The 288358-nt window shown below is 34.9% G+C and overlaps 1 long non-coding RNA gene across 1 annotated transcript; it reads right to left on the bottom strand.

Annotated features, from left to right (window-relative positions):
- Nucleotides 1–55919: 55919 nt before the first annotated feature.
- On the bottom strand, nucleotides 55920–248240 carry LOC123001560 (uncharacterized). Its single transcript, XR_008958381.1, has 15 exons — nucleotides 247532–248240; nucleotides 247304–247400; nucleotides 230267–230319; nucleotides 229591–229763; nucleotides 225030–225147; nucleotides 187746–190125; nucleotides 183629–186580; nucleotides 171566–182206; nucleotides 149662–149792; nucleotides 142787–142992; nucleotides 141274–141357; nucleotides 137175–140613; nucleotides 104238–104497; nucleotides 66000–66194; nucleotides 55920–59218 (listed from the first exon to the last, which is right to left on the bottom strand). It is a non-coding gene; the product is annotated as an uncharacterized LOC123001560 (long non-coding RNA).
- Between the last annotated feature and the right edge of the window lie 40118 nt (nucleotides 248241–288358).

Here is a 288358-nt window from a genome sequence, read left to right as displayed (position 1 = left end):
CACAGGAGAATTCCCCAATGGCTAAAACCGGAAAAGTTTGTGCAACAAAATATATGAATTGGTATTGGATTGTAAGCTAAAATATAAAATATCTATCTATGAGTCTATACTGATATAAATGAGAGACTGAAAAATAAAGGTGCAAGAATAAAAAAATCCCTCTATGCAGGATTCTGCATTATTTATGCAAATACTCTAGCTTCAGTGAGGGGTGGCATAGCTCCCTCTCCTTAAGTGTGAGCTGTGCATAATGACTTCCTTCCAGAGTACAGTATCAAAAGGGTGAAAAAATAATAGCTTTATAGAAGAGAAAGATGACAAACACTACATCAGTCAAGGGATCAAGGTCAACATCAAATGAGATGAATCATGTTGATAGTATTTACTCTTTATATGATGAGATTAAAATGGCAATTTACCTTTGTGGTCTTTCTCTTCATAAATTATGACAAAAACACTGGAAAAATTCTGATTTTGTAGGAGCATCTTACAAATTAAAAAACCCAAAAAACCTATAAACAAAACTGGCCAGTACTCCTCAAAAATGTCAAGGTCATTAAAAAAAAAAAAAGTTTAAGAAACTGTCACAGACAAGTGGAGCCTAAGAAGAAATGACAAATGCCTTTAAGAAGACACAGTGGTATGGTGGGGGAGAAAAAAATAAATGAGATAAAATCAAGGAAATCTCAATAAATTATGGACTTTATAGATAATAAATAATCTATCAATATTGGTTCATTGGTTCATTGACCATAGCAAATACATCATGCTAAAAGAAGATGTTAACAATAGGAGAAACTTGGGGGTGGTAGATAAGGGGAGCCTCTATACCATTAAAGCTGGGGGCATCACAACTCTGGGCTTCATGTTATAAAGCTGTAGTACTCAAAACAGTATGGTATTGACATAAAAATAGACACAGAGATCAATGGAACAGAATAGAAAACTCAGAAGTGGGCCCACAACTATATGATCAATTAATCTCCAACAAAGGAAGCAAGAATATACAATGGGAAAAAGACTCTTCAACAAATGGTGTTGGGAAAACTGGACAGCAGCATGCAAAAGAATGAAAGCAGATCACTTCCTTACACCATCCACAAAAATAAATTCAAAATGGATGAAAGACCTAAATGTGAGACCTGAAACCATAAAAATCCTAGAGGAGAACATAGCCAGTAACCTCTTTGACGTTGGCTGTAGCGATTTCCTTCTAGATACGTCTCCTGAGGCGAGGGAAACAAAACCAAAAATAAACTATTGGGATGACCCAGTTTTTTTTTTTTTTTAAGATTTTATTTATTTATTCGACAGAGATAGAGACAGCCAGCGAGAGAGGGAACACAAGCAGGGGGAGTGGGAGAGGAAGAAGCAGGCTCATAGCAGAGGATCCTGATGTGGGGCTCGATCCCACAACGCCGGGATCATGCCCTGAGCCAAAGGCAGACGCTCAACTGCTGTGCCACCCAGGCGCCCCGGGATGACCCAGTTTTTTAAAAATAAATTTAAAACTCTTCTAAAGAATAAAGTCAATTATAATATAAAATGAAAAACAAAACAAAATTTACAGACAAGTATGATATCAAAGCTGAATTTCCCAAGCCAATTCCAAGGTTTTGCCTCTCCCCACCTTGGGATCCCTGCAGCCTGTTCTGTTAGAGGAAAGGTGGGTTTCTCTACTTTGACCCTTCTCACCTTTCAGTTATTCAGAGCAATTCACTTTGCTGCCTTTGCATCTGTAAGTAGGAATGGAAGAGAAATGATAAAGACATAATAATGATAAAATTCTGACATCTAGAAACCACAAAAGAAGGAAGAACCTGGACTGGAGTTTGGAAAGATTATTTTTAGAGGAAAATTTGAGATGGTATATGTCACCATAAGTGATGGGTATTGCATAACATTAGCCTGGAATAAGGTAGTGAATTAATATGCCTACTGAGATTTCCTGTTTGGGGCTGATGTCCCCACCTACCAGCCTATGTGGGTGTCATTGTCTGCAAACAGCTCACAGCTGTACTAGTCCACAGAAGTTACCCTGGATCACCTGGAGCTGCTTTACCCAAGTTGCTTGGAGCTATGCCACTCCTGAAAGGGGATACCTCTTGCCAGTGAGTAATGTGAGCATGTAAAAATTTCTGTGCCCTGAGTCAGAACATTTAGTTGATGCCCTTTATGCTCCTAGGCTCTTCTTGGGATCAGAATAAAGCTAGATTTAGCTGATGCCTTGGGTTGCTCATTCGCATCCCTCATCCTATCTCTGCTGTGTTCTGTACAGTTTCATCTGAGCACATTCCCTTAGTAATTACTTGCACAAGAATCTCTATTTTAGTATATACTTTTAGAGAACCCAGCTAAGAGAAAGCAAAAAAAAAAAAAAAAAAAGCCTCAAACTTTGTACCTCCCTCTTGTTTCTTTTGTTTTAGTGTGGCTTCATCCAATGTCAGTCCAGTTTTTAAGATGAAGCCACCTTGCCTCCTCAAACTAAAATTTTTCACGGCCTTCAGTAAAAAGAAATCTTCAAAGTACTCTGTTGTTTTCAGCCTGAATGAAATTCAAAAAGGATCATTAACAGTGTTATCTAATTGGGACAAGGTTTAAATATATCTATTCAAATATATAAATCTATACTTACATACTTATATATACTACATACAGTCTTAATAAGATTAAATATATGCAGAATATAATGTATGCGTATGTATGTAAATATATACATATAATATATACAATAAAGATACAATGCACATATATTAATATAGTCAAACTTCAGGTACAATTCATATTTAATATAACAGGATAAATTTTATTTATTATTGTAGACACCACTAATAAATTCACATAGTTTAAAATTAGCATTATGACAAGAGTAAATAAAGGATTTTTGCAATATTTAGAGAAGATAATTCCCAAAACTGAAGTATTTACTTCAGGTTTCTTTAGAATATTATTTTTTTTAATAAAGAAAACATGGAGGCTTTTTGTTTCAATAATGAAAGGCAACAACATGCCAGAAATGCAATGTTGCCTTCAGTATGGTAATATATTCCTTTTGAAGACTGTTTTGCTGTGGACAGAACATAGTTTAAATCCTGAGTACACAGGAGACAGCAGTTGGCATGTGCTCTTCAGTTTGACAACTCAACTTGGGTTTTATACAGCTCAGCACATCTTTATTAGTACATCAAGCACTGTTATTGCTCAGAACAGAAGGAGCCATGCTTAGGTATTCATGAGAGGAGGAGTAGTTAAGTAGAAAGTTTCTATAAAATGTAGGCTGTTAAAAAGGCATACAGTTTTGTGAATTCCTCTCTTCCCCACCACCCCAGCCAAAAGGTAATTCCAAAATTAATTTGTTAAAATGATTATTTTGATTCAATTAGTAAAAAGACATTTTTAAAATACTAAATAAATGCAAGATACGGTGTTAGGTCCTAGGTTTGCAGAATTAAATGAGACTAATCATTTTTTCATTAACTATGTATTTTTTCTTTAAAACTCCTCCTGGTTTATGGGGCACGTGGGTGGCTCAGTCATTAAGCATCTGCCTTCGGCTCAGGTCATGATCCCAGGGTCCTGGGATGGAGCCCCACATCAGGCTCCTTGCTCAGTGGGGAGTCTGCTTCTTCCTCTGCCTGCCACTCCCCCTGCTTGTGCTCACTCTCTCTCTCTCTCTGACAAATAAATAAATAAAAATCTTAAAAATAAATAAATAAATAAAAATAAAAATACTTCTGGTTTATATCTTTATGGAGTGAATAATTGTGTTTTTTTTTTCTATTTATGTACAGGCTTTGTTTGACTCCTCTATTTTTCTAAGAGATATTCTACTGAATCTCCTGCTGTTAAAAATCATATTACTCTCTTTTCAACAGAAGGTATATTGAAGTTATAATCCAAATCATTTTCAGATACCTTAATCTTGGATCCATTGTCATCTTTTTAATCTAATCCTGCAGTACAACCAGGCAGAGATTCATTCTCACGAAATGAAAATTATTATACATTCAGTTTTGCCACAGAGATATTTGAATTCATCAGCACATTGCCATAATCTGTAAAAGCAGGACTTGGACTTGATAGCCATCAATACAAGTTAAGTTTCCTACACTGATAATATGATAATTGCCTCCTTACAGGAAGATGCTCCGCAAAATTTAAGTACCTTAGTCACCCATATGATGAATAGAGACCTACTGAAACCTTGGGTAAACTTGATGTCCAACCCAATTTATGAAGAAAACTGGGGATTGAGCAAACAGAGATAGTTTCCAAATTGTAAGCAATTTATGACCTTGCACAGATATTATCAATAAGCTAAGAGCTCAGAGGCTATTATGTTTCTTTGGTTTTTGGTAAAATCATATTCCTCAAATGGAAATCCTGTTGAGTCCCATATACAAAGTTGCCAGAAACAAATCTAAATCTGAATGTGTCAGGGGCAAACATTAAGTTATTTACAGAGGAGGTGGTAGAGGTCATCCCACCAGGACCTTGTGATCTGGCAGTTCAGATAGTTTTAGAAGTATCTGTATTTAGAACATAGGCAGACTGGACTTTGGAATAATAGTGCTACTTTTGGGTTTAGAATTTGAAAGACAATTTCTACCTTGTTATTGGTTATTGGTCAAAACTCTCCATGCTTCTGAAGGGCATCAGATAATTCTCAGCACGGAAGTATTCATATTCAATTGATGTTTAAATAATAAGGAAGCAGCACACCGAAGCTCTCACATAATGTGGAAATGGTATATTGCATAGCATTCTAAAGAATGAATTGTAGGGGTAGTGCACTGCATAAATGAGAAAGTAGCATCACTACCTGTGAAGCAAACCATAGAGCTCTCAAAGTCATCCCCACTGCCATTGCTCTGTGGCCTGAATTCTATGATTCATTCTCATCCAAGTCAAAATATGCTACCTGATTCACAGATAAAAGCATCTAGATGGAAGACCAGGTTGTTACTTGAAATCAGCAGTGTTATGACTGTAGGCTATAAAACTAGATGGAAGAGGTAAGGGCAAGTCTGTGCAGTGAGCAGAGATACAAACTCTTTATTTAATAATTGAAAAAAAGTTAGGCATCATTTTAAGGAAATCTCTTGGATTTGTATGCACGCGTGGGCTCTAGTCAGTGGATTTGCTATATTGCCATGCATGCAAGCCTCAATGATTGGGCAAAAGTGAACCCCCTATAGGGTGTTCATTTGTGAAATCTTTTCTGGGTATTATTATTCTTGGGAAGAATTATTAATATTAATCTCTCTGTATCTCTACTCCCTCATCTTTAATATTAACATTAATAGGTAATCTTATTTATTCTTGGGAAGAAATAGAGTAAATTATGGGGATGCTTAACAATAACATAAAAAGGAGACAAAAAATAAATATAACCCACTTCCCAGCTCAGACAGAGATTGGAATGCTACTACTGATGTCTGAGTCCAATTACTTAGCAATTACCTGGCTTTATAAAATAATTGGACAGGCTATGCTTAGGCTGTGCACCCATCATCGTAGAAATGACTAATTTCTCTTGGCTAAGCAAAATGACTAACATAAAGAATATACTCAATGTCAACAAGAAAATAATAATTTGAAAATAGGGTTCAAATTATCAAAGGATACAGATCAGTGCATAGCCAGAATACGAATTACATCAGAACACAAATTGTAGTTCCAAGGAGCCACAAGTGTTTGTTAACAGATTTACATCTAATATACTCTAGATGTTACTTATCCTGTAACAGAAGTAACCTTAGAGAATAGAATTAAAGCTTTGTAACAGCAAATTATTAATTAACCCCCAACCCAAGATATATTTCTTCTGATCAAAGTACACGTTTAATATTAACAAGGTGCAGAAATGGACAAGGAGACACTATTAATAATTTTCTTTATCCTTTACCCTCTACAGAGCTAATAAAATGCTTGTTACTCAAAATAGATGATACAAAGTCATGGTTAAAGTGAGTAACTTAAATTGAACATGAAAAAAATATAAATGGAGAGAGTACTACTCTGAAAAATTTCTAGAATCAGGAAGTGTGAATAAAGGAATAGGAGAGAATGCAAATATACAACTAACTCTCTTTCCGACAAAGCAGCTTTTTTTTCCTTATTCAGTAGTATTGGGCAGCATTTAAATTTATGTGTACCCACAGAGGCTTACATTAATGCAAAAGATGCAGTATCATTGGACTTTACAGTGTACAATCCTAAAGCACTTGGGGATGGATAATTATTTACCCCATTTAGCCAACTTAGGGCAAACTGTGAATGCAGCTCCATTATGAAGTGTCAGGGACAACATCGATGACATCTGCTTGAGTATATGACTAAGTAAACTAATTAACATGTTTGCCATTATTACCTGCTCTCTGGATGAATAGTACACCTGATAAAGCAGAAAGCCTAACCATAGCAGGTAATGGCAAGGGTCAAATGGATAAAATAGGGAAATAGGCAGATATCATAGCAGATGGCAGAGATGGTCATTAATAGATTTCAATCTCCAGGGAAAGATGCCATCATGATAACCCTATGTGACCAGGTCAGTGCAAGAGAATAGTACTCATAGCTATTTTTTTTGTATCTCTCATTTCGTAATGACTGCTATTAGAACTTTCTTTTTTTTTAACTTTTATTCTATTATGGTATGTTAGTCACCATACAGTATATCATTAGTTTTTGATGTAGTGTTCCATGATTCATTGTTTGCGTATAACATCAGTGCTCCATGCAATACGTGCCCTCTTTAATACTCATCCCTGGGGTAACCCAACCTCCCTCCCCACCCTGAAACCCTCAGTTTGTTTCCAGTAAACCATAGTCTCTCATGGTTTGTCTCCCCTTCTGATTCCCCCCCTTCATTTTTCCCTTCCTTCTCCTAATGTCCTCCATGCTATTCCTTATGTGCCACATATAAGTGAAACCATATGATAATTGTCTTTCTCTGCTTGACCTATTTCACTTAGCATAATCCCCTCCAGTTCCATCCATGTCGATGCAAATGGTGGGTATTCATCCTTTCTGATGGCTGAGTAATATTCCATTGTATATATGAACAACAATTTCTTTATCCATTCATCTGTTGAAGGTCATTTCAGCTCCTTCCACGGTTGGGCTATTGTGGACATTGCTGCTATGAACACTGGGGTGCATGTGGCCCTTCTTTTCACTACATCTGTATTTTTGGGGTAAATACCCAGTAGTGCAATTGCTGGGTCCTAGGGTAGCTCTATTTTTAACTTTTTGAGGAACCTCCATACTGCTTTCCAAAGTGGCTGTACTAACTTGCATTCCCACCAACAGTGTAAGAGGGTTTCCCTTTCTCCACATCCTCTCCTACATTTGCTTCTTGCCTTGTCAATTTTGCCATTCTAACTGGTGTAAGGTGGTATCTCAATGTGATTTTGATTTGAATTTCCCTGATGGCTAATGATGTTGAACATTTTTTCATGTGTCTGTTAGCCATTTGTATGTCTTCACTGGAAAAGTGTCTGTTCATGTAGAAGAACTTTCCATATTGATTTCCTTGTAGAAAGAAGATTGGATTCTTGTTGGCTTATGAACATTCTCTAACTCTACCATGTATTTAACCTGAACAAAAGAAGTGAGCCGGCGTCAGCTATGACTCCATGTATGGGAAGCTGACTACAACTCCCTGTTCATGGTTTTTAGCTTGTATTTACCATTCTGGTAAGTTTTCATTTGACCTGAGGACAATATTTACCAATGAATCAGATAGTATGGAGGATGCTGAAAAGTGGAGCTTTTAATCTCTGAACAGTAACTAATTAAGCAGCTATCCATTGATTCATATACAGGAGAAGCTCAGGTGGCGGGAGGTGGGGGGCGGTGGTGGGGGGAATGGTAGGGAAAAAAAAAAAGAAGACAGGTGGCCTGGTATAATCTTGTACATATGCTGAAAACTGACCTCTTGGAAAATAGACCAATGATATTTGATATAGTCTTAACCTAAGGAATAATTTTATTAGGACATCTCTGGTTTAGTATTTTTTTTGTGTGTGGTAAACAAATAATAATCTACAGATTTATAGAGGAGCATGACTACCTGGAAAATGTCACATACACTATCCAACTATTTAAACATAAAATGGAAATATATAGTAACCTGAGTTAGGTCAATCACATTTTTACTCTTGGGGAATTATAGTCAAGAAGCACACAAAGAAGTCGACAACAAAAATACAATTTTCCTAATCACTTGATTTAAAATTGTAACTTACTTCTAATTTCATTTTTGACCATCCTAGTCTTCTGGGTTATTTTTCTTTTTTCCATATTATTACATCCTGATATAGTATATAACTTACTTTTCATTGTTTATTATTTACTGGCTGTCTTTCTTCATTATAATATAAGATGCACAAAAGCGGGAACCTATTCTTGCTTTATTGATTAATACTAAATCCATATTAGTGAAAAGTATGCAATAAGTGCACAGAAATATTGAATGAATGAATGAATGTGTTCAAAGCAACTATACATTGCTGTCTGGAGCTACTATGGGCCATATGTGAAATAAAAGTATGGGTTTTCTGGATGGGGTTAAGAGTTTGTATTTATATGAATTATAGAAGTAAGGAATCAGAGAGAGAGAAGGAGGAAGAAGAGAAAGATAAGAGAACTGAGGAAGAAAGGATAGAGGAACTGATGGGAATGAGGAGGAGAAAAGTAGAAAGAGGGAAAAAATGTGAAGTAAAGGATTAACTCATCTTTAGAGCTCTTTTAGTTTCTGTCCCTATGATCCTTCATTGTTTATTTTTCTGAATTCCTAAGGAGTTATCTAAGAGATTCCCACATATAAATACAATAAATCACATATTTCCCAAGCATTTAAAAAGTGGATTTCCAGGTTTTTTTAAAAGATATTTATTTATTTATTTATTTATTTATTTATTTATTTATTTATTTATTTTGAGAGAGAGAGAGAGAGAGACAGCCAGCAAGAGAGGGAACACAAGCAGGGGGACAGGGAAAGGAAGAAGCAGGCTCCCAGCAGAGCAGGGAGCCCGATGAGGGGCTCAATCCCAGAACCCTGGGATCACACCCTGGGCTGAAGGCAGACGCTTAATGACTGAGGCACCCAGGTGCCCCAGATTTCCAGTTCTTGACACAAAAGTGCCTGTGAGAAAGAATAAGTCCCCTGAAATTTACTACACAGTATTTTTTCTCTAGTTCCATAATAATATGAAAAATAATAGCAGTAAAATCATTTTGATAGTAAGCAAAGATGTCACTTTTTACTTAAAATGAATGCAATCCATGTACATTTCAACTTCTTTAATTTGTTGCTTTTGGAGATATGCGTATTTTTCTCATTTCCAATAAAAGCTATAAAAATAAAATTGAGGATTTTAGGAGTTATTTAGTAACATGAAACTTCTAGTCTACAATAGTTATAATTAGAGTTGACTGTCTTTTCCTTTTGACCTTGCAGAAACAATAAATGGTAATGAGGCACTCTTACTTTTGTGTGTGGAGTTGTTCATATGCGCAAACAAAACAAAACAAAACAAAACAAAAAAACATTAAAAATTCACCTGCTAACATCTGTGGTGTCCACAGACCTTGCACAAAGAATGCTTTACTCTCAATGATGCACAAAAGTATCCTCGTGTTGACAAAATATAAACTTGTAGCTCCAACACTTCAATTATTGAAAAAAAAAGATAATGAAAAAAATCTAAATTAGATATAAAACAAACTTGACTGCTTAAATAAGGATTCTGTGAGAGCAACAACAAAAAATCAGATAATTTGGTGAAAGCCACTGAATACTGGAGCTGGAGTTTATTCTCTTATTCAGGACTCAATAATTAAGCCTTGTAGTGTTTTCTTCTTAATTTGGTTTTAATATTAAGGAAATTGATATTATAATGGTTTAGCTAGGACAAGTATTGGATCTGTTAAAATAGAAGCAAAACAAGTCAGGCAGAATACTTAGAGTTACGAAGAGTGGCACTGAAGTTCATTGTCCCTTGGGGATAAAATAGAAAAAGTATACTTTATTAAGGAAACTAAAATTAGAGAAATAATCTAAAACATTCATAACTTGAATGGCTTTCCCTTTATCCATGTGTGATGGGCAGAATAATGGACTCATGAAGATGTCTACATCCTAATTCCCTGAAGCTGTGATTGCTATTTTATAGGGAAGACGGGTTGCAGATGAAATCAAGATTGCAAATCAGCTGACTTCGTGATAAGATTATCTGGATTTTTTTTAGGTGGACTCAATGTAATTATAAGGATCCTTTAAATTGAAAGAGAAAAGTAGAGGAGGAGGTCAGAATGAGTCAATATAGTAAAACCTCAAAATATCATTGTTGACTTTGAAGATGGACAAAGAGAAACATAAGCCAAGGAATGTGGGCATCTAAAAAAGCTGGAAAACAAAAAAATAGATTCTTCCCGGGGAGCCTCCAGAAGGAACACAGTTGTGCTGACACTTTGATTTTAGCCTAGCGCAACCCATTTTGGACTTTTGACCTCCAGAAACCATGAAATAAATTTATGTTGTTTTAATTCACTTTATGGTAATTTTTACACCATTCATAGAAAATTAGTGCACCGAGTCTCTTCCCTGGGACTCTATCACCTGAAACTAGAATGCCTTTCTAGCTGGCCTTCTTCTTACTCAGGTTTGATAACTTTATCTTTCATTCTTTCCCTTTATTCACACTTTTTATTACTAATGCTTTGAAATTCCTTAATTAATTGACATGATTTCTCATTACATGAGGCAAATAATCTTTTTTCTAAGGATTTATTTATTTATTTATTTATTTATTTATTTGAGAGAGAGGGCATGGGCTGGGGGCTGGGAAGAGCAGAGGGAAAGGGAGAGAGAGACTCTCAAGCAGACTCCCCACTGTGTACAGAGCCCAACAGGGGGCTTGACATCACAACCCTGAGATCATGACCTAAGCCAAAATCAAGAGTCAGATGCTTAACTGACTGAGCCATCCAGATGCCCCACGATAAATAATCTTAATTTTGGTTAACATTACTTTATTTGTTTCAAGGATTTTCTAATTAATAATCTATTAATTTAATAAATCAATCTGAACTGAATGTCTCAGGTATTTCACATTTCCAGATCTGTCTTCAGGACACTGCTAGCACCTTCTCTCTTTGTTTTTATTCTATTCCTATCTACTTCTGAAAGGTAAATTAGCTTTTATTACTTATGCATTGTACTTTAAATACTCAGCCCAGTACTTACAGTCTCTGTGATAGGCAGCTCTTGGGAGGCCCTGAGATTCCTACTTCCTGATGCACATACTCTGTGTAATCCCCTCCTATTTGTTGTGACTTTGCTTGTGAATATGATGGGACATCACTAACATAATTACATCAATTTATATGACAAAGAGATTTTGCAGAAGTGAATTATGTCCCTAATCAGTTGACTTTGAATTACTCAATATGGACATTTTTCTGGCTGGGTCCTTAAAAAAAATGTCAGAGAGAACTGAAGGGAAAGAGAGTCTTCTACTGGTCTGTAGAAGCAATCTGCCATGATATGTGGAGAGGGACAGGAATTGTTGAAGGTTTCAAGGAGCTCAGAACATCCCCAGTTGATGGCCAGCAAGAAAGCACGACCCTCAGTCCCACAGCCAAAAGGAATTAAATTTTACCAATAACCAGTGAAGATCAAAAAGGACTCTGAGTCTCAGGTGAGATCACAGCCCTGGCTTACACCTTGATTTCAGCATGATGGGACCTTGAACAGAGAGTAATAAAAATATTCTGGACTTCTCATGCATGCAAACTGTGAGATGATAAATATATGTTGTTTTAAGTTGCTAAACAGGTCGTAATTTGATATATAGCAATAGAAATGATTGCACACTCATAGTAGTATTTGTTCAGCATACTTCTCTTACTTCATTTCCTTCTCTCCCGACACAACTAACCATTGTGCAGGAAATAGGTACACTGAATGGAGGAGATACTGCTCCTGGATCCTTCAAATCCTTGATCGTGTTGTTAATCTGCAATCCTTTTAGTAATACGGTATTTCTTCTGATTTACTATTTTCCTAAGTAAAGGCAGTTCTAGTGGCTTTCATTTGGGCTTTCCAAAACTGCCCTCATTTCACAGGTCAGGGAATCAGTCCTGCGATTCTGCCAATGTCTATTTCAATTATGCATTTTGGAACTGGAGAAATAACGAAAAGGTGTGTTTGAGTAGCCGCTGGGTCTACTGTGAGATGAACCTGAGCTAAAAACTCTATTGAGTACTATAAGCCTTTTCTCTGACTGGTGGGCCACAGTGATATCTTGAGGCTCCTGGATTAAATGACAGTTCAGAGCAAGTATCCAGCAATCCCCAGAAAGACTGATTATTCCTTTTCCACAAAGCATAATCACTTTGGAAGTAGGTCCCTTTGGGGAAATTTGAGAGAAAAATTAACAGTATGTATTTTAGCAGTGTACTGGGGTCCTTCCTCTCAGATACCTGGTCTCCCTTTGTTCAAGGGGTTCTGGGCTCATAAACAGGCTCAAGTGTGGGAATTGATTGAGGGGCTATGATTCTTTGTTTTGGTAATTCAAATTAAACTTCAGTTTACTTGACCTGGAACTCTTCCACTTACATAGATCAAGTAAGAATTTATTAGACTGCCCATCTGCTTCTCTTCTAGGGACACCATGGTTTTTACAAGTCAGACTTTTCTGTTTACTGCTTGACTCTGCTGTTAATTACAGTAACCATGTCCACTTTGTCGTTTGCAATTAAATGCTGACACTTGACCCCTTGGCTTCTAATTATTCCTGTTGAATTTAAGAATCTCAGTTCAGTGGCAGCGGTCTCTGATCTGTAGAAAAGAACAACTGCAGAACTCTTCAAGGACTCTGGGTCTCCCCTCACAAATATCTCTCTTACCGGTATGGTAAAAGGTATGTATCCCTGAGTGGATGAACAGGTCTTAAATGATAAATTCACTCTAGCATTCAAATCTCCCTAAATTTTTCATATTTTCTTCTACAGGATACCAAGGTAGTTATGGCATTTCAACATAATTCATTATAGACCACTTTTTGGTCAATGTTCAGCATGCCAATGAGACAAACTGTTAGAGTCTTTTCAAACCCTTCAAGCTACAACACCGGATCCAAAATCTCTTCATAGTGGGTCCATATCAACAATTTGGTTAGATTCTAATTAGGGTTCCTTCTGCCATTATCCTAGACTCTTAATATCCACTTCTAACCCTATCTTTAGAATTTACGCTTATATGAATTGGAATATTCACTTAATTCTTTTGGAGTGTAGTACACCTCCTCATGGGTCATGTTTTGTAACTCATCTTACAACCCCACTGATACTTGAGTCTAGCTAGTTAAAGGTCTGGAAGCAGAAAGGAGTAGCAAGTGTAGATCCTGATAAGAATCTGTCAGTGTCTTGCCTGCCAACTACCTAAAAGGAAGACATTGCAACTTTCTTAATCAACCTCCTCAGGCAAGAACTTGGCAGAATGTATAGGTTTATTGTCTCCAGCTACACCAGTACCTACTCATATGTCCCATCCAATTTTTAGGATCCCATCCCTTTCCAATCAAGGTGTTCACTTTAACAACACATTCCCTGTGAGGTTGGGAATTCACTTTGAGGCTATAATTCAACCACTCACAGGATGAGGCTCCAGGTTTAGTTTTAGAAATCTCATCTTTGTGGATACAGAAAATAAGGGTTTCATTTAGGGAAGACACAGACACTTCCAGGTCATTCATGCAGGGAATTTAAGGCCCTGAGCTCATTCTGTTTCTGTACTTTGCGCAGCATTATTCGGAGCAACCAGCCAATCTCATTATACTCATTAATTTGATAAAAAATGTTTTATGATAGCAAATACATGGTCATTCAGACCTTCCCTCTTGTAAGTATTTGGTTAAGAGTATCTAACAGTGATAATTTGCATATCTCTACTGCCACCTCTTGTCATGGATGATCAGTGCCCTCTTTACCACTGGAAATAGAATAATTAGTATCTTTAATTAGAACCAGATTAGTGAGTCAATTTCAAAAACCCCAGAACTAATTCAGAGAACTCATCCTTAAGATTCTGTCCCTCTGAAACCAATCTTAGAAGCAAAATCTGTAACAGTCAGTGTTCTCCAAACAAAACCAATAGGATACACACACGTGCACACACACACACACACACACACACACGCACACACACACACTTTTTGTATATATAAAAAAAATAAATATAAATGAATAAATATATTTTATTTATATATTATAAATAAATATAAATAAATATACAAATTTCTATTTGTATATTTATATGTATTTATTTTAAGGATTTGGTTCATATATTTATGGGACTGACAAGTCCAAAATCTATATAGGCTATTAGGCTGGAAACTCAGATAAGAGTTGACATTTGCATTCTTGAATTCAAAATCCATAACACAAGCCAGGAGGCTAGAAACTCAGGGAGGATTTTGTTAAAGTCTTGATGCAATATTCCTTCTTCTCTGGGAAACCTGTTTCATTCAATTGATTGAATGACGTCCACTGCATTGTTGAGGGTAATCTACTTTATTCAATGTCAACTGATTGTAGAAGTTAATCACATCTACAAAATACCTTGACATTAACATCTGGACTAGTGTTTGACCAAGGTCTATGCCTTTGGCACTATAAGCTAGACAAGCTGACACACCAAATTTAACCATTATATTCAACAAAGACATTCTTGACTGCACTGGCTTTATTTTTCCTCTCAGTTCATAGAAGTGTGAAATACAATGACCACTAATACAGTTTGATGCCACTGACTTGATTCATGCTGAGGTGTTAGCAATTTAACCAACATTATTTTTGTACCAGAAGTACAAGTGTCAGCATAATGAAAAAGACAAATAAAAGACAAATAATGCCTCAGTATTTTCATGAAAATCATTCTGACCTCATGGACCTTTTCAATTGGTTGGATAAAGCCACAGGGGTACACAGAACAACTCCGAGATTCCCTTTTCTAGCAAATTATTATTAGCTTACTTCTAGAAGTTTAATTATCAGCTTTTTTAGAGAGTAAGATTGAGATGATTTGCATTCTCTCTTTTCTTGAAGAACTATATCAAGTTACTTACCTCTTTTTCCCCAGGGTTAATAACTGGAAAAACATCAAAAAGGCATCAAATCTAGTGTTTGGTGTATGTATTACCATGCAATTTTTTAAATATTTTTTTCTGCTTTGCTTTTATTTTATTAAATGAAGGATGATACTTTTTGAGTTTGGTGGTTTAATTTAGAATCTTGGTTGTACAGGGGCGCATAGGTAGCTCAGTCTGTTAAGGCTCTAACCCTTGATTTGGGCTCAGGTCCCTGATCTCAGGGTTCTGGGATCCAGCCCTGCATGGAGCCCTGCCTTGGGATCTGTGCTCAGTGGGGAGTCCGCTTGTGCATTTTCTCCTTCTCCCTCCCCCCACTTGCTCCTTCCCTCTGTCTCTCTCTAGAACTAAATAAATCTTTAAAAAAAAAATCTTTGCTGTACATTCCATCAGGAAAAAATGATGAATTGTCCAAAATGAAAGTGTACTTCAAATAGAAACATTTGCATGTACTATTGTGCCAATATATTATTGAAATATTTTTAATGAAAAATGAAAGTCTTATGCATCAAACTGAGATTCTACATTATATTTTAAAATTCATTAGATTCTGAATAATTATTTTAATATTAATAGAATTCTTAGCAGTAAGTAAATGAGTTCATAGTTTATTCATAAAAAATAATTCTTAAAGAAATCATAGGTAATAATTTAAGTGAAATGCCTCCTTAAATAATCCTTATAATAAATGTAATTTCTGTTAAGATTCATTTTAGATTCAGGATAACAGGTCAAGAACAATCAGCTATTGCTAAAATCACACTTCTAACTTATTTTTCTTTGAAAAAACTTTTTCTTTTTCCTAGCTGATTTAAAAAAATCCCTGATATAATGTAGAAAGAAGAATTTTACTTACATAGATAATAGAATAGGGCAAATAGTTATTGCTTTTCTCATTTCCAGGAACTTGCATCAACTGTTTCCTTTTCTTTTAAGATTATTCATTAAGCTTTAAGGCTTCAAGATACTTTTGGCTTCACAAACTTTTTTTTTCTTTTAGCCAAAGATGAAATTATTAACATATGCCATGTAACATATCTTTTTTTACAATAAAGCAAATGGAATTTTATAATACTTTGAATGAAACAAAATCTTTCTTATAATTTTATCACCATATTGATAGTTTACAATTATTTATTAGTATTTTAATACTTTTGAGAGAATCATTTTGGCTGAACAGGCCTCTTGACCATGTACAATAGTATTATAATGCTTTCAGTACAATAACTCAAAAATCTAAATCTAAAATAATTTTATTTCAATATTTCACTTAATGGCTGTCACAGGTGAAAATCCTAATTTATAAAGATAGGTAGATGTGAATAAAAGTTAAGTATTTGGTATACTTATTAAACCATGGTTCTTTTCAAATCCAGTTGTCATAAATTCCAATTACAAGGTATTTTCTTTTTTTATATTTGGTTACTTATTTTCCATAATTTCCATAATTTCTTAGTGTTTGGGCTGTAACAGAATACCACAGACTGGTTTGTAAACAAGAGAAATTTTTTCCTCATAGCTCTGAAGGCTAGAGAGTTCAAAACCCAGGCACTGGCACATATCGTTCTGGTGAGAAACTGCTTCCTGGTTTATTCACAGCCATCCTCTCCCTGTAACTTCACCGGACAGATGTAAAAAACTTTTCATTGGGACAGTTATCCCAATCATATGTGGTTATTCTGTCCCTCCCGCACAATGACAGAAAACAGGAAGATCTATTCTCTGCAAAGCATAAAGAAAATAAAGATAGATGTCTTGATAAGAATAGAATAGCATTTCAAAAACAGTTAAGAAACATGATACTATTTCTCTTAGGAATTTGATCAGCCCATGAGAAAAGTTGCAATGATATAGACAAAAAACATTTCCTAATGAAACCACCAACCTGATCAAATAAAATAAATAGTCTAATCAGGACTGATGTTTTTTTAAAAAATAAGTCCATATCCTTATACATTATTATATGCCCAGCATATGTTTTAGTAGCTATCATTCTCAATCTTTGCATTAGACCAGCTCAACAAATTTTTGAGTGAATAAATGGATGTGTATTTTCATGCTCCTTTTAGTATGACCGTTTGGCTAATGAGGTACATACTAATTATTTCCTAATGATGGTTAGCTTTAAAATAAACTCTTAATTCCTTGGCGTCAGTTTCATATTTCCAACATATAAAAGAGTTTAGGAAATAATTGGAAGAGAAATATAAAATTTACTATTTGAGCAATGGAATAGAATACACATTACATTAAACAAACTGAAGATCATAGTGGGTAGATTTTAGAAAATCACCCCCTTCCTCCAAAAATTGTAAGAAATACATATAAAAATGATTATAAATAAGATGATTGCTATACAAAACAGTTGATAAAAACTCAATGTAAAAATAGTAGGTTATCCCAAGAAAGACATAAACATTTTAAGCTATATAGATATAAATTTATAAATCAATAGGACATACCTTATTCAAAAAACCAAAATATTAATATTAAGATACATCTTGATGAAATTACTAAGCTTTCAGGATATGGGTAGTCATTTAGAGAAAGTAGTGTTAGCTTTAGGTTTTTTTTTTTTTTTAGTACAATACCCAGTTTCAAGAAAAGTGGAACAATTCCTGCAAATTTCTCAAAGAAAGAAAATGTTACCAGTGATTTATAAATAGTGAACTAATACTTCTTTCAGATAAATAAGAATTCAGGAAAACTGTACTTATGAGCCATGTTTGGGGGGGAAAACATTTGATGGTAACATACTGAGAACTGAAAGATGTATAAAATGAAAACCTTATTGATGGAGAAGTCATAAGAGTGACATCATTGATAATTCAATCCATTTTCATACCACCACTGAAGAATGTCAGGAATAATGGTTTAAGAAATGTTAATATTACATGCTTTGATTTAAAATAAGTAAAGCATCTGGAAGTAAAAAAACAAAAGTAAAATAACCCCAAAACACTAGATTTTAAAATCAAAGATATTTTAGGAATAGTAAATTTATGATTATCTATTTGAAGTTGACAATACTGTCACATTAGCTTTAGTGTATTCTGGATTAAACCTAAAATTAAATGAATTTGTATTATATCAACATGTATGGCATTTTATAATTTTCTAAATTTGTTTAAGCTCTCTATCTCTGTGTTTGGCTAATCTCCTTTTCTCTCTCTCTCTCTCTGTGAATACACAACTGAGAAAGGACATGATGTCCACCAAAAATTATCAATGGTTATTTCTAGGTGGTAGGATTTCTCAAAATTTTAAATTTGTCTTTTCTGTACTTTCTGAAGTTCTTAGAGGTATCATGGTTATTTAAAAAAAAATCATTACTCTAACATAATACATTGTAGTTCCATCCATGTTTTTGCAAATGGCAAGATTTCATTCTTTTTGATGGCTGAGTAATATTCCATTGTATATATACCACATCTTTTTTATCCATTCATTGGTCGATGGACATTTGGGCTCTAAAACAAAATATATGGTTCCTAATTGAATATTGTTTACTTCTAAACAGCACAATGTATGACTTTAATAATATAACTTTCCCTAAGTGATTTCTAAAACTTTCTCAATTAAAAAAAAAAAAGACTTTTCATGAAGAAGGCTTCATATAGGTACAAAAAAACTTGCATATTAGCAAGTGATTCTTAATATATCACCAGAGTTATTGAATTGAGTTTAGGCTAAACTCACAAAAATGATATTTCTTTAGATCTCATTACAAATATTAGTAATTGTTTCTAAGGATTTTGCAAGTGTTATATTTAAAACTGACTTAATTTTACTAGGACTTTGAGCTATCAGGATTTAACTGCTCCTATTTATATTTTTCAGATTTTCAGAACTTTTTCCATTTGTGATTTCTTCTTCTATAACCTCTTTGATGATTAATTTATCATTGAATGCTGAGTGCAGGGCCTGACACAGGGCTCAATCTCATGATCCTGAGATCATGACCTGAGCTGAAACCAAGAGTCAAATCCTTCACCGACTGAGCCACCCAGGCACCCCGCCCAGACATTTTTTATTAACAAAGTTCTCTTCCAAAATTTGTAGGAATTGTATTTTCGTTCTTTTTTCCCTTCTAATCTTCAGCTCTAGTCTTCTGAACTGATATGTATTCAGTTAAAAAGAAGTGCTAACTCTATTTCTCTAAATTCATTCATCTTATTCTGCAATAGGCATAAAATGAAGTTTGCCCTGTAAGATCTAAAAACTATACTTAGAATTAATATAGAGACACCTACCTTTTGCAATGTTCTATGATCATTATTTATTTCAGATTTTTACTTTAAGTTATGTAATGAGAGACTTAAAATAATGTTTAAAGGTAAAATTAAGCAAGCACTATTTGCATATCTTATGATAAGTGCAATTATTTATTTCATGATAATTTTATTTGTTTTCAGTAGGGCCTTCCCCCATCTCTTATTTCCAGAAAACAGATTGTTTTTAATCTAAATAGCAAGCTACCTCTGGTACTAATAAACATATTTATGTAAGCCAAAAAAAAAATGAATGTTACAACAACTTTTAAGACTTCATGTGACCAATTACATTCATATAACACTGGCAATATCTAGAGAAAAAAAGATTATCTGTCCTACTATTTCCAGGGTCATAGTAATTAATGGTCCAACATGATAGTCCAGTTTGATCTTTTAATAAAGTCTAATTCTGTGGCTATATTGTCACAATAATGATAAAAATGTCTACTCAATTTATTAACTTACTTTTTATGCCCTTATATTACCATGATACTTTTTTAAAGATTTTATTTATTTATTTGAGGGAGAGAGACAGAGAGAGAGCACATGAGTTGGGGGGCGGTGCAGAGGGAGAGGGAGTAAAAGACTCCCTGCAGATCAGGGATCCCAAAGCAGAGCTAGACCCCAGGATCCCGAGATCATGGGCTGAGCCAAAGTCAGATGCTTAACTTACTGAGCCACCCAGGTGTCCCATCATGATATTTTTTTAACTGAATTGTTTCAAAATAACCACATGCTATAGTTTTTTTCTTTATATCATTTGATAATAAAAGTATTTCTATTTTCATATTACTTTGGACCAATTAAAATAAGCTTCATACTGCAATTAGTGGATAGTCTTGAAAATATTTATTAATTCTCAATTAGGTTTAAAATGCCTCTTATCTAATTATAAAGAGTTATAATATCTTAATTCAAATTTTTATTGTGTACAGTAGATAGTTTTTAAAATACTAAACCATTTTCCCAATAGCTTACTTAAGAATTATTTTATTCCCAAAATAGTAGCTATTCTTTTCTGGTATTAATGTCTTACTTGCTCTCATTTTTCTACAGATAGAATAGTTGACAATCTTAATTAATTAAGTAAATCTACAAGATCAGTTTTGAGCAATAATAGAATTGAAATAGAGTATAAAATCAGAGAGCTAAGAAGTTGAAGTATAAAATCTTTCAGATAATAAAGATGAATTTGATTTAGCAATGTTTCCATCTGGTAGATCAAAGAAAGATATCTATAGAAGAGTTTCCTGGGCATTCCAGCGTGACTTTGAGAAGAGTCATAGCAATTGTTTCTGAAGGAATAGTAATTTATAAAATTTAAATTATGTATGATTGAGAATGTGTTTTAGCAAAGATCCATGTCTTAGAAATGTGTTTGGAATCCTGGTTTTAATGAAATTTTCTTACCTGTAAAATAGAAATATTATAATTTACCACATAATATTGTAGCAATTTTTTAAAAGATATCAAACACCATACTAGGTACTTAGTCATCCTTATATTTCTTTTTTTTTAAAGATTTTATTTATTTATTTGACAGATATAGAGACAGCCAGCGAGAGAGGGAACACAAGCAGGGGGAGTGGGAGAGGAAGAAACAGGCTCATAGTAGAGGAGCCTGATGTGGGGCTCGATCCCATAACGCCAGGCTCACGCCCTGAGCCAAAGGCAGACGCTTTAACCTCTGTGCCACCCAGGTGCCCCCATCCTTATATTTCTTATAATAGTATCAACATACTTAAAACTAATGCACACACAATGTCTCCATACTGTGTTTCCCTGTCCATGCACCGTCATTATCAATAAATGCATGGTTTTCTAATATTTCAATGTGAAATGCATGGTAATTACAAATCTTTTTATATTAAATGTGGCAGAATGACAAGAGGAAAAGTATAGTCTTTCATTCATTTATTCATGCATTCATTCACCCATCCATTTGTGCAACAAATATTAACTAACATTTGTCAATTATCACCTTATACATTGGAAATTAAAACAAAGAAGTTAATCATCCTTGCCCTCATGGAAATCATAAAATATTTTGATTTTACCCTGTATTAAAAGCTTAAGATATATTCAAAGATTCCTAAAATTTCAGGCATAGAATAAAGGTGGAGGAGAACTACAGAAATGGAAGGTTTTCTCAAAGCCTTTAAAATCTCATTGCATTGGAAATTAAATAGCAGATACTTGTTTATAACTTTACTAACAATGTAATATGGTTCCAAGGCTATAACATGGAAATGACAAAATTGCTGTCCATAAAGAATTCATTATCATAGGATGGGGAAAGAATTTAAACAAAAATTTGAAATCTAGCTGACGAATGCTATTATTTATAAACTTATGTCCCATTTGTGGAAGTACATTAAATAAAAATGATAAGGGTTATTTAGTAAATCCTACTAAAATGAAAGTTACATCTTTTTTAAAGTTACATTCTTAAAGATTCTTTTATTTCAACCAACTTCCTATACTGTTGTTGTCATGTACCTGTTTAGCATAATTACAAACAGGACTGCATTTCTGTTATATTTAGTGCTTCAAAGATGGTGGGCTATTATCTAGGAAGAAAAATTAAAGAAAGGACACATATTTATTTTCCATAAACATTGAAAAAATTCCTTGGATTTAGAGACTATAATAATCTCTCCTGCTTAACTTTTGTTTATATGATGAAATGACTGAATGATCTATTAGCTTTTCTCAAAATTTTCATCTTTTATGTCATTTTTGTAATGCTCTGCAATTACTTACACATGGGAAGACAAAAGAAACAAATGAATACTGATAACCAGGTAATCTCATGTATTGATTTAGGTACCTGAATCCATGACCCATATCTTTGAAGACAAACTTAAATTTATATATTCATATTAGTACAGAAAATACTTAGAATAATGTAGTAAAATATAAATAATTCTTACATAACTAATTTTATATCAACTATAAAATATTGACTTGTCAAATACTAAGACGAGCTTAAATGTTTGCATACTAATAAAGTTAAATGAAAATGGCAAAAGGAAAAAAAATCTATTGTTTGAAAAGATAAAAATCTATTGCTTAAAACCTAGCACAGTAAAATTTATATATTAACACATTTTAACTAATTTTTAAACATGAATTATGGTATTAGTTTTCTGGTTTTGCTTAATGTAATGCATATGTGTTTTTACATATATATTTGCCACCTAAATATACCATACACACATATATATTTTGTGTATACATACATGTCAATATATGGGTGTGTGTTTCATATCCTTATTCACCACTCGCATATGTCTTGTGCCATTCCACTGCATACAACATTATATCCAGACTCTTCATTCATCTAAGACCTTCATAACTTTATCCTGATCTACTATTCTGACCTGATTTTTCAATGGTATCTACAAGTGTTCTACCTTGTAGCCAGACGGGATTGCTGTGGTTTGGGTGAACATGTTCTGTCTTCATGCATTTATCACTACAGATGATAAATTTGGGTAACTGTGTTCATGAAGTCTTTTATGACTTCCTCAAATTAGCTGATATCTCTCATTCATCCGGGCCCATTGTCTAGGTTTTTGTTAAGGCATAACAAGTATCCATATACTTACTGGCATAAAAAACAAAATTTTTGTGGGTAAGGAATTATGACAAGGCACAATGAATATGGTTTATCTCTGTTTCTCAATGTCTGGGGCTTCAGGATGGAAACCTGAATGGCTAAAAATGACTCAAAAGGTGGGGCTAGAACCAATTTGATATGATTTTATTTACTTGTCTTTATAGCCTGAGCTTAAAAGGCTCAAATATCAGGCTCAGCTGAGACTGTTGACCTAAGCAATGACATGAGAGCACTTCATGTGATGGTAGCTTTCTCAAAGATGCTATCCTCTGGATAATCAGACCTTACATTGCAACTCAGGGCTTCCAGAGTGATTGTGACAGCAGAGTGGAACCTGAGTAGTGTGTTCTGCCTCATTTCAGAAGATATGCATTGCAGCTTTGCTAACAGTGTTATCTAATGGCAGTTGAGATTCACAGGGCAGGCAATAACTCCTACTTCTAGATAAAAGGAGGGTCAAAGAACTTAGGCCATATAAAAAATATATAGACCCCTCTATACCAGTCTAAGAAACATAAATATAGTTCCTGAGATTTTTGTTTTTACTTGTTTTTGTTATTTTCCCTGATCTCTGTACCTGGAATAAAACACTTTGAAGTAATATCTATCTTACCGTCTTCCACGTCATTGAGTGGCCATCACAATAGTATGTAATGAAGATTGTCAGTTGATTTCTTGAGTAAAATTCCATTTAATTTTGTTTCTGGGAATCGCCATCATTTTGCATTTGAAAAGACAATGGATAAACTTAGCTGATCATACTTATTTACAAATGAGTCTAAATACACCCCCACATACATACACACACATGAATGTACTTTTTATCATACATTGAAAGTTTAACATAGTCTGATTTATTCATTTATTTAACAAGTGATTATTGGGCACCTATTATAAGGCAGGCACCGGGCTTGGCACCAACTGTGATGTACCAAGCTGTGATGATTAAAACTGATATATTTTCTAGCTCATGAATTCTATAGTGCAGTGATGATGACTAACATTTATGTAAGCCAAGCATGTTTATTGAATTATAGAATAAAGGACCACAAAGAACAAAAATAGGGTCTCATAACTATTTAGTTGGGACTATTCATATTTAATTTATTTTTAAAAGGAAAACATTTTATTTCATAGCAATCATATAAATTAATACTTATTGTACAGCATAACTAAAGGTATTAAAATTTTATATACATATTAAACATTTATTACAAGAAAGGAAGCCAAAAACAATTTTAAATTCTGAAATTATTTTATTTAACTAATTACATTAATTTAGGTCTTACAAAATTGTTTCCATAAGCCCATTTTTACTTAGAATAAGAGATTTAAAAATTATATTGGTATTTAAATTATGCTTTAAAACTCAGCACAGATCCTGAAATCATGGCTAGTTTATCTTTCTTGGGAAAATGAAATCATATATAAATTCAACTCATTTATTTATTTTTGTCTTAAAATCATGGCATTTTTTATTGTTATATTATAATATAATATAATTTAATTATATTCTGTTATATTCTGCCATAGTTATCTAGATTTTCATCCTGATCATATGCATTGAATAAACCATTTGATAATACAGTAGGAACTTCTTTTTTTAGCTAGCATATTCTTGAATTTTTGGCAGATAGCTTTTTGGGTGTCACCATATTTAAGCTAAGTCTGAGCCAACATTACTGACACAAATGAGGGACAATTTCTCATACACAATGCATACACATCACATTAAATGATTTAAAGTAATCTATTACATTTTTGTCAGTATAGAAATAAGCCTTTGTGCTAATATTGTTTGTCTAAATGAAATTTAAAATTCATATTTAGTGTTCCACTAGCCAGCCCAGTATTTCTGAGACCTATGTAAATAGGTAGAGGGGTGCATGGGTAGCTGGGTGGGTTAAGCATCCTACTCTTAATTCAGCTCAGGTCATGATCTCAGGATTGTGATATCAAGCCCCATAACCGGCTCTGTGCTCAGCGGGGAGTTTACTTGAGATTCTCTCTCTCCCCTTCCCTCTGCCCCTCCCCCACACCTGCACATGCACACACGCTCTCTCTCTTTCTCCCTCTCTAATAAATAAATAAATCTTTTAAAAAATAAAATAAATTAATAAATTGGTACATATTTTTACTTGATAGATCAAAATCAATTTATGACTAAAAATAAATCATGAATCAAAATTCTGAGTAGGTATTAAATAAAATTGAATCTAGATCTTGATTTTTTAAATAATTTTTAATAATTGCTAAAATGACTCAATGAATGTGGGTTTTTGATTTAATGCTACAGCACAGAAAGCAGGAAAGGGATGATAAATAGAATTGATAAAGAGAACAGCAGACACCTCATTGTTTATTTGTACTGCTTTACCAAAGAGTATAGCTGCAAACATTCTTTGACACTGCATTTGCAATGATGTGGGTGGGAACCCAATCATGGATTCAACGGGCTGATCTCTGTTAACCTGAGAAAAAGATAATAAAGCCTGTGAGTGTATGACAATGCAAATCCTAAGCTGTGATTCATGGAAAAATCCTACTTTTCTTGAATCTGAACCAGATATAGTTTATCTTAAGTTTACTTCATAGAAAAAGTCTTATTTTATTCATTTTGTTTTAAAATAATTCATGTGGGTCCAAAGTGTAAGTTCACATTAAGAACAACTACGGAATGTTATAAACTAAATAAAAGAAAAACAAATGTTCTGAATTCAGGTATTTGTTCGTACTTTATGCTTCACATAAATGTAAAAGAAAATTGTTACAAGATAATCTTCTCATTTTAGGTCTAGAAAATTTCCATATTATCTGTTGCATTTGGAAAATAAAATAATGTATCTCTTACCCATAATAAGCATATGACACTTTCGAAGCTTTGAGTCTTTCAAAATTTTCAGTGGGAAAAGACTTAAAGAATGTCCTAATGCTGAGAACACCAAAAAGATGAGTGTTAGACTTTCCTGGGGGAGAGTCAGTGGCAAATTCTGCATGTACAACAAAAACAATGAGTGCTTCCTGAGGAAGAAATAATAATTATGCCTTACATTTGTGGTACTGGATTATGTGACAAAGGAGTACTTTTGAGTTCCTTGAATGACAAGATCACAAACGTAAAAGTGACCTCAGTGTCACAGGGCAAATCTGCGGAGCAGTCACAGGGCAAATTAGCTTCTCCAAGGTGGTGCCCTGTAGCATAGGTTTGCTAAAAGTTGGGAGAGATGTTTGAGAGCCACTTTTCTCTTCCGATGCCCAGAAGTAACTCAAAATATTTCCAATGTGAAAGATGTTCAAATCTCTGAGACTGAGGTGCAAACATAAGCACACAAGCTAGCAAAAAAACCCCACACTTTTTATTAAGAAAAGAATTATTGAACAAAAGAATAGCTTACCATATTTCAAAATTAAGAATTAAAACATACATCAGTATGATTATTAAATTATTAACTAACATTAAAAGTATGTGGTTTCAGAAAAAGCGATCTGCAATAATATCAAATGCATTGGATTATTAAAGCTATAGTGTATAGATAACTTGAAATGTAATAATAATAGTTTATTATATCATATGTATTATTATGTAAATAAATCATAAATGTACTGAGTTTGAATTATTTTCACGTAATTTATCTACATGAATATTTCACTACTGTCATCCTAGAAGAGTATTGCTGGGGGGCTTGTTTTGTTTTTTATGGTTTTCAAAATACAGCATGCACTAATATTCAACTCTATGTCGTGATAACTGTTGGGACACTAAGGTCTTTTAGTAGCAATCAGGGGTCAGATTCAGGTTATAAGCTAAAGACATTGTCATGGTGAACAGCTAAGGTTAGGTGAATTTTGAGAAAAGGTGCAGAAGGAATAACTCAGAACATACATTAAAAGTCACCAACATTCTGGGGGCGCCTGTGTGGCACAGCGGTTAAAGGTCTGCCTTCGGCTCAGGGCGTGATCCCGGCGTTGTGGGAATCGGGCCCCACATCAGGCTCCTCCGCTGGGAGCCTGCTTCTTCCTCTCCCACTCCCCCTGCTTGTGTTCCCTCTCTCGCTGGCTGTCTCTATCTCTGTCAAATAAATAAATAAAATCTTTAAAAATAAATAAATAAATAAAAGTCACCAACATTCTGAAATAGCCAAAGAAATAAAATACATGAATCTTGGCACACTTCATTAAGGAAATTCAGATCCATTTGTTTCTTGCTAACCTATGCTAAGTTGGAATAAATTTGTCACCCAAATGCCAGACCATGAACCAAAACATCTGAAATTTTTCAACTAGTTTCTAAAGACACACTTTTAAAGACACAAGCCATATATATATATATATATACACACACACACACACACACACACACACACATACACATATATTTACTTTTAAAATGAGTTTTAAGATGAGTATTGCTTAGGGGGCCTGGTTAAAATGAGTTTAGCTTGTCCTTTATAAACACTCCACAGTACTAAATGCCTTTATTCTGTTGATCGATAAGTTGTGTACTCAAAAATTTTTTCTTTCAGGTTTCAAACATATATAAGATTTAAATTTGTAGATTGCTTGAGTTAGTGAACATCTCAGAGATTCAGAAATGAATTTATTTTCAATGTTTTTAATGTATATACAAGGCCTTTATCAATTATTATTATCTATATTCTCAGACTTTTACCTCAAATCAGTTTTAATGACCAGTTGTTCAACTAGTTGTTTTATTAAAAGTGAAATGAACTGTAAGCTAGGATACATAACTATCCAACTTATGTTAATTGTTATTTCCTCTTCACCTTTACAGTATATGTCTGTATCAACTGAAATGTGTAATGGATAAACAGTCTCCATGGAAATAATTTAAATCAGTCCCACAAGTGGTGTTCAGACACACAGAGACATAGGTCATTGTGAGTGGGGGATGGAAGGATGAGATAATAGGGTAAAATTATGGAGATGAACTAAGAACCCTTGAGTTACATCTTCTCAAAAGAACAAAGTTGTTATGAATAGCCTCAAAAGTGAGAGCTGGGAGTCAGGAGATAGGAAAACTCATAGCAGAGCTTAATTTTAGCAAAAGCAAGGGCAAAGAATGTGGTTGAAACTTGAGTCAACAGGATAATGGCAGTCGCTGCAATGGTAGATTGGTTTGCCCATGCTTTGCAGCGGCAGTGGTTTTGAGGGAAAATTTAAACTAATTTAAGAGTGCGTGTAAGACTATTTTTTAGATACAAATTAACTGCATGAAAAGGCCTAACGTCTTTCACTGGTATAAGGAAGCAAACAAGGCGAACACAATTTTGGAACTAATACGACTGTATTGCCATTTGCAATTTTGCTGATGCTGGGGTATTTGGAACAATTATACATAGTAAGCTTATGTGCATTACTTTGATTAGAAAAAAATGATAATATTTATAAAATCACATAGTAGGGGAGGATTGTTCTTAGAAAACATGGCATCTTCCAGCATCTTATTCTAGATAATTATTTCACTGAAATAGTGAAATCTTTAATTTCTTATTTCTTCAGAATTAAATCTGTCTTTCCAGTCTTCCTACAAAACTGCCTTATGATGAGAAAAATTTGGAGTTTACTAAAAATTAACAATTATCATGACTGTAATATATGTAATGATGCCCAACATTTCAGATTTAAACACAGACTGCCAACCATATGACTCTCAAGAGGCTCCTTTATCTTTGTTTTGAATATGTGGTTTTATCTGTTTATGCTGAAATTAAGCAATGCAGAAACGTCTTTCATCTTGATGCCTCATTTTGTTAAGTTGCAAAAAATAATTAGTATATGTGGTGAGTATAAATCTTACTTCAAAACTCATCTTTAATCCTCGTTCTTGCCATAGCGGAAATAAATTTGAAATTAATTTTTTTCCTCTTAGCTTTAGTTCTGAGTGTGTAGACAATGTCATGGGACCAGTAAGTGGGGGGTAGTAAATCTTGTTTTCTAAGTCAAATATCCATACTCTAATATTTCCACTAAGATATTCGTAATGGTCTCTAGTCACTGGCCACTGATCCGCACAAAACGCTATAAAGATGCTTTCTATTCCCATTTTTGTTGTTGTTGTTCTTACAAGTTTATAAGTACCCTGACTACTATCTTGGTATAACTGGCTATATTTGAATCATTTTGCCTGTTGTGCCAGTCTAACAAAAAGGAGACACTTTTTATAAGGCTCAGCTTGCTTACACACATTATGCCGACAATTCTTTATTAGAACGTTGCTACCCCTTATCTCCTGGTTTTACTCAGGCAGTCACATAAAATTGTTTTATCTCTAAAATTTTTCAATCTTATAAGAAGTGATTGCAGACCCCCTTTCCTTGGAATCCCATTCCTTCTTGCTTTTCCATTGAATTTCTTTGCCTTCTCAAGCCTAGAAGAGTCTTTTCCAGTCTTGAAGGGAAGCAAGGAAGAAAATATTGCTTCCACTACTTTTGTATCCTGATAAATATTTTGTGTCTGCTATGACTCTTTTATATTCCTTTAGGTGGCTAGTGTTTAGGAAATTAAAATCCAGGAATAGACTCCCATTTTTTATGCTCTATTCTATGGCATATTTTCCTTGAGGCAAACTAGCACAGAATGGCCTAGATGATTTAATAGAAAAAAGACAGTGAAGGTAATAGGAAATCATATTTCAAAAACAATCTTGAGTTACAGGTAATGCATATGAATATTAAGACTGAAGAGAAAAAGAAAGAGAAAGAGGTTAATAACTCTTGGAATAATTGTAAAAACGAATGGCAGAGAATCCCTAAATAAAACTCAGAACACTTGCAAAACTGACATGGAATAGGGATTGAAAGAATGGGGTGTAATAAACACTAGAAAGAAGAAAGTCACAGAGACGTATGTTAAATTAATAAAGAACACTATTGACCAAACATTTTGTTGTTGTTGGTTGCATATTGTATGTCAGGCACTTTGCTAGTGCCTGGGAATCAAAGCATCAGCAAGACACAATTTCTTTCCCTAAGGAGTTCAAAGACCAGTGGTAATGACAATGAAATAAAATAAAAAGTATAAAATATAAGCTTGGAAGGAATTTTCAGAGTGTTGATATACTAGGGATGGTGATGGTGATGGTGATGGTGATGGGGTTTGTGTGTGTGTGTGTGTGTTTGATGGTTTCTGCATGGAATGGCACCTGTCTTGAATTTTAGAAAGGACAAGAAGATAGATAAACAATAGAGATAGCAGCAAATTTACAAATCTACAGGCTATCTGTATATACACAAAAAATAAGATCATCTTTGAAAAGAACTAGCTTCCTATAAAATTGTCTTTCTCCCATTCTCTGTGTGTGTGTGTGTGTGTGTGTGTGTATAACTTAATGTTATCTTTAGAATGTAATTAATAATTTCTTTTTAAAAAAACTAACATAACACGTAAGACATTAGTTGTAGGGTTATAATGCTTGGATTTACTTTCTTGTGGTGATGATAGCTGAAAATGTCAAAGAAGAGGAAAACCTAGAATGCTTAAGGAATGAGAGAATTGCAGCAGCCCCTGGCTGAGAACTTATGTTAAGGATATGATAGGAAAGCATGTTTGTGACCTTGGGGGCTTCAGTGTAAATGTCAGAGCCAAGCGCCCGGGAACGCCCGGCCTGCCCAACCGTCGGGAACGCCTGGCTTGTCCAACAGTTGGGAACGCCCAACTGTTTCAGGGCAGAACACTGATGAAACCCCATTGCTCTTGACAATAGCCCACAGGGTCCATAGAAACATGTTTAAGAATAGGCCTCACTTGCTAAACGTTACATCATCTGATCCCCTGACCTTCCCCGTGATGTACCACTCTCCCGTGACCTTCCCCGTGATGCACTACTTATTCACTAGAATGTAATAGGATTACTCCCTTGATTGGGATTGTGATTGTTTTGATTGTTGCCAATAAATACGCGAGGATGCAGCTGTTCGGTCGATCACTCGTGGCGGTCGTCCCCTGCACCCACGCTCTTTTTTGCAAGCTAACCTGTCTGTGCCTCGTCCTTCTCCCCAATCGATGAATCAACGGTGCTGTGGCTGCCATGCTGCGGACGGTGCCGTGGCAGAGTATTCAGTCCCTTCTTCCATTTGTTATGCTTAATATGTACCAGGAGCTAGGATACTTGGAAAGGCAGACAATTTATAGTTCTTGCCCTCGGAGTGCTCATGTTCACGATGTTATGGCAGAATGGAGAGAGCTAAATTGATACTTATGTAATATAAAGTTATAGACCTGTGAATAAAATTCTGAGGATATCAGAGGAGAAACTGGCTATCTCACTGGGATAGTTCTCAAAGTTTTCACCCAGGAATCTATATTTGAGTTAGTACTTTGTATAAAAAGACGAGATCATTAAAAAGAGATGAGAGTAAAAACAATCCTGGCAGAGGAGAAAACACAAGATATGGAATTTCTGAATCTAGCTAGAATGAAGTAGCTAGTACTAAACTAGCCCTACCACTGTGGACAATTATACAAATGGATAAACTATATGAATCAACTGTCTGCGGACATTAGATAGTAGGCAGAACAAAATTGTTTTTCATGAGAGAAGGAATACTAGCAAGGTGAATCCCAATCAAGTACCCCCAAGAGGAAACTTACTGTTGATATAATAATTAAAACTTATTCCAACAAATTTTTCAATTTACATCGACATGGATGGAAGTGGAGGATATTATAAGTGAAAGACAATTATCACATGGTTTCACTTATATGTGGAATATAAGGAATAGAGCAGAGGATCATAGGGGAAAAGAGGAAAAACTGAATGGGAAGAAATCAGAGAGGGAGCCAAACTATGAGAGGCTCTTGACTCTGGGGAAACAAACTGAGGATTGTGGAAAGAGAAGTGGGCATGGGTTTGGGGTAACTGAGTGATGGGCATTTAGGAGGGCATGTGATGTGATGAACACTGGGTGTTATACACAACTAATGAATCATTGAACACTACACCAAAAACTAATGATTGTATTATATGTTGGCTAATTGAATTTAAATTTAAAAAGGGGGGGAGTAGCTTCAATGTCTCCTTTTCATTTCATTTTTACTGGGGAACCAAGAAGGTGAGCAGATGAATGTGTAACTAACTACATTTACTATTTATTTTATACTTACTACATGCATAAGAACAGTGCTCAATATTTTATACACTTCTGGTCAGGGTCTGAATTAATGAGGGTGTAACAAAGTAGCTGGAGTTAGAACATTAACTCAAGTAGAGCTAAGATGATAGGACACATTCGGAGAGATGGAGAAAGTGTGAGGTCAAACATACTCTTAGGAATATTGAAATCATCTTTCAAGATAGCAGGAATTCATGAAATTCCAAGATGCTTCAGAATGAAGCTGTATACTTTTAAGATATGAAAAGTTTAATTCATGTATTCTTTTAAAATCTTGAGTAAATATTTAGGATTATTATTCCTGGTAGATAAAATAACAGCTCAAAACTTGCATGGATATTCAATAGAATACCAAAGTCACACTACCTCTTAGGCAGAGTCAGAAAAGCCTGCGTTAACTGCGATACGAGCAATATTTGTGATATAAATTACAGGTAGACTAGTTTATAAATTATGGTTTTATATTGACCCTGCCCTCCTAGAGCATCTGTTCTTTTCAGACAAAAATGTAAGGAAACATGTTTACAGCACAGCATGTGAGAAAAGATTTAGTATTTTAGTTTTATCTTGCCCATTGGTAGACTTGAGTAATTTTTATATTACAAGGAAAAATGGATCCAGAGAGTCTGATATTAAATCCCTAGCAAGGCTCCAAAATGTCAGTTGGATCTTAAGCTAAGCCGTGTTCCTGTGTAAGCTCCATAAAGGGATTGCTGTACCTGGGTATTGATTAGCCACCTGTGGGAGATTGCATTCTGCAGGAAAGATAAACATCTACTTGGGGTCCTATTCATTGAAAGAAGGCACTTCTTTAAGTGAGAAAATCTAAAACTATTTTTCCTAATCTTGACATTGGCATTTTTTTCCTAAATTATTTTTTTATCCTGTATGATTAACCAAAGGAAAATAGAATCTAGCTCATAGTTTTCCTCAATTTTATAACTTCTGCTATCACTAAATGTGACTACAATGTCCATGACAACATCTTAACTTCACAAATAATTGGCCTCTTCCACTCTGATTACCTTCAGCTCATATCTCTGTGTGCCGGAAGTCTCTGGGGCTACAGTGCTACATGTGACAAATACATGCAGAAATTCCAATCTGTGACTATCTTCTCACACTCTTTCATCTTGCAATCTGATTCTTTTAACTCTCACTACATATTTCTTCAATTTTCTTTTCATTCGTTTATTCAAGCTACAGGGATCAGACCCTTACTATATGATAATAACTCCCTAAACTCCCCAAGTTATACACTGAAAATATGCATACAGTTGGCCAAACTATGTACCTATAAGGAGCATTTGGTAATGTGTGCATTTTTCAAGTAACCAGATCATATGAGTATTAAGAATGATAAACAAAGGCTTTAGGTGCTGTGCACTGTGGGAGCAGGAAAGGGAGGAATAGGAAACTCTGTCTAGAGGGCTAAGGATCATTTTAAGAGAATGTATGTGGTCTTTGAACTGAGTCTGAGGTAGGTGGGAGAAGCAGAAGGATCCATGCTGAAAAGCAGCCCAAAGGCCTAGGATGCCCTGCGAGTTCAGGGATTTTGTTACATTGCATCTGTAAATACAAAAGATAAGTTTGGAAATGTGCCCTGTGTTCAGATCTTAAAGGATCTTGTGTCCCATGCTAAAGATTAGGAATCATGTGCCACTTTGCAACCTTTAGAATTTGGCTTTAGTTATCATTAATCAGAACTGGAGTCAAATTCAGGAAGGAGATATAAATTTATTTCTCACTATCCTTCACCTAACCTATTCCGACCTTCAAGTCCTATTTCAGAAGTGTGAACCACAATACCTGGCTGAATGATGGAATAAAGTTTCAAGTTAGACAACATAATTATTGTGTTGTTAAAACCCATTAATCATAGCGAGTCTACATCCACCCTCTTGATTATTAAGCAATAGAAATATTGAAAGATTGACCTCCTATTCAAATGAAAGAAAAATGACAGCTTCTCCCAAGAAATCATGTACTGGTAATTATTGTCAGTTAGGGCCATGCAGAAAATAGATATTCCAAGGAAATATTAATGTCAAAAATTTTATTTAAAATGATTAGTGCCATTTATCTGAGAACATATGTGGGTGTATGAACACATATCAATTTATCTTTTGATCTCTCTCTTTCACTCACTTTCTTTCCTTACTGTCTTGGTATCCACCTCTCCCACTGATGCAAACCACCTCACCGTTCCTGTATGAATGCTTGTCCTTCATCAACTTACTTTGGCTCCTGTTCACATATATGGCATTTCATGAATTTGCAGAATGTGCTCCTATGTTCTGTTTGATATTTTTGTTTCCTATTTTCCAATAAAACTTCTCTCGAGAGACAACCTAACAGGCTCAACAGTTAAAGAATGAATCATAAGTATATTTTTACTGCTCCAACTTCTTGTCATACATTACCTACTTTCTGTCTCTCACTATTATAGAAAAACTTTACTTCTTTTCAATCTTCACATGCATCTGGTTCTCTGCCACTGTTCCCAACCCCAGAAACTACTCTACTTCACCCACTCAATTCACCCTCAGCCCTGAATTGAGAGAAGGTGTTTCAGGAGTCTTCCCTGAAACCAGTAGGGAGATTTTTAACTACAGAAAATCTTTCTTTATCACAATATGTTTTTAAAGATTTTTTATTAATTTGAGAGGGAGAGAGAGATAGTACACAGAGGGAAAGGGAGAGGGAGAAGCAAATTCCCTGTTGAGCAGGGAGCCCAACTCAGGGTTCGATCGCAGGACCCCGGGATCATGACCTGAGCCAAAGGCAGACGGTTAACCGAATGAGCCACCCAGCCACCTCTTTATCACAACATGTTAAGAGAATATTTAAATCCCCTATTTGCTTTACAGTATCCTCCTTTAAACGAGCATATTTGTGAAGTCAAAGCACTCTCTGCCTTGACGAATATTTTATCCATGTGGTTCAGTTTGTTTCCCGGCATATATAACTACTTGCTAAATAAATTGATGACTAAAAGGAGTGAAGAAAAACTCAAATTTTAGTTCAAATTCCTTATTAGTTTGTCACTTTGCACATCATGCCCAAATTTCCCTGGCCTTCAGACTTATAAGCTACATAAGGAAAGTTTTGAATCAGATGACAATTACAAAAGGTAATATTTGTAATGGTAATATCAACTCCATAAATGGTATTAGTTAGAACGTACTTTCTATTGGCATCATATTTCTATATTGCAAGATGTGCAATAGAGTAATATTTCTGACCTCCTCTCATTCTTGACAAGGAAGAATGATTTACCTGTCAATGTCAGAAGGAAGTGACCATGAGTGCAGCTGATTGCAGAGAGGTCATGTGCTCCCCTGCTTGCACTAAATGGTCAGGGCAAGTTCTCTTCCTGCAGGTGAAGGTCTGCAGTTGACCAATAATGCTCATGACCAGGGAATTAAGTATGTCTAACTTAGGCCCATTTGCCTATATATTCAGTTATATTACCAAGTCACTTTATCAGTAATGGAGGTGGTTTTTGATTTCCATTTTTCTGACCCTTTGTCTGTTTCTGAGCTTTAGAGGGAAAAGTAAAAGTATTATTTATAAGACCTCTACAATCTCAAAAAAAAAAAAAAAAAAAGACCTCTACAATCTTAAGAGGTCTTGGCTAAACAGAAAGTTACTTATTCGCTATTTTCAATCCTTTCAGATAAGCAGCATATATTTTTTTAAGATTTTATTTAAATTCCAGTTAACATACAGTGTAATATTAGTTTTAGGTGTACAATTTAGTGATCCAGCACTTTCGTCCAACACCTGGTGCTCATCACCTACTTAACCCATCCCCCCACCTACCTCCCCTCTGGTAACCATCAGTTCATTCTCTATAGTTAAGAGTCTGTTCCTTTGCCCCCCTCTTTTTTCCCCTAAGATCATTTGTTTTTTCTTAAATTCCACATATGAGTGAAATCATATCGTATTTGTCTTTCTCTGACTGACTTATTTTGCTTAGCATAATACTCTCTAGCTCCATCCACATCATTGCAAATGGCAAGATTTCATTCTTTTTATGGCTGGATAATATTCCATTATATATATATATATAATATAGTACCACATCTTCTTTATCTATTCATCAATGGACATTTGGGTTCTTTTCATAATTTGGCTATTGTTGATAATGCTGCTATAAACATCAGGATGCATGTACCCATTTGAATCAGTATTTTTGTATCTTTTGGGTAAATACCTAGTGGTGGTAGTAGTTGAATCGTAGGGCAATTCTATTTTTAACTTTTTGTTAAAAATACTGTTTTCCAGAGTGCCTGCATCAGTTTGCATTCTCACCAACAGCGTAAGAGGGTTCTCCTTTCTCTGCATCTTCTCCAACACCCTCTGTGTCTTGTGTTGTTAATTTTAGGCATTCTGACTGGTGTGAGATTATACCTCATCATGGTTTTGATTTGCATTTCCCTGATGATGAGTGATGTTGAGCATCTTTTCATGTGTCTGTTGGCCACCTGGGTGTCTTCTTTGGAAAAATGTCTATTCATGTCTTCTGCCTATTTTTTTAACTGGAGTGTTTTGGGGGTGTTGAGTTTTCTAAGTTCTTTATAGACTTTGGATACTAATCTTTTATCAGATACATCATTTGCAAATATCTTCTCCCATTCCATGGGTTGCTTTTTAGTTTTGTTGATTGCTTCCTTTGCTGTGCAGAAAAGCTTTGTCTTTTGATGAAGTCCCAACGGTTTATTTTTGCTTTTGTTTCCCTTGCTTCAGGAGACGTATCTAGTAGGAACTGCTATGGCTGATGTCAAAGAGGTTCCTGCCTATGTTCTCTTCTGGATTTTAATGGTTTCCTGTCTCACATTTAGGTCTTTAATCCATTTTGAACTTATTTTTGTATACGGTATAAGAAAGTGGTCCGGTTTCATTCTTTTGCATGTGTCCAGTTTTCCCAACACCATTTGTTGAAGAGAATGCCTTTTCTCAATTGGATATTCTTCTCAAGCAGGAGTATATTTTGAATATTTAGTGCATGTGTATTTATGGATGTGTATTCTTACATTTACAAAGATATTTAGTCTTTAACTTATATAGAAAATTTAAACTTGTATACTTAACACACTTAATCTGTAACTGGTTATATTATTGTCCAGATTCCTTCAGTATAGGAAAGGGCATATATTATGAGAGCAAGACAATTCCATAGTGGAGATTTGTACATTTTTAAAAGGAAAGAGTCACAGATAAACTGCTAAAATACATTATTTAGAAGGTTCTATTCCTCCCAATGTTGTTTTTTACATGGCTTTGAATGATAAAAATGTTTCATTGTTTTATGAAATAGTAGTGAGATTTTTAAGCAGACGAGAAGTGGCCATCTTTCCCTTTATTGTGCTAAATGTACTTCTTTTTTTGGAGGGAGAGTGGTGAACTGCCCTCTGTGTTCTGGTTGGGTGAGCCATAGAAGTGACTTGCAGGCCCAGGGGGATGTTACCTCCCTGAACACAGGGATTGGTCCAGGAGTGGGTTTATGACCTGCATAGAGTCAAGTTCCCTTTCAAGATATTATGAGGCTGCTAGAGAAAATGAGAACTTATTATGAGGTCATGGACCTTAAAAATTATAAAAACCTGGGACTTTCTAGAAACATGTTCACTGCTAATGGAGAATACACCTCAGAAGAAGAGGGAAACAAGTAGAAGACAGAGGGGAAAGAAACAGAATCCTAATGACATTGCTTCAAATCCTAAATTAAGTGTTGCATAAAGCCACTCCTACTCCATATATTCTATATCATGAGAAAGTGCATCAATTTTTCCCCATTATGCTGGTTAGAAGTGGACTTGTGACACCCCTACCAAGAGTCCTGCCTCACATATAACAATAAACACACAACACATGGCAATAAAGATTCTTGAGACCTAAAAATTATAGAATAAAAAGTTCACTTAGGCAGTGTAGAGACTGATTAATGGATTAATGAAATATTATCTTTACTTCAACATATTTTCTATTTAAAAAATTACATTTTTATTTAGGAAACGACAAGGAAAATTTAGAGAATGTTGGCATGATATAGTGCATATATTAATCTTGTTTTTCTTGACTTTTTTTTTCTTGTAACAACTCTAATACACAGTTGTAGAAAAAGATTCTAGCATTATTTCAAAGCTCACCAGAAAAGACAACTTTGACATTAGTCATGTGTCCCATGCTTGCAGTGAGGGAGTTGAAAGACACATGGCAAATGTGTTACACAGATGGTGTAATGGAATGATTATGTATTTTGGAATCATATTAATCCACTGCTACAAGTTTAAATTTTCTACATAAGTTGTTGTTTACTTGCAGTTATTACAATATGTTTTAGTTGTCACTACAACTTTGCCTGGCAGGGATTTTTAGCCCTATTTTAAAGATGAGTAAACTGAGATTCCTAACAATGAAATAGTTAACATAACATTTCAGAACTAGAAGATTTGAGAGTAACAACATTTGCTGCAACATGGACGGCACTGGAGGAGATAATGCTAAGTGAAATAAGTCAAGCAGAGAAAGACAATTATCATATGATTTCTCTCATCTATGGAACGTAAGAACTAGGAAGATCGGTAGGGGAAGAAAGGGATAAAGAAAGGGGGGGTAATCAGAAGGGGGAATGAAGCATGAGAGACTATGGACTCTGAGAAACAAAGTGAGGGCTTCAGAGGGGAGAGGGATGGGGGAATGGGATAGGCTGGTGATGGGTAGTAAGGAGGGCACATATTGCATGGTGCACTGGGTGTTATACGCAACTAATGAATCATCGAGCTTTACATCAGAAACCAGGGATGTACTGTATGGTGACTAACATAATATAATAAAAAAAATTTAAAAAATAAAGAAGATTTGAGAGTAAATACTCAAATTCAGATGTTAGGCATAGTGTTCATACTGGTTTTCAAATCTTTGATTTTTTTATGGTATTCCTATTAACCAACATCCTGAGAGAGAAAAAAAATGTGTCATTTCAATATTGATAAAGATATAGGAAAAAAGAATCAAATGGGATGTGTCACTAAGAAGTCTTGAGTGAGACAGTACAGCAGTTAACTAAAAATGAGGCATTTTTTGAAATCTAAATCAGTAATAGTGAGAGTTCCTGAAGAAAACTTTGTCTACTCCACAACTTTATGTAAGTTTTATGCCTTTCTGTGAACTGGACAGCACCATAAATAAACATTATCAGGACAATTTCAAAATAAAAGAACACATATTTCATTTTAAAAGCATCTGTTAAAGTTATTTCTTTGTTTTCATCATTTTTATTCAATCTCAACATTTATTCTATTCATAAAAATGCATAGAAATACAAAAAAGAGGTATTTTTGTGAATTAAAAGCATTTGCTAGATTTTTTCTTATTGAATATTACATTAAATTTCCATACAAACTTATGAGAAACTTTTCCTCTTTAATCTATGATACAATGCAGTATGACAGGTCATATTTTACCACCATATGCTTACATTTCTTAGAAGGTTCATCATAACTTCTATACCATAGGGAGCCATGTATAGATTTATGAGTTGTTGAAATTTTACATAGCTTCACAATGAAAATAATATGTTGCCTAAGTGATGCCAAGAATATATTTTAATCCTCAAACCATTCTATAAAATACTGTCTTACCACAAAATCAAGGTCAAAGATGAAATAAAATATGTCAAGATATTTTTAGTTATAAGGATGAGTAATAGTTTAAAACTTCAAATCAGGCATGATAATATTAATGGGGCACTAAAATCCATTAATCAAAATCAAAATGTTCTGTGGGTAAACAAAGAAACCATGGCATTAGTTACTACATTAGTTATCATGTAGAAATAAATATGCCTATAAAAATAAGTAATGAAAATTTGGAGAAAATTTCTGTGTTTTACAGAAACACAGTGTTGAACAGATCAATGCCTTTAAAGATTCTTCTGTTTTAAACGCAAGTGTGGCTGTTATGGTTAATTGTATATAAAGAAACTGCTTTCTTGCTAACTTCTCGTACCAATTATACAGGCATATTTTCTGAAGAGCAGTAACATTTTGCAGTACAAAAGTCCTGGCTGAGAATTTATGGCATTCAGAAATTGGTCTCAGTTGAGCCATCAATAATTATCATATCAGGTGCATCTTGCAAAATAATTTTCCTCTGCCTTTGTTTCCTAAATGGTAAAATAAGTTTCAAGAACATGTAGAGCAAGATAGCTTTATGGATTTTTGTGGCTGTGAAATATGTGTTTACTCTTCTGGAAAAATCAAGGATGAATTGTGGATCTTCATAATAGTGGGATAATCATTTTTATGCCCTTCTTAACTTAATGTTGTTAATTCCCATGTTTCTTATTATAAAATCATCTATTTGAAAATGGACCCCAAGTATACACATGAGTACTACTACCACCAAGTGGTGCACCCTACATGGTGACTGTTGAACAAGGCTGTATTTGGAGTGTGATTTCCCTGAAAACATTACCTTTCCTTCTCCTTTCTCACTCTAGCTTTTGTGAAGAACTTTACAACTGTTTCTTCTACATATGGCCAAAGAATCCCATTAAAGTTGAAATAAAGCACTTATCCCTATTGCGTTCATTGGTTCAGATCAGCACCAGCTGGAATTTTCATGGTCTGTGGTTCTACAAACCAACATATTGAGGTCATTTCTGGGTTTTTTTCTGTTAGTTGCAAATGATGGAAAATGTCAGTTCATGATGAGCAACAACTCCAAAAGTGGGATGGCCAACTAATTTAAGCTGACACATGGGGCTCCTGTTCACTTTGATGGTTTTATATATGCCCAGACATAATTTGCCTTCAGAAAATGCTGAAAGTGCCATCTTTTAACCCTTGTTTGTAAGAATGGTTTACCTCAGGGCTTCAGTGGATTATTATAGTTTTAGCCATTTACAAAATCTCAAAATTCACTCTATATTCTGGTGTTTTTTACACTTGATTTTCACCACAAGGTTATTTTTTGAAAATATGAAATTCTCCTATTCTGTTTTCAATGCCCATTTTTGGCTTCTGAACTCAAGCATAGAAATAAAAGTGAGGAATAAAATTTACAGAATTGTCTTACATAGTTTACTAACACAAAAGAGACATACCAAAATTTGATCACAACTGCCTTTCACCTCTTAATAACTGGTATTTAATCTGATTAAAGCCCAATTCCAAAGTGATGTTGATGATAATAACTAATTTTCATTATAGTAAAATAAATCATGTGATGGGCTGAAAGTAAATTCTGTTTAAATACATATTTAATTCTTCACCAGTCATCTTTCAGCTTTTCTAATTTTTGAAATGGAGTTTGCCATCATTAAATTCTATGTAAGAAATATAAGTAAAAATTAATATATCACAGTAAGAAAAATATAGAAAACATGTATGCAGAACAACAGCAACAAATACATATGAAAACTTAAAATATAGGCTACTTATAACTGAGAATATAAGGAAGTAGTATTTTCTCCTGCAAAATGGTCTTGTTTTATATGTTTATAGAGAAATTTTTCAGAAGTTTATATTACAAATAAAATACTGAGACATGCCTACTACCTCGTTTCTTTGTAATCTATCAGGGTATGATTTGCGAAATATCAATCTTAAAGTAAAATCAAATGAACAGCAGAAATAAAAAACGAATTATGCCTAGCTTACCCAATTTTCACTAATTCAATGGACTGTGATAAATGGTAGCTGGGAGAAGAACCTGTTTTCCTTACCATGCTTATCTTAAAAGTCAACAGCTTATTGAGCAATTTCATCGTGAAGGCAGTACGCCTTACGTGCATGTAGAAAAGTAAGGAGGGAGAGGAGACGAAGATAGAGAACATAGAAATTTATATGTAGAAATAAGATTGACCAAGAGATGGTTCTATGCAAAATCTAATCCATGTTTCCTGTTTTAGTCAGTGTCCCTTTGTTCCTTGGTGTGTGTGTGTGTGTGTGTGTGTGTGTGTGTGTGTGTGTGTTTCTAAATACCACTCTTGCTATTTTCTTTCCAGGTTTATTTTAGCAGATTTCACTCCAGGTGTCCTCCATCAGACTGTCACATTTGAGCATGCCCTCAGTCAGGCTGTGGTTGGAAGTCAGATTCTATGTGCTTCTTCTTGTGGCCTTGTAATTGCCTACAGGAGAGCAATCAAACATACCAGCTAGAACAATCGCCTGTATCAGCTGGAAACCTTCCTTTAAGTGAGCACACCAGTTTAACACATTTATTTGGATAGTTATTTCTGTTGGAAAGAAATCACGTGGCTATCCTAAGGTTTCTTGAATTGAGGAATGGGATGCGTGGTTTTAGAACCAGAATATGTGAGGATAATCAGAAGACATAACTTGTTCTTTTTACATTGCTAAGTGAAATGATGTGAAAATCGATATCTGGTGACTCTTTTGAGGAAAATCTTCAAATCCCAGCCTGTGAAATATTGCTTAGCATTTTTGCAGCCTTTCTTCCTTCATAATAAACTAAGAATGAGAAGCTATTTTATATTTACTAAATAGATTTTCTTTTTTACTTAAAAAAATTTGAATTGCACAGATGACAATAAGTAACTCCAGGTCACTATTTTTACTCAATTCACCTTTTGCAAATTCAAAAATAATAGCAATACAGTCCATGAAACAAAAAGACAAATAGACTACATGATTAGTGTGGAATATAGCTTAAGGGGACATAGAGGATTTTGTTAAAAAAAGAACTGGTAATTTAATAGCATTACTAAGAACTCTTTTGATATTAAAAACATATACCTATAAGGAAAATGCAGAAACCATATCATTTCAATCTTCTCTGTGATTTTTCTATATCCTAAATATGTGGGGGAAAAGAAGGCTTAAAGGATAAAATTACAACACTAAATCCTTTGAAATGAAATATATTCCATTTCAGAATGTCCTCTGCGTTCAAGTCACTAAACAACTGAGTAATATTCTTTGGACACTTGTCAAACTGTGTTTTTTAAACAATCAGCTAGGTTCATCCTTATCAAACTAGTCCCTTGGTTTCAAATGCTTCATTTTCCAAAATTGTCAGCCCATAAGAATAATCCCAATGTCTTATTCATCTATGAACCTTTACATATTTCTAGAGATGTAAGAGCTATTCAGTGCTTCTTGAATGAATCAAATAAAACTATAACCACACATGCACACACACAAACTCATATAAGATATAATTAATCCACCAGTCTTGGGTAATTCCCTAGATACATATGTATAGCAACTCATTAGGATGATAAACAAGGGAATAGGAGAAATTTATATGTACCATTGATAAATTTTTTTAAAGAGGTCTTATAATATTTCCCCTTTGACTGAATTTGCCATTTGGTGCTGAACCAAGTGTATGCTTATTTGATAAATATATTATTCTAAGCAATCAGCAAGTTGTGAAAAGTATTGAGTATTCTTCCAGACTTTTTAAATACCAGTGAGGCAGAAGAGTTGCTGGATACATTTGCAGTGTTCTAGTTGAAGTGAAATTAAGCATTTATGTTGCATTAACATTGCATACTTCTTCCTATTCAAGTAAGATAACGGTATCATAAACTCTATTTATTTTGCTAATACACTTTGGAGAAATAAAGACAAAATAGGGTAAAGAAACTTTCTTTATTCTCACTTATTGCACAAAATGTCTCATGTGAAATCATTTGCAAAAGAATAGTCATTTAGGAAAATTGAACTAAGAGACTTATTTTAGCTACCGTTATACTCACATAGAAATAAATATTTTTATAGCATATAGTGCATAGTGGATGTTAAATGAGTATTTATTAAATCATGCTGAAATCATAATTTCTTCTCCACATTTTCTCTTTATTTCTTCAAAGTTATAATGAGGTTCAGGAACATATGTAACTAGAATATCAATTTAATTTGGTTCAATGCAGCACATATTTAAAAAGAATTCTAACCCACAGCTCATTGTTTAGATAATTCTCATTTCTTTCTTCACAACCTTGTTATATAGCTTGAAAAATGAAATGTTTTAAGATAAGAATAAGTATGTACCATGACTCTGGACAATGAAATCTATGTGGAACTCTACCATGGGCATGCGAGAAAAACTTTAGCTTCCCTAATACATTAAAGAGACAGATTCCTGCTTTCTTCATGCCTTGAACATAAATTAATACCTGGATCTGTGGCAATCACAAGACTGATGGAACCAAGAGAATGCAGGGATGATGAACCAATACCAGCAACTGCCTATTTCCAGATGACTTGCTAATTAAGCATGCTATATATAAATTGCTGTCATATTATCGAACTTTAAGTATAGTTATAAGTTATCATTTAGCTTATTGACCCATTTTCATTTCTGTTTATTAAGTTCTTAGTAAAAATGGGAAAATGAAGAATATGGTTAGATTGTACTTTTTTTATCCCAAGAAATTTATTTGTTAAGTGTCTCTTTAATTTTCCAAGTCTCTCCCTGGCCTAATGGTGGATGAGATCAAAATGTATGCAAAAAATGCTATTATCCTCATAATATATATAAACATTATAGACACCGGCATACATTATCTAACAAGATAAAAATTTTAAATGCCAAAAAGTATAACAATTAGATACAATTTGTTCTAACAAAAAAGTATGAAACCCAGAAATCAATACAAATCAATAACTATAAAAATATAATAACTTGAGAGCATTTTAACAATCATCTAAACATCATTAAAGTTATAAAGAAAATATAAATTTTTTTATAATCTAGGCATTAATGAAAGTTAAAATAGCACATATTAAAATCCATGTTACATGGGCAGAGGTTTATTCAAATAAAACTTATAGCTTTAAATATGTTATTATTAAGCCAAGATTAATAGAATTAATGTTGGAAATATTTAAATTAGAAAATAGTAAATCACAACTTTTTAAGTAGGATACTTGGAAAAAATGAGGATAAGTGCATGAAATATATAAATCAGGGAAGAATCTGAAAATAAAAACTGTAGAATAAATAAATAAAACTATGGGCTGGTTCTTTTTTTTTTTTAATGTTATGTTAGTCACCATACAGGACATCATTAGTTTTTGATGTAGTGTTCCATGATTCATTGTTTGCATATAACACCCAGTGCTCCATGCAATAGGTGCCCTCCTTAATACCCATCACCCGGCCAGCCCATCTCCCCATCCCCTCCCCTCTAAAACCCTCAGACAATTATCATATGGTTTCACTTACTTGTGGAATATAAGGAATAGCAGGGAGAACATTAGGAGAAGGAAGGGAAAAATGAAGGAGGGGAAAACTGAGGGGGAGATGAAACATGAAAGATTATGGACTCTGGGAAACAAACTATAGGCTGGTTCTTTAAAAACAAAATTCTACATAATTAATTAAATTCTGACCACCTGATCAAAACACACACATGCAAATAATTTCACTTCAAATGAGAAAAATGTATTTAACCACAATATTAAAGAGATAATAACATTTTTTTAAAATTCTATGTAAATTTTTTTTCAATTAATCTGAAATTACTGAAATAAATACTGATATTTTTGGAATTCAAAACACTGAAATTAATTCATGTGGAGATTTAAAACAAAAGCATATACAGAATAAAACCATAAAAGAAAGAGCAAATGCAGTTGAAGTTCTATTTCCTAAAGTTCTAAGCCCAGAGTTTTATCGACATTTTCATCAAACACCCAACACTCATGGTACAAATAAATTACAAATAAGGATTCAAGTAAATAAATGTATTATGAGAAATATTATACATACATGGTACAAAGGCTTAGTTATAAACAATTCATTTATGTCAATTTAGCAAATAAGCACTGAATGCCAAACATTGTTCTTCTATTTTGATGTGTATCAATAAGAAAAAATTATACTTAATAAAAATAACTATTACACATGGAGTAGCAATTCTAATAAAAAATAATAGGCAAATACTTTGTAAAGGCCATTCTCACTAGCAATGAACCGAATGCAAATTCGGTCAAGAAATTAGAGATTTTTATCCTCAGTTTGGCATCTGAGTATTTCAATAATTCTCAATATTCCCCTTCCCCCCAACAATCCAAATTTCTTATCCCCAGACCCATATATTCTACTTCTACTCTACAATATACATTTAAAAATTCAGGCAACTCAAACTCCACAGGTCCATACAAAACTCATGCTCTTCTCTTCTAAAGGAGGTCTTCTTCTACATTCCTGACCTCAGTAATATCACAATCCAAGTAGAAGTAAGAATTAGGACTTACCTTAAATGTCTTACACTAGCTCAGACCATCATATTACAAGAACTATTTTTGCTTCCTAAGTATCTCTTAAATTTCTATTCCTTTCCATTACAACCAGCTTTAGAAGCCAATATTATTACCTCTTACTTGCACTACTGTTTTTGCTTCTGAATATCTTCCTGAATGTGACCTGGCTATCCCTCCAAACCGCTTTCTCCACCATATGCAGAAATGTCCTTTTTAAATGAAAAATTTATCATGACACTTTCTTATTTAAAACCCTAAAAGGGTTTTTCATTGTTCTTTGGGAAGAGCAAAATATTTAATGTGGCTTACAAGGCTCTGAGCTTTGGCTCCATTCCAACCCTATTGAAAAAATTCTTCTGCCACTCCCACACATCTCTGTGCTGCAGACAAAATGACCCCAGATCACAGTAGACCATGCTGTGCAAGCCCTTGTTCCCTTCAGTGTTGTGGCATTGCACAATTCCCTACTGGGGTAAAGGCAACCAAAGAAAACTAAGTGTAACAGGCTCCTGCGTGTGCCTATTGGCTTTGAAGGAAGGACGAGAGAATAAAGATCGACATTACTGGAGACATGTTTCATCTTTTTTGTGAATATTTTCAAGGGTGGACTTATCTTTTTCTATTTGTAATTGTGCTCAATGAGAACAGTTCTGTAATTGACAGTAATGTCAGGTATCACCCACCATAAAGGGTAAAACCTGCCTAATTGTATTATATGTTATTTAGCCTAACTTGTTGTGTACATGTCATTTTTACGTAAAACTGTAGCTGATAATGCTAATATTTCTAATTGTGTGAAATATATCACACATTTTAAAATAAGATTGAATTATTAAATTAATAAGAACATGCATGGCAAATTCCCCAATTTAAAAGCAAATTATCCTCTGCTAGTCTTTTTTTTTTTTCCCTAGGATTTTATTTATTTATTTGACAGGGGGCCGGGGGGAGCAAACACAAACAGGGGCAACAGCAGGCAGGGGGAGAAGCAGGTTCCTCACAGAGCAAGGAGCCTGATGTGGGGCTGGATTCCAGGCCCCTGGGATCATGACTAGGCAGATGCCTAACCGACTGAGCCACCCCGGTGCCCCTATCCTCTGCTAGTCTTAAGCATCAAGAAGACAACATATTGCTGAAAGTACATTTGCTAATAATAACAGCTGGGGTGTTTATTAATTTTACATTTCTGTGTTGGCTTTCTATGCTTGAAGGTAAGAGGTATTTTGCTGGAGTTAAAAAAGGAAATTAATTTTATTGCTATTCAATGTATCTATCTAGGAATGGATTTGGTGACAAGAGAAGAGACGCTATCTGGATAAAGCAGAATAGTGTCTGTTTGCCTATTTGTATTTGAAGACTGGGTTGATCATTATTTTAACTTGGTTGTGCAGAAGTCAATTTCTGGTCTAGAAAGACCATTGTTAACCTTCAAGTAAGCAGCAATGTAGTTATCAATAAACTTACAGACTGTGAAAGCTTGATTTCACTAGAGTTATCCAGTCTGTCAATTATTATGTCATTCTAAATGACACAGGAATATGCCAAGTTATATCAAATGAGAAGAGGCAAAGTTGTATCATCACCTTCTTTTTCCTCAAATATTTCCTGGAAATTGGAGTTATTATCTCACCTCCCACCTCTTGTCCCAACAATTTCCATGCCACTTCATGCTCTGGATTACGTTAAATATATATTATAAATATAAAGTTATTCAAAGAAAGGCCAAAGTTATCACAAAAGTATGTATTAGGAATGAAGCCTAGATAAATTGATAATGTACACAACTCCCACTTGCAATTCCATTTCCGAATAGAGAGATCTCCAGTCTTATGCTTCTCAATTCACAATCCTGACCTTTGTCTTTCTTCTCTGGTATCTTCCCCACTCACATAGAGTCCTCTTTTCATCTTTCAGCACCTTACCTCACAGTCTTTTTTAAGGAAACCTCTAACTCTTCCCATTGAAAAAAGTTTTACCTTTTGACTTTTCCTTATTTCCTGTTACTTTGAGCAGTTCCTCCAATTTGGGCCATATGAGTATGTATATTTTCTTCTCGAACTTCTTGGACTCAAAGAGAATAAGCAGTTCCAAGAAAGAGATTGAATAAAACTGACCCAAATCTTATTCTGTCTTCCCACCAGTGAACGTTATTTCTTGTATGAAATAAGCACAACTTCAGTGACATGCATTTTGTCTTTAGTCATTCAATTTACCCATACTGAGTTAATGTCCTTTCTCTTTTTCATATTGTTCTAGTTTTGTCAGTTAGAAACAATAGGCACCCTTCCCATTCTTCTTTTCTTAAGATAAATTTGGATCTTTTCTTTCACATATGAAGCCTGGCTGGATTACAACAGAAAGTACATGGAGTATTAAATGTTGCTCTTAGAACTGGTAACCGACCTAGTGAACCAGCTCAGATTGTCATATTTTGATTTAAATTTTTTCTAGGGGCGCCTGGGTGGCTCAGTTAGTTAAGTGTCCGACTTTCGATTTCAGCTCCAGTCATGATCTCAGGGTCTTGAGATCAAGTTCTGCGTTGGGTTCATGCTGAACATGGAGCCTGCTTAAGATTCTCTCTCTCCCACTCCCTCTGCCCCTCCCCTGCTCTCTCTCTTTTAAAAAAAAAAAAAAGAAAAGAAAACTTAATTTCTTTTCTAATGGAAGAAGTAAGAAAGAGGAGGATGTTGCCCTTTGTGAATGTTCTCAAAAAACCTTATTAGCTCAAAAAGAACTCCCCCCAAAAAACCTCTTTCTCACAGAAACATATGGATATATATTTTTCTTTTTTAAGAATAGAAAATTATATGATCTTGTCATAAAACTATAACAAAATAATCATGTCATAAAACTATATACATATAATGATTACATATTATATGTAATATATATAAACATAAAACTTTAGTCCTTGTATTAGACCTTCCTTAGTGTAGAGATCCAGAACTTCTTAGATAACAAAGAAAAGAAGAAAATGGAGGAAGGGAAGAAAATGAGGAAGGGAGGAAAGAAAGAAGGAAGGAAGAAAAAGAGAAAGGGAGGAAAAAAGGGAATAGAGAAAAGAGAAAGGAGGAGGGAAATATATAAACCAAGAAAAACGCTTAGGAGAAGAGGGACTGATTTGTTGTTTTTTTCATTTTAATAACTGTTTTGACATGAAGTGAAAAGACAATTTCAGGTTTTATATTTCCTCTGAAAAAAAAATAATCGTTTACCTCATTGCTTATTTAGACATAACCAAGTTTAAGCGTAGGCCAGAGAATAGGGCCACTCCTGGTTTGGAATAGGTCTGAAACAAGAACTGCAGAACTATAAGCAAAAGCTGAGAGAGTTTGTTTGGTTTTGGTTTTAGAGTGCATAAGATTCACAGTAAAACTGAGCAGAAGAGATTTCCCAGGGGCACCTGGCTAGCTGAGTCAGTAGGGCATGTAACTTTTACTCTCGGGGTTGTAAATTCAAGCCCCACACTGGGTGTGGATTACTTTTTTAAAAAAAGAGAGAGATTTCCCATATACCTCCTGCCCCCACACATGCATAGCCTCCAGCTTTATCAACATCTCCCACCAGAGTGGGTGTATTTGTAACAGTTGAAGAACTAAATTGACACATCATAATTATCCAAAGTCCATAGTTTATATCATATTTCACTCTTGGTCGTTTACATTCTGTAGGTTTGGACAAATGTGTAATGATATGTATCTATCATTATGGTATCATACAGAATCCTTTCGCTGCTCTGAAAATCCTCTGTGATCCATCTGTTCATGTTCTCTCACCACAGAAAACCCCTGGTAACCACTGATCTTTTACTGTCTCCACAATTTTGTCTTTTAAGAATGTTATGTAGTTGGAAACAGAGTATGTAGACTTCAGGTTGGCTTCTTTCACCTAAGAATATGTGTTAAGAGTTCATCTGTGTTTTTTCATAGCTTGAAGGCTCATCTCTTTTTAGCTTTAAGTAATATCCATCATATGAACAGTTTTTTAAATCCATTCACCTATGAAAGGACATCTTATTTGTTTCTAAGGTTTAGCAATTATGCATACAGCCACTATAAACATTCACGTACAGGTTTTTGTGTGGACAGAAGTTTTCAAATTGAGGGGTAAATACCAAGGAGCACAACTGACACAACATATGGTAAAGTTATGTTCGTTTTTGCTAGAAACAGCCATAAACAACCACTGTTTTCAAAAGTGCTTATAGCATTTTGTATTCCTACTAGCAATGCATGGGGGTTCCTATTGTTCCACATTCTCACCAGCATTTGGTGTTGGCAGTGTTTCAGATTTTGTCCACTCTAATAAGTATATAGTGATATCTTATCATTGTTTTAATTTTCATTTCCCCTGATGGCATATGATGTTGAACATCTTTTTAAAAACCTTGCTTGTCAGGGTGCATGGGTGGCTCAGTCGGTTAAGCATCTGCCTTCAGCTCAGGTCATGATCTCAGGGTCCTGCTTCTCCCTCTCCCTCCTGCTTGTGCTCTCTCTCTCTCTCTCTCAGATAAATAAATAAATAAATAAATAAATAAATAATCTTTAAAAAAATAAAATAAAATAAAAGCTTGCTTGTCTTCTGAATATCTTCTTTGGTGAGGTAACTGTTGATGACTTAGACCATTTTTTTAAAAGATTTTATTTATTTATTTGACAGAGAGAGACAGCCAGCGAGAGAGGGAACACAAGCAGGGGGAGTGGGAAAGAAGAAGCAGGCTCCCAGCGGAGGAGCCTGATGTGGGGCTCGATCCCAGAATGTCAGGATCACGCCCTGAGCCAAAGGCAGACGCTTAATGACTGCGCCACCCAGGAGCCCCCATTTTTTTCTTTTCTTAATCCAGGTTGTTAGTTTTCTAAAGTTGAGTTTTAAGAGTTCTTTGTATATTTTTGGTAACAGTCTGGTTTGCCTTCTCTTTCTCTTGATACTATCTTTCACAGAGTAGGTTTTTAATTTTAGTTAACTTCAGCTTTTCAATTATTTCACATTTCATTATCCCTTTGTATCTTACCTAAAAAGTCACTGTCATATCCAAGATAATCATCTGAGTTTTCTTCTATCTCCTAGGAATTTTATACTTTTATGTTTAACATTTAGATCTGTGGTCAGTTTTGAGTTAATTTTTGTGACAGGTGTAAGGCCTGGGTTATTTATTTATTTATGCATGCAGATGTCCAGTTGTTCCAGCATTATGTGTTGAAAGACTATCTTTGCTCCATTATATTGCCTTTACTCCCTTTTCAAAGATTGCTTGGCTATATTTATGTTGTTATTATGTGGACATTTTTCTAGGCCCTCTATTCTGTTCCATACATCTAGTTGCCTATTCCTTTGCTGAAATCACACTGTCTTGATTACTGTGGTGTTCTAGTAAGTCTTGAAGTTGGGTTGCATCAGTCCCCCAACTTTGTTTCCCTTCAATACTTTGCTGTCTATTCTGAGTGTTTTCTCTTTCGGTAAAAACTTTAGATCACCTTTGGCCACAGCAACTCCTTGCAAGATACATCTCTAAAGGCAAGGGAAACAGAAAAATGAACTATTGGGACTTCATTAAGATAAAAACTTCTGCACAGCAAAGGAAACAGTCAACAAAACTGAAAGGCAACCTATGAAATGGGAGAAGATATTTGCAAATGACATATTAGATAAAGGGCTTGTATCCAAGACCTATAAAGAACTTATCAAACTCAACACCCAAGAAACAAATAATCTAGTCAAGATATGGGCAGAAGACATGAACAGACATTTTTCCAAAGAAAACATACAAATGGCCAATAGACACATGAAAAAATACTCAATATCACTTGTCATCAGGGACATACAAATCAAAACCACAATGAGATACCACCTTATGCCAGTGAGAATGACTTAAATTAACAAGACAAGAAACAACAAATGTTGGTGAGGATGTGGAGAAGGGGAACCCTCTTGCACCACTGGTGGGAATGCAAGCTGGTACAGCCACTGCAGAGAACAATATGGAGGTTCCTCAAGAAGTTAAAGATAGAGCTACCCTATGACCCAGAAATTGCACTACTGGGTATTACCCTAAAGATAGAGATGTCATGAAACAAAGCAGCACCTTCACCCCAATGTTCACAGCAGCAATGTCCACAATAGCCAAACTGTAGAAGGAGCCGAGGATGTCCTTCAACAGATGAATGAATAAAGATGTGGTTTATATATACAATAAGATATTACTCAACCATCAGAAAGGATGAATACCTACCATTTACATCAATGTGGATGGAACTGGTGGGTATTATGTTAACTGAAATAAGTCAATCAGAGAAAGACTATATGATTTCACTCATATGTGGAATATAAGAAATAGTGCCATAGGGGAAGGGAGGGAAAACTGAACGGGAAGAAATCATCTAGGGAGACAAACCATGAAAGACTCTTGATCTTGGGAAACAAGCTGAGGGTTGCAGATTAGGGGGTAGGTGGGGGGATGGGGCAACTGGGTGATAGGCATTAAGGAGGGCACGTGATGCGATGAGCACTGGGTGTTATAAGAAACTGATGAATTATTGAACACAACATCAGAAACTAATGATGTACTATATGTTGGCTAATTGAATTTAAATTAAAAAAAAACACTTTAAGATTAGTTTGTCAATATCCCAAAATAACTTGCTGAGATTTTGATTAGGAGTGCAATTAATCTGTAGATCAAGTTGGAGAGACCTGACACCTTGACCATATTGAATCTTCCAATGTATGAACAGAGAATATCTCTCTATTTAATTAGTTCTTCTTTGATTTTGTTCATCAGAATTTTATAGTTTTTCTCATATAGATCTTGTACATATTTTATTAGATTTATTCTTATTTCATTTCAGGGAGAGCTAATGTAAATGGTATTATGTTTTTAATTTCAATTTCTATTTGTTCATCGCTGGTATATAAAAAAAGTGATTGACTTCTATAGATTAACCTTGTATCCTGCAACTTTGCTATAATTACGTATTAGTTACAAGATTTTTTCTGTTGATTCTTTTGGATTTTCAACATAGAGAATCATGTCATGTGGGAACAAAGATATTTTTATTTCTTTCTTTCAAATCTGTATACCATTTCTTTTCTTTTTTTTGTTGAAACACATTTATCATATAACATTGTGTAAATTTAAGGTGTAAATATGTGTATTTCATACATTTATATATTGTAATATGATTGCCACTGTAGCAAGAGTTAGCACCTCTACTGCGTCACATAACTATCAGGGATGTGTGTGTGTGTGGTGGGAAGAGTTAAAATCTAATCTTTTAGAAAGTTTAATTATTATAATACACTATTGTTGTCTATATTCTATTTTCTTTACTTATTGCATTAGCTAGAACTTCAAGTATGATGTTTAAAAGAAATAGAGAAAGGAAACATTCCTGCCTTGTACCTGATCTTAATGGGGAAATTTCTCACCATGAAGTATGATATTAACTGTAGGTTTTTGTAGATATTCTTTACCAATTGAGGAAATTTCCCTCTATTTTTGTTTTATTGGAATTATTTTTATCATGAAAAGGTGTTGGATTTTGTTATCTCACTATGCATATGTTACACCTTTTATTGTTGTACCACAATTCTTGGAAATTCTGGGGTTTTTTTTCAGTCTTTTCTATCTTTGCTTTTTTGTTTTTGAAATTTCTATTTATATACCCTCAAGCTCAGATATTCTTTCCTCAACTGTTTCTAGTCTACTAATAAACCTATCAAAAACATTTTTTCATTTCTGTTACAGTGTTTTGTTTTATCTCTAGCATTTCTTTTGGTTCTTTCATAGTATTTCCATATCTCTGCTTATATTGCCCATCTGTTCTTGCATACTGTCTACTTTATTAATAGGGCCCTTACTACATTAATCATAATTGTTTTAAATCACCAGTCTGATAATTCCAATATCCCTGCCATGTCTGCCTCTGATGTTTTTTTTCTCTACAAATTGTGTGGGGTTTTTTTTACCTTTGGTTATGACCTGTAATTTTTTTTCTTGATGGTTGGACATGATGTCCTGGGTAAAAGGAATTGCCTTAGTAAGGTGGTGACGAGTTGTGGGAGGAAGGGGTATGTTCTATAGTCCTATGATTAAGTCTGTCATTTAGTGAGCTTATGCTTCTATTCTATCTTTTCTCCTCCTAGGTGGGACAGGATGACTAGAATGGGCTGGAATTGGGTATTTACCTTTGCCCAAATCTTTAAATTCTAAAAATACTCCAGCAAGTTAGACTTTGGTTAACTAGCTTCTCCTGAGGTCAAACCTGGTTAAGAAGAGCACAGTGCTCTGGTATATTTTTAAATGTTCCTTTTTCTGTCCCCTCTGCCAGACCAGAAGGGATTTTCTCCAACATACACTGTGGTAATCTGGACAAGTTCCTGAAGGCAAATCTCACAATACCGTGGGGGCCTCCCCATAACTGGGTCTCCCTGGAGTTTTTACCTCAGACTCATCTGCCCTGAGCTTCCAGCAACTTGTCAATTACAGTTCAGGTTTTCCTGCCCAGGCACTGATTCCCTGCGTTGTTTTTGCTCTGCTCTGGTAAACTTTGACTCCTTGTATTCACCTGTTTGTCTCTTTGATCTTGGGGTTGGCAGTTTGCCTGGTGTTCTTCCTTCTCTTATGGATCCAAGAAGAGTCGTTAATTTTTCAGTCGTTCAGCTTTTTACTTGCTGTTAGAACTGAGTAGCAACTTCCAAAATTTTAAAATGCTGACATTCAAATATACTCATGTTGATCAATAACTTATTACATTTAATGACAAAACATTCTTTTCTTTTGCAGGAATGTTTTGCTATGAACTTATCAACGGAGTGGTTTGTTATTTTCAGGTTTTAATGATGCACTTTCATTTTTTTTTAAAGATCCTTAAATAACAACCTCTACATATTACCCTGTTATAGTTGGCTGTTAATTTTGAGCACATTTTCTGGAAGAATTTTATCTAGACACTACAATATAACAGTGCAGAGAATTTTTGTTGTTCCTTGTTCTCACTTTAGTAGGAAAGCTTTGCCAGTTGATGATTGGTTTACTTCAAAAGACTCAAGCAATTATTGGTATTTCCCATCAAGGAGTTAGATTGAGAGAGTAGTGTTCAGAGGAAATATAAAACCTGAGTTCTGAACACTTTTCGGTATTAAATAACACCATGGGTGGAAATGGAGTTGTTAAATTATTGTCATAAGTAATTTCTAGTTTATATAAAAATGATCTCCCCACCCAAATTCCTCTGTACTTTCAATTGATTTTCTTAGACTTGCTGTCGTCCATTAGTATAAAGTCCTTGTACTTTATATTATACTGTATACTGTTAACTTACAGAGTTTCAATCTCACAGAGAAGGTTTTGCTTTGAGGCATTGTCCAGTGTTATGTTTCCATGATATTAAATTGATTAAGCTCTCAGAAATCTTTGGAATATTAGTATCAATTTTTAGGCAATAGATTCTAAATGGATTCATTATTTTTTTAATTTTAAAATGTTATTTTTAAAGAAAATTTCCTTTTTAAGATTTATTTATTTATTTACTTATTTGAGAGAGAGAGTGAGTGAGAGAGACATCATGAGCAGGGGTGAGGGGCAGAGAAAGAAACATATTCCCCACTGAGCAGAGAGACTGATGTGGGGCTGGATCCCAGGACTCTAGGATCATGACCTGAGTCAAAGCAGACACCCAACCGACTGAGACACCCAGGGGTCCCTAAAGTAAATTTCTTCTAAAATATTGTTTCTGAAAGAAAGTACCCATCACTTATTCTTATATGTTTTGGTGTGGGGAGAGAGGAATTTTTACCTTGCTCTTCGGTTACATTAGAAATCTTTGAGAGACCTGAGTATTTATACAGTGCCTGCTTTAAGAATTCTGGACTTACTCATTATGTCCATTACATCTTGCTGTACATCTATTCACCTAAAATTTGTTGCCATGAAATGACAACAATATTTTAGTTTGCTATTCTGTGGCTTGCAAAATGGGTCTGGGATTGACTGGACATTTTGTTGAGCTGAGCTAGGTTGGTGGATCTTGGCTGGGCTCCCTCAAGAAGCTGCAGTAAACTACGGATCACCTGCAGGTTGAGTCTATGACCCTGCAGCAGGCTAGCTTGTTCTTCACGTGACTATCTCAGAATGCAAAGAATGAGAGAAGAGACACACAAACCTCTGGGGCTTGGATTTAGAATTGATACAAAAGTAATTCCACCCCATAGCTATTGGCCAAAGCTGAACATACGGCCAATTTAGATTCCAGGGGAGAAGAAATAGGTTCCAGGGACAAACTACAAAGAATTGAAATCATTTGTGCAATTTACCACAATCACTTTCCTCTCTTTTTGGTTCAATGTACAAAGGTTTTGGTTAGAGGAACTTTAGGAGAAGATATTTGAGAATTTCAGTATTTTATTATTTTTGAAGAAGTGAAATGTTATGTAAAATTTTCTCAGGATTTGTAAAAACCATGGTGTATTTGTGAGATTTGTTTTTAATGTTTTGAAATGGGTTTTGATTATTCTAGGAGAGTCAATCCTAGGCTTACAAGGACTTTCAGTTTCTAGAATGAAAAAAGCAGAGTCATTATAGTCCAGCATGTTCTGTCAGCAGATCCAGGCAGCTACACCTAAGCTGAATGAAGACATAGGAGTAGACATTGCTCTACAAGACTACAAGACGAATATCAGATACCATATTGAGGAGCTTTCTCTCTCTCTCTCTCTCTCTCTCTCTCTCTCTCTCTCTGTGTGTGGAGGGGAAGGGTGAACTGGATTAATATTAACTGTTTGCTGCACATGCCTAGGAATCATCCAACAGAAGTGGCCTGTGCTCAGACCCAGCAAATTTGCTGAGTCCCTTTTCAGCTATTCTGTGTATGAGTTATACTCATAATGTCATAGGGCCTTGTGCCTGTCTTCGAGATGGGTTCTAGTATTGTAGAAGGCCCATGCGCCTGAATTTGAGTGACACCACAGGACAATACAATATACCCATGTTACATGATTATTTAACATTTGAAATGTATTTCATATTTTCTTATTTGTTTTATAAACTTAATCATGTGGGTTATTTCCTCCTCAATGTTTAATAGAGTCACTTGTTAAATATGGTAATCTCAATAAAGATAAAGAATTTAAGAAAGATGAATCAAGATAGAACCAAACACATGTAGCTAGCCAGAATGTAGCAGGTGCTTCTGGTCATTTTGGGACTATCAGTGCCAAAAGGAAGAAGGTACATTGAACAGAATGGAAGGACACTGGACTTTTATCTTTTGGAGAATATCTACTTTATTAGGTTGTGTAATGCAATCAAACATAACGCAATTCTTTTTTTCTTTTTTTTTTTTTTCTTCATTTAAGAACTTCAACAGATCCTTCAAGCTTATAATATTACATTTTGGCAAACTATAGAAGAAGCTCCATTATAAAGTCTATTTTGAAGTTGATTTGTGATAAAATCTATCAGAAAAGAAATATAAAGAGTGAAATTAACAAAGTAATGAAATACAGCAATCCAATTAAAATTAACATCACTTTCCCTCATCAGTGGGAAAATGAAACAGTCTAACAGTTAGCTTAACAGCATGAAACACCATCGAAAACTAGATATAAGTAAAGAAGCAGTAACATTGCTTACTCTATCCATGAGCTAGGGTACTGGCAAAGTGATAAGAAGAGTATTTTGCATTTAAATGTTGCCTTACTTTGCAAAAAGTTTTTTTAATGATAATTGTCATTCTTAGAATGCTACTGAAATGAAGATAGGTAAGAAGAATATTATCCCTGTCTTCAAACGAAACTCAGAGTAGGTTAATAGACCTAATATGCTTATCAATTTTAATTCTTTGGGGCTTGTAGTTCCTAGATTTGGTGCCAATTACCTGTTAAGTTCTTTGGGAAACTGACAAGTATCTGTAAATTCCTTGAGAATATATATTTTAACCTCCTTTGGAAATAGATGATTGCATGACCTTCAACTTGAACTTATAATTTTGAAATTCCAAACAAATTCTAAACAAATTTACTTACTTCATGTACCATGCATCTAACTACGAGATTACACTGATTTCCTCAAATCTCTCCTGGTTCATTGACTTCTCAAGATATTTATTCGGGAGGCACCCAACCAAGAAATTCTCAGCTCTGTAGATTTTCATTCCCAAAGTCACCTTTGCAATCTTCCCACAAAAGTAATGTAATAAAAATTGTTTTATACGTACCCTTTTACCGATATAATTTAAATATTTAATTAATATTATTTAAATGTTGCCACTGATGACATGAAAAACTTGAAGGCAAAGGTTTCTTGATACAGCAACAATATAAATAAAAAGCAGGTCAAAATTAATAAGCAGTGAGATGGAAACAAATCACTGTACTAAGAGTCAGGACACTTACAGTTTTCACTTCATGTAATGACCTTCAGCAGCACACTTCACTTCTCTGGGGCTGGTTCCCTCTTTTCTATTATGAAAAGGTTCCCCTAGATAATTTTAAGGTCTCCTCTAACTCTAAATTCTATGAAGCTTTACATCGTTTTCTCACAATGCTTCATATTTTGTTGACACATCAGCAAGGAACTTCACACTTCATTGGAAATCCATTAAAACAATTACCATGTCATTAGTGAAGACTTTTAATTATGAGCTTAGTAACCTAAAGAATTCACTGTGATAGGCAAGATTAGCTCTATGAGCATGTGCTACACTGAGATGCATTGAGTGGAGAGATGTCTTTCCTTTGGAGAATTTAGAGCTGTCATTCACAGAGCAGTCAGCATCGTTGATTAAGCCTGTCAGCAGAAAAGTCAGAGAGTGGGGGAAAGATTGATAACCTTTCAGATAGTTTCATGACCAGAAATTCCCCTCCCCAATGAATGAAACTTTGCTTCATTTGACCTGATTCAATGAGAATGGAGGGTGATAACACTAGGAAGGGACATTCCAAAGCTGACAGGGAGGAGGAAGGAAGAGGTGTAGATGTGAATTCATAGTTAAAATAAGGAGAATCAGAGTTATGACTATAACTGTTGAACTGAAACTTGAGGCACAAGCCCTGATGATAACTCACTGCATGCCTGCCCTGTTTTCACACATTCTGTGTTTTCATTAAAATAAAGATGGCCTCCACATAGCCCAAGCTATTGATCATGTAAGGAGTATTTTTTTTTTCCTTCTTTCTGTACTAAAGTGGAATATCCTATAATATTCCAGCTCAAACCCAAATACAGAGGCTGCAAAAATGACTGCATGGATGACCTCACTGATTCAGGGTAGTACTGAATGTGACTGTGTTTTCTTTATCTTATCCTTTGCTTTACCTATTCAGGCACCTTTTAATCTTCTTTTCAGAAAATCTCTCTGTCATTCACAACTAGAAAATTAAGATTATCCAGCATTGCATTTTTACTCCTTTTCTCATTCTTCTCACAAATTTTGTTTTGTTTGAAACGATTTGATTTCAAGAAAATATGCGATATTAATAGGAGAGAAATGATTTTTTGAGACTGAGAAGAAGCATAGGCCAACAATTTTAAGTATGTGTATGAGAGCTAGATTTTCTGAATTCTAGTTCCTGTTTATTTGTTTTCGAAAATTTGTCACAGTGTCTACACTCTCTTAGTTTTTGTTTCCTCCTGAGTGAAATCAGCAGCTCCTACATAATTGGTTCAAAATTGGCTTATAGTTGTTGCTTGATAAATGTAAGCAAGATAACACTATGTCACAGAATCTAAATGTATTTTGGACTCTAAGAACTGGGAGCTAAGGACTGGAATGACATAAAAGGATTTAAAGTAATTCTATTTCTTCATCTCTTTCTATCTCTTCTTAGTCTGTGTGATGTAATCTTTTCTTTTTTATTTTTTTTTCAGTATCTTTCCTCATTTACCTATGCCAGGAATATAGCCAGCTTCACGAGAATCAACAGCCCCTAAAATTTAGTCCTATGTGTCAGGGGATCCATCTGGCACAAACAAGTCCCACTAGTTCTTTCCTAGAACTTCAGAGAAGACTGTGTTTAGGAGTACCTTCTACAAAAGGAGTGTACAGAAGTATAATCCTTTAAAATTATACTGAGTAATTGTGGTTAGCTGTATTCCAAAGTATATATATCTGATCTCAACTTCTTCCTACACACTTCTGTCAATTATGTCTTCCAAACTAATAGCAGAGTAATGTTTGTAAATGTATGTTATAAAACTGAAGAAATAGAATTCATTTAACCTGGTTCTCTAAACAGGATAGGATCTATTTTTTCCTCACATGGTGTCTAAATCATGTCTACTTATTATTTTTTTTATTTTTTGGTCTTCATATGACCCCAGTGCTTCCATCAGAGGATATCTATGGTTCTGGGACTCTGATAAATATATGAACATTCTGAAAATATTGGGTTTATGTCAAAATGTTGTACAAGTACAATGTCATTTTTGCTCCAATTTCTAGCCTTCTAGCTAAAACATGCTTATAACTTTCTAAAGTAGTTTTTAAAAGCACAGAAATACATAGATTAACTAACACTATTAGGGGCATAAGAAAGAATACATATACCAGGATGATTTATTGTGTAGTATTCTTTCCAGCATCCAGCATTTATGTTTCAATGATCTGAGTTACAATGAAGAAATCACTATCATTATACCTGTGTCATTATTGTAGCATTTGTCACTTTGACTTTATAAAATTGTTTTCTATGTATATACATTTAATCTTCTCTATCTCTTCTATGTATTGTTTTCTATGTATATACATTTAATCTTCTCTATCTCTTCTACTGGGTTTGTGCGGTTCTTTTGTGTTTTGTGAAGAGTGGCTTCATATGCAGTGGTTCATGGTATGATCTTTGGCATCAGGTTCACTTGAGCTGGAAATTCAAATATAGAGAATCTGAGTTTCATCACTGAGTGATACTGACAATAATAAAAGTGTTTGGAATTATGTAGGCATTGGCACAATTGCAGAATATTCCGCTTACCAGAAATTTCATCTCAGTATAAGTTACTGAACTTCTCTGGGTCTCAGTTTCCTTACCTTATAATTGGGTTAATTTTTCCTATAGAGCATGAATTGATGAAAATAAAATAAGACAACTAACTTAACTGGCACATTGCCTGTTACACAGTAGGCACTTAATAAATCCTTTTTTCTAGCTCTATTACTTTTGAATCCCAACAAGACTTGTGTTTTTTAAAAATATATTGTTTCAGAATTTGACACAGGAAATGAGGAAAATGTAAGTAAATAGAGTGGTTTAAAAACTTAAAAGGCTACAGAATAATCTCTCTCTTTTTTTTTTTTTCCCTGAATACATGTGGCCACAATAAGGTGCTGCTCATTATTGTACAAGACAGGAATGAGAGTGTCACATTAATGCTACAATTATTTTAACAAATGTTTTGGTCAAATAAGCATCTCAATGGACTATGTTCTCTTTATAATTAATGAGAGATGGCCGTGTAATTAATGAGAGATGGTCTGTCACAAGGTAGAGTATGGGGCTTTGAGTTAGAGATACATGAGTTCAAATCCCAGTTCCACCAATAACTAGTGGCGGGACCTGAGATGAGTCATTTACCTCTTGGTGACACAGTTTAATAATTTGTAAATTGTATTAACAAACAATATCAAAAGACAGTTGAATATATGAAAGAGATATTGGAGACAAAGTCTTGGGAAAGTATTCAATTTAGAGTAGAAAAAACTATAAATATTAGCTTGTGATCATCATCACCAATATTGTTAACCTTTGCCATAACACCTCAGTGTTCCTCAAACTCCTTCTTTTTTTATTTTATATTCTAACATGTCTAACTGTTCAAATAGGGCCCTCAAAAAGTGTTTGTACCTATATGAGAAGACTATAAGTGATACTTACCTCTTTTCTTCAGAAAGTTTATGGAGAAAGGAAATTAACATATAATAATGCCCTCTTAATCATATGGGTGTGAAAGATGCCCTTTCTGTTAGCAATTTTGAGTCCATAAAAATTTCTGGCTGTTTGTCAGTCAAAAACAATGATCCCAAGCCTACCGAGTTGCCAAAATATTCACTTAGTGGCCTAATCAAAATCAAACTAAACATGTTTTTGTCCTGAAATAATTTTTATATTTGAGAACTATGATATAATTCAGCAGAATTCCTCACACAATGTTCCATGATTTAAAGTTAGTTTAAAAATAGTGATCATTTATATAGAAAATGATTGAGGCCTACAATTCATGAGTCTTGAGTCTATATCTCTGCTCTGCCAAAACTGAGCTATAACCTATAGTGTTCTCATGTATGCAAATGTTATTAAATACATACATTGTACCAAACATGCTAGGCATAACTTTTCTTTTGTGCAATGTTCTCAAATTTATGATGGATATTATAATTTATAAAATATACAGAAATAATGACATAGGATTATAGTAAAGGAAAAACTAAATGAGAAGGCATGGAACATTAAGTATCATCTAATACAAATTTTATGATAAATCTTATATTTTATATTTTTATTTGAGATTATATGGTAAAGAAAATGACCATTATTTTATTTTAGGCATTGACTATGCAGTTTTTCCTTTGACCGACAAATGAATTGTTCATTCCCATAGAATTTAATTATTTATTTGAGTTTACATGAGCTCGTTATGAGGCAAATATTGAGTTAACTGGAGTAACATATGTGTTCAGTGTTTTGATTTCATGTAAGGGTTTTTTAAATATTTTTGACTTCAACTCTTACCCTAAATTCCAGGTTGATTATTTTCTACCTTATTGTCAGCACTCTCAGATGTACAGTGAAAGTATATCCTCCTTATTAAACATGATTAAATAATGTGTCAACAATCATGACTCATATAATATACTATTATAGTTTATCACAATTTAAATTATTACTTAGCATTCCAGAAAATATTGTGAGATGAATTTACATCCTTGGATAAAAACAATTTCAAAATTCATATATATACACGTAGGGCTACAATATTCTGAAAGTTAAATAATAAATGAATAAATAAATAAACAAACAAACAAACAAACAGTGGATAACTGTGGGAAAAATACTTCAGGATGATTAATCATAAGATTTTCCTTTGAAAACGGAGAATAGCAGAGATCTTTGTTATTGCACACACAATACTTTTTTCTGTTTATATCATTTGAAAATGTATACAGTCCACTTCTTTCTCTTTAAAATTATAAGCTGATATGACCAAAAAATAATCTATTTTTATGACACATGGGCTTACTAAATAAAATATAAGAAAGTGCTGCCTGAACAAACATTTCTAAAATCCCACGGATGAATTAAATGTGTTCTATGACTTTTAGACTATTTAATAAGACTCATTACTTAGAAAAAATTAACTTAGTAGATTTCCATTTATAAACTGTTAGTATAAATCTATGGATGTATAAATTTTAAGCATTATTATTTTTCACACATTGAGAAACTAAAGCCAAAGAATGTTATACATATACTTTAAGGTGGCACTAATTTCAATGTGAAGTAATCACCTCTGTATTTTTTTTTTATTACCAATGGTGCTTGTTCTGTATTTTTCCACTTCTATGTTCATATTATACATGCACACATGTACACACACACACACAAATACCTTTTTTCTTCAAAGATTTATTTATTAGACAGAGAGAGACAGGCAGTGAGAGAGGGAACACAAGCAGGGGGAGAGGGAGAGGAAGAAGCAGGCTCCTAGTGGAGGAGCCTGATGTGGGGCTCGATCCCATAACGCCGGGATCACGCCCTGAGCCGAAGGCAGACGCTTAACGGCTGCACCACCCAGGTGCCCCCACCAATACTTTTATTTGCCTCTCCCTCTCTTATTCTTTGTGGTTTCCCACATCTAGTCCATTTGTTGATGTTTACAAAAGCAGAAAGATATCAGAACTCCATAGTTGGAAAATCCATTCTTGTTCTTTTAGACATATTAAGAATCATTCTATCTTGGGTTATAAACTCTTGTTCTTTCTACCATCCTATGAGTTTACAAAAGCCTATCATGGTATTTTTGAACTTTAAGGACATTTTAATCATCCATGACCTTTCAAGGTTATGTGGAAATTTTTTTTATTAAAGTATAATTATTATTCAGTATTATCTTTGTTTCAGGTGTACAATATAATGATTCAATAATTCTACACATTACTCAGTGCTCACCACAATAAATGTAGTCACTATCTATCACCAAACAATGTTATTATCATCTTGTTGACTATATTCCTCATGCTGTACTTTTCATCTCTGTGTTGTTGTTGTTGTTGTTGTTTTTAAGTTTGAAATGGAAGTTTGTACCTTTTAATCCCCTTTATTTATTTCACCAATCCTCCCACCTGTTTCCCATCTGGCAGCCATAAGTTTTTTCTGTTTTTTAACAGTTTGTTTTATGGCTGAGTAATATTCCATGGACTATATATACTACTTCTTCCTTATCCATTCGTCTATGAATGGACACTTGGGTTGCTTCCATATCTTGCCTACTGTAAATAATGCTGCAATAAACATAGGGGTGCATTTATCTTTTCAAATTAGTGTTTTCATTTTCTTTGAGTAAATACCCAGTAGTGGAATTACTGAATCATATGATATTTTTATTTTTAATTTTTTGAGGAAACTCCATACTGTTTCCTACACTGGTTGTACCAATTTGCATTTCCCCAATAGTGCACAAAGTCTCCTTTTTTCTCCATATTCTCACTAACATTTGTTATTCCTTGTCTATTTGTTTCCAACCATTCTGACAAGGGAGAGAGATTTTAGACAAAGATAATATAATATGCATGTAAAGAAATAGTCACTTGAAACCTCTGTTCCACTCCACCATCCATTATGTAGTAGAACCTAATTATTGGGAACAGACTTATCACTCACAATCCTGAGCATGTTATATTGTATTTACAATGACCAGGCCCTGTTCAGTACCATATTGGGGTAGTGGGAATCATAATGAATAATCTCAGCTAACTACTGCTCTTGAGAAGTTCACTATACATTAGGGAGGTATTCCTACATTACTGTGAACCCTCGTAACAAGGTGAGATGTATGGGAAGTGTGAGGAGAATACAATGGATTGAGAAATTTATTCTGCCCAACGTGTTACGAGATTTTCAGTTGTGAGAAGAGGGATTTGAGTTATAATTTAAAGGATGACAGGATTTTTCCCAATAGAAATAAGGAAAAAGAGCAAATTGAACAGTTTGAGCAAAAGCAATAGAAATTAAATACAGACATATAACATTAAAGGCAAAATAAAACATGCATTTTCTGGAGGAAACCAATAAATAATAAATTCAGAAGAGATTATATAAGGATTTTGCTGAATTTGAATATTTTCAGGTTTCTTTTGGATGGTGCCCTTTTTATTGTAGGGGTATAATAAATACTGTTGAGTTCAGTTGTTCGAAGTAACTTCATCTAGTTTACAAACTACACTTCATATTTTTTACTTCTAAAGAGTTCATTATGTAAGAAAGTTGGTTATATACTTGAACTTTATTCATTGTGCTTTTAGGATTTTTTTGATACCGAAACTTTGCAAAGCTCACTGCTTAAGGAAAGGCCTTACCTAGGTCACTGCTGCATCTCCAGAACTCACCAGCATGACTTTCATGGCTTACACAACTTCACACTGCTTGATGACATTGCTTCCTTGCATGCCACAATTGTTGAACATTACATATGTTGCTCTGCTCTGTGTTTCTTTGTAGTTCATTGTTCATAGTATTGAATTTTGGGCTCCTTAGTTAGCAGCTGAAATAATCTGGAAAATATATTAATACTTATTGAGCACTTACTATGGCCTAGGTATTAAGCTACAAGTTTTACATTTGTTATCTCAATTAATTATCATAACAAATATTTTAGTTGCAAAAACAATGATCAGAGAGGTAAGCCCTTTACACAAAATCACAGAGCAATCAGTGGTTATGTGAAGACATGAACGAATTCCATCAGAATCAAGGTATTTTTTCCCCTATACTTTACTGATTTTTCACTAAGAGATCTAAAGTAAAATTTCGAAATACATAGGAAGTGTCAACGTAAAGGGTGTAGAAGATTCCCTCCACTAAATTTTCTAGAATTGTTCATTATAGGAGAAGAGCTTAACCGGACTAATCACCAAGATCTAGTAATAATTCAGGGACAAACTAGAACAAATGACAAAAAAAAAAAAAGAAAAAAAAAATCAGTGACTGGAAAATAAAAATGAAGTTATTTAGGAGTTCAATGGTTCTTAAATACATTTGAACTGGCAAGAAAATTTCTGTATCATGGAAGATGTGTCACTAGGGTTAAGCAGAATTTAGTATGGGGAAAAGAAAAAGACAGATATATCTGATATGCTGCAATATTTTAAGATATAAAAGCTTTCATTAAAAAAATCATTTCATGATACCCTAATCCTAAAGTTGATTCTGTAACAAAATATGGTTAAAAAAGACATGAGGGCGCCTGGGTGGCTCAGTCGTTAAGCGTCTGCCTTCAGCTCAGGGCGTGATCCCGGGGTTCTGGGATTGAGTCCCACATCAGGCTTCTCTGCTAGGAGCCTGCTTCTACCTCTCCCACTCCCCCTGCTTGTGTTCCCTCTCTTGCTGGCTGTCTCTCTCTGTCAAATAAATTTAAAAACTCTTTAAGAAAATAAAAAATAAAAAAATAAAAAAGACATAAAAGAATGAATTTTACTATTTCAAAAAAGAGGGGAAAACCTGGAAATTTAATAACAATTTAGCAAATACATATTCAAAAGTAATGGGCAGTTGATTATAGTAATTCAAAAGTAATGAGTTGATTATACTGTTATTCTGCACTAAAATAATGGAAAATAATCTTTTGTAATTGCTTTTGTGTGTTGATAATCTTCCATCCATATATAATTCACTTGATGATAAAAATATTTGAATCCCATTTATTATTGAATACTTTGAAACTGTTTATAAATAAAAATAATAAATTATAATTATCAATTTGCTTTCATTCCTTATGTCAATTCCCAACTTGGTGAGAATTAAGGAAAAATTTCTTATTTTGAACACTTAATGGAAAAATGTGTGTGTCTGTATGTCTGTGTGTGTTGTGTGTGAGAGAAAAAAAGAACAAAGAGATGGAGTTATTTACTTTAAAATCATAAAACATATTTTAATAAAATTACATTTACTCTAATTCTCAGAAATATAATGTTATTGAACTCTGACTTTCATTTGAAACATTCTTTGCCTTCAGAAATCAGTTTTGCTTAGTTCTGACTATCCCCTTTCCCTTTTCTGATTCTCTTTAAGCAGTTATCCTAATGATATGCTTATGACCTATACAAACAGAATTCCTGAACAAGATTTGAAGAAATTATACCTTATTTAAGCTAGAGGATTTTGTATTGCTATAGTGAGATTTCAGGACATCAATTACTGTACTTAGCATCAACTCAAATTTGGAAAACAAAGCTTGTTATTCACTAATGGATTTATTTTTGCTCTCTTCAAAAATAACAAATAATTTATATGGGTGTTTATAAAGCTCTATTTTTCCCCCAGAGTATTTTTTTCTCAACTAACAGCATTACTGCATCTCTTATGGCAACTTTCTGGTCAATAAAATAAAGTTCAAATCTTATGAAGGTTGCCAATTAAATTCTCTATTAAAAATAATGGGAAAAAAAAGATTAGTGCCAAAATCAAGGAAATAAATAGGGTTCATAGGCCAAGATCCTCTTATTCCCTCAGCCATATACAACCTTGTGACACTGTATTTGTCGAAGGATTTGCACCAGCCTGGAAACCAGAAGCCTTTCCTTATTATTTTCTTATTCATCCCACAGCACTGGTATTTTTTTCTTAACTGTTGCAGTTCCGATTAGAGGGGTGACTTTCAGATCTGGACAAGATGAAATGAATGTGGGTATCATTGTAATGTACTCAGGACTCTGGATTCAAAAAGTTCCACAAGTGATTCTCATGCATAGCGTATTTTGGGCACCTGTGATATACATTTGTTTTTTCTGTGCCTCCACTATGCCTAACTAGAACACTCTGTCTTCATGCTCTCTCTATTCTGGCTTTGGTTGCACAATAAAGATAGCACCGAGTGTGTGGAAGATGGGAGGAGTTGTGCTAAGGAGGAGATAACGGGAATAGCCCTGTATTTGCATCTTGTCTCATTCCCACTGTGAAAGTGAGGTGAACTAGCACCTAGGGGCAAGGAAAGAAACCTTTTCAAGTCCTGTGTTTTTGAAAAATATTTTCCCATCTCAGATCCCTTAAGACATAAATTCTCAACCAGCAGCTGCCACCTTAACCCAATGATAAAAGTTTGCCTCACAGGTGATAAAAAGCAGTAACGTTGTGAACACCTTGACATGATGCACTGAGAAGAATCCAATATAATTTCTATGGTATTTTTGCCAAAAAATAAATAATTTCATCTAAATCAGGTGAAATATCAGACAAACATAAATTCAGGGACATTTAACAAAATATCAGACTACTGCTTTTCACAAATAACAAGATCATTAACGACAAGCCAAGACTGATAAACTGTGACAAATAGAAGGAAACCAAAGAGAGGCAATAACTACATGGACTGTGGAATTCTGCATAAGATCATGGAACAAAAAAAAAGAATCACTCGCAGGAACAGTGTTGATATTTCAATAAGGTCTCTACTGTAGTTAATTGTATTGAATCAATGTGAATTTCTTAGTCTTGATCATTTAATTAAAGTTTTGTAAGATGCTATTCTTAAGGGCGTCTGGGTGGCTCAATCCTTAAGCATCTGCCTTCGGCTCAGGTCATGATCCCAGAGTCCTGGGATGGAGTCCCACATCAGGCTTCTTGCTCAGTGGGACTCTGCTTCTCCCTCTCCTACTCTCTCTTCTGGTGTTCCGTCTCTTGCTGTGTCTCTCTGTCCAATAAATAAATAAAATCTTTAAAAAAAAAAAAAGATGGTATTCTTAGCCTAAGGAACAGTGGTACACAATTATTTTTCTAATTGTTTTTGCAGCTTTCTTTAATTTAAGATAAATTCAGAATAAAACAAATAGACCAATAAATAAATAAATTCTCTATTGTTCACGAGTGAATCAATTTGCAAGGGGAAAAGTCTAAATCACACAAACCTCAATAGGTAAGCAGAGTCTACCAGTTATCTTCTGACTATGAAATCTATATAATAGCTTATTTTATTGTTTTCTCAAAAGCAAAGTGGACATTGAAAGGAAACAAGGGCAGTACATGTACCTGGTATACTGATAAACTCAAGGTTTTAATCTACTATTTCTTGCTGGGCATTAAACTAGATTGATAGAAACAAAACATTCAGAATACCAGCTGGCATATGATAAGCATTATATAAGTGGCAGCATTTTTTTTAATTGTTAAAGAAAGAACAAAGTAGAAATGGGCCACTTTAAAAGCTCTACTGCATTACCGAAAACTGTTTTCCTAGAGATTCAAAATGAAAAACCACTGGTGAAAAATAGAACGACCCTATAAGCCAGCAATTGCACTACTGGGTATTTACCCAAAGGATATAAAAATACTGATTTGAAGGGGCATATGCACCCTGATGTTTATTGCAGCATTATCAATAATAGCAAAATTAGGGGGAGAAGTCCAAGATGGCGGAGGAGTAGAAACCTTAGTTTCGCCTGGTACCAGGAATTCAGCTAGATAACTATCAAATCATTCTGATCACTTGTAAATTCAACTGGAGATCTAAGACAAGAATAACTGCAACTCTAAAAATAGAACAGTGACCACTTTCTGCAAGGTAGGAGGTGCAGAGAAGTGAATTCAAGGAAATACATGGGAAGATAGACCGTGGGGTGAGGGACCCTCCGTAAACTGGCTACCAGAACAAGATATACCAGCAGTGCACAAAATTGGAACTTGTAGAAGTCTGCTCTGGTGAAGGACGTTGCTCAGGTGGCTAAGTGGGGGCAGAACCCAAGCTGGGACAGTGTGATCTCAGGATCCTTGGGGTCACAGGAAGACAGGGGATACCTTAGTGCAGCAGAGCTCCCAGGCATTGGAGCAGGGAAGCTGCAGTGGAGTGCATTGAGGAGTGGGGCCCTGAGCCCAGGAATGGAAGCTCAGCTTGGGATTGCCACAAACCGCAGCACAGTAGGACCACTGCTCTCCGGGCAGGGACCCAAAAAGCAGCAGAACCAGCAAGACCCCCTTCATTTGCCAGGAGGAGAAGCAGCATGGAAGAGCACCACAGGAGTCTGCAGGTTTTGGAGACTCGAAACAGGATCATGTGCCTGAGATAGAAACACTCAGGTCGCAGGCCAGGTGAGCACAAAGTGACACAGGGACAAGGGAGACAGGAGTGATTTACTGCTTTTCTCTGAAAGTGCACTGAGGAGTGGGACCCTGAGCTCTTGGCTCCAGGGCCAGAAATTGGGAGACCACCATTTTCATTCTCATCCTCTAAAGTTCAGCAGAAAGCCTTTAGGGAAAAAAAGCCACATACTGCAATCTGGAACAGATTACTTAGTTTGGCCCCCTGGCAGGGGTGGTAAATTCCACCCTCCAGGGAAAATACACTCAAGAATCAAAGCAACAGGCCACTCCCCCAGAAGATCAGCAAGAACATTCAGCCAAGACCAAGTTCACTGACCAATGAGAACTGCAAAACTCCAGCTCTAGGGGAAAACACACATAGAATTCATTTTTTTCTCCCATAACTCTTTAGTCTTTCAATTTTAAATTTTTAAATTTTTTTCTTTTTCCTTTTTCAGCCAATTTCTTATTTTATCAACTCTTTTTAAAAATCTTTTTTAAGTTTCATTTTTACAATTACATTCTATCCCTTCATTGTATTTAATCTTATTTGTGTTTGTCTGTATATATATACATACACACACACACACACACACACATATATATAGAGAGAGAGAGAGATTTTTTTTTTTTTCTTTACGATTTTGGGATGCAGTTTCTTCTAACAGACCAAAATACACCCAAAATCCAGTGTTTGGTTCTGTTTTATTCACCTGTTGATCATATTGCCTTTTGTTTCGTTTTGTTAAAGTCTTTTTTAATTTTCATCTTTATAGTTATATTCTATCCTTTCAATACATTTGATTTTATTTTGATATATATATGTGTGTTTTATATATATATGTTTAATATATAATATAAACATATTATATATTATAATATATAATATAAATATATATGATTTTTATATATAAATATATATGTTTTTCTTTCTTTAAAAATTTTTCAAATTTTAAAATTCTTAAAAATCTTTAAAATTTTGAGATGTAGTTTCTTCTAACAAACTGAGCAAAATAAACACAGGATATAGCGTATTGCTCTGTTCTGTTCACCTATTTATGTCCCTTGTTTGTTGTTGTTGTAGTTGTTGTTTTTTGTTGTTTCTTTCTTGTCTCTTAATTTTTATTTTTTCAGTTACATTCTACCCTCTCTTTGTATTTACTTTTATTTTTGTACATATATAAGTTTTTCTTTCATTACAATTTTGGGATCTAATTTTCTAATGAGCAGACCAAAATAAACACAGGATTCATTGTATTGCTCTAACCTGTTCACCTGTCTGATTGTCTTCTCTCTTTTTTCCCTTTGTTTTGTTTTGTTTTTTATCTATTTTTGGTTTGGGGTCTCTTTTGATTTGTTTAGTGTATATGTCTCTGGGGTCATTTTGCCATTTTAGTACTTTGCTCTCTTATTCATCTATTCTCTGGACAGAATGACAAGATGGAAAAACTCTCCTCAAAAAAGAGAACAAGAGGCAGTACTGACTGCCAGGGACCTAATCAATATAGACATTAGTAAGATGTCAGAACTAGAGTTCAGAATAATGATTATAAAGACACTAGCTGGGCTTGAAAAAAGCATAGAAGATGCTAGCGGATCCCTTTCTGGAGAAATAAAAGACATAAAATCTAACCAAGTTGAAATCAAAAAAGGCTATTAATGAGATATAATAAAAAAAAATGAAGGCTCTAACTGCTAGGGTAAATGAGACAGAAGAGAGAATTCGTGACATAAAAGACAAAATGATGGAGAATAAAGAAACTGATAAAAAGAGAGATAAACAGCTACTGGATGACGAAGGGAGAATTTGAGAGGTAAGTGACAACACTAAGTGAAACAATATTAGAATAATTGAGATTCCTGAAGAAGAGGAAAGAGGGAGGGGGCAGAAGGCATGTTGGAGCAAATTATAGTGGAGAACATCCCTAATCTGGGGAAAGAAACAGTCATCCAAGTCCAGGAGGCACAGAAAACCCTCCTCAAAATCAGTACAAATAGGTCAACACGCTGACATACAATAGTGAAACTTGCAAATCTCAGAGACAAAGAGAAAATCCTGAAAGCAGCTTGGGACAAGAGGTCCATAACCTACAATGGTAGAAACATTAGATTGGCAGTAGACCTAGGCACAGAGACCTGGCAGGCCAGAAAGGACTGGCATGATACATTCAGGATGCTAAAAGCCAAGAATACTTTATCCAGTGAGAATTTCTATTCCAAATAGAAGGAGTGATAAAAAAACTTCCAGGACAAACAGAAGCTAAAATAATTTGTGATCACCAAACCTGCCCTACAAGAAATATTAAAAGGGATCCCTTAAGTAAAGAAAGCCCAAAAGTAACACAGACCAGAAAGGAACAGAGACAATATACAGAAACAGTGACTCTACAGGTAATACAATGACACTAAATTCATATCTTTCAGTAATTACTCTGAATGTAAATGGGCTAAATGCCCCAATCAAAAGACAGAGGGTATCAGATTAGATAAATAAGCGAGACCCAACAATTTGCTGTCTGCAAGATACTCATTTTAGACCCAAAGATACTTCCGGATTTAAAGTGAGGATGTGGAAAACCATTTATCATGCTAATGGACATCAAAAGAAAGCTGGGGTGGCAATCCTTATATCAGACAAAATAGATTTTAAACTAAAGATAGTAATAAGAGATGAGAAAGGACACTATATCATAATTAAAGGGTCTATCCAACAAAAAGATCTAACAATTGTAAATGTTTATGCCCCTAAAATGGGAGCGGCCAATTACATAAGCCAATTAATAACAAAATAAAAGAAACATATCAATAATAATACAATTATAATAGGGGACTTTAACAACCCCTCACTGAAATGGACAGATTATCTAAGCAGAAGACCAAAAAGAAAATAAGGGTTTTAGGGGCGCCTGGGTGGCACAGCGGTTGAGCATCTGCCTTCGGCTCAGGGCGTGATCCCGGCGTTCTGGGATCAAGCCCCACATCAGGCTCCTCTGCTATGAGCCTGCTTCTTCCTCTCCCACTCCCCCTGCTTGTGTTCCCTCTCTCGCTGGCTGTCTCTCTCTCTGTCAAATAAATAAATAAAATCTTTAAAAAAAAAAAAAGAAAAGAAGGGCTTTAAATGCCACACTGGATCAGATGGACTTCACAGATATATTCAGAACATTACAACCTAAAGCAACAGAATACACATTCTTCTTGAGTGTACATGGAACATTCTCCAGAATAGATCACATACTGGGTCATAGATCAGGTCTCAGCTGGTACCCAAAGATTCCCTGCATATTTTTGGACCACAATTCTTTGAAACTGGAACACAATCACAAGAAGAAAGTTGGAAAGAACTCAAATACATGGAGACTAAAGAGCATCCTACTAAAGAATGAATGAGTCAACCAGGAAATTAAAGAACTTAATAAAATTATGGAAACAAATGAAAATGGAAACACAACTATTCAAAACCTTTGGGATGCAGCAAAGGCAGTCCTAAGAGGGAAGTACATAGCAATACAAGCCTTTCTAAAGAAACAAGAAAGGTCTCGAATACACAACCTAACCTTACACCTAAAGGAGCTGGAGAAAGAACAGCAAATAAAGCCTAAATCCAGCCAGAGAAGAGAAATAATAAAGATTAGAGTAGAAATCAATGAAATAGAAACCAAAAGAACAGTAGAGCAGATCAAGGAAACTAGGATCTGCTTCTTTGAAAGAATCCAGAAATGGACCCTTAACTCTATGTCAACTAATTTCTGACAAAGCGGAAAAGAATATCTAATGGGAAAAAGACAATCTCTTCAACAAATAGTGTTGGGAAAATTGGACAGCCACATGCAGAAGAATGCAACTGGAACATTTCCTTACACCATACACAAAAATAGACTCAAAATGTATGAAAGACCTAAATGTGAGAGAGGAGTCCATCAAAATCCTAGAGAAGAACACAGGCAGCAACCTCCATGACCTTGGCTGCAGAACTTCTTGCTAGACACCTCTCCAAAGACAAGGGAAACAAATGCAAAAATGAACTATTGGGACTTCATCAAAATAAAAAGCTTTTGCACAGCAAAAGAAACAGTTGATAAAACCAAAAGACAACTGACAGAATGGGAGAAGATATTTGCAAATGACATATCAGATAAAGGGTTAGTATCCACAATCTATAAAAAACTTACCAACTCAAAACCCAAAGAATAAATAATCCAATCAAAAAATGGGCAGAAGACATGAATAGACATTTCTCCAAAGGAGACATACAAATGGCCAACAGACACATGAAAATATTCAACATCACTTGGCATCAAGGAAATATAAATCAAGACCAGAATGAGATACTACCTCACACCAGTCAGAATGGCTAAAATTAACAAGTCGGGAAATGACAGATGTTGGTGAAGATGTGGAGAAAGGGGAACTCTCTTACACTCTTGGTGGAAATGCAAGGTGGTTCACCCACTCTGGAAAACAGTATGGAGGTTCCTCAAAAAGTTGAAAGTAGAACTACCCTATGACCCAGTATTTTCACTACTGTATATTTACCCCAAAGATACAAACGTAATGATCTGAAGGGGTACCTGCACCCCAATGTTTATAGCAGCAATGTCCACAATAGCCAAACTATGGAAAGAGCCCAGATGTCCTTCAACAGATGAATGGATAAAGAAGATGTGGTATATATATATAAAATGGAATACTACTCAGCCATCAAAAAAAATCTTGCCATTTGCAATGATATGGATAGAACTAGAGGGTATTATGCTAAGCAAAATAAGTCAGAGAAAGACAAATACCACACGACTTCACTCATATGTGGAATTTAAGAAACAAAACAAATGAACATCGGGAGTAAAAAAAAGAGAGGCAAACCATAAAACAGAGTCTTAAGTATAGAGAACAAACTGAAGGTTGCTGGAGGGGAGATGGTTGGGGAGCATGGGTTAAATGGGTGATGGGGATTAAGGAGGACACTTGTGATGAGCACTGGGTGTTGTATGTCAGTGATGAATCACTACCTTCTACACCTAAAACTAATATTACACTGTATGTTAACTAACTGGAATTTAAATAAAAACTTGGGGGAAAAAAAAAGAGTGGGTGCCAGGTATTCAGGTGAGAAATTTTAAATCCAGCCTGTGAAGAATTTAATGAGAAGCATCTGTATCAAATAAAATAGAAGCAATCATGATACTTATAATAAAAGAAAATTTTCTTTTATTTATTTTACCAAAAATAATAGTCCTCTATATGTAGTGTATAAATATTAAATATAAAATTTATAAACAAGACATACCTAAATGCATTCATGGTGGGGGGAAAAGAAAAAAAGGAAAGAAAGAAAGAAAAAAAAGAAAACCAGGGAAATTTTTTTTTTTATAGGTAGTATCCAGGGAACAACAGAGGGTAGAGACAAAGGTATCTTCAAAAGAAACAAAGGGATTCAGAATTCTATATTTAAATTACCTGAAGCAAATGGAGAAACTTTTGAGAGCTTTGAGGGATAACCGAAGAATTCTCTACCAAGATATTAATGAAAATAATGACAACAACAGCTGTGTTACTTTTATGGACAAAGATGATAATAATACATTGGAAAATAATTATTGTAATCTACAGTTGATTACATGTCTTCTTTATAAGGATATATAATTAAATTCTTAAAGCAATCCTATGGGTTGGATGGATATTAGCTTTATCATTTGTAGATGAAAACTGATTTCAGACAGGTCAATTGCCTGTTATTATACTAATAGTAGGATTCAATGTCAGTATTATTGTAATAATAATCAAGTATCTCCTCAAATGGAAAAGCAATAGAACAATATTATAAAATATAACAGGATCTGTAAGATGTATTGCCCCTTTACCCTTCCTGGCATGATTATTTGAAAACATACCATTCGGCAAAGAGATGAATAATGATTGAGAAATTCATGTATGGGAAAGTTTTAGGGGAAAAAAAAGGAAGCAGCTATGGTTTTAAGAACTGGCAATCTTACAGAGCATTTAAGGGTTCAAGGGTAATATTGACTTGGTGTAAACATCTGTCTCTGCTAAATAATGGCTCTAGAAACTTGAACAAGTTCCTTAAACTCTGAGTCTAGTAAATGGGGATTATAATAGCCAGCCCCCCCATGCTATAAAAAGTAAAGAAAAAAATCATGTAATACTCTTAGAACACAGCTAGTTATGTTTTAAACCCAAGTAGCATAAGCTTGTATGCTTAATACCAAGTCTTGAAAATGGTTTGACAAAGAGACAAGTCACGGTAGGTTACATAAACATTACTGCAAAATTTAGACTCTAAGTGCCAACCCAAATTACTGAAAGCAATATAATTCACAAAATAAACCAAATCATCATCCCAGGGTCAACACTGAAAAATTCCTTTAATAAATATATTTGTAAAATATATTGTAATTTTTCAGATAATTTTTTCACATAGTCTTTTAGTAATTTGTGTAATGATAATCAAACCATTTTTATACTGATAGTTTAAATTGTGTAATAAGAATGGAATATTCAAATAAATAAACTTGATTACTTACAAGAGGGATTTTTTGGAGACTATTTTACAACATTCTTACTTGTCCACAAGTTTATTCTAATAAATAAAGAAATAAAAGGTTTGCTTTGGATAATCATACATTCACTAGCTTGAGCATATTTTCCCAAGTGTTATAGGTAGGTATGATGTAAGGTTCAGGAGATAATACAATATTGCTGAAATAGGTCAGCAATGGGGGAAAATAAATAAGGGACAATGTTGAGATAATAAATAAATAAAGGACAACAGTTGATGTAGATTAAAATAAAGTAAGGTCCTTTTTCTATGAAGATATTTATTTGTGGGTGAACCAATACATTGTGTCTACCAAGCATGAAAGACGAAACAAAACAAATTAAAAGCATCTTTGCTGAATGCAGCTAAATGAAATAAATTATATTCTTTGCATGAGTTAATCTAACTTCCAATTTGGTATTGGATTTTTCAATATTGTAACTATTACCCTCTTCTCTGACTTTTTATTATGATAATTTAAAAAACATATAGCAAAGATTGTAACATCTTACAGGGAGCATCTTTACACCAACCATGTAGGTTATAACATTAATATTGTATTACACTTGATTTATTAACATTTACCTGACTGTCCATTCTTCTCTCCATCTATTAAGCCACTGTGTGTGTGTGCATGTACCATATATATATGGTAAATCACAGATCACTACAATCTCCTTAAATACTTTAACATTCAAATTATTAACTAGAATTCAATATTTGTGTGATTTTTTTGAGTTTGGATTTAAAATTTATATAAAATGAAATGTTTCAATCATGGTTTTAATTTTATTTTTTTATTTCACCTTTTATTGTGAAGTAATGTGCTTACCAAAAAATTACAAAAAATTCATATAACCTCTTACCCAGCTCTCCCAATGATTAACATCTTACTTAACCAAAGCACAATTATCCATATCAGCAAAACGGCTTTGACAAAATATCATAAATCGTCGATCAACCTTATCAAAATTGCACCAATTGCCACCTAATGTCTCTTTTTAAACCAGGCTCCGACACAGGATCAAACATTGCATTGAGGTATGTCTCCTTACTCTTCTTTAATTCATCTCTTCTTGTATGACCTTGACACTCTTTGAGTATACCAGTCAGTTATTTTTCAGAATGCTCCTCAACTGATGTTTCCTCACGTTAAATACCTTTTTTCCCCACAAGAACAGCATAAATGTGCCCTTGTCCATGAAGCGTAGGGGTGTCATGATAAGGTTTCCATGGGAAAACTTGACACACACCACCTTTACCAGGTGGTCTTCCCTTTTTGAAGGAGAATTTCAAAGAGGATGAGTGGAGCTAATATCTTAACTGCAGTTTCTAAATGTATAATTGTTTATCCCCAAGCTTACATTTGACTTTTTAACATAGGACTCACAGTTTAATTTGCCATCACGTGCACCCAGCATAAGTCTGACTTTGTAGTTCTGATCCCTAGAGTCTTACTTCAGGAATCATACTAACCATGTTTTGTATTTGATGATGCTTAACTTTCCTGTGTGCTTACATTTTGTAAGCTCCTAAAGACAGAATATATTTTATACCTTTTTGAACCTTGAAAATGATTTGTATACAGTGGGTACTAATTAAATGGTTCCGGCTGCTGAATGGCTACCTAACAAGTTAAAAGTGGAAATACCAGCTTCAGAACCCAATGAAAGTATTTCACATTTCCAAAGAGCTCGCAAAAAATGTCTCTATAGGCTTCCAAGGCAAGGAACAAGGACCGTATGAGCCAGCAATTCTGAAATTTTTTTCTCGCCTAATTTAGAAAACGAACTTGTGTTGCAATTGTACTTTTGTACTGCCACTTACACTTTTTATACCACTGTTATTTCCTAAAAGGCATTATGAAAAAAGTTCTTAAACAGTTATCATGGAAATAGGGAATAGAAATAAAATGAACCTAGTCAACTCAGCAAGATACAGTATTTTTGTTTCTTTATATTATCACACTTAACTTCAGTTCAACATCTGTTCAATGACATCTCAGGCTGTATTTTGGGATGTGTGACAATTTTTTTTCACAAATTCTTTACTCACAACTCAGGATGTTCCCATTAATTGTGATTTGTAAAGGAAGCATTTAACTCAGGGCAGATGCCGAGCAGCATGAGTACGGAACTATGGCAGGTACAAAATGACACATGAAATTCGCAAGTGGGCGCGGATGGCCAGATGGTATTGGCATCTGAGAGATTTGTTACACCAACTTGGCAATAAAACATGTGTGATCACTAATTTAACATACAAAACTGGCCCAGAAAAATGTTTATGTTAAACAAATTCCCTCTAAATATCAGGTGCAACACATTTTATTACACAGTTTCATTTCTCAGTTGAGAGAACCAAATATAGAAAATTGAATTCTTCCTTTTGAACCAAAGTCTCATTCATTTAGGGCAAGTCATGCTTGCATGAGCCAATTGAAGTTAAATAGATGTGTAATTCTCAAGATATTATAGGCCAGTGAAACCAGAGAGTGGACAAATACGGATATGATTTTTCCCTGATCTGTTTATTACCATGGTCCTACACTAGACATTGTTTAGATAAACCCTTCATTTTTACATATCACACTAGCTAAAATGTTTGAAATTCCAGATCAGGATTTGCGAACACGGTTTTAGATCAGCAGATGATTCTTCATGTTGTTTACTAAATCTTTTCTTAGGAAACCAAAGAATATAACTAGTCTCCCAATTGAATTAATAAGCAAGAATCTCCTGAAATACCTTTTCTTGTTTTTGCCTCCTACTTAACCACAGCACTTTTATTAAATATCACTTAAAATACTCTTGCATACATGAAGACTTCCCAATTTCCTCCACCATGGTTGAATGCTCCCTTCTCATGGTTCCCTGGCAACCAAATAATACTCTGTTATAGGTAGGCTCTCTCTCAATCTACTACCATGACACAGTAGAGCTAACTTGATAGACTTTGGGGTCATGTGTAACTGCTTTCTAAGGTATACAACTGTGGACAGGTTATTTTGTTATTTGTTTTTTTATTTGGTAAAATAGTATAATAATATCAACTCCACTAGGGGTTTAATTTTAAAAGTTACATTAGATAATATATATACGTAAAGACCTAGCAAAATTAGTGGAACATAATCCACAGTATTTATTATTGTTATTGTTGTTGATGCACATCAAAACCTCACTATATTTTAAGCAGTTTTGGTGACAGAGACTGTAAATTCATCTTTATATAACTAAACATCCTGTACGCTATTGGAAGTACACATATTTGTAAGTCTGTAAGTGTGTATGTGTGTGTGTGGGGGGGGGGAGAGTGTGCTCAGATTGAGTAAAAATTTTTAAAAATTAAAAAACAGAAACAAAATAATATTAGGTAACATATGAAAGATCCTCTTCTAGTCCATATGCTCAAGCTTCTTTTCAAACCAGCATTTATCAAATTGTAGAACTTAATTTGAACTGTAAAACTTAAATTTTGATGGCTGTATATGGACAGTATTTCAGGAAGAAGGGTTATTTTATTTTATTTTATTTTATTTTATTTTATTTTATTTTATTTTTGATGAGACATGTATCTCTAAAAGTATTCCAAATGCTGGGACATGCTCATGGTCCATGAAAAAGCCTAGGTTACTATTTAAAATGAATAAATCGTAGTATAAAATAGTATACGCAGACCATCACCCTGAAATTTTAAAGTTATACAAAAGCTGCCAGTATTTATTGATTGTTTGCACAATTCTAGACTCTGTTCTGAGCACTTTACATATATATATATATATATATATATATATATAATCAGACTCTGTTCTGAGCACTTTACATATATATATATATATATATATATATATATATATATAATTTTGTCTAATCTCCAAAATAAACCTATGATGTAAGTATTATTATTATCACCATCTTACAGATGAGCAACTCAAGTCACGAGTGGCTAAGTAACTTGCCAAATGTCATGCGGCTGGATCCAAGATTAAAATGCACTGTTGACTACAAAGCCCATTTGTTTTTCCACTGCAGTACAGGTTCATGAAAAAGAAAATTGAGAAAGTATACCGAAATGTTAACAGTTATCTTTCAGGTGATCTTCTTGGTTAAAATCTTTCAGCAAAAGTTCTACATTTGGCATGAATTACCATCATCATAAAAATAAGTGTTATTGTAATAACACCATTCATGCAATTTAAAAACTAAGTAGGCTGTCAAAATGACCAATAGAATCTATCTTTATAAATTGCTTCTAACAGATGAGATGGGAAGCTATTGAGATTTAGAGACACATTAAATTAAAGTAGAATGCTTTATTCTCATAGCAATACTGATTTGTGTTGTGATTCTAAATGATTAAAGGTAACTCATGACTTTGCAAAAGTTATTCTGGGGCGCCTGGGTGGCTCAGTCGTTAAGCGTCTGCCTTGGGCTCAGGGCGTGATCCTGGAGTCCTGGGATCAAGTCCCACATCAGGCTCCTCCCCTGGGAGTCTGCTTCTTCCTCTCCCACTCCCTCTCTTGTGTTCCCTCTCTCGCTGGCTGTCTCTCTCTGTCAAATGAATAAATAAAATCTTAAAAAAAAAAAAAAGTTATTCTGTTCTTTTGATTCTATGTCTAAAACAAAGCTGATAATATCTGATCGAATAAATGAATAAAACAGAGATTGAACAATGCCCAATGAATTCCCTTGTGCTCCTATGAATGTGCATCAGGCTATCAATGCGTACAATTTTATATATGTTCTCTGCCAGCTTAAATCCATTGTGTGTCTCCAGAAGACACCAATCAGTTCACACTAGGCAGTAACTACTATGTTATAACTGCTTAAAACACTGAACAACTATATCAAACAACTTGACCTCCAATGATAAATTCAGGGCAGGTTAAAAACTAACATTTAATGTATTTATTTATTAATGAATTGCTTTGGATGCCAACAGTGCAAAACATAATGGGTCTAGGACTACACAGGAAGAAAGAGAGACTTACTTTTTTTATGTAAAGTTGTTCTCAGCCAAGGAAATGGATATGTAAAATAACTACTATAATCCAATAATGTACTTGCTGGAATCATGGAAATACAGACAAGGCATAAGAGCACTGTGATAAGTAGTGCTGAAATGTGCCCATGGAAGCCAAGACAGTTTTCTCAGAAGAGACAGCCTCTGCCCCTAAATTTGAGGAAGTCTTCATTAGATGAAAACTCAGGGAAAGAACTTCCAATTAGAAACAAGTGCAAGGGATGCCTGGGTGGCTCGGTTGGTAAAGCGTTGGCCTTGGCCTCAGGTCATGATCCCAGAGTTCTGGGATCGAGTCCCAAATCAGGCTCCTTGCTCAGTGGGGACCCTGCTTGTCCCTCTGCTCCCCCTGCTTATGTGCACTCTCCCTCCCTCTCTCTCCCTGACAAATAAATAAATAAAATCTTTAAAAAAGAAAAAAGAAACAGCTACAAATGTGAAGGCTTGAGACATGAGAAAACATAGTTTATTCAAAGAAGCACAATTATTGCTCAAGTGTAAAGAGTGATGGGGCAGGTGAAAGTAAGTCTGGATTAGTATTCACAAGGCAGATGAAGAATCATGTCAAATGCTATGCGTAGAAATTTAAAATGTGTTTGTTCTGAAGACTATGTGGGGCAAAAGAAGAATATTGATGAGGGCAGTGAAAAATAAGATACATATGGAAGAAAGATCAGTCTTGTGGTAGACGAGGGATAAAGGAGCAGGTGGGTCCAAACATAAGGAAATTATTACTGTTGTCCAAAGAAGGTAGAGAATTAATTGGACTTAGCCAATGTCAATGGTGATGGGCAAGAGGAAGCAGGTGTGTGTGTGTGTGTGTGTGTGTGTGCGTGTGTGTGTGATATTCTAAAGCTATAATTGCAGGGATCAGAGATTAAGGAGAATGGGGTGTGAGTTGGGAAAACCTGGTAGATAATCAATGTTTAATAAGTTTGATGAATAAAAAACAACAAAATGATGATGAGTCCAAAGACTTTTAATAAATAGGAAGGATGTTTATGTGAATAATAAATAAAGGTAAGTCAACGTGGGAATAAGATAACAAAGTCAATGTTGGATCTATTAAACTTGCGGGGGTCTTAGAATATTCAAGTAGAGACTGCTGGTGGATATTAAGATGTATAGATCTGAAGGTAAATGTGAGGTATCTATGTGGAACGAGAATTATTTTTACAAAAGTAAGAGTACAAATGTTGGAGCCTAATAAAAAAACAAGCCAAGAAGAATTTGTAAGGTGAGAAGAAACATGGGGTGAAGACAAAAATCCTCAGAAATATCCACTTTTATGAACGAACAAAGAGAAACTAGCCCAAGACTGAGAAAGAGAGCCAGAGAGCCAGACAACTAAAAGGCAAAAGAAGAGATAATATTATCCCAGAAATTAAGAACAGAAGAAGTTTAAAAGGTGTTGGAAATGGAGGAGAGAAATGAAAAACATGGAATAATTCCTTTGGATTTGTGAGGAATGGCAGGAGATTCACGAAGTGGTAAGATTGGAAACTAAATCTCAGTGGGTTGCAAAGTAAAAGAGAAGTACACCACCTCATAGAAATTTGGAATGGAATAATGCCCAGAGTAAGTTTTTAACTAGAAATAAATACAAGGCCAAGCAAACGTCTCTCTGTATTACAGTCACATACTCCACACTGATTTCTGACCGGAGTGACTGGACTTAATAAATTGAATATTGAAACAATGCAGTTATTTCATTTAGAGTCCATATCCTAAGTTTCCAATCAGTTAAATGATGTCCTTTTAAATATTTTTTTTTCTTTATCCAAACCAGGATCAAATCAATGGCATCTCTTTTGAATCTCTTTAAATCTAGAATCATTTACCAGCTCGCTTGCTTGCTTGATTTTATTTCTTTGATAGCATTTGCTATATTTTTAAAGTTCCAGGTCATTTGTTTTTCAAAATATCGCTCAATTTGGCTGACTTGATTTTTTCCTCATAATTTGATTCAGGTTCTTTTTTTTTTTTTACAGTCATATCTTATAGGTGATGTTACATTATTCTCAAGGTATCACATCCTGAGCATGTGATGTCAATTTGTTTCGTTATTTGTGATGTTAAGTTTCATCACTTAATTAAAGTGGTATCTGTCTGATTGTTATATCATAAAGATAGACAATTTCCCTTTGTAATGAATGATTATTCTGTGAGGCAATAATTTGAAGCTATGTAAATAGCCTGTTCAGCAATGTCTGGCTCAGTTGTTTAGCATGAATTCATGATTCTTTCCTGAATAAATTTTTACAATGGTTTTTGTGAAATGGGATTTTTCAAATTCTATTGTTCCTCCTACAATTATTAGCTGGTATTTCATATGAGAGAAATTCAAGCAGGATTCAAGTTGACAAGCAAACTTAGCATTGTCATTATTGTGGGAAATACATACCCATTAACAAACTTTCCCATAACACCCAGTTGTACTTCATATAAATTTCAAAACATAAGCCATCCTTATTTTACAAAAAGCCTTTTTTCTAAGTTTAAAGCTTGTTGAAGGCATACATTTCCTTCTCTAGCACTGCTTTAGTCAATAGTAGATTAAACTATATAAAAAAGAAAAAAAAGCAAATATGGTTAAGCATCTGACTCTTGATTTTGGCTCAGGTTATGATCTCAGGTCCTGGGATCGAGCCAGCATGGGACTCTGCACTCAGCACAGAGTCTGCTTGTCACTCCCCCCTTCTCCGCCCCTCTGTCTAAAATAGATAAATAAATAAAATCTGTTTTCAAAAAAGAATAATTAAATTAAAAAAAGCAAATATGATTTTTGAAACACAGGAAATACCTACTTTCCAGAGATAGCATAAGATCTAATATATTTACTTTAGTGAAGAGTTAAAAATGAGAGATGACACAAGTGCTAAGAACTATTTCAATCACTTTTTCGCTGAAGAACAAAATTGGAAAGAAACAATGTTCTCCTACATACTTTTCTAACCAATCAAAATATTTTTCCTATCTCCATGGTAACAGTTATAAGGACCAAGTGGAATCAAATAATCAAAATGTGATGACATCACTGGACTAACAATATGTTGAAAAACACTCTTGTCGCCTGTAACAACCAATGATTTTGTTATCGCTCATTAGCTACAAAAGACTGCATGAGACTGCCTGGAGAACTCCCAGAAAGAACTTTAAAGTAAATTCATAAAATTAGACTAAATTAAACAACTCGAAAATGTAATTGGAGTCCTATGAAGAAGAATTAAACATAGTAACAGCAGAAAGATTCTTCTGTTGCTGCTATGCAGACTGACATCTGGAGAACATTTTTCTTTTTTCCATATGTTGGGATACAACTCTTCTTGAACAAGTTGACCTAAGCAAATATTTTCAAGAATAATTATAGCTTGTAAAAGTTTAAATGGCAAGATGGTCCCAAAGTTAGCAATATCTCATTTGCAAAGCCATGATGCTAAATCTGCCTCATGCTTTTTCTCACCTGGACTCTATTAGAATCTTACTTTCAATCCCAATTTTTCTTCTTTCTTTGTTTATACCACTTGCAGATTAATATTTTTAGAATTGTAACTCTGCAATTTGCTGCTTTAAAAAAAAACCTTAATTCTTAAATGTTCTATAATCTGACCATATTTTACCTTTCACTTCAATTAGTTTCAATTAATTTCAGTATAACTTATTAAAATCATTTACTACAACTCTGTATTTTGAGAAGACAATGTGTTAGATCTTGATCTCAGAGACCTCCCCGGTAAATATTGTGTATCCTTATACAATAGTGGGTTAAAGAGAAAAGAATTGAGTTGCAGGTTTGATTGACTATGTCTCAGTTCCAGTTGCTATAACAAGGTCTCATAATCTGGGTGGTTTATGAAATGTATTTCTCACCGTTCTGGAGGCTAGAAGTCCCAGATCAGGGTGCCAGCATGATCAAGTTCTGGTGTGGACCCTCTTTGGGATTGCACAATGCTGACTTCTCCTCATTATCCTCACATGGTAGAAAGAGAACAAGAGAGAACTTTGGGTTCCCTTTTATAAGGGCACGAATCCCATTCATGAGTCATCTACCCTCCTGACCTGATTACTTCACCAAGCCCTACCTCCTAATACCATTACAGTGGGGATTAGGATTTTAACGTATGAACTCTGGAGAACATAAACATTCAGTCTACAACAACTACAATAGATAAATCCCCTGATAAGAGCTTGCAAAGTTGATGAAGAAACCACATACGATGTTAGAAAAGTAGGGGCACGTGGGTGGCCCAGTCAGTTAATCGAATTTCAACTCAGGTCCATCTCAGGGTCATGAGAGGAGCCCTGCATTGAGCTCCCTGCTTAGCGTGAAGTCTGGTTTGGGACCCTTTCTCCCTCTCCTTCTGTCCTCCCCTCTGCTCTCTCTCTCTAAAATAATTAAATTTTTTAAAAAGTAGGCAGCCTCCACAATTATGATAGGTTTTCTTCTAGCACACACTTTTCAACAATTCCCAGACCATGTCAAAACTGGACTGCTTCTAAATATTCAAGTTCAGCAGTGTGTGTGTGTGTGTGTGTGTGTGTGTGTATTATAGTATAAGTGCTGTTTGTAGGGGTCAGGTGCTGAGTTGTGGTTAGGACTTGTTAAATCTGAGAAGTGTAAGTTTATCTAAAGGAAGTTATATTTGCTCTTGGGTTGTCTACCTAAATTATTTAATACAAACTCCAAATTACTATTAGACAAAGATAATGCATTTTCAAAACTTGATCCTTGCCTTATTTTTTCTGAATACAATAGACTGCAAGGTATTTAGAGGGTAGGGATATTGTTAGGTTCATCTGAGTTCTAGTATAACTGATACATAGTAGATTTAATTAGTGTTTTCAAAAGAACAGTTGGGGGAAAAAATAAAGCATATATAAGTGTGATTTTTTGGTAATGACCTGTGTTGCTTATGATTTCTGGCATCCCTTATCCACCTTTGGTTGTCAGCACCCCACATTTATTCTCACAGAGATATCTTCCCCTTAGTGGGTAAAACCTGTTGTCACTGTCAGAGTGGGTGCCCTATTCTTGCAGACAAAATAATGCCCTCCCCAAAGATGTCTCTGTCCACAACCCCAGAACCCAGAAGTATGTCACCTTACAAGGAAAAGCACCTTGCAGATATGATTAAGGATCTGGTGATCGGAAAATCATCAGATATTATCTGAATGGGCCAATGAAATTACAGAAGGCCTTATAAGAAGGAGGCAGGATGAGAGAAGGAGATATGATTAAGGAAGACGTTGGGGAGATATGCTTTGACAAAGAAGATAGGGTCCATGAGCAAAGAATGTAGGTGGTCTTTAGAAGCTAGAGAAGTCAACGAAACAAATTCTTCCTTGGATTCTAGGAGTGCAGCTGTGCTGACACCTTGATTTCAACCCTGTGAGATTTATTTAGGACTTCTAACCTCCAGAACTTTAAGATAAAAAATTTATCATGTTTTAAGCTACTAAATTTACGGTAATTTGTTATAGAAGCAATAGGAATGAATACAGTGCTCTGTTATTTAATCAGTGGAACCCTGACCCAACGTAAAGCAAAAGGATACTTGCTCCTTGGACAATTGACATGGTCGCTCAAGTTTGACAATAATTGAATCTGTGACAATAATACCCTGAGGAAAGAATGGTACTTTAGAGAAACTACCAGCATTTTCTTATTTCCTGTTGTCTTAATTTTGGTTTCTCTAAAAGCAGATCTTGGAAGAAGAATTTGACTGCATGTGACATGATGAGGAAACACAGAAATTGAAATGGGGAGGTAGGGAAAGCCAGTAAAAAATGTTTAATCTGGGTCTCTGGATTAGGCATAGGAAGGAGTGGGTGTTCGAGAAGCACGTAGAATGCCGTAGACACTGATGTGTCTGAAGGCTGGGATATATATCCACTGCAATTATTACACAGTGGTTGAGGGCTGCCCTAGAGGCCATTAACTTCCCTGCCCTCCTAGGCTATCTCTGCAGGCTGAGCAGGCTCCCAAGGCTTCAGAGAAAGCCCTAAAGCACAAAAGTGAAGGTACTTGTGGAGTACTAGCTTGAGGCAGGACACTGTCAGCATATACAGTTGTGACAGAAATCACGGAGTAGCCCAGGGAATGTAATGTGGGCCACCAAAAGCATCTGAACTCCTGTCCTTTATAAACCTGGTTCTTGAGCTCCATGTCCTTTCTATGAACTGCCCCAAATCCTCTTGCTTAGCCACGTTCTAGTTTTCTGGAACTGACAAACCATACCTTAATCAATACATGTCTCCCAGATGATTCTTCTGTGGTTTAATTAATTATTTTTCTAAATTATATTAGTGTTAGTTATTTTAGGGTCATTAAGCTAAAAATGGTGATCTTCATTTCTTGCGTATTTAGCATGAATCCTCAATACATTTCCTTCCATTTATTTTACTCACATATATAAATCTTCCTTACACTGAATGTGTCAAAAACAATCTAAAACATGTTTAAAATACAAAATCATAGATTAGTATGACATTGTCCTATAAAATTCCTGCATGTATCATAATCAGTGTTAAAGAGAATCACGCTGTACTTTCAATGCCAGATTGTGGTAATATATTACAGTTTGAAGATGAGTTACAGAAAACACAATTTGTCACATAGACTCTTAACTTTGTTCAATTTTAGACTCTTGTTGACACTGATGCAAACAAGAACATTACATTTTCAACTATATGAACCACTTCCTGAAGTTACAGAAATCTGATTTTTGGAAATCCTGCACAGTCATTTCCGTGGTCCCAGCAGAATCAAGAGCATCTAAGCTGTCCCAGACAAGCTGTGTGGGGTGATGCCATGTATGGGAAGCTGTCAATCTAGTGACACTTTCCCATGTTGTGCCTGACATTTATGTCATGGCATCACATTTATGCCATGTACCAATTTTCTTCTGCTTCTCCCTGCTCACAGTTCAGATAATTCCACCTCGGAATATCCTTTCTCGTAAGTACTTCATACTAATTAACTCTCCTTCTCCTCTTTGCCTCTTCCAATTCTTGCCTAATTACCTGTGGAAAACATCCTTTCCTGGGTTTAACTGTCCATCTTTGCCACGTTTTCTTCTCTCTCTTCTTCCTCATCCTCTTCTTCCTAACTTCTTTACTTTTCCCTTTCTTTCAATTATCTTTCTCTTTACTCTCTACGGAAATTCTTAACTAGTGATAAATTTCTTCCAGAAAAACTAAACCCTTAATATGGACATTATTTAATGAACAACTACTTTCCTAAAGCTCTAAAAATCTTTCAAGTATCCAGCTCTTACCCTCACCTCAGTGGGCCCGCTCCCCAAATAAAAATATTTTCTGAGTTTGCTATGCACTGGCTGGAAATATTTAGGAATGATATTCAATCCCTAATTTTCAAAAGCAATAACATTTAATAATTCAAATTAATTTAAACACTTAATGGGATTATGTGAGTTCATCAAGTTTTTACATATAGTGTTCCTTTTGCAATGTGGCTTTTATCTGCATTGCTATTATCTACAGACTTTGGTCACAGGGCTGCCTCATTCCTTGAAGATTTTACTTCTGATTCAGTGTCCTGCTCTCTAGTATTATTCCTGTCATTATTCTTGGCAATGTCATTATCTGCATACATAATTCCTCAACTTCCCTGGATGTTTGTTACCTTGAAGTTGCTTCCTGTGATTTCACCCTCTCCATCAGCCACCACTTCCCACAGTCATGGCTAAGACTTTCACATAAATAGTGACTGGATTCTTCATAATTTCATATTCAAGCATCAGGATCTTAAGCCAACACCTCAAATATTTCCACTTCAATACTTTCAGAATCCAAAATTCTAAAATTCTTTTGCCCATCAGTATCTATAGTATAGGGATTACATATCATTTTTTCTCTGTTCAGCTTCATGGTGTCCTCAAAGCTTCAGAGATTAAAAAAAATGGTTTATTATTAAAATCAGTAATTTTTTATGTATGTTTAAACTCCTTGTACCTTTTCCCTATCATTTCCCTTACCTGGAAAAATAATCTGGTTAAATTTATGTCTGCGTACTCTATGCCTGCAGAGGCAGGGCTGAAGTTTGCTGGGGAAAAATTAACAAACATGCTAACTGGCACCATTTGGTATTCATGATTTTAAATTACAAGTTCACCCTTAGTGCTGTAAAACAAGTTTACTGTAGGCCCCTACTCTGCTTGCTCACTTACTCCCCCTGATGAGGATTGCACTTTTCTTTTCTCAATCTTACAACACAGTCTCAGATGTAACCTCACACTCAATGGTAATACTGTTTTCTATTTTCCTGTGAAAAGGGGATCATTCCGAAGAAACTTTCCCATGATCCCATCAATTGGATCTACCAACACACTCTCATCTATATCTGTAAATTTTCCCTTTCTCCCATACCACAAAGGAATATAATAATCTTCCCAAGCCAGACTCTCCATTTGAGCATTGTATGGCATAAGTAGTGATTGTTCATGATCTCATTCCATGACAGTAGGATCAAGTCTACTCTCTGATCAAGATCTTCTGTTAAATTCCCTTCTCATTAGAAATAAAGGCAAAGTGCCTCAATATTTCCAAGGTACACTGACCAGATCTTGTCCCTGGCTAGCAGAAGTTCATATTTGTTTACCCGGTATCCACACTGGTTTCTTTGCCAATCTTCAGATTCACCACATGTTCCAAAGTCCAAGCATGTGCTGTCCTCTTGGGTATACTATGGTTTCCTCCCTCGTGCATGTGCTATCTTTTCTCAAATGTCTCCTTATAAAGAAGCCCTTTTCTGATTAACCATAAAACATGAAATCATACCATTCTAACTCACTCTTACTTTGCTTTACTTTCTATAAACTACATCCATTTTACTTTTTAATTTTTTTAATGTTTCTCCTCTTTCCCCTACTGCCAGTACATCCAGCATACTAGAATGTAAGCTGCAGGAGGGCTAGTGTCTACCTCACCCATTAACTGTCATATCCCCAATGCCTAGAACCATACTAGGATTTTAATAAATGTTTGTTGAATGATTGAATAAATGAGTGGATAAATGAATTGTCATAAAACCTAATTGAAGTTCCTCAAAATGTGTTACTAGATTACTTATTTCAAATTATCCAAGGTGCTTAAATTAAATGCATAGTTCTGTGCATAATCTTAATTAAATCTTAATCACTAGAGTTCAGATTCAATGATTTGTATTTGTCTATTTTTTTTTTACAAGTGTGAAAGATATATAGTCCATTAAGTTTTAGGAAGCATTGGTCTACAGGATTTAAATCAGATCTCATAGTCTAATAAAACTGTTCTTCATGATCAAACCTTTGCTTACTTTTTTACCAGCCTCATCTCCAAAGATTTGCCCTTGTATACCATGTTCTCCAAGCATACTGACCTCCTGGATAGAAAATCGAATTGACTTGATTATATGTGATGGCTTCCATCCACCTTTTTTACCTACACAGATCTGTAATGTGTACTTGACTCTTCTTCAATGATATGACAAAGAAGAAGTAATGAGGATGCCTTTATGTATCATATGTGGTGTCCTTTGAGAACCAATCTAAAAGGAGCCAAGCCAGATAGGGATATTTGGGTGGGATTAAGCATTTGCATAAGGCTTGTGTGATTTATGCTACAAGTCAATTGCATTGTACATCAAGACCTGAGCACTGTGTATCAGCACACTGTTACGTGCATGTATCGGATTGCTAAGTATTTATCTCTACTCTGATAATTTTAAAGAAAGAAGGAATATACTGAAAGGATTTTAGGGTAGTTTACAGCATCAATAGGAGTGGTGGAGAAAGAGGCCTAAGAAATTGGGCAGATTGGGCCTAAGAAATTGGGCAGAACATGGCTAGGAATGCAACCCACCCCACACAAATCAGCCTAAGTAGAACCATCTGGTAAGAACCACTATTTCCACTGACAGATATGTACCATAACTTGCAGTGTAGATGGTTGCTAGAACTTAACAGCACCATTTGCAAGGTACTCTTGGTAACTGAATATTGCTACCACCACTTCTGCAGCTACCCACACAGTGAATTTCTACCATCCTTATTCTTGTGTTACTAATTATTAAATAAACATGGTGGGTAGATGTGTCTGATTGGCTGACTCAGGTCATGTGCTTACACCAAACATAAATATTTGGCTGAGAGAGCTACTCTCATGAGAGATGAATTCTGCTACACAACCAGACTCATACAGTGAGGAAAATTCCAAACACAAAAGGGATATCATCTGAATGCAAGGCAGCAATCATATGATGACTGTCTAATACAATTAAGAAAATTAAGTTTCCAATACAACTAAATTGAAAGGTTCTGATTCTCTTCCAAGGACTGAGGTGTGGCAGGTATCTGGCTATGAGAATTTTAAGACTTCATATGCTACAATCTGAGTCTTAGGAAGAAGGTAGTTCCTTAGCTTTGCTGAGCTTCTAACATAAATAACATGAAGTTTCTGCAACACATCTAGCTGTCTGCCATCCATATGCATTAGCCCTTGCCATCGCTCTATCCGCCATTATTCCTAGGATATATCTGATACTCATTCCTTCTTCCAATACCACTTCAGACTTTTCTTCTTTCTGAAGCCATTCTTAATGCTTAGAAGCTACTAACTGCATAGGCTAGGGTGAATCTCTCTAGAGAGTGTTCACAAGTTGAGAACAGTGATGCCCATCTCCTTTGTATTTGTAACCTCAGCACCTCACACTGAGTCTGAAACATAACAAACTGCTCTTTAAAGGCCTCCCATGTAACTGAGTAGAATTTGAAAGGGGAACATATTTCATTGGGTTGCTCTTGGTCTGGATTTAGTACTGACTAAGAAGAAAACACAATTACTAGGAGTGAGAGAGGGGAGAAATATCTTAAACTAAATAATTGATGTTAGTATTTTTATGGGAAATAGGTTGAGTATTTTCCAAACTCCCCATTGCCAGATTAAATTTTATCTCTCTTTTTTTTTTCCTTTGTGTTTGCACTGAACTAAAATATCAGAGGAAAAAATACCAATGGAAATAATTCAATATAATTATTTGCCACTGACTCTTTGCTTGGAATTATTTTTCTATTGATCTATTGTATGTTACACTCAGAAGAGAAAGTTTGCCCTGAGATAGTACATCATGCTGGTTATTGATCTGCTGTGATGTACTGCTTCAGTCACTCAGTGCTCATTTATGAACAGTGCATTTCTACCATCAGGGACACTTTTGTGTTCAATTCCTACAGCTTCATGAATCTCCTAAAAATCCCTTCCTTCAATGAACATATATTATGACTATACAGATGTGGCTCTTGATGGAATTTCCAGAAGCTGCACTTCAGAAATATAGCTAGTACTCAAACAATAAGCACATAAAGATCTGAGAATGAAGTTAAATAATAATAAATTCTGCAGGCTATTTATTCTTTCTAATGTACTCAGAACATTCTTGATCATCTCTTTGAAACTAGTACAAGTATCTCTTAAAATGAAATTACTCTACATTTTTACTAACCAACGCATGTCTAAGGCTTGTCCACAATTTATCTTACATTTGTACACACATTTTCATTGACTATAAATAATGCAGTACCCACACTGTGCCTTACAATTAGTAGGTGATTATAAATATTCTTTTTTTTAATGGTTTAAATTAAATATTAAGTCACCAATCAGGCAGATTTCACAAGAGAACTATTTTCTCCCTCAGTTTAAAATTAACAGCATCAACACATTGGATATTTGAAAAAAAAAATGTTTCTAGAAAAGCATACACACTATGAGTTAAAATATACTTGTCTATTAAAAGTTTTGATATGATACACTACATTTTATTAATTTATTTTAGCACTATTTCTCATACAAACATTTCATAGCCTTCCTTTTTAAGTTCTTAGTAATAAAATGGCACAAACTACCATAGGGCAATGATAGTCTGTTTTGCTTCTCCACATGCTGCTCTATCACCTCTATCAACAAATAATTTTCCAAAGAAATTACTTCTTTTTTTCGGTCTCAAGAGTTTTTTCTCCAAAAGAGTGTTGAAAACCTTATCAACAAACATTCCCCTGACTATAGCATTAATGAATGTCATAACCCACAGATCCAGGACATGTAGGTTGGACAAATCAGCTAGTTCTATTTTTTTCCTTATATACTAAAAGAAAATTAAAATTAAAAAGTCTAAAGCAAGAGTTCATCCTTTAATTATTTTTTCAATAACTATGTAAGCTCTTCTTATTATAAAGAGGATAAAGACGGTTGGCTATAATTTACTTTTCCAATTTAGAGTTCCAAATATTATGTTATAGTGTATACAATAGTGCAGAGGAAGGATTGCAATAAGACATATCAGCTAGATATAAACTTAAGTTATCTATCCAAAAGTCAGCTAGTGACACCAAAAATACTAAAAGTCATTTATCCTATAAGGCATGGTTAATAAAATACACTGAGTTATTAAGGACAATTGAATCTGTTAGCATGAGTCACTTTATATAAACAGTTATATATCTTTATTTGAACATAGGAAATCCTAATGGCTAACTCATATCCAGATTTAATAAATAATGGAAGATTTGGTTTCATATACAAAATTAAATTAGTTTGTAACTCATGAAAAAATTAGAAAAATAAACTCTGATAAATATTTTAGAATTGACTGCAAACTTTTTAATGTCATAAACCTAAGTAAGTTGTAAATTCATAAAAAAGCGTAAAGCTGATTTTGTAAAATAATAATTTAATATTAATTTTGTGAAGGTCTTTCTAAACATTTAAGAAAAGGATTGATTCATAAGATTGAATACATACGTAGTGAACTAATCTATTTTCAAAAGACTGCCCTAAATATGAAACAGAAATGAGAATTTGAAGGAAAGATCTTTTTGCCATAAATGGAAAATAAATCAACATAAACTTCTTAGAACAAAAGTAAAATTAACTATAGATAAGCACACACAGACACACACACATACTCATACACACGTATATGTAAGTCAGGATACTAATATAATAATGTTATCAGGCAAATTTAAATTAAGTTTCATGCCTGAAAGTCTATGAATACCACCAAAATTTGGAATAAATTGTTGCTTAGATAAATGGCTAGCTAATAAAATCTGCTTAGATTAATTATTAACTTGGAATAAATGAGTTTATATATGTACATATAAATGCCTATATGTGTGTAATACATATCTATAGTGTCTCTGTATATATGCAGAGATATACATATGTGTATATATCAGTATTTATTCATGTGTATATAGGAATATATAAAAATGTATGTTTGTGTGTGTGTATTTATGCTTGCACACAAAAATTCCCTAAAAAAATAGCTAATAAAAATGTTTAAAATTAGATTGTGGAGATGGTCACACAACTCCACGCATATACTAAAAATCATTGATTTGGTTTGATAAATTAATTGTATAGGACACGAATTATATCTCAGTACAGTTGTTTTTGAGAAAAAGAAAGAAAAAGAAAACTTCTAGACTGTCACCTCTTGATATTCAAAAAAAGTGCAGTCAAGAGTTATAATTTGTTTTTCTATAAACTCTAAAGACAAAGAAAAATGTGAGAGACTTTTACAATAAATATTGGGATCTGGAAAGCAGGTGAAAAATTGCAAATTATTCAGTGAAGTTAAGGATGTTGAATCTAAGCTAGCAGTGAGGAAAGCCAAAAAGTTAACTGATCTGCCCTAGAAACTTCAGGAAGTGGGAGAATTGGAATACACCCAAAATGTTAGGGAAGATGGTCTTAAATCTAAAGAAATGTTTTAGAGTTTAAGTCACGCTTGGATATCCAGATCGCCTCAATTTATCAGTTGGTAAATCATTCCATCCACGTTCTGGAGATAACTGTAAACTCATTCAAATACAGAGTATCGGGGCTCCAGTCCAAAGGTGTAGCTCACAACAGTCTATACAGACTTCCAAACCACTTTCTCCTGTTCAGCTCTCAGAACAGAGATTTCACAAAGCTGTCATTAAGACTCTGGGAAATCTTAAGTCAATATATTACATCCAAGAAAGAGGGAATCTACCTATCTATCATCTATCTATCTATCTATCTATCTATCTATCTATCTATCATCTATCTATATCATTCAGACAATTTTTAAAAAGACATATAATTAAAATTATAGCACTGCTAAAAAAAATAACACAAAAATTAGAAGGTACAGTGTTCAACAATTCATTAGTTGGATATAACACCCAGGGCTCATCACATCACGTGACCAAATAAAAAAAATTTAAAAAGTAAAAAAACAAAACAAAACAAAAAAAACTTTCTCCCTAAACAGGATTTATTACTGGATGAGGAAAAAAAAATTATAAGTTGTAATTGCGGGAAGGCTTACAAATTACAAATTTGTAATTACAAAAAGAGTACAAATTAATCAAAAATAGAAAAAGATGTGCAAAATTTAAAACAAGATATTATTTAAAACAAAGTTTAATGGATTAGCTCTGGAGTTCCAACATCTAAATACTAGGACTACACCCCCAAAAACATCATGTAAATAAAACAAAACAAAAAAACTTTCTCCCTAAACAGGATTTATTACTGGATGAGGAAAAAAAAATTATAAGTTGGGGCTCCTGGGTAGTGCAGTCGTTAAGCGTCTGCCTTCGGCTCAGGGCGTGATCCTGGTGTTCCGGGATCGAGTCCCACATTGGGCTCCTCCGCTGGGAGCCTGCTTCTTCCTCTCCCACTCCTCTGCTGTGTTCCCTCTCTCACTGGCTGTCTCTCTGTCACATAAATAAATAAAATCTTTAAAAAAAATTATAAGTTGCAATTGCGGGAAGGCTTACAAATTACAAGTTTGTAATTACAGAGTACAAATTAATCAAAAATAGAAAAAGATATGCAAAATTTAAAACAAAATATTATTTAAAACTAAGTTTAATGGATTAGCTCTAGAGTTCCAACATCTAAATACTAGGACTACACCCCCCCCAAAAAAAAGTCATATAATGAAATTTTAGAGCACTATAAACCAAAAGAACCTCTTCAAAACTCCAGAGAAAAATTTTTAAAAATGAAGGAAGAAAAAAAAATATGAATCATTGAACTCTACCTCTGAAAATAATAATACATTATATTTTAAGTAGTTGAATTAAAATAAAAGTAAATCAAATTTAAGAAAAAATGAAGGAAGAAACAGGTCTCAGAATGGTATCTGCATTCTAATTAGAAACAATGGAAATGAGGCAGGCATGCTTTCACTGTTCAACATTTGCAATCTGTCACCCATGTGGCTGGTAAGATCACACTCTTGAGACAATTGGCCCTCTGTACAGGCTGAATATCATCTTCAGGATTCATCCTTTTAGAGCTGGCAGTATTTGCCAATGTTGTTTATTTTAGTCTTAAAATTCTTCTTTTTTTAAAGATTTTATTAATTTATTTTAGAAAGAGAGAAAGTGCAAGCTGGGGGAGGAGCAGACAAGGAGAAGGAGAGATAATCTGAAGCAGACTATGCTGAGCACGGAGGTGGACAACCGTGCTGGATCCCACAAACTCGACATCATGACTTCAGCCGAAACCTAGAGTCAGTTGCTTAAGGAACTGAGCCACCCAGGCACCCCTAATCTGAAAATTCTTATCTCTCAAGTACTTCTTCCTGTGTACCTGTCTCAGTTACGACAGGCTAAGTCACTGTGCAGGAACAAGAACACTAATACCTCAGTGGGTCACAACTCAGGTTTCTTTCTCCTCTTCCTAAATGTCCATCTGATTCAGTTTTAGCTCTGTGTATGGTGAACCTCACTCAGAAATCTGGATTGACAAAGCATCCTTCACTGGGAATAGGGAAAATGGAGGAGCATATATTGGTTCTTAAAGCTACCACCCAAGGATATTACATGCCACCTCTCCACAGATCCAGAAGCTAAAAGAAGTCGTATCTGTGATCCTGGGGAACACAGCCTGGGATGTATAATCCTCTTCCTTGGAGGGGCACTGAATCCTTATGAACAGTGGTGGTATCTACCAGATCCACATTTCTACTCCTTGATAAAAAATTCAACTTCTAAGGAGGGCACATATTGCATGGAGCACTGGGTGTTATACGCAAACAATGAATCATGGAACACTACATCAAAAACTAATGATGTACTGTATGGTGACTAACATAATATAATAAAAAAAATTTAAAAATTCAACTTCTATAAAATTATTTTGTCTCAAACTCAGTATATCAAAAATTGAAATTTTTAAAGATTTTATCTGTTTATTTGAGAGAGAGAGAAAGCCAGCAAGTGAGAGAGCATGAAAGCTCAAGCATGGTAGGGTGAGAGAGGGAGAGGGAGAAGCAGGCTCCCCATGGAGCAGGGAGCCCAATGAGGGGTCCCATCCCAGGACCCTGGGATCACGACCTGAGCCAAAGGCAGACACTTAACTGACTGAGCCACCCAGACACCCCAAAAATTGAACTTTCAAGTCCATTTTTAAAACAAGTCATTTTTGCCTTCATAATTTCTTAATGGCACATTTTTAAATCACCCACACAGCCTTGAAATATTTTTCCTTTTTTTCAATATTAGACCAATGTATTACTCTATATTTTGTACTTCTAAAATCACCAACATCTTTTTTATCATTACAACTATTAAATAACAAGAACAATACATTTTGAAAATGAAGGAAAAATTTATGTTTCATTTTCTATGTGTGAGGCACACAATTTTTAAACATTCTTCAAAACATCTTTTATCATCATCATAAAAACTAAAACAGATACTATTATAATCACCTTATTACATAGGATGAACTAGTTTGTTTCTCCCTTCATTTATGGTCCAACCACAAATTTTAATCCTTCTTCCATGTTTCTCTTCTGGACTCTTGAAAGCTGCATAGCAGCTTTCATATTTTTCAGGCAAACAAATGGATCTTAAAAACTGATATCATATTAATTCTCTAAAATTATATTTTTTCTAATATTATATCCTACTCAAAATCCTCCACTGGCTGTCCATATCTATCTGTATTTAATATATTTTATCCGTACCACATTTAAGATCATCCAAAATATGGCCTGGACTTCCTTCCCATTCATATCTCACTATACCTCAATTTGTACAAACTGGTCCAACTTCACTTCTCTAAATATATTTTCTGCATCCTGAACATTACTTAAATTCTTCTTCACTTGGAACACCTTTTCTTCTTTGTTTCAAGTCTCAGTGATTAGAAATGGTCATTTTTAAAAGTTATGGTGAACAAAAAGAGAACAAGCTACTGTATTCTGTGTCATCCAAAATTTAATTTTTACGTTTTTTATATGTACATGGTATAAACTATTATGCATTATTCTATTCTTTTATTTATAGCTTTTTTTACCCTACAATTTTACTACCATGATAACATGTTCCCTATATTTTAGGAAAAAGTAACACATAATCAAAATGCTATTCATTTTCTAAGTTCTTCTGTAATAACCACCTTTCCAGATCTCTCAGCTCACTGTAATCACCTTAGGAAATAGATCACTCTTCCTTGTTTTCTATTATTTAAGTATTTGTCTAATTTCCTATGAAAGATCTCAAAATCCTTGAGAAGGGAGGATGCCTTTCCTCTCTATATGCCTCCTCTATCTCATAACACCAGGTTTTATGTGAAGAAGTCTGTCACAAAAAGTTTTTGAAATGTAAATTTAATGAATTGAATAAAATATAAGCAATTAATTTGTATGCAGTAATGAGATGATTATTTAAGGACAAAACAAAAGCAGAATGCATGTTTCTTCTTAAAATGGTATTTTGACTAGCATAAAGTAACTAGGCAGTAAAGTTAAAAACAATACAATGTTGGGGCCCTGGGTGGCACAGGCAGTTGAGCATCCAACTCTTGGTTTTGTCTCAGGTCTGATCTCAGGGTCGTGAGATCCAGCCCCGTGTTGGGCTCCATGCTCAGCGCAAAGTCTGCTTGGGTTTTTCTCTCTCCCTCTGCCCCTTTCCCCCTCTAAAATAAATAAATACATCTTTAAAAAATGATACAATGTTATATGTTGAAGTAACAAGAGATTTAAAAGTGATAATTAATCAAAAGGTAAAATTGATTAAGTAAAGACTTAAAATGTATTGAAATGAAAGCTAGGACAATCTTTTAAGACCACTTCAAACAAATGAGACTCTCAGAATGTCAGTATTTTTAATGTGAACTTTTCCCTATAATTGAGAAAGATTTGTTCATTTGAGGGAAATAAAAAAGAACAATAAGCAGAGTTGAAAGATTTTATAGAGCATCATGAAATAAACGTCAGAAACAGTGATTCACATACACTCCCCATATGCTAATTTACATATGAGTAGTATGTGTTGCATATATCAAATTTTGTGACATTTATTTCGGGAAGCATTGTAAAACTTTCAACTCTGGTTATAGCACTCACTTTGAATTTTATCTCAATGATGGCGTCACTGCTGAATGGAATAATAGTACAGAAATCATTGCATATATTTCTGTTCCTATCGCCTTATGAATACATGAAGTTGTGTATTTCTACATAATAATATTATCCCTTGTCAGTTGCATATTGAATATGATGACATTGAAACAAATGAAACATAAATATGTGTAATGTTTCTTGATACTTCATCAAATCTCAAGGTACATCTGCAATAAAAACTGAAATTAAAATATCAATGGGAAAAAGTTCCCTCTGGACTGTAGTATATTATGGGGGGAGGAAATTGCATTTAAACTATATTCTGAATACCTTATTTCAAAAGTATCTAATAATGTAAATATCTAATACATCTCTATTTGTTAAAATATAAATCATTCCTAGTGAACTTTATAAATAAGACCATTTAAATTTCATTTGTTTACATTAAGTTTCATTTAAAAAAATGATTCCATGTTTTGAGTTATAGGAAAGAGCAAACACTGCAAGGTATTACATCTTTAACAATTCATTATTATTAAATGGCCCAAAACTGAATGTTAGGAATCAGACCCCTCACAAAAGGAATAGAAATTAATGATATATTTCTTATTAGTTAAGTTTCTTTATGACAATTCTCAGCTTAGTTGAAAAAAAGTAGTTTTCAGATCATATGCCAAAGGAAAATCAGAGTTTATAACCAAAATCCTATAGCTGGATTAACTTCTGTTGTGGTGACATGACTAGAAATCTATAATTACCCAAATGCTTTATATTTATGCCTTCCAAGCTACTTGCTCATTTTTGCTTTCTTTGAACATAATACAGTATCCTGATTCAAAAGAAAAGATATTTGGTGCTATTCAGGGATTAGTAGAGGTTTAAATGTTAATACTCTGCAACACTATTTCTTCTGAAGAATTCTCATTTAAATTCTTACAGGGGCCCTCAGAGTATATGCTGTGCTTAAAAAGGGCATTTGTGGAAAAAAATACTATCTTGGGAATGCAAAATGCAACACACCACAATAATCTTTGAACATTACAGCACTCTGCCTTTTACAGTGTTCTGAATACAGCAGACTTAGTAAATACAGCTTAATGGATATATTTTATTTAAGCAAATATTTACCAGAAGGTAAAATATTATTTTATTCCTTTTTTGATTATTTATATGTATAAAATATAATTTCAGTATTAGTAAAAGGAAAGATCAACTTTCTTAACATTAATATATAGGATAAGAAATTTCAAATAAGATTTATTTTAAGCAGATTGAAAGCACTCTCTTTGTCTCTCTCCCTCTCTCCTTCCTTCCTACTCTCCTGCCTTCCCTTCCTCACTCTCTTGTTTGGCTCCCTCCTTCCTTTCTTTTCCCCTTTATTTTTCTTCCATTCTATTTTGTTATCATACTTTGTTAATATGAATGGAGACATGGTATCTTAATTCAAGAAGAAATATTCTCTGTAAGAGGAATGTTTATTGTCCATGGATTTTTTTAAAAAAAATCACTCCTTAATTTTCACTTACCTCTTTGTGGTTCTCTGAAAATGTATTATAATTTTCCATTGTTCTGTGTGCCTTGGAAAATGAAAATTCATAGAGAAAATAAGTTCTCTTCTCGGCTTTTCTGTAGTTCATATCAGAATCTAATTTTTGCTCTATTCTGAGATTAATATAATTCTCCAAACAGCATATGAGGCAAGAACAAGTTTGGGAATATCTTTGGGGAGTCTTGGGATTCCTGGGCAAGTTAGACTGGAGCCTTAGGACTACCTTTGCATTTAACAATATGCCAAACAGTGTGTACCACTTCACTTCCAGATAACTCAAAGGTTATAAGAGCGAATGCATTTCTTTAAACCCTCAATTACTTTGTTGGTTGGTTTGTCAATTTCAGCTCAACCTACAACAGATATGTCATGTCATTCGTATTTTAAAATATATATATTTTTTAACAATTTCTCTAGTTTATAAATAGAACACTAGAATCCAGTATGGCTAAGGTATGCATCCACTGTTACATATTTGGTTAATGACAAGAGTTAGGTTAATGTAACATTTCCTGACACCCACTCCATTGCATTTTCTTATCTATAATCTTTATATCTTTTTCCAGTTTTTACATTAGCTGTAGAAATAAAGGATAGTCCACGAAAGGTAATAGCTCTCAGCTTTATACTGAAAACATTCTCTTTTCTGGAAAAGCATAAATTTTAACAACCCAAGTGACGGGGTCTTTGAGTGACAGCACAGCAAGGCTCAGCAGACCCATGGACTGCCAAATAAGGTAACCACTTCTTTGGCCATCTGTAATGGCAGTTCAAAGTTATGAAAATATCTGTAGAAGAAACTAGCATATGCCAATTTATTAATAGAAACATATGTGTATCCCTTACCAATATAAATAATAGCTTTTTTCCCACTTTTTTCTCTACACATTACTCTTCAACCATGAGCACAATATTATCTTTCATCTATAAGAAATCTCCTTGTCCTAACAAAAAAGAAAAAAGAAAAAAAGAAATCTCCTTGTCCTAGTATTTCCGAGGTTCACGTTCCCATTGGGTCTAACAAATATGCCTTTCAAATTAACAGGGGAGGGAGAACTATATCTTTTAACATATTCTACCTATATATGTGGCCAATGAGAAATAACTTAGATATTCTGAATGATAATGTGGCTAATGAACAACATGGGCAGAAACATACGATATAAAAATTGAGTTTATCTGCTAATAAAACACAAATTTAAAAAATGAGTAATTGGAGTTATTCTCGAATCCCCTACTCAAAATGGAATAATGACTATGTTACTAATAGCATCTAAATTACTAGCAAGAGAGAAAGAGAGCAGAGTAAACCAAAGTTAACACATGAAAGAAGTCTTTGCCCTTTCTCACCATTTAAGCTTTTGGACTCCATATGAAAAAGTAGTCAACAAGTTGAGACACTGGTACCAATCCCAAAAGGTAAGACAATCTCACTTCCAGAGTATTGTGTGGTGAACAAACGCTGTTTCAAAGGTCAGTGTAACAATGAAATATGACTGTTGTCGCCAGAGAACATGAAGACAACGAAGTTGACATTGATGAAGAGCAAAGGTTATATGCCACTGAAACCTTGACCCAAGCTTGTCTAAATAAAATACATGACCATCTTGAGCTACTCTTTTCATGTTACAGTGTTTCTCACCCACATTCATAAATCAAACCTAATCAGAACATAAGAAAGTAATGATCTAAAATGCAGTGACAATAATGTGTCTGATTCTTCCAAATCAATGTAAATTTCTTGTGAATTGCTGTGTGATTTTAGGAGCTATAGAGAAAAAAATTCTTGCATTTTAAACACCTAATGGTTATGTTTTATAAAATCCCCACCATAGTGCTTTGCACACAAAAGGTGCTCAATATTGTAAGACTTTAGTACACAAATAACTACTGGTGTTGAAACTACTCTGATCCCATTATAACACCAAATTTATCTTCAGTTCTATATTAACGATCTATTTCAGGATGAGTTATATATATATATTATACTTTCTCAAACATTTTACTTTTCTTACCTTTGTAAGTTGGTTCTTTTCAAAGCACATGATTCTCTTTTACGTTCTTCTTGCTTAAATTATACTTTATTATTTTTTTTTCAAAATTCAACTCATCTAGGGGCGCCTGGGTGGCTCAGTTGTTAAGCTTCTGCCTTCGGCTCAGGGCGTGATCCCAGCGTTCTGGGATCGAGCCCCACATCAGGCTTCTCCACTGGGAGCCTGCTTCTCTCTCTCCCACTCTCCCCGCTTGTGTTCCCTCTCTCGCTGGCTGTCTTGCTCTGTCAAGTAAATAAATAAAATCTTTAAAAAACAAAAACAAAACAAAAAAAAAAACAAAAACAAAATTCAACTCATCTAAATTATCCATTAAACTTTCTGTGTCTTCAAAACTGAGATTCTAGAATTGTGTTGTCTCAACCAAGTTGTAACAGAATAGACTCATCTTATGAAACTTTAACCTTCGTATTTCCTTGCTGTTTGTATTACTTATGTCCATTAATGATTTCTTATGAGTATAACAATATATACAGTATGTACACAGTGAGCTTTATTAGTAAATACTAACCATTCATTGAACATTCATGTTTTGTAATACTTTGTGCAAGGCAAACATGCAAGGGAAAGACAGGATTGTTGAGAGACTGCCTGGGGTGACCAAATGAATAGAAGCTTTAATAATGTTTGAGATAATGTGCTATCTGATATTCTGGTCATTGGGTTTCAATCAGTAGGTCTGCTATAAGAATCTTGGTGTTAAGAGTTCTTAATTCAATTTTTAAAAACACATAAAAATAAGAAAGAAAGAGGAAATTAGTATGGGGCGCCTGGGTGGTGCAGTCCTTAAGCGTCTGCCTTCAGCTCAGGGAGTGATCCCGGTGTTATGGGATCGAGCCCCACATCAGGCTCCTCCGCTATGAGCCTGCTTCTTCCTCTCCCACTCCCCCTGCTTGTGTACCCTCTCTCGCTGGCTGTCTCTATCTCTGTCAAATAAATAAATAAAATCTTAAAAAAAAAAAAAGAGGAAATTAGTAATAGTACTGAAAGTTATAACTATCCGGCAACACTGTTGCAATTTATTTGATATTTGATCACATTCCCTTAGTAGTATCTTCTTTGTTACCTTTTTTATCTTATGATTTTCTGGAATGTCAGCTTGGGAAGAAAACTGTGAAGCAATCATGGTTTATCCACTCTCCCAGTATTTCTAAACTTGTACAATAGAACACCTTTGATTTATAATCCTGTAATCCAAAAATACACTATATGGTCAACTAAGCTTGAGAAATAGTGCACACTCCATCCCTCTGTTGGAGATTCATAACCTTTATGTGGACATCAAGGCTTCTGAGATGTATTTTTATTTTACAAAGACATGCACAGCCAGACATATGTTTGATCTAGATACTATCTCAACTCTTTAGCAATATTAACCCATTTAAACGTAGAACAAACCTACGAGAGCTACTATAATTATCCCCATTGTGTATAAGAAAGGATGAGACATTAAATAATTTTTCAAGATCACAAAACTAGGATAAGATTGAACTGGATTTGTAGGCCCTCTGACTCCAGAGTCCATGTTCTTACTCTTGTTTAAACCAAGCTGCAATTTCAATGTTAGCTCCTTCCACAGATTTATAGCCTGACTGGTCATTATCTTCTGTAACTCAGCTGGAAGCCAATTTTTGCTTCAAGTTAGATTTTTTATAATGATAATTAATAGGTATTTTTAATTGCAAAATGGAAAAAAAATGTGGAATGACTATAATGGGCTACAGATGAGATTTAGCCAGACTGCACGTTTGTGGTTTAAAAAATCAGCACTTGGTAGCATAGATCCTATTCTATTATAGGGCAAAAATCAGCCAGGGAAAAAGATCCAAGTTGGGTGGTTTTTTTTTCCAATACCTTTATATCATATACCTGGTCTGCCACACCCATTATTAAAGACATATATACGTATCTGCATGTACACACACACATGAACACCCATGTATTTAGTATACAAGGTTTTAAATCTTTCAGTGAAAATTTACATATCAGGATACACACGCACAACACACACACACACACACACACACACACACACACACGCATATATATCCCACAATATTCATGCCAAATTTCATCTGTGGGATACTACCAGAATATCTCTCTTCTCATCCATCACCTACCCTCTCCTTAAAGCCTTCCCTGACCAACTTAAAAAAAAAAAAAAAGTGAACTCTATTAGGTTCTGAGTTTGTTTTATGTTTGTTTTTGGAAAATTGATGTATACATTGTTTCTGTATCCAGATTTTGTGTTTAAGAAAGGCAAAAAGCATTACTTACCTTCCTGCTGTCACCCTCTTAGCAGCAAGTGCAATAGTGTGCATAATTAAGTTAATTAAGTAAATGATTTTATTCCTTGAATGCATCTATCATAAACTACTTTGGGAAATGCTTAACTATATTGCAAGAAAGTACTCCCATTTTTCTTTTGGTTAATCAATGTATTCCTTCGGTTAATCACTTTAAAACACTGAGTAGCTCTTTGTAATTGTATATGAAAATGAACCCGTTGTTATAAGCAAAGACACGTCTAGTGCGCATGGCGTTGCGTGTACATCCCAAATAGAAATATCAAAATGTGACACATTTATGTTGTTGATTTAGATATAATTTGTTCTTTATCCAAATTGCCTGCTTGCAATATATTATTTTAACATTGGTTTTAATCATGTTCTCTGATTTAACTTTCTTAAAACATATAGATGTCATCACTAGAGAAAATGTCTTGAAAGTACCTTTCGCCTGAGCTCAATGATGTTTTTTTCTCATAAAATAACTTTCAAAAGACAGAGAGAGAGAGAGAGAAAAGAATGTGACTTAATATAGTGCAGGCCAGCCTACTGCTGCCATGAATGACAGATTCCTGGTGCCACGAGACTCTCTGGGAATTATAGCCATGTCAAGACTCTGGGTCGCAGAATAGCAAATAAAATGGCCCTTCAAGGTGAATCACTCAGCAAGTCAGTGTGTAAGTTTTTGCATTCCAAGACTTTGCTTAGGAAAACCTACTATCATGTAATTGCCTGCCACCATCTGTGACTATTTTGGAGAAATAGAAAATTCTCAAACTTAAGGGGAGCATGTAGAGATAAATAGTACTGGGTTACCCACAAAAACAGAGACAAAACCAATATCTCTTGTTTGTAATCAGCAAACATCCCCTTATTATCAGGCACTCAATAGACTTTTGCTATTTTTAAAGTCTAATACAATCAGAGGCAGAAAAAAAGAATTGCTTCTGAAACAGAATGCATCAGTCTCCTGCATTTTTTAAACCAATTTATCTCCTGAGATTTTAAGTTTCTGTCTAAAACAACATGGAAAAAATTGACACATTTATGTCATCAGCCAGGCTACATTTACTGACTTATTGATTAATCAAGCATGCGTGTGATAGGGAAGAGCAGTTTGGTTTCACCAGCAACTCTGGAAAATAATTCAAAATGAGTTAGACAGCCAACACATTTCTCGCTAAGTCAATTAACATACGGTTAATTGAAAAATGGTAAATAGGGCAAGAGTGCTGCTTTTACTTTCAGCTTGGAGGCAAGGGTCTGCTTGCAGAAACACAGTCCATATTCCTTCGTAGTTGCTACTTGGTGTTACCAGTCACTGAAGTAATTGACCGTTTATTGCATCTGTTCAAAAATTCAGGGATACAGGGTCTAATAAAATGAGCATTTGTGTAATTACATTAGCTCTCAGACTCTTTTACTTCGAGACAACTGCCATCCATCACATTGTCCTTTAATTTCTCAGTGTTTGTTTTGATGATGTGGTATTCCAAAACCGATGTGGGGGTATTTCTTTTAATCTTGGGGTATTTGAAGTGGACATGTGATAAAATAGACATTTGTCACATTATAGAAACAATATAAGTGGGGGGGGGGGGAAATCACTAAAGCTATCCTAGCAATAAATGGAAATAGCTCTAAAGTGTTACTAGTGGCAAAACAAGAAAATAAAATGACTTTTCCCTACAGTTCTTTTTAACAGATGAGAGCCCCTGTAGTCTGGTGAATGAAAGTCAACACACGTAGATATAATTATACTCTAATCTTCTTTACCGTGGTTAATTTCTAACTTAAACCATAAAGCACTGAAATGTGCCTTATTAAGAGACTTGCCCTTGAATCTTTGGAATCAATGACAAGAAAGTAATCACTACAACTTGCTAGCTGTGTTACTTCTGGCTTGTTACTTAAACATTCTGAGTTTCAATTTCTTTCCAGACTTGTACGAATTAAATTATATCTCATGTTATATGGTGCATATGTATGTATGCTATCAATTGCAAGAATATGGGGAAATTATACATTGTATATTTTCTTTATGATATTTTATCTTATGAATTATTTTCCCACCTCTCTGTCAAGAATAGGCAGGAGCACCTGACTGGCTCAGTTGGTTAAGTGACTCTTGGTTTTGGCTCAGGTCATGATCTCAGGGTCTTGGATTAAGCCCCCTTTTGGACTCCTGCTCAGCAGGGAGTCTGCTTGAGATCCCCTCCCTTTCCAGCCCCCGACCCTCTCCCCACTTGTGTGCTCTCTCTCACTCTCTCTGTCTAAAATAAATAAATAAAATCTTAAAAAAAAGAAAAAAGACTAGTCAGTAGTAGAAACAGGGATTGCGTGTTTTCGATGGATGAAGTAATTATTACCCAATTTTTCAAGTAAATAAAGTTGATCTTTCCACATCTTTCTTCATGTTTAAAACTTTACCCTTAGTGAAATAAGTCAGAGAGACAAATACCATATGATTTCACTTAGATGTGGAATCTAAAAACAGCAACAACAACAAGAAAATTGAACTTACAGGTACAGAGAACACATTGGTAGTTGCCAGGGTGGGGGTGGGAGGAGTGAGGGGGAGACAAGAGAAATAGGAGAAGGGGATCAAAGGTGTAGACTTCCAGTTATAAAATGAGGGAGACCTAGGGAGATAATATACAGCATGGTAGCTATACTTAATAATACCATGCTGTATATTTGAAAGTTGCTAAAAGAGTGGATGCTAAAACTTTCCATCACAAGAAAAAAAAATTAACTACATTAACTAGCCTTATTGTGGTGATCATTTCACAAGTGATGCATATACCAAATCATTATGTTGTACACCTGAAACTAATATAATGTTATATGTCTCAATATAATGTTATACATCTCAATTGAAATAACACCACCAAAAATGAACTCTTACCTGTAGCTATTCTCCTGGTCCATCCATCCACCCATCCATCCATCTATCCATTTATTTCACACAAAAGTTTTAAGTAACATGCAGATGTCAGTTGGGTTTTTAGATGTCAAGATGGAATTTGAACTGCAAGAGATTTATTGAGGGAAATGCTCTTGAAAGACAAAAGCAGAGCAGGAGTATGCAGGAAAAGCTATTACAGGTTACAGAGCAGTGTGCAAAGAAAGGAGGAAGAAAGGGAGATTGTCGGGAAGAGCCTTGTTCTGTAAAGCTGCCCTGAGAGATTTTTGATAAGTCCATGGGGAACATCAGCGAAAGGATTTCCTGTAAGGGAGTCGTAGAGGGCAGAAATGATCAGATCGTAGATTCCCCATTGTGCTCAGCCATTGCCAGGAGGCTGCAAGAGAAAGTGTAGATGGCCTCAGCTCAAATACTTTGGTAGGTCTTGAAAGCCAACAGCTGGAGAGTGTCAGCTAACTGTACTCCTTACAGCTGATTGGGAAGTTCTTTCTTGAAAGGAAACTGAGCTACATATGTATCTATGACTACCACAGAGAGGCACTGGAGAGAAAACAGATCTAAATCTACTAGGGCTAAAACATCTTTTCTTTCTTTTTTTTTTTTTTTTTTTTTAAAGATTTTATTTATTTATGTGACAGAGAGACAGCCAGCAAGAGAGGGAACACAGCAGGGGAAGTGGGAGAGGAAGAAGCAGGCTCCCAGCCGAGGAGCCCAATGTGGGACTCGATCCCGCAACGCCAGGATCACGCCCTGAGCTGAAGGCAGACGCTTAACGACTGCACTACCCAGGCGCCCCAAGACATCTTTTCTTTACAGATGAAGTAGAAGCTAGGAAGTAAATAACTAAGTTTGAGTGAGATGAATATTAATACAAGAATAATACTGAAATATATCCAAGTGTCTAATTATGCCCAGGAAAATGGGAAACTCATGCTTTCCAGTCCAAACCACAGAGTAAATTTAATGAGAATGGAGGATGTTGGAAGTGTGTTATGAGTTGACCAAATAGAACAGGTAACACCAGGATCATTTATTGATGCCTGAACAAAAAGACTCTAAAGTCCACATTAAGTGATCAATACTTCCTTCATTGTTCCTCTAACTTTTGTAATTCTCTTTACCATAGCCATGGTATAGAATTCATGGATTTACTTCATTCATTATACCTATAAAATATATTTCCCAACTGTGCTAAGACTTCTGTATATCTGTAGTAAGGCAAATGATAAATATTATATTTCACTCCATATTTACCTTTAATTTTTCCAAATGCTTATAAAATTGCTCAAAAGAAGAAAAATAGAAAAAAAAACCCACTTCTTCTAAAGGAGTTGAATAAATTCTTATGTATTTCTTCTCAGTCTCAAACCATTTTTAAATACCTATAAGTCCCCTTTATATCAAACCATGCACATCTATATGCCATTCCCTACACAGGAATTGGAAGATTCTTTCTCAACCCTTTGAACATGATATTACTTCAAATCTAATTTTGTTCTCCTCATATGAAATAGGCCATAATTTTTTTATCTCATTCAAAATTCCATTTGAATAACTTTCTCCTAAAATAATCTTCCTAATGGTGGTCATTCTCTGAAGCCAAATGTAAATAGAAATCCTTCAGGGCATAGCTCAAATGCTCCTTCTCTATGAAGCATTTGCTTTTTTTCTTTGATAAAAAACTGCTTGCCCTCTATCTCTACATTTTATTTTACTGTCTCTTTTAAAGCATGTTTTACTTCCTAATGTAATTATTTATGTCAAGAACAAGAATGGCTTTTAAGTCCACAGAATGCTTCAGTTTATAAAAGCCTTTTATGTATATCTCATTCTGTATCTACAACAGCCAATGGACGAGGTGGTTATCATACTAACCCGGTTAGTTCTAATTCAGAGGAGGGGTCAATCTGCTTAGATCCCCAAATTAGGAGCAAAACCAAGAATCAAGCTCTGTCTTTCAGTATCAAATTAAGTGATGTTTCTATAATTTTTTGATGCAAACCTTTTGAGGGCAAAATTGATGTTTGTGTTTACTACACAAACTTCCATATAATCACGATTCAATTAAAAAGTTGAATGAGTAAAGGAATAAATAGGACCCAATGTATCCATATCATTTGCATATATCTCTCACAATAGCAGATAGCTGGATTTATTTCCTCTGTTTGACTATACTTTACTTGACATTTGCCTGTTATTTGCTTCTGTTAGTGGTCCTAAGTAATTTATGCATGTATATTTTTGCCTGCAAAGTTCTAATATGTTCATCAAGGGCAAAGAGTAGGTTTTCATTGTTTCTTATTGGGTGTTTTGGCATCTATGCTGTTATTTCACAACAGAAGAGTGAGAGTGTATGTGTATTGTTAGCCTCCCTTTGGGAAATGAAAACATGGTCCTTGAAAGCTGTAAAATTATGTATATGTTTCAGAGGAAATTTATATACAGGATTATAACTTCTGTTATTGTAAATTTTTAATTTTTTCAATTTAAAAAAAAAGGCAAATCCTTATAGCATCACAGAATATTAATAGTGCAGTCCTGAATTAATTTTTAATAAAATGCTTTTTTATCTTAAACTGAGAAATACACAGTGAATTTTCATGACTATTTATTGTTTGCTAATAGTATTTCCTTGAACTTGCAAATCCAATTAACAAATTTATGTTAAGTAAAACATTTTTGAAATTAAGTGCATAGGATGCCAGGAATACTTCTTAAAACATTTATACATATAACAAAAAGAGTCATTGCTTATAAGTCATGCATATAAATTAATACAATTTATCTTTTAATCTTGTTTTGTTGTATTGAGTTTGGATGTTGACAATCAAACCAAATATGTTTATTTTATGAGGGAGTTTTCAAAATATGTGAAACTTGATTTTTCTGCACATGCACTCTTTATATTGTTTGTGTAGGTCAAGAAAAGAAGCATACAAATGAAAATGTGTGGTTTAACATTTTATCCCAATACACATGTGTTCTGACCATCTTTGAACAGTGTATCTTACAGGAAATTTCCAGATCTTTAAGTGACACACACCTAGAGTTTTGTTCACTTCCTAAATAAAAGCCCTTTTTCCAAGTGGTTTAAAAGGTTTTAGATGGGGAGGTACCAGATGTCAGTAGTCTCAATCTTTTTAATGCAACTATAATGGAGAACAGCTTAGTGATTACCGCTGTGGAATTTAACCTTCCAGGTCACCAATTCAATCCCTTGGTGCTGCTGGCCTTTTGATAATAATAGGTCCCCTACTCTTGGACACACACACAGAACACACAGCACACACACCACATACAGGCACAGAGGGGACGAACAGTCAAAGCAAGGTATTAATAGAACATAAAAAATTATTGTCTTGAAATGAGTTACAAAGAAGAGTAAGTGTCATTTAACATCCCTTGCACAAAAAGTTAATGGGTATAATAATACAAGGTTTAATAGCACAAAAATATTTTAAGTGCCATTATTGAAGAATAATATTCCGGATTTTAAATTTCCTAATATTCTTCCACTAGGCGTTCAGGGAGTTTGTTTCTACCGATCATTGCCAGCTCACCTTTGTAATGGTCTTAAGCTACAGAAGAGTAGAAAATGGCAAAATTAACCAAACCCTGGGGTGCTCCAGGAAACAATATGGAGGTTCAGTAGATGGTGTTCTTCCCTTTGACTCAGGACAAACTGTGCTTATTTTAAAGCAGTTTTTGATTGTGAATGGGTTGGACTCTGCCTCAGCAAAAATCCAGGCTACATATCCACAGGAAACTAATTTAGAAAGAATACAGTAGTTATTAGAAGAGCTAACTCAGGTTGCAGAGTGAACTGTAAGGCCCTCAGTAATGATATTTAGCATGGGAGACCTAATGAGAAAGGCCTTTGCTTGTGTTTCAAAAAATCTTGTGAGCTACAATTAACAAAAGAAAGAATTAAAACCAAACAAACAGCAATAACCATCATGACTGCAATTTATTGACAACTTAATCCGTGCTAACAGGGGTCCCGTTAAAGAAGTTAATTTAATTTAAAATATCAAGGATACAAATATTCAAGTCCTCATTTTTTGGTAGAAACTGAGGTTTCCAGTGGTCAGAAAACTCATTAAGTGGCATATAGACAGTAAACAGAAGAGTCCAAAATGACATTCTAGTCCAGGTACATCTGATGCTGATACTCTTAACCACATTACTATATCAAAGATATTAATTTAGAACTTACTGGAAAAAAAAGTGACATCCAGGTCATTCAGCATGTACCTAATGAGAATGCTATATGTTTCAGAAAGTTACTGCATAAAGAAAGGAAAAGAAAGACAACATGTCCAGGTACAGTCCTCTTAACCTTCATGAATTGGTCAACAGGGCATGAGCAACATTTAGCTTTTAGTTTAATCTATAATTCAGTTTTTCATAGCATTGCTTTTGGTTCAGTGACTTCTATTCATCATTATTCTGGGAGTAGACATCACTCCATCTTCCCTGATGATGCATAAATTTGGAATATTCTCTAGCCAATTTACGTATCTCCACCTTGTCTTTCCAGTTTCATTTTACAGATTCTAGGATTTCTTCCTCTATCTCTTTTTTTCTTGAATATCTTAGATATACAAACATATTAACAAAGTATTAAACAAAAAGATATTCTTAAAATGTTACCTTTAAAAGAGGAATAAGAAACATTCTAAAACAATCATTGTATGTCTTTCTTTACTCAAATATCTAATTAACATCATTTGTGGTACCTGCCACTTTACAACAAGTAGAATTTATTTTGTTCCACTTGAATACCCTATTCTCCTCATCCTGGAATTATATTCCCTTAATAACCAACCTAGGTTCTCAACAAACCCTCAAGTTAAATTCCTAACAGTGAGCCATTTGGAATTACTGAGCCATTTGGAATTCTTAAAAGTGATGGGTGTTGGTCCATGAAATTGATCCCTCCAGCTCTGAACAGTGCTAAGCCTCATTTTTCTTTTCAGCATTGACTCCCATGAGGCTGTGTACATGCATGATTGTGTGCACTTTAAAATATATAAATCATATACATGTATATGTATGTGATTTACATGTTGATTCTGATAGCACTGAAGTTAACTGTTGCTATAGCTAGCAATTCAGAATGCAGTATTCTGAGGCAGAATTCACTTCTTACGAAAGAAAGAAAGAAAGAAAAAAAGAAAGAAATACAAATTAAAATGAATTAATCTTGCATCTTTTGCTCAGGAAATTCCAAAAACTGGCCCAATATACTTAGGAAAGTCCAATGAGACTCACTGGGTCTTCATTCAATAATACTACTTTCAGTAAAAAGAATGTACATAGACAAGTAAGAGAGACTATCTGTGTTAAATCTCAGAGTGTTTTTTTACATTTATCGCATGGTTCATTACATGACTCTGCATCTTTTGCCTCATCTGATAGAATATGAAGCTATATTTTAAATGTGAAATAAGAATACTGAACTTCAGACAATTTTTACAAAAACAAATATAAAAACGATATAAAGCCATTACGTCCTAGTGCTTTGGTCATATACCAGTTTGGGTCAGATGTTGTTCTTGAAGTTCTAGGCAGCTAGAACGTTCTTTTTTTTTTTTTTTTAACAATATGCGCTCAGTTCATGTTGAATGCTTTCTGCTCTGATAAGCAAACTACAAATTTTTATTCCACAATAGAAGGAGTGTATCTCAGCATAAAAAAATAAAATGCATGCCATATATTATGTTCACAATTTCAAGTTTTTTACTGTCCACTTTCCTTTTTGTATTTTAAAACCACTAATGTGGTAATTACTATTAAAATTGCTATGCATGCAAAGAATTTTGAAGTTACATTTTTACCACATGCTAATAATATACTGGGCAAATATGAGCCCATTGGTGACCTTTTATGTTCTGAAAAAAATTCGACATGTGACCACTAATGATAATTGGCTGAAAATCCATTAAGGCAGTACAGGGAATACTTGAGATCCTGAACTCCTGCTATATCATAACATACTGTAGATTGAAATTCAATATGACATGAGTCCATCTTTGGAAGATGAGAATTTGCAACTTGTCCCTTAATGTAAATATTCTCTTTTAATATTGTCCATTATCATAGATCAGTGATATCAAAAAAAAATCTCATCACAAGTTTTTAAAAGAAAAATTTGACCATTCCTTGTGCTTGCTCTCCCTCTCTCCATATACATATATATTTCACTATAAAGAGTTTATGATGCTATTATCTAAATTAACAAGCACGTGTTTGGACCTGTTGTGTGCCAGTCTCTGTGGTGGCTTAGGATATACTAAGATAAGTAACATGTGATTTTTAACTCACCAATATCTTTACTCTAGTAAATAGATGGATTTTTTTAAGAGCTATGATAGAAGTGAGATTAAAATTTTAGGTATATAAGCAAGCTTTATAAAAACTTAAATAATGGTTTATTCAGCTAGATAATTACATAGACAACAGCCAAACATACACAGATCATTAAATATCAATGAGGTATGCCACATCAGAAATTAATTATTGGTAATTAATGATTAAAAGCAGAGAGAGTGCTCCACATGCTAAGTAAAGCATTGGATGATGTCATCTCCAAGAACCATACCAAATCTAATATTGGTCAACATTTAAAATGTTTATTGTATAATTGTATGGATGACATTCCTGCAAAAAGTATCTTAGTTAAGGTTCATAATACATCTGCTTAACAGGAATAATTGTTTCATTTTATTAATGATGAAATGGGGACCCACCAATATCAAATAACTAGCATAAGTATGACTGGTATTTTTATCCATGTTTTTCTTTTACTTTAGTTTGTCTCCAAATCTCATCTTTCAGGTCTGTTATTTGCCTGGAGATGTTAAGAAACGAAGAGGGCTTTTTTTTCCCCATTATTTTAAAATGGACATAGAAAGAAATTTGATCACAATTTCTTCACATATTTATAATCGTTTTTCCATAGTAGGTTAAGATTTCTCAAGCTTTCTGGTTATTTCTTCCATACAATTAAAAATAAAAGATCATCCAATCTCATAAACAAGTTATAAGAAAGAATAACTGGAAAATTGTTATATTGAAATAGCATTAATTATATTAGTTATAATGAATTAGCATTGCTTTTTCAAAATACTTGTCTTCTTTTCCCCTGTTAGTGGCAATCAGCATTCAAATAATGCTAATGTAACATCATTGATAAATATGAAAAATTGAGTTTCCTAAGTGGAAATGATTCAGCATTTTAAAGGTATTTCAAAAATTTCCACAGTATTATTGCTTGGGTTTAGAGTTTGAAATAACTTTGTCTTTTTAGAAAATCTATTCATGATGATAAAAGATGCTGGCTGTAAATTTGGAATTTTCAAAAATATGAACTGTTATCACTGAATAACTACATTAGAAAGACACATTAAATTAGAATTAGAGAAAGAAAGTGAGGATAACTTCTAGTATCATTTATTTACTAAATTCTCCCTTAAACTCTCTGTTGCTTAGTCAGTAAAACAAAGAGTTTATGTCAGACATATTCAAGTGTATTCCATTTCTAATGTCCTCACTAGAGTAAGTCAAGTTTTCTTTAGATATTGGATTGCTTGACACTTGAAAGTGTCAAAAATACTTTAAAAAAGTCTGCTTGATATAGTTCAGTAATTTAGTACATGTCAAATTAAGACTAAAAACTTTCCCAGGTGATATGGTGCCACTATGGAAAGAGAATGAATAAAATCACTAATCACTAAAAGATGGAATTGTGAAAATATTCAATTATTTATTAAAAGACTTAAAATTAACAAAGATTACAAAATTTGGGGCAGATTTGAATTCTGTAACTGTTCCAGATCTCTTCCTCAAATATCTTAAAACTAAAAGCTGAAAAAATACATGAATTATGCCTCCTTATTGCTAGTATTTTCTAATTGTATTTTTATAAATCCATAGTAGCTATATTGCAATAGTAACCAATAGCACATGTATGATATAATTATTTTCCTTAGTTGAAGTTTTGTGTATTTCTACTTTAAGCTCAAGTTAATGTGATTAAGTCTATTGTAGAATTTCAACAATCACACATCAAATCTATATAGACTGATGATTCCCTGCAGGTGGGATCTGGACCACTTAGGGTCTGCTAAGATGGTAATGGACATCCACAGGGTATATTTTTGAAAATCTAGTATTTCATCATTATAAAGTGAAAACCCTTCCAATGTGAGGAAAGACCACATGGTTAAGGTAAGATGTCCGTTTTCATTTTGACTAAAGCATCTACCACAGAGTCTAGCTGAGCATAATGAGATGGAAAGGGACATAATTAGAATGTATTCAGAATTTAGGCATAATGATATACCTATTTTAAAAAAATACTATCTTTGGAACTTCAGTTTAGACATAAGTGATTTCTATATAATCGCATTAAATATTTAGCAACATTTTGATGTAAAGCCAATAAAAATATCTCAAACCAAACTTACACTTTTATTATAAAAAAAATTAGACCAAGCAACAGATTTTACTCTGCAGCTGAGTAATTAAGGAAGGAAAAAGAAAGGAAATGGATGGAAATGGGTTTGCAAGTTTTCCAGTAGAATTTTGCATAAAACTATGTTTGAAATATGGGACAAACTCCAGACATACCTGGATGGAACAATAGTAAAAAAGGGAAGGAAAATAGAACAAACCTTGATATATTACATTTCTCTTAACCCATACAGGGGCTGAAAGGCCAGAAGTTAATATTTTCCTTTAATCATCAATTTCTAGTATTTCTTGAACATTGAACAAACTCATATAGACTGTGAAATGGAATGCAAGGGCAATGAATAAATAAGAGTATCAGTAAGAAGAATGAATTAAACTGATTATTGAGCAGAACTGTAATATTTACATCATTAGTTCTTTAGCCATATGTATTTTCAATTACAGCATGACAGATGAGTTTATCATTGGTTTGTTTTTCTTGCCCCCCAAAAGGCCATTTTATTCTGCAGTGAGGATCTAGGCTGCTCTTCAGCCTTGTTTCCAAAAAAAGGTTTCATATGATGGAATGTATCAATCTTCCTTCTAAATGTGCATGACATTTTCTGAGTGAAAATGTTTTGTCATGTGTAGCTACAGAATGAAGACCATAATATGATATTCATTACCTTGACACTATCATTCCGAGGAAACCATGCTTTAGAATTTCAAGTCTTTGGTATAATCTGACTCTGACATTCAGCATTACATTCTCAAATTATTTAAAATCTATCCAGTCTGTCTTACACAAGATGCTCCTTCTCATCTCAACATTCATGTTAGACTAGTATGAATGGGATGGAATTAAGGGGAACAAATAGTATGATCACTATGGAAGAAGTCTTCATTGATAACATTGGTTGGTGAAATCCTGGAACACATATGTGTGTGTGTGTGTGTGTGTGTGTGTGTGTGTGTATAGTAACATATATTGTATAATTATGTATGTCATATTATATATAGTTACAACTACCTTTTAAATCAAAGTATAAACTTGATATAGTGGGAAAACCTACTGAAGTGAATATCCAGATAAAAACATTATTAAAAACAAAGAATTGATCTAGTGTCCTCTAAACTTTTGAAAACATTGACATTTAATATCAATCTTGCAATTCAAAGAGAAGCCTTTGTTTAATACAGTAATGCATATCTTAAATTAAGAGAACTGAACCTACCATTGAGTCTAGAATAAGTGAAGGACGTTACTATTTATGGTGGAACTGAGACAAGGAGAATCAAAAGCTAACCCAAACCTGATGATTGAAAATATTTTTCTTCAAAATGAAAAGGCTAAAACACCAACCAAACATGAGAAAAGCATGTCCCAAATCTATCTTGTGAAATAATAGCTCCAAGTTATAAATATTAGTAGTGTCATTTAGGAAACAAAAAAGGTTTTTGCTGACCCAATAAACTTAAGTGATGTTGTATTAAATGAAGCTTAACAGTTTTCTTAACTGCAAAACTTACCAGAACATGCTATTTCATTGTAGAAACCAAGAACAGAACATATCTCTAATTTTTTTTCAGATTTAGATCACCAACCTTTTCTACACTGAGCTTTGTGCAATCACCAATCCACAAAAATCACTTTGAAACCCATGTTTGTAATCAATACCATGTGCATATATAGATGTAATTATGCCTAATAAAATTATTATAATAATGCAACTATGTTAATAATGCACATAAGAGGGATCCATGATATACAACTACGTTTTCTCTCATAACTGCTCTCTTGATGGCTATAAATAAAGTATTTCTTTTTACAACGTTCAAGAATGCTAATATCACCATTTTTCTTTAATGTTTGACTTATTGAAAAAAAGGTGGTGATGTTGTCAATGCATGTTGCATTTTCTATGACGCATTGATGATCTATCTATAGCGTAAAGCAGTCAAAAATATTGGTTTACAATTCCTCAGCTATCTATCTGTTATTTGATAACTTTACATTGAGTCTTCACCCTATGCTATAAATGCAAGTCCATAATGTATCCAGTAACAATGCTCTGAAAAGCCAAATCAATCAGTGATGATGATGAAGATACTAACGGCACTACGTTGTAAAAGCATGCCATTACAAAAGCAAATTTTGATGCAAGGAAATGAAAACTGTATTGACAAGATGGAAAATGAAAAGATATTTTTAAAATGTTTAAAATTCAAACTTTAGTGATTCCTTACTCATAGTATTATTTGTTTTTATTTTACTTTTTTTAATAATATTTATTTTGTTATATTAGTCAACATACAGTACATCCCCAGTTCTTGATGCAATGTTCCATGATTCATTACTTGCATAACACACTTGACTTTAGCAGTAACTTCTGTAATTCCGAATTCCTCTTAGAAACATGGCACTCTTGAAAGTCCAGGTGCGAAGAGTTCCTGGATGTTTCTTATTTGCACCTAGAAATTACAGAATTTCTCTACTGTCATTAACCTTTTCCTGTATAAGATATTGAATTAATCAAATTTTGTCCCTGAAGGTCATTTCCCTCCCCCTTCGGTATCTCTCTTGTACTTTGCTGTTGCCTCCCTACAAAAAGTAACAGAAGGAAACACACAACACACACACACACACACACACACACACACACACACACACACACCACACAAATTCTGTTGTCCTTACATTTCCTCTTAGCTACTTAAAGTTTTAGTCCAAGGTAATCTCACCACTCCAGCCCCCCATAGAGTGCTTCAAATATTTTTGGATCCATCTCTCCTCATGAAAATCTGTCTCACCATTTCTATTTCCTTGGGGACTTACTTAAAACTAAGGTAGCACTTACATTTCAATAAGGTATACCAAATTTTAATCCAATAAAATTATAAAGTGAAAAATCTGTGCATCTCTGAGAAGGAGATGCAAATTGTTGTCATGGGGTTTATATTACACTGGCAGATGCCTATTGTTGCTAAAAATGAAATTAAAACTGACTCCAAAGTCATATAGATTGTAATTTCAATAGTAGATATATGCTTTTATCTGATATGCAACTCTCCTTAAGAACTACTGTTATTATATATTGTACATCTTTGTGTCAGGATATCTTTGGTTCTAAGTAACATAAAATATAACAAAACTAATTTAAGCAAAGCAGAAGATTGATAGGCTCACTTTAAAATCTGAGCACAGAATGGGTTTTAGGTAATGGTCAATCAGCTTCTGATTTAGTTTAGCTGCAATGTCCTCTCTACCCTCTTCCATCTGTTAGCTTCATTGTTAGACTGACTTCTCTCATATTTACCAAATGGTGATATGCTTCTTCATTCATGTTGATAGGAAAGGGTGTTCCCAGTCATAACTATTAAAAAGTATCTTGAGATCTTCACTCATTGAATCACCTTTCGGGAATATCTACTTTCAGTCAGGTAGTGTCACACACAGATGATATTAAATGTAGATTACCCGAACCAATGATTGTGGACAGGGAAATGTGATTGCCTTCATTGTCCCCTCTAAACCACAGGGCTACAGCCCAATGTGGCATAGCTGAAGCAAAGAAAAGCAAATGCCTTGTATAGGATTAGAAAAGTATAGGCTAATGATTCAGATTATGTGAAATTTGATTTTGATTTTCTTTAAAAGATAGGTTGCATTGACTAAAACTCATGCTGATATTAAAAATTTAAAATCTCCAAATTTTAGTCATTACATATATTGTGCATAGTGTGCCTATGTTCATGTATGCCTTCACACACCATAAAAGAACACTTCTAGTGTGCTATTAGAAAGTTTTCCTTTCCAAATATTAAGGCCTTAAAAATTAACACTCAATTATAATTCTAGAAAATACATAACTAAATATAAAATATGTTCTTTCATTAGATGATAGTAGCCACAGGTATTCAGGTCTTAAAAGATTTAGCATTTTCCAATATAGATTCTTTTTAAATAAGCTCAACTTAATATGAAATTAAATAACAAAAGTAAGGGAAAAATAAATACTTATATGTGTTACATATATACACATATGTGTGTGTTTATAAATTTTAAGATTACTTTAACCCCCATTCATTAAATACAAAGACACTCATCAAACACTCCCTCTAGCCTCTGTTCTGATAAACTCCTATTCATCAATCAGAATTAACTCAGACATCACTTCTTCCTAATTCCTTTCCTGAATGATTCACCCAGAATCAATCATGCACGGCCCTAATGCCTATGTACTTTATTTTCATTTCTGTTAAGTGTGTTTCACTCTATCTTAAATACTTGTTTCCACATCTGTGACCCACTACACCAGACCCTGCAAACTTTCTCTCAATAGAACCAGATAGTAAATATCTTAGGCTTTCAAAGCCATACAGTCTAAGTTGCAACTGCTCAGATCTGCCATTGTAGCACAAAAGCTGCCATAGATGATGGGTAAGAAAGGGTGTGGTTATGCTCCAGAAACACTATTTACACAAGCAGGTGGCAGGCTGGATTTGGCCATAAGCTATAGTCCACAAGATGATGGAATTCCTCAAAGGTAAAGTCTGCAGTTCTCGGTGTTTTGCGTGTCTGTTTTGCACCTGTTAGCACAATGCCAAACACACAAAGGAGAGCCGGTAAATGTGTTTTTAATTTTGGTTTAGTTAAATCAAATTATAGCAAATCAAGTTCTAGTAATTCTAATATTTAGAAGTCTGGTGCTTAAAAGCTGAGATGTTTCCTGTTCAATATGTAACCACTAGTGATGTGTGGCTGTTTAATCTTAAATTAATTAAAATCAAATAAAATTTAAAATTCAGTTACTTGGTTACACTAATCATATTCCAAAGATTCAATGACTATATGGTGCTAATAGATTAAACACCACAGATGTAGAACATAACCTTCATCGTACAAATTCCTACTGGGCAGTCCTAGATTATATGAAGCACAAAGAGATACCTTCAGGAAGAATTAGGTAGTGCGTGAAGTATGGTTTGGTATGGCTCGAATACACCACCCGGATGGAATTTTAAAAAATGTGAAGTTAGAATATGCACAACAAATAAGAGTGTGAGTTTAGTTAATAACTTAGGTAATTAGACACATTTGTTCTATTATTTAAAGCAGAAGGATTAAGTAAAACTTTGTGTGTATGTGTATTTGCATGTGTGTGGATAACTAAAACTCAAGATTTACGGTGGATGTCACGCAAAAAATATAACAGTTACTGTTACCAAGGAGTTTTCAACATTATTGGCAAACAGAGGAACATGGAAAATATCTTTGTGCTATTTCTTGAGTGTGTGTGTATGTGTGTGTGTGTGTGATATATGATTTTGCTCAAAGCATAGGGTGAGTTAAATAACTGGTTCTTAACATTTTAACCTTTAACCTCCTATTCTTCACATTTGTTATTTCCTCTCCAACCTGATTTTTCCATGATTCAATCATCTCTCACTTTGATTGCATCAATAATCTTCTAATCTGTCTTCCTATAAGATTGCCACCAGTAATCTATCTTCTACTTAGTCATTAATGGGATAAATTTAAAAGGAAAGGAAGATTATGTCATGTTGCTTTCCAGCTTTCAGTGACTCCCCCCTGCCTACGAGAGCTGAGGCTCTAATGGCTTTTGTCCAGCATTCCTAAATATCTTTCAGACCTTATACTTCATACTCTAAATTACTGAACTACTTGAGTATCCCAATCATTGTATTCATGACTTTAATAATGTTGTTCTATTTCCCTGTACATACTTCCTCTCGCCCTTTATTTTGCTTATAACTTACTCATCCTTTAAAATTCACTCACTTAGCATGATATTGTTCAATCCACTTATTTCTATTACTATACAACATATTTAAATAATAATAGGAAGTGGTTTTGAGGGATAAGAACAGTAAGAGAAGACTCCCCATTAAAGACGAAATCTAAATTGTAACAGCAAGGATGAATAAGATTCAGTCAAGTCAAAAGGGGCAAGAGAATATTCCAGTCAATCAAAGAAATTGCATGTCCAAAGGAGTGCTTGCAGGCAGGAGAAAAACACAAATGTTAATTGGTCTGTAAGTAATCTTGTAGACCTGGAGCATACATTACGAGTGTTGAGAAATGCTGAATGATGAGATGAGGCATAAACAGGACTTTCCTCTTAAAGGGTCTTTAAATGGCATTTCAAGGAGTTTGCATTTTACCCTGAGACTAAAGAGTATTAGAAAGTCTTAGTAGGAAAAGTGTGAGCAATTAGAAACATGTGCCTGAAATTAACCTAGAGATACAAAGCTAGTTTGTAAGATTTTTGTCTAATCAGCTAAAATATGTTGACACTTCAGATTGGCTAGATCAGAGAATCACTAAAAAGGTGAAAATGAAAGTGATTCATGATTGGCTGGACACACTGGGAAAGTGGTAAAAGGGTAATGAGGGTATAACAGACTTCTAAGATGGAACATTACTTGAAACATGTTTTTATTCTATTCACTAAAAACACTAGCCACTGAACGAGAGATTGTGTGTGTGTGTGTGTGTGTGTGTGTGTGTGTGTGTGTTAAGGGTAGGGAAGATGTGATAATGAGTTAATTTCATATGTTGATATGCCTGCGGTCATAGAAGTGCAAGAAGATAATTTAAAGTAATTAGGTGCGTGAATTTGAAAAACAAGAGAATGCAGGAATGGAGATACAAATTTTAATGGCATTAGGTTATAGATGGGTGACTAGGACTTGAGAGTGTTTAATAAATGAATTAAGGGCAGGATATAAAAAAATCACACCTTAAAGACAAGTTTAAAGGAGAAGAAAAAATATAACAATGAAAGTGTGGTTTCAGAAGAACAAAAAAATGAGAACATCTCAAAGAGGAAATTGTGGCAGGCGGAATTCTACGATGGCCCCCAAGATTCCCTCCCAATGGTTTAAGTGTCCAGTTTGGTCTCCCCTTCTTTGAGTGTGGGCAGGGCCTGTGATTATGATGGGATACCTTCTCCCCAACCTGATTATATCACCCTACATAGCAAAGCGCATACTATATTCTCTCTTCACAATTGTTATTTATGATTTTTCCAAAGCAGACTGGACGGAGATTCTCCTGCTGGCTTTGGAGAAGAAAGCTCCTATGTTATAAGAAAGGCCCCATGTCTAGGACATGACTCTATCCTCTAGGAGTACACAGAGATCTCCAGTCAATAGCAAGCAAGGAAAACAAGGACTGCCGTCCTTCAATCTGAATGACCTTGGAAGAAGCCCTGAGCTCCAAGATGAGACTGCAGCTTGACCAACACTCTGAGACCCAACACAGAGATGTCTGTGATGCCATGCCCAGACTCATGACCCACAGATCTGTGAGAAAATAAATGTGTGTTGTTTTAAGATTAAAAAAAAAAAATCATGTAGCTAAGTTTTTGGTAATTTGTTACATAGCAATATAAAACCAGCACGGGAATATTTCAAAGGACTGAAGAAGCATGAAACAAAAAGTTTAACTTGAATTTGCAAACAAGTATGTTGGTGATAGGGATGAAAGAAGTTTTAGTGGAAAGATGGATGGAACTCAGATTTTACCATATAAGAAAGGGAAGGGGAGGAAGCGGAGGGGCATTAACCTCTTCTATACCAATGGTGATGATCAAAAACCTTGAATAGTATTTAAGAGTGATCATTTTTCTTCTTACGTCTTAATATGGAACTTGATGATGATGATGATGATGATGACGATGACGATTATCATTGCTGTTGTTTTATAAAATGGGGAATATCCAGAGGAGAACATGGAACCTAGAAAGGGGAACGTGGATTATACAAAAGTGAAGCATCTTTGTAGGCAGAAGAGGATAATATTAGTTGCTCACAAACTCAGGAAGCAAAGCAACTTTAATATCAGGAGAAAATGTGAAACAGAGGACACCAATTCCATTTAAAATGGAAATGCAGAAAAGAAGACAATCCTTATTTATTGGATTCTCAATTCTCAGTGAAGAAGGGGGGCAAGCTTCCCCTCACCCCCATTTAAGGAGACATTGAAGATCATGAGGTTGTGAATTCAAATTCAAGCTTCAACTATTATTCATTATAGAACCTTGATATTTACTCTTTATCATTTCACCTTCAGTTTACAGTAAAATGAGAATAGTAAAACCTCTTCTCCAGAAAACTGAGAGGATGAAACAAGGTGGTATTTGTAGTGGGTTGAGTAGATTGCTTAGCACATTGAGTACTCAGAGAATTGTAGCTATTTTATTAGCAAGACTGAGCATAGTTTTGTGGAATGAAGAATTTGAGGGGAGTGGGAAACATTTGAGATAACTTTGTGAAGAATAAGAAAGGCAATTGAGTGGGGAAGTATGAAATAATTCCTCAAAAACGTTTAGGTCTCAGGTGAGATAAGAGATAAAGACTTTCTTCTGTTACCAGTATGTGAGGGTGCACGATTATTCGGGGCCGGTTGTATAGAGACGCCAAAAGCAGGAGAGAATGCAGGGAAGCCAATCCTGGATGAAATTTATGTGGGCTAATTGTGGTTGAGGAACAATGGAGCAAAGGACTTGAGGGATAAGTAAAGGGGTGACACAAGTGTTCAGAACTGATAAGGACCAAACTAAAGCTGGGAGTTATGGATAGAAAGGATATAGTAGAGAAGCCAAGGTACAGAGATTTCCACTTATACCAAGGATATACTGTGCTCAGAATAATGTGAGAAAAGGAGAAAAATGGAAGATTGTCGTCACTAACTTTGATGATTACATTTAAATTTTTAGGGTAAAATTAATAGATATTGATTAATAAAATGAATAAATACATTTTAAAAATCCTAAATGTTGTCCGGGATGATGGCAAAAACTGAAGTAATGGGAAAACCATAAGCCAGGTACCCAAGAATTTTAAACATAGAAGTGACTTGCCAGTTGGTTGAAGACAACGCCAAGGAATGGTGGGGGTGACAGTCAAATATTTCCCTCATGTCAAATGGATATTTATTATAATACTAAAATTTTTACCTTTGCACATATTTGAACTAAATTGGTATTGAAATATTCATTATTTTATGTCTAAGAGTTGTAAACTTCAGGAAATTTTAGTCTCTTGCCTCATTTTTGTTTATTATTCAGAACATTTTAATTATGTTCTGTGAAGTGTTTCTTGGGAAGAATGACGATACTGTGGACGTGCTGTTCGTGCTGTAGATGAGTGTGGATGTCGTGGTGAAGTGTGAGGAAAAAAGAGGTGCTTTCTGAGCATTTCATGTATATAGGGAATCAATAATGTTAGTTTTTCTAGACTATCTGGAGTCTAAAGATTGTTGAGGAACAGAGAAAGATGTTGAGTTCCAAGTACAGAGACATGATTATTAGGTCCTCCTGTTGCTCAGTTAATAGAAAATAAAACAATATGCAAAATATATTTATTTTTGTGAAACAGATCTAAACATGTTTAGAGACTTATTACATAAACTTCATGATGTACATTTTTTCCTCTTTCAAAATCAGGAGAAACTGGGAGTTGAAGGTAGAAAATGTCTGCAGTATACTTTCCTCAAATTAATTTTTTTTTACAGAACTGCCAACGTCCGCATCTTTTTCTTTAAGTTAAGATGGCACCTGCAACCTCTTGCAGTCCTGGCAGGAAAACTGCACAGCCTCACGGAAACACGCTTGGCAGGGAAGGCGGGAGGCTTGTGACACACACTTTACACCTGTTTAGATGTCTTGTCACTTCATGGGGTTGCTTGCAGTTTCCACCTCATGTAAATTTTGAGTTGAAACTGATGACTAACATTCTTTATCAGAGTGTACTTTTGTCTGAGTTTGGAACCCGATTGCCTTTTCTATCTCAGCCGCACCTTCCACAAGTTAAAAAAAAAAAAAATGTTTGTGCCAATTTTTGTAACTGGGCTCTTATGATGGAAGCGTTCCCACTATGTGGCCCTGTAATCAGTCAGTTACGTTCCCTACTGTGTCTTAGTTATAATTGAGAATAGCTTTTGATATTCAAGATTAATCACTTTCACAAGTTCAAGGACTCCCTTAATAATCTTTGGTATGGCTCATGCCTTAGAAGCTATTTATTCGGCATGTCAAAGCGGAATAATCCAGACACTGCTCTCAACTTAGGAAACTATTGCTTCTCTCAGGATTAATAAAAAAAAAAATAAAAATAGAATAAAATAAAATTGTGGGGTGCTTTGATTCTCTTTTTTTTTCCCATTGTACTAATTAGGACAATGCAGTAACAAACTCATAATAAAGATTCTGAATTGGGCCCATTATAATAATAATGTTTAAATATATTGGGAAGTAGCCTTGCTTTTGATGTTTACATAATACAAGGTATAGATCAAGGATTATTTTCCAATTGTTTTAGCATCACTTTTTGGAGACTATCCTTTCTCTATTCAATTGCCTTTGCACTTCTGTCAAAAATCTCCATCCAATTGCCTTTGCACTTTTGTTGACCATATATGTTTGAATCTACTTTGGAATTTTCTCTTCTACGTAATTTATTTGCCTATCATTATGCCCCAATACAATAGTTTTATAGTAAGTATTAAAACTGGATCATGTAAGTCCTCCACCTTTGTTCCTCTGTTTCAAAGTTGTTCGGTTATTCCAAATCACTTGCATTTCTTCTCTACGAATTTCACAATTAGCTTGAGAATTCTTACAAAAAAGGCTTGTAGGATTTTGTGTGTGATCACATTTATGTATAAATCAATTTGGAAATTATTTTAATAGCAAAAATAATATATTTTTGAAGATTTTATTTATTCATTTGTCAGAGAGAGCACAAGCAGGGGCAACAGCAGACAGAGCAGGCAGAGGGAGAAGCAGGCTCCCCGCAGAGCAAGAAGCCCGATGTGGGACTCGATCCCAGGACCCTGGGATCATGACCTGAGCCAAAGGCAGCCTTTCAACCAACTGAACCACCCAGGCATCCCAGCAAAAATATTTTAAACTTTAATTTAAACTCATGTTCATTAATTGCGAACTAAGTTTCACATCCTATGTCAGACTTAATTGGAACAGGTTTTATTGATGAAAATAATCACTGATTCTTATTGGTCATGCACTATGCACCATATATTGTAACGTTGTATATACTATAATTAAACATTTAGTAACTGATGAACATCCAAATTGTTTCCAATGTTTTGCTCTAATGCATAAGGTAGAGATAAACACCTTTGTATAAACATTTCTAGTCTTAAATTCTAAGATTTTGGTAGGATCATTTCTCAGAAATCAAATGGCTCGATCACATGTATATGCATTTATAATATACAGAGACACTCCAAATTACCCTAAAACTAATATTTCCTAACCAGATAATAGTTCCCATCTCTATTAATCCTTGCCAACACTTATTTTAATTTTGTTTTATTTTTGCCATTCTGAAGAACAAAAGAAATAGTTTATTTTTGTTTTGTAATACAAATATTTATTATTACAAGCCAAGAATATTTAATGTATTTTGTCTACTAGTAATTCTATGCATTTGTTGTTAATTTTTTTGGCAATTTCTCCTTTACTGTCATCATTCACATTGAATTTCATGCCAATTCATTGCTATGTACGTCACCTAGCTTTTCATAGACTATTTCACCATTTTGACTTGACATTTATTTTATTTCATTGACACTTCATATTTCTATGAATGCAAATATTTGTTTTTTGGGTTTTGCTTTGTTCTTATTTTTTGGCTTAGAAAAGTATTCTTTATTCTGTAAATAAAGCACATACACATGATCACATACACACACATATTACCCAATATTTTCTATAATGTGTTTATTCACTATCACAATAATAAATCTCTGTTACAAACAACATCGAAATGTCAGACAGTTTAAGCAGTGCACATTTAATTTTCACTCTCATGGGGCTGAGTCAGCAGGAACCCTGCAGGGTTAATCTGTGACTCACTGGTTTTGTTCTGGGTTGTATATTGAGTTCTAAAGTACTCTAAATATTTCTTCATTCTAGGGCAAAACTCCTTCCAGACATGTTTTTTCCATGGTAAATGGAGAAGCAAGAAAGCAAGTCAAATTGCACAACCACATGTAAAGCTCCTGCTCACATTTTGCATAGTAATTTTTCACGAGCCCAATTAAGTCACATATTCAAGGAAATAAAATGAGAGTGGTAATTGCATGTTGCTAACACTAAAGCCAGGGCAAAGGCAGATAGGACTGGAAGAATTGGGAGTATTACCCAACGTGCCTAAAACTATTTCAATTTTCATTTAAATTTCATTTTCCCTTTAAATGATACAGTTTTTGTTTTTATATATGATAGTAATACTATTTTATTAATAGTATTTCTTCATATATAATTTATTAAAACAATATATTTAATAATTATTATTTAACATAAACATATATTAATATATTAAATTACTTCAACAAGATTCATTGAAGAATCCATCTCTTATAGACTATTTTGAAATGGTTCCCACTATCATGTATTTAAACATCATATATTCTTACTTTCTGGTCTCTCATTAAGGTATTTGTCTATATTTACCCAACACAATAGTATTATAGTCAGTAAAAATTTAGACTGATGAAAAAGGTGCCCTTTCTCTATTATTTACTAAAAATATTTGTGGCTATTCTTGGTCCCTTTCTTTTCACAACATGTGTTAGTTAATTTTACAAAATGTCATAATTAATTTACAACATACATCAGTGTGCCTAGGCTATAGTACCCCGTTACTTAATCAATCACTAATCTAGGTGTTGCTCTAAAGTTATTGTGTAAATGTGGTTAACATCTACAATTAATTGCTTTAAGTAAAGCAGAGATTATCCTTTATGGTGTGGTGGGCCTCATATAATCAGTCGAAGGCCTTAAATGCATAAACGGAGGTTTGCCAGAGAATAAATACTGCTTTAAGATTAAAGCATCAACTCCTGCCTGAGTTTCCAGCCTAATAATTATTTTTTTTAAAAAGATTTTATTTATTTATTTGACAGAGAGATAACCAGCAAGAGAGGGAACCCAGCAGGGGAGTGGGAGAGGAAGAAGCAGGCTCCCAGCGCAGGAGCCCGACGTGGGACTCGATCCCAGAACGCCGGGATCACGCCCAGAGCTGAAGGCAGACGCTTAACGACTGCGCTACTAGGCGCCCCTCCAACCTAATAATTCTTACTGATCCACTAGATAGGTAGACAAATTTGTTAAGTTTCACATGAAGACCTATTGGAAATAGATTGGAAATTACATTTAAATATAGATTTATTTGGAGGCAATTGACATCTTTATAAGATCGAATTTTCTAATAAGAGAAAGTGGGATGATATAATTTTCATCCTTTTATATTCTTTTAATAAAACATTATATATTTCTGGCCCAGACTTGTCAGTTCATTACTAGATATTTTACGGTTTTGTTCTATCCTGAATATGTCTTTTTCTATGACGTTTTTAAGTTGTGGCTGGTATCAAGTTCAGATTTTTTTCCATATATATCACTCATACCTGTGCCTACTGTCAAAAATTTTTTAACTATTTTCTGGTCAAAAATTTTGAATTTCTTCAAATAGACTATTTAAGAAAGATGTCTTCTTTTCTCTGAGTATATGTCTTCCATTTAGAAGTACCTCTGAGCATAACATTCCTCGACTTTCTCTGGCTTCCCATTCACTCATTTGTGTGATAAGTTTGAAGAAGGAAATATATGTATCTTCTATAAACTGCTTTCTTCTGGGAGAAAAAAATGAAGGAAGGAAGGAAGGAAGGAAGGAAGGAAGGAAGGAAGGAAGGAAGGGGTTTCCCTTAATTACACTGGGCTCTTTGGTAAGCTTGGATATAGCCCTGCCTGCAAGGAAGCCCTGTGGTGGTCTAGCATGACTTTAAAAGAGTGTCTAATTTTTATTTCTGAGTTTCTTTAAAAGGAAAAGCATCTGTTGAAATTTTAACCACCATTTTCCAGTACCAACTCTAGTGATAATGAAGGCGATATATCTTTCTCATCCGTTACATTTCTGTTTCTTTCTAATGTTTTCAGCACTTGGAAGGGGAAAGATGAGTTTGTAAGTGAGTGCCCTAGGTATCCGTTGAAATAGAAATCATTTGTGATTAATTAATGATTATTTTTTTCATATTTTACTTTTTGTCTTATTGCACTGAATATGATTACTAGCAAAATTGTGAAAAGTAGTTTACACTAGAGAGCTTCCTTATCTTGTTCCTGGAACAATTCTGAGGTTAAATCATAAAAATATTATATTTGCTGTTTCTGGAAGATAGGATTTATCAATATTGGAATGTTTCCTTTTAAATTTTGTTTATAAAAGTGTGATCAGATTGCTACAAATTTATCTTCTTTATCATATTAAGGTGATCATTTTCTTTCATATAATGAGATGTGAGTAAATATTTAGACAGCTTAAATTGTGTGTATACACATACCTATGCATGTGCAAAAGCAAATCATTAGGAGGAACTCTCTGAACCAGACAAATTTATAAATACACATTTCCAAGTTTGGGCAACACTTCCTTAACTAATTATGTTTTTCGGTAGAGTTTAAGGATATAGAGATAACAAAATAGTAATTTTAAAAACTCATTCCTAGCTCCATATCTCACTCCATGTTCCTCCTTCTTATTTACTTGTGTTTGTAAAAACAAATGAGTAGTGTTTGGAATGCAAGTACTCTGTACTTCACACATCAATGTCATTGTAATTTTCTAGCTTGTAGTCATTCAACATTATTATTTAAATTATCCATTCCATATTGCTATGTATACATCTAATTTGTGGTTTCTATCTTGTGCATGGTATAGTCCATGATATATATTTGATGGCGGACACCTAAGATGTGATACTTACCAAATATTACTGCAATAAACATATTTCTATCTGTCCTCCTATGCAGTGTGAGAAAATTGCTTCCAGATATAAATCCAGGATTGGAATTGCTATAATCAAGTTTATGTGAATATTGAATGTGAGCAGATGGTGCCTGTTTATTTAAAATTTCTTCCAGACCCTACAATCCCACCATTAGAACATGAACACTCTTGTACCTGTACTCCTCTGTCAACACTTGGTACTATCCAGTTTACATTGTAACTTCAAAACTTAAATTTCATACCTTTGATTTCTAAGCATTTTAAGCATTTCTTCAAAATCCTGTTAACATTTGTTTCTTCTCTTGCAGATTGCTTTCCTTACATAAATTATAATGTTCTTATCTTTTGCACATGTTTCTATTGGGGTTGGTGTCTCTTCATGTTTCAATATAGTATAAGTGATACCCCTTGAAAATTTTTGAATTGTAATTGTCTGTCTCCTTTTGTCATCTTCTCTTACTTTGTTAGTGGTTTCCTTGCAAAACAGAAATCCTAAATTTTTATATAATCAATTCATCATTTTGTATCATATGATCTGGCTTTGCTATCTTTGTTAAGAAATTTTTCCTACCCTGAGTTACATTTATAAAATAAATAATATGGAAGTACAGTGATAAGATAATATTATCTATTTTAATTGACTGTAAACTTTGATTAAGTATTTGGTAAGATAATTTATTTTTGCCTGAACACTTCTCTTTAATATCCCATATTTAGTTTGTATCTCTGTCTTTCTGTCCGTCTCTCTTTGGAGGTTATGCAGTACTAATTCCAGAAATAACGAAAAGAGTTTAATAACATGATTACAGCAAAGTACCTTAGAAATATGAGAAACATGAATCATAATGGTATTCCAAGGAAGGATAAGGTTCTATAACCACTTACTCTGGCTCCCTGTTATTTCACTGAGTCATCCCTTGCTCATTTCCTTTGTACACACTAGTTTCCAGTAACACTGTCCTCATTTTGTCAGACACACCACTAGTTCCTGCCTTGGGGCCTGTGTCTTTGCATGGCTCTGGCTAGAAGGTTCATCTTTCAGACTGAAACACAATTTTTTCTCCTACTTCCTTTAGGTAATTTTTCAAATGTCACCTTCACTGCCGTCCTTTTCTGTAACTGCTCCCAACACACCTTCTGTTCTTCCTTAATTTTTCTCCTCATGACATATCATTCTGTAACCAGTAATACTGTAATTATATATGGCATTTACTGTCTGTCTCCCCAACTAGAAAATAAACTCCATGAAGGCAAAGACTTTATACATTCTTTACTCCTATTTTCTTATCATATTGAACAGTAACTGAAGGGATGATCTCTTAAATACTTATTAGCTGAATGACTATGTCAATAAGTAAATCCAGGTTAGTAAAGATTCAATTATCCCTTTTTATTCCAGGAACTATCAGGTGTGATTGAAAGCTGTGGGGGCACTCTTCAAGTCTCCACAAGGAAAACAAGACAAAACAAAGCAAAAACAAACAATAAAAACTTTTTTGGTCATCCTGAATAGCCCTTTTGTAATTTAGCAATGATGCTAAGCATTTCTAAATACGGAAACTGGACATTAAAAAATAAATGATCAAAGACTGTTAGTAATGGAAGCACATAATTATTCCCCAAAGTCTTCTAAAAGCATAGGCGATCCAGGAAGAGAGATCTAAATGTATATTTAAATTTAATAGGGCTTCCAAATTTGCATTTAAAATCTTGCTGTTTACCAAGTAGTATATACCTTCATGACATATACTTAAATTCGGATCTGTGCCTGTGCCTAACACATATAGTATGTGTGAAATGAGGTTAATCTGTTCTCATGAACCTTATTTTCTAGTAGGGGATATAGATAATAAATAATAGAAATGACTAAAATAATACCAAGTAATATGAGCTCTATTTTTCTGGACTAAAACTAATACAAAATGTACTAAATAACAGATTTATATTTTTCTCCAAAAACTGGGACAAATTTAGCAAACATTTTTTCTCCTAAGATTTCATTAATTTCATAAAATATGGCAATGTGTTTATTAGCATACTGTGAAACATTACCATAGATGATTATAATTAAACTACACTTATCAAAATAATGAATAAAGCACATTTTGTGGTACAGCAGTGTTGATGTTTTGATATTTATTCGTTCACTAACTAATCTGCCAAATTCAGTAATCTCTAGTGAGTCTCCCAGTTATTAGTGTAAATTACTGAGGGTCTACTCTGATAATAAATAATAATAGCAATTCTGGGAAACAAAGCATTAGCAGTTTAATGTCTAAACATATTTTGGTAGATACTATAAATTAAGAACACAATGAAACATTTTTCATTCAATTAGAATATGTTTCCAGAGGGCTATAATGCAATTTAAAAGGCTGCTTATAATGGATATATCAAAGCACCTGAATTTTAATTCTATCAAAAAGTTTTCAAGATGTTCTGAAGAAGAGGATTACCTACATAATGTACCATACAAAAGAGAACCTACAACAGGAAAACGTCTCTAAATCTAAGATGTCTAAAATCTCTTTGATTAATTCATTCATTTCCTTAGATTCTGAAACTGGAACATACCATGCCTAAGTTCCAGTATGTAGGGGCCAAGAATATCAACAAAATTTAGATGGTATATTAATTAAAACAAATACCAATTGAGCAACTACTGTGGATCTGGTACTCTTCTAGACAATGAAGGTATAATCCTGAGCAAAACAGAACAAATTCTCCACTTATATTGTGTTTTCAGTTGAATTTGGAGAGAGAGACAAATAAAATAAGATACATAAGTAAAAGCACACAATCTGTACAGTACTAGCCAGATTTCTCAATCTACCCTTCCTCTACCTGAGCATCATGTCTCCCCTGCATTTCCAGATTTCCCTTGCAGTTAGGTGTCGCTGTGTAACACATTTCTCAAGAACGTATGGTAAGAAGAACTTGTCTCTTTCAAGCCTGATCAGAAAAACCTGCAAATGGGTATGCTTGTGATTGAATTAGTCACACTGACACATATCAATATGCCCTAAAATTATACCCTAGCGTACACCTTAGGGTTGGTTACTCAATGACTACAGAGTTTCCCCTGGATCTGGACTTCCATCTTCAATTACTTTGAGGATGAGAAATATATTTCTATCCTCTTTAGGAAACTTCGTTATTGTTGGGTCATTTTGTTTCAACATCACAGGATCACCCTGATTGATTCAGTAGGTCTAATGGTGTTAAAAATTAAGGAGATTAAGTATGTAAGATGACAGAATATGGTGGAACATTTGTTTCTCTGCCATGTTTGGCAGCTGCTTCATGATCCAATATGGCTGCTCAGTCTCTAACCTTCATGTTCGCATTCCAGCCAAAAAGAAGGAGAAAGACACTAACAGTAGACTGTCTAAATCCAAAGGTTTGTGGTGAAGATTAAATTGAAGAAAACTTTGAAGAACTCATGTGGGGCAAGTCTGCTTGCATACTTTTGACTCAAATATCATCACATGACCTCTTCTGACTTGAGAGGAGATTGGGAAATGCACTCGTTATTCCAGGCTGGCATTTACACACAGAAAACTCAGGGCTTTTGTTGGTAGGGATCAAGAGGAAACATTGTGGAACCACTAGAAGTCTTGACACAGGAATTAGGTATGAAAAAATTCCTAGTGCTACACACTGTTTAAAGTTGAATCTTGAAAATAATTTGAAATGATCTAACAAGAGTTGAAAGTAAGGGTGGTTTAGGCAAAGGAAAAGGCAAGTAGTCAAGAGAGAGCTGGGGGGCGCCTGGGTGGCACAGCGGTTAAGCGTCTGCCTTTGGCTCAGGGCGTGATCCCGGCGTTACAGGATCGAGCCCCACATCAGGCTCTTCTGCTATGAGCCTGCTTCTTCCTCTCCCACTCCCCCTGCTTGTGTTCCCTCTCTCGCTGGCTGTCTCTATCTCTGTCAACTAAATAAATAAAATCTTTAAAAAAAAAAAAAAAAAGAGAGAGAGCTGGGTGCATTTAGGAAACTCTCTAACCTGCTCTGTATTTCACATACTTAACAAAACTAAATAATAATAATAATCATGGATCAGGGCTCAGGAAATGTGTAAGAATTAGTAAAATAAATTTGAGAGTTATCACAACACAGATAATTTGGAATTCAGGAATGCTGATTAGATGACAAACTAGAATGTATACAGAAAGATATGGGACTATATTTACATGTGGCCTGGAGAAGAGAAGTGAGTAGAAAAGAGAAAGAGGGGGAAAAAAGAGAAAAAGAATACTTATTAAGGATATTTAGTATTGCCATACTTAATATTAGAAGAATCATCAGAGACATCTTAATACCAAGAAGGAAAAACTTAATCAAGAATAGGGAAAATTGAGTTAAATGCAATGGGAAAATGTCACGAACCTGTCTTTGAGGCATTTACTGGTAAAGACTGGAATTTCAGAACATGCCACCCAAAAAATGCTTCTTTGGCATATTGATTATTTTGAGCTGTAGGCACCTGAAAAACAGCAAATGGAGGGGGAGGGACTTTCTCTGAATTCCCCCTTATTTCCCTAAAATAGACCCAACAAAACGAGCTCAATTGTCATAATCTTCTTCTGAGGACTTTGTCAATTGGGGTAAATTTATTTGCCCCAGTTGGGGTAAACTGGGGATAATTGATTCTTATCACAAAAGAGGAGACAGAAATTGACATCATACACACACAGACATGTCACAAACTGTCATATCTTCCATCCGTTTTTCCAATAGCTCCTTCATCTTTCCTAAAAGTTATTTACTACATCCCCTCCCCCCTTTCCACCATTAAGATAGTATTTATCCTGAATTCTAAGCCACCTGAGAAGTGACTCATTTTTCCCTGGGCATTTCCCATGTATACATGAGGGATACATATTAATAAATTTATTTGTTTTTCTCTTGTTAGTTTGTCTTTACTACAGGGGTCACAACCAGGAACTCAAAAGTGTAGAAGGAAAAATATTTTTCCTCCTCCCTATTGGGACTTCTAAAATTTTGCTTTCCATGGAATATTTATTTAAAAAAATAAAATAAAAAAAAGATTAAAAGGCACTAAGCAGAGGGTGTGTGGTGAAACTGAATGTGGGTATTGGTTCATAGGAAAGCCTCTAGAATCAGACTGTGGTTGAAATCCCAGCAACAGCACCACCAGAAAATGATATTTTAGAATAAATATCTTCCCCATCCCTCAGTGTCCAAGATATAGATTAGCTGTAATAGTGTCAATTTCAAAGATTTATAATAAAGATTAAATTGAATTATAAGTTAAATGATTCAGATTTCAAAATGTAAAAGTGCTAAGGATAATCCTGGGTTCGTAGGAAATACTCAATATAAGGAGGGCACATGATGTGATGAGCACTGGGTGTTATACACACCAAATGAATCATTGAACATTACATCAAAAATTGATGTACTGTATGTTGGTTAATTGAATTTAAATTTAAAAAAGGAAATACTCAATAAAGGTTAACAGTTTATTGATGCACATTTTTGTTAAAATTTTGACAATGAAAGAAGGAAAAGAAATAGAAGAGCAGTTCAAGAGGACAATGAGTTGATGAGGTTTTTGGGTTTTTTTTAGAGTGGGGCAAGTGAGAATATGTTTAAAAGTTGCTGGACAAATGGACTTGTTAAGTGAATGAGAGTAAATGATAATGATGGTTATGATGGCTTACATGGATGTAAGTCTTCAAAGGAAGAAGAGGTCTAGAGTTCTTGAAAATACCTGACAAACAGACACTATGCACAGAAGGTGAAATGAAGTGTATAAAAAATTAGCAGAAAAAAAATTAAAAATAAAAATAGAAAATAAAAAATTAGCAGAAACCTGCTTTCTTGTCTTCTCCTCTCTTTTTACAGAAAGAAACATTTAAATCAAGTCAGTGAATAAAGAGAAATAGATAAATACAGGAAGAAATAGAGAAAGAAAATAAAAGTTTAAAGAGAAATGGGGCACTTGGATGGCTCAGTCAGTAGAGCATCTAACTTGATCTCAGATCTTGATCTCAGGGTTGTGAGTTCAAGCCCTGCGTTGGGCATGGAGCTTACTTTAAAAAAAATTAAAGAGTAAGAAACTTCACCAGACTTCGTAATCTATTCCAAGACCCTCTGACCTTCTTACTCTCAGTTCCTCACATTACATTTTGGAGGCTTTTTTGATCTAGAGAATAATGAGGACAGTGGCTAACACTTGGTATGAGAAAGGTCTTCGGGTATTTTGAGAATGTACTATTCTACTTTAATGATTGCTTTTTCTAACAACACAGGGGTCTTGACTGTATAATTCCCCTTGTCTTGCTTTGGATGACCTCCTGTTCAGACCAAGTCAGCTCATCTCACATTATATTCAATTATGACTGGGAAACTCTTGTAGCATGGGGTGGGGGGATTGTTTATTAATTATAGACCATGTGTTGTTCTTTAAATGTTTGTAGTCAATTTTGAAATAGAGCTTTAATAGCTTTTTAATTTTCTTAGACCCTTGGCTTTTTACACATAAGGAAATGGGATTCTAAAGAGCAGTGTCACTTTTTATTGTCTTTAGAAATATCTGTTTATCATTCCCCAATCTGCGTTCCCCCTTTTCTTGATACTACATGTCAATAAGATGAATATGATTCGAAGCATGAATGTACATGACCCATCTTTTAGCACTGAATGATGAAAATATCAAGCTTCAAGATTTTAGAAGACCAGATAATAACGTTCTCTGCCATGCAAGAATTATATATAAAGAATAAATGAAGTATATATAGTTGACCCTGAGCAATATAGGGGTTTGGGGCACCAAACACCTACACTGCTGAATATCTGCATATAAATTATGACTTCCCAGAAACCTAACTACTGATAGCCGATGTCAAGCAGAAGCATTTCCAATAATGCAGTCAATTAACACATATTTTGTATATTATGTATATTATATGCTGTATTTTTATAATAAAGTGAACAGAGAAAAAGTTATTAAAATCATGAGGAAGAATAAACAAATTTAGAGTACTAAACTGTATTAACTGAAAAAAATCCCTGTATAGTGGACCCACGCAGTTCAAATCCCTGTCATTTGAGGTTTGGCTATATATATATGCTTTTAAGAAGGAATAATGTTTTTGTTTAAAAAATAAAAATATCAAAGAACAATGAAGAAAACCACACGAGTGTTCATAGTGTAAGAATAAATTCATGGAAAGTAATTAAAGACAGATACAGCACTAGAAATAGTGGTATGGAAGGTCTTACATGATATACTAGAACCATTACTTAGTACATATATGAAATTTTCTTTCTCCACATTATTTTCTCATATTTTTTCTCTCAGTCACAATGTCGGTACTTTAGGTTAGACCCTTGTTATTTCATGCCTGAATTGTTTAAACAACCTTCTTATTCAGTCTCTAGGACTTCAAGCTCTTCCCATTAGCTAGGTCTTGACCATTATCACCAGGCATATTCCTAATGCAATTTTTATACTATGTGTTGGTTCACAAACCACTTGGGAGCATCCTGAGTTAAATCTGAAACCACTCCCCACACATGGAGGGCAGAAAGAGATGGAGGAAAGAGGCAGACCATTCCAGATTGATAGGTGGCAGTTTTAAAAAGCAAGGGAACTTCTATATGAGGCTTGCCTTGGGTGGCCTCAAGATGAATAGATAGATGTTCACACCCACCCACCAGAATATTAGAAGTTTATATAGAGGACTTACCTGAGTTCAGTGGTATATACCATCCAGATGGTCTCAGCTCTACATTAGTATTCCAAGGCAGCATACTTGGGTCAGATTTGGGGAATGGGGAAACCAAGTGGACCCACATTCTAAGGACAGAGGAGGGGGTGAAGAGCCTCTGATTGCTCAGGTCCAGATCAGAGGTCAACTGGCAGCCACACCCTTGATGACTGTCCAACATTGTCATTACCCCAATAGCGTTTTTCAACAACTTAGTCATTAGTTTAATCATCCATCCAGCTGACTGCTTATTAGGCAGAACTAAGTCCTGATGCTTGATATTAAAAGTAAAAAAGCATATAATTTCCTTGGAGGAATTTACAAGTTAGCAGCTCTTTCCTCCTCCAGGATCAAGTCCCAAGTTATCTCACTCATATTTAAGCAAGCCTTCTTTACCTAAATTTTAGCACCAGCATGTTTATTTACATTGGTCTTCTGTTCTCTAGAAATTACTTTCCCTAGTCTACCTCCAATTCATCCTGCCATTTCTTTTGCCTTAAATTTCCCCTCTCTCCATTTACTGAAATATTGACCTTCAAGAACAAGCTCAAGTGCCACTTTTGCTTTCAAACCTTCTCTGATCACAATATTCTGAATCACTTTAAAATAATAGCAACACCAATAAATAGCTCATAATTACAGGGGATTACTGTGCATATAACACTGCACTAAGAGCCTTATATGGATTATCTTTTTAATACTTGGAAAAACTCATTTATTCATTCAACAAATATTTGTTGAGCACTTACTCTGTAAACTGATCTGAAGCTAGGATGATGTGTAGACATTATAGTGAATCAAATAAGACCACTGTGCTTGTTGAGTATTCCAGCCTGGGGACACAAACAAACAAATATCAAGCGACGTAATTCTTGATAGTGATAAAACTCTCTGGAAAATAAAAAGAGCAAGCTGTAGGAATAATTAATGTGATTCTTAGACTGTTTTTTGTCTAAACAACTAAGGGGTGTGTGTGTGTGTGTGTAAATTATTTTACATAAAAATAATTTGCAGTTTTACTTATACATATTGACTACTTATATTCTCCTTGACTTAAATTCCTTGAGATGAGAATTCACATGCTTCAAGTTAATTATCTTTCTTTCCTTCACATAGCCTAGGCTAGTATCTTGTCCTAAATAAACCTAAACAGAAAATTAGTAAATAACTTTATTATTTTTACAACTGTAACACCAAGGCAGAATATGGTAAGGCACACAGAAACACACTGCCATTTGGTTTTGTAACATGGTTTCTTTATATAAAAATGTAAATATTTTTTTCATGTCCATATGATGATCATCACTGAAAAACTACCCTACGGTGTGCAAAAAAATGAGATGCATTTAACTAATTTCTGTTTGTCTTAGGTTCTATAATTTGTAGCAAAATATGAAATAGCTGTAAGTCTTTAATGTACAGTAAATTTAGCCAACGTATGTGCTGAAATTGTAAAAGTGGAGATTTCAAACAATTACATCATTGATTGACCAAGAGATAAATTATTAGAGTTCAATACATATAAACTTAAAACATATGTTGTCACCTTTTGAATGTGCTTACATGCAGCTAAATTTTTACTTTAGTTTAAAATTTATATTTCCTCTCCATCTTCAGTAATAAAGAATTATAACTTAACTTATCATAAAAATTATAAAAATATGCTTGGTCCTTTGCTGCTTTATGACTATTAAGGTTTGCTTTGTAATAGCAGATTATAAGCAAACATTCATTTATTAAACTAAGTAAAAGTCTTAAATAATTTTCAAAAGAATTCAATTTTTTTTCTCTCTCTCTCTCATAATTCTACTTCTCTCTCCTTTAGCTAACTGCCATTTTTCTAAATATGGGTTATCTCAATGTTTGAATGGTTAGCCCCCCCAGTTTCTTTAGAACTTTTAACTGTGTAGCAACAACATATTGACATGGGAAATGCCAGAGTTGTGTTCTTAAATTTTAATACCATTATATCCTTAAACTAAGACCCAGGGCAATTCTATTGTAATGCTTAAAATAATATAGCTCTTGTTAAGTAGTGAGTCAAAATTTTAATATTATTTTAATGATAATCGTATAGACGTATAAGGGAAATTTCTTACAACATTAAAAAATATCATGATGGTCTTCTTTTAAATTGCCAGGTAGATTATTATTTTTTGCTTATTACTACTTAGTCTTTGTGATTTATTTTAAATTTTCAAGTTGACTCTTCTAAATGATTTTATAAATACATATGCATAAGAATTTCATAAAACATGATACCTTGCTTTTTCTTCCCTCATAGATAAGATGAATATGCAGTTATAATATCTTTTGATCTCATAGTTATTTAATATTAAAGTTGCCAGAGTAAATAAATCTCCATGTCTGCAGGATCTGGCAAGAGCTTTGAGTTCTCTGTGGTGATCATAGAGGGAGACTCCAAAGTGCATTATTGGTTTTGCTGCGGTGCTTCTGATCTCTTTGACCTTGGAAATGATGAGGGAAGAAGAATGACAAAAAAAATAATTTTTTAAAATATCAGAGATGGAAAAATGGTCTTCTATCTCTGTCAAACGTTAAAGAAACAACTCAAATACATTTAGTACATTCAAGATCTTCCATTCCAAATTATTTCTGCACAGAACGGTTAACTGATATTTACAACAAATAACTGAATCATAAAAAAATCAGCAACAACAATACAAACTACTGTTTATTGACAATTGACTCTATACAGCACTATGCTGAGCATTTTAAGGTTAGATATTAATTAATTCTTATACCATCTCAATACTGAAGGATCTATGATTTTCTATATTTTACAGAAGAGAAGATAAAAGCTCTAGAAAGGTTAGCTATTTTGCCAAATTTCACACAGCTAAGAGGTAAATCCACACATGATGCCTAATCCTGTACCTTGAAAAATTGAACATGCTTATTTTTATATATTTTCAGCAACTGCATCCTTCCTTCCAATAGTTGCTTTACACTTTTTCCAGGTTATGAACATTCTGGTTTAGATTCCCATTTATATCTCTAGTATTTTCTCAGGTCATTTAACTGAATATTCTACTTTGGTAGAACACTTTTTTTCAACTCACTCTATTGCTTCTTTAGGTTTTGCAGATCTTAGCCCCATTTACCATTAGTCAGAAGGGCTCCCTCACCTGGGCACTACCTCTGCATCCCTGAACCTTGATCTTTTTCTCAGAACACCTGTTGCTCCAGAATCAGTCCTCCATTGAACTTAACTATTTGCCTTTCAATATGAGGTGGTTCCTATGGTGATTATCAATACTTCCATAAAGTCCATCTCTTCCTCCCAATCAACATGGCTATTTTGTATCATTTTCTCTTTTAAGTATAAACACAAAGCAGGACAAGCCCCTGTACCGAACTCTCCTTTATATGTGCAAACTATTTGAAAATGCTTGTTTAGTGTTCTGCTGCCAAGCATTTACACTCATTAAGATGACTACAATTTAGTTAACTTTTCTCTCCAATTTCTAGATGTATGAAGAATATTATCATTCTTCATATCCTGTCTAGTACAAACTCTTTTTATTTTTTTTGTTCAGTCTCCAAAGAAACCCCATTTTGAATAAAAAATATTCATTCAATTCATTCATTTGACACATTTAAAAGACATCTTCTGTAACTTCAGGTTGTTAGAGTTCCATCTTGTTCATGTTCACTCAATGACCTCTCTGGGGCTACGGGTTCCAGGCCCCTTGGAGATTAATATACATACGTAGAAGTGCCCTCCAAGGCTGAGATAGAGGGAGGCTTGCTTGGCCTCCAATGAATCTGTTAGAGATAATATAGTCTTTCCCATTCTTGAAGTGCAGATGGCACCACAAAAGGTCTGTTAAATGTTAGCTGTCAATTAGGTGCATACAAATCCTTTGATCTCACTACAATGACCTTCTGTCCATCCCTCACTCTATAAAATCTGGGGACAAAGGTCCAGACCTTGTAACTGCACAAGGGATCGTCGTCCACCTGATGCCCTCATTAGTAACTTGCCCTGAATAAAAATCTGTGCAGACTGTATAGAGTGGCTTGCTTTATTTTTCAGTCTCAATGTGCCTTCTCACTTTGGAGGATACTTTACCGTCCCTTCTCCATCTTCTAACATAGAATTTAAATTATAACATAGACACATTTCATAAATATAAAAGGGGGGATATTAGGTATTTATCCTAAACATTATGGAAAAACCATAGGTAAAACAGCTTAATGCTTAGGATGTCATAGAAGTGAGATTGAACAATATCCAAGAAAGATAGGGTGATCAAGAACATGGATTCTGTCATGAGCTCTTTAACTTTGGAAACTTATTTAATCTTTCTGTGCCTAAGTTTTCTCACCTATAAAGTAGAACTAATGAGTACTGTGAGTCATTATATGCCCTTGATAACTGTCAGCTATAATGATGAGGACTAGTATGCAAGAAAGAAAAAGATCTATGCAGGAGAAATCTCACAGGAAAAGCACAAATACAGAAAAGTTTAGAACACACTCGGGGAAACAGAAATTATTTTGCTTTTCAGGATTTGGTGGAGCAATAAATAATGGGGGAAAATGAAGCTAGAAAGATAAGCAGGGACCAAAGGTGAGGGACTATTTACTGGGCATAATAATTTTATGATATAAGTTACAGGATGAAGTTTTTGAAAGATTTTATGCAGCAGAATGTTATGGCCAAACGTGCATCTTAGAAACACAAATCTACTAAGAAGTTATGAAATGGATTGGAGAGAAAATTTGAAAGAAGAGAAACTAAATGTGATAGAAACGTGACAGAGATTGATTAGGTAACCTTGGAACTCAGTATTTTTAGGAACTGAAAAGATAAAATTTGGTATGTAGAATGTGTAACTCCCGGGACCATTTTAAGTATTAAGGGCTTAGTTCAGAGTTAACGGTCAATTTATGTTAGTTTATAATTATTATTGTGATGTCTGATATGTTTAAACAAGAATTACTAAACGTTATGACTTAAATGACTCTGGCATTGAATGATAAATTGACAAAATGGAAGAGTGAGTTTGGAACAAGAGATGATGACTTAATTTTAGACACATTATATATGAGATTTCCATGGGATCTGCACAAGCATATGTGTGCAGAAATTATATGAAAGAAGACATTAAGAGTTCAAGTGAGAAGGCTGGGTGTGTGCAATGGGAAGTGGAAGAGTTGTATCCATGGCAACCAACAATATATGGGGTACAGGAGAAGCACTGGGAATAAATGAGTTCACTTAGGGAGACAGATACAAATAAGAAGAGAATAAAGAAAAGACTAAGAACATAACCTTGGCGTTCACTACTTTTTCTTGTATGGATGAAGATCAGTTAGGGAGTGAATGGTCAAGAAGATATGAGGAGAACTAACAATTAGTGGCTTTGAAGGAATTCATTGATCAATAACTCTTACTAAGTGATTACTAATATGCTAGCTGGTATATGTACTTCATAAGCATTCACCTTTTTAATAATGAAAAAAAAAACCCTCTTGTGTAGGTCTAATTATTTAACAGAGAATAAAACTCAGTGCACAGATGGGGTAAGTAAAGTGCCCAAGAATGGAATAAATTCAAGAAGGGCTGTCATCCCAGCTTATGAATACCCTTAGACCAGTACTGACAATGGCCCATGGGCTTTGGCAATTAGAAGGTGTGGCCATCCTAGTGCAGAATGATTGGGGCAATGAGGTAGGGGTTGAAGTCAAATTGCAATATAGTAGGAAGTGGTAGGTCAAGCAATAAAGAAGACAGTACAGATATTTTGTCTAAAATTTATTGGTTCTTTTTCTTTAAGCAAAGGTGAATGCACATAGCCATTATCAGAATAAACTACATTTGCTCTCTGATCATTTGAGGAGGTGGATTGTACATATGAGATTACTTTCCACAAAGATAATTTTACCGTTCAGGATCTTATTCCTTTTTTTTTTTTCCCCAGACTAGCTGACTGCAGTGTCTAGAAATTACCCTTCAACAAACTTTGCATTGCCTAAAGTGTTTCAATATTTGAGTCTGATGAACCCCCAAATAATTGGATTTTATTGAGTTTAATATGGGCCAAGCACTACGCCTAATTCTTCATAGGAAATATTACATTAATCCTCACAAAAGTATAATTTGACATTATTCATTTTTCTGATGAAAAACCTGAGACTTAAAAGATGCCTAAGGTCACAGACCAGAAAATAATAGCGCTGCTAATTAATCTAAGGGCAAATTCATTCCAGGGCCTGTGTGCTACTTCTCGCTAACCAAAATCTCAAAGGCAGTTTATTTTTCCTCATTAATGATTCCAATTGGTGACAGAATCTTAGAGACAGTGAGTTTTAATAGTTATATATACATGACTTAGTTTAATGAGTCAACGATAAATTTTGCATCTCGTAATTTTATTTGATCTTATATTCTTGTATTTGGAAAGTTTTGAAAAGATGATAATTATTGCATGCACTTCTGGGTTCCTTCTGGTTATGTATGAAGTAAACATATTTCCCAAGTAAAACAATGATACCTGGTCTTGGAACAAAAAAAATGTATTTGAAAGAAATTTCTAAGATTATTTTGTTTTTATAACAGGTTTGTAAATGAACTTGTATTTTTCTAAAAGATTTTATTGATTTATCTATTCTAGAGAAAGGGAGAGAGAGCATGCATGAGCAGAGGGAGGAGCAGAGGGGGAGGGAGAAGTAGGGGGAAAGAATCTCAAGCTGACTCCGTGCTGAGTGTGATCCCGATCTCAGGACCCCAAGAACACATCACGACCTTAGCTGAAATCAAGAGTGGTATGCGTAATCAACTGCTCACCCAGGTGCCCCTGTAAATAAACTTTTAAGTTGCATCTTTCACTTTGTAAAGATTATTAAACTTATTAAATGTTTTCTGTAGGCTTTGACTAGATTTGACTAGATTAACACTTGAAATAAATTAATGTCACATTTAACTTTAAGCAATATTTTAAAGAAATAAACAATTTGACTTACCCCATATATTTTACTAAGCATCAAATTTTCCTTGAGTATTTTCCATTCTTGAAAGACAAAACTAATCAATAATTCAAAATTACCACTATTTTAGGAAAAACTTATTTGGTTTTTAAATTCATTAAATCCATTTTCAATATTGTAAAAAATATGATACGAAAAAATTCATTTCTACTACAATCTGTATATTGTTTTTAATTTTATCAAGACATATTTGGAAAAGTAAATGTTTCTTTCTTGTGGTATTCCAATTACTTAACTGAAAATTGCAATAGGCTGGGATTTGGGAAACATGTTTGAGGGCATGTCATGTGACTACTTAAGAACTTTGTAGCAGTCACATAACCATCTGCCTGCATTTAACATCCATACATTAGGGGAGGTTTGATTCAAGGTTTATTCTAACTTAATATTCCAAGATTCTATGGCATGAGTATACTCACCTAGTTAAAATGCTATGTACATTTTTATCAGTGGTTTTGAACTTGGAAAAAGTCGTTTAAGGCATCTATGATCGTCATTTCCTTCCTCTGATGGAAAATTCAATTAGACTGATAAACAGTCATAAAAATAAATAATAGAAATTGATATTGGATATGATATAGCTGTTGAAACGAGTGATCTTGGGGAAGTTGCTATATAAACTGACTCTTGCTATCGTTTTAACTTGCTCGAATATTTTATCTCACAAATCTTTTTTCAGAGTCATATTTTTAAAAAGCATACTTTTCTTTTAATCTCTGAAACAAAAGTAGAGCTTCTGTTCTGTTTGCTTAAAACTTTGCAACGCTTTTTCTTTAATTGGTCCTCAAACTTCAGTGGAAATCAAGCATCACCTCCTCAAACAAAGACTTTGACCTTTCAACTTAATATTGTGTAATTCAAACTATGAGTAAACTTTTGTAAGGAATTTTTCTCACGTGACCTTGAATAGTAGTTGTGTGTGTGTGTGTGTGTGTGTGTGTGTGCGCGCGCGCGTGTGTGTGTGTGTGAGAGACAGAGACAGAGAGACAGAATTAAGAATTCCTTATTAGATTATGGATACTAAATAAAAATGATTAATTTTATTCTCACAATATCATACATACTAAGCTTACAATTATTTCACAAATAAACAACATTTTAATGAATTTAAATACATTTGCTAAATATTTTATCTGTTCATATTTATAGTAGGGATTTCTAATAAAATTCCCTATTGAGCTAAACAAAACAAAACAAAACAAAAAACAATAAAACAAAACAAAACAAAACCTTGGCTAGTTGCCTGAATATTTTTTAATAAAGCTGCTGCTGCAAATCCTGTATCTTTCCATTAACAGACTCTAAAATTTTAAAACATTGCCCACTGCTAAGATACTAACTAAATCTTTTTTTTTTTAAGATTTTTTTTATTTATTTATTCGACAGAGATAGAGACAGCCAGCGAGAGAGGGAACACAAGCAGGGGGAGTGGGAGAGGAAGAAGCAGGCTCTAGCGGAAGAGCCTGATGTGGGGCTCGATCCCATAACGCTGGGATCACGCCCTGTGCCGAAGGCAGACGCTTAACCGCTGTGCCACCCAGGTGCCCCGATACTAACTAAATCTTAACTAGCAGGAATTAATGAACCATATCCCAACAAGTGCCAAAATTAAAAGTGATTGTGTACTTTTCATGAAGCATAGACACAGTATCTTTAAGAACTGAATTTTGGTTTAGTAGGAACTTAGAAATGGAAACTTTCAGGACATTTCCTATTAGTCTTCAGTAAGGTGTGTTATAATGTATCACAAGGGACCAGGGATCATAAGCTGATTTTCACCATGCGTAGTCCTTTTTCCCTTTGTCCTTCACTGAGGCTTATGCTTCCTTTTTTTTCTACCTCTGAAGCACTCCTCAGGGGCTAGTTAGACCAAGATAGAACATTCACCTCCTGACTGTTTCAGTCCTTGAGAAGAAACTAACAGAGTTAAGGAAAAGAAAAGGATAGAGGGAAAAAAAAGGATTAGGAAATCCAGATTTGAAAAGAAAAATTATAGGCAATTATCAATAATTTAAAGTTACCCATAAACTTTGGCACCTATGGTTTCAAACCTAAGTGTGAATATTAGACACCCATTAGAAGAGCATATTAAACTTATCATGTACATTTTTTAGACTTACCATGTAAATGTGTAGTGTGTTAGCATTAATGTTGCACAGTACCAATTATAAATTTGTTCTTCTATTTCTTTATTCTTGCAAAAACTCTCTGAATCAGTGTTGTCAAAGTCCCCATGTTAGAGATACATTTTCTGTAGTAGAAAGAAATGAGGGTAACTGCTGGTGGTTATATATAAAGGTAAATCACATATTATTTATCAATTGATAATCAAAAGGATATTATTTACATTAGAATTCATCCTATGTCAATGTTATATCTACACAAAGAGAAAGATGTGATACATTAAGACAAAATTGCCTGAGAGAATTCTCCAAGATCATTCCCTTACTTTCCTGCTTTTGTCTGCTCTAGGCCGAAGAGTCTTGACTAGAGTGTCATGTAGAGTCCAAACCATTCAGGTTTAAATAGATAGAGATGTTTATACATAGTTGTAATACTAAATTAGTAGGCTTGTTTTTATTTCTTTCGTTTTCTATTAACAGCTTTCAAAGACTACCAAAAGAATGATTGGACTGATATTTATAAGAGAAACTATGTCAGGTGTAGTTCCCATACTTTTATATACAAAATATAAAGGATGTACATAAGATTCTCATTTCAGATACTAGTTTTCCTCTCACTCAGTATCTAGTGATAACTGGCAGAGCTAAGGAAATAGTTCTGTTCTAGCTGATATTTTCTTTACTTTCCAAATACTGTTATCTGCACTTTCCCTTAGCTTATTGCTTCAGCACTCAAATTAGCCTGCTTTCGTTTTGTTTATACACTTGCTCAAATAATAGCATTTAATAAGAGAGCTTTTATTGATTCATAAGAAATGCTTAATTCCCTCCAATACGCTGTAGTCATGCCTGAGTCACCTGTACTTTCTCTCTAATTGGAGAACTCAGTCTCTGAATTTGTGTTTTCCTTGACAATTCTGTTTTTTAAGGATCAGCAATTTTCTGTACAGCAGACAGAGAATCTGAAACCTCTTTGATGTTGAGATAATTTTCTATTCAAGGCAATCGAGGCTTATTGTTTAAGTTTCGATGTAGCTAGTATAGAGAGACTTATATAATCACATGTTAGAATCACTTTCTGCAGAAAACTAAATGAGAAAATATGAAAGTGGACTCTTAGTCGTACAGGAGAAGAAAATCCTTTTCCCTCAGATATTTTTTATCTTTATATCCTTAGTAAAAATATGGTAGATAGCTGATGTCAGAGTCCACTAACTGCCATAAACTTCTTGTCTGTAGCTCCGGGTGCTATAAGACACTGAGGAAAATAACCTAAAGGTTTTAATGTTAAAAGATGAGCTTCTAGGGATGACTGGATGGCTCAGTCGGTTGAATGTCTGCCTTGGGCTCAGGTCATGATCCCAGGGTCCTGGGATGGAGCCCCACATTGGGCTCCCTGCTCAGCGGGGAGCCTGCTTCTTCCTCTCCCACTGCTTGTGCTCTGTCTCTCTCTTTCTCTCAAATAAATATTTACAATCTTTTAAAAAAATAAATTAAATTAAAAAAGAGAGGAGCTTCTAGATTCTAAATTCCAGTTCTATAGCTTTTCATCATGTGTGAGCTTGGACAAATTATCTAAGATATCCAAGACCAGTCAAAATCCATTTCAACAGAAGAAAAGAAAACACATGTCACCAAACATGAAAGAAAAGTTATGTGGTTAAGAATATGTAGAGAATCAAACTAAGAAATTTTTAAAAGGTGCTAGAATCATTTTTCTCTGATTTGATGAGAAAACTGGAGTTTCAGGTATAAAGAACCTGCTATGTGTTGAGGAGAATAGATTATAAATGAAACAATCTCTTTATAAATTGCAAAATGATACAAGCTTCCAAAGAAAGGATCAAGCCTATATGTAAAAAATAAACAACCCACAAAATTTTCAACTGCAACATGGACTGCTCAAAAATAATAAATTGTGAGAAACAAATAAACAAATCAAAAAATGGGCAGAAGATATGAACAGACACTTTTCCAATGAAGACATACAAATGGCTAACAGACACATGAAAAAATGTTCAAAATCATTAGCCATCAGGGACATTCAAATCAAAACCACACTGAGACACCACCTTACGCCAGTTAGAATGGCAAAAATAGACAAGGCAAGAAACAACAATTGTTGGAGAGGATGTGGAGAAAGGGGATCCCTCCTATATTGTTGGTGGGAATGCAAGTTGGTACAGCCACTCTGGAAAACAGTGTGGAGGTCCCTTAAAAAGTTAAAATTTGAGCTACCCTATGATCCAGCCATTGCACTACTGGGTGTTTACCCCAAAGATACAGACGTAGTGAAGAGAAGGGCCATATGCACCCCAATGTTCATAGCAGCATTGTCCACAATAGCTGTATCGTGGAAGGAGCCGAGATGCCCTTCAACAAATGACTGGATTAAGAAGTTGTGGTCCATATATACAATGGAATATTACTCAGCTATCAAAAAGAACGATTTCTCAACATTTGCTGCAACATGGACGGCACTGGAGGAGATAATGCTAAGTGAAATAAGTCAAGCAGAGAAAGACAATTATCATATGATTTCTCTCATCTATGGAACATAAGAACTAGGAAGATCGGTAGGGGAAGAAAGAGATAAAGAAAGGGGGGTAATCAGAAGGGGGAATGAAACATGAGAGACTATGGACTATGAGAAACAAACTGAGGGTTTCAGAGGGGAGGGGGGTGGGGGAATGGAGGTGGTGGGTAGTAAGGAGGGCACGTATTGCATGGGGCACTGGGTGTTATACGCAAGTAATGAATCATCGAACTTTACATCGGAAACCGGGGATGTACTGTATGGTGACTAACATAATATAATAAAAAATCATTAAAAAATAAAAAATAAAATAAAAAATAAATAAATAAAAGTTGCATGATCAAAAATAAAAATAAAAATAAATAAATAAAACATTTTAATTTTAAAAAATTATAAATCAAGGTCTTTACATTTAGGATATAAAAGACAAAACTGAAAAACTTTTAATTTTATATCAAGCTCTCTATTTTAAGTATGAGTTATTAAATGCTCAATATTAAAGTTAAAATTGTAACTTATTACATATATAAACTTAAGATATTTCAAAGATTTATCTAGCCAATTAATTACTGAAGAAAACAGTAAGATGTAAAAATTAGTTCAGGGTGAGTCCGAAAAGCATGCATATATGCAATCAGGAATCTGAAATAAATTTGTTTTATAAATGCAAAATTAGATTTCTTTTTGTATTGGAAGGTGATCAACTGCACCCGTAACAGACAAATTTGTTTGTATTTCAATGGAAAATAATAATTTGCATTGTTATTCATTTTCTACATCTTACAAAGTAGTAAAATATCAATGAGAAGCAAAGACTCCACGCATTAATATAACCCTTCTGGGTTGTAGTGTTTCAATGAAAAGACACTTTTTAGTCTATGTCAATTCTTCTCAAGGGTTTAAATTAAATGACGTCATCAGACATGGAAAAGATTCTGAATATTTGTTGTGACATTTTTTAAAATAAAAAAAATCATAATGGTGAAATACACAGAAATAAAGTAAAAGTTTTGTAAGTAAATCTGACCTATGGTTAACTTAAGATACTCTGTTGATGAGATAAAGTTGCCTACTGCTTAACTTTCTTCTACTTCTTTCCTGGTAATAACACCTCTGTTTGCCCATAGGAAACATATACCTCAAATTTAGACAAAGCTTTGATCATGGAATTAATACATTTAGGTATGAGTTAGTGTGTTAATTAGAGAAATGCAGTAAGTACTCATAGTAAATAAATATGTTAAGCAAACTTAGAAAAATACGGTGCCCAGCTAGCAGATGTAAAAAAGAAGAAAACTTAGTTAATTGAATATGTCACAGAGGAAAGAAAACAAGCAAAAAATAGCCCACAAAACATACATAAGTCCAAATATAATAGAAACCAAAATATATATAATTAGATTATATTCTTCCCTTTAAAAAGTGTTTAAATCAACTAAATAATAACAATTAATAGTAACATATGTTGTTATAAGAAACAAATTATAGTGGCACAGAGAGTTTTAGAAATGTGAGGGTAGATTATATAAGTTATGATTCAGTGATTTAATAGGTTATTATACAGTCACAGAATGTAATTTGTGGTAAGTCCACCCTTCCAGGTGCACAGACACAAAAAACTTGGAAACATCATTGATACACATAGCTAAGTCAACAAAAAATAGTATAGCACTACCCCAACACGCAGACAGAATACAATCATTCATCAACATTCTCCCACTACTTTCCTGAACTAATTCACCATCATTTCTCAACTGAATTATTTCAACATCCTCCTAACTGTTTTCCATAATGGCTGATAGTGATCTTTTCAAAATAAAGTCAGCTTCTTGTATTCCTCTACTCCAAACTGAAAAAGGTCTTCATTTCAAACAGTTATAGCTTCATAAGTCATTGTAAGAATTTTGACTTTTCCTCTTGGACTGGACACGTGCGGGTGGATTTCAAGTTTTGGAGCATGAACAATTAAAATAATGAATTTCCCACCAATTAGACTCTGTATGACATATTGAAGTTGCTCAGTAAATATTAACTGAATAAAGGAAAGAACAATGAGTGATTACATCTTCTGACATGTTTTTTCTCAAAGTAGAGGGACCAGACATGCTAAAAGATACAAGGTATAGTAAATGCAAATAGTTGTAGCATTAAAATTGATGTAACAGACATGCAGAGTGATAGCACTCCCCAAAATTAAAGAGTGCATATTTTTCCAAGCACATATGAAATCTTTGCAAAATATAATAGCATAATTATCTTTTTTTTAAAGATTTCATTTATTTATTTGAGAGAGAGAGGGAACATGAGCAGGAGGAGGGGCAGAGGGACAAGCAGACTCCCCATTGAGCAGAGAGCCCCACATGGGGCTATATCCCAGGATCCTACAATCATGACCCGAGCTGAAGGCATGTGCTTAACTGAGTCACCCAGGCACCCCAATAGCATAATAATCTTTAAAGGAAGTAGCAAATACATTCCAAATAATCAACGTCAAATATGCCACATTCTATGTCAACAATGCAATGAATTTGATTTTTTTTTTTTTTGAGGGACACAAGCAGGAAAGTTTATTAAAGTGCAAGTGTTACAGGATTCCTTCTCCTTTAGTGCCCACAGTTCTTAGTCGCGCAGCTTTAAAGAATGAAGAAGTAGACCAGATGAAGAGTGGTGGGCAGCAAAGTTCACTGAGCAATAGTAAAGTTTATTTATTTTTATTTTTTATTTTTATTATGTTCAGTTGTCCAGCATATAGCACATCATAAGTTTTTGATGTAGTGTTCAACAATTCATTAGTTGCACGTAACACCCTTGCTAATCACAATAAATTTGATTTTAAAATATGTCTTAGTTCTTTAATACTTGGATAAAAATAATATTGTCATAATTTATAGATGACAAAAAAATTATTATGCTACTATGAAAGAAATTACCAAATAATCAAAGATGAGTGATAAAGAAAATGTAAATATTAAAAATTATTAGATATACCCAAAATGCTTCTTAAAGGTAATTATATACATATGTGATTTATATTATTTAAAACAAGCAAGCAAAAATGTAAAACTAGAACCACAGAATAGAAAACAAATAAGGAAAATAAAATAATATATAGATTAGAATAGAAATTAAGAAAAATGGTATTTTAAATGAAAATCTCATTCTTAGAAAAGATTGACGTAGATGAATATCTGACAAAACTTATCACAAACAAAATTGAGAGAGCACACACATATTTATACACATTACTAAAAACAATAAAATGTATATAATAAAAAATATAACAAACTTCAATATCATTGAAGAACACTGAAAAAATTCATGGCAAACATTTTTAAGCTTAAATGAAACACATTTTTTAAAGCAAATATAAAGCATTAATGGCTCTTATCAAAAAGACAAGAGATAAATGCTGACAAGGATGAAGAGAAAAGGAAACCCTTACATATTGTTGTTGGAAATGTAGATATTTCCACTATATTTCCCACTATAGAAAACAGTCTGGAGATTCCTCAAAAAATTAAAAATACAACTACCATATGATCTACAACTCCCTGTTTATGGTATATATCTGAAATAAATAAAAATAGCATCACTATCTTGAAGAGATATCTGGACTCTCATGTTAATTGCAGCATTATTCACAATAGCTAAGACATGGAAACAACTTGTATCCATCATCAGATGATGGATAAAGAAACTGTGGAAACTGTATTTTATATACATACAGATATATAGAGATACAAATATTCATATTTATATCTGAATGGATATATGTGGGAATATATATATATACACACACACATATATATGATATCATGTATTTAGATATGTGGAATCTAAATAAGTATCAAACACATATAAACAGAGAGTAGAATGGTGGTTGCCAGGAGCTAAGGGGTAGGGAAATGGGGAGATATTGGTTAATGGGCACAAACTTTCAGTTATAAGATGAATAAATTCTGGGGATCTAATGTATGGAATGGTGACTATGGTTAATAATATTGCATTGCTGGCTTGCAAGTTGCTATGAGAGTAGAGTTTTAATGGTCTCACTATGACAACAACAACAAAATGGTGATTGTGTGAGGTAACGGATGTGTTGCGGTAAGTATTTTACAATACATATATGCGTCGAATCATCACATTAAGTTCTTTAAACCCAAACAATGTTAAATACCTTAACATAGTTGAAAAAAAGAGAAACTTGGGTAAGTTTTGCAAACAATACTCAATGAAAAAGAAAACTGAAAATGACAATTGTAATTTTTGTAAATTTTAAAACCACACAAACAAAGCAGTACTAATATTTACAGATGCACACATTTACTTTTAAAAATATACCTGAGAAAGATATATAGCAGCTACACCACCAGAAGTGATGACATTTGGGCAGGGTCAGAAAGGTATAAGACCACAGAGATGAAATGGGCTTGGGACATCAACTGAATAACTAAAATATGAGTCTTTGAAAAAAAAGTTGAAATTAATCTTGCCACATGCTAATTTTAAAATATATAGAGAGAAAACTCAAAATGGATAAAAGACTTAAATGTGAGACAGGAATCCATCAAAATCCTAGCAGAGAACATAGGTGGCAACTTTTTCAACTTATCCGCAGCAACTTCTTTCTAGACACGTCTCCAAAGGTAAGGGAAACAAAACAAAAATGAACTACTGGGACATCATCAAGATAAAAAGCTTTTGCACAGCAAAAGAAACAGTCAACAAAACTAAAAGGTAACCTGAGGAATAGGAGAAGATATTTACAAATGTCATATCAGATAAAGGGCTAGTATCTAAGATTCATAATGAACTTAATTAAACTCAACATCCAAAGAACAAATAATCCAGTCAAGAAATGGGCAGAAGTTTTAAACAGAAATTTCTCCAAAGACATACAAATGGCCAATAGACATATGAAAACATGCTCCACATCACTTGGCATGAGGGAAATACAAATCAAAACCACAATGAGATATCGCCTCACACCAGTCAGAATGGCTGAAATTAACAAGATAGGAAACAACAAATGTTGGTGAGGATGTGGAGAAAGGGGATCCCTCTTACACTGTTGGTGGGAATGCAAGCTGGTACAGCCACTCTGGAAAACAGTATGGAGGTTCCACAGAAAGTTAAAAACAGAGCTACCCTACAGCCCAGCAATTGCACTACCAGGTATTTTCCCAAAAGATACAAATGTAGTGATCCAAAGGGGCACCTGCACCACAATGTTCATGGCAGCAATGTCCACAATAACCAAATAGTGGAAAGAGCCAAGCTGTCCATCAACAGATGAATGGATAAAGAAGATGTGGTATATTTATGCAATGGACTATTACTCAGCCACCAGAAAGGATGAATACCATTTACATCAACGTGGATGGAACTGGAGGGTATTATGCTGAATGAAATAAGTCAGTCAGAGAAAGACAATTATCATATGGCTTCACTCATATGTGGATATAAGAAACAGCACAGAGGATCATAGGAGAAGGGAGGGAAAACAGAATGAGAAGGTATCAGAGAAGGAGAAAAACCATGAAAGACTCTTAACTATAGGAAACAAACTGAGGGTTGTGGAAGGAGAGATGGGTGGGGGGATGGGGCAACTGGGTGATGGGCATTAAGGAGGGCACGTGATGTGATGAGCACTACTGTTATACGGAACTGATAAATTATTGAACACTCCATCTGAAACTAATGATGTACTATAAATTGGCTAATTGAATTTAAATAAAAAAATAGAGAGAGATGCTGAGTGTATGTGTATATTGTTTTACATTTCAGTTTTCTGTTGGAATATTTCACAATTAAAAATAAAACATTTAAATAAAGCAATTAAAATTTTGATAAGCAGTATGTAACAAGAATGGGTTTTAATGCCCGTTACTGCTTTTCCTTTCTGAGAACTGATGGGAAGCCATTTATTTCCTCTCCTATTTCTTCACTTGGGAATGGGAGCATACCAGTCAAGACGGCAAAAAAAAAAAAAAAAAAAAAGGTATAGGTAATTGAAAAATCACATTTTATAATGTATGTAGAAGCTTTTATAACCTGTATATTTATCACAGTCCAGATGTTTTTATGATTATTTGGTTGTTATGAATAAAATGATTGCAAGCAGTATTTCATTATATTCTTTTTACCAATTGCCAGGTTATGTATAGGTTCGATTCCAGAACAGGTGGAATCTGCAAAATCTGGCTTTCAGTATATATATTTTTTATTTTATAAAACATATATGCCATACACTGTGTGTATGAATTTTTTTCATGTGTATGTATCTTAACCATGGGGGTGGAGGTGAAGTTTTGAAATTCATCTTCTTACTTCACTCTCAATTGCTGAATGCACACAATATTTCAAAAGATGTACTTAGGTGACACAAATTTGTGAAGTGAGTTTAGACTGACAGGTGCATGACACAGGTCAAAATGTTAACAGAGAGGAGTGGGTTAGGAAAGCACAGGGATATCCCTGAAATGGGAATGCAACAAAACACAAGCTATTTCTGAGTAGTCAGAGAAGATCTCATGGAGAAATTAATCCTCTGTGGTAAATATTTAAGGGCAGAGTGAACAAGCAGGGCAATTACAGAGTGTATTGTCTGACTTTTGCAAACAAGAGGCAAGAAGCCCCTGAGCTGGGTTGCACTGAATGGAAGGATGCTGGTCAAATGGCTTCTCTACTCGGCTTTCTAAATAGTTTATGACAATTGACTCTGTGTGCTTTGTAATTGGGCCTGATGGCTCTGTAATTACTTTGTCTCAACAAACACTAAAATTGTGAATAGGTTTTATTTTTTCATTTGTGTTTTTCTTGCCAGTTCCTCCTTTGGGACCTGTAGCTGTAGCAACTTGATGACAATGTGTTTGTGGGAGAAGAATGTGTCCGGTGATTGTTTATCTTTCTTATTTCTGTTTTACTCAGCTTTGCTGCCTAGGCATTGTACTTCACATTCCCATTCCCCAGGAAGACAGTAATGTCTTTACTGAATTTACCTTTTGTTACCTAGCTATTGGAGATTAATGTTGAGGGAATCTGGTGTCAACTCTGCCTGGGAAGAAAGGGGCTCGACCAAAAAGCAGAGAGTCTTTAGAGACATAAAAGGGCCTGGCTTTCAGCCATTTGAAGCTTGTTAGATCACCATGATTTATGTTACTGCCCATGCTGCATGGTTTGTTCTGTGTATATATTTTTATGTCTCTGTGCAAACTAACTTCTAATGATGCTGTGCATTCCTATCCTATCTTTTCTGTAGCTTTCAATAAGATACAACCTCATATCACAGTTCTGCCTGTGAGCCGACAACTTAATGCTCACAGACAGGGTCAGCTCTATCCTAGGCTTCAGGACATGCATTTATGATTTTGAAATTAAGAAATAAAAATCACAGAGTGAGACTTTCTACTGACCGCAGTCATTTTCCATGGGATATGATTATTTGAACTTTGGTGATCCCAGAGAGTTCTATGCCATGCCAAATTACAGCTATATGTTTTCATTTCTTTTTCATGGGATCAATATAAAAACCTCTTATTTTGTATGACTGACATCATAATAAAACAAACATAACTGTTCTTAACTAAAGTAGAATTTCCTGATAATTCAGAGCAGCTTTAATGACCATAATTCACACATTATATTTTTTCTATAATATGCAGTAACAAATTAATTGACTTCCACTTAGACAAAAGTATATGATCAGATTTTTTCCCCAAATTTTATTATAGACTGTTGAATTTTTGCCAACATAATCCTAAGCAATAGATGGAGAAATCACCTGGTGAGCTAGCCAAAACCAAATATGATTCAGTATGCATGCAATGGGACCTGAGAATTTACTAAACACCTTAGGTGTTTATTACCGAAGTAAAAACCCTAGGTGTTAATTACCACAGGTGGTCTGAGGACAACATTTTGAGAAATACAGGCAAAAATTTCTGCCTACATAGGGATTCCCTTGATTTTAATATAAAGCACAGTGATGACTTCCATTAGTCATAATTCTAGGACAAACTAATAGTAGTGAAAATATAATCTATACAACATTCTAGTACACCTTAACAGGATTCAATGTAGGTTCTCATTGATGATGTCGAACCTTTATTTAACAGACCCTGATAAACAAACAAAAATAATTTAATGTTTCACCAATGGACTAGAATAATGTAGGGTATATTTTATCTTCTCTGTTGTCAGTATTGCTTCTCTCCAATCTAATAGTGTGGAGTTAGGTCACATTTATTAACACCTCTCCAGACAAAGATAGGTATAACCTATAAAAGAACAATGGGACCACAGAGCCTTGCAGAGCTGAAAGATGAAGGAGAATCATCCAATGGCAAAGGCAAGGTGTTTGACTAAAATAGATCAGAGAAATCTAATCTGGCCCTGAGATACAGGCACTAACAAATAGGAACTGACCACAGATAAAAAGGAGGCACCCTAACAAGGTAAGAGAGTTTAGCAACTGGAAATGCAAAATTGACATTTTTGTTATTAAATCTACAAATGCTGGAAATCAACATCAAAGTTGGTTATCAACAGGCAACAAATTTCCAGCTCCTAGGACAGTTGACCAGTTAATCTAGTCAGAGCTCTGGTGTTCTAACAGAGAGAGGAGAGGGGTGTATGCAACCTAGCTGGACACAACAGCATCCAAACCCATAGGGTTTCCAATGGCAAATCTCACGCTTTTTGAAATCCCTCAGGGTATAACCACAGTAGGGAACATAAGTCACAGAAAACAAAGCAGACCTTCAGTAGAAAGGGGAGATTGTTTCTCTTGAAGACACCTGATATCCAAATAACAAAAAAGTGTACATGTTTTGGCCAGACCAGTTGGTAGGGGATCATTCCAAAAGGAGTGGAGAAAAGACAGATAACAACTGCACTTGTTGTTATGGAAATGCATTTTTATGTGGTCAAAGGACAGGGCTATCCCATTGTTTAATTTTGGCTTTCATAGTTGGATCAATTTGAACTTACAGAGTCACAACTTATTCAGGAGTGATTATATAAATTCAGTATGTAAATTATATTTCAGATAAACTTACCATTACCCTTAAAAATGCTCTTTTTTTTAAACCTTTAAAGATGGATGTACTGTATGTCAATAAGTCCAATGGACTGCTACAAAAGAGCATTGTTTCTGCAGATACAGTAAATGAAGTGGTTGTCTTGGTAATAATTAGGTGCTAAAGCATACCAAAAATGCATATCTCTAATTCTAGAAATGTAGGGATACCAGATACTGCCATCATGGGAGAGTAGGGTCATGGGAACTGAAATACACTGAGAGATTAAACACATTTACCTCATATTATATTTATTGAGAGGTATCAGCTTATTCTGAATCATTAATTCACACCACCTCTTCTCCAGCTTGTTTAGATATTCTTGTAAAGTAATGAAAATAGCTAAAATGTATGGAGGAGTTAATACAGTAATAGCTCCTCAAAACAAGTTTTTTACCAAGCTTACAAATAACGAGACTGGGAATATAATCAAAGTGACTTCACCTGATTACATGACTAGAAATCAGCAGAACCACTGATATAAAGACCAGTCCTCAGGCTCCACCAAAGTCCTACATTTAATTCCTATGGTAAGCAGAATTCTAAAATGGCATCCTGCAAGGTCCTTGGGACAATGAACTGGATGGATTTTACTCCTGTGATTAGGTTGTGTTACATAACACAGTTAACCTTCAGATAGGAAGATTATCTGGATAGCCCTAAACTATTCATATGAACCCTTAAAAGAGTTTTCTCCAGTAGTCACAGAGGGGAAGTCGGAAAGATGTACTTTGGCCTACTCTGGAAGAAAGCTGACATCTTGGTTCCAAATTGCTAATGGAGAGAGGCAGCTTCTAGCAGCTAAGAGCAGTCCTCATTCAAAAGCTATCAGGGAAATGGGGACCTCAGTCCTACAACCACAAAGAATTGATTTTTGCTAGTATAAAAGAGAACTTGGAGGTGAATTTTTCTCCAGATTCTCCAGACAAAAACCCAGCCAGGATAGCATCTTGAGTTCAGTCTTCTGATAACCTGAGCAGAAAACTAAGCCAGGTCCTGCCAGACTTCTAACCTATAAAACTGTGAACTAGTCAATGGCTATTATTAAGTTTGTGGTCCTTTGTTACACAGCAATAAAAAAACTAACCACCCCCTGTTTGCTGCCTCTCTGTGAGGAAACTCTACCCACTTCGTGTTTATACATGCTGGTCCCTGTGCAAGGCTCTAAAGATACAAAAATCAGTTAGTTTTATTGTCAGTGTGAATCAATTTACTTGGTGTCAAAGATAGTCAAGAATAGTATAACATGATTATTTTAGTAAATACATTCTTTGAAAAAAAATTTAAGCCAAGTATCAAATGCCTTTGAACATATCTCCACTCTGCTTTTATCTATATCTTATAGATAAATGTTCTATATCTATATCTTATATCTATATGTTAAGAATGTAACTCTCTCAATGTTGGCACCAATGCTATTGAAAATCTCATTTTATCGGCGAGTTATTCCAGAAAATCTGTGGTACCCTTAGGGAATGATCTAAATTTTCCTTTGTCTACAAATTTAGGGTTTTACAGTCTTTCCATATCATCTGTTTATATTTGTTCTTTATTATATAACAAGAAAATTATGAAATATTTCCAATTCTTACATCATTGATTAGTGAGACATCTTCATTTTGGCACAGTCTGGCCAAATTTTATTTCCAAATAAATTAGTAGGAATGGCTTTGTCTAATACTTTTGTTATGACCTATGCTAATGTTCTTTACTTGTTCCCTTTTTATTTTTACTGTGCATGCAGATTAATATCCACTGAAGTATGAGATTAACCAATATTTAAGAGTTAATAATTAAGTTCCAATGTCTTATACTTACCGATAACAATTAGATGAAAATTATTACCAATAATATGAAAACATAGAAAGATTTGTATGAAAATAATATTACTCCAATCTCCCATGATAAATTATGAAGTTGATCCTGAGTTATTAGCAAATCTGCTTTCCAGCAGGAAAAATAGCAGTACTGTCACTATTAGCAACATTCATATTGTAATTATTGCAAAACTTGAGGCATCTCAATTAGGAAGATACCCTGGAGCAAGTTTACTTATAGGCAACATAAATGAAAAAAACAGAATAAACTTAATTGATTGAACTTCTTTCTTGAGGGACTTGAAATCTTCCTAAAGCCCATAAATTCTAAAAGGCAAAATACAATAAGTATTAATTAAATATTCTGTTATGGTTTATTGTGGTAGAAATATGAATATAAGCTCAATTATGGCATATAGACAATTATATTGAACTAAACCTCACGAATAATTTTATAACTGAAAAGAACCTGCAGGTCTTTTAATTCACCTGTGTCAGTCTCAAGATGGAGAAATAAGTCCATAGTGTCAAACAAGTCAAAAATAATAAATATATGTTGGGTAAAATCTGTATAAATATGAGAGCATTCTATTATTTGATGTTTATCCAGTAGACCTTCAATCACTCCCATTTCAGGGAAATCAAAGCTCTCCTCTGTCCATGCTCTTCTTCAGAATCTGTCCACTCCAATGACTTCAAAAGAGATCTCTTTGTCTCTGACAACCAAATCAATATTTTTAGCCCTGACCTCACATACAACTCCAGATCAATATTTTCTACTATTTCTGCAATGTCTTCAGCTATTTGCTTTTCCCTCATCTCAAACTCATGGTATTTAGCATTGAAGTTTTCAAAACTCTATATTCACATTTTATGTAACTTGGTGCACCATTATAAATGAATAAACACTTCCAGTTCGTGTGTGTGTTTGTATGTTCGATTTATTTAAGGCAGAAATCTTGATCAGAAATTCAACTCTGGAATTGGTTTCTGCAGAAGTAAAATCTCTTTATGGCAGAACCACCAGCAATATTTTGGGGAAATGTAAAGACTTGCTCCATTTTTAGAATTGTACCTATGCTTCTTTAAAAAAAAAAAATTGGATTTAGAAAGTGAAGTCAAAAGCAGCAATTATTTCAATTTTTCTTTTTTTTTTTAAGTGTGAGACTGACTTTTTTTTTTTTTTAAAGATTTTATTTATTTATTCGACAGAGATAGACAGCCAGCGAGAGAGGGAACACAAGCAGGGGGAGTGGGAGAGGAAGAAGCAGGCCCATAGCAGAGGAGCCTGATGTGGGGCTCGATCCCATAACGCCGGGATCACGCCCTGAGCCGAAGGCAGACGCTTAACCGCTGTGCCACCCAGGCGCCCCGAGACTGACTTTTTATAGTCCCTAAGGCTAACTGTTCTGATGTTCAAGAACCTTCTCATCCCTTAGAGGTGGAACACATGTCAATTCCTCTTTGGGATTTAGAAGCCGTCTGTACTTTGCTATGTTACAATAGATCTGTGCTCACCACTCAATTAGCACACTTAGGACCCTGGCTTTTTACCCAGCTCTATTGTGTACTCCTCAAGGAAAAGGACTCTGAATTATCACTAACACAGTGAATTACACTATAAATTATTATTCAAATACTGTTTTGGTTGTGATGCAATTTCCGAACTGGAAAAAGAGTTTTAAAGGGTAACGTGAGTTTCGTCTGCATCATTTTTCACTTTCTCCATTCCCCATTCCTTACACAACTGTCTGTTCAAAGTCTACACTGTTGTCAGAGAAAGAACAGTCTTTCATTAATCCAATAATGGATTTTCAAGGCCTATTTTAGGGCAAATTGCTGTGACAGACACCGTGTGGTAAAGAAGATGAATAGGGTATGGTCTCTTCCCTTGAGGAATTTACAGTCTAATATGGAGGTCAGCCAACTAAAGCCTGTGGGCCAAATTCAGTCCACCACTTATTTTTGTATATTAATTTTTCTTTTATTGAAATACAGCCATGGTGCTTAAGTGACAAATTGTTTGCGGCTGCTTGTGCATACCACAATTAGAGTTGAATATTTGTAACAAAGTTTGAGTGGCCTGAAAAGCCTAGTATGTTTATTACTTGGCCCTTTGCAGAACAAGTTTACCAATCACTGGTTAAGTAGATATTATACACTGAAATAGAAGAACAGGCAAAATGTTAAAACTGGGCTTAAAAATGTTATGGAAGGTATAATTTAATTAAAACTTTAAGAGTAAAGGGAAATTCTGTGAGCAACAATTTATGTGGACTCTGAGAAACAAGTAAGCATTAAAAAAAAATGAAATGAAGAGTGAGCACTGGTTGCTACCAGTTTTGAAGTGCTATCAAAGATAAAGCATATAGCTCCATAAAATACACACCTAATTAGGACACAGTAGTGGAGGAAGATTTCCAGACAATTATAAAAGGGGTTTCATGGTATTAAAGGTGCCAATTCTAGATGTTGTTAATGTGATTATATAAATATCTTCTTATAGCCACATCAAATATATACTGGATCTTATTTATTATTACAGATTAGGTTGACCATTAAAATCAACATCCACATTTTTATTTACAAAAATAAGAGTCTATACTAATAAAACTCTATGAGGTATATACCTTTGGACTTCCTAAATATGAACTTAATAAATTTAAATAAAGTATTTTAATAAATTTGCATGAAATATCATAGCACAATTATGGAGGGAGAAAAGAAGAAAAAAACATAATTGGTGAGATTTTTGAGTGTGTAGATATTTATGGGTAATAATGATAGTAAATATTCATAGAAGTTCAAGGGTTCAAACATATTTGCTGGAATCATGTACTGAAGTTACTATTCTCACTTTTGTTTTATTACCCATTGTCATTATTCTTTTACATAGCATATCTCCTCCATTTTGTAATCTTACATGATATCCTTCAGATTAACATTAAATATTTAAACAAATTGTCTCCTAACTTGTTGTCTGTTGTCTGGTTTTCACATTACTTTTAATCTTGTGTTCATTTATTTCCTAATAATTAAGGCAGAAATTATATGAATTATGTTTTATTTATAGTTTGTGCACTAATCAACAATTCCATAACATTATGTTAAGCAATAGTTTAAAAACAAGAATAGGCTCCTTGTAGTGCTAAGAACATACTGTCTTGGTAATATAATTGAAAATTATAGTAGTGTAAAACCTCACCATAAAAATATTATAATACATTTTGAAAATGAAAGATATATGATATTAAAGAAAGTATAATTTCCATGTAAAAGTATCCTAGAATGTTAAAATATTTATATGATCTTGAGAGAAGGTTAAGACATGTAGGTCTCATATATAAATCATAGTTCTCATGCATTTGGGATAATCTTGGAATATTTAGGGGTTTTTTTGCTCCAATCCAAGCAAGTAATATGAAAACAAACCTTTGATAAGAATTAAGCTATTATCCCGGCATTGAGCTCATTTAGGTTCATTGGGGACAACAAATAATGCTATCTAATTAATTAGAATGACAGGAAACTGCATGACACATTTCTTATGGCTGGCTGGTTTAACATTCTAAAACCCTCCTGTTGATTAGAACTTGCATGTTTTAAATAGAAAAGGATGTTAGACATCCCATCTGTTGTGAAGCAGAGCTTCAGGAAAAAAAAAATAAAAAAGGTACACTCCAGTCTTGATAAGTTCAAGTCAGTAGAACAAGACAAATGTAACATGTTATCTGATACACAACATAGCAGGCTAACTGTTTCCAAAATTATTTGGTTTTCCATCAAGCTACAATTAAGGAAAATAACTATTTGAAATCTTGGCAGTTTAACCCTATTCATCATAATGCAGAACACCTAGCTCAAGTTCAAAATTCTTCTTCCTTGTGTGTATGTGTGTACAACAGGCACAGTCAAAGAAGCACTATTGTTTTACCCTCGGCACATTATGCTATAATATAGACTATTACTCAGACCTTCATTCCCAATTATACATATATTCTGAAAGAAATTTGTTAGAAAGCATACACTTAAAAATACACAATTCTATTTCATAGCTGAAAACACTAATGGAAAAAATTATGTATTTTTATATTTCACATATGTTTGAAAAGTATATGAATGGAAAATGAATGAATATATTTAAGTCCATCTGAATTGGGCTGAAACTAGATTTACCATACATTTATATGATACCACATGCAGTCTTCTGTAAAATATGAATGTGTAATTATGCTAGTTGATAAATGCTTGGCCTAAAGCAGAATTGAACCAAAATCCACAATTATTTACCAAAACAGAATTAGCTAGTGCTCTGGGAGGACCATCTATAATGCCTGTAAAACTCTCAAACCCATAGAATTACTCATCAAAAATAACTATAAGAAAACTAAAAGTGAAATAATTTTAAAAAAACCCTTTATACTTAAAAAAAATTAATTCTACTGGAAATACCTTTCTTCAGTTTGAAAATGGAAAGCACAAGCTATTCAACAATAAATTGTTTAATCCATCACTAATCTCTAAGTGATATGCAAAGCAGGAACTAGGACCACTAGATGGATCAAGGACAGAAGCTGAGAAGAAATTTATCTTGGTATATAATGAAAGAGGAATAATGGCAAGTAATTGCCACTAGCAAAATTTCAGCTCATCAAGGCAAATCTGCCAAATGCTATACTTATCTAGAGATAAGTAGAGATGAAAATGAGATATCATCAACCAGGAAATGGAACTAGATTAGAAGACCAAGATGTAAGTCATAGGTGTTCAAAAAAGGAAATCTTATTTTGAAAGCATAAAGATAAGAGGCAGCAAAAGAATCAACAAGGGTGATCTAGAAAATAAATTAAGGTGTTAGTGAGGAAGACAAGGAGATAGATAGATAGATAGATAGATAGATAGATAGATAGATAGATGATAGATGATAGAGTTAGATAGACATAGTCATAAACACACATACATAAAGCATATATGAAGTATATGTGTGTGTGTGTGTATTCTTAGTCAAAACACAAAATAGTTACTTCATGCACACTACACCAGCAATGTGTGGGTTCTTTATAAAGAGAGAACCAAAAGGAAACTGACACCTTGGTGAGGTTGTCTCCAATTCGAATCTGTATTTTTCTAGCTCTGCTCTCTCTTCCCATCATTTTTTCTATCCGTTAATTTCTCCCTGCTAAACCTTTCTCAGACTTGTCTATGTTTTTTGTTGTTGTTGTTTGTTTGTTTGCAATTCCACAAAGGAAACAGCACTTGCTTCCATTATACTGATCTCTTTAGATACATTCACACTTCCTCAGAAGTGGTTCTTTATTCTACACATAAAATGAGATTTTTAGTGTTCTTTATTTTTTTTAAAGATACAGTACAAAGTTAATAAACTAATCTACCTGACCCTGCCTATACTTCTTTGATATCATATACATCATATATCATATATATTGAAGAATAAAACAGTAACAAAAATGGCTCAAGTTCCAGTTCTGTCCTGGAACATAATCCTGAGCAAGTTTCTCAACTCTCTAAGCCTTGGTTCAATTATCTCTAAAATGGGAAATTATAATTACTTGGCTTGAGAGATAACTGGAAGGATTAGAAATTATAAATGTAAAATGCTAGGACTGTAATCAAAGTAGTCTATCTTTATTCAGCACTTTCCAAAAGAAGCTAAGTTTGGGGAGTTTTAATGACTTGATCAAAGTCACAAAACTAAGAGATGACAGAGATGAGAATATCTCTCACACACACATTTTTTTCCCTAGCATGCCCTGAACCCCACTAACAGTACAGTTTTCTAGAGATGGGGAAGAGATGAGTACATAGTCATTCAGTAAGTGATAGCCGCTGGTATTCGATTACTCCTTTTAGTTTCCTTTTCTTGCATATTCTTCCTCTTTCTATATGCACCCTCTAACTCCACAGAACAAGTTTTCAACAGGGGCCTCTGGCTATGAAGACATCTTTGCTCACCCTTAGAATGGAAAGTGAAGTGGCTATTGCAATCTTACAAAGAAGGGAAATGTGTCTTCTAGAAGTCAGTACCCTTGTGACTTTTGATCACAGAACTCAGTAAATTGCTTCTTGTTGCCCATATTAGAAATGGATAAGATTTGAAAGAAGATTTGCATTGAGAGTATAAGTTAACCAAGTCAGTACCCACTAACTATTTACATAGCCAATCTCTAGCACATACACTCACACCACATTTCATCCGCAGAACTTATTTTCTGGATTGCAAGCTAGACATAACTTAATCAAATATTAACTTCTACATCTCTGGGATTATAGGAGGTGTGTGTGTGCGCGCACATGCACGTATGTGTGTGTGTGAGTTATCTACAGATAAAATCTAAGAGGTGACCTTAAATCAATAAGAAAGTGATTGGTATGTCACAGCCGCTACAGCTTTTCCCAAGTGTTTTAGATTTGAGGAGTTGTAGGAACTCTATTTTGATTTTTTGGGTTTCACATAGATTCTATTTTGGATGCAAATGTTTCACAGGATGCTATTTTGGTTTAAAAAAGAAAGGAGCTTTACTTAGCTATTTAAACCGACATTAATTGAACAAAGTAGATGGATATAAATCCAACCATGGTATCATGCATGGCACAGATCAAGACAATGTGTATGCAAAATACAGGGTCTACACTTAGAATATGGACACAGATTTATTTCTACTATGTCTAGGATGAAAGGGCATTGTAAAACACTTTACTAAAATATCCTTTCCTTCTTTTTTTCTTTTTTGCTACTTACATTGTACTAAACTCTTAAATGATATTCTTAAGTTTAAAAAAATCTCATTTCATTAATCTACTCCACCAAGAAAATACAATGTACATTCAAGTCAGATCTCTGCTATTTTAAAGAGCCACATCTCCAATTCTATGGAATTTCATAGGAAAGGCATAATTAGAGTGTAACTAGCTTGGTTGCATTACAATTCTACCATTGTGGTAGCCTGTGCAAAGGGTACACCTAGAAATTACCAGCAACTGAGAACAAAGGTTTTGAATCATCTTGTTTAAACTACTACTACCTCCTTCTGGGTTATTCTCAATCTCCATCCCTAGAATCTGTTCTCAATCTTCTGCCCTTTTCTTTCTTGTTTTGTGCTGGAGGTAGAGATGGTTATTGGCTGACCCCTGTAGACTATATCACTCAGGTTCCCTAGCCAGTTGGATTCTGGTTGGTTGAGACCATTGGATAGGAGAAAAGAAAATTTCCTGACCCCATCCTCAGCACTGACTGTATTTTTGGCCCATTGATGCATTCCTTTAGCACACCATCAAGTGACCTCTCCTCCATAACTCTCAATATCACTAATCTCTGGTAAAACTACTTCACTCCCTCAGTACTTCAATCCCAGTTGAAGTAATGCTTCCCTAAGCTTGAGAGTCTTGGGGATCTTCACCATCCCTTGTTTGTTCTTCTATTTTTGCTCCTGTCCTTATTTGTATTTCCTAATATTTGAACTATCTGGGGTGAATTCTGTTTCCTCCTGGAATGCTAACTGATACACTCAGTGTATCCAATTGATGAGATCCATCTCTAATCTGCTTTTTGCTGTAATTATGCCATAAACTGATGAAAACATAATAAGAACAAATGTCCTAAACTGGATTTCACACCATTTTCCTAGGTAACATATCGTTCAACATAGTCGAAGGACAGGCACTATTCTTGGGGACAATCACTCTTCGCACATACAAACTCAGGTCTCATAAATACATATCACCTTTTTATTCCAAGTAAAACTCTTGTCTTTAAAATGCCATGTGTAACTCATGCTTTTTCTGGTTATCTTTTCCCTGAGTAGTAATGTGAAATTGTAACCTCCTTGCTGTATCTTATTCTATAATTTCCAGAAGTTACTAGTAAGTTTCATGTATGTGCTCATGAACAACTTCTCTTTATGTCCAATGATATTCTCTCATCTATCCTAGTCACCTACAATACTGAAGTCTTGAAGACCTAAACAGCATTATATGCAGGTTAGATCTGTTCTGCCTGCTTTGTCACGGCATTATGTGCAGCAATGTCAATGTTCTAAAACCCCCAACAGGACAAATACATGCATTGGAGTCTCCTATTGACCAAAACCATGCATCACTGAAGAGACTTACTCTGTCAGTCTGATTTTTCACTTAGCATGCACTTTCTTACCTAACCATAAAAGCAATATTATTATCCTCAATTTCTCACTGAAGTCTTAGTAAATATAATCCTTCAGATTGCCCATCTCACTTACCTGGAGTTTCATTAAGAATCACAGAACTCAGGCCAAGTGCCAAATTTATCAGACATATACTACTGCTGGTTGTAAAAAACAAAACAAAACAAAACAAAAACTGCTGTTTTTTTCAGTTCCTTACGTGTGAGCATTTTATTACACCTTTTCCTGACAAACCCTCATGCAGATTTTGACTCTTCACCCAAATTGGCAAGACATGATCAGACTTACCGGAACCCCAGGGATCCAGCGGAGATCATTTGACTTATAGAAGCTGATGTGCAGGCACCAGATTTATAGATCTGCCTTTGTAGGTGTTTTTCTTCCTGTTGCCTTTCAACAACAATAATTCTGTTGTGGAATACTCTTAGAACTAGTGCTCTCTTCATGACATTAGAACTCCGATACCAAGTAGGCAATGCCTAAATTAACAGTGGAGGATAGTTGTTTCCTCCGCTTTCATCACATATGGGAACAGTTTGTTCAGCTACTCTTTATAACTTGTGCTCGTGCTTGATTATCTTTATGGCCAAGAATTCATCTTCTAGGAATCACCAAACTCAAACTCTCCTTTTTACAAATTACATTTGTAATCATGTTATTTCAGTATATATCTTTCATAAAATACTGTTTGCATATAATAAATGTAGTAATTAAACTTTCTCTTCCATTTTTCAGGCTAACAAAAAATCACTTTCCTTAAATATTTTCTAAATATCATGTAACAGTTGATATTTAGAATCTTGAACAGTGAAATGGAAGACAGGAGGAGAGATGAAAGAAGTTCAAGTCTCTTTAATATAACTTTTTGATTCAAAAATCTGAAAGGAATTCTTAAGATTAAGAAACAATTTCATGTTTAAAGCTTCTTTTATAGCTATACTTCTTGAAGTGAATTCTATGCATAATCACTAATGCTGTTTTATTTCAAAGAGTGCCCCTCTAGGCTCCTGCTCATATTCATGTAGATGGGCAATAACTCACATTAACTATAACTAAAACTATGTGGAATGGGCAGTGGAGTATTTTCAGAAGCAGCCTAGGTGACTTCAATGTCTTCTAAAGTTCAAGTAATTTCTTTAAAGTAGAAACTATTTTGCATTAGTCTTTGTATTGCCAACACTTCCTGCAGTGACTAGAACAAAAAAAATCAATAAATATTTATTAAATAAATAATGGAATGATTGATTTCTTTGGCTGCCATTTTCTCCTCACTGTGGCTTTTGTCCTACTTGACATACTTTCTTTATTCTCTAACATTTGGGAAGTAACATCAAGTCTCTCCTCCCTTTGCTCTCATGTCCTATGTCACTTAGTTCTTATTCTCTTAGGCACTTTCTAAAAATTTTATTTACTTCTTTCCCTTCTAATATGGAAACTTGTTATTATCATTTCCACGTTACAGAAGAGAGATACATGAATCAAAAAAGTTAAGAGAATTGTTCAAATGTTAAATATTATATTGCAAGGTAACAATAATGAATCACTTTTTTATACGTTTTTAATTTTTTTATTTTTACTTTTATTTTTCTAAAGATTTTACCTATTTGAGAGAGAGAATGCATGAGTGGGGAGGAAGGGGGCAGAGAGAGAAGAAGACCTCCCACTGAGCAGGGAGCCTGACAAGGGGCTCTATCTCCAGGACCCTGGGATAATGACTTGAGCTGAAGGCAGATGCTTAACTGACTGAGCCACCCAGGAGCCTTATTTTTACACTTTGAATTCATTTTTAGTACTTAACTAGCACCATTTTAGTCACTTAGAAAAATAGTATAATATTTATTGAATAAATAAATGAATACCTGAATGAATGTGCAATGGGATTTCTGAATTGAGAGAACATTGCAGGTTGTATAATCTAATCTCTAAAAGGTTAAAATCCTAAATTTAACATGTATGTGTGGAAGCTTCTAGATTAAACGTTAAAGGTGTCTATGACTGTAATTGTCCAAGTACAGGGAACTTAAGAATTTTACCCATTAGTAGTCTATCTATATGAGGTTTAGTAAACTTCTAAGATGTTTCAAACTCCTTTCCCTCAAGAAGGAGGTCTGTTTCTCTAACTTGACCTAAGGAAGTTCTTAGGACATGTGTGTTTTTTTCCCCAGGTTTGGTCCCTCTGGCTAGCCTTCCATGGACTCAACTTTGGGCATAGGTATCAATAAGGCAACTTTACCCACAGTTTTGTAGCTATCAGAGATCCCAGCAGCACACTTAGCCAAAGAGGGACATGGCTGTCGATGAAAACCAAGAAAGTCATATGGCAAGTGAAAGATTTTCTCACAAAGTGAATCCTTGAAGTCTTTTAAGATAACTGGGAGAAAAGTAATTTGTGGAACAAAGATTTGAAAGTCTCTTACTAGGAAGTGAAGATAATATTCAGGAGAATGTGGGTAATTATTTTGGTAATTATTTCATTTTTTTCAGTGTTTAAAGAATAGTAATAAAGCGACTACACATTTTCAAGCCACAAATTTAAACACCACCGCAATATTCCTACGTTTCCTTTGAGAGATATAATAATCTCAAATTCCAGATTTGAGTGTTTTGTTTGTACATTTATTCATTCATCATTTAATAAGCATTTTCTGAATATAAACAATGGGTCAAGCACGGTGCACGATTTTTCAATACAGAATTGAATAAAACATCATACTTATTATCATGTAACTCAGAGTCTAGTGGATGATACAGATATATAAACATATAATTATATTGAGATAAGTTTTCAAGGAGTATTATAAAAATTAATTGTGACAGCACAAAAGAGGGAGCAATAAATTTGCTATTTCATGAGAAAATTACAAATATATTCACTACTATTTCTCACAGCCTACTTTTCTCTCAACGTTGAGTTCACAAGATGACGCACCTCAATAAAAGAGCATTCATGTCAACATCTGGGACTGCACTAATTAAAATGCAGTTTAGCAAATACAAACTAAATACGTATTCTGAGGAATTACCGAGTTATTACTTATACAACAAACCACCTATAGAGGTCACTAGGAGTTTGAACTGTATCTGGTGAGACAGATCGCTATCAAAAAACTTAAAAATGAGGATAATTTTCATGAAAAGATTATTCTAATAGCTTGCAAAAAGAAAACAGGAGTTAGGTTTAACTCAAACTAGGGAACCTGTAACAAAAAAAAAAATCCTGTAATAGTAAATCCTAAAATAACCTGAAAAGACAGATTACACTTTGAAAATACCTCAAAGGAGTACTTTCTAGGTGGGATTTGTGCAAGCAAATACAGAACAAAAAGTGCAGGGAATGCTTAATTGATCAGTTTTAGATAACTAAAGAAGAGTTTGCACAAGTGCAAGAGGGTTTAACACAATCTAAGTGTTGGTCAACAGATAAATGGATAAAGAAAAAAGAAAACGTAAGATGATAGATAGATGATAGATAGATAGATAGATAGATAGATAGATAGATAGATATAGTAGGTGTGTAGGACAGACACCCCTGCCCCCCTACCACCCCCTAACCACATAGAAGACTCTAAACTGGAGTTCTTTCCCAGAATAAGTGTTATTAACATAAATTTTATCTGAGTCACCCATTTATATGGTATGGCAAACATTTAATTACCAAATACCAACTCTTTTTAAAGCCCAATAAACTGCATTCCTTTCCTCTGAAGACCCAAAGTCCTACCCCTTTCTTCTTAATTCAGAACATGTATTCCTCCTTTTGCCTCTTTATATTTTCCATGTCTATATGGATTCCCTGCACATATACCTATGAAATTTGGTTTTCTCCTATTATTCTGTCTCATGTCGATTTGTTTCTTAGTCCAACTAGAAGGACCTTTGAGGGGACAGGAATTCTTCCTTCCCAACAATATATACACTCAGAATATAATATACAGTGGAATATTTTTCAGCCTTGATAAAGAAGGAAATCCAGCCATGTGAGACAACATGGATGGACCTCGAAGGCATTATGCTAAGTGAGGTAAATCAGACAGAGAAAGACAATATTGTATGATATCACTAATATGTGAAATCTGAAAAAGCTGAACTTATAGAAACAGAAAGTGCAATGATGATTCCTAGGAGCTGGAGGTGAAGGGAATTGGGGAGACATTGGTCAAAGGGTACAAACTTTCAGTTAGAAAATGAGTAAGTTCTAGATAATAATAAGGCACAGCACAACAATACTGTATTATATACTGCAAAGTTGCCAAGAAACTAGATCTTAAATATTTTCCCTATAAAATAAAATGATAATTATGTGACATGATGGAGATGTTAGCTAATGCTATAGTGGTAATCATATTGCAATATAAAAATGTATTGAATCAACACATTGTTCACCTTAAACTTACACAATGTTATATGTCAGTTATATTTCAATTAAAAAAAAAGAAAAAAGCTGGAAAATCTGAGTGGGCTTGGATTACAAAAAACTTTGGGGGATATGCATTTTGTAAATAGGGTCATTAAAGACATTAATAAAATAAGTGAAATATTTTTTTCTGATTTAGAATGTCTTGAGAGACAATGTATAGAATAGCTCAGAGAAGGAGAAAAGGTAGAGAATATTGTTTAAAAATGCAAAGATCAAAAAACAAACAAACAAATATAAACTTTGGGAAACAGCTAATGAAAGGAACTAGAGAAGGGAAATAACCTACAAATGGTATAAAAGCACCCCAAAAGTACAAATATAAACAGAACCAAAGAATACATAACAATGTCAATACATCCAAGATTATGCATCAACTTTTCTATTAAAGCTATCATCACCAGCAATGCCAACTAATAGCCTTAGACAAATTAAAAGCATGTGATCTGCATTGTATTTACATTTTTGAATATAATCAAATTCATTCCATCGAGTCAAACATGCCAAACTTTTGGACAACAAAGTGGACTGGGATGTGTCATTCCATTTTCACTATTTTTTATTTTTAAGAGGCAACGTAAAAAAAAAAAAAATTGGTGCATTCACATAAAAAGAAATCTGTAGTTCTGTCTTCTCAAAAAATATGAAAATAATGCAAGATGATCTGAAAGTGTTTGGTTTATGTCTTTGTGGACATCAACAACTGGTTGTTTCCATTAAACAATGCGGTGTGCTAAAATTTTTACCACCATCCAAGGAATTGCTGACACCACTACAGGGTCAATTATTATTTATCATCAGGCTTACTATTATTATATTCATAGAAAGGAAATATTTCTCTGTAATCATACCTTGATTATCACTTGTGCAAAAACTAAGTATAAACCAAGGGAGATACGGATCTCAAGAAAATTGGTACAAAACCAACTTCAGTACCTAAGACAGTTCCTGGCATAAAGTAGGCTTTCAATAAATATGTATTCAATGAATGAATACATTTCTACTACCTCTCTACTTCTAATTACCTGCCTCTGCCACAGTAAGGATTTGAATGTTTAAATCACTGCCATGGAAGTTCTGTAGAGGTTCTTTGTTACTCAGTTGATTTATCACCAATAGCAAAGAAACAACTGATGACCTCATAGGTTCACTGCAACAACAATGGAATTCAAGAATTCCAAAAATATAATGACTGTTTTCTGTCTTTCACATTCAATAATGCTAACGATTCTTTTTGCACTAGCCCCAAACAATTTACACCAATAAAGTAATTAACAGCCCAATGTTGCCAATCACAATAGTAAACATTTACTTTAAAATAATTGCAATGTGAAAAAAAAAGAGGTGTCTTGAGAATATATGATCATTTATATACTTGTAAGAAAGATACTGTCAAAAATAACATCAAAGAGTACATCTGAAACAATTTCATGGGAACAAGAAAAATGTGCCCATAGTGTCTCATTCATCCGTTCAGTCAATTTCTCTTCCTTTTCCCCTCCTTGTTTCTAATGAAAATGTGTTGACTTTTAAACTATATTTTTGTTTATTATTTCATTTTCTTTTTCTCTGCTTGGGTCTGCTGTTAGAGCAGAAAGAAACTTTCTGCCAAGATACAATCCTCTCAGTTATTTTATTATTCATATGCAGAAACCTTGATTTTAGTCCTTCATGAAACTAGAGAATGTTTATAGAAATGCCATCAACACTTTGATATGGAAATGGGATAGAACAGTGTTAGAAACTGGGAACAAAGAGAGAGAATTACAATCAGTGTACCAGTATAAAAAATAGTGTATTGTTGATGAGAGACTGAATATACAAATGGACCATGGCCAGACCACATAGAAAAATAGAATTTGGGCCTGCAACCTCCAGCAATCAGCAAAGGAAACCAACCTTTTATCTATAATAAACAACCCAGGAGGCCAGCTTGATGTAAATCAGATTTGCAAGAAGACAGACTGCTAACTCTACTGATAATCCAGGAAGTTAAACAATAACTCTGTAACAATTGGTCCATAATGGCCAGGGTTTGATTAATAAATGAGAGCTTCCCTGATTTTTGTTCCCACTCCCAACTTAGGACCAACCTGAGAAGTCAAATATGTTCTCCTAACCAATTATATAAAATGCTTCGCTTCTAGTTAATTTACCTACAGCTTTCTCATGCCAAGGCTCCATCAAGGGCATATCTGAGAGTTCCTTTCTTTCCATTATAAAGTTTCTTCACTCCTCTGCCTGCCTTTGAGTCTCTGCCAAAATGCAAGTGATGGTGGCTCACCTCTCTTGCTATAGCAAATTAAGAATAGTCTTTACTTTTCTCATTCGGTTGGCCTTTATTTTGTCCCCCATTGAAGATATTAAGGAAGGTGCCTAACTCAGTGATCAACAGACACAGAAAGGCAAGAAGAACATTATAACTGATATGTAGATCAGAACACCTTTAGTTTTGATCTCTTAGAATTAATTTTAGACATACTGTTTATGAAGCTGATATCTACATGGTTTTTTTTTTTTCTTGGTTTGGGTTCTTAGTTTTCTATCTGTAGATAAAAAATGCAAGTAAATCACTCATCTATCTTACTCTTTTTTCACTTACTGTCAAAATTTCTTTTCTTCCAGATCCCTCTCTCCATTTCCTCCTTACTTCTACCTTGTACCTTCTATAATTTTAATTTTTTCTTCAAGAAAATATTTTCCAAATGTCCACAATACCAGTGTATCAGTGAAACTCTTACTGTGTCAGGACTTAATGCCCCAAACAAACCACAGATGTCTCTTCTGTGCTAGAAGATTTACAGGAAAAATAATAGAGAATTTCTAGTGGCTTATTACCCTGTTCCCAAAGTCTCAACCAATGACCTATAATAATAATGTGGTTAATAATTATACAGAGCTCATAATAAGGTGGACATTGCTTTAAGTGTCTATTAGTGATCTATTGCTGAAATAATAAATTACCCAAAAATCCAGTGGCTTAAAACAACCAAGTTCTATTTACTTAAAATTTCTGTGTGGTTAACTCTCAGGTTTTGACTTGGAGTCTCAGAAGGAAGTCAGAGTCACAGCCATGTGAAGACTTGAGGATCTAATTCCAAGAGGATTCATTCACATGGCTGTTTTTAGGAGAACTTGGTTTCTCATTGGCTAAGAAACCAGTGAGAAACCAGATCCAGTGAGGAACCAGATCAGTTCTTCATCATGTGGACCTCTCCAAAGGGTTGCTTGAATCCTCTCCACAAAATGGCTGACTGTCTTCTGATCAGAGAATGATCAGAGAGAGATGCAATGAGAAGACAGGGTACTTTCGGTGATCTGACCTCTGAAGTCACACCAGTAACTTCTGCCTTTTTCTATTTGTTAGAAGTGAATTTCTAAGTCTAGCCCATACTCAAGAAAGGGACCTAAGTTCCACCTTTCATAAGGCATGTCAAAGATTTTGTGAATAGAAAATATGTAAGCTACAACAAAGTGATTTATCTAATTATTAACTCAATCTTTCCTAAAACTCCATGAAATAGGTGTTACTAGTCCCATTCCACAGATGAAGAAGGTGATATTCAAAGAGACAAAGTAATTTGTTCTCACGGCTGGTACGCAGCAGAGCTAAGATTTGGACTTTGACAATCTGGCTTGCAAGTCTGTACTTTTAACTTCTACGCTTTCTGTCTTACAAGGTATATACCTCACTGGACAGATTATTTTTCCGTTCTGAAAACATCTCCCAGGTTAGTATCCCCTGTAATTCCTGATTCCCATTCTCCCCCTTTTCTAGTTCTTTCTCCTTTCTGCCAGAGCAGTACCCTTGCCTTTCAGAGCTCCCATCTCCTTGCTTACTGGGGAAAACTACCTTGTCCAACAATACAGTCTTCTTTTCTCCTCTGATTGTGTCCCAGATTTTGTGTGTTGGAGAAGTGAGCCCACTCCTCTGAGAAGCATGGCTGGAGTATTACATTTAGAGGTTGAAAATACTGAATAGATCATTGGCTAAAGAACATTATGGAAGAGGCAGGAGCACTTGTAATTCAAAATAAGAACAGTGTTCATTTGAAAGATATGGTAATACAAGGAAAATCCTAGTGCTTCCCACCCCTCCCCCAATTTTGACTGTGATGCTTCTTTGTGAAATACCCCATAACAAATACTCTCATTTCCTTGTCATGGCTCTGGTCTGCAAGTGTCCTACGCACCCATTTGATCTGAGTCTTAAATAATCCTAGCACTGAAAAGAGGCTTAGGTCCCAAAAGGACAGAGGCCTAGAATTCTGTCATCTTAATTCTTAAGACCCACACCAGTAATGCATACTGTATCAGTGGTATTGTGGGTTAATTAGGCAATTACTGATAATAGTTCCACAATGGAGGAAATATGTTTTATAATCTAAAGAGTTGGCATAAAACTGTTGAGAATAAAATGGGTATTAATTGTATTCCAATGTAGAAATCCTCCAATAATTAGGAAGAGTATGTCAGTCTGTGCAGAGAACTAATATTTTAACAGTGTTAGATTCAGCAAGCATAATTCTTTTCTTTCTAAAATATATCTGAAATACTTTGCCTGGTATAAGTTATTCAAGAATTTCAGGAAAACAATTAAAAAAGCTGATCTAACAAACTCGCAAATCACTGTTGGGAATCAATCCTATAGATTTATGCAAATTTTAGGATTAAATACAAATCATTGGAGAAAGTTTTAAATGGTACTGATTTTAATATACTTTCTGTCCCCATGTATTAACATATGCACACTTGTTCTGAAAATAACTGCATTCGGACAAATGTGTAATTTAAATGTTTGTTTATCTTCTTAATTGCTGCTCAGTTTTAACAGTTTGCCTATGATTCCATGATGCCTTTCGGACAGTAAGATTTCTCTTCTATTCTGTGATTTCAACAAACCCCTCAGGTAGGCTTGGTATGACTTATTTTTTTAAAAGGTTTTCTTTATTTGAGAGAGAGAGAGAGAGACATGAGCGGGGGAGAGGGGAAGGGGGAGAAGGAGAAGCAGACTCCTCACTGAACAGGGAGCCCAACGTGGGACTCGATCCCAGGACCCTGAGATCATGGCTGGAACTGAAGGCAGACGCTTAACTGAGCCACGCAGGTGCTCCTGGAAGGCTTATTTTTTGAGAACATCTGAAGCGCTGATGGCTCAGTCACCTTCACACTCTCAGAATTTTGACCAGTTTATCCTATTTTAGTTGGTTTGTGCCTCCTTTTCTAGTGCATGGAGTAAACTGACAGTGTGGATGATCTAGGACAAGTTGACCCAGCCCTGGGGCAGCTCATGGTAATGTTAATAAAAACAACACACAGGGCCCAATATGGACCATGTGAGCAAAAACAGTCCATACAGAGAAAACTAGCTGGGATTCTCTTTCTTCCTCTAATGCACATTTATTTGTAACATGGGAAGAAAAATACTTTCTAACCTAATATGAAATCAGTTATTCAGAGCCTCTGTCTTCTAGAAACCCTAAGAATCACAAACCTCATCTGTTTAAATTTGTACCAGACGTTCTAGTAAAGATGGCACAGGCTGGGGTTCAATGTGATGGGATTATTTATTTGAACACCTGAACTCCATAACCTTCTGTGGTCCTAGGAGCGTATTACTGAAGATGACCTGACTCTGATTGAATTAAAGGAGGACCAGAGGGAGATTGGATCAAGAGTGCATGCCAAGCATGTATATCATCTCCTATCTTAACTCCTAAGTGGCAGAGAATATTTGTATTTGAAAAAATATATCAAGAACAGTGCCAGAAAATAAGAACTATTACCACCAGTGGGCCAACATTTTTTGAGAAATTCCTAGAAGATAGAAAGCAGATGGGATTAGATAAACAGAATAGAAAACCCATGAAGTATTTGTAGGGGACAAGAAGGGTAGGCCTTCTGGGAAGAAGGGAGTGGTCAGAGGGAGAGCTGGGGCAATTGACAGAGTGATGAATGGACAACTGCCCTAGTCTCTGCTGGGTTTCCAGACACAGGCTCTCCACTCTCCCTGAATTCCTAGATTAATGTACTGGGCCACATCTGCCTCCTTGACAGTCAAGCGACTGTGAATGCTGGGGTTCAAGAGGCATAAGGAGGTCACAGATGGCCAGCAATCCCAGGGAAATAGAAATATCACAAAGGAAAATAAACTATAGCATCCCCATAACACGAGGGGCAATCCTTATAATCAGGTTTTACTATATATATTTTTCAATGTTTAGATTGCTTATAATGGGAATAAGTTCCTTTGTAACTTGTGAAATGAAGAATGCTCCAGTTCCTGGAGCGCCTGGGGGACTATCCTAACTTCAGGCTCCTTTCATCCCTTCCCAGGCCCCAGGTGTCATCCACTAGTCAGGGTCTGCCACTTCCTTAAATACCTACCTCCCTGAACTGCACTGTGCTAAGCCAGCTCAGGCTCCACATGCCGCAGGATCGAGTCTGTGCAAAGAAGGATCCTCACTTTTCTTGCTCGTGTCCCTTAAATTGCTTTCTACTTCAAGAAGGTAGGCCTGTGAAAAGAAGGTTAAAATCATGAGCGCAGGCCATCGAAGTGTTAAAGAGAGCACAAGGCCAGAGGTGATGAGAGCTACAGCTTATGAACAGTTTGGTTCTTGTCCTAGGTCTTTAAGTCCTGAACTTTCTAATTCTTTTTTATGTTCCCTGGCAGTGCCTTGTACATTCTATGTTTATGACTTGGATCACACAGTGTTCATTCCAGATTCTTTATTTCCACGGCAGGGGCTCTGCTTAATCGGGTAACTAACTGAACCGTTTATGTATCATGAGGGCCTGAATCGAAACAGTGTGACACCTGTGGAATACGTGAGCCACTTCCAGACCTTTCAGTGTAGCGGGGCACCGCACCCTTGGACAGGACTCCTACCTGACCGTACATACCTGCTCCCTTTCATTCATAGGAACACCCCTGGGCTGTGTTGTGTCAACGTTATGCATTTGCAGCTTTGATTTCCTTTTAAATTCATATTTTATTCTCCATTGTTTTCTCTCATTTTGACAAATTTCAGAATCAGTGTATTTAGCCTACTGATGCTATCTGAAAACACTATTAGCAGCAAAATTTCTCTAAATGAAAATTATTTAAAGATTTTATTTATTTGAGAGAGAGAGAGCACACAAGAGACAGAGTGAGAGTGGTGGGGGAACGGCAGACTTGCTGCTGAGCAGGGAGCCGATGTTGGGCTCTGGGCTTGATCCCAGGACTCTGGGATCATGACCTGAGCCAAACGCGGACGCTTAACCGACTGAGCCACCCAGGTGACCTTCTTTAAATGAAATTTCATGTGAATGTCAACTATGGGAAATACCAGTCCACCACACAGTTTCTCGCCCCCTTCCTGCCACTCAGCTGGCTGGGCCACTTCATGGAGTCCCCACATTCCTGGGCACTGAGGGTGACGTGCTCTGATCTCCCCCGCCTCCAGGAAAGGTGACCCAGTGAAGTTCATTGAGGGAACACTAGACCTTTTTTAGAGGTAAAAAAGTTAAAGCTTGTCATTGTGAATGCCATTAAGTAAATATTTTCCACTTAAAAACTCCAGGTATACACTACTTAAAAAGAATTAGTAGGTAAAAGTAAGGTCATAACGACATTTCTTCATTATTTAATATTTTATGAATCCACTAAACATATATGTTCAAGTGCCTACTTTTGCAAGGCACTGCACTAGGTGTGGGGCAAAGAAGACAAACTTAATTTTTCTGCTCTTGGGGCACTTGCATCGATTATATTGTGCTTACACAGGACTGACATGGAGCAACAAGTTTACACGTGAACCCTGCTTCGACGATGCCCTTGAAGGAAGAAAGACAAACAGAGCTTCCCCCACCTTCACACACAAACTCTTTAGCTAAGACTTCACATTTGTCTCCTCAAAACTAATGTCAGTAATTTCTTTTCCTTACAGACTTACACAGGAGGATGACGTGCACTCTTACACCTGAGGGTGCTCCTGTCTGCCGCTGAGAAGAGAGGTCATTAGCATTGGGGCACCTGGGCGGCTCAGTCGGTGAAGCATCTGCCTTCGGCTCAGGTCATGATCCCAGGGTCCTGGGATAGAGCCCCGCATGGAGCCTGGCATTCAGTGGGGAGCTTGCTTCTCCTTTTCCCTCTGTCCCTCCCTGCTCTCTCTCGCTCTCAAATAAAGAAATAAAATCTTAAAAAAAAAAAAAAGTCATTAGCATTAAGGCATAGTCTGTCTATAAAAAGAAGCCTCAACTCCAGAAGGCTGAGAGCCAAGGAGCAACCGTACGTATTTCAACTCTAGAACAACAGACCCTACTCTTAATTCTTTGCCGTAGCCAGCTCTGCTTCCTGTCCGCTGCAACCTGTGGGTGAAGTTTGGATTCCTGATGTACCTCTTTAGTCAGCTTAGGACACATTTTTTGTGTTTGGTTTTAGTAAATACTCTTTGTTTGGTTTTAGCTCAGAAATATTTATTTCCTTTATTTTCTTGAATTTTAAGGTAGAATTGAAATGATTCTTTACATAATTTGAAGTGTCGAAAGCACATCTTTGGTGTTTCGATAACTTCTTTGAATTTTTTTGCAGACTGTTAATAGGGAAAAATTATTTCTTGCTAAGTTTAGGTCACGAAGTCTTTTTGTCTTACAGTAGAAATATATGGGATCAAAGGAACTAGGCAAAGACATGGTTAGAATCTATTTCCGAATGCGTACATGTGTTTCTTCCATCTGACTCTGTCTTATGCTCAACTCTGCATGACATAGTTACAGTGATTATTCTGCTCCCTCACTAACTGGTAAAATGCAGAATCATGAACTTGGCTTTGACTCAATGCACAGCATTATGCTGTTGTTAGGTCAAACTTCACCTAAGGCCGATAAAATCCCAAGTATGCAAGAGGTTCCAGTGGAGCTCCTCCAAGTTTAATGGAGCACATGTGGTAGAGAGAAATGGCAGAGGGGTTCTGGGAATTCAGATGGGAGCTATGAATTTGAAGTGCTTGCTTCTAGCTGCTTTTTGAAAACTAATGAGCACTCTTCTAGCTAAAAATATTTTATATAATAAGCCTTACATTCATAAGAGAAGTGGGACCAGTGGTAATGTAGACAAAATAACAAAACATGATTAATAAGGAATGATCAGTTTACAGTGTTACATTTCCTTGGTGAGAGAAAGGCTCATGCCGCGAATCTATTAAAGACACCTTTGAGAATATTTCAGTCAGAATGCTTTAACCTTGGGATCAGGTTTGAAGGAGTATCAGATATAAGGTGACAGAAGCAACAATAACTAACCCCACACACGCCTGGTTTGAAAGCTCGATAGAACCATAAAGAAAAGCACAGCTGGTGTGGTGGTATTATAAAATCACAAAGAAAAATATCCATCTTCTTGACTCCTTGCTCCACTCACTCTCCAACGTTCCTCATCTCCTGTTATAAAGATTAAGCACATACCTCCCACCTCCTCAGTTTTCCCTTGTTGTTGTTTTCTGAACATTCAAAGAACCTTGTCATCAGTCTGACCTATTTCAAAATATGCGTCTACAAAATTAAAGCCATTCCATCTCCATTCCTTCATTAACTCCTATTTCTTCAGCACAGCTGGATCTCATGCAGTCCTTTGAGAAAAGAAATATTAACAAATGACCTGGCTTTAAAGTTTTCACAGAGAAAAAACAGCCTTAACAAGTCCATTTCTAACAAAAGACATTTTTTTAGTTCTCCATGTCTTAAGATGTGGAAAAGAAGGTCCCTGCTTTTAGGGGGTTAGTACCTCATTTATTTTTTAATATGATGCTTGTTTGTGTGCATCTTAAGTGGTGGAATCTCTGAAAATACTAGGAGACAAAAGAAACTGATTCAATTTCAGCAAAGGGCACTTTTCAGACATTAGTAAAATAGTACTTCGGAACAAGTAACATTGGCCCTGGGACGGGTGGCATGGAAGGGCATAACCCACATTCTTCCCGGAGAGAAGAATTCACTTCTATGTACTTATTCCTACTGAGAAATATGCTTTCTTGTAAGGAGTTTTGATCTTTACTGTATATTTTTATTTAGACATACTTATAGAGCGCTTTATATGAAAAAGCTCAATACTAGCCATTACGAGGGAAACACAGATAACTATAACTTAAATGCTAAAGAAAAAACAATAAGAGTAGACAGTTCCAGGAACAATCTCTTCGGGCTTCCCCAACACTATCTGATGGGGCATCTGACAGCTAGAAGCAGTGGATTCAAACCTCTGAGTCCCCTCTGTTCTCCTGTCCAGCAGATGGGGCTGACTTAGATAGACCTGCTTCCCTAGCACAATTGTGCCTGAGGATTCCTGGTATGCCCTTGCAGCCAGAGCTGCATTCCTCGTTCTATCCCAGACCCAGTGCTCTCTCCTTTCTAGGGGCTCTCTAGCTCTGGCACTTTATGGCTCCAAGTTGCTCTAGACCTCCTCTCATCAAAGATTTTTAGACATAAAATCAACAAGAGTGGTTTGGATAGGATGAGTTAGGCAAGAACTATTAGGTATTGGCTCCTGGGCCCTAAAGTAGGAATTAAATTGAATTCTGTTCTTCAAGAAAGTATGATCAGGCTTTCTAATGTGTAGTGTAACATTTCGCAGAACAATGCCAAGTGCTCAAACTTGACAAGAAAGAGGGAATGAGAGACAACAAGAGAGAGAGGGAAAGAAAGAAAATTATTGACCATCATAAAAATACAGCTTTTGCTTACACATTTTATAGCACCAAAGAATTTAAACCAATTCCAGAAGAAATTTTTTTCTTTTTATTAATGAAATAACCCACCTGGATAGACTTACTTGATACCCTCTTAGGTCTCCATGACTGTGTTTGTTCCTGGGATAACTGACCAAGGGGAGCTGCGTGCGTTCTGTCAGCCTCGTTACATGTGAAGGAAAGGAGGCCATGTCAAATTAAGGGAGGCTACTGCATGGTACGTGCCGGGACAAGTTCATACAAACTGCTTTGGGAAATAATTTGCAAGACTCGAATTACAAAGGCTTGTGTATATATGGCCAGAAACATGTAAAAGCCATCTGTCCTTTCGTTACTCTACCTAATTATATTTAGTTAGACTTACTCTTGACCTACATGCTGGTATACTGTCATGAGTAATTTACGATTTTTTATAAATATATACTTGCATCTAATGAAATTACTATCTTTACCAAAACTTATGAGAAAGATACAAGGGCAGAGAGAGAAAAACTGTCTTCCCTACGTCTGGTTTTGTGGACCCAGAGAAAGTGGGCCTCTGCTTGTGTGAATCATCATGATTTTGAGAAATTGCCTGCAGTCTCCTGACATTTCTTCTGCCTAATTTTAATACCAATTGCTTACCTATTTCAAAAATGAAGCAGCAAGCAGGAATGCTAATCCTGAAATCCCTATCTTGCTCCATAATAGATTCAGCATTTTTGAGAAAATAATACCTTTATTTCAATGAGAAAAAAGGCCTTTACAGACCTTTCATTAAATCACAAAACAACCTGTGACAAAACTACAGGGTACTATTATTATCTTCCATCGCCAGATGGAAAAGTGAGGGATAGAAAGAGTTAGTTTCTTAGGATTACCTAGCTGATGACTAGCACGCTCCCTGCAGTCTCCACTGTTTGGTCTGTCTGTACCCCAGGACTGCTTGAGTCAGCCCTGCTGCTACGCTACACGCCGTCCTGTTGGAAGCGTGCCTATTGTTGATACATTGCTGGCCAAGTATTTACTCATCGAGTGCTTTGTGAATTACAAGTTATCATTGTCATATTTAATTAATTAATTGTTTCAATTGAACTGTAGTCGACACACACGTGACATCAGTTTCAGGTCTACAACATCATGATTCGACAACTCCATAGGTTATGCTACATTGGCCACAAGTGTGTAGCTACCATCTGCTCCGGTGACTATTTCTTGCCCAGTCTCTTAGCGATAAGTAGCTGAACAAAAACTCCTGGATGAAATTAAGCCAATCAGATTCTATATCACTTGGTAATGTGAAACATGAACAAAAACACAAATGCATTAAGAATATGTTGATACTGACTTTTCAAATGAGAGTACCTCCAAGCGAAAGAAGGTCAACGTCCTTGCAGAGCACTTGGGGACTCCCTGGTCTGTGGCCTTCCTGCAGTTAAATCATTCAATTCTTCAATTGATTTATGATCTACCATAATTTCCTTCATTTTTCCTTAAAAGGCATCTGAACAAAATTAAGTTTTAATTTGGTATGCCTGTGGCTCTCTTTTTATAAGGGCTATTTACTGACATCTCAAGTAAAATTTTTAAAAAATCTTCTGATCAAAAAATTGCTATTATTGCCAAATGATGTTTCTTCAATCATCACCAAACTTTGTTGATTGCTTGCTTCTCAGTGTTCTAACATAGTTTAACTTTCCTCCTCTAAGTCCTGTAAATATGCTATCTTCTGTCTAAGGATATAGTCACTCAAATCCACATGTTTTAGAATGTCCATTTTAGTTTGAGCTCATTTTTCTGTTTATTGATTTGTCAGCAAAATTAAATAAAAAGTAGCTAGATAAACATCTTGTATCTACTGATTTTAAGTACAATACAATTTTTTTAAAGAGCTATTTATTTATTTGAGGGGGAAGGGGCAAAAGGAGAGGGAGAGAGACAGACTCTCAAGCAGACTGTGTGCTGAGTGCAGAGCTCGATCTCACGACCCTGAGATCACCACTAGAGCCAAACCAAGAGTTGGTCTCTCCACTGACCATGCCACCCAGGCGCCCCCAGTACAATATAATTTTGATGGGAAAAAAAATTGACATTAAAAATGTACAACTGTTAATAATTTATTAATTCATTTCCTAAAAAGTATGAAAAAGAAATTAGGGTAAAACAAACTTTTTTCTTAAAATACTTAGAATCTGCATAGAGTAATATGGAAAGGACCAATGATAAGTAGTCTTGATTCGGTATCTGTGTCTGTCACTAGGTCCCTTCACTGTCACTTCTTGAGAGCACAATTTCCTGCAAAACAAGGGGGGTGAGAGATTAAAAAGACTGGGGGCAGAGGGATTGTGAGGAGATCTAGATTAAATCCTCTGGCCATAGAATCCTTAGGAATTTCTTGAAGGACTTCAAAAACATACAGGAATGAAACCTTTGTATTTAACATAATGAGAGAACATAATTTTGATAATTTCTACGTAGATATCATAGTCATGTGTTATCATTGCTATTTGCAAGGGCAATTATATGGAGTAGTTTTGAGGAAATCATCTATGTAATTGGAGGAATATGCAATTTGAAGAAAAGCATATATGCAATTCCCAACCAATAAAGGTGATTAACCAGAAAAGATGTAGTTGATATTATATATATGCCAAAAAAGCCCAAACAGGTATACATACACATATGTAAATAACGTATAGGTAAATATCCATGAGGCATTATGACCAAGAATATTTTTAAAGATGTTTTCACACTGTCATTATTTTTCTATTCTTTTTGGATTGATGGGGATAAAATTAGTGTATATGCCAAAATTAATTTTATTGCAATGCAGAGATACAGAGAAGGTTTTGACACACTGTATGAAATCAGTCAGATCGAGCTCAAATGCAAGCTCTTTTGCTTTCTAATGTTCTCATTCTCAATTTCCTTTCTTGTAAAAGGGAGACAATGCCATGTCATAGGGTTGTTGCAAGGAGAAAATAAAATAAGTACATAATGGCCACAGCACAGTTTAAGCCGTCTGTATTATCGTTACTGATGGCATGGAAAATTGCCCTACAGCACCCATGCTGCTGGTGGTGGAAGGGTGGTTAGGGCTTTACCAGAGTAGAGGAGGGGCAAGTATTCCAGGAAGGGCTAACCACACATACTCTCCATAACTAACTATATGTAATATCCAATCTGCCCTTATGTTTAACATCTGGTTTTAAGGAGACTAACTCAAAATCATACATAACATGTTGATCAAAGAGCCAGTGAGAAGAATCTCCCTAAAAACATTGACTGAAATATAATTAAGTTGCAGATACTTAAAAAGCAACTACATTGATGTGTGAACTGTCATAAATGCTTATGTCGCCTAAGAATATCTGTGATTTTCCTATTTATTAAGCAGCAACATTATTGCTTTTCACAATAAAATATTCATGTGACAATGAATTCATTGTCATAATTAGTGGAAAAAACATAAAATATTTATTTTGTTTTCATTGTCCTTTTGAAAGGAAAGAGAAACATAAGGGGGGGAATAAATATTTAAATGATAAAATACATTTTTTTCTTGAAATCAACTTACATTGAAGAACTGTAATAAATGTTATTTTTAGCTTTTAGTAATTTTTAAAATATTTCAATAAAATGTTATAGCTGCTTTTTGTCATTTTGTCTTTCTGTATCTTCTTCCAACTTGAGTGTACATCACTTGTCATGCAGTGTGTTACGGGATGCTACAATAAAAAAAAAAGAGAGAGAGAGAGAAAGAGAGAAGATTCTTACTTCTCAGTGCTTGTGAATATGAGATTGAACTGCTATAACTTCAATTTTTCAATATATAGTTACATGGGTCAGGCTATATGTTACACGGGTCAGGCTACATGCTGACTTGTGAATTCACTGTTCCCACAGGATTCATAAACAGAGATGAAACATCAGTTTATTTGGGTTGATATTGACCGATGTTTCTCTTAAATAATATTGTCAGTATACCATTCCAATAACAACAAAAAAGAAGCAAGATTTTTTTTTCTCAAATAATAAGCAGCATCTCAACATTTCTTTCCTTCTACAATGGGAAAGTGTCCTCAGTTACTGCAATGCTGCTTGATATAGACTCAAAAAGATAATAAAGTTGTGAATTTCTAACAGTTAATTAGCAGACCATTGTTGAATGCACATTGTGTATGGGTAATAAGATATCATAAGCATATGAAATACTGTGAAGATAATAAAATTTTTTAAAGTGCTCCACACTTTCAAGAGTTTCACTTTAGAGTCCAAATTTTAAAGCATTAATATTGGTAATACCATTGAATTTTATTTTATTTTTTAAGAATTTTTTGTTTTTTCAGTAATCTCTACACCCAATGTGGGCCTCGAATTTACAACCCTGAGATCAAGAGTCACATGCTCCACTGACTGAGCCATTCAGGTGCCCCAATAATTACCATTGGATTTTGAATTCTGTATTTATCTTTTTATCCTCATATGCCCCATTTATTTGTTGTGAGACCTTAAATAAATTAATCTCTCTAAATATAAGATTCTTCATCTGTAAAATGGCAATGATGATGATGATAATGATGATGATAAACACATATTTCATGGCTTTGTGATAAGAAGTTTGTGAGATAATTTATGTTTAGGATTTAGAACACTGCCTAGTGCATAGTACATATTTAATAAAAGGTGAAGTATTTTTTACTACAAAATCCTAGCAGTTATTTTGTAGTATATATTTTAATAAACAAACACTTTTATTTAAATGACTACTTTTTCCTGATATGCTGAACTTGAATTATGCAGAATGAAATATGAAATAAATGAAAGGGCATCACCACAATTTAATCACATATGAATCTTTATTTTAAGGTAAATTATCTTTCTTTAATTTTATGAAAACGGTTATAGATACTCTAGAAAGGCTTAAACTCTTCAAAATATCCTTACTTTTGCTTGTCTTACTGTCAATTAAATTCCTTTAGCTTTAAGTGACACAATCTTAAGGTTTATACTTCTAAGGAATATTTGCATGGAAAAAATCTCATAGGTTCTGTCAACAAAATATTAGCAAATCAAATCTGATAATGTAAAAACAAAACAAAACAATTATACAGCCTGACCAGTTTATCCTAGGTATGCAAGGATGGTTCAGCATTAAAAAATCAATTAATGTAATTGATCATATAAATAGGCTAAGTAAGGATAATCACATGATCATATCAATAGCTGCAGAAAGAGCATTTGACAAAATCTAATACTTATTCATGATAAAAACTCTCAGAGGGGCGCCTGGGTGGCGCAGTCATTAAGCATCTGCCTTTGGCTCAGGGCGTGATCCCAGCATTCTGGGATCGAGCCCCACATCAGGCTCCTCTGCTATGAGCCTGCTTCTTCCTCTCCCACTCCCCCTGCTTGTGTTCCCTCTCTCACTGGCTGTCTCTCTCTCTGTCAAATAAATAAATAAAATCTTAAAAAAAAAAAAAAACTCTCAGAAAACTAGGTATAGAGAGGAACTTCCTCAACTGAAGAAGGATATCTATAAAAAGCCTACAGCTAACATCATAGTTAATATAGTAGTCCCCCTGACCCCAATTCATGGTTTTACTTTCTGCAGTTTCAGTTACCTGTGGTCAACCACAGTTCAGAAGCAGATGACAGTAGCCTAACACTAGGTCACAGTGCCTACATCATTCAGCTCACTGCATCTCATCACGTAAACATTTTGTCATCTCACGTCATCACAAGAAGAAGAAGGATGAATACAGTATAATATAGTTTGAGAGACAGAGACAGACCATATTCACGTAACATTTATTACAGAATATTATTATAAAATCAATCTATTTTATTATTAGTTGTTAGTAATCTCTCACTGCGTCAAGTTTATGAATTAAACTTTATTATAGTAAATATGTATAGGAAAAAACATATATACATAAAATAGGGTTCAGTACTATCTACATTTTTAGTTATCTACTAGGGGTCTTGAAACATATCCCCTGTGAATAAAGGGAACTACCATAGTGAGAAACTTGAAATTTTCCTTGTTAAGATCAGGTAAAAGGCAAAGATGACCCATCTCACCACTCCTTTTCAACACTGTGCTGTAAGTGTTAGCTAAAACAATAAGACCAGAAAAGGAACTAAATGGCATACAGACTTGAAAGGAAGAAATAAAACTATCTGCTCTTACATGACAAGACTGTCTATGTAGAAAATGCAAAAGAATTGACAACAAACAAACAAAAATCCCTCTTGGAACTAGTAAGTCCTTATAACAAGGTCTCAGGATACAAGGTCATTATAACAAGATTGCAGGATACAAGGTCAATCACTTTTCTGTATACCAGCAATGAACAAATGATTTGATTAAAAGCACAGTTTACATGAGCAATCCCCAAAAATGTAATACTTAACTATAAATCTAAGGATGGGGAGTTAAGATGGCAGAGGGGTAGGGGACCCTTTCTCAGCTGGTCCCCTGAGTCGAGCTGGGTAAGTACCAGACCAGCCTGAACATCCACGGAATCAGCCTGAGACGCAGGAAGATACGTCTGGATCTCTACAAATGAACATCTCCAGCGCTGAGTATTGAGGTACGAAGCAGGGAGCCCTGAAACTGCACACAGATATCGGAAGATAAACGGAAGGGGGAGGGAGCCGCCGCGTTCGGGCACCGGGAAGCAGTAGCCACCTGCACAGGGGAGTGGGCGGACTCACTCGGGACCGGCACCTGCGAGAGAGCAGACGGAGACCATGAGCCTGGGAACATGCGCCACCAGACTGAGGGACGGAGCTCTGGTGCGCTCACTGGATCCAGACTGAGACCGGGAGCTTCCCGAGCGTGCGGGGCGGCTGGCAGCTGGCAGCATTAGAAACACAAAGGACAGAGACGCCACGGCCCTGGAAGTGAGGGCTGGGACGCCGGGTGTGGGGCGCACATCCCGGGGCACTGCAGGGTTGAGCAGCACCAACAATAACGGAGTTAAAGTGGCCAGAACATTAGTAGAGAACGGGCCGCAATCCCTCTGTTCTGTGACAGAGGCTGAGATTCGGCCGCTGCTGCTCTGACTCTCAGAAGAGGCACAGCAAACCACCAGGGAAAGCCGCCAGAGAACAAAAGCCTGGAAATACCGGCTCACAGTGTGCCCATCCCCATCCCCCCTCGCAGGGGACACGGAGACTCTACCCAAACAGGGTTGCCTGAGTATCGGCGCGGCAGGTCCTCCCCCAGAAGGCAGGCTGAAAAATCAAGAAGCACAGATCCCTAAGATCCCTATAAAACAAGGGCACACGGCCTGGGTCCTGGTCAATAATTTGGGCTCTGGACAACCCTGCAACCTCTCCTCATCAGAATGACGAGAAGGAGAAATCCCCCAGCAAAGAAAAGACAATGAGTCCGTGGCCTCGGCCACAAAACTAATGGATATGGATATAACCAAATTATCAGAAATGGAATTCAGAGTAACAATGGTCAAGATGATGTGTAGACTTGAAAAAAGTAGTAACGAAAATGTTTATGAGAATATAGAGTCTCTAAGGGCGGAAATGAGAGTGAATCTGGCAGAAATTAAAAATTCTATGAGCCAAATGCAGTCAAAACTAGAGGCTCTGACGGCCAGGGTCACTGAGGCAGAAGGATGTATCGGCGAATTGGAGGAGGGGTTAGTAGAAGAGAAAGTTAAAATAGAATCTGGGCTAAAAAAAAATTCATTCTCAAGAATGTAGGTTACGGGAGATTACTGACTCAATGAAACGTTCCAATGTTAGAATCATTGGCATCCCCAAGGGGGTGGAGAAAAACAGAGGTCTAGAAGAGATATTTGAACAAATTGTAGCTGAAAACTTCCCTAATCTAGCGAGGGAAACAAACATTCGTCTCCAAGAGGCAGAGAGGACCCCTCCCAAGCTCAACCATGACAAACCTACGCCACGTCACGTCATAGTGCAAGTCGCAAATATTAGATCCAAGGATACAGTATTGAAAGTTGCCAGGGAAAAGAAATTTCTCACGTACCAAGGCAAAGGTATCAGAATTACGTCAGACCTGTCTACACAGACCTGGAATAAGAGAAAGGGTTGGGGGGGGGGCATTTTTATTTATTTATTTTTTTGGGGGGGGCATTTTTAAAGCTCTTTCAGAGAAAAACATGCAGCCAAGGATCCTTTATCCAGCAAGGCTGTCATTCAGAATTGATGGAGAAATAAAGACGTTCCAGAATCACCAGTCATTGACCAATTTTGTAACCATGAAACCAGCCCTACAGGAGATATTAAGGGGGGTTCTATAAAAGTAAAAAGGCCCCAAGAGTGATACAGAACAAAAGTCAAAATCTATAGACACAAAGACTTTACTGGCAACATGGCATCATTAAAATCATATCGCTCAATAATCAATCTCAATGTAAATGGCCTAAATGCCCCCATAAAATCACACAGGGTTGCAGATTGGATAAAAAGACATGACCCATCCATTTGCTGTCTACAAGAGACGCATTCTGAGCCTAAAGATACATGCAGACTGAAAGTAAAGGGATGGAATACCATCTTTCATGCCAATGGACCTCAAAAGAAAGCTGGGGTAGCAATTCTCATATCAGACAGATTGTATTTTAAACTAAAGACTAGAGTTAGAGACACAGAAGGGCACTATATTATTCTTAAAGGATGTATCCAACAAGTGGATATGACAATTATAAATATATATGCCCCCACCAGGGGAGCAGCAAGATACACAAGCCAACTCTTAACCAGAATAAAGAGACATATAGATAAAAATACGCTAATAGCAGGGGATCTCAACACTCCACTATCAGCAATAGAGAGATCACCTAAGCAAGAAATCAGCAAAAAAACAAGAGCTTTGAATGCCACACTCAACAAGTTGGACCTCATAGATATATATAGAACACTACACCTCAGAACAAAAGAATACTCATTCTATTCTAATGCCCATGGAACATTCTCAAGAATAGACCATGTTCTGGGTCACAAAACAGGTCTCAACCAATACTAAAAGACTGAAATTACTCCCTACATATTCTCAGACCACAACACTTTGAAATTGGAACTCAACCACAAGGAAAAATTTGGAAGAAACGCAAACACTTGGAGACTAAGAACCATCCTGCTCAGGAATGAATCGATAAACCAGGAAATCAAAAATCAATTTAAACAATTTATGGAGACCAAAAAGAATGAAAACACAATGGTCCAAAACCTGTGGGATACTGCAAAGGCAGTCCTAAGGGGAAATACATATCCATCCAAGCCTCACTCAAAAGAATAGAAAAATCTAAAATGCAGTTTTTATATTCTCACCTCAAGAAGCTGGAACAGCAACAGAAGGACAGGCCTAATCCACGCACGAGGAAGCAGTTGACCAAGGTTAGAGCAGAAATCAATGAATTAGAAACCAGGAGTACAGTAGAGCAGATCAACAGAACCAGAAGCTGGTTCTTTGAAAGAATTAATAAAATTGACAGACCACTGGCAAGACTTATCCAAACGAATAGAGAAAGGACCCAAATTAATAAAATTATGAATGAAAAAGGAGAGGTCACAACCAACACCAATGAAATTGGAAGGATTATTAGAAACTTTTATCAACAGCTTTATGCCAATAAATTAAAGCAATCTGGAAGAGATGGAGGACTTCCCGGAAACCTATAAACTACCAAGACTGAAACAGGAAGAAATTGATTTTTTAAACAGGCCAATTAATTATGAAGAGATTGAAACAGTGATAAACAACCTTCCAAAAAACAAAACTCCAGGCCCGGACAGTTTTCCTGGGGAATTCTACCAAACATTCAAAGAAGAAATAATACCTATTCTCCTAAAGCTATTTCAAAAAATAGAAATGGAAGGAAAGCTACCAAACTCATTCTATGAGGCCAATATTACCTTGATCCCCAAACCAGGCAAAGACCCCATCAAAAAGGAGAATTACAGACCGATTTACCTAATGAATATGGATGCCAAAATCCTCAACAAGATCCTGGCTAATAGAATCCAACAGTACATTAAAAGGATTATCCATCATGACCAAGTGGGATTCATCCCTGGGATGCAAGGGTGGTTCAACATTCGCAAATCAATCAGTGTCATAGACTTTATCCAGAAACAAAAATTCAAAAATCATATGATTCTCTCAATAGATGCAGAAAAAGCATTTGACAAAATACAGCATCCTTTCCTGATTAAAACCCTTCAGAGTGTAGGGATAGAAGGTACATTCCTCAATCTCATAAAAACCATCTATGAAAAGCCTACAGCAAATATCACACTCAATGGGGAAAAGCTGGAAGCCTTTCCCTTAAGATCAGGAACACGACAAGAATGCCCATTCTTGCCACTATTATTCAACATAGTACTAGAAGTCCTTGCAACAGCAATCAGACAACAAAAAGGGATAAAAGGTAACCAAATTGGCAAAGAAGAAGTCAAAATGTCTCTCTCCGCAGATGACATGATACTCTATATGGAAAACGCAAAAGAATCCACTCCCAAACTATTAGAAGTTATAGAGCAATTCAGTAATGTGGCGGGATACAAAATCAATGCTCAGAAATCACTTGCATTTCTATACATGAATAATGAGACTGAAGAAAGAGAAATTAGGGAATCCATCCCATTTACAATAGCACCAAAAACCATACGTTACCTTGAAATTAACTTAACCAGAGACGTAAAGGACCTATATTCTAGAAACTATAAATCACTCTTGAAAGACATTGAGGAAGACACAAAAAGATGGAAAAATATTCCATGCTCATGGATCGGAAGAACTAACATAGTTAAAATGTCCATGCTACCCAGAGCAATCTACACTTTCAATGCTAACCCGATCAAAATACTGAGGACATTTTTTGAAGAACTGGAACAAATAGTCCTTAAATTTGTCTGGAAACAGAAAAGGCCCCAAATCACCAAGGAACTGTTGAAAAGGAAAAACAAATGTGGGGGCATTACGATGCCGGATTTCGAGCTGTACTACAAAGCTGTGATCACAAAGACAGCATGGTACTGGCACAAAAACAGACACATAGACCAATGGAACAGAATAGAGAACCCAGAAATGGACCCTCGGCTCTTTGGGCAACTAATCTTTGATAAAGCAGGAAAAAACATCTGGTGGAGAAAAAAACAGTCTCTTCAATAAATGGTGCTGGGAAAATTGGACAGCTACATGCAAAAGAATGAAACTTGACCACTCTCTCACACCATGCACAAGACAAACTCCAAATGGATGAAAGACTTCGATGTGAGACAGGAATCCATCAAAATCCGCAGCAACTTCTACGATATTGGCCAAAGCACCTTTTTCATGACACATCTCCAAAGGCAAGAGAAACAAAAGATAAAATGAACTTGTGGGACTTCATCAAGATAAAAAGCTTCTGCACAGCCAAGGAAACAGTAAAAAAAACAAAGCGGCAGCCCACGGAATGGGAGAATATATTTGCAAATGACACTACAGATAAAAGACTGTTATCCAAGATCTACAAAGAACTTCTCAAACTCAATACGCAAGAAACAAATAAACAAATCATAAAATGGGCAAGAGATATGAACAGACACTTTCCCAATGATGACATACAAATGGCTAACAGACACATGAAAAAATGTTCAAAATCATTAGCCATCAGGGATATTCAAATCAAAACCACACTAAGATACCACCTTATGCCAGTTAGAATGGCAAAAATTGACAAGGCTAGAAACAACAGTCGCTGGAGAGGATGTGGAGAAAGGGGATCCCTCCTACATTGTTGGTGGGAATACAAGTTGGTACAGCCACTCTGGAAAACAGTGTAGAGGTCCCTTAAAAAGTTAAAAATTGAGCTACCCTATGACCCAGCCATTGCACTACTGGGTATTTACCCCAAAGATACAGACGTAGTGAAGAGAAGGGCCATATGCACCCCAATGTTCATAGCAGCATTGTCCACAATAGCTAAATCGTGGAAGGAACCGAGATGCCCTTCAACAGATGACTGGATTAAGAAGTTGTGGTCCATATATACAATGGAATATTACTCAGCTATCAGAAAGAACGAGTTCTCAACATTTGCTGTAACATGGACGGCACTGGAGGAGATAATGCCAAGTGAAATAAGTCAAGCAGAGAAAGACAATTATCATATGATTTCTCTCATCTATGGAACATAAGAACTAGGAAGATCAGTAGGGGAAGAAAGGGATAAAGAAAGGGGGGTAATCAGAAGGGGGAATGAAGCATGAGAGACTATGGACTCTGAGAAACAAACTGAGGGCTTCAGAGGGGTGGGGGGTGTATGGGATACCGCATGTATGGGATAGACTGGTGATGGGTAGTAAGGAGGGCACGTATTGCATGGTGCACTGGGTATTATACGCAGCTAATGAATCGTCGAACTTTACATCAAAAAAAAAAAAAAAAAGATTACATAAAAACAAACCTAGCCTAGGGTGTCTGGGCAGCTGGGTCAGTTAAGCCTCTGACTCGGTTTCGGCTCAGGTCGTGATCTCAGGCTTGAGCCCAGAGTCTGGTACTGTCTCAGTGGGGAGTCTGCTTGAGATTCTCTCTCTCTCCCTCTGCCCAGCCCCCTACTCACACACGCTCTCTCTCAAATAAATTAGTAAATAAATATTTAAAATAAATAAATAAGTAAATAAACCCCCCAAAAAATAATAAAATAAAATAAAATAATGTGTACAAGATCTTTGTGAGAAAAACTACAAAACTGTGATGAATGAAATCAAAGAAGAACTAAATAATTGGAAAGAGATTGCATGTTCATGTATAGGAAGACTCAATGTTGTAAAGACGTTAGATCTTCCCATCTTGATCTATGCATTCAAAGGAACCTCAATCAAATCTCACCAAGTTATTCTGTGGATAAGAACAAACTGATTCTAAAGTTTATATGATAAAGTTTATAGGCCTCTTCTGTTTCAGAATAGACAACACAATATTTAAGGAGAACAAAGTTGGAGGACTGACACTACCCATATTTAAGAATTACTATAAAGCATCATTAATCAAGACGGTACAGTACTGGTAAAAGAACAGATAAATAAAACATTGGTACAGACTAGAAAGTCCAGAAATAGACCCTCATACATATAGACAGCTAATCTTTGATACAGGAGCCAAGGCAATACAATAAAATAAAAAAATAGTCTTTCAACAAATAAGGCTGGGACAATTGGATATCTACATACAGAAAAGTAAATTTAGATGTAGATTTTATACTCTTCACAAAAATTAACTCAAAATGTATCATAGATCTAAGTGAAAAATGCAAAACTATAAAACTCCAAAGAAATAACATAAGAGAAACCATAAATAACCACAGGAATGACAGTTACTATTTGATATAACACCAAAGCCATGATCCATGAAGTAAATAATTGATAATCTGCATTTTATTAAAATTAAAAACTTTTGCTCAGTGAAAGATAATGACAAGAGGACAAGAACACAAGCCACAGGTTGGAGAAAATATCTGCAAAAGACACACTTGTACATGACAGTTATCCACAATATATAAAGAGCTCTTAAAATTCAACATTAAGAAAACAGCCACCCTGATGTAAAAAGGGGGAGGGAAATACTTCAACAGATACTTCAGCTAAGAAGATTTATGGATAGCAAGCATATGAAAAGATGCTAAACATACATTAGTAAGAAATGCAAATTAAAACAACAATGAGATATCATTAGCATCTATTGGAATGGCCAAAATATGAAACATTACCAACATCAAATTCTGGCAAGGATGTGTAGCAACAAGAACTCTCAGTAATTCCTGGTCACAATACAAAATGCTATGGCCACTTAGGAACACTGTTTGGCAGTTTCTTACAAAACTAAACATACTCTTACCATACGATCCAACAATTGTGCCCCTTTCAACTACCCAAAGCACTTGAAAACATATCCACACAAAAACCTGTGCACAGAAGTTTATAGCAGCTTTCTTCATAATTGTCAAAACTTTGAAGGAATCAAGATATCCTTCAGTAAATGAATGAATGAACCATGGTACATCCAGACACTACAATATTATTCAGTGCTAAAAAGAGATGAGCTATTAAACTATGAAAAGACATGGAAAAACTCTAAGTGTACATTACTACATGAACGAAGGCAGTCTGAAAAGGCTATATACTGCAAGACTCCAAGTATAAGATATTCTGGAAAAGGCAAAACTATGGATGCAGTAGAGAGATCAGTGGTTGTCAGGGGTTGGGGATAGAGAAAGATGAATAGGCAGAGAACAAAGGATTTTAGGGCTGTAAAAACATGCTGCATGATATCATAATGAATGAATGAATGAATGAATGAATGAATGAATAATTATACATTTATCCAAGCTCATAGATTGTTTAACACAAAGGGTGAACTATGTAAAACAAACTATGGACTTTGGGTTATTATGATGTCTCAGTTGTCAAGTGTAACAACTATTCCACTCTGGTTGGGGATGTTGATAGTTGGGCTGGCTACATATGCTGGGGGCAGGGGACAAATGGCAAATCTCTGTACCTTCTTCTCAATTTTGTTTTGGCCCTAAAACTGCTCTAAAAATATGTCTTAATAAAATGTCTTAAAAAAACTCAGAAATCAAGTGAATGGAAGATATTTTGTTTATAAACATTGCTCCATATCAATAGCAGTCCAAACATATAGCATAGAAAGTTTCCTACTCTGAGTTTTTGACTTGGTTGGATCAGGAAAGAAACCTATAGTTACTTTGCCATCATCCTTTTCACAAGCCTAATAGAAATGAGGCCATTATATTCAACCATGCCTGTGGTCACAAAGGTGACTCTAGGGTGATGCTGTGTTTGTCAGTGGTAAATTCCACAAATCCTGTCTTCTTGATGTCAAATTCTCAGCATTAAAGTTGTAAAAATTCTAGCACAATGAGGATATACTTACAGTTTTTAGAATAAAGCTAGGGCTTTTTTCCTTACTTTAAAAAATCTCTAAGGTTTAAGAGAAAATAAAATGGCCTTTAATTTACTTCATAATCCAAAGAACATAAATCCAACTCTAAACCCAGTGTATATATAGACACTTCCGCCCCATACACACACATTTTTACACACACCATATTTATTGTAGTGAGTGTAAGTTCATTATTTTGTCATGTAGTGCAACTAGATTTTTTTGTTTTGTTAACTTGTCTACTTTGTTTTAAGATTCTTTTTTTTTTTTTTAAGATTTTATTTATTTATTCGACAGAGATAGAGACAGCCAGTGAGAGAGGGAACACAAGGAGGGGGAGTGGGAGAGGAAGAAGCAGGCTCATAGCGGAGGAGCCTGATGTGGGGCTCGATCCCATAACGCCGGGATCACGCCCTGAGCTGAAGGCAGATGCTTAACCGCTGTGCCACCCAGGCGCCCCAACTTGTCTACTTTGTTAATTTGTGATCGATGCATTCTAAGGCATGCCAAATTAAGAAAGGTTAATCTGGGATTTGAGATTATTTTAAGGTAATTCCTCAATTACTGTTTTCCATAAGAAAATTGAAGTGACCCTCAGTTCAAAGTACCATAATCACCATGTTTAAATGTTTCTGTGATGAACTATGAGCACTCACCAACTGATCTTCCAAATATTCCCATCAATACTTTCCCAGCGGTTGAACAGAAGGGAACCACATAGAGCACATATCCCCCATTTGATGTGTGTATGTTTTATCCATATACTATGAGAATAAATTACTTTGTATTGAAATATTTATTCATATTTCTCATTGGTTTTTCAGTGTAATCATATCTTGTTCATTAACAATTGGCAGGTTACAACTTAGTATTCTGTGATGTGAGAAAAGCTTGCTGTTTTACATTTTTCAATTTCAACTGATACATAGATATGACTCTTGTTCAAATCTTCAAAAGGTACCACATGAAAAAATACATATATAATCAATCCACTTCAGTATATATCTTTTCTCATTTAACTTTCTTTTTGTTCTTGAAAGTTAACTAAGAACATTTTACTATTGGTAAGAAGAACAGATATGCTATTCTTGTTATATATCAATATTAAAAATAACGTGTTTTAATGCATTTCTTTGTGGAAAAATTAATTTCAAGTTAAAAAGATGTTTTTGCTTTGCTGTATCTTTTGTCTCTAGCACATTTCACAGGATTCCTCAGTCACAATTGGGTGCTTATTTCTGAACATTTAAAAAAAAGTTTAACTTAGAGTTAAAAATAGTAGTATAATCAGGCATAAAAATTAAAAAGAATACAATAGTAAAATACGAGAAAATGAGCTTGAAGCAAGATCACTTATTTACAAGGCTTTTCTCTCACTAACTAGTTGCATGGCTATGATATGAGTTGTCATTTTATGGGTTTTGTTTTGTTTTGTTTTAACCTAAACTTTATTTCTTTCAAGGAATAGTGCTTCCAATTAAGATAATCTTCCACTGGGTACACAGAGACCATGACAGGAAACAACACCACATTTATTTGGTGTTTATTCTCTCCCAAGTGCTCATTATCTCACTTAAACCTAAATTTGAACGAACAAATTAGATCTTATTTTTAAATTTATTTTATATATAAAGAAAACTGAGGATCAGAAAATTCCTAAATTAATCAAGGCTACAACAACTAAAAAAAGAAGGAACCAGGATTTTGGGTTAGGGTTGTCTGATTTTACAGCCCATGCACTTAACCATTCCCTGTATTACTTATTTAAACTGTCTACAAGTCCAGTTTTTCTAAGTGATAATTAACTGTGAATAAAATCAGCACATTTCCTTTAATATATTTTGCTATCAACATTATATTTCTTTACTTAACATATATTTGAAGAAAATTAGATATTAAAATATTAAAACATAGTATTTTATCCTAACATACATCATAATTTGGAGCAAAATTTAAAGAAATACAAATACTAGTTATAGCCTGTCCATGGCAACCCTCATTATAAATGTTCTAATGTTTCTATGATTGTCCTTTGGTGTTGATTCCAACACCAGACACTGTAGTTCCCAGATCTTACTGGAAATGTGTGAGGTTCTTAAACAACAATTTTTAGTAGAAATTTTAAGGCCAGCAGTTTATCTTTGCTATAGCTATGCTTAACCCAGGAAGAATAGCTGTGTTAATGAAGACAGTCAGTTATCTGCCTTTTCTGCCAAACCAATGAATTCTTTGTAAGTTTATTTTGTTTCCTTGGAAGGAAACCAAATAGATGTGATAGCATGTTGGCTAGATAGAACCTTATTTTTGAAGTCAGAGCAAATTTTTAAAATTCCAATAGATATTTTTAGCAAAATATCATTTGCTCTAGCATTTAACCACTTGGTCATCCTAATCTCTTCCAGTTAGATAACTTAATCATAAATATATATTGATTATTTTCCTTAAATAATTGTTGGGTCAATAGTTTCTTAGCCTTCCTTTTGAAACTAATGAGTTAAAAAAGCATGTGGTAAAGACAGTAAAAGTAATTCATAATAAACTATATATTCTTTCTTTGTTTTGGGAGCTATATAATGGAAATATCTTTGACGTAGAACTGTTGGCTATAAGGATAAAAATGTATGTGAAAATAATAAACTATTAGGGCACCTGGGTGGCTCAGGCGGTTATGCACCCAATTCTTGATTTCGGCTCAGGTCATGATCTCAGGACTGTGACATCAAGCCCATGTCAGGCTCCACACTCAACATGGAGTCTGTTTGTCCCTCTCTTACTGCTCCTCCCCCAACTCGTGCACTTTTTCTCTGTCTAAAATAAATAAATAAATAAATAAAATCTTGAAAAAAAAAGGTATTGATCACATTTATAATTCCATTGTGTAAACAGTTGGTGAATTTTCTGTGTGGGCCAGATACTAAATATTTTAGGCTTTGCAGACCAAATGGTCTCTGTCATAACTACTCAACTCTGGTATTATATTACAAAAGCAATCATAAATAGTACAGAAACAGTTGTGGCTGTGTTCCAATAAAATTTTATTTAAAAAAATAGGCAGTGGGCCCTGAATTGTATTTTATACAATAGCTTTAACTTACTTTCACAAATAATCAATAGTTAATATTATACTACATAACATGAACATATAAGAAAATCTATATTGGGGCACCTGGGCGGCTCAGTCAGTTAAACGTCTGCCTTCAGCTCAGGTCATGTTCTCAGGGTCCTGGGATTGAGCCCAGCACTGGACTCCCAGCTCACTGGGAAATCTGCTTATCCCTCTGCTCTTCCCCCTGCTTGTGCTCTCTCTCTCTCTTAAATTTTTAAAAATTTTTTTAATCTTAAAAAAAAATCTAGAGTTTAACCATCAGAAGGACAAAAATTAAATGTTTGCATATATGTGTACAAACCAACACTTCTCGTAATTGTCTTATATATTATGGGGTGTAAGTATGTTCGTGATTAAGAAGGGAGAATAATTAGTAAGGATTTAGGTAGTGGAGATAGTTAGCCAGGAGAGAAAATCTGTTTACATACTGAGCAAAGAGAAGGCCTGGCCTCTACATAAATCCACACTGCTTCTTAGTCCCAGTAACTTTCTTATATTTGCTGCTCTCTATGCCCAGCAAACCTACTTATGATTCCCCCAACTTCTGAAATACTCTGCTGCCCCCTTGCCTATGATTCTCTTTTCCATATTCAGGCTCATCTCTATGCATTGACATCACACTCATTTTCCAATTTCAATATCAAAATCTGCATTCTGAAGAAAGCATTTATGATTCCTTCAAAATATTCCTCACTATCGAGTACTCAGGCCATTTTCCAGCACCCACATTCTATACATTAATATCACTTTATGTGTGTTTCTCCTCACTCTTATATTAGTCTGTGAATTACCTGATGGTCTTATTTATTTGGATAGTTTGATGTTGTCTAGTCACCAGACCAAAAACATTGAGACACAGAATAGTGTATCTGAATTGAAATAAATGCCTTCAATATGAATTGAAAGAAAGGAGTAAACTCTCCTACCCAGGGAACCAACAAGTGCTTGAAACATAGTCCTACCAAGAGCTGAATAACCTATTGCTTACACCTGTATCCAGTCTTTTACATTAACCTTTTTAACTGTATTTCCATCAGCCTGAACCAACATCATGATGGTAATATTCATCTTGACCAGCAAAATTTTAAGTGTTTTTCCTACTGTCTTCAACAGTGATGTCAAAGTGTTTATACTGTGGAAAAGATCACTATTCAGTCACTAGTATGGTTTTCTGAGCTATCTAAATGTGAAAATACCTCCCAATCTTTTGAACACTTTTATCTCCACAGGAATCTTTTAACTGCTCATCTAACTGCAAATCTTTTACTAATTTGGTAGCTATGATTTCTCTTTATTTTCCCAGTTTATGATATCTTGGCTGGAGAACTTTTAACTTCAAAGGTAGGTTTGCATGTGCTATCTATGTTGTCCTTATTTCACTAATATTTTAAAAATCCCATATGTGCTCTTTGTATCCGTGACCATCACAGAACATGTATTTAGTTGACATTAGTGCTGCTCATCAAATGTTTTCAGTTCTCCTACTTTCTTTTTTTTTTATTTTAATGATTTTTTATTATATTATGTTAGTCACCATACAGTACATCCCCGGTTTCCGATGTAAGGCTCGATGATTCATTAGTTGTGTATAACACTCAGTGCACCATGCAATACGTGCCCTCCTTACTAGCCATCACCGGTCTATCCCATTCCCCCACCCCCCTCCCCTCTGAAGTCCTCAGTTTGTTTCTCATAGTCCATAGTCTCTCATGTTTCATTCCCCCTTCTGATTACCCCCCCTTTCTTTATCCCTTTCTTCCCCTACCGATCATCCTAGTTCTTATGTTCCATAGATGAGAGAAATCATATCATAGTTGTCTTTCTCTGCTTGACTTATTTCACTTAGCATTATCTCCTCCAGTGCCGTCCATGTTGTAGCAAATGTTGAGAACTCGTTCTTTCTGATAGCTGAGTAATATTCCATTGTATATATGGACCACAACTTCTTAATCCAGTCATCTGTTGAAGGGCATCTCGGCTCCTTCCATGATTTAGCTATTGTGGACATTGCTGCTATGAACATTGGGGTGCATATGGCCCTTCTCTTCACTACGTCTGTATCTTTGGGGTAAATACCCAGTAGTGCAATGGCTGGATCATAGGGTAGCTCAATTTTTAACGTTTTAAGGGACCTCCACACTGTTTTCCAGAGTGGCTGTACCAACTTGCATTCCCACCAACAATGTAGGAGGGATCCCCTTTCTCCACATCCTCTCCAACAATTGTTGTTTCTTGCCTTGTCTATTTTTGCCATTCTAACTGGCGTAAGGTGGTATCTCAGTGTGGTTTTGATTTGAATGTCCCTGATGGCTAATGATTTTGAACATTTTTTCATGTGTCTGTTAGCCATTTGTATGTCTTCATTGGAAAAGTGTCTGTTCATATCTTCTGCCCATTTTTTGATTTGTTTATTTGTTTCTCGTGTATTGAGTTTGAGAAGTTCTTTGTAGATCTTTGATACCAGTCCTTTATCTGTAGTGTCATTTGCAAATATATTCTCCCATTCTGTGGGCTGCCTCTTAGTTTTTCTGACTGTTTCCTTGGCTGTGCAGAAACTTTTAATCTTGATGAAGTCCCATAAATTCATTTTATCTTTTGTTTCTCTTGCCTTTGGGGATGTGTCTTGAAAAAGGTTGCTTTGGCCGATGTCAGTTCTCCTACTTTCTTGACTCAAAATCAGAAGTCATTTCCTGCCCGATGTGAGGGTGGGTGGGGCTATGTGACCAGTTCTAGCTAAAGATTTGTAAGCATAAATGAAATATGTTACTTCTGGGCAAAGCAATTAATTGTCAGCGTGAGACCCTCCACAGCTCAATTTTCACTCTGTCATGGTCACTAACAATAGTAAAAGTGTTTGCTCAACTCTCAACCTTTGTCTCCAAGTGACATAACTAGCAGAATTGCTGACCTATAATGGACATGTAGAATGAACACTATATATATATTTATACACACACACACACACACACACACACTCACACACACGCACACACATATATTCATGTTGCTTGAGCCACCAAGATTTTGGGATTGATTCTTATCACAGCATAACCTAGTATATTTGGAATGACACAGAAATCAAACCAAAAGAAGGATGTTTCTCACACAAAAGAAACAAACCTAAACACATGCCAGTGTCTTAAGGATGGGCCATTTGAAGATGAGGAAACTGAAAAATGAAAATCCATGTTATATAGTGGCAAAACATTTGATAAACAATCACTTGAGATAGTTTGACAGAATACACAGGTAACGATGTTATAGTATTCAGAAAAGAGATTGGATAGCAGAATGATAGTAGACAATGTTGGATTTATCATCTGCATTTGACAAGATATTACAATTAAGAAATGATTTCAGTAAATAATCAGGCTATTTGAGATCAGGGATAAAAGAGTACACAAAGAGTTCAGAAACGGACAATTTTAAGTTGGGAGTAGATATTGCTTCTTACCCCTCAGGAAATGAAGATCAAAATGAAGAAAGTCAAAAGCAAAAATATCAAACTCTAACTTGCAAGAGGATCAAATCAAATAGAGAACCATTACATTGATTGTTAAAGCCTCTGAAAGATTTAACGTGGTTTTCAGAAAATCTCTTTTGTTGGCAAAATTGTTCAGAAAAAGGCCGAATGATGTAACATGCTTACTAAAGTTGATAAGCTTGACTTATGTGTGATTAAGTTAAGAGAAATAGGGATGTCCCAAACAGAATTGTGATCGTGGTTACTGGCACATGGAACTGACCGGACTCCAATTGTTAAGAGGGTGAGCAAGTTACTGAGAGAGTGGTAGTGCCAAAAGAACCATAACTTACACTAAAAGAGACTGTGACTGTCCAAGGCTTAAAATGAGCTTTCTCAGGAAAGGAATCAGGCTGAGAATGCTATTCAGCCCTCAGGAGGATATATTTTTCTACTTTGAACATCAGATGTGAACAAAAATGATAGCAAAGAGTAAAATCTCTGAAAGAGATACAAAGAGCCACAGAGAATACTAGGTTGAGGGATTCATCCCACAGAGCAGAATCAGAGAATATTCAAAGAACATTCCTTACCACCAGGGTAAGAATACCTCAAAAAGTTAGCCCAGTGATGATTTCAGGATTGCTATAGATTACTACATGCTGTGTTTCTAAATGTGCGTATTGATTGCAGTTTTCCAGTATTTGTTGTACCATTTTATATAGGGTTGCGGGGGCAGAGAACATATATTTATCTGGATCAAGAAGAGTAATATCTGGTCCTGATGTAGAGAATTTCACATACCACATCCGTGCAAACACCACCATAGATGACTCAAAGATCCATCACTTTTAGATTATTATTATGATTATTATGATTATGATGTTAGTGCTTATGAGTTGTTTACTTTGAGAAGTAAGTATATATTACATGCAGAAAGAAGAGTGAATCAGATATTTGGTGACTGGAAGTGCAAATTGCGGTGGTCATAAGGTGTTGTTCAGCAAATATTTCTGGTCCTTCTCTTTTTAGGCACTTCCAAGGATGTACTTTTTGACCGACTTCTAAGTGGATAGAGCCAAGTGAACAGATATGGCTTTTGAGTTGTGAGTGGAAGGGCTGATGCTTAATCTCATTTGACTCTGAAATACTGGCCAGTAAAATTGGAGATGGTGGCCGTAAGTCACAGACAACTGAGGAGAAGAGTGTCTGACTAAACTTCAATGGGGATGAATGGCAGTAAGAAATACAAATTTGCTGTTTTCAAGTCACAGAGATTTTTGGAGGGTGTTTGTTACTCTGGAGTAATTTGACCTATGCTGACTGAGAGAGCATGCCTTTTCCAAATTAATAGTATAAGCTGTTTCTTTCATAAATATATTTTTTTTCTTTTCAAAAACTAAAAATAGATTATATGCATAACAACAAACTATTTTAAGGACCTCACATTAAAAAAGTATGTTTTTTATCAAGCCAATACAAGACACTCTGTCAATATCACATATAAATTTATTTAAATATGAGCAATCCATTATGAATACCTTTTACTACAGTACCATGTCAGTAAAGGCTGTAAGTAATGCCACACAAAGAACAAATTTGTCACATTGAACTTTGAAAGGAAGTCAGGGTACTGTAAGACTGAGGCTTATTACTGCTTCCATTCTGCTTCAGTGTTTGAAACTGACCCAAGTTAGTCTGAGAATTAAGCTACTATATTTTTAAAAATATATATCTGAACCATCACTGCTGTTTTTTCCAGTGCCAGGCTGACAAAGAATGTTATCTCTGGAAGACTGTTATTTAACTGATTTCTCTTTGAAAGTGAGAAATATGTTAACTGACCAATATTTCTCCTGTGTCTCAATAAAGCTAAAAGCTCTACTGTTAATACTGTTGATTGTCAAAAGAAAGTCTTCATACCAACATAAATTCTTTAGCATTGAAACTTCCAAAAATTTACCCAATTGTGATCTTCAGTTTTAGTTCCCATGCTCCTTTGGGAGACAAGACACAGGTAATAAAACTTAGGTTTCTTCTAAACTTGAACTCCCTAAGGTGATATGTTATTAGCCTAAGAGTGAAATAGAAAGAAACCCATCACTCACCAATTTCCTCAGCCCTCCTCCCGTGGGTAAGAAGAGGGAAAATTTGCTTGTCTCATGCACCTTTGCTAGTGGTGAGGAGAAAGCATAAATAAATGGGAAAAAGGAAAAAAAAAACTTCTTCCTCTGAGATGTCATAATTATAAGACAAGTTTGAAATCAAATTCACACTGGACGGATGATGTAGAAGGGAAAAAAATCAAGGCAAAATTCTGACAGATATTCTAAGAACTCTAAAGCATATGGTGAAATGTATTTTTATTTTTTAGAATATATATTAACAAAAGAATGATTTTTTCCCCCATGTGATGCCATTGTTCTTACATGTTTTGATTTCCTTTATACAGTTTCGATTTGGTGCTGGTTATAGAATTAAAACTCGAGAATTGTCCATTGGCTTGTTCCTTCCTTCCTTTCCTTCCTTTACTTCCTTTTCTTTCTTTCTTACCCAGAAACATTTTTCTCCCCTTGCTATAAATTTTGAGAGTTGGAGAATCAGAATTCCACATGTACTAAAATGTCATGTAAACCCTAAAGCTTTGTTTATTTAGATTTTTTTTTTTTAATGTATGCTGTGGCTGTTCAATACATCCCACATCTTTAAACTTTCATCTTGCAAAATGAAAGATTACTATTTTATACTGTATCACCCAGTATTTGTCTGTTTTCAATTACCTTTATTCTCTTCTGACAGGCAAAATAAATAAATAAATAAATAAATAAATAAAGCAAAACTGTATAAGCCTTTCACAAAAGATCTTTAGGTTTTATACTATTTGGGGCATGGAGAGAAGTTGAAAGGAAACTAGAGCACATCTAAAACTGTACCTTAGGTCAATGTGAAACAAGTATAAAATGATTAATATCTGAATATAGCTGTTTTTAAGCTAGACACTCTTTTGTTTTGTTGGCCTTTAGTCTAAACAAAAATAAAACATTCCAACAGAATGTAATCTATACATTCTGGATATCAATGTTTTGTTGGCAGAATTATTTCTTTTCATGTTTTGGCTATTTTATAAAATCTCCAAGTAAGTGTTAAATCTTGGTTTTATGTCTTTATATACAAAGACCCTCTTTACCTCGTAAGCCTTTTTAAAATCCATTTGATGAAAATACTGTGGAAGACACTCAAGTATTAGAGTGCTACGGTTGATTCATCCCCATCAAAATATTGAGGAAGACACTTCTGTTTTCAATAAAACGGGCCTGATTGAAACTGAGTATTAAGCTACATTTATCTCAGTCTTGGAACACTGAGAGAATCCACATGACAGAAAACCACCAACGTCTCAAATGCATGTGTAAAAATTACGGTGAGAAACAGAGGAGCACAGTCCAATATGACAAAGACTTAAAGAAGATCAATGATGAAAGAGAGGAGAAAACGCATTCAACAAATGGAAGAACTTAAAGAGAATAATGTTAACTCTCTGAACAGGTTTTCAAAGAAAGAGTCAGAAACACAAAGGAAGGAATTACCTCCCTAAAACAATAAATGCAGATTATCACACAAGAACAGAAAAGTATAACAAAAGGAAAGGGATATTAAGATAAATTATAAAGAGTTTTTGAAAATAAGGTATAATTTTAAAAATAATTTAAAAATATGAGGCAAATTAGCTGAATGGGCATCATTCATGACAGAATTGATGATTAAATAAATGATCAGGCTGAGGAATTCTCCCAGAATGCACTGCAACTGCATGTACAAATAAAAATGAAAGGCATCCAACAAGTCTGAGTCATAATATTCATCTAATAAAATTTTCAGAAGGAGAATAAAACCTATGGGAGGAAAGATAGATAATTAAGAATTTTCTAGAACTAAAAAAGCCAAGAATTTTCCAGAACTAAAAAAGCCAAGATTTCTCATATGAAAAAACTCAGTGAGTATTGAACAAAAAAATTGAGGACAGGGAAAGAAAAGAAAAAAGAAAAAGCATATACACTGATATACTATAATGTATCTTGAAAACATTGAGACTAACAATAAAATTCCAACAGCTACGAGTTTAAGGATAGATTATCAACAATGTAATGAAAATGAGACTATTTGTATCATATTTTTAGCAGCAATATCTGATACAAGGAGAAATGAGAAAATATTTTCAAAGTGCCACATAAAAATTCTTTACACATAAAACTCCATAGCTACATAAATTATCACTCAAGAACAAAGATGTAATACACACATTTTTAGACTACTAAAAATATGTATGAGTAAATCAACCTTTAAAGACCTATTTAAGAAAAGCTATTATGGCAGAAAGAAAAATAAAACAAAATAGAATGTGAAAATAATTACAATGCATTTAAATTCTAAATGTAAATAATTAATTACACAAATGAATTATACATGTATGGATTTACAACTGTTATCAATATATAGATGGATGACAGAAAGATATAAAATTATTCAAAATAATTGACTTTCTAACAGAAAGGTTACCAAATCTGATTCATTCCAGAATATTTTAAGAAATAAAAGTTCATATGTATTAAAAATATGAGCAAACTCCTGGAAGAATAGATATGGGATCTAAAACTTTCAAATCAAATAAAAATCCTAGGGAAAAAGAAAAAAAAGAGAAAGCATTGTGCATACACTTTCTATGGAAAGCTACCAAAATAAAATTATTCTTTCAAGAAGTGATGAGGACTAGAACCCTTTGGTAACTGAAAACACTCCTAATCACAAGCAAAGACTAATTCTATTTAAAAAAAAAAAAAAAGAAAAAGAAACTTTTAGTCTCTAAAGAACAAGAACATAGCTATGAAGAGCCTGCTTCTCTACATTATTTTACCAATACACAACTGAAGGGAAATTCTATACTCTATTAAATGCTTAACAGGATACTCATTTTTTTCACTTGACAAATTAAAAGCAAAAAATATCTAAAAACAACCTTAAAAATGGTCATCACTTTCCACAGTAGAAGCACTCTAGGTTTTTAAAACAAATATTTAGAAATGAACAACTGGAAGCTCAAAATTTTAAAACTATCTTTTATTTGTAAACTAGAAGTGATGCTGTGAAAAAAACTACATGCATACTGCCAGTGTGCTTGCTTACAAGAATACTTCCCATGATTTGTGTGTACCTAAAACCCCAAGGTATAGATTTTCAGTAAGAAAAAGTGGAATCCCTCAATCTGAGTAAACACAACCCATCGAACTACAATTTCTCAAGATGTAGAGAACTTCACAAGAATGAAACGACAGATTTTAAAACCCATGTGGCTTCATTCCATATGAAATACTGCTTTGAACTTGGCATTACTTATTCTCCTAATGGTTAAACTAACTGGGTCACTGCAGAGCCATTTTAATCTTATTGTTCCTCTTAAGAGTGACATCATCATTGGTTATTTAGTAATTGTCACTTTCTGCCATGTTATGTGATGTGAAAAGTATATTCTTGGGCACCTGGGTGGCTCAGTCGGTTGACCATCTGACTCTTGGTTTTGGCTCAGGTCATGATCTCATGGGCTGTGAGATGTTCCCCTCTGTGAAGCCCCACATTGGGCTCTGAGCTCAGGGGGGAATCTGTTTGAAGATTCTCTCACCCCCTCTCCTCCACTCTCTCTCTCTCTCTAAAATAAATAAAGAAATCGTTTTTAAAAAGTGTATTCTAAATTGCAAAACTTTATATATCAAATCTAATGGGATATAATTATTTTGCGGATGTAATTTCTTTCATGCATGCAAACACAATTAGCAACTTTATTAAGATATAATTCCCATAACATACAACTAATTCATCCATTAAAGTGTACCACTTAGTGGTTTTCATACATCTCCAGAGTTGTGCATCCATTACCACAATGAATTTAGAAGATTTTCTTTACCCTCCCCCCAAAATTCAGCTCTGCTTAGCAATCACTCCCCACCCTCAACCCCCACCTCTTCCTTGCCTATTGGCAACCATTAGCCTATTTTCCGTCTCTATAGATTTTTCTATCATGGACATTTCAGTATGTGGTTCTTTGTGTTAGGCTTTTTCGCTAAGAATAATATTTTTAAGGTTCATCCATGTTGTAGCATGTATCAGTACTTCATTTATTTTTGTTGCCAAATAATATTCCATTATATGGATATACCACATTATATTTATCCTTGCATTGGTTGATAGATACCTGGCTTGTTTCCATTTTTTGTCTATTATGACTAATACTGCTATGAATATTCATGTACACATTTTTGCTGAAACATGTCTTGATTTCTCTTGAGTATATATATGACTTGCAGTGAAATTCAGGTTGTACAGTTTAACCATTTGAAGAACTGCCAGAATGTTTTCCAACATGGCTAACATATTTTACATTACTACTGATAGAATATGAGCAATCCAATTTCTCTGCATTTCTCTTGCCAGCACATGTAATTGTCAGTCTTTTTGATTACAGCCATCATTTTGGCTGTGAAGTATTGTCATTGTGCTTTTGATTTGCATTTCCTTGATGGCTAATGATATTGAATATCTTTTCATATACTTTTTAGCCACTTGCGTATCTTCTTTCTTTCTATTCAGATATTTTGTTCACTTTTAATTAAGTTATTTCCATTTTAGTTATTGTTTTAATGTGTCTTTATATATCCTAGATATAGGCATATATATTATAATGCTATCCCCAAATTCTCAAATCTCAAGAATCAATTTAAAAGTGAACCTTAGGTTGACTATTTTTACAACATGGCACAAACTTCTCCCATAATCTGCATTCTGACACACACATATTTTAATCAATATATATTGACTGATTACTCTTTCTCAGAATATATAGTGAAATTGTTTAAGTTACTGTTATAATTTGTTTCATTATAAACATCTGCTTCTCTTTCCATTATCCATATATTGCTGTCTTAGTGTTAATCAGTAATACTTTTTTAGGTAGAAGTCCCAAAAGAATTACTATTTCATAATGAGCTTATAAAATGTGGTCACTTTTTCAAACAATAATAATTTTTAATAATCTATCTTAATTATAGTTCTACATCATTTATATTAACCAAAGCTATGTATTAACAGTGTTCACTGCATTATGTAAGACACTATAAATTTAGAAAAATCTCTATTTTCTCTTATTTTAATTCAGAGTAGTATTCTTTAAATATTTTGATTATCTTTTCACTATTAGTATTGTCTCTCCTTGGGACTCTATACTCCTTACCTACTTACTTAATTCCATTTTTTTCACCTCTCCTTCATCTCTCTATGTTAATTTTGTAATTTCGAACTTGGTTGTTTCTAACTAAGAGGGATATTTTTTTCCAGCTTGTTAAACATTCTGATTACCTGTTAACTAGCTCAGGCCTCCGTCTTCACAAATATCACGTTCATCATTCTCCTAGTATCTTAATTGATCCAAATTAAACTGAGATGTACACTCTGCATTTCCAATGACTGCACCTATGTCATTCCAGAGTATCAGACATGTCTTCCCTTTTAAAGTATAATTCCTCCTTTGCAAAATGGACTCCTCTGGGAAATATCATTTTAAATGTGGAGGTTTCACAAATTTAACTCCATAGGAGCCAATCTTTTTTGAAGCACCAATACCACTATTACCTGAAATATACTTTTAAAAGTTTTTAGTTCCTCAGTAAATTAAAATACAAATACATGTATTTTTCTTTTCATAATATAAACAAACTACAAGTATTTATGAAGCACTTATGTGCTCTTAACTGTACCTGGAATCCAAAAGAGACACAGAAGTTTTGATAGACCTCATCTCAAAAGCCAGTGCTGAAGAAAGAGAGAAAGAGAGAGAGTGGGAAGGGGGGGGGGAGGAAGGAAAGAAGGAAGGAAGGAAGGAAGGATGGAAGGAAGGAAGGAAGGATCAGAGCCTTAAGAAAGGTTCATCTAGTTCTCAAGAATAGTTTAGATGTTAATATTCTAAGCTATCATAATACTCTGTCCTTTCAGTTTATGTTTCTAAATATGACTTATAATGTTTTCATTATATTTTGAATTTTTATATATAAAATATATTATATATGATATAAATACACACAATTTATATATTCAATAGAATATGTGGTCTGCAGATGGCCTCTTTGGCTTGCTGTTTTATACTGAGGGTTTAGATTATGTTAAATAGATACTAAAAAATATATGATAAATCAAAAAATAAGAGAAATAAATCAATGGGGGCTTGAGTAGTCAGAGAATTTTTTGCAGAGATGGTGAGGCTTAGGAAGAACCTAGAAAGATGCTGAAATTTAGAGTTGGGGAAAAGTGGAAGTGAAAGGAATTCCAGAATGAGTGACAAATTAAGCAAAAGAGAGCATGAAAGCCTGTGGAGAATTCATGGGATCATGGGACAAACTGTTGAGACTAGAGTAATGGTTGTATGTGGGAAATTAAGTTAGATATATTATATGAAATTGAATTATAAAAAAGTCTTAAAACCAGGTAATTTAGACCCCTGTGGTAGGATAAGGGAGTCACTGAAGATTTTTACCCTGAGGAGCAGCACAATAAAAGCAATAGTTTAAAGAAATACTACTTACCACATTTCTGATAGTTTTCTGTCCTGAAGGTATGTGCAGAGTGAATTAGAAGATTTTTTAGTCTGAGAAATAACTCAAAGCTAAATATCGTCCTTAGATCTGAAAGTTTAACTTAGCCTAGATTTTCTGGAAAAAAAAAAATCTATATCTATATATACATATATATACCCCAAACTATTCACTTTTTCACACTTGTCCTTACTTATATCTTGCAATTTTATTTTCTCTGAAGGATAAAATTATATATAGATATATATTAAAATTAACAATATATAAATAAGCAGAAGCTAAAAATAAATTTTGGTTACTCTCTGAAAATGCTGCCACATCCAAACATAAATTCATGAAACCCTGGACAACACTAATAACAAAGGGACTCTACAAGAATATATGAGAAACACTTCAAAAAGATATCAGGATTATCTAGTGAGTAAAAGAATATACATTAGGTACAATCATTCAATGAGTTAAAGATAGCTTTACAGTTTGTATTACCTCCTGGGAATTTGGAAAAAGAAAACAAAACTGGGAAGAAGAACTGATGGAACTGGTTGGGTTTTAGGGTTGCATAGACTGTGAAACATACAGGAGGACATATCCAGGAAGCAATTTCAAGTTATCAGGGAAGTCCAGTGAGACACTTGGAAGTCATCAGCAGAGTGAAAAAGGGAGTGTGTGAAAACATTAAAATAGATCAGATCTTCAAAAGAGAAGAGGCATATAGCAGAAAGCAAGAGATATTACTATATCACTTTATATAACACTAACAATGACTGTGCAGAAGTGGTACATATTTCATTTCACAAACAAACAAAAAACCTTTAGAGAATGTTAATGGTATGTCTGAAGTAACACAGCTAATAATAGTGGCACAATGAGGGTGCATTGAAAGAGCCTCCCCAGTTACTACTGGTGAGAATGTAAACTCCAATAAACTTTCTGTTGGAAATTTGGCAATTTATATCATGAGTCTCATAAATGTTCTATCTTTTGACACAGTAATAACGTTCTGTTAATTTTCCCAAGAACTGAGCACTCATATACACACACACACACACACACACACACACACACAATTTATGTGTACCATTATTCATTGTAGCATTATTTTTAAGAATAAAAGAGAGAAGCAGTATTAATGTTCAACAATATAAGATAATATTTATGCAGTTTATCTCACATCTGTGTAATAGAATACTATGCAGCCTTTATAATCATGTTTAACCATAATGAGAATATGAAAACGCTTAAATATTATAAAATGAGAAAGGCAATGTAAAGAGAAAATAGTGTCCAGCCAAAGTGCCATTTCAAGAGAAGTGAAAGGCTTATACCCTGCTTATTTTTAATTAAAAAAAAAAAACAAAACCCTCCTTGCTTTATTACATCCCATGGCAAACATTTCTTTTTAATTAATATAGCTCAGATTGCTTTATTCAGTACATAAATGTCAATAAGAAAATGGCACTACATTCTAGCTACTAATGTTAAAAATGGAAATATTTATTAAGTAGCTACTCAGGAGCTCTTTTCTGACTATGTAATATGCTCAGTGTGTGAGAGTTCACTAATTTCATTTATCAATCTGTGAAATAAGGCATCTAGAAAGATATGGACACAGGAAGAAAGTGTCAGAGAGGTAAAATCCCTTGCCCCAAATCACACAGGGATTGAGTAGCAGATCTAGTAACTCCCAAATTATCATCCATCTTTGAGTTCTAGGTATTATGGAACATACTATTTTAAAATAATATCTTTATTTTGTTTAACTAGTTATTCAATATCAATGGAAACATTATATGAAATATACCTAATTTTATCAAATTTCCCAAATAACAATTTTAATCTACTATTACATAAAACTCTGTCTTTAGTATCAGAATAAAATGAAGTATAAGTTTCATTTGAATTCAAGCTTAGAGTTTTCTGAATTACTTTAGGCTTCATAGTGGCATATTTTATATACCACATTCAGGGCCTTGGATTCTTCAGTTTCTTTAAAATCCATAGCATATCTTCAAGTCATATGAACAATTCTAAGATTTTGTCTATATTTCTTCTTTGGTGAAACAGAGTTTCATTTTATTCCATTAATTGAACTCCACATTATTGAAAGTTGATCATCTGTGTTAAGGGTCATCCAGAAGTTTTTGACAGATACTCAGTGTTTGAATTATACTCTCAACAGACAGACCAATATAGCCTTCTAGCTATGACTTTTCTGGGATCTATTATGAAAGACTTGGTCATGTCTGCTACCTCTAGTTGCATTGCCTGGTTTGTAACAATCTTCTTCAGGCCCATACTTCTTCATACTGCACTATTGTTTGATATACATATTTTAACATTTACAGTAAAATTGGGTTTTACTAATTTAAATTAGAATTGCTACCAATGCAAAAAATTCAAGGCAGCTCATGGGCTTCATATGGCTAATACTGCCCATGCCCAGGCAATAACTATGAACGGTATACCTATAAATTACTTCTCTGAGTAACAACTGAAAAATGTATTTTAACCTGACTGTAATACAAACTCTGATTTTAGAAACCAGATAATATGTTAGAAGAAGCAGGTGCTCTGAGATCTATCATCTGTCGTAGTCCATTTAATGCTACATTTATTAAGTGAAGTTGGCTCTCTGTGTTATGCTTTATCTAGGGTTGTTGTGATGACTTCAGTGGCCCCTTCATTCCCACCACTCAGCCCACCAGTTACTCTATGCTAAGCCTACCTCCTCTGTGATTGAAAGGTTTGCTCTTGGCTTGTACGGGTGAGGTGAGGCAAGCTGCATAAACAGGGAACATCTCTGGTAATGCCAGTTTCACAAATGTACTTCAATGCTAGGCCATTCTGACAAACTAGCTGTGTCCTCTTGAGTTCTAACTTTGCTCCTAGTGCCAGAGGACATCAGACTACTCCCAAGTTGTCCCTATCCTGGCATGTATAACAATCTCCTCTCCTGTCAGGAGTCCCCTATATTGCTCCTTACCTTCTGCCTGGGCAGTAGTCTGGCACTGCCACAAAGCCTGTGTGTGGGCACAAATATCTCCTTGCTGCATTAAAGGGGAAAAATATGTCCAAAGTATAAGGACATACTACCCACCCCCATTTCTTTAAGCAGTATCTCTATTCACCCAATTAATAAACATCAAATCTAGTGGTTGTCCATCATCTCTCTCTTTTCTCCAACCCCTATATCCAATTAATCAGCAAGTTCTTCCCAAAACTCATTCTAAACCAGCCTATTTTTTACCTTTTCCATTGCTATAGATGAAATAACCTTTATTTCTTAACTATTAGAATCGCCTTCTAACATTTTTTTTTTTTTTTAATTCTCGCCTCTGATCATCTCTTTTCAGCTAACATGGATTTTAAAGACATAAATCAGATCTTGGGACTCCCTTTCTTAAAATCCTCCAATGATCCCCATCACATATCCAGATATATTACCCTGGTTTATGTCCAAATATATCACCCTATGTTATAAAGCCTTCCTTGGTCCTGCCCCTGCCTGTGTCTCTAACTTCAATTCTCTCTGCCTCACTTTGCTCCACCTACACCGAGTTTCTCTCTGCTCGTTATTGAGCCAAACCAATTTCTGCTTCATGGATTGCACTGATAGTGAACCTGGAAGAAGATCTTCCTCTCGACCTTCACAAGGCTGACTACTCTGTTTACTTTCTGTTAGGGAAACCTCTCTTAAATGTCACCTTTTTAGAGTCTCTATTCCTTATCCACCCAATCTAACAATTTCCTACTCATTCACCAAAATATCACTGTAGTATTGTTATTTTTTGGTACATTTCTATGTACTTACACATTTATTGTTTGCCTCTCCTAATTAGAATGTGAGCTCTTTTATAAGGACCTGTCTGCCTTCTTTACTATTGTACTTTCAATTTCAAAACCTATGCCTCTGAGTATAGTTAGCATATACTCCTGTGATAATCAGAGTCCTTTGAAAAACAGGACCATGAGGGGAAAGAGAGAACGAAGGAAGCAAGGAAGGGAGGGAGAGAGGGAGAAGAAAGGGAGGGAGATAAGTTGAGGAGAAATATCTTTACTGCAGTACAGTTCTAAGGAACATTCAGGAAGGCCACTGGAGAGTCCTCGAGCCAAAGTTCCCAACAGATGGGTCATGATCCCCAGAAACTGGCCTTCCTTAGCATTTCTGCCATGCTTAATCATCAGCTGAGAGCTGCCAGAGGGAAGTGCAGCCTCAGCACCAATGGGATGATGAATTTAAGAGCACAGGTGCTGGGATGCCTGGAGAATTTTCTCCCTGAAGTTGGAAATCTGAAAAGTGCATTCTCAGTATGCTACAGAAGGTATAAGGGCTAAAGGTCTTTCTTCTTTCACACGGATGGTTCTATATATGTTTGGGGGGGGGGGGGATTAGAGTTGGTGAAGGGGATACATATTCACCTACACAAACATGCACGCACAAACACACAACTTAAAACAAACATAACTTTTTACAAAAAAAAAATCATCAAATATAATGAAACAAATAGAAAGAAATGACCAAACACATGTTAAAATGGTTATCTTGGGGTGGTGGACTGACAGTAATTTTTATTTTCTACTTTCTTTTGCCCTCTATTTGTCAAACTCTCTTCAAAATAATAGAGTCTCCTATAACAAACAGGAAACAACTGATTAAATGAATAAGAAACAATGTGGTGAGTAAAGAAATATAAAAAGAAAGTCAAAATTTTCCCTCCACATCTATACAAAACCACAGAACCTTGAGGTTAGAAAGCTCCTAAAAGATTGTATCTTAAGTCCAGAGAAGATGAAACTTTAAGTATTGAACAATAGAAGTTTAGCTGCATTTTGTCCTTAGAATAAGAAAAAGTAATTGTAAATAAAAAATACAAGTAAATATAAAACACTGAGTTCTGTCCTTCAAGAAAGGGTGATTAGAATCTGGAGAAAAGAGGATAAACAATAACGTTAATAATAATAACTGAAAAGGTAATATGCTTACTTGGTTCTTAGTATCTATGGGTATTGTCTTCACTATATTCTTTTTTTTCTTCCAATCTTTACTTAAATTCTAGTTAGTTAACATATAGTGTAATATTGGTTTCAGGAGTAAAATTTAGTGATTTATTACTTACATATAACACCCAGTGCTCATCACAAGGGCCCTCCTTAATCCCCATACCCATCTAGTCCATCCCCCCACCCACTTCTCCTCCAGTAACCCTGTTTGTTCTCTATAGTTAAGAGTCTCTTATGGTTTGCTTCCCTGTTGTGTTTTTTTTCCTTTCCCCTGTGTTCATCTGTTTTATTTCTTAAATTTCCACAAAAGAGTGAATTCATATGGTATTTGTCTTTCTCTGACTGACTTATTTTGCTTAGCATAATACACTCTAGCTCCGCTGACATTGTTGCAAATATCAAGATTTCATTCTTTTTGATGGCTGAGTAATATTCCTTCGTATCTGTATACTGCCTCTTCTTTACTCATTCATCAGTCAATGGACATTTGGGCTCTTTCCATAATTTGGTTATTGTTGATAATACTCCTATAAACATCAGGGTGCATGTGCCCGTTCAAATCAGTATTTTTGTATCTTTTAGGTAAATACCTGGTAGTGTAATTGCTGAGTCATAGGGTAGCTCTATTTTTAACTTTTTGAGGAACCTCCAAACTGTTTTCCAGAGTGGATGCATCAGTTTGCATTCCCACCAACAGTGTCAGGGGGTTCCCCTTTCTCCGTATCCTTGCCAACACCTGTGGTTTCCTGGGTTGTTAATTTTAGCCATTCTGACAGGTGTGAGGTGATATCTCATGTGGTTTTGATTTGTATTTCCCTGATGATGGGTGATCTTGAGCATCTTTTCATGTGTCTGGTGGCCATCTGGATATCTTTTTTTGGAAAAATGTCTATTCATTTCTTCTGCCCATTTCTTAACTGGATTATTTATTTTTAGGGTGTTGAGTTTGATAAGTTCTTTATAGATTTTTCAATACTAACCCCTTATTAGATATGTCATTTGCAAATATCTTTTCCCATTTCGTAGGCTGCCTTTTAGTTTGATTGATTGTTTCCTTTGCTATACAGAAGCTTTTTTTCTTGATGTAGTCACATTACGAGGTACTAGAGGTTAGGACTTTAACAAATGAATTTTGAGGGAACACAATTCAACCCACAGTATATACTAAACAATTACTCATTGTTTATCTGAAATTCATTTAATTGTGTGTCTTGTATTTTGTTAGGCAATCCTACTGGAATCCTAAAGTTGCTCATATAAGCTACCATTTCATATATTTTCATTTACTTTGTATATTTTCAGGATGTATTTTTTTCATAGATGTTTTTAAAAGCCATAGAAGAAATTATTTTATTTGAAATATATATTCCATTCATATTAGTAATAAGAAATTCCTTTGATTTAAAAATGAATGCCTATTAATTTGAAAGCAAATACTTGAGCCAGTATCTTTTTCTCCTTTAAAGGTTAATTACATGTAAACTAGATAAAATAATACCATACTTAATTCACCTTTTGCATGCTTTTCCATTGATTAAAACAAGAGACTCTCTTGGAATACTTTAATATCTAATCACCAAAGAACCCAGTCTAATGGTGTTAGCATCACCTACTTTAATTATCTGAGTTTGTAAAATTGGAAATCTTTGACATTATATTTAAATAATAATATGAACAGAACAAAATTTATGCTAAGAATTGTTTTTCTATCTTTAGTAAATTAATGGCTCCGAAATTACTTTACAATTCTGGTTTGCCTCAATAATCTCAGATAAGGTTCAATTTACTTAGGCATAAAATATAATTCTGGATGCAAGAAATATTAATTTGATCTGAGCTGCAGATGCTAACATTACTTTTTAACCCAGACCTACTTTCTTACAAATAAGATTTCTCATTTATAATTTATTTTATATTTTAAATTCTCATGTATTACAAATGATATTGATATTGATTACATTACAAATGAAATGATATTGATTCCAGCACATTGGAATTTTGTAGTCATTATCCCAAGGCTATATGTTGTCTTCATTCTAGATTTATTATCAATTAAAACTGTTTACAGCCAATCCAAAGTCAGTTATAATAAATGAAAACAAAACAACTGTAAAAAGCATATATTGAAAAAAAAAAGAACTTAGTGTAATAAACAGTTCATCAAACCTAAATTTTTAGCAGCAGTAAAAAGAGCAGGCAGCTTGGAATGGGAACCTGGAGTTCTCTTTTCAATATTGATACTTAATAGGAACATTGGCCAAGACTGACTCTCTTTAGATCTGAGTCCTTCAGTTTTTAAATGGAGATAATAGCTCCCATTATAAGTTGGTTGAAGAACAAGGTGAAATAAAGTATTAAATATTTTAAGACTCTATGGCTGTAGTTATTTACACTACCTCTGGGGAGGAAAAATTCAATTCCATACTGATAGAATTATTTGTTTACAATTTTGTCTAGAATCTTCAATTGAGTCTACAATTTTAATACAATATGAAGATAATTACATTTAATAATGTTATCTCAGGAACTGGTAATTATTGATTATAGGGTTTACCAAGATAAGATTCAATGCTGCGGGTATTTTTGAATGACACATTTAAAACATGTAAATAATCCTTGGGATTTCTGTGTTTTTTATTTTTATCTAAATGTACCTGTCATTTATTTTCCATAGGGGTGCTTCATTTAGTGTCATGCTAGAAAATATGACATTAAGTAAAATTCTTCTTATAAAAGAATGACACACAGAACTAGAGAAGTATAATCATAACAGAAGAAAACTTAATAATGTGCGCCTGTGTACCTTGCATTGATGGAGCTCTTACTATGTATCAGACACTATACTGGGTGTTCTATGTAGTTTTCTCATTAAAGCACCAGAAAATCCAGAAAGTAATTGTTATTTCCCTTAATTTGTTAATAAATAAACAGGCTTTTAGCCAATCCTTTTCTCAAAGACAAAAGCTGGAAGTGGGAGTAAAGGATTTAACTATATTTTCCAAATCACTTACAACAAATAGTGTTAGAGCTAGTAAGTGTAGCTAGTATTTGACACCTTATCTGAAATATATTTTTAATGTTATAAATGTAGTCATTTCCCCCCAAATCTTTGGCAACTTGAGTAGGAAGCAGTTGTGTAAGTGGTACCTAGGATTATTCGCTGGTGATTCATTGACAAGAGGCAAATGTAAGGTAGATTCAGAGTAAACACCAATGATTAGTCTGGAGTAGTTGCACTCTAGATGTTGAAGCTACACAAAAGCGAGTTCTGTAGAGCTATACCCACTTCGCAGATTCTATGTGTTATAAACTCAGGTGTTACAAACCCAGAGATATTTCACTGAAGCCCTTCCAGGGTGTAGGGATATGTTTTCCTTATTTCTATAGCCTAGAAAATGCCTAATTACCATTTGTATTACTCTCTTAGGGCTGCAGTTATAGGATGCTACAGACTAGATGATTTAATAAACATAAATTTATTTTCTTACAGTTCTGGAGACTGTTAAGTCCATGATCAAGGTGCCAGTGTGGCTGATTTCTGGTGAGACCCCTCACGTTGGCTTGCAGATTGCTGCTTCCTTGCTGTGTCCTCACATGGCCTTTCTTCTGTGCACAGGGAGAAAGAGAATTGTCTTTGTTCCTTCTTCCTCTTATAAAGACAGCAGCCCTATCAGATCAGGGGCCCATACTTATGACCTCATTAGTTATGTCCTTAAAGTCCGTATTTCCAAATACAGTCACATAGGGGATTAGAACATTACCATATGAATTTGGGAGGGGTGAAGGACTCAGTTCAGTCTATAACATCATTTTATCGTAATCTCCCATTTTCTAATTAGCATTTATTCATCCCCATTGTTTTACTCTTTAGTAACAGGAGGATAACACTCCCATTGAAAATAACTGGCTCCTTAACAAAAGTTGATGATTTAAGTATGGATAAAGGCATAGGGAGGAGCAAAGGATAATTGCAAGTGCTGTAATGGGGTTTTGGTATACATGAAAATGTTATGAATAGCAATAAATATCAAACTAGAAAGATGAAGAATAACTGTAGCTTTTGGTATAGCATTTGGAGGTTATCTATGGAAAGGGAAAACACTTTTTTGAAATGTCAAAATAGGCGCGGAACATCTGAGTTGATATGTTCTGCTGACAATGAAATAAACTTACATTCTCTTTAACTATTCAGCGGGAGAGGTAACTAATCCTTCATTCAGTAGCTCATTATGCATTGTCATGAAACAGATAATACAATTTCCACAAACCTCTTTTGATTTCATGTCAAACAAATTCTCTCAAAGCCATTTTATAAACAAACAGACAGAAAAAGCAAACCTGAAACCTCAATTTGTGTAATCGATTACTTTGAGCCATCTATTATTCTTCCTCAAAGCAGATGTATATTTGTATCCAATTGAAGAATGTTCCCTAATTGAGGTTTAGATAAATTGCATATTAGGAAAGAAGTTAAGACAGCAGACTTCTTTGGTATTTAAAATAAAAATTAAGAATATATTAAATTATTCCTCATATTGAGAATCAAAAATAATTAAATTAAATTAGGTTAAATTAATTAAAACTTGGTAATTTCTTGCAAAGACATTGACTGTCTAGGTCACTATATAAATATAGTTTTTTTTTTTTCCAAAATGTTTTCTAATAATGCATTCTCTACTTCAGTCATATAAGGTCCTTATCAGTCCTCAATTTTACTTTATAATATTTGTTACTCTACCTGCCTGCAATGTCCTTTCATATGCAGCCAATATCTAGATGGCAAATTCTGACTATTCCTCAAGGTTGAGCTCAAGAGTGTCTCTTCTGTGAAGAGCTTTTGAACCCTCTAACCCTTCATGCTTTGGCACTGCCACTTCTCTTAAGAAATTAAGGCATTCCTTTACTTCTCTATCAATTGTACCATCCTACAGTTAAGACTCATCAAATTCATCTTTATTTCTCTCCTGCCTAGAATAGGTACTAGTCCAAAGTAACAATTTAATATGTGTTTCTGAAAGCACAATTCACCAAACAAGAGTACAGGCTTTTTATCAGAGGGAAATTGCATTTGAATCAGTCTATGCCAGTTTCTGAATTTGTTGTCCTGTGCAAGTTACTTGATGTCTCCAAGTTTTAGTATGACTGTTTGGACAATGGGGGAAATTATAATACTTATATATTGTGTTATTGTGAGGTTATGAATAGATAAATAGAGAAAAAGAGGGATGGAGAGAAAGAGAAAGAAAGAGAATAAGGACAAATATAGCATGACTGGCCAACATGTTCATTGTACTTCTATTGCTGTTATTATTTCTCTAAAAAGAAAACTTCTATCGCTTACTATCCCTTTACTACTCATTACTTCAGTAAAAAATGGAAACTTTAATGGATATATTAATTGTGGCTACATAGTTAAGTCTGTCTCTCATTATGTTTGCTTGCATTTATGTTCTTATGGACCTTATGTTTCAGAAAAGCAAATGATAGGGGCGTCTGGGTGGCCAGTTGTTAGGTGTCTGCCTTTGGCTCAGGGATCGAGCCCTGCATCAGGCTCCTCCACTGGGAGCCTGCTTCTTCCTCTCCCACTCCCCCTGCTTGTGTTCCCTCTCTCGCTGGCTGTCTCTCTCTCTGTCAAATAAATAAATAAAATCTTTAAGAAAAAAAAAAAAAGTAAAGCAAATGATAAAATGAAATACAGCTATGCTTTTCATTAGTTTCACTTAATGCAATTGAATACCAAATTCTTTTCTCTGACGACTTTTGCAAATAAATTAATTTGTATAAGTTGTGAAGCTTTCCAAAGATTTTACAAACATGTATGTGACTTATATTCTCATGTGTGACCTTCAGACTGGAACAGATCTCCCTCTACCATACGTATTTATTACCACAATTGTAATTAATCAATTGTATGATTATCTAGTCAATGTCTACTTTCCCACTAAACTGGAAGTTCTCTAATGGCAGAGAACATACCTATCTTGTTCATTAAAGTTTCCTTGTTACCTCTTAGAGTTCCAGAGACAGTGTTATTCAAAAAATGCTTTGTGAATGAGAATGAAATACTTATAAACAACATTTAGCATATCACCAAGTCTTTCAAAAATATTATTTCATCTGTCATTGCATTTCTCACCATAGAATGGAAAATTCCCTCTAATCCTATATTCAGCTAAAGGATTTACTACTGTAAGGAACAAAGTTTCAATCTCCATGATAGTAAGAAGAGTGAAAGGAAATGATTTTTAAATTTTGATAAAGGATAAGGTAAAGAACCAACTGATCAGCCAAATACTTTTATCAGAGGGAACTGCACTTGAATCAGTCTACCAAAATAGATTACCAACTGATCAGCCAAAAGTCAGTCTTACCTAGTGTAAGAGTGGAATTAGAGATGATAGAAACAGTGGAATGATGAGTTAATTAGAAGAGGCAATGATCTAAGTGCATCTACACCTATCACCATGATGGCTAGACATTTTGTAAGAGATTGTATGATGAATAGTAACTCTAGTAACAACAACAAAAAATTATTCCAATTGACATTTTTTAAAAGATTTTATTTATTTATTTGTCAGAGAGAGAGAGAGAGAGCACAAGCAGGGGGAGCAGCAGGCAGAGGGAGAAGCAGGCTCCTACTGAGCAGGGAGCCCAATGTGGGACTTGATCCCAGGACCCTGGGATCATGACCTGAGCTGAAGGCAGATGCTTAACCGACTGAACCACCCAGGTGTCCCTCCAATTAACTTGCAACAGATTTATTCAAAGATGAAATGAGCTTTCTTATAATCAAGGTGTTCATCTAGGTTGTCCAAAAAACTTTTCTGGAGAGCTCAGGCATCGGTTTCCTTTTAGTCAGAAACTTTTTAATAAAAAGTCTTCTTTTCATTCATGAGAGAGCATAAATATTTCTCAGAAAACTTCTAAACATATAGTAGTGCAATGAAATAAATCTCAATAGCTCTGACTATTCATTTGTGTTAATTAAAGATAATAGGAGTAGCAGCAGATTTTAGAGGCTGGAAAAGCAGAGATTTTAATGCATGTCCTAATAGTGTGCCACTCAGTGAAAAGTTATCAGAATAATGTAAACCCCTCATTAATTTATTAGTGATTAACTGTCTAGAAAACACTGCATTTTGGTATTTTTTATTCGGTTGTTAATTTTAGTATATAAGTTCTGATTATTGTTTTTAAGAAGTCTTATTACACTTATGATTTCATGCAAAGATGATATGCAAAATTCCGTTACTGACGTGTTACCTCAAACATTACCAGAAATGGAGTCAACTACAAAACTTTCAGTCACAAGAAACTTAGAAAAAATAAATATCTCCTAAAATTTTAAAGTCTAGTAGATTTACCTTACTATGAAAAGTCTCTAAATAATTGTAAATTATCTGATAATGAGATTTAGCAAAACAAAATTTTATTAGCATGCTACCCCAAATCCAGCATAATATTAATCTGTAGTAGATGAAATTAAATATCATTGAAATAGAAACAGACATTTTGGAAGGTTTGGTTTTCTGTTTATTTTTTATTCTGTCCAGATTTATATAACTTTTAAATTGTTTTTATTATTTTAGTAGTGGCTAATCCATTTTAGGGGCTTTGTTCCTCTTCTTTTCCTCAAAAGAGCATTGAAGTTTGTTTCAGGAGGCAGTTTAATTACTGGCTAGTCATCTTGAACTTATTTAGGCTTCCTTTATCTTTTGTTAAGGCAGATTTGTGGAAAGACCAAGGTATTTGACATCCTATAATTTGGCAGGACTCAGAATGCAAACTATTTTCCCTATGAATCTGTTCAGTTTTTCTTTTAGACGTCCTTAGAGTGGGTCTTGAGCAAGACTTATTCTAGAGCATAGACATTCCTCCAAAGATTTGGTCTTTCTGGTGTGCCAGCTGGAATTCTTGGTATTAATGAGGTCCCCCAATTCTGACCAGGCCAGAATTCCAACATTTCCAGGAACTTCCTGATCTTTAATACATCTGTCTTATTCTTGACTCTATAGAGACTGCATCCTGGTAAACCTCCTATTGTCTTACCGTGAATCCATGTGTCCCAGTTCATATCCACGTTCTTGCAGAAAACCTCCAATCAGAATCCAACATTGACCTGCTTTCTCTTCTTTAGGACCATGCTCCAAGGAGTCCATCACCAACGCAATCTCTTGGGGCTCTGTCTCTTCTGCATAGCAGGACCTCTGTGGGATACTTCCCTGTGTCACAGCCAGGAAATTAGATAGAGATATGGGGCAAATACAGAGCTCCTAATGTAAATTTCCCCTTTCTTCAATGCCCCCAAACAGTTGTCTCATACATTTTGTTCAATGTAACAATTTTTAATGGCAGGGTACTTATCAGTAGAGAACCCATCACACTTGACTGCTAGTAATTTTTTTTTTTTTTTTTTTTTTTTTTTTTTTATTTATGTGACAGAGAGACAGCCAGAGAGAGAGGGAACACAGCAGGGGGAGTGGGAGAGGAAGAAGCAGGCTCACAGCAGAGGAGCCCGATGTGGGACTCGATCCCGGTACGCCAGGATCACGCCCTGAGCCGAAGGCAGACGCTTTAACGACTGCGCTACCCAGGCGCCCCTAACTGCTAGTAATTTTTAATATTGTTTTTTAGGACCATTTTCTGGACTGAGTGAACTTATGAAGCCAAAGTGTGTACAACACAGCCTCATCTTAACATATGTAGATAAATTAGCATAACTCACAATTGAAGTCAGTCCCTTTCCTCAAGGTCAATTCCCATGACTCATCAAATTTTCTGAAATCCAAATATACCAAATTAGTAACTCTCAGAAGGCTAAAGCATACTGTAATCCTCATATCTTTTAGTCACATTTGATTTCTAAAAAGTGCCACCTAATCTATTTTCTTCTATATAAAATAATCACACATTTATATTTCAATTGGTATTTGTTGGTATTAAAATAATTAAATGATAATTCAATTTAAGCATTAAATTTAATTGAACTGTAATTAGTTCTGTTTAGTATAACCATGCAATTCAACATAATTATTTTGCCCTGAGAATTTTCCTCCCTTCACTCAAACTACTTAAATATAATAAAAAGAAGGATATGACTCACATCTGCCATAATGTGGAAGAATTAGCCAAGTGGCAAGTTTCAAAAAGGGGTTGGAATAGGGTAGTGATAGTTACTTCCTAATGACACATGTGGGCAGCTGAATTCCTGGATAACTTTCTACCAAGTATACCAACTAGCCAATTTATTATGTCCATAATAAATATGGACATATTTAATTTAATTTAAATACAAGCATGAGTCATATTGGGTCAGGACAGGAAACTCCAAGGAGCAGCTGATTACAAAGGGTTGGAACCATGAAGGATATATCAGATAATTATAGCCATCATATCACACAAATAAAAATAAAATGATCTATTGTGCAAAATCATGCTTATCCCATAGCTCCTTCTGGTCATCAAGGGGAACATTCCCTTAATATGGAAGGGCTGGTATTTGAGCCATAATATGGATCAGTTCATGTTGTCTATTCATATATCTATTCAGAAAATATTTTGGATAACCCACAGTTTTAGACAGAGCATTTCCTGGGGAAGCTAGCTTAATGAGACATAATTCCTGTCTCTGCTGGCAGGAAGTATAGCCTGGATAAGAGCATAGGCAGTGAAGCCAAAATCCTGTGGAGTTGGGAAAGTTAGAGAGTAGATCTCAGAGAAAGTAGCACTGTAGCCATGGATGAAATATTTTAGAAACACATTAGGAAACCACAATTCCTTCAATACTTCATGTGTTGAGGTTGTGAAGATCAGAAGTAAATTGATTATGTGTTTTCCTACCAGACGGTTTGTAAAAAGAAAAGAGATTTATGAAAGAAAATATTATAGTTTTTGGCTAGTGTTGGAGAGGAAGTTTCTTTTTTTTTTTTTTTTCTCTACCCTTCTTGGTTCTTTGGCCTAATAATCAAATTAACATAAAAAAGATTAACACAAGAAAAACAAATATAATTACATATATGAACCTCAAATACATGAAAGGTTCAAAGAAAGAAAGGTAAAATGAGGTAGATATGCCATCCTAAACTAAGAAATGGGTAACAGACCTGGGTTTTCAAAGGGGATGGTTTGAATTCACATGACAATAAGAAGAAGAGCAGATGTTTTGTAATTAGATGTTTGCCCTGCCATACAAATGGGTCACTCAGATAAATTTTATCTCTGGTAATAACACATATTGGGGGGGATTAGAATTTCTTTTTTTAAGTAGTTAAGGGAGGGGCAAAAATCTCTCTTGCGCCCACAGGGTCTCAATTGCCTTTAGCTCAAATAGTTCACATGCCAAAATGGCACATTTTGGGGAGACTTGCTCTGATTTCCTTTACTAAATTGTGTTTATTTTGGAATTATAAAATATATTATACTGTAACAGAATCCAGTTTTCAGAACAACTGGTTGCTTGGGGCTGGGCTGGGAAACAGGGAGAGGTAAAAGGGCAAGGACAGAGTAACTTACATAAAGATAACATAATATATATACTTTTAACCTTTAACTTTATGGAGTAAATTGTGTACCATTCCCTAAAGTTCAAAACAATCATTAAAAAAAAAGATACATGCTATAATAATTCAATTTAGATAAACACATATTTATATTATCATAACTGCAGTTTCTAGAAATAATGAAAATCTGATTAATTAAATGGCAAGCTAATTAATTTAGTAGATAACAAGGTAATAAGATTTTTCAGAGAAGAAGTTTGATGCACAATGTGAAACTTCATATTTCTAAAATAATCAAATTAGATACTCATGAAGTTTACTTCTTGGGCAACCAAGTTCACGTCTTATCAGTAAACATCCTGATGGGATCTTCAGCAAACTAAGAAAAACTCACAGGCAATTTCTTATTACTAAAGGATGTTTTACTTGGAATAATAAGACAGTGTAAAGAAATCCTGCTTTAAAAAACAATGAACTCCCAAAGTAATAAGGAATGTGTGAATATGTACTATGGATTATTATATATGAGTCAAAATTCTTACTGGATAACTTTGGGGTCAGTTTTGTAAAAAATAATAATAATAATAAATTCAGTCTTTGATATCTGGGAAGATGAAGAAAGAGAGGGAGAGAGAAAGGAAGGTAGGAGACAAAGGAGGGAAGGAAGGGAGCAGGGGAGGGGAAAAGAGAGCCAAATATAACAACAGAACAAAAATAAAAAGAAACAGCAGTGTAGCTTATTTCAGGATTTAAAACCATCTTAAATGCTCTTTTATCCTTTAGAATACAAGGCATTTAGAAATGTAGATGGTCTATGATCAATGGAACTTGATATATTCTGGGTCTCATAGGGCTAAGTCTAATCCAAGGGAATATATAACACAATTTCACTGTTTCAGTTTTAACTTGAGAATTAGTTTTTCTACTCAAAGAAAGTTATATGTAATCGCAGAGACATGAAATGTCCAGTGTAAGCAATAAAGACTCCTTCCTTCCTTCCTTCCTTCCTTCCTTCCTTCCTTCCTTCCCTTTCTTTCTTTTTCTTTCTTTCTTTCTTTCTTTCTTTCTTTCTTTCTTTCTTTCTTTCTTTCTTTCTTTCTTTCTTTCTCTTTCCTTTTTCTTTTTTCTTTTCTTTTCTTTCTTTTTTTAAGATTTTACTTATTTATTTGTCTGAGTGAGAGAGCACACAAGTGGGGGAGGCGGGAGGGCAGGCAGTGTCTGGAGAAGCAGGCTCCCTGCTGAGCAAGGAGCCTCATGGCCTGATGCTGGACTCGAGCCTAGGACCCTGAGATCACGACCTGAGCTGAAGGCAGATGCTTAACTGACTGAGCCACCCAGGAATCCCTGTTTCTTTCTTTAAATTTAGAATGACAGTGTTAGAAATAATATCCATACCAGTTGAAAAGAGTAAAAGAAAGACACTTTTGTGTTTATATTTACTAAACTTGTTCTTTTTTTTTTTTTTTAAATAAAGACTTATTTATTTTGAGAGAGAGACAGAGAGCATAAGAAGTGGGAAGGAGCAGGGAGAGGGAGAGAGAATCTCAAGCCGACTCCACGCTGAGCACAGAGCCTGACTCAAGAGCTCCATTTCATAACCCCAGGATCACAATCTGAGCTGAAATCAAGAGTCAGAGGCTTAACTGACTGAGCCACCCAGACGTCCCTAAACTTTGTTCTTAATTATATATCATTTGTTAATAAGTTTAAAGTAATATTGTTAAAAATTAAGCTTCCTTGTTGTATGTCAGAACTTTATCAAATTCCATGTATAAAATTTGCACAGTTTTTAATATATTAATTATACCTCAATAAGGCAGTAAAAACATAGTAATTTAAACTTAGCTGTTTCAATAAAAACACTACACTATTGCAAAGAAATCACTGATTGGGAAAGCATGCAAATCTGCTTCTCAGTTTAACATGGCTCAAAGGGGAAGAAAGTAGTTTGGACCATGAGGCCATCACCAAACCTTGTTCTTGGTCCTGTCAATGAAGGCAAAGTCTTCAAAAGAAATAAACACCTCCCTCAGTGCAGATGTTAAAAACTCTGCAAAAATAAGTGATGTCAGTCATCAAACAGGCAGGACAATGAAAGTCAAATCTGGTTTGTGAGTTTGTCCACTTAATGCTCTTGCGAAATTAAAGGACTTACATCTCATATAAAGTCCAATAACATTTTAGAAGCATTTTTGTAACTTTCCAGGTGAGAAAAAATATTTTAAATACTCAAGGACAAGTAGCTATGATCATCTTTTAGGATCATTAACTTTTTCTTCCTATAGAGTTAAATGTACTTTATCCTTTCTCAATGCATCCTTAATGCTACTACCAAAGAAAGAAATTTGATGATAAATAAGCTCCAGGCTAAGAATTTGACACTATCATTTAATGTTTTGCTTGAATTGAAGCACTCCTAACTATTCACATAGTAAATCTTTATCCTTTACAGAACAGTTCAAGTTTAATCCTTATTCCGTTTTTGGTGGATTTTAAAGCATTCCATGAATGCTTTGGGAGATTTTGCATGTTTATTATGGTGTTTTAATAATTTGAAACAAATCATTTATTTTCTATTTCAGTTCACATATTTTGAATATTTTCCAGTATTAATAATCACACACAAATACACATAAGCAGAAAAAGATTCATTGGAAAGAGTATTGAATAGACATATAGTATATTACAATTATGCACTGCATATATCAAACCTACACGTATATGAACATACACAAGCAGAAAAAGATAAACTGAAAAGAGTAAAATATATAATATTATGTATATATGGCCATATATATGTGTGGCTCATACATATATAAACATACCTATATATTACTTCAAATATAATATATATTATATATATGCTGTGTATTTACATGTTATTATATTATAAATATATATTAAATGTTTTGGATGTTCAGCTCTGCTTCAAGTAACATCTTCTGCTAATTTTCCATCAAAGTGGAAATGAAATAAATCATAGATTTTTTTTTTTAAATTTTATTTATTTATTCGACAGAGACAGAGACAGCCAGCGAGAGAGGGAACATAAGCAGGTGGAGTGGGAGAGGAAGAAGCAGGCTCATAGCGGAGGAGCCTGATGTGGGGCTCGATCCCATAACGCTGGGATCACGCCCTGAGCCGAAGGTAGACGTGTGCCACCCAGGCGTCCCTAGATTTTATATTTTTATATTAGGATATCATTTTCATATATTCATTCAATCTGAAATTTGAAATATTCCATTTAGAAAAGAATGTGCTAGAATGTGTATTTTCCCCATCTACAGTAGAGACAGGTATAATAAAAATAAGAATAAATGGCCTGAATGATCACAATACATGTATGTGAATCATATTTTTTTCATTTCTTTTAAAATTTCATCTTGTCTTCAGTTTTATTTTTCCTTAAGATGTGCCTACTTTCTACTTCTTCCTTCACTGTCTTGCAATATACTATATAGGAAATAGAGCATCACAAATATTGAATCATTAGTTGTATACCTGAAACCAGTATGTTATAGGTCAATTATATCTCAATTAAAAAGAAATAAAACACCAATATTTTTTCAAATGACCATGGCTATTCTCATGATAATGCCTGAATACACACAGCACTGGCATATACTGTTTTTGTGTATTTTCCCTAGTATCAACACAGGCACATAATAACAGATGAAGCATCATTAATGGAATTGTATTGGCAAATATGGTAGCTAGGAATAATAACAGCTTGACATAAATGCTTGCACCTAATTCCTAAAATGTGTGAATACATTTTGTTACATGGCAAGTAATTGAGGTAGTGGATGGAATTAAGTTGGCTCATTAGCTAACTTTGAGATGGGAAGGGCTTCCTGGATTATCCAAGTGGGCTCAGTGTAATCACAAATGGCCTTATAAGTAAATGGGGGTGCAGGGAGTCAATGAGGCCTCCGTCTGGAAGCTAAAAAGCCAAGACAGACTTTCCCCTAGAGTTTCCAGAAAAGAATGTAGCCCTGTTGAAATCTGTCAGCCCAGTGATGCTCATTTTGGACTTGTGACTTCCAGAACCGTAAGATAATAAATGTCTATTGTTTTATCTCACTAAGTTTGCGGTAATTTGGTACAACAGAAATACACAACTAATATAATAGGTATTACTCTATCGTGTAGCCTCAAAATTTTCTCCTGCTTGGGAGTAAAACTGGAAAATCATAAGCCTTATGAAAGAGTGGGAGTTTTCATCACATATTTATGTGAACAATGCCTAGCAAGACATTAGATGATGAAAAATGGTGAATTCATTAAGATTTTACTTTATCAGAAGTTTGCCCCAGACTTTGTTTGGAAAAATGATGATTTAACAGTAGTTTCTTTTAAGATGTAATTAATTAACAGTAAAGTAAATGATAAACTTGCCATAAGGAGCCGAATTTGGGGCAGAGTCATCCAAAGGAATAATTGTGTTATTTCCAGAACAGATAACATGCCTACATTTTGTTTTAAATATATCACAAAGGGAACCATGTTCCATGTCCTTGTTTTTTACTCCAGCTCTTTAAGTTAACAGCACAATGTGCACAAATTTATATTTCTCTGTTTGCGGGTGTTTGTTCTTAAGTTGTAGAAAATATTTCCACAGATTTCTTTTCCTAGCTTCCAGGTGTGATTTCCTTGCCCATCATCTAATGAGGGATTAGATGGCAAGAGAGGAGGGGTGAATACATAAATTCTTCTTAGCATTCACTGTCACAGTACACTGTAGTGCAAATAGCAAAGTGCTTAATAAACACTTGATTGAAAGATTTAAATTTGTTTAATTTTCTTGGGAGTAAATGCGGTAGAGTTTTTTATATTTTATTTTTCAATGTCCTTAATTGTTTGGTATAACTTCCTAATAAACTGGTAGGCTAGTAAATCTGGCAGGTGTTGAGGGGAGCTTATTTATTTATTTATAAAATTTTTGGGGGGGAGCTTTATTTTAACAGAAAATTTTTAATGTAGTATGAATATAGCTAAATGCGTAACTCTTAAAAGTGTAAACTAATTGTTAGAAACTGAAACACATGTGTAACCACAACACAGCTTAAGATACAGAACCTGGGTGCCTGGGTGGCATTGAAGGTGTTATCACTAGAACTTGCTCAATGGTGATATCAATAGAGATGTTAAAAGCATTTAAGTGCCCTGGTTATCTCTCTATAAAAGGCCAACCCTAAAGGCCCTCAGTGGCAACCCTGTCCGGATCCTTCTCACTCCTGAGAGATTTTTCTGTATCCTGCTTAATAAGCCTCTATTGCTTTACTCACTCTCCTTTGTCCATAAGATTCGTTCCTTGTTTGACTCAGTGAGACAAGAACCTAACTCTCCCGCTTTACTACCAACTGAGCCAGCCAGGCAACCCTAAACTCCAGTATATCTTAAACATAGAAAATTATAAAGTAGTACTGGTAACTTCAATTAAGCATGATGGATTACAACTAATTTTATCTATATTCCCTCCAAAAAACAAAAGGAGAATTTAACAAAAATTTAAAATTATAGGGAATAACAAAAATAGAAAAGGCCAATCAAGCAATCAGATGTTTACACATTCTTGAGATAACAAAGGTAAAGAACATTGAGGGTCTTATCGATAGGAAAATAAAAGCTACCAAAGGGCCTTATATTAATGACATTAAAAAAGTAAGAGCCGTTGTGCCCCGTTATACTGAAAAGTTGTAGGGAGGGGTCAATCAGTTGCCTGAAAAGGCAAAGATGAGGAGTGAGGCCAAAAGCAAGATTATTTTGATCTGATAAGCTCACAAATCCTCTTTCATGCAGTAGAGACAATATCTACTTCCCACATGCCCATCAGGAGAAGGTATGTTTCCTCTATGAAATTAAACTGAGTTTACTATATACCAAGATACAAGGCAACAGGGAGAATGGCTAAGAGGAACCATACCAGAGACAGAGACAAAGGATGGACATATATTTTCTGTAAAGGACCAGTTCAAGTGATTTATGTTGCAACCAGTTGCCTGTGCAATTGTAGCATGAAGGAAGTCATAGGCAAAATGTAAACTGAGTAAGGGACAGGTGGGGCTAGGTATGGAGAGATAGATAGGGGGCTATGTGATCAGGCTCACAGAAATCCTAAAAATGTGGATATGGGAAACCAGAGATAAGGGGACAAATCAGACCACCCTACCCTAGGGTATGGGGTAGAGGACCACCACCCTGCCCTAGGCATGTGGGGTGGAGGACAAGAACCTAGCTCTCCTGCTTCAAAATGAATGAACATTGCTGTGTTAATAAAATTTTATTTATAATAACAGTCTAGATTAGGCCCTTAGGCAATAGTTTGCTGACATCTGAGTGAAGAATATATACTTAAGAATAAGATCATTAGTAATCCTTCTCAATTTGGCAACAAAGTACATATTAATCAAGCATTAATATATATTATTCAAGATAAGACTCAAAAATTTCTCTCTGAAGATGATGAAGGATAGTTGAAAGACAGCAGGCAGGGACAAGGGGCCCCTACCCTAAGAGGAAATCAGCCTTTAAAGCATTTTACACCACCCTGGAAAGAGGCCTCCACTATTTCCCATGTGATAGGTAGGTGACAAAAACCCAATTGGGTGACAGGTGCAGAAAGGGCTAATCAAATTAAAACAGCCTGCCAAAAAGCCGATAAAAACACCTAGACTTCACAAACTCCAACGACAACCATCTCAGGTCCCCTCCTTCAGGGGAGATTTGTACTACAAGCTTCACAATCACTCAGTAAACCTCACTTTGCTGCCCACTATTCTTTCTCAGGTCTACCTCTTCATTCTTCGAAGAGACGTGATCAAGAACCAAGGGGACTAAAGAAGAAATCCTGTAACAAAGATACTGATTATCCAAGGGAGAACTACTTATAACTGCTGCTTAGGAGACATCAGACAAACCTTTCTATCCCCACCTGATCAATCTAAAGTGAAGTTTACCATGAAAATGTGCGTGTAGAGCCTCTGGTAAGCTTTTTGGTACATCATTTTAAAGTATTAATGGAAAAAAAAACTAATCAGATATTTGAGAAATGTCTAACATGAAAACAAGAATATGGAATTTAGAGGTAAAAAAGATACAGTAAGCAGAAATTTGAAACTGTATTAGATATTAATATTTATTATTAATGTCCTCTGAAATAGAAGTGAAGAATTACATTCATGAAACAGGATGATACACAATTGAAATCATTCATCCTTTTATTCAGCAAATGTTTGATATCTACCACATACAAGACTCACTTTAGGTATTTGATACATAGCCATAAAATGTAAAAATCCCTGTCTTCATAAAGCTGCCAATTTAATAAAGGGGGAGAAAAACTTATGAATACCATAGCAAATGTAACAAAAGAATATAACAAATGCTATGAAGAAAATAGGCCATATGTAAGTCAAATCAGGAGTTCTTAGAATTGCAGTCTTCAACAGCATGGTCAGGTAAGGTCATTGGTAAGGTAATGTTTGAGCAGTGGCTGAGTTAGCTGTTAGCCAGCTGTTAAGTCAGCTGTTAGCTGACAAGCCTTTTGTGTATCTTGAAAGACCAATCTTGGCAAAGGAAGCAGCCGATACCACTGAACAAAAATCAGGTCAATGTGGCTGAAGGGGAGTGGGTGAAGACAGGATAGGAGATGATGATGTAGAGGAGGCAGTGGGCCAAATAAAAGAATTTTCTAGATCAGAGATTCTCGCAGCATGAGCCACAGACCCTTGAAGTTTTCCGAGACCATGTATGGAGGTCTGTGAGATCAAAAATATTCTCACAATCGTAAGATATTTTTGCCATTTTTAGTTTTGATGCTTACACTGATGGTGCAATGTGCTGGGGGGTCACACAGCTGGTGTTTAGTACTATGGAGGAAGTGCACAGAACTGCATTAGTGGTTATCGTACGCTTGGCCACCTTGCACTCACATTCCGGGAAATAAACGGCCATTTTACCTAAGGCTGTTCTTGATGAAGCAGTAAAAATTATTAATTTGATTAAATCTCAACCCTTTTCATATCATCTTTTCAAACGCCTTTTTCATATTTGTGTGTGACAAAATAAAAAGTAGACATAAAGCAATTCCGTTGTAATGAAAGCCACAAGATTTGCCTTCTGAGTTGAGCTAGCTGCTTTTATTATCAAACACCATTCATTTTATGTAAAAGAGCAACAACCAAAGTATGTGTTTTCAGACTTAAGGAAGATAATTTCTCAAAAATAAGCTGGTAAATTAAATGACAACAATTACAGTATTTGTCACTAATGGCAAAATTTGGATTTTCAAAAAAAATGCATTTTGAAGAGCTTGTATCACCTACCACAGCCATGACTGCTTCCTAATACTTAAAGGCTTTTTGATACAAGTAGTAATATTAATGAATTTGATATTTTGATAATGTATAATGTAATGTGTCAATATTCTAGGAGCTATGCATAAATAAGAACTAATGTTGAACATTGCATATTAGAAAACCTATATTCAAAACGAAAGAAAAATCAATTAATTTTAATGTAACTAAGCACAAGTTTTCATTGACATGGTTCCAGATTCTATACCGTAACTCACCTTTACCGAGTGTCACTTGACAGGATTTAGTGTGGTATTAGAGAAAATTATTCACAAACATTAAAATACTCTCTCCTTTTCCAAGGAAGGATGTCTGTATGAAACCGGATTTTCTTCATATACTTCAACCAAACAAAATGTCACAGCAAAGTGAATACAAAAGCAGATATGTGAATCTTGCTGTCATTTATTAAATCAGACACTTAAGAGATTTGCAAAACTATAAAACAATGCTTCTCTTAATATTTCGATATTTGGGAAAATGGTTATTCATCATAATATGTTATTTGTTTCATTTAAGAGGTTTATCATTGCTATTTTAAGTGCCTATTTTAAAAATTTCATCAGTTTTTATCTAATACAGTGATATTGAGAGATAGAACCCAAAAGTTCATTGGGGTTCTCCAGAGTTATTAATAAGGGTGTCTTGAGGCTAAATATCTTCCTCTATCATTTTACAACATGTGAGATCTTTGTTTTTTACTCCTTTTCTTCATTCAGCAGGAGTCCAGACTAAGCCCTATTTATTCAGTGCCAAGCAATACTTTCTTTTATGAAGGGATTTCTTTCCCATTGACCAGCTTAGAAATTGGCAACATCTACCCTAATGGTTAATGTAACCTTTGGCCAGATCCCAAAAGACAATGCTCATGGAGGAAATATCTTGAAAACCATTTTAAGGACAATATTTAAAATCCTGAAGCCAATTATAAGATTGAAACTTGTATTTACTGTTACTGCTTTGGCTTTGAGCATCAATACCAAGAGAGAGGGGAGCATTTCCTCTTGCCAATGGAAATCATTAATAGTTTTGGAAAGAATTTAGAAGACATCTGAGAATTGAACAATATCATAGATTTCATACTTTCAACATGTTTGGCAATAATTATAGCTTTTTTTTTAAAATTTCATAACGATGGAGTTTCTGTTCCCCATCCCCATGTCTCTTTCACTTTTCTGCCCTAGCCAAGGGCTATCTTTACAATAGCAAACTCAATTGATCCTTCCTTTTGGTCAATATAACCATGTATAGTACTTGTTTCAGAAATTTGGATGAAATCTGATGTACACTAATCTGTATACTAACCTGAGACAGTTTATTAGAGTCCTTCATCAGTTTTCAATAGAATTGTTTGCTGACTACATAAACTTAGAGCAGGGTTGCTGCTTTATAACCTCACATAGTACTCAGCACTATTCTCTCTCAGCATTTAGCATGCTGTCCTTTTTTTAAAGAAACTGGTCCATATTCCAACTTGACTAACTTCTATACAAGTGGAAGTCATGTCTAACCTTGTTCATCATTATATCCCCAGTACTTAACTAGCCTTGGGGACTCATTTTAGTATGATAGAGGGGATTTTAACCTGTGTTGTTTGTTTTAAAGTCCCACATTTCAATGGTATAGTGGTTTTCATTGCCTCGGAGGAAAAAATGTAAATAATAAAAAAAAAAGTCTCACTCAGCTCTGTTTTGTAAACGTATATATTTTAAATTATTGTGGAACAGTAATGTGCAATCCAATGTGCTTTTGATTCTCAAAAGCTAAGCAATGGAGAGAGAAGAACATTTTTTTTTTCTAAAATAGAATTCTAAATATCAGGATGTCCTTATCATGAGCTAAACTTGGGAAACTAAAGAGCTAGAGTTTATATCCATGAACTACTGGGTCACAAATAATGCAGCAGTTAAATTAGAGCTGTTGTCCTGAAAGCAGGGAAAAGATAAAACTCCTCTGGGATCGGAAGCTTGGAGAGGATTAGTAAAACAGAACATGGAGTTTAGATGCTAGAATAGGCTCTGCTCTCATATCCCCCAACCATGGTTAGGGCCAAAACCTAGGCATGGCAGTGGAGATGACCTCTCTTGAAGTCAACTGTTAGGTCTGGGATCTGAAAGAATAGGGGACTTTCGGGCCACCCATCCTCTGGAACTCTGGAAATGGATAAATAAATGCAGAATGCCCGTAGGCCAACATGGCTGCAGTAAAGTAGAAATGGTGAAGTGGCCTGTTTAGTCAATGACAGTCTGATATAGACTCCCAAATCTCCCTAAGCTTGTATGAGACTTGGATAATATCCAGAAATTTCTAGGATACAAGTCTCTGAGAGAAATACTAACCCAGCTGCCATGAAATTGTTGTGAGGATTATGGATTCCATGGCAGGAGCTGCAAAAGCCATAAGGAGCCGAATTTGGGGCAGAGTCATCCAAAGGAATAATTGTGTTATTTCCAGAACAGATAACATGCTTTGCCTGTTCCATAAGATTGGATAAAATACTAACCAGGACTGTTCATGAAGAAGACAAAAGCCAATTCTCAAAACAGGTAGAAAAAGCTAGCCCTTAGTAGAGGCCAGTGAGGACAAAAAAAAGCATTCTTCTCGATTCTGGGACTATGGAGAGTGGTATACTGGCACCTGCTCAAACCAGCTCATTTAGAGCTGACTGTGGGTTATTTTCTTCCAACTCCACATTCACTGATGTCAGGTTGGAAACTTGAAATTGGCCAACCATGACTGCACTTGTACCACGAGCTTGGAAACTTTACAAATGGGTGCCTTTCCCCCATCCCCCTCCAGAGCACATTGACCGGCACACCACAGAGGATATGTAAGCCTACTCTGTATTTAGATTACCCTGGGAAGAAAGAAAACAGTACAGTAAAAATCATCAGACATCACCTTGAATTGGCAAGAATCGATGTCCAGTTCTGCAAAAAATGACTCCTAAGAGCTAAATCAACTTCAGCTATACAGAAAAATAAAAACAATGCTTTATTTTTGTCAGTTTAGACTGTAAAATTGTGAAAACAATAAATCTGTTAGTTGAATGAATAAATAATCTGATGTTATCCTAAATATTAACCTATCAGAATTCAAGGCAAATATGATACCCTATTACTATTCAATTCACCCTTAACCATGTCTGTTTTCCCTACTGAGAAAGCTTTCTGCAGCAGAGATACTTTTGTTTTAAACATGTTGAGTTAGCCATCCAGAGAGTGAAAGGCAGCCTTCCCGATGGTTTTGTTAATGCATGGCTTGTTGCCCGTTGTACTGAACTACTTACTGTGCTTCCAAAGATATCCATACTGTCAGTGCCATCACAGGATTTTTTTTTAATTCAATTTATAAATTGGTGCCAAAGTAGCTTACACATTGGCATCAATTACTAGCTTCTTATAGTGGTTTTTAGGGGAAAACAACATCAAAGCCTTTGGTAAAGTCTGGAGTTTCGTAGATGTAATTTTGCCCTGGTATCTGCCGTGTGTATCTGTTTTCCCTGGACTGTCAGCAAGCAACTTGAGGTAGTCTCAGAAACCTACAGGGAGGGGACTTTCTTAGTTTGGGGTTGGCCAGTCCCCAAGAAATGCTCTCTGCTTACCAATCCACCTGTCAGCTTGTGCTAAGCATCATTTTTCTGAAAGGCCTTTTCTGGTTTACGCAGTCTAAGGAGTATATTTTTTAAAAAAACAGCAATATTTTCCATCAAAACATTTATAACTTTGCATTTATTTTGTGTGATTAATTAATAACCACAGACCATAGGATCAATGAGAGTCTGATCTTGTTAGCTTTTCCTAATTATTGTTATATCACTAGAACACTGCGTAGCTTGTAGTGAATACGAATATGCATTTGTGGCATAAATAAATGGTAATTAGAAAAAAATATTTGCAATGATTAATATTTTTATAAATTTCCAAAGAAATCTTACAAATAAGAGTCAAACAACTAGTAGGAAAATATAATTCAAACTGGTAAGAAAGAAATAGAAATGAGAAACAAAGAAACGTTGAGGATCACTATTACTCAACAAATCTGGAATTAAACCAGCATTTTAATAAGCAAAAATAAGTACTAAGTGGTAGTGAGGTTTTGATAAGCAGATACTCAAATTCCCAAATGGAAGGAATAGGACTTTCTGTACATATTCTGGTAGATAACTAACTGGTCAGCATCAATAAGAATGCATACTTTTCTCCAACAATTCCATTTTGTTCAATTGTCTTCAGGAAATATATACAAAGATGGACAAAACAAAATGTTCACTAAAACATTATAATGGAAATTAAACATTTAAAAACACAGGATTAGCATAATATTTTAGTTATGAAGAAAGTATTAGGTAACAAAAATGCAGTACGTATCAATTGATTGACTTAGCAATTTATTGACAATATATTTTAGTGAGATTCAGGGATGAGGAACTTTAAATGTTTTGTTATGTCACATCCCAGAAGGATATGCACAAAAAGGTTTGCAGTGCTTATCTTTGATATTATAAATCTTCAGGTATTTCAATTTTTTTTCTTTGTGGGTTTCTAAATTCCGAGTGTTTTCTACTTTGATATTGCATCGCTTGAATAAATTATTAAGAGAGGATTAAAAGAAGTAGCGGTAAAGCATGAAATAGTTTCTGCAGCCCACTGAAATTGGCTTAAAGATAAATGTTTCAAAAGAGAAGAGTTGGGTTTGAATATTGAAGCAGGGATTTTAAACTTAGAAATTTATGGATAGGAGCTTAATACTTTCACATCAAAGCTGTTATTTTCAAATCTAACTTTCTGATGTATCAGAAATATTATCTTGGTGTATTCTTAAGAAAGAGACATCGTTAGATGGTCAAATGTTTAAGGCCTAAGTTTAAAGTGATCTACTTATGTTATTTTTTTAATTTCAGATAATATAAAGAACAGGTTGTGTTTCCCCCCCACCCCCCACCCTCAGGTGGTAAGTAGCAGCAAATGATTTTGGCTTTCTACAGGTCTGTCTTTTCCCCTTTTTTAACTGTCAGGGCAGAAATATGTTAAGTTCATATAAATGGGGAGCACCTGCTGTGGAAAATATCTCTTTTGACTTAAAAGGAGCATTAAAGCTTCTGTCACTTCACAGTGAAATGATGATCAAAAAAGTAAGTACTTAGATATCTAGGTTACAAAAGTTACAAGTAAGAAAAGTTTGTTTTGCTGTTGTTTTTTTTTGTGTGGGGTAGTGTTTACTTGTGACCAGTAAATCTGTTGTTATTATTCTTAAAATATGATGAAGCAGAAAAACATGGTGGTAATGAACACAGCCTTGGGGTAGGAAGACAGGTGTTCTGGCCCCAACTCCACAACCTGCCAGCTCAGTGACCTTGAACTAGTTGATTACATAATTGGTAAAATGGATAATAACAATACTTATTCACAGGGTCATTGTGGGAATTAAGTAATACATGTAATATTCAGAGTTAATTTTTCATGCATCCCAATGGAGTGACTCAGTAAAGCCTTAGTAATTCCCAATTGTACCTTCCATCTTAAAGGCACCAATACATTGACTATTCTTGTCAGGATAAAGTCAGTTCCTGGGCTTTGACTTATCCTGACTAGCCATCTGACAAAACATGTACATCAAAATTCTTCCTTAAGTCAGCTTCCAAGAAAGTTTCAGGAAATAATTACCCTTTGTTTCCTTAAGAGCACATTTCCAGGACTTCCCATCAGTACACTGTTAGAAAGAATTTGGCTACCTCTTTTCATTTTATTTTTTATTTATTTAATTTTTTTAATAAAGATTTTATTTATTTGACAGACAGCAAGCACAAGCAGGGGGAGCTGTAGAGGGACAGGGAGAAGCAGACCTCCTGCTGAGCTGATGGGGGGGGCGGGAGGGGGGAGCCCGATGTAGGACTCTATCCCAGGACCCTCGGAGACACGTAACTGACTGAGTCACCAGGCCCCATGGCTACCTCTTTTTAACACACAATTTTGTTTTCAACATTTTAAGAAAATGGTTAGCCAAGGTTCTATCAATCTTTAATATTTTAAGTCATGATTGTCTGTTAATGATTGTTAAGTTGCAAAAAGTTTATCCTTCTCTTTAATTCACCATGCACAGCAGTTAAACAGAACATAGCAATAAATTTAGGTTATAGGATTGGTTTTGATGATACAAATACATCTAGAGCGAGGCATCTCAACTTAGAACCCTCAACGTATTGGACTGCCAAATATTTTTGTTGTAAGAGGTTGCCGTGCACATTGTGGAGTGGTTTGCAGCACGCCTGGCTACGGCCGCAATGGACCCACTGGATTTTTTGTTATGGTTTACTAGATTACAGCAGCACCCACTTCCAACCTAAATGACAACCAAAAATGTCTCTAAACATTGTCCAGGGTCCCCTGAGGGGGAAAATAGCCCTTGGTTGTAAATGACTGATCTAGAAAAATTAAAAAGAATTGTATCACAGTAATTAGTATACTCTGCATTTTAAAAAATATTTTGTCACTCACAGTAAGTTTGTCATAATTAAGCAAATTGTCTTGAAGACAGCAGCTCATAAACAGGAATCGACCTATTAAATCTTTATGTAGATAATCAGTTATAAAACGTTGATTTTATAACTAAATACATGGTAAATGCAGAGGCCCCCTTTTAGACAATAGGCTTGAGCAGTGGAAACTTGATCAAGGCAGAAGCGCCCAAAGTGACCCCAACCCCCTGGCTGAATAGAGATGGGACCATCAAGCGACCCACCTCAAAATATCCATAGGCCCTAATTGACCAGTGGGCTACTTACGAGGAGGCACGGGTACCAAAAAAGAGAAAATCCCTTGCAGCAACATACCTCCTCGTCCTCCCCTTTAAAAACAGCCCCCACGCACCGCCTCATTGCAGACAGCCTCTCCTTTGCTGTCTTACCTGTAGTTCCCTTGCCGCGTCTTCAGTCACCTTCTAGCTCCCTGGTTCTGCCCCAGGTGAATTCACGCGCCAAGCTGCCACCTGATCGTCGCCCCATCTGATCGGGAGAGACACCATATTTAGACACCACAGTGAAGAGGGACAGAAAGAAATCTTGTAGTTGTGAGTTTTCAGCAAGACTTCCGTCATGAATCTTTTTTTTTTTTTTTTTTTTTTTTTGGTCTTTACCTTGATATGTGGCTGTTACACAAAACCGTCACCAGCTAGACCTGACCTTTACTGCCCAACTCCTACTCAGGGACCTTTGTCCCCTGTTTATCCTTAAGAGATAATCTAAAAGTGAAACCGCCCCCGGAGGGATCTGACTGCCCAGACCAGACGTCCAGCCCTCCCAGACCAGTTGGAGCTTAACTCCGGACGTGGATCTGTACAGACTGACAAAGGAGTGACCTCCAGAATGACTGATGACCTTTACCTCATTATAATACTAAATTCTCCACCTAAGGCGGAGACTCAGCCTCATTTACATAACATACAGTGTAAGTGTGTAAGGCGTGTTTAGTTAAGGCGCATGTGCAACCTTGCCCCGCCTCTACAGGGCCGGACAAGGCTTCCCTCTCCAAATAGTCATCCTAACCCTAAATAGTAAGAACCCGTTCACCCTTGCATGGGGAGTCAGGGCGTTGCAAGCCGTTCCCTCTGACCTCCTTATGTGCTACAATTGTTTCTTTGCGTGCAGATCAACCCAGTGCAGTTGCTGACTTACCAAGCAGTGAACTCACATTGTTTCAGTTCCAGAACCAGCTAGAGGGGGCTCCTGGCTGGCTGAGTCACTAGAGCACTGGACTCTTAATCTTAGGGTGGTGAGTGTAAGCCCCATGTTGGGCATGGAGCCTACCAAACAAAACAAAACAAAAACAGCTGTCGGCATATGTCCCAGAAGAAAGGCTGCCCCAAGCGTGGGATTGAGCCAAACCAGAGGCCCTTATGTGCACTGTTTACCAAAGTGCGCTTTAGTTTGCCTTCGACATAAATGAAAAATCCCAATTTCACTTACCATATGAAAGAATGTTGCAGAATTCAGAATGGGAGGATTTAGCATGCCTCTAATAGTTGTTAAATGTTAGCAATTATGTTTGTGGTGGTATATAAAGAATATGGATTTCTGAGTAAGGAATATTTAGGTTAAATCCTTTTGAACACGTACTAGTTGTTAGTATCAGGTATCCGTTTGCAACCGCCTTGGGAGCTTCCCTGGTGAAATCTGAAACTGGCCTGAGGGCAGGGAGAGGCCAGAAGCCGCTTCAATTGGTAGGTGGCCGTGTTAATAAGCAAAGGAATTTACAAACAAGGCTCAGCCTCTGTGGCCACAAGACAGTAGATCTGTGTATCCGCCTGCCAGACCTTAGTTTATAAAGAAGACTTACCTTGGTTCAGTCGCAGAGATGATGCAGATAGTCTTAATACCGTGTGGGTATCTCAAGGTTATGTCCTTAGGGCGGCTTCTAACCAGAAAGGCTAATGGAGTGCACATTCCAAGGAGGGAGTGAGAAGCCTTCCCAGTGTTCCAGCTCACAGGTCAACTGGCAGTCACGTCCTCTTGATGACCTCCCATAACATCAGGCAAGTCTTCAGTTTGTTTAGTTTTTCTGCTTCCAACTTTTTTTTTTTTATCAGTAAAATGGCATAATAATCTACAGGATTATTAGAACTAAATTAAAAAATTCAAAATAGCATAATGAACACATTATTTAATAAATATTTGTTAAGTGAGTAAATAGGTGATGAGAGTGACTCTCACAGGAACCTAGAAGTCTATAAACACAATATAGATTAGTTTTTCCCTAACCTTCTATCCTAAAAAAAAAAAAAAGTTTCAGAAAGGAAAACAGGGAGTTAAAGGAGAAGGGAACCTTTGCTTTAAGATGTAAGAACAGTATTTTAGTGCAGTCAGTATTTTATGTATCATGGAACTTCAAATATCATTCAGAAGAAAGCCACCTATATTCATGTCATGTTCAGAATATTAAACCAATTCCAAGTTGGCAAGGATAAAAATAAAACCTCAGTATGCTTCATCAGTTGCCTCCTAAACACTTCAGTGGACTTAAATTCTGTACGTGTAACACCCTTTAACCACCAGTAGTGTTAATATAAGAACTTTAATTTTCCCACTTCTTATTATGTATTGCGGTATGTACGTTAAGGTCCTCAACATGTTATTTGGAACAGTTTGAATTAAATAAAAATTTTTCTTGTGTGTTGGGGGAAGTGAGTTTGCCTTTTTCAACATAAGCTTGCAGAAGTAATGATTTATTATTCGATATACATTCGGTTACAAGAAAATAAAACTCAGATGGTCTTTGTAGTAGATACTAGAGCTACAGATACACAAAGCACAGAGCGTAACTTCTAGGTGCTATCAGTTTAGTGTAAAGGAGAGAAACAAAAATTGGGACATGCTCTGATAAAAGCTGCAATAGAAGTAAGCAAAGGATCCTATGGAAGGACAAAAATTTATCTTCATGTGTACTTCCTAGTCAGCTAAGAGAAGCTGTTTTTCTGGGGTATGAAATAAGTCATCATTTATTCATAAAACTTTTGAAAGCATTTGAGGTGAAAGCCACGCAGAACGTCAACCAAAGTTTTCAAAATGAAGATTTTAAACACCTCATATCCAGGTCAAAACTCCAGATCCATTAAATCATAATTTCTGAGATTAGAATTAGGAAACAGGAATTAAAACTCCTCAAATGATTTCAGTGGGCAGCCAAATTTGAAAACCACTGATCTAAAAAGAGCGGAGGGAATCTGATGTGGAAATGTTGGGGTTCAGGGCCAATGGCACAGAAGGAATTCTTGAGACACCTTCGCTGCAAAAAGGTGGTTTTACTAAAGCATGGGGACAGGATCTGGGGGCAGAAAAGGCTAGACCGTGTTGTGTGACGGAATCCGATGATACACTTGTAAGTTGGGAGGGGCTCAGGGAATTGCCTAAGTCTCTAGGGAATTTTATTTATTTATTCATTTATTTTATTTAAAAGATTTTATTTATTTATTTATTTATTTATTTGACAGAGAGAGAGAGAGAGTACAAGCAAGGGGTGCAGCAGGCAGAGGGAGAGGGAGAAGCAGACTCCCGGCTGAGCAGGGAACCCGACTCGGGGCTCAATCCCAGGACCCTGGGATCATGACCAGAGCTGAAGGCAGACGCTAAACTGACTGAGCCACCCAGGCACCCCTGTAGGGAATTTTAGAGGCAAGATTTCTAGGACCCTGAGGGGGCTAGCTATTGTTCGGAAAAGGTCATTTATTACTGTTCAGTAAACCCTTTTTTATGAGACCCTTCAGGTGTATATCAGTGGGCCACATGCTTGGAGGATGATTACTAATATGTATCTTGGGAGGTAGAGATAAAGGAAGTTTCTAAAGGAATTTTTGTATGTCAGAGAAGACTTACAGTATCCTGGGGGGTCAGGATAATGTTAAGCTATGATCACCTTTTGCCTTTAGCAAAGTATTAAACTCCAGACAGCTGAGTATTAAGAGGAAAGTCTCTGAATGTTTCAAGGACTTGTCAATGAGCTATAGGCAGTAAGGAAATTTAATTTTTTGTTGTTGTTTTGCCTATGTTTCCCACATCTGAATTCATGTTTCTCAATGTCTGAAATAAGCTCAGTATTTTACTGGACAGTGAATTTGGCTATTAATTTTATAACAGACAAAACAGGTGAAATGTAGATTGTTGTTTTTATAAAAGCAATCATATGCATTTTCCAGGGGAAAAAAAATGCAAGATTGTTTTTCTTCATTAAACCAAATAATAGTATCATATTTTATTTGTAATTGTAGTTAAATTATCCCGTACCCTGTTTTTTGTTATCTTTTTTGTTATTTCAGATAAATGCAGTAACGTTTTGGTAGTAGACCTGTTATCTAATCCAAGTTAATGAGAACCTTCCCCGAGACTTTGGCGGAGATGGTTGGATATTTTTCTTTAGTAGGGTTCCGATAGTCTTGTCCACCTGCTAGATTTGTAGGTTTGAATTTCTCGAGACCACGTTTGTTTTCTTTTGAGAAGACCCAGTCTGGAAGTGAGGAAGGCAGAGGGAAAAGCTAGAACGGGGTGATTCTGGCTTTTGTTGAGCACCTGGGTCCAGCTGTGTAAGGACCTTTCCAGTTAAATACAAAAAGAAAGTCTCTTTTTTGCTTAGCGCCAAGTTGAAATGTATTTCTCACTTTTGCAAATAAAAGCAACTCAATACAGACATGGGTATCTCCTTTAAAAAGTTTAAAAGCATGATACCTGTATTGTTTCTTTCTGTGATTGATTAGGTTATAAAGTTAAATAAATTTAGTGAAGGTAATCTGAGTGAGGGGAGATTGGAATGAGGAATTAACCTGAGAAATTATAATCAGGGTGTTTTGCTTTTTTATGTCATGAATTTATGCTAGGGTATTGTGGAAAAATAAGAATCAGACCGTGAGAGACCAAGTACAGTCAGAGAAGTAGGAGAACTCGGATTTATTTTACACCAGCGGACCCAGATGAGCTTGTGCTCCAAAATCTGGGCCCCCGGGCAACAGGGTTACAGGGCTTTTATAGGGGACTGCAGGCAGTCAGGCTCCAAGGGCAATGCTGACTGCTGGTGGGTGGGTTTAAACTGAGGGAGTGGGGGCTGCCTTAGGTTGGAACAGTAGTGTAGGGAGCCTGTGGTGGGAAGCCTGTTTACGGAAGCAGAAACGGTTGGTTTTGTCCTGGTCCCAGTACAGCTTCTGGTTATCTCTAGCTTATTGTTAGTAACTTTCCATCTTCTGGGGTCTCCTGGCCTGGGCCTGCTTTGGTCAGTTTTCCTCTTCAATAAAAATGTGACATATTAGTTATTGATGTCATTTTGTATTGGCACAGGACTATTTGTTTTTGGAAGGGGTATAGAAATGAGGATTAAAACTGGTGTTTACTGACAATTGGTTGTTGCATATAGGGTACTATGGTAAGGAAGCACGCTGCAAGGCTTGACTGGAACAAGGGCAAAATTGCTATGTAACACAATTAAGGAAAAAAATTCTATAGCCACAGTCTATTATTTTTATCTCCTTTTGACCAGTAAAAAAATAATTTCACGTAATTCTGCTAAACGTATCTCAAGAAATGCTTTTATGCATATCAAAAAATAAAATAAGACTTAATGCATATAGAATGTCCTGTAAAATGGTGATCACTCAATTAAAAGTCCGACTCTTGATTTCAGGTCATGATTAGGGTCCTGAGATTGAGCCCTCAGTTGAGCCCTGCATCTGTCTCCACACCTGCTTGGCGGGGGTGGGGTGGGGGGGGTGGAGGTCTGCTTCAGAGTCTCTTTCTCCCTCTGCCCCTCCCCCACTTGTGCACACACGTGCACAAGAACTCTCTCTCTCTCTCTCTCAAAAACAAATCTTTAAAAAAAAAAGTCCTATAAAATGAATAAATTATGCCTAAAATCACATAGGTTAGGGGTATGACAATCTACATTTCTGATGAAAGTGTTAACGGTGGTTTTTTATATTTTTCTTACTAAATTTCAATTACATGGGGCCCTTACTAAATTAATATAAGTTGGAAGGAGTTGAAAACTTAGAATAAACTGAACATTTCTGTGTCTCTAATAATAGTGTACTGTTTATAATGTCTCAAATTCTTTGAACAAAAGGATTAGCTTAATTTATTCCTAGGTTTATTTATTGTTTGGGGCCAAAATGCACATAGTGTGAGAAAGTTATTTATTTGTTTTTGTGATGGTTTCCTCAAAGAAAGGATCTCTAGAGGATGAATTTAATTGAAATAATAGCTTCAATGAAAGGAGAGAAATACATTTTTCGTTTACACATATAAACTCTCCTTTTTTTTTTTTTTCTAATTTTGTCCTCCTTGTCACCAAGAAGCAGTCTCAGAATTCCAACTTTTTCCTCTGCCTGTTACGCATCATTTTACTTTTAACTTTTTCAGCTAGTGGAAGGGCCTCAGGCTTTAGTGTCAAGAAAATCCAAGCTTCAGTTTTAATTTTGTCAACGACAGGACTTTTGACCTTGGAAGTTTATATATAAAGAGTTGGGAACTCAATTTCCTCATTTGTGAAATAGGGATGACAATAGTAGGTCTTCAATAAATGGCAATTATCTTTATTTGCTTTGGTTGATGTTTATGTTAAGTAGGTTGTCTCATAATAAAATGGGCAATAAAATTACTGGGCTATTTATTATATTGTGTGGATTGTTACTCTATTCTGTCATGTTACGTATAACAAAACCGTGTCTACCTTAACTGGTAAACCTATCCTCAGACCTTAACTTCTTTCTCTGCACTTGTAGAGAAGTCACCTATGGATTGATACCCATTTTTTTTATTCTCAAACTTCACGTGTCCAAATTTGCTCATCGAATGGCCCTTCCATGTCCCCCTTCCTTCCTAAGTTTGCTGTTTCTTTCTGTAGAAGTCTTTTTTCTTTTAAACTTTCTCAGGTGAGACCGTCAGCCATTTTTATTCTTCCTTCTCCATGTGTTATATCTCATCTCTCACCTGTGTTGCCACTTTTCCCCCCTCTAAAAACACATCTCTTTATCTTCATGTCATTTCTACTGCCATTTTATCTTAGCCTAGGTCCTCATCAGCTCATTCCCTTCTCTATATCCATGATGAGGCTTAATTAATGAAACAACGATATACATATATAAATAAATGCAGAGAATATATATTACATGTTCTGAGAGTTGAGGTCTTAATTAGAAGCAATAGTTAACTAGTCAGATTTGAAACTCATGCTTTCTTTCATATTAATTTAAATCATCTTAAATTGATTTGGCTTGATCAGATGAAAGATAATGTTTTTAGCACTTCAATCATTTTTTTTTTCAGTTGGTACTCAATCTTTATTCAAAAGCATAACTCAGTTTATCTTTACACTGCAAAATATACCAAATAAAGCAAGATATGTTATTCTCAAAGTAAGTATCTAAACTGTTGGTGAAAAATATTCTGCAGTTGTGAGTATTTATACATTTAAATGATTATCTTGATAAAATTATATTACAAAAAATAAAATTATTCATTATAATACTAACACACTTACTATAAGGTTATGTGGTTATGTGACACTCCCATATAAGTAAAGACAGAGAAAAACAAGTACCATATGATTTCACTTACATAGGGAATGTAAAAAAGCAAAACAAATGAACAAACAAAAAAACTCTCATAAATACAGAGAATAATGTGATGGTTGCCTGAGGGGAGATGGGTGGGAGGATGGACAGAATTGATGAAGGGGATTAAGAGGTACACATTTCCAGTTGTAAGTCACTGAGATGAAAGGTACAGCATAGAGAATATAGTCAATAATACTGTAATAATGTTGTAGGGTGACAAATGGTTACTAAACTTTCCTTTACCAGTCTATGCACTTGATGATAGTTGAACTAACCTCCATGAAGCTTTAGTCTACCTGGTCATGGCACACGCTTCATGTTTTCCTAAGATCCTGACTTGAACCATTTGTGCTATTTCCCATGCTCTTGAAACATAGATCCCAGATTTGCATTTTAGGCTTTCTAATCTCCCTTCTTCTCTCCTCTCCCCTGTCTCTCTCTCTCTCTCTCTCTCTCATTCTAGACTATCTCCCAGGAAATCTCTCTGCCCCCACCTCACATTACATGAACTATCTTTATGGGTATGACTCCTTGGGCATGGCAAGTCTATTTCGTTAGTTCAAATCTCATCCTGACTGCGCAGCACTATTCAGTACTCTCCCTTCAACTTTTTCTTTTGACAGATACAGAAATTCTAGACTCAGATATAAAAACTTTAAAGCACTTTATAATGGTTTCAGTGAGAATTAATTGAGCACAGCCTCAGCATTTAAGCACTTTAATATATAACTTTACATTTGTATAGACAGGTAGATTTTTAAAAATTTCCACTTGAAGCATTTTTGTTTGTCACAACACTTGGTAGGTAGAGCAAATATTTTGATTCCTATCTTATAAATGAAGAGACTACGAAAATCTTCAGGAAACTTGCCCAGTCTTTTGAATTGCATGATAATGAGTTTTCCACTGTTTGAATCCTGCCTTTTTTGTCCAGAAATAAACTACTCAATTTAACCAATAATCATTCTGTAGCTTTTGGTTTCTTATCATTATTGACAATGCTATATTTTCAAATTACCAAATTAAAAGGACTGACTTTTACAAGAAAGTATAGACATAATTATGACCTGCATAAGTGTCACGTTTTGTTTGAATTAAAGTTTATTTTCTTAATTTTTGAATTGTTATAACACAGTGCAATGATTTTAATCATCTGTGATCATTTTCATTCCCTTATCTCTTCCCCTCCCCCCAGTTTATATTTTCCTTAAAGACAGGGACAAGGTTTTTGAAAATATTATTCTGATTTCTCACTTTGCCTGTACAATACTACTTAATTAACTCAGTGTGTCTCCCCAAAGTTCGTATGTTGAGTCCCTAATCCTCAGTGTAACTTTATTTGAAAAATAGGTCCTGTAAGGAAATGACAAAAGTTAAATGAGGTCTTAAGGTGGGGTCCTTATCTAGTAGGGCTCATGAAGAGATGCCAGGGCTCTCCAGCTTCTCCATTTGGGGAGACAGAGAAGGTGGACGACCCTAAGAAAGGGAGCTCTCACTTCGAACTAAATCCATTAGTTACCTTCATCTTGGATGTCTTGACCTCCAGAATTAAAGAAAACTTTTTTTTTTTTTTTTTTTTTTTTTTTTTTTAGGCCATCCACTGTATAGTATGGCAGCTGAGATGGCAAAGACACTCAACAAATTTATGGTCCTTTTCTAATTAGAGAATTAACTATTACCGATGTGCGGTAGGGAAGGGAAAAGATTGTAGAGTCAAAATATTCAGAGTTGAATTGATAGCCTAAATGCTATTCTGTAGTTACATTTTTGAAAATTTTTTGAAATAATTATTTTCAGAAAGTTGTTGGGATCGATGAAATTCCTAGATGGCATATTGGAAAAATCTAATTAAAATGTGGACCCTTGTAAGATTTGCACTCATGAAAGTGATGAGAAAGAAGCAAACTATTTATTATAGAATTTCTTTGAAATGTATTTAAGGACTAATGTCTATCCCGGGAGGATAAAACCATAGATAATATATCATCACAGCTACATATACTGAAAAAAATAGTTAATAAAAAATGTATCACAACAAATTCATATATAGTAGGGTTCCAAGATCTAAAAAATGGACAACAAAAAAGAGTGAGATGGGGAAGCACAGAAAAATACTTATTACCCCATCTAATTCTTAGAGTGTGAAATCATTACTACAATCAGAGAATTGTATTTGTCCCCTAACTTCAGATACATTCACATTCATACCGTCTGTCCTAAATGGCCTTCAAAAAGAAGTTTATGAAGTTTAATTATACATTTTCAAGTATATAAACTTAATAAAATATTTGTATGTACACCAAGGAAGCTGAATTTTGATAACACAACTTTTTGCTTAGTTCTGTTAATCTTTTCCCCAAACAGATGTTTCATGGTGAACATCTCAATCTAGCTAGCTAATGAGCCCCTCTGATCTTAGCTGCAAATTCTCTCCCCTTCTCTATTTAGGAAAAAATTTAGGAAAAAAAAATTGTGGCAAAATTACATCTCAAAACTGCCAATGCAAGATGTATATTTGCAGCCTCAAATACAGATTATGAAAAAAGACTAAATCTCAGACTAGAACAAAAATATATCAAAGTAGTCTTTTGGGAACACCTCGGTTGAGCGACCAACTCTTGATTTCAGCTCAGGTCATGATCTTGGAGTGGTGAGATCCAGCCCTATTTGACTCCAAGATAGGCAGGAGTCTGCTGGAGTATCTCTCTCCCTCTGCCCATCCCCCCCCCAAAATGAATAAATAAATCTTTAAAAAAATAGTCTTTTGACTTTTAGAGATTTTAATTATCTTTAATATCATAGGCATCACTTTAAATTTTTAGAAAGCTTCTCTTTCTGGAAATTCATTTACCTAAAAGCTCACTTTTTAATTTTGTTTTGATCTTTTGGGAAAACATTTACCACTTTACTAGCTACTAATAAAAATGTTTTTAAATTAAATATGGTTTAAAATGTTGTCATAGAGCATCACATATGAATGTTTATTTTTAAAATCTAAGTCTTTATATGAGGAAGGTTTATTTTCCCCCTATTTCAATGGTGTACTGGGTTGAATGGTGGCCACCAAGAAGATATGTCCATGCCAGGCATTTTTGAATATGACATTGATTGGAGGAAAAAAAAAACTTACGCAGATATAATTAAGGATCTCCAGAAGATACCCTGGATCATCAGGGTGGGCCATAAATCCAATGGCAGATGCTCTTACAAGAGTCTCATAAAGACGAGAAGGCCATGTGAAGACAGAAGCAGAGATTATAGTGATAAAGGCAGAAGCCAAGCAATGCCTAGAGCCACCAGAAGATGGAAGAGGTGAAGAAGGATTCTCTCTTAGATCCTTCAGAGGGAGCACGATTGTGCCCAGAACCTTGATTTTGGACTTCTAACCTCCAAAACTGTGGAGATAAATTGCTATTTTAAGCTACCGCACTTGTGGTAATTTTTACAGCAGGCCTAGGAAAACAAATACACTTTCCCAAATGTGATAGTTTGCTTCGTTGTATTATTGGTCTAAAACAAAGCTAGAAAATGTTACAATGACACAAATCCCACTGTCTCCCCATTTCAAGTCTATTCTTTCGGTCAAAATCCTATACAAACAACAGAAAAATCAGTTAAATGTTGGATCCTAGAGCTCTAGACTTCTACAAGTTAAAAGAACTTACAAATTTCAGAACTCAATCATTTCATATTACAGAAGAAATCAAGTCGAGATGCCTAATGACTTGCTACTGCTCACAAAACCAACACTGAACCCCAGTCTTGAACACATTTGCAGTATGAACGAACAACGTTAGTCACAGCTAATGTTACAGATATGCTGCTTTTCCCTTCATATTAGTCTGCTAAGGCTGTCCTAATAAGGTATCATGGACTGAGTAGCTTAAACAGCAGATGTTTATTTTCTCAGAGTTTTGGAGGCTGGAAGTCCATGACTATGCTGGGAACTCTCTTCCTGGCATATAGGTTGCTGCCTTCTTGCTCTGTCCTCTCATGGCCTTTGCTTTGTATTTGTATGGACAGAGAGAGAGCACTCTGAATTACTGGAATAAGCCCACCCTTGTGACCTCATTTAACCTTAATTATCTCCTTATAGGCTCTGTTTCCAAATATAGGGCTTATGCGGTCACATTGGGAGTTTGGTTTTCAAACTATGAATTTTGGGGGACACAGTTCAGTCCATAACACCCATCACTGTGCTTAGGTAAGGAAGCACTTGTCTTAGTGCTAACCTGAAATTTGGAAGTGGGAGAATGGGCACAATTAATTAGATACCAGTGTTGACCCCTTTTCCAAAACTTTTTAGGTAGACCTGACTGGAAGTCCACATCATGTCCAAAGAAGACTGGATTCTCTGTTTTTTATTGTTTTTATTTTAATTCCAGTATAGTTAACCTACAGTGTTATATTAATTTCATGTGTACAGTAATAGTGATTCAACAATTCCATACATCACCCACTTCTCTTATTTTTTTAAAATAGGAATCATCTTTGAGATAGCTATCAAAAACAAAGGCAAACTCCTCAAATTTGCAGTAGTGTCTATAATTTTCAGTCAAAATAACTTTTGTTCTATATAAATGCATTCATAAGACAGGCATTTAGGAATTCCATGGTAAGATATGAAAGGAAAATAACAAACTACAGGGGACTGAGAAAATAATTTGAACATTTTTAGCTCATTTAAGAACAAGTTCCTCTTGATGTTTTTACTGCTGTTCTCACCCTAATTCATTCATTTGTCACCATGAACGCTGCTCAGTCTTCTGAAAACTGCCTGATTGAGGATTTCTATATAGGCAGGGAAGGTCAGTAATGGATATTTTCACACTTCACCAGAAAGAACAGAAAAGAATCTTCAAAAGTTTGCAATAAACAGAGCAATCTTCAGGGATCAAAACAGTCCCTTAGATTCAATGCCAGGTGTCTTCCCAATCTTAGCTTCACAACGGACCCAGGCTCATCAGCTACTTACTCTGAGTAGGAGTCCGTCCCTGTTCCTGCTGTCAGAGTGTCTAGGAAAAAAAAAAAATCACAACTGCTGCGGGCATATATTGTACCTGCCAATTTCACAAAACGAAAATGAGGGTGATATATGGTGTCCACAGGATATTAAGTTATTTTTTTCTCTCCACTCCATTCTCCGTTTTTCTGCCTGAATACCTATATTCCCTTTTTTCCCTCAGTGTGTATCCTCAGAGCCCTTGTCCCTTGTCACTGAGATAGGTGTACCAGAATCAGAATTGGAGAGCCCAAATCAACACCTTTGATATTTCAGCAGACAAGAAAGCACTGATAATAACTTTAGTGAAGTGTCCCACTCCCTACTGCATGAAATGTGAAATGTCAGTTCATGGGATGAGTGCTTCATCTGGTGTAACGTGGAGTAGAAAATGGTTAGGCCATCGTAAGTAGAATGGAAGCAAGAGGTGTTGTACTTCTGAATTAATTTAGTGAAATTTGTTGTTTTATAACATTATTTGATGAGCTTTGGACATGGTACTTTCAGTTTCATTTGAGGGCCAGGCTCACTGAAGTTTGAAAGCCTAGATTTGATCTAAGTCCCCGTGAACACAATTAAATAATAAGCCTATCTTTATAAAGGTGTCATTATTTTTGTTATTAGGTAGTATCTTAAATGCACAGAACTAAAACAAGATCTAGTATAAAGTGTAGGAGTTGCAGAATTTTTTTTTTTTGAAGATTTTAGTTTTAAGTGATCTCTGTACCCAGCGTGGGTTTCAAACTTACAACCCCAAGATCAAAAGCCGCAGCTCTACTGACTGAGCCAGCCACGTGTCCCAGGAGTTACAGAATTTTGAATGATGAAAAGTTAAAAAGCATAATACAAAGCATAATACAAGTTAACCAATCAGTGCATTTTTAAAAATATTTTACTGAATTTTCTTTTCTTTCTTTATTTATATAACATTTTTTATTATATTATGTTATTCACCATACAGTACATCCCTAGTTTTTGATGTAAAGTTCCATGATTCATTACTTGCGTATAACACCCAGTGCACCTTGCAGTACATACCCTCCTTAATACCAATCACCAGCCTCTCCCATTCTCCCACCCTCCTCCCCTCTGAAGCCCTCAGTTTGTTAGCCAGAGTCCATAGTCTCTCATGGTTCATTTCCCCTTCTGTTTACCCCCCCCCCTTCTTCCCTTTCTTCTCCTCCCGATCTTCCTACTTCTTATGTTCCATAAACGAGTGAAACCACATGATAATTGTCTTTCTCTGCTTTACTTATTTTGCTTAGCATTATGTCCTCCAGTCCCAACCATGTTGCCACAAATGTTGAGAGATCGTTCTTTTTGATGGCTGAGTAATAGTCCATTGTATATATGGACCACATGTTCTTAATCCAGTCATCTGTTGAAGGGCATCTCTGCTCCTTCCACGATTTAGCTATTGTGGACAATGCTGCTATGAGCATTGGGGTGCATATGGCCCTTCTCTTCACTACATCTGTATCTTTGGGGTAAAAACCCTTTAAATGCCATCCTGATCAAAATACCAATGACATTTTTCAAAGAACTGGAACAAACAGCCCTGAAATTTGTGTGGAACCAGAAAAGGCCCCAAATCGCCAAGGAATTGTTGAAAAGGAAAAACAAAGCTGGGGGCATCACGTTGCCAGATTTCAAGCTATACTGCAAAGCTGTGATCACAAAGACAGCATGGTACTGGCACAAAAACAAACACATAGACCAATGGAACAGAATAGAGAACCCAGAAATGGACCCTCGGCTCTTTGGGCAACTAATCTTTGACAATGCAGGAAAAAACATCCAGTGGAAAAAAGACAGTCTCTTCAATAAATGGTGCTGGGAAAATTGGACAGCTACATGCAAAAGAATGAAACTTGACCACTCTCTTACACCATACACAAAGATAAACTCCATATGGATGAAAGACCTCAATGTGAGACAGGAATCCATCAAAATCCTAGAGGCGATCATAGGCAGCAACCTCTTTGAATTTTCTTTTAAATACAAATGTTCATTCTGAAAAGCAAATAAGACCTGTGTAGAGAAGCACTAAGTTTCATCTTTCCAAAGCACATGCAGTGAAATTACCTTAAACAGATACATAAAAATACAACCTTAAAGTCCATCTAGAGGTATGGTGGAATTAATTACACACTCAAACTATGAAATATCTCACAGAACTTTAAAAATAATGATTTAAGTTTTATATTTTGAAAACAAGTATCTTTAATGCAGTATTCTTTTAGAAGATGAAGGTAATGAAAAAAATAAGCCTAGGATACATTTGATAGGAAATAGTTTTTTGTAAAGGTAATATGGTCTGTGGTAAATAATCTAATAAATTTCAGGTTGTCAATGAGAATAATGAAACATTGGCATAAAATGTGCTCTTGAGTTACATATTATAAATTCTATTATTGACAATGTTACATTTATTGCAACCCTATGGAGGAGAAATAAGAGAAGACAGCTCATTTCATCTTCAACTATCAAGATTGGCCTTCTGAAAAACAAAATCATTTAGAACCATACAGTCCATTCTTTTTATAAATTTAGTGATAGTAAATAAGGCTTCAAGAGAAAACTAGATTGCTTCCTGTCCTTTATTCTTTCAAGACTCAAGGTTCTCAAAGGGGTATGTGTGTGTGTGCTAGAGACAGGTTCAATGATAGTAATAGTTTGTTTCCTTCCATAAACTCACTAATTTGAAAAACTTAATACTTGCTTTACTCGTCATACCCATTGAGAGGTAATCAACATATATGCTGCTTTGAAAGGTTTTCACCTGTTTAAACTAACATAAAGCCTATTTGGTCATCATTAATGTATTCAACCAATGTCTTCTTACATTATTTAATGTCAGCTGTCATGCGAGGCATTGCAGTGATACATTCCATAGAGCCTCTGATGGCCTCTCCTAAATAAAGAAGGTAAATTAACAGAGGAAAGTATGATACTGCATGTGTTGTGAACTGTGCGAGCGATAAAGAAAAAGCAGAAGTACATTCAGTCAGTGAGCACTATTAGTCAATGTGCTGAAAGGTGAAAATATAATCCAGACTTTCTCCACATGCATATAATTAACTACAAGTATTTAGGTAATAGTATATATTATATTTATGCTGTATATAGTTTCCTCGGAATTATATGCTTACTAACACAATTTCCAAATTTATGAACAAAATTGTGTTCTTCTTAGGACCATGTTCATTCCAGGACCTACTTCTTGGCATCTTATAACAGGGGTATTTTTCTTGTATATTTGTTCAAACTAATGGCAGATGCCTTTTGCTTTTGCAGCACACCAGCTTTGGCACTCATGTCCTGTGGATTCCGAGCTGGCCACAGCTCTGTGGATTCACTGGAAATTGCACCTCCATAGATCAAAGCCTTTTCTCTTACCCCATCCCAGTTTGCCCTGGAACAGGTGTCAGCATACACCACCATGATCTGTGCTCCTCTCAGAGCTCAGAACACTGATTCAGAGTTGATGTTCAGCCGAAATTCCAGGACCTCATTACAGGCAAACCTGTCTGGCCACTTAAAGCTAATTTTTACTTTATACGATACTGATAAAAATTGCTCAAGAGTTCACAACATTATGACTCTAACCAACTGTCTTTGATTCAAATGAACCAGGAAAGAAATCAATGGTACAGCGAAGCGATGGAATAAATGTATCTTATGAAAAACCTGGTACCTGGACTCAGGTTTATTAGTTGGGTGACCTTGAATTAATTACTTAATATTTTTGTGCTTTCATTACTATTTATTTATTCATTTTAAAGATTTATTTATTTGAGAGAAACAGAGTGTGAGCAGGAGGGGCAGAGGGAGGAGAGAGAATCCAAAGGATTCCCAATGTGGGGCTCAATCCCAGGACCCTGAGATCACAACCTGAACTGAAACCAAGAGTGGGATGCTTAACCAACTGCGCCACCCATGCATCCCTATCCTCCTATTTATATTCATGGTTCTAACCAGGGGGCAGTGCTGCTTGCCCTACCCCCCACCCCTGAGTACGTTTAGCAATATCTGGAGTCATTTTATTATAGATACTACTGTCATCTAAAAGTAGAGGTTAGAGGGGCACCTGGGTGGCAGTTGGTTAAGCGTGCGACTCTTGATTTTGGCTCAGGTCATGATCTCAGGGTTCTGAGATTGAGCCCCACATAGTGCTCTGTGCTGAGTGTGGAGCCTGCTTAAGATTCTCTCTCCCTCTGCCCCACCCCTCAAAAAAAAAAAAAAAAAAAAAGGACAGGTTAGATATGCTGCCTGAACAATCTACAATGAGCTAGACAGCCTGGGACGACAAAGAATTGATCTGGACCCAAATATCAATAGGCTCAAGATTCATCAACACTGATTTATATAATGGCCAGTAGAATACTTTCTGTAGGGCTCTATAAGATGAAAGGTCTTTACATCTGTCTGTGAGTGAGTCCTTATAAGTTCTGTCTGCACAGCTTCGCTCTCCCTAACTCCATTCCCTCTTTAACTCTTTCTTATTCAGATCCATGCATATTCTTGCCTTAGGAATCTTAACACTAGATGCTCTTTCTTCTAGAAGCAATATTCCCCCTAGATATCTGAATAATCCCTTCTCTGTCTTTAAATCAGTATTTCTCCTTGAAGCCTACCTTGATTACCCTACTTAAAACTGCACTCATCCATCCCCGCAGGCATATATATACATATACTCCTTTTTTTTCCCTACAATTTTATTTATTTATTTGACACAGCACCAGCGAGAGAGGGAACACAAGCAGGGGGAGTGGGAGAGGAAGAAGCAGACTTCCCAGTGGAGCAGGGAGCCCGATGTGGGGCTCGATCCCAGGACCCCGGGATCACGCCCTGAACCGAGGGAAGATGCTTAACGACTGAGCCACCCAGGCACCCCAATATACATATACTCCTGATACTCTTTTGTGTTACATTTATTGTAACTTAACCCTTTATAGCATACTGTATATTTTTACATGTTATTTTCATTGTTATTTCATTGGTTATATTTCATTGGTTATTAATTGTTCCCTTGATAGAATGTAAGCTTCAAGGAGGTAGGGATTTGCCTTTTTTTTTTTTTTTTAATTGATATGTCCCAAGAGCATGCCTGGTATGTGCACAATAGATTTGTAATACATATTTGTTGAATGTGATGGACTTCATTAAACACAAAGATGTTTAGTAAATATTTGTCAAATGATTTTAATTTTGAGTGCTCTGCATAGCACACTTATCTAATAAGTAATGAACGTGATATATAATTATTATGCAAAGTAGTCAATATTCAACTGCCTATATTAGTGTAGGTACAAAAGGAAAGAAAGCTATAGGTATCAGTAAGATAGAGAAAGATTTAGAGATTATATCTCTTATACTTTTAAGTGTATATGCAGATAAACATGAAAAAATCATTCAATACATTCTTGTGCTTCTCAGATCAAACAGCATCTTTATCTTTAGTTTGGAAATGCCTTCAGGATTGGTATTTGGCATGCTCCTTCTTAATTCGCCCTCAGTACTGTATGCTGTGTTCTGATTGTATCTTACTGAGAGTCTTGTTTTTGCAAATCAGTATTCTATGGTTTACCAGTTTTTTATGCCATTGTACCTGGTTCCCAATAACCATTTATTCTTCTGGGCTAGAGCTATAGTGATAGGAAAAATTTCTTTACCTTGCCATGAAAATCCATAATTCAACATATCAGTAACTGGGAATGGACATAGAAAAGTATACATTTTCCACTTTGTACATCTAAAATTTACACAAGAGTTTGAACAATTCACATCTCCTGGTTTATTATAGTAAGTGTTTACCAACCTTCTCAGACAAGTAGGTTTCCTTCTCTGATTCTCAATAATTAGGAGCCTATGGAAATTGTAGTATTTCTTAGAATTCTTAACAGTACCAACTTCCTTATTATCTTAATGTAACCTTTTTCACTTCTGCGTTGTAAAACATTGCCAGAGTAAGCCATTTGAAATGAAGTATCTTGCTTTTCCTAACATTTATTCTCCTAACGAGCATATTTAATCCAGATTTACCACTGAGTGCTGGCATGAACAAATTTCATCTCATCATATATTAGAAAGTAAATTTTCTAATGATTCTACAAAGAGCTTATGAATCACAAAATAAACTTACTTCCTTATAAACGTTTCATTTTGACATAAATCCCATAATAGAATCTGAATGATCTCAGGTTGTTTGCCTGATCCTTTAGCCTAATTCCATTCCCTTGATAGCCAAGCAAAATGGATAATTTTACTTTCTTCTTGCTAATTGGTTGCTTTCCCCTTGCCCTTTTCAGTGCTTGAAAATGTAGTGATTGGGGGAAAAAAGAAGCAAACCTTATTTGTACACACATACAATGAGTGTTTCTTTTGTATTACGAACCCTGGTGCTTTGTAAACTAGCATTACCATCATCTTAAAACTATTGCCTTGAAATGTCAGGGGATCAAAAAAATGCCTGCCATGCATACTTGATATGCTGGAGTCCTGGACCTTCCAAATTTATCCTTGTCTAAATTAGCAATCCCTTCCACAATTCAGGTCTAATTTGAATTGTTATAAGCAACCATTAATTGCACTACCTTCTCTACCCAAGTAGTGAGTGACTTTTGCTTTCATTACCCACCACTTGCTGCTGAGAGTAAATTAAGTACTCAACCGGTGTGATTTGCCCTATTAAGACAAAACGGTGACATACTGATTAAATTTAAACTATCAGATTATATTTCATTTGTTACTATTACCCTAGAGTATAACCAGTCAGTTTTCTTCCTGATACTCTCATTGAAAATTTTGTCCTTAGAAACTAGGGATCATTATGCTAAATATGGATTTCTAAGCTATTAAAACAGAATTTTTTAAAGAAGAATTCCGTTTTGTAAAAAGAATTTGCCATCATAAAAACCCAGTGGTTAGTTAAAAATTCATAGTGTTGAAGGAGTCGGGTCTGTACTGGCGTGTTTGTGGAAACGGGTGTATATTTAAATGTCAATGTTTATTTTATTTGGTTCGCTGGCTTTCTAGCTTTTTAATCTTTGAGATTTTTACATCACCTTACCCTTTGCTGCCTGAACAGCAAAGATAAGAGTTCTTTTAATTTATTACTGTGTGTGTGTGTGTGTGTGTGTGTGTGTGTGTGTGTGTGTGTGGAATGCCTTATCTTTGAAAGTTAAAGGAAAAATGTTCAAGGCAGAAAACTCTGAGATGTTAAGAAGGCAAGGCTAGTATAATCCAGGCTATAGACTGATCAAAACTGTTTTATCTCTTAAAAGTAGATCATCTCTCAAAAGTGGATCTCAGTTGCAGTCTTCATAGTTCTGTTATGTCTCGTCATGACCCAGTCATATTTGAAAAGAAAAATGATCTAATAAACTCAAGGAATTAAAACTGTTTAAAAGTTATTTGTGATGTATTATGGTACTTTTCCCAGGTGGTTTATACGGGGGGGGGGGGGAGTTTAAGTATAAATAATACATTATTTGGAAAAAGTTTTTATCTACAAAAAAGAGATACTAAACAAAGTGATTTTCTCCACCACATTTTTTCTGTACTAAAAGCAAATTATGAAGGCTGATCATGTGTGTCTTAAAAAGGAGGAGACAAACCTAGATGTTTTGGCAGAAAACAGTAATTGTTTCAGAGATTGTCAATTGAAATTAGAAATCATAAAATAGAATAGGTGTCCTAATGAAATACAGATACCAGAATTGCAAGGTTTTGTCTGAGACTTTTCGAAATAAAGTTCAAGCTATCGTTTTGGGCAGTGTACTTCCCATTAATCTAAAAAGCCTCAGAGCCTGTTTTAAGAGAATTAATTTCTTCTACACAGTGTATCTAAAACATTTTTACCTTTTCCTTCATCTTCCTACTTGCATGTCATTTCAAGTACTCAGTGTTGAACATATTCCCTTTATAATACAGCTAAGCTTACAAATTATTTCTAAAGCCATCTTAGTTAACCATTACTTGGATTTCTGAAAGTCTAGCAACATCCCTGAGTGAAACATTTTAGTAAAGATATATGGCATTTACACTCTAATGCTGTTTAAAGCTAAATATGGTGAATTTTATTTTTTCTCATTTTATTATGTTTCTTCCTTGATTCTTTTCATTCTGACATTTCCAATGTTTAGATTTTATAGCAACATAACCTCTGTGCTCTTAATACTTCTCTAAAGTTCTAATAGTAATGATGACAGCAAAGAAGTGAACACTGTATCAGGGAGCCTGAATGGTTCAGTTGGTTAAGCAAACGACACTTGATTTCAGCTTGGATCATGATCTCAGGGTCATGAGATCAAGCCCTGCATGGTGCTCTGAGCTGGGCATGGAGACTGCTGAAGATTCTCTCTCTCTCTGCTTCTCCCTCTGCCTCCTACCCCCACTCCCCCAGGGTGTGCTTAAAAAATATAAATATAAAGTGAACATTATATCTTAACTATAGAGAACTAACTGTTGGTTACCAAAGGGTAGGTGGGTAGGGGAATGGGTGAAATAGCTGATGGGGATTAAGGAGTGCACTTGTGATGAACACCAGATGACGTATGGAAGTGTTGAATCACTATATTGTATGCCTGAAGCTAATATAATACTGTATTTTAACTATGCTGAAATTTAAAATTAAATTTAAAAAAAAGTGAACTCTATAAAACAAAAGTGACTTAGAAAAAAAAAGACATGGTGTATTGCTGGCCAGGGCCCTGTGACTATGGTTTTCAGTTCAATCCCATGGCTCTCTTAACATTGGCAAAATGCAATAATTGATATATCATTAGTTTTTTGTTATTGTTTTTAAAAACAGACTTATGAAGATCCAAATGGAAACCTTTATTATTTGATTTTATATTTAAAAAAAATTTTTTTGATCCTTTCGGAGGATGCTTCTTGATATGTCAGTGTAGCATGCTAATTTTTTATATATATCTCAAGTTATTGTGAAATAAAATGAAAGGCCTCCCGCAGTCAATCACATTAGTTCAGTGGTGCTTTAGCTATTCCCTGGGATATTCCAAAAGCAACGGCTTTATTGTAAGATTTTTTTTTTTTTGGTACTTAACCTTGATATGTGACTTATCAGATTACCACATGGCATTCATGCTTTGTTGAGGAAATTTGAGTGTTTAATAATGAAAATAAGAGTGGGGATTGAAGAAATACCAGCTTTTAAAGTAGCAGGGAGACAAAAATCTTTGGGTTCCAAAAGGCAGTGTGTAACTCAACACAGAGAGAAAATAGAAGCTGAGAGTAGATAGAAACATGGTTTCCCACATTGCCTTCATCCCACCCTTTAACCAGGTGAATAACTTAGAGTATAATGTGTTGTTTATGAAGATATAGTTTGTGGCCAGTTAATCCTCTGTTTAAATTCCATTTCCACAATATATTAATATGGCTTTGGACAAGTTTCTTACTATCCCTGGGGCAGTATCCTTTTTTTATAAAATAAGGACTTTAATACCAATCTCATAGGACTGTTGAGAGGATTTAAGTGAGCAGAATTTACTATGTAAATTTTTAAAAAATAGGTAATGCTGGAGTCAGAAGGTCTTTGAACTCTGATTCTGAATCTCTCAGTAAAAATCTATATTCTCGGGGCAAGTTATGTAAACTTTGAGTCCTTTATATATTCTGCTTTTCATTTTTTCAACCTGTCCACTATAGACGGAATACGGTGTCCCTCCAAAATTCATATGTTGATACTTACTCCCCCAATATGTTGGTTTTAGATGTGAGGCCTTTAGGAACTTTTATTAATGCCCTTGTAAAAAGAGACCCTGGAGCACTCTGTGGCCCCTTCCACCATGGAAGCCCCTTCCACCATGGAAGGACACAGAGAAGACAGCCAGGCAGGTTCTCACCAGACACCACATCTGCCAATGCCTTGATCTTGAACTTCCCAGCCTCATGAACTGTGAGAAATAAGTATCTGTTGTTAAGCCTTCCAGGCCATGGTGTTTTGTTATAGCAGTCCAAATCAACTAGGACATCTTCATGAGAATTAAATAAGATGACCATATGAGTCTTCTATTATTTCTTAATACATCAACAAATACTTTATGGCTTAAAACAACACCTTTTTCTCATAGAATCTGTAGGTAAGGAGTTTGGACATGGCTAACAGAGTCCTTTTCTCAGGGTCTCATGAGGCCACAATGTAGATGTTGGCCAACCTATGTTTCTTTCTGGAGCTTATGGTTCTCTTCCAAGCTCATGCAGTTGTTGGCAGAATTCATTTCCTTGTGACTTTGGATTGACATCCCAGTGTTATTGCTGAATCAATGAGGCACATTCTCACAGGGCTTATCACAACATACAACTTAATTCTTTGAGGACAGCAAGATAATTTCTCTCTTTTCAGCCCTTCTTTTAAAAGTTTTCACCTGAATGAGTAGGTCAACTCAAAAAAAACAAAACAAAACAAAACAAAACAAAACAAAAAAACCCTCTCAGTGCCAAAACGAAAAATTTTGTTACTCAGTTACAACTGTGAAATTTCCTCACCTTTGCTTCATAATGTAGCTTAATTGGCAGTGATAGCAGAGTCACACATCCCATCGAAACTCAAGTGATTTATAGAGCAAGATAGGGAATCTTGGAGGCCACCTTAGAATTTTGCTTACAACTTCTATGAAAGAAAAATGTTTAGCATAGAATCTGACAAATAGTAAGTACTGAATATATGTTAACTATCGTCATGAGAAGTACTTAGCACTGTTCCTAACCAATGGTAAAAACTCCCTAAAGATTACTCTTATGATCATGACAATTTCAACTTCTTAGGCATTTGATATAATGTATTTTCCTTGCCAACACACTCAAACTCAATAACATTTGCATTGTTATCAGTCAGTCATTAAGGTTCAGCATCTTCTGTGACCAGTTGGGAATTCTATACTTTTTGCTTTAGTAAGCGTCGTTCCAGCAAATACAGTAACATTCCTATAGCCACAAACAATTTTAGTTTCAAAGGAAAAATTACATATTGGCTACTTGTGCTTCATCTTCTTGAGAAAAATAATGTTTTTGACTTTTACCTGGCCAAAAAAAAAAAAAAAATGATTTTATAGAGAGAAGTTCATGAGCGTCTGGACAATTAAGGATTGTATTTATCTGGTGTGTGAAATGTGTGCCAGTTCAGTTGACTATTCAAATGTGTATTGAATGTCATTTTCAATGTCTCTTTTGGTATTTTCTTTAACTAAAAAGTCAATATAATTTGTTTTCCAAAATTAAATTTCTACAAAGTAGTTAAAAAGGTTAATTTATAAAGACTACCCTGGCTCACTTGCATTCAAATCATTCAAAAGCCCACTCCATTCAGTGATGTATTAAGTGGGGATCAGTTGTTGAGTAAATGGTCTTTGATTCTCCTTAGCCAAAGACCATTATTTTTACAAGCTGTACAACTTTTTTTTCAAGCATGCTGTGAGTACAACAATTTCTAGTCATGTAAAAAGGAGTAAATATTCAGTGCTTATTTTATTAGCTCTATGTCAAGATTTTTTTCTGCTTATAATTTTCTCTGTTGACTGTATTAGAGAAGATCTTTCCATTCCCAGAGAAATTTACAGTTGGACTAAGTCTAAATAGTTGCCCCACTTAAAGCCATTTTCCAAAAATATAATACTAATATGAGCTAAAAGTTTATTAATATTTAGATCTGTTACAATTAAAAACAGAACTAGGGTCCTACACTTGGGAGAATTGCATCAGCTGAAACGTCTCTTATTAAAAACATAAGGCTGTGATGGAAATCTATTCTCATTTAAAATTATGCTCTAGATATCATGCCATGTAGATCATCTTATTTCCCCTAAAAATATTTCCATTCACTCTCAAGTGATACTTAGAGGTGACTTTTCCATCTTTTGTTGAAATAGTAAATGTAGCAATTATTTATTAAAATGGTGACAAATGGTGTCAAGAGCAGATGGCGGAGGGATTTTAAGGTAACAATGATTTTCTTTTCTTTTTTTTCTTTTCCAGAGAGAGGGAGGGAGGGAGAGGCTAAAGGAGAGGGAGAGAGAGAATACCAACCAGACTCCATGCCCGGTGCAAAGCCTGAAGTGGGGCTCTGTCTCAAGACACTGAGATCATGACCTGAGTGGAAATCAAGAGTCAGACACAACACACCGAGCCGCCCAGGTGCCCCAAGGTAACAATGATTTTAAAATATACTTTTATATATGTCACAGTCACCTATTTTTGTAACAAATTTTCAGACATCCATCTGTAAATCACAGTATTGAGAACCTTTAAATCTTTTGAATATTCATAAATGCACAATTTAATGCCAAAATTAAATCGACTATTGTGTAACGGTACATTCTCACCTATTTTTTAAATTTCTATTTTGATATATTTAAAGCAGTACATTTTTACTAACATTTTATATTTCTGCTCATTTAATAATAAGATGTTTTCATTGAAAACAGCTTTACATCAGAGAATCCTGTGGATGAGGATAGTTGTTTTTTATTCACTTACATAGGTGTATAGAATTAGTAGGAAAGAGCAATAGAAGTATTAGAAAACCACAATTATGTTCAATTCTTAGCCAATTTGCATAGCATATTGAGAATATGCCATCTGTTATATGACAGTGATTTTAGTCCTAGCTTAAAAATCTAATGTTTGGAATATTTAACCTTCACTTTAATTTAGAAACATGGAGATACATTAGATAATCAGGATTTCATACCTTTTCAGATGAATTTGTGTATAAGTTGCCTAAAAACTAATACATGTTGGCATTTGTTCATTCAGTATTTATTCCTAGACACTCCAGTGAGTTAGCAGCTCAGGTTTACTGGCATGTGCCAGATTAACATGCTTTACTTAGAAAGTAGTCTTTCCCTTAACCTTTAAGAATATAACATAGACAAGTGACAGAATTTTTGTCAATCCAAGTTTGTCTCAAATCAGCTATCAACACATTTTTAAACACATTTATCCTATTTATTTTGTGTGTGTGAGAACATTTAAATTCTACTCTTAGTAAATTTCAGTTATATTATAGTGTTTTTAACTATGGTCATAATATTATACATTAGATCCTTACACCTTGTTAATTTTATAGCTGAAAGTTTGTACCCTTTTACCTACCTCTTTCTCTTTCCTCTAACCCCTAGCCCCAGCAACCATTTTTTTTTATTGTTTTGTTCTAGGAGTTTGAATTTTTAATTTGGATTCCATAGGTAAGTGGTACCATGCAGTATTTGTCTTTCTCTGTCTGGCAGTTTCACTCAGCACCATCAAGGTTTACTATGTAGCAATGTGCAGGATTTTTGTCTTTCTCATGGCTGAATAATATTGTTGTGTCTCTGTGTGTGACTTTTTGTTTTGTTTTGTTTTAATCGATTCATCAGTTTATGGACACAGGTGGTTTCCATACTGTGACTATTGTTAATAGTGTTGCAGTGACCATGGGATTATAGATACCCTTCAATATCCTATTTTCATTTCTTTTGGATATCTACCCAGAAGTGGGTTTGCTGGATTGTATGGTAATTCTATTTTTAATTTTTTGAGGAAACTCCATACTGTTTTCCATAGTGGCTGCACTAATTTACATTCACCAACACTGCATCCAGATTTTCTTTTCTTTTCATTCTGACCAACACCGTTAACCCTTGCCTTTTTGGTGCAGTTATTCTGAAAGGTATGTGGTGATATCCCACTGTGGTTTTGATTTGTATTTCCTTGACGATGAATGATGTTGAGCACTTTCCAACTGTTGGCCTGTTGTATGTCTTCTTGTACCTGTTGGCCATTTGTATGTCTTCTTTGGAAAAACGTCTATTCAGATCCTCTGCTGATTTAATTGGATGTTTTTTCCCTTAATTGAGTTGTAAGTCATTTGTATATTTTGTATATTAACCCCTTATCAGAGATAAGATTTGTGAATATATTCTCCCAGTTGGTAAGTTCTCTTTTCATTTTATTGATGGTTTCGTTTTCTATGTAGCACTTTTTAATTTGATGAAGTTCCACTTGTTTACTTTGATTTTGCCTTTGAAATTGATATCAATAACCCCTCCCCCCAAATCACCAGGGATAATGTGAAGGAGCTTACCACCTATGTTTTCTTCTTAGGAATTTTATGGTTCCAGAACTTAAATTTAAAATCCTGAATGCTCTTTAAGTTGATTTTTGTGTGTGGAGTAAAGTAGGAGTCCAGTTTTACTTTTAAAGTATGTGGCTGTCCAGATTTCTAGACTCCATTTATTGAAGAGACTGCTTTCCCTACTGTATATTCTTTGCTTCTTTGTTGTAAATTCATTGACTATATATGCATGGGTTTATTTCTGAGTTCTATGTTCCAATGTTCTATACATCCATTTTTATGCCAATACTGTACTGTTTTTATTACTGTAGATTTGTAGTAGAGTTTGAAATCAGAGAGAGTGATGCTTCCAGCTTTGCTCTTTATCAAGATTTCTTTGCTGTTTGGGGCCATTTGCAGTTCCATACACATCTTAACATTGTTTTTTCTATTTTTGTGAAAGATGACATTGAAAATTTGGTAAGGCTTACATTGAATCTGTAGATTGCGTTGGATGATACAGACATTTTAGCAATACACATCTTCCAGTCCATGAGTATGGACTATCTTTCCATTTATTTTGATCTTTCAATATCTTAGAGTTTTCAGTGTACAGATATTTTACCTCTTGGTTAAATTTATTCCTAAATATTTTATTCTTTTTGTAAGTGGAATTGTAAATGGAATTGCTTTCTTAAATTTTTTTTTTCTCATAGTTTGTTGTTGATGTGTAGAACTTAAACTGATTTTTGTATATTGGTTTTGGTATCCCCAGCTTTACTGAATTTATTAGTTTTAACAGGTTTTTTTTTTTTTTTTTTTTTGGTGGAGTCTTTAGGGTTTTCTATATATAATACGTCATGCAAATAGAAAAAATTTCTTTCTAATTTGAATGTCTTTTTATTTCTCTTTCTTGCGTAATGGCTCTGGCTAGATTTCCAGTCCTAATTTAAATAAAAGTGGTGAGATTGGGCATCCCTGTCTTATTCCTAGTCTTTTAGCTTTTTACTGTTGAGTATGATACATATTAGGTGTGGGCTTAATATATAAGGACTTTAATATGTTAAGGTGTATTCCCTCTATACCCAGTTTGTTGAGAATTTTTATATGAAGTGATATAGACTTTAGTCAAAAGTTGTTTGTGCTTCTATTGAGAATTTTATTCTTCATTTTTAATCTTTCTTTTGTTAATTTTTTATATCATATTGATTTTTCGTCTATGGAACCCATCTTTGCATCCCTGGAATAAATCCCACTGGTCATGATGTATGATCCTTTTAATTTACTTTTGAATTTGATTTCCTAACACTTTGTTTGAGAATTTTTGCATGTATGTATTAGGAATATAGACCTGCAATTTGCTTTTGTTTTCATGTCCTTGTCTGGTATCAGTATTACGGTAATGCTGACCTTATAAAATGAGAAGGGTGTGTTTCCTTTTTTTTCCTACTTTTTGGAAGAATTTGAGAAGGATTGGTACTAATTCTTCTTTAAATGTTTGGTACAATTTACCAATGAAGGCACCTGGCCCTGGATTTTTATTTGGGAAGTTTTTGATTACTGATTCAGTCTCCTTACTAGTAATTAGTCTGCCTGATTTTCTATTTCTTTATGATCCAGTCTAGGTAAGTTACGTGTTTCTAGAAATGTCTCCCTTTCTTCTAGGCTGTCCAGTTTGTTGGCATGGAAATTATTCACAGTAGTCTTATTGTCCTTTTTATTTCTGTGGTATCAGTTGTAATGTCTGCTGTTTCATTTCTGTTTCATTTCTGATTTTGAGTCCTCTTTGTTTTGCATTATTTTTTAATTTTTTACTTTTTGGTTTAGCTAAAGGCTTTTCTGTTTTATTTTTTTAAAGAAGCTCTTAATTTCACTGATCTTTTCTGTTCTCTATAGTCTCTGTCATTTATTTCTGCTCTGATTTTTATTTCCTTCCTTCAGCTATCTTTGTTTTTCTAGTTTCTTGAGGTATACAGTTAGGCTTTTTTTTTTTTTTTAATCTTTCTTAATATAGGCAGTTGTTGCTTTGAAATTCCCTCTTAGAACTGTTTTTGTTGCATCTCATAAGTTTTAGTATGTTGTGTTTCTGCTTTGATTTGTCTCAATATATTTGTTTTTAATTTTTCCTTTGATTTCTTTCTGACCCATTGATTGTTCAGTAGCATGTTACTTAATCTCCAAGTTTCTGTGAATTTTCTAGTTTTTTTCTTACAATTTTAGTTTCGTACTATTATGGTTGGAAAAGATGCTTGATATGAACAATCTCAAATTTACTAAAACTTGTTATGTGACCTAACATATGACATGTCCTGGAGAATATTCTATGTGTACTTGAAAAGAATGTGTATTCTACTACTGTTGGGTAGAATGTTCTATAAATATCCCTTAACTCCATCAGTTTAAGTCCAATGTTTCCTTACTGATTTTATGTCTGCATGATCCATACATTGTTGAAAGTGAGGTATTGAAGTCCCCTAATAGAATTATATTGCTGTCTATTTCTCCCTTCAGGTCTGTTAATACTTGCTTTATAAATTTAGGTGCTCCTTATGTCAGTATATTTTTATTTCATGTTGGAATATTTTATAGTGCTCGATACCAAAAGAAACTACCCAGAGACTGACAGAATTGGAGGTTCTTTTTTCTATTCATAAGTTGGAAGCTTTTGCAAACTAATTCTGCATATGTTTAGAATGGTATAAGCAGGCATCAGGAAACTCCTGTGGTCAAATCCAGCCTGTAACCTGTTTGAAAATAAAGTTTTATTGGAGCTCAACCAAGATTATTTGAGTAGGTACTGTCTCTGATTGCTTTTGTGCTACACTGGAAGAGTTGGGATAGTTGTGACAGAGAGTATATGGTCCACAGAGTCTGAAATATTCGCTTTTTTTTTTTTTTTGGCCGTATATAGAAAAATTTTCCATGGAGTTACACCATGGTTTGATATAAGAGGCGCAAACAAACAAACAAAAAAAAGTATAGGAAGGCTATGAATGGTAATCAAAGCTAGGACTGAAGCTGAAATGAAGAGGAGACAGATTTAGAATGTTAAAATAAAGACCTGATTTCTATGTCAATGAGTAATGAAAGGTAAATTAAGATAGTAATGATTAAATGTTCGCAAAGTAATTTACTTAAGACACATCTTCTGCCGATAATTCAGAGTGCAGACCTCTGATTTATAATAAAATATTAATAGCTAGCGTTTATTAATCATATTATTTTTGTTCTAAGCATTTTGCATTAATTCATTCATGTAAACTATAAGGAAAAATTAGTAAAGTTTTGCAAACCTCTTCTTTAGGTACCATTATTAGTCTCATTTTATAATAAGGGACACAGAGCACTCAGAATTCAAAAATTCATCCAAGGTCACAGAGCCAGTAAGTGGTGGAGCTAAAATTCATACTTGGGGATTTTGTACACTGCATTCTCATGCACTAAGACAAGAAGTCACACTGAATAATTTGTTTTAAAAAATACTTTTTGTTAACAGATTTTTGAAAAAAAAAAAGAAACATTTTTTATGTTAAAAAGTAAATATTAAAGGACTAAGGTAAGGAATTCACACTTGTTACTAATTTTGTAGTTTTATCTTTTTTGTTAGTTGACTGAAAAAGACCTTCATAAAATTTCCTTCATTGCAAAGAAGTTTATTTACTCCTAAGTTCTTTAAATCTTTTTTTTAAAAATATTTATTTATTCATGAGAGACAGAGAGAGAGAGGGAGAGGCAAAGGCAGAGGCAGAGGGAGAGAGCAGCAGCCCCACATGGGGTTGGATCCCAGGACCCTGGGCTCCTGACCTGAGCCAAAAGCAGACCCTTAACCAACTGAGCCACCCAGGTGCCCTCCTCCTAAGTTTTGTTTTGTTTTCTGCCTCTTGTATTTAGAATGTGTTGATACTGTAAAACTTCTGGAAATACAGTGCTATTCACAGAATATCAAACACGTGTTAGAGAATCAAAGGCTCATTTCTTGAACAAATATTTACTGTTTCTTTAAAAAGAAAAATACAGCCATGTTGTAAACTGCAAATACTCCAGTAACCTAAAGAAAGATACTTTTGAAAAAAATTAACTTTACTTTTTTTTAGGGCAGTTTTAGATTCAAAGAAAAAGGGAGTAGAAAGTACTCTAGTTCCCTTATCTCCTACCCTCACATATGTACAACCTCCCCCATTAGCAACATCCCCACCAGAATGGTGTATTGTTATAATTGTTAAACCTACAAGGACACATTATCATTATCACCCAGTGTCCACAGTTAACATTATGGTTCACTTTTGTGTTGCATATTCTGTGGCTTATGACATATGTATGCCATAGGTATAAACCATTGAATATAATACAGAATAGTTTCACTGACCTAAAAGTCCTGTCAACTCTGCCGATTCATCCATCTCCCTACCCCTATTCCTGGAAACCACAAAATGTTCACAGTCTCTATACAGTGAATGTCAGAGTTTAAATGTAGCCTTTTTGGATTGGCTTCTTTCACTTCAGAATATGCATTTAATATTTCTTTATGCCTTTTCATGGCTTGTTAGCTGATTTTTTTTTTTTAAACTAAAGACTGTTTCATGATCTGGATGTAACAAAGTTTATTTATCTATTCACCTAGTGAAGGACTTCTTCGTGGTTTCTAAGTTTTGACAATTACGAATAAAATTTGCTGTGAACATTGGTACATGAATTTTTGTGTGGATAGAGCTCCTAATTCTTTTGGGTAAATGCTAAAGAGTGTGATGGCTGAATTACATAGTAAGAGTATATTTAATTTAGCTAATAACAATAATAATAATAAATAACTGAGAAATTGTCCTCTAAAATAGCTATATAATTTTGTGTTCCCACCAGCAAAGGATGAGAATTCCCATTACTCCACATCTTTGATACCATTTACTGCTATCAGTGTTTTGGATTTTGGCCGTTCAAATAGATGTGACTTGATGTCTTATTGTTTTAAGTTGCAATTGCCTAATGACATATGTTGAACATCTTTTCATATGCTTAAGCACTTGGCATTTTAATATCTTTCTGGTGAGGTATCTCCTAAGACTTTTGGCTCATTTTTAATTGAGTTGTTTTCTTATTGTTGAGTTTTAAGGGTTCTTAGTGTATTTCAGACAATAGTCTTGTATTACATGTGTCTTTTGCAAATATTTTCTCCCCGTTATGTGGCTTGTCCTCTAATTCTCTTGATGTTGCTTTTTGCAGAGCAGAGAGTTGAATTTTAAGGAAGTCCAACTCATCAAATATTTTTTCATAGATTGTGCCTTTTTGTTTGCATCAAAAAGGTCATTATCACCAAGTTCAGTTAAATCTTCCCCTATGTAGTCTAGGAGTTTTACAGTTGTGCATTTCACATTTAGGCCTACGATTCATTTTTAGTTAATATTTGTGAAGAATTTAATGTCTGTGACTTGGTTCAGTTTTTGTGTGGATGTCCATTTGTTCCGGTGCCATTTATTGAAAAGACTGTCTTTGCTACAATCGGAACTTTGCTAGTTTAGCAAAGATCAGTTGACTGTATATGTTGGGGCTTATTTTCTGGCTCTGTGTTCTGTTAACAATGATCGGTTTGTCTATTCTTTGGCCAACACCTCACTTTCTTGATTACTGTAACTTTATGGTAAGTCTTGAAGTCAGATATATCAGTTCTCCAACTTTTTCTTCTTTAATATTGTGTTGGCTTTTCTTGCTCTTTTGCCTCTTCATCCGAATTTTAGAATCCATTTCAATAGCCACAAGAAATTTTGGAGGGGTTTTGATTGGAACCGCACTAAATCTACATGAAGTTGGGAAGAACTCACATCTTGATATTGAGTTTTCCTGTCCTTGAACGTGAACTATCCTCTCTATTTGTTCTCTGATTTCATTCTCCAGATTTCTGTAGTTTTCCTCATATAGATCTTGAATATTATGTCAGATTTACACCTAAATCTATTTGTTAATATTTTTTGAGGATTTTTGTATCTATGTTCATGAGAGATACTGATCCGTAGTTTTCTCTTCTGCCTAGGTTTGGTTATTTGGTAGAATAAATTAGGAAGTATTCCTCTGCTTCTATTGTCTTGAAGAGTTTGTAAAGAATTGGTATAATTTCTTCCCTAAATATTCGGTAGACTCCATCAGTGAATCCATCTGTCCTCATGCTTTCTGCTTTGTAAAGTTATTACTGATTCTATTTCTTTAATAGATATAGGTCTTTTCAGATTGTACATTTTTTCTTGTGTGAGTTTTGGCAGATTGTGTTTTTCAAAGGGTTGGTCAATTTCATCTAGATTATCAAATTTATAATCACAGTTGTTCATAATATTTTTTGTTATCCATTTAATGTCCATAGGATATGTTGTAGTGTCACATCTTTCATATCTGATATTAGTAATTTTTATTGGCTCTTTTCCTTAGCCTATCAGTTTTATTGATCTTTTCAAAGAACCAGCTTTTGTATTTGTTAATTTTTTTCTTCAATTTTGTTCTTTTATTTCTACTATAATTTTTATTTTCTTCTTAGTTTGAATGAATTTTGTCTTTTTTAGTTTCCTATGGTTGTAGCTTAGATTATTGACTTTAGATCTTTCTTCTTTTCTAATATATACATTCAATGCTGTAAATTTCTAAGTACTACTTTTCACTGCTTTCCACAACTTTTGATAAGTTGTATTTTGAAATTTCTTCTTTGACCCATCTGGTACTTAGAGGTGGGTGGTTTAATATCTAAACATTCTGGGATTTTTTTTTCATCATTTTTTATTAAAGTATAATTAACATGCAGTGTTACATTAGTTTCAGGTATACAACATATTGATTTAATAATTATATACACTACTCAGTACTCACCAAGATAAGTATAGTTACCATCATCACTATACAATGTTTTATATTATTGATTATATTCCCAATGTTTTATTTTCATCTCAGTGACTTATTTTATAACAACTATCATTGTGTTATTGATTTATAGTTTCATTCCATATTACTCTGAGAGCAGACATTATATTATTTTTATTTTTTAAAAATTGGTTAAGGTGTGTTTTGTAACCCAAATGTGATATATCTTGGTGATGTTCCATGTGAGCTTAAGAAAAATATATAATTTACTGTTGTGGATGAAGTTGTCTATAGATGTCAGTATCCAGTTTATTGATGTTGCTGTTGAGTTCAGCTATGTCCTTACTGATTTTTCTACATGCGGTATCTATCCATATCTGATGAAGGCACATTAAGTTCTAAGTGTAATAGATCCATCTGTGTCTCCTTGTACTTAGTTTTAACCTCATGTGTTTTGATGTTCTGTTGGTAGGCTCATACATGTTAAGTATTGCTATGACTTGAAGAAATGACTCCTTTATCACTGTAATGCTCCTCTTAATGCCTGATGATGTTCCTTGCTCTGAAGTCAGCTCTCTCTGAAATTAATATAGCTACTCTTGCTTTCTTTCTTTTTTTTTTTTTGCTTTCTTTTTTAAAGTTTTTATTAAATTCCAGTTGGTTAACATACAGTGTAATACTACTTTCAGGTGTAGAATTGAGTGATTCTTCACTTAGCATATAGCACCCAGTGCTCATCACAAGTAACGTTGTGTGGGGCGCCTCGGTGGCTCAGTCATTAAGCGGCTGCCTTCTGCTCCGGTCATGATCCCAGGGTCCTGGGATCAAGCCCCACATCGGGCTCCCTACTCAATGGGAAGCCTGCTTCTCCCTCTCCCTCTACCCCTGCTTCTGTTCCCTCTCTTGCTGTCTCTCTGTCAAATAAATAAATAAAATCCTTAAAACAAACAAACAAGTGCCGTTGTGAATACCCATCACCCATTTAACCAATCCCAGTGCATGCCTCCCCTGTAGTAACCTGCAGTTTGTTCTCTATAGTTGAGAGTCTGTTCTCTGGTTTGCTTCTCTTTCTTTTTTCCCTTCCCACTATGTTCATCTGTTTTGTTTCTGAAATTCCACATATGAGTGAAAGCATATGGTGTTTTCTTTCTCTGACTTAACTTCACTTAGCATAATACTCTCTAGGTCTATTCCACATCATTGCAAATGACAAGATTTGATTATTTGATTATTTTTATGGCAATTAAAGTATATATATGTACACACACACACACACACACACACACACACACACACACACACATATCACCTCTTCTTTATCCATTAGTCAGTTGATGGACATTTGGGCTCTTTCCATAATCTGGCTATGCTGCTATAAACATCAGGGTGCATGTATCCCTTCGAATCAGTATTTTTTTATCTTTTGGGTAAATACCTGGAATTTTGACTTTTTGAGAAACCTCCATACTGTTTTCCAGAACGGATGCAGCAGTTTGCATTCCCACCAACAGTATTATGAGGGTTCCTCATTCTCCCCATCCTAGCCAGCACCTGTGTTTCCTGAGTTGTTAATTTTAGCCATTCTGACAGGTGTGATGTGGTACCTCATTGTGGTTTTGATTTGTATTTCCCTGATGATGAGTGATGTTGAGCATGTTTTCGTATTTCTGTTGGCCATCAGTATGTCTTCTTTGGAAAAAATGTCTATTCATGTTTTCTGCTGATTTTTTTAACTGGATTATTTGTTTTTTTGGGTGTTGAGTTTGGTAAGTTCTTTATAGATTTTGGATATTAACCCTTTATCTGATGTCATTTGCAAACATCTTCTCCCATTCCATAGGTTGGCTTTTAGTTTGGTTGATTGTTTTTCTTTGATGTAGAGAAGCTTTTTATCTTGATGAAGTCCCAATATTTTGCTTTTGTTTCCTTTGCCTCAAGAGACTGCTGCCTGTGTTCTCTTCTAGGATTTTGATGGATTATGTCTCACATTTAGGTCTTTCATCCATTTTGAGTTTATTATTTTTGTGTGTGATATAAGAAAGTGGTCCAGTTTCATTCTTTTGCATGTTGTTTTCCAGTTTTCCCAGCACCATTTTTTGAAGAGAGTGTCTTTTTTTCATTTGGATATTCTTTACAGTTTTATGGAAGATTAGTTGACCATATAATTATAAGTCCATTTCTGGGTTTTCTGTTCTGTTCCATTGATTGTCCGTTTTTATGCCAGTACCATACTGTCTTAATCTCTACAGGTTTATAATATAACTTGAAGTCTGGAATTGAGATGCCTCCAGTTTTGCTTTTCTTTTTCAAGATTGCTTTGACTATTTGGGGTCTTTTGTGGGGTGCATACACATTTTAGAATTATTTGTTTTAGCTCTGTGAAAAATGTTGGTGATATTTCAGTAGGGATTGCATTAAATGTGTATATTGCTTTGGGTAGTACAGACATTTTAACAATATTTGTTCTTCCAGTCCAAGAGCATGGAATGTTTTTCCATTTCTTTGGGACATCTTCAATTTCTTTCATCAGTGTTCTATAGTTTTCAGAGTATAGATCTTTTCCCTCTTTGGTTAGATTTCTAAAGAACTTAATAGTTTTTGGTGCAATTATAAATGGGATTAATTCCTTGATTTCTTTTTCTGCTGCTTCATTATTGGTGTATAGAAATGCCATAGATTTCTGTACATTGATTTTGTATTCTGTGATTTTGCTTAATTCATGTATCAGTTCTAACAATTTTTTGGTGGAGTCTTCTGGGTTTTCTGCATAGAGTATAATGCCATCTGCAAATAGTGAAAGTTTTAGTTCTTTTCTTGCCAATTTGGATGCCTTTTATTTCATTTGTTGTCTGATTGCTGAGGCTTGGACTTCCAGTACTATGTTAAATGACAGTGGTGAAAGCGGACATCCTGTCTTGTTCCTAACCATAGAGGAAAAGCTCTCAGTTTTTCCCTTGAGGATGTTACTAGCTCTGGGTCTTTTATATATGGCCTTTATGATGTTAAGGTATGTTCCCTCTCTCCCTACTTTGTTGATGGTTTTTATCAAGAATCAATACTATATTTTGTCAGATGTTTTTGTCTGCATCTGTTGAAAGGATCATATGTTTCTTACTCTTTGTTTTATTAATGTGGTGCATCACATTGATTAATTTGTGAATATTGAACCACACTTGCAACTAGGAATAAATCCCACTTGACTGTGGTGAATGATTCTTTTAATGTACTGTTGGATTCGATTTGCTAGTATTTTGTTCAGAATTTTTGCATCCATATTCATCAGGGATATTGGCCTGTAGTTCCTTTTTTTTTTTTTAGGGAGTCTTTGTCTGTTTTTGGAATTAGGGTAATGCTGGCCTCCTAGAATGAGTTTGGCAGTTTTCCTCCTATTTCTTTTTCTGGAATAGTTTGAGAAGGATAGGTATTAACTCTTCTTTAAATATTTGATAGAATTCCCCCGGGAAGCCGTTTGCCCCTGGACTTTGGTTTGTTGGGAGAATTTTGATTACTGATTCAATTTCATTGCTTATTATCAATCTATTCAAGTTTCTGTTTCTTCCTGTTTCAGTTTTGGTAGTTTATATATGTCTAGGAATTTATACATTTCTTCCAGATTATTCAGTTTGTTGGCATATAATTTTTCATAGTATCCTCTTATAATTGTTTGTATTTCTGTGGTAGTGTTATTTCTGCTCTCTCATTAGTGATTTTATTTATTTGGATCTTTTCCCTTTTCTTTTTGGTAAGTTCAGCTAGGGGTTTATCAATTTCGTTAATATTTTCAGAGAACCAGCTCCTGTTTCCATTGTTCCTGTTGTTTCCCGAGTTGTTAATTTTAGCCATTCTGTCAGGTGTGACATTGTTCTGCTCTACTGTTTTTCGTTTGTTTATTTCTATATCACTTATTTCTTTTCTAATCTTAATTATTTCCCTTCTTCTGATGTCTTTAGGCTTCTTTGGTTGTTCTATTTCTAGCTCCTTTAGGAGTAAGGTTAGTTTGTGTATTTGAGACTTCTCTTGCTTCTTGAGGTAGACCTGTGTTGCTATGTACTTCCCTCTTAATGATTGCTTTTGCAGCATCCCAAAGGTTTTGGACTGCTGTATTTTCATTTTCAATAGTTTCCATGTATTTTTTAATTTCTTCTTTGATTTCCTAGTCAAACCATTCATTCTTTAGTAGCATTTTGTTTAACCTCCATGTATTTGTGGTCTTTGCAAATTTTTTTTCTTATGTTTGACTTCAATTTCAGAGCATTGTGGTAAGAAAAGATGCATGTATGATTTCAATCTTTTTGCACTTGCTGAGGCCTGATTAGTGACCTAGTATGTTCTCTATTCTGAAGAAAGTCTCATGTGCACTTAAAAAGAATGTGTATTCTGTTCCTTTAGGATGAAGTATTCTGAATGTATCTGTTAAGTTATCTGGTCCAGTGTGTCATACAAAGCCATCATTTCCTTGTTGATTTTTTGCGTAGATTATCTATCCATTGATGTAAGTAGGGTGTTAAAGTCCCCTACTCTTGTTGTATTACTCTCAATGAGGTTTTTTTAATGTTTGTTATTAATTGTTTTATATATTTGGGTGCTCCCAAGTTGGGGTTATAATATTTGCAATTGTCTTTCGTAAGATCTACTAAGACCAAAAAGATCTACTTTTTGGGTGGTCCCCTTTATTATGATATAGTGCCCTTCTTCATCTCTTGTTACAGTCTTTGGATTAAAGTCTAGTTTGTCTGATATAAGTATGGCTAATCCAGCTTTCTTTTGACATCCATTAGTATGATAGATCGTTCTCCATTCCCTCACTTTCAATCTGCAGGTGTCTTTAGGTCTAAAATAAGTCTCTGGTAGGTAGCATATAGATGGATCTTGATTCTTCTTTCCCTTTCTTTCTTTCTAAATCCATTCTGATGCCCTATGTTTTTTGATTACAGTGTTTAGTCCATTTACATTCAGAGTAATTATGGATAGATATGTATTTAGTGCCTTTTTTTTAAAACCTGTTTTGTCATTGTTTCTGGAGTTTTTCTCTTTTCCTTTCTTATCTTTATCACTTTTGGTCTTTCCTTCTTACTCAGAGTATCCCCTTTAATATCTCTTGCATGGCTGGCTCAGTGGTCAGGAACTCCTTTAGTTTTTGTTTGGGAAAATCTCTCCTTCTGTTCTGAATTATAATCTTGCTGGATAGAGTATTCTTGGCTATGAATTTTTCCCACTGAACATGTTAAATATATCATGCCACTTTCTTCTGGCTTGCCAAGTTTCTGTAGAGATATCTGCTGCTAACCTTATGGGTCTTCCCTTGTAAGTTAGGGAATTCCATTGTCTTGCTGTTTTTAGGATTTTTTTCTTTATCACTATATTTTTCAGATTTAACTGTGATATGTCTTTGTGTTGGCCTGCTTTTGTTGACTTTGATGGGAGTTCTCTGTGCTTCCTGGATCTGGATGTCTGTCTCCTTCCCCAGATTAGGGAAGTTTTTAGCTATTATTTCCACAAATAAATCTTCTGCCCCCTTTTCTCTCCCTCCTTCTTGTGAGACTCATATGATACAAATGTTATTAGGTTTGATAGAGTCACTGAGTTCCCCAAGTCTACTCTTGTGATCCATAATTCTTTCTCTCTTTTGTTCAGCTTCATTATTTTCTGTAATTCTATCTTCTAGATCACTTATTCATTCCTCTGATTCTTCCATCTTTGTTGTCATTGCATCAAGTCCATTTCGAATCTCAGTTATTGCATTTTTCATTCTGCCTGATTGTTCTTTAGCTCTTTTATCTCTGTGGTAATGGTCTCCCTAATAAAGTCTTCCATGCTTTTCTCAAGGACAGCTAGTATCCTTATGACTGTTGCTTTAAATTCTGCATCAGACATACTACTTATATCTGTTTTGATTAGATCTCTGGCCATGACCTTTTCTTGTTCTTTCTTTTGGGATAAATTCCTCCATCTTGGCATTTTGTCTAGTATCTATCCTTTTCTTTGTGTTAGAAAATCCTGTTATTTTTCCTGCTCTTGTGAGTAATGGCTTTATGAAGAAGAGGTCACATGCTGTTTAGGGCCTGGCACTTCAGGAGCTGTCTGATGTATACTGTGTGCACTCTGCTGCTGTGTTATGGCTGCTCTATCCTTCAGGTCAGTCATTTGCAGGGTTTTCCTTGTCTGCAGTGGATAGTGTTTGGAACTTGGCTAGAATGTGGGGAGTTTTAACCAGGTGTGCTCTGATCTGCTTGTTAAATGAGACCTGATGCTATTTGCATTTGAACTGAAGTTTTGCAGAATTCTGTGGTCAATAGATGTGTTGAGTACTGGGGTTTGTGCTGGTCTTCTGGGGGAGGGTCCCATTGTGCTGGTCCTTAGGCACACCTGCCCAAGAAAAGCAGTACCAGCAGAATGCTGGGGGGCAGGATCTGGTGTAAGCAGATTAGGCAGCCAGTGTCAGTACTGTACTGTTTGCTGAAGTTAGTTTATGTTGACGGGTGGGGGAAGGAAATGGCACCTGCCAGCAACTTTGTCCCTGGAGAAGGGAGTCTGTGCTTGCTGTGCTCAGGGAAACTGTCTCAGAAGAGCAAATATTTTCCCGTCATGCATCCGAGGCATAAGAAAAACGGATTTTTTTCTCAGATATTTACTGTGAGAACCTCTTAGAACTCCTGGTGGTAAACTGCATAAAAGTGTTCCCTTATGACTGAGTCCCCCTGGAAGTTTTAACCTTCAGACTTGTGCATGCTGAGCTTCCCACATTAATTAATTACAGTTCAAGTTTTCCTACCCTGGCACTGTGGTTCCTGTGAAGGTTTCTGCTCCAGCAAGTTATATCTTCAATTTGGAGGTAGCAGTGTTCCTTGTGGCCTCACTTCTCTGAAAAATCTAACTAAAGTTGTTCATTTTTCTTATAGTAGAAACAGACCATTAAGGTAATTAAATAAAGGAATCATGGGAAATGGAGTAAGTCTTAGGAAGGAGTACTGCCAATAATGTGCATATACAAAGTGTTTGATTATCCAAATAGTTATAAAAGAAAAAGATGATTATAAATTATAATTATTGTCATGGAATGGATAAACATTATATTGGTTATCCCATTTTGTCAGCTATCGGTCATCCTAACTGAGCTTTGTAGAGGCATTAGACAGCCAACGTTGAACAGAAGTATCTAGAGTGCCATGATTAACATTTATAATGAAAGGAAGATTTATATTATATATGCATGAATATAATCAAGTTGTACAATTGATGAGGCTGACTTATTCTTACCCAAATTAAGCATCATCTAATGTCTTTATGGAGATACATTATTATCAAAATATTCCTCAAGATGTGATTTTGGATGAGGAAAATTACCTAAACAGGTATTCTGTTGAACCCCAATTTCTGCACCCTGAAGCCTGCAAGTGAAAATATTTTATGTTAGAAATGTTCCTTTCAATTTATTAATTGGATTAGCTAATTAAGAAAGTTGCACTGTTTTAGGTATGTCACAGTGTAGAAGTTGCTAATGCAAAAATCTTAATTCACTAGACATATAATTGAAGAGTTGGACTGTGTTCCTTACGAGAGAATTAACTATGGGTTTTCATTCCATATGAATAAGAAGTGAACTACAATTGTTAGTAAACCATTTTTTAAGCCAGACATTGTAATAGCTGACTACCTCTGTTTCTATATTTAACTAACATGCAGCTCTATGCTGATACACCATTTTGCAGATGAGCAATCCGAGGTAAGGAGAATTTGAGCAGCTGGCCCCTAACCACTCAGAAAATAAAATGCAATGTAGGTATTACAATATGACTTATCTGACTGCAAAACTTACCTTCCTTTCTTCTATTTTTATATCTTTTAAATTATTAATTTTGTACACAAAACATTACTTATAATGTGAAGTTGCAATAGTTTTAGAGACAGATAAACATATGGTTTATTGGTATATATTTATTTATCAGTTACTATTTCTCTATTGTAAGACATTATCTGG

The sequence above is a fragment of the Ursus arctos genome, unplaced genomic scaffold, assembly GCF_023065955.2.
Source record: "Ursus arctos isolate Adak ecotype North America unplaced genomic scaffold, UrsArc2.0 scaffold_9, whole genome shotgun sequence".
Lineage (NCBI taxonomy): Eukaryota > Metazoa > Chordata > Mammalia > Carnivora > Ursidae > Ursus > Ursus arctos.
The sequence above is the reverse complement of the archived record's forward strand: the minus strand, read 5'-3'. Positions and strand labels throughout refer to the sequence as shown.